Source organism: Oncorhynchus mykiss, chromosome 16 (assembly GCF_013265735.2).
Source record: "Oncorhynchus mykiss isolate Arlee chromosome 16, USDA_OmykA_1.1, whole genome shotgun sequence".
Classification (NCBI taxonomy): Eukaryota; Metazoa; Chordata; class Actinopteri; order Salmoniformes; family Salmonidae; genus Oncorhynchus; species Oncorhynchus mykiss.
Window position 1 is genome coordinate 43,147,767 of NC_048580.1, and position 240,215 is coordinate 43,387,981.

A 240,215-nucleotide genomic window follows, 5' to 3' on the forward strand; every position below is an offset into this window, starting at 1 on the left:
TGGTCGGATTCGTGTTTATCGTCAAAGGAATGAGCGTTACACCGAGGCCTGTACTCTGGAGCGGGATCGATTTGGAGGTGGAGGGTCCGTCATGGTCTGGAGCAGTGTCTCACAGCATCATCAGGCTTGTTGTCATTGCAGGCAATCTCAACGCTGTGTGTTACAGGGAAGACATCCTCCTCCCTCATGTGGTACCCTTCCTGCAGGCTCATCCTGACATGACCCTCCAACATGACAATGCTACCAGCCATACTGCTCGTTCTGTGCGTGATTTCCTGCAAGAAAGGAATGTCAGTGTTCTGCCATGGCCAGCGAAGAGCCCGGATCTCAAGCCCATTGAGCACGTCTGGGACCTGTTGGATTGGAGGGTGAGGGCTAGGGCCATTCCCCCCAGATATATCCAGGAACTTGCAGGTGTCTTGGTGGAAGAGTGGGGTAACATCTTACAGTAAGAACTGGCAAATCTGGTACAGTCCATGAGGAGGAGATGCACTGCAGTACTTAATGCAGCTGGTGGCCACACAAGATACTGACTGTTACTTTTGAGTTTGACCCCCCCCCCCCTTTGTTCAGGGACACATTATTAAATTTCTGTTAGTCAAATGTCTGTTATGATCATACAAATATTTACATGTTAAGTTTGCTGAAAATAAACTCAGTTGACAGTGAGAGGACGTTTCTTTTTTTGCTGAGTCTGTATTGTCTATGGCCTACGGTACATATTTGAAGTTTGCCCACCCCTCAAAATAGGGAGGGCACAAGCATCTGCTGCAGAAGTTAGTAACGTTGAAGAAGAATTTATCTGAAATGTATGTCTGGAAAATATCTCCACTACTCCCCCCTCCACAGTGCAGAGGGATAGATAACATGAAAAACAGTGGAAAGGGTCACCTCGACATTTCAGGACCAGAGGAACCATCTATCTCTGGAGGAGCTGCACAACAGACATAGAAAAAAACAAGTCAGGCATTACCAATATATCAGTGTAGAGTTTCCTCATTTCCTCACACCTCTTTGTCAGCAGGGAGAGATCTGTGTTGTACTTCTCAATTGTCATCTGGTGTGAGGGGGGGGGGGGGTGAAGAGTGAAGAGGGGTGACTGCTAAGCTTATTCGTTATTTGATGTGTCTAATATCAGAACACCTGTGGTTGGTTGCGTTACAAAACGATCACTGCTAACAGACAGCAGACACCATCAGAGAAACATAATGCAATGTGAAGCAACACTTACAATATGCCTGACAAATGGAAATTCCCTTCACCGCCACACTATGATGCGCTCATCTAGGGACAAGCATGGTATAAGATAAGTGTAAAGGCTCAATGCATCTGCCGGTCATTTATTAAATGTGTCAAGGTTTTACTTGTACATTTGTCTGAATCTTGTATCTTTCTATCTGAATAATAACTGAAGAGAGAGAATAGGCTTATCAGAATAACAAAAAGTGTCTTCGTTACCTTCAGGTCTTTGGAAAAAACTTTGGGTATTGCTCGCCTTGGTGTCTTCCCTTGTACTTTTTCCTGTACTGAATGACCTTCTGTAACTCATTATTGAGGACTGGAGGGAAGGACACATTATGGTCATCATTCATCATAGATGATCACTGAAGTAAATTTCTACTTTAAAATCACAATTTTCTCCTTTCTGCTGCCTGGTTCCAGCCAAGTAGCTGATCTGCACTCATGTCAACTTTTCATCACAATTCAACAGCGAGAAGTCATCATAAATGTCCATATATGAAGCTGATATTAGGCCTACATCTCTTTGCTCTTTACGTTTAACTACGCCGGTCATCTCTTTGAACTCCGAACAGCAGGAAATGCAAACGTGTAGTGTATTCAATGTTTAAAATAAAAAGGTATCTAAAGTTTGTAATTTACACTTTAAAATGTCAAATTTGATTTGCCCTAACAAGAAATGTATCAAAAAAGTTCCTATTGCTGCAGGATTATTTTCCTGCTGTGAGAAACTGGTCAAATTAAGACCCTGCATCTGTAGCTACAGTAGATCATACTATCTTAGACAAGACCGTTCATAGGTGTGTATAAACTACAGTCTTTGTTTCACATTGTATCATTAGATCTCCGCACTGTAAAGAGCAACACTTGTTTTTTATCTATACATTATTGAACAGGATAGGAAACGTGATAGACTCACCATCCACTTCAGCAGTTAGGCCTTTAATGGAAGCTGACCAGAAACACAGACAAGAACACCAAAAAGGTTTTAACTAAACTGATCCAATTGAAATCTACAGTACAGATTTTCAGGGCATTGACCAAAATCTTGATGACTTACCTCCAGGGACAGTTTCGAATTCCGCCAACTCTTGGGGAAAAGTGGCCAAGCCGGCTTCGTGCAACATGATCTGCTCCACAAGGGCATGCAGCAAGGTGAACTTCCCGTCTGTCCCATGGAGCTGGGAGAGCTGTGGGGTTGAAGAGGAACATTGGACGGTGAGGTGACGCTCTCTCCATTATAAAAAAAATAAAACAAGTTTGATGAATCAAATATGAAAAAACATACTGTGCCGTTTCAGTCTACACAGAGACCTTCAGAGAATGTGAGAGAAGAGCATGCAGGTACAACTGCAGCAGTCCTGCCTGAGCCACACAACTACTGTTCCTATAAGGCCTTGAGATGCACAGCAGAAGAATTTACAAATTCATGTATGCTGCATTCACGAAAGAAAGTGCCTTTCCCCAAGGCCAACCAAACAATAGTTGGTCAAGGTGCAGCTTCTGTTAACCTTACCACACAAAAATGAATTTCTCTCTACGCTTATATTGAGGCACTGTGTTACTGGAGCCATGTATCACAATCCAACATTAACCCTTACAATTCTGTGTGTTTCTGTTGGGGAAGAATGTGGGTACTATGCTCACAAGGTCAACCGATTGATGTGGTATTGGTAATACATTTGTTACTCATATAATGGCTGTGTTTCCTATCAATCTGAGTTCCAAACAAATTGAAACAAAAAACTGTTTCATAACAAAGACATCACAAAAGCTTCCATGTTACATGCAGAGTCCTTATCACCTTCAGTAGAGCCGCAATACGTTGTTTCCTTAGACTGGGGTGAGCTTTTTCTGTGAATGAAATACTTGGACAAAACCTATAAAACGCATCCATTTTAAACCTGTTTATATGAAATGTTAATGATATTTTTTCCAAACGCAAGCCTTGCTGCACAACAGTGGCTTGTGCCTTCTGTCTTAATTTAAATGGAAGGGGGACCCCTCTCTCAAATCATGTGATGGGATTTATTCCATAGTCTTTTCTAGGTTGCGTTGTTGTACCAATTTCAGGTCCAGGGCATTCCCCTGAGGGCCAGGCTAGAAGAGATGCATGGAGCAGCAACTGAAGATAAGAACAACAACCACTAATCCAATACAACCTCTATGGCTTTTTCTTATCTTACAGTTACTATATCAACATTCTGATCCAGCCATTGATTTCACAGAGAACCCTAAGAATGTGTTCGTGTGAATTTAGTCCGCTCTGTTTCACATTCAAACCCTCTGTGGGAGTATGGGTGTAAGAGACTGCAGTCTCGTTAGATGGAGAGGAAGCATTTTACATCTGTGGCAAAGTGCCCTTATATCATCCCATCAAGGGACCAGTGCAGCACAGCAGCAGTTCCGGAGGAAATCTATAGAAACTGCCGATATCCTCTAAGACCCTATGCTAATAGCTCAGGGAGATCTCAAATCATCCTGTACAAATTGACAAAACTTGGAAATCCACATGTCTAATAAACAATGAGTCTAATCCCGAAACAAAGACTTTCAAAATTGAGAGTTGACGGAAAAGGTCCAGCAAGATTAAAGTTGCTGTTGTTACTGCCACTGTGGGGCACCTAGCGGTCGACTTGTCCAATGTCTACCGGCCCAGTGTCTGAGCCATGGTGAGATGTTCCATTTGATTTGTGAAGCCAGGCGGTGATACAATCACCTTCGTATCAGACACACTAGGAGGAATGACCCTAGCTGACTTGGACTCAGATGACCAGGCAGAGGATGGACGGAAGAAATTTGAATCTAATTGTATTCGTCACATGCTTCGTAAACAGGTGTGGAATAACAGTGAAATGCTTACTTTTCTATTATTACTGAAATAATAGGAAAGTAAAACACGTAATAACAAAAGTGATAATAGGCACACAATGAGTATTGACAACTTGGCCATATACACAGGGTACCAGTGCTGAGTCGATATGCAGGGGTACAAGGTAATTGAGGTTGAAATATTTACATATAACTAGGAATAAATTGACAGAGAGTAAACAGGAGAAATTGAAGGGAGAGGGAGGAGTTAGATCCCTCTGTGTATATCCACGGGAAGTCTTATTAGCCTATTGCTAGACACTCCACCACAGGTCAGGCGACAACGGAGGAGAGGAGAACCTACTTTAGTTAAAGAGGAGAGGCGGAATCCCTTGGCCTTACACTTCCCTGCGTTCTCGTTGAGGCATTTGCCGATGGACAGCAGGTACTCCAGCACGGAGATGAACGACCTGGAGCCGTATAACTGCGTGCACATCCTGATCTTCTGGTTAATCAGCTGAAAGACAAACAACGGTTCAGGACAGGTCATTTCACTCTAATCTAACTGCATAGTCACTCTCTAGTTTTGTCCTGAATCAGGGGCTTATGAGAATTGAGTAAACCCAGGTGGAATCCTTTTGATTTTCAAGTCCATTTGCAGTCAGAGTAGATAGCAGTAGCTCACATTTATTTGGGGTTATAAAGGCTTGTATGTTCAAATCAAGTAACATTTTATTGGTCACATACACATATTTAGCAGATGTTATTGAGGGTGTTGTGTTCCTAGCGTCAACAGTACAGTAATATCTAACAATACAAACCAATCTAAATGTGAAATAATGGAATTAAGAAATCCCTTGAATGAGTAGGTGTGTCCAAACTTTTGACTGGTACTGTGCTGGTACACACACACACACACACACTTTTGGTCATGTAGTGTATTTGATGGGATGTATTGACATTATGGACAGTATATGGATAGAATATGTAGAATAGTACACAGTATGTACAGCAATAGTTGAATAGGATGGCCTTGACTACAGTATATACTGTACATATGAAAAAGGTAAAATAGTATGTAAACATTATTAAAGTGACCAGTGTTCCATGTCTATATACATAGGGCTGCAGCCTCTAAGGTGCAGGGTTGAGTAACTGGGTGGTAGCCGGCTAGTGACAGTGACTAAGTTCTGGGTGGAGGCTGTTTTTCAGTCTCTGGGTCCCAGCTTTATTTCACCTGTACTGACCTCACCTTCTGGATGATAGCGGGGTGAACAGGCCTTGGCTCGGATGGAGGTTCTTGATTATCTTCTTGGCCTTCCTGTGACACCGGGTGCTGTAGATCTCATGGAGGGCAGGTAGTGTGCCCCCGGTGATGCGCTGGGCAGACCACACCACCCTCTGGAGAGCCCTGCGGTAGCGGACAGTGCAGTTGCTGTACCAGGTGGTGATACAACCCGACAGGATGCTCTCAATGGTGCATCTGTAAAAGTTTGTGAGGGTCTTAGTGGCCCCAGCCAAATGTCCTTAGCCTCCTGAGGTTGAAGAGGTCTTACGCCTTCTTCACCGCACTATCGGTGTGGTGGACAATTTCAGATTGTCAGTGATGTGTACACAGAGGCACTTGAAGCTTTTCACCTTCTCCACTGTGGCCCGTCGATATGGATGGGGGTGTGCTCTGTCTATCAGCTTAGTTTTGTTGACGTTGAAGGAAAAGTTATTTTCCTGGCACCACTCTGCCAGGGACCTCATCTACTCCCTGTAGGCTGTCTCGTCATTGTTGGTAATCAAGCCTACCACTCGTGTTAGTAAACCACTCGTGTCGGTAAACTTGATGATTGAGTTGGAGGCGTGCATGGCCACATAGTCATGGGTGAACAAGGAGCACAGGAAGGGTCTTAACACGCACCCTTGTGGGGCCCCTGTGTTGAGGATCAGCGTAGTGGAGGTGTTGTTGCTTACCTTCACCACCTGGGGGAGGCCCGTCAGGAAGAACAGGACCCAGTTGCACAGGTCAGGGTTCAGACCCAGGGCCCTGAGCTTAATGATGGAGTTGAAGGCTGCGCTGTTGTCAATGATCAGCATTCTTACATAGGCATTACTCTTGTAACTCTTGGGATAGGGCAGTGTGCAGTGCGATGGCGAATGCATCATCCGCGGATCAATTGGGGCGGTATGCAAATTGCAGTGGGTCTAGGGTGTCGGGTGAGGTAAGGTGATCCTTAACTAGCCTCTCAAAGCACTTCATGGTGACAGAAGTGAGTGCTACTCGGTGATAGTCATTTAGTTCAGTTACCTTCGCCTTCTTGGGTTCAGGAACAATGTTGTGGTAAACAAGTAGATTTACTTGTTTTACATTGCGAAAGTAATTATATTTTCATCATATTATGTTTTTCGAATGACATGATTTGTTATCATTCATACTACATAGGTTTTGACCATCCTGTAAGCGATTGTATCTTATATCCACAATCATTCTAAGAAACAGTGTGCACACTGCACAATATCCATAGAATGGCAGCTATATAGAAAAATAGGATAAATATTACATTATGTTTGCAATCTCTCTCAACAAGATAGAATTCCCCTGTCTGCTCGTGAGTTAAGGACGGAAGTGAGGTGGGGAGGTTGTGGGGAAACAGAGAAGCCCTCTGGAAAAACTACCCCACTTAGCAAAGGTGGTGTGTCTGATACAACACCCAACCATATGCTCAAGTTTACAGAGTAACTTCCCAGAGCACACCAGTGGGACCTCCTCAAGCCTTCTCAGAGCAGCAAACACATATCGGAGTATGCAAATCAGGTCTTCAAGGGGGCAACCTTGTACTGCACTCCTAGCAACATGATTTGCAAGGATCACAAGTAAATCAAGGCTTCCTTAGCACAAGGTCCCTGTTGCCTTAGGCGTTTGTTGTTACATCCACATTTTATTTCCTCCTCTAATCAATCTTAATCCACAAATAACAGCTGCTTAGGCATTAACAATTTATACGTATAAGGAAGCGCCTACAATGCCGGATGAAATTCATAATTCGGTGTTGAGCAGACACAAAGCTCACCTTGAGTGTGAAAGCGTTCCCCTTCCCTCCCTGGGCTGTGAGTTCTCTATTTTCCATCCAAGTGCCCTGCCAGTCAGATGGCAGCCAAATCCTCAATGTTATAGGCTTAAAAAGTCTGTCATGTCACAGAATCCCAAGGACTTAAACTGTTCAGAGAAGAAGAACCCAGGCCTCTCCTTGTTTGTGGACACATTGTGTTCAGCTCTGCGATGCTTCATCTGAGGGATTACCTGCCTCCCACCTTTCAGGACACGAACATCTGGGCACCAAACTCATATGCACCCTACAACAATAAGCCCATTTCCCTCCAATAGTTTTCAACTATAATATGAGTAAGAGAAAGCGTGAAGGGGAAGAGAAGAGGAGAGAGACAAATCCAATAATGAAATTTAAGTTGAACTGTGTAAAGAGTAGTCGGACAGACAATGACAAAACTACTGGGCTCATGAGAGCCTATTCATTGTCCTATTTGTTCAGAGGTACAGAACAAACCTACAGTAGAGGTCAAGCATACAATGTGACAACTAACCAAGATTCCACCAACAAACAAAACAGGGCACAAGCAGGTGTTGGTGTCTCACAGTATTATATGGAACCTTCATGCAGTATACAGTAAACACAGTATGCCGTACAGACACCATTTTATAAGTGTTAACCATGTGCTAAGGTCTATGAATTGTAACTTCAGAAACATAATTTATTACAGTATTTTTGAATGGTAGAGGGGTGAAACAAGTTTTCAAACACTATTTGGAGACGTCATTAAAGTTTTGAAATGTCTTGAGATATTTAATTTATTAGGGTGTGAGGTGGAGCATTTACTTTCATTAAGCCAATAGAAAATACTTTGCTTTTCACAAATGTAGAGAGGCATGTAAAAGTGTCTCTCAGGACATTCTTTCAGTGGAATTGAACCATCCAGCAACAAATTAATGGAACAAAAAAATACTTCAACTAAAGAGGTACTTTGAAATGGGGGAAAGCCTTTGTGTATGTCTTACATCCTTTTCATTAAAACATGTATTAAGATGACAATTGCATAGAGAATTGATTTATATTCTTATTTTATGTACTTTTTTTTAGTATATATATGTTTAGTATATATTGCGCCTTTAACCTATTCAGGCTGCATTGCTGAAATAAAATGTCATACAAAGCAACTTCTTGATGAAACACAATTCAGTGAAGTTAAGGCATGATAATTTCAGAGGAAATTATCAACAAAGAAGATAATTGCAGTTGAAAGTTGGGAGAGTGATGATGTGTGGGGGAAAGGTCAACTTTCAGGAGATCTTTGAAATACCAACATGATATATACCATGTAATACATTGTACTGATAATATCTTGTACACCCGTCCAATCATTTTTACAGTGCATTCAAAAAGTATTCACACCCCTTGACTTTTTACAAATGTTGTCATGTTACAAAGATGAATTAAAATTGATTTAATAGTCCTTTCTGTGAACGATCCACACACAATACCTTGTAATGCCAAAGTAGAAGAAAAATTATATGATTTCATGAATATATCTTGATTAGATACTGTAATTATCATGAAAATGAAATACAGAAATATTTAATGTACATAAGTATTCATACATCTGAGTAACTCAGCCACTCAGGAACTTTCAATGCCGTCTTGGTAAGCAACTCCAGTGTATATTTGGCCTTGTTTTTTTAGATTATTGTCCTGCTGAAAGGTGAATTTGTCTCCCAGTTACGTTGGAAAGCAGACTGAACCAGGATTTATTTTAGGATTTTGCCTGTGCTTAGCTCTATGCATTTATTTTTTATCCCAAATAACTCCCTAGGTCTTGCCGGAGACCAGCATACCCATAACATAATGCAGACACCACCATGCTTGAAAATATGAAGAGTAGTACTCAGTGATGTGTTGTGTTGGATTTGCCTGGTCTTCATCAGCAGATCCAGTCTGGTGCTCAGGTAAGGAATATTACACATCTGTAATCGGGGAAACAGTTATACAGTATGAGTAAATTACAGTCACATAATGTACACACACATACCACAGACACGCACGCATGCGCGCACAAAACACACAAAAACGCACAGGAACAAGCGCGCACACACACACAATATCCCACATCCTATTTACATACTCTCCTCAAGTCTTCTTTGACATGGAGAGCAGCTATATCTAAGAGCTAAGATCCCCTGGGCTGCTAGTGAGAATGCTGTGGGACGTCTCGTCTTCAGTCTGATTCAGCAGAGAAGCTGAATGCTTGACACTTTGAAATGATTGGCTGATCTGCCTCGTCGACCTTTGGTTTAGTTGCTAACCTCTAATAAATCATCTGGGTTGTCACGCCGACCGTCTAGCTCATACTCAAGTGCGTCAGGCTTCAGAAGCCAAAGGGCCTTGGTCTGATGGGGGATGTGTGAAATATACTAGGGTTGGGCGTTCATCTACTGTTTTAGGGCAGACTAAATGTAGCTATATATCAGGAATTATATTTTTCAAGGCTCGATGTCTAAAAGGCTGTCTGGCTGTCTGAAATCTGATCTATACTTCCAAAATGTTTACAAAAGAGTTTAACTGTGTATTTTGAAAGATTAACTATTAGCATTTGGGTTATCCTAAGGACGGCAATGGGACTCACCACTACCCATCATTCCCATAGAGCCTAGGGTATCCACATAATGTAATTCTAAGTTGTTTCACCGTTGGAGGTGTTACTGTCACAATGCCTCCTAACATATCCCTATGCGTGGTGTCAGACCTCCAGAAGGACATGGCTGGCTGATCCTGCTCCCTGAAGCACCTGTCATCTCTTCTGCCCATCATCAACCGCATGGGATACTTTCACACTGTATCTAAAGGTGAGAACCCTCATCATATAGTATGTTGTGAGAGGAGGATAAAGGTTACTGAGGACACAGCAGCAATCCATCAGGACAAGGAGAGTCAGAGGAAAGTGCATATTGTTACCATGCAAATTGTAGATGCCGAAATGACATAACATCAACGTCCTGGAAAAACCTTCAACTTTCCCGGGAAATGTTAAATATGGTTTATTTTGTAGATCCATCACATCCCCTCATAAACATTCACAGGGTGTTTTGAATGATTTTAATTGGTCCTCGACTCATGAAGCATGCACAGCACATGAACGGTAAAAGCTTCTTTCAATTTATGTTAACAAAATCTAAATTAGCCAACATTAAGGTTTTTTCCAGGATGCCGGTGATAAGTAGGTATATTAAAGCACGAGTCATGGAAAGCATGGCATGCGAAGGCACTTACCTCCATCATGTACTGGTCAACAACATGCAGATCTGACACAGACCCCTTATAGGATTTATACATTTCCACATCGTAGGTAGATATCTATAAATGGAACATTTCACTGTGGGAGTTCTTTGTTAACACATAAATCCTGTTCATGTCATAAGAGAGGTCCCACTTGATTGTGTCATAAGTCAATAAGCAATGTCAGGGTTGACTAGGTCTGCTTTGATTCAGTCCGGAACAGTCTGATATCTATAGTGTGGTATTTCCTTCCTCTTCAACATCAACTAATAATTATGCAAAATATAATGCCTCAGTCAGTATAGCGGTGATACATAGTCAGAAAGGCAGTGAGGCTTTGGCAATTGAATAAAATTAGTCACTTTTTTTTACTTACAATGCACAAATTAAGTGAAATACAACAAACACTTTTTCACAAGACACAGTCTGCTTCATACAAAATAAGCCAGGGTGTCATTTAAGATCATGCTATGCAATGCCCCTCTCTCTGGCCAAGTAGCTCAGATGGCCACTGTCAGCTCCTATAAAGCAGCAGGACCGTTGATGCCAGGCCACAGCCATTCATTCATTCACTTGAACCGAGTATGAACCCAGATCCAAGCCTGGGAATCTTCCAAAATGGACTCTCTACTCCTCGCTTTTGTCATTTGAGTGCGTTTCCACTCCAAACCAAAGATGTACTTTTTCATGAGCCTAGGGTTGTGTCGTTGAAGTAGATCTATACAACTATAACCGCAGATCATTAATACTGCAGGCCCTGTTGGGAGTGGTTTCTGTCAGAGATTGTATTCCTGAGGCCCACGTGATGCCACATTAAAATTGATATTACGTTTTCATAGAATAAATATAATCCTCTATGCAGTACATTAGATCAGCTTCTCACAAAAGAAAGCACTGAGTGAGTAAACTGGTGGGACGTAAGACCGAGACCCACGACACAAGCATTTTTCCCAGCAGAATAACAGCTGAGAGAAACTCAATAGTGCCCATCTCCTTAAATACCTCGCCAATGAAAATTTCATTAGTAGTCTGCTCTGGTAAAAGGTTCTGGCACTAACTTCACTTGCCATGTCTCACTAGGGTTCATTTTCTGTATGTACATGTATGTTCCCTTTATTTACCCTGCACTTGTAACACGTGATGTTACACAACCTAATGTTTTATCAACTACACCCCTTACTGGGCTTGTGCATGTAGGCTACCATGCAAAATGTTTTACTTACAGCCCTGCATTGGACTTGATAAATCCCTGCATCAAGTCTGAATCATTTTTTCCCCCCCTCAGTGGGGGAATCCAAATTCGGTTGTATCCAAATTTGAGATGAATCTGCAACATGGATGTGTTTTTCTGACGTAATCCCTTACCTCCTCGGGGAAGTGATCTGTTCATCAGAGAAGCCTCCCTCAACCTCATTAACCAAGAACAGTTTGTCTTTCATTTCTCCTGGCTGCACAGGGAAACTTTTGAGGAAGATATCTGGGGGAGCAATAAAAATAAACAAAATCAACAATGACAAATTAAAGCTTTTCTCTTGACAGTCAGAAATGTATGGATTTTCTGACTTTACCTGAAACTTGGAATGAAATAACTACAAAAAAAAAGCATTTTGAAGACAAAAGGTGCTTGAATTAATTATCAGCTCTCAAGTGCCTTTGGGTTGTGCACTCATTTGCATTCTATCAAATCTGAACTAATGAACATTTTTTGTTTTACCTGGGAGGAAAACAATTCATTAGTAGTACACGAACATGCTAAAAACAGCATATGGGATGGAATTGTTGTGACATGCTGCAGTCAGGGATGGATTCGTGCACTGATTGAGTGACACCCAGTTCAAGGTGAGGGTTTGAGAAGTAATGTGGCAGCACGCTTCTATGCTATTCTATGCTATTCTCCTCATCTTAATTTAATAGGTCGACCGTCAGCGGAGGAATTAAAAAGCACCAATCTGACAGGGTTGTGCGGGGGTCCTCACGGCACTCCGCTTCTTTACGTGAGAGGTCTCAACTGGAAGGATGAATAATATGTATTTCATACTGTACATCACAAGGCCGTTCTAAATAACCCGCAACAAACACATTCCATTACCTTCCTTTCTTCCCACCTAAATATGTCACCTTGGATGAAACGTTGAATACGAAACTGGAACATGTTGAGTAAATGTTGAAAAGTTAGTCTGTCACGACCCTTGATGTACCGATTTGCTTTGGCTGTAAATGTGACAGGACTGACATGTCAAGTCTTGTAACATCAAGACTGAAGTTATTTTCTATTCAAACGTCAGTGTCTGTGTCACAATTAAACATGACAAAATGTGTCACATCCAGTAATGACAAAGGATAATCGACTGTTACATTAAAAAAAGTACAGCACTTACAGCTCATGGACTTATGAATCCTTCACAAAATAACACATGATTCCTCCCCGGAGGGTTTTGGGTCTAGGCTTTTACATCACATTTGAAACGACAAAATACAGCGTTGAAGAGAAAGATGGGAGGGAAGCCCTGCTAAGGTACACAATAGTAGGTCTTTGTAGACAGAAGGTGCTCTTTGGTAAAAGGGGTAAATTTGTCATAAAAAAAATAAAAGGAGGACCAAGGCACTCTTCATATGATTAATTAAAATGTCTCTATTTGTTTGGTATGTTCAATGGAAGAAAGATTCTCTGGCGCGTTTCGGCCTTGACGAAGGCCACGCATCCGAAACGCGTCAAGAGTTTTAAAATCGTTATTCCATTGAACATGCCAAACAAATAAAGACATTTGAATTATATGAATAGAGCATTCAACTGTATTTTATGATTACTACACTTACAGCATTGTGTTTAAGAGTGGTGATGTTCTATAAAAGATTACGCTTTAAAGTCATGACCTGATGTTGCTAAACTAAGCAAAAAAAGAAAAGGTCCTCTCACTGTCAACTGCGTTTATTTTCAGCAAACTCAACATGTGTAAATATTTGTATGAACATAAGATTCAACAGACAAACTGAACAAGTTCCACAGACATGGAATAATGTGTCCCTGAACAAAGGGGGAGGTCAATATCAAAAGTAACAGTCACTATCTGGTGTGACCACACCGCATTAAGTACTGCAGTGCATCTCCTCCTCATGGACTGCACCAGATTTGCCAGTTCTTGCTGTGAGATGTTACTCCACTCGTCCACCAAGGCACCTGCAAGTTCCCGGACATTTCTGGGGGGGAATGGCCCTAGCCCTCACCCTCCGATCCAACAGGTCCCAGATGTACTCAATGGGATTGAGATCCGGGCTCTTCGCTGGCCATGGCAGAACACTGACATTCCTGTCTTGCAGGAAATCACACACAGAACGAGCAGTTTGGCTTGTGGCATTGACATGCTGGAGGGTCATGTCAGGATGAGCCGGCAGGAAGGGTACCACATGAGGGAGGAGGATGTCGTCCCTGTAACGCACAGCGTTGAGATTTCCTTCAATGACAACAAGCTCAGTCTGATGATGCTGTGAGACACCGCCCCCGACCATGGGTTTGTGCCCATAGGAGATGTTGTTGCCGGTGATGTCTGGTGAGCACCTGCCTTACAACAGGCCTACAAGCCCTCAGTCCAGCCTCTCTCAGCCTACTGCGGACAGTCGTTCCTGGTGTAACTCGGTCAGTTGTTGTTGCCATCCTGTACCTGTCCCACAGGTGTGATGTTTGGATATACTGATCCTGTGCAGGTGTTGTTACACGTGGTCTGCCACTGCGAGGACAATCAGCTGTCCGTCCTGTCTCCCTGTAGCGCTGTCTTAAGTGTCTAACAGTACGGACATTGCAATTTATTGCCCTGGCCACATCTGCAATCCTCATGCTTCCTTGCAGCATGCCTAAGGCACGTTCATGCAGATGAGCAAGTACCCTGGGCATCTTTCTTTTGGTGTTTTTCAGAGTCATATTTTCAGAGTCAAACGGCCTCTTTTGTGGCCTAAGTTTTCATAACTGTGACCTTAATTGCCTACTGTCTGTATGCTGTTAGTGTCTTAACGACCGTTCCACAGGTGCATGTTCATTCATTGTTTATGGTTCATTGAACAAGCATGGTAAACAGTGTTTACAATGAAGATCTGTGAAGTTATTTGGATTTTTACGAATTATCTTTGAAAGACAGGGTCCTGAAAAAGGGATGTTTTTTTTTTGTTGCTGAGTTTATGTTCCTGCCTAACCTTATGCCTCGATCACACCTACAGCGTCATTGTGTTTTGGTACACCATACGTACATTAATTTCCATTGGAACGCTGCATTTGCCTCCCAGCACTGCGTTGCAGAGGCAGGTGCAGTACTTTCTGTGTGGTGTATACGTTGGATTTATCGAACGTATGCATCAAATTGTATGTGTAGACGGCTTGACAGAAATGGTAGCGTACATATCCAAGTGATGCCGAGTACCATTATGCGCAATGAGGATGTAGGTGTGATTGAGGCTTTAGCCTTAGCAGAAAGTTTTAGAAACAGAGAATTTAGCTTGTTTATTGGCTCTTCGCCAAACAGGGTTTTTTAATCCTGACAAATTAGGATATGGAAATGTAAAGAGTGTCCCACTGGGGGCGAAGTGAGCCACAGGTGTTTTGTGAATTACAAATCCAGTCATTCCTCGGTGTGCGTCCCGAATGGCATCCTAATCACTTCATAGTGCACTACTTTTAGCCAGGGCCCATAGGGCTGTAGGGAACAGGGTACCATTTGGGACACATCTTCAGTCATCAATTAGACAAACTAGATTAATGCTCTCAACACAACCTTGATTAGACGCACTTACATAAGAGCATACTAGGGAGCTCTCGTGTCGAATCAATCACCGTATTAATTAAGCACATATTTTAAAGTACAAGAAGGGCAAGCTCTGGGATGGCACTACACAGTGCACAATCTAATTTTTCTTCTTAAAACTGAGAGATGTGTTTGAATATGAGACTTTGGTGATGTTGCTCTCTCTGTGTAAAACATCTAATGGAATAATCTTATGAGGATAGCTAGTCTCTTTTGCTTGTTTTCGAGAACTGATCTTCGCAGCCTTATAAACTATAAAACAGATAAAAGGATCTAGCATACCCAACTGGCTAAAGCTAAATCCAAAAACATAATCTGCTTGCTACTTAAGGAAGCTAACTAGCTGTATAAAATGTGCTTCACTCAAAGTTGCTTTGATAGGGACATATTTTTCTAATAAATTTAGTCCAACACAGTGCGTTTCATCTGTTATAGCTGGAAACAGAGCGGGTCATGCCCTGAGCAGTGGTTATTGGCTACTTACACAACGTGTGGGTCTAATCCTGGATGCTGATTGGTTAAAATTGCATTCCAGCCAGTGTCTATTCCACAAGTTACCACTGGCTAAAGCTGTGATGTTGAAATGCCTATTTACTCTGTTCCATCTCACTGCGCAATCCACTGTCTCATCAGCCCAGCCAGACAATTTATAACCTCGATCTCCACTGTAAAAAGCATCTAGACATTTCTTTTAGACTAGAAATTGGTTTTCAATAGCAGAGACAGAGACCGTATAAAACTTGCGGTCAGTCTCTGACATTTGCAACATTGTTTCAATATTTATATTCTCCAGCTGTCCCATAGTAATTCCTGTGTAGTGGTCTGGAGTCGGGACGAGACAGACATGTAGTCAGCTATTCTCAGCCAGTCGAAATCATGAATCAGCATAATTTTTATGGACATACAGTGGGGAGAACAAGTATTTGATACACTGCCGATTTTGCAGGTTTTCCTACTTACAAAGCATGTAGAGGTCTGTAATTTCAGCTGTGAGAGACGGAATCTAAAACAAAAATCCAGAAAATCACATTGTATGATTTTTAAGTAATTAATTAGCATTTTATTGCATGACATAAGTATTTGATCACCTACCAACCAGTAAGAATTCCAGCTCTCACAGACCTGTTTGTTTTTCTTTAAGAAGCCCTCCTGTTCTCCACTCATTACCTGTATTAACTGCACCTGTTTGAACTCGTTACCTGTATAAAAGACACCTGTCCACACACTCAATCAAACAGACTCCAACCTCTCCATAATGGCCAAGACCAGAGAGCTGTGTAAGGTCATCAGGGTCAAATTGTAGACCGGCACAAGGCTGGGATGGGCTACAGAACAATAGGCAAGCAGCTTGGTGAGAAGGCAACAACTGTTGGCCCAATTATTAGAAAATGGAAGAAGTTCAAGATGACGGTCAATGGCCCTCGGTCTGGGGCTCCATGCAAGATCTCACCTCGTGGAGCATCAATGATCATGAGGAAGGTGAGGGATCAGCCCAGAACTACACGGCAGGACCTGGTCAATGACCTGAAGAGAGCTGGGACCACAGTCTCAAAGAATACCATTAGTAACACACTACGCCATCATGGATTAAAATCCTGCAGCGCACGCAAGGTCCCCCTGCTCAAGCCAGCGCATGACCAGGCCCGTCTGAAGTTTGCCAATGACCATCTGGATGATCCAGAGGAGGAATGGGAGAAGGTCATGTGGTCTGATGAGACAGAAATATAGCTTTTTGGTCTAAACTCCACACTCTGTGTTTGGAAGAAGAAGGAGGAGTACAACCCCAAGAACATCCCAACCGTGAAGCATGGAGGTGGAATCATCATTCTTTGGGGATGCTTTTCTGCAAAGGGGACAGGACGACTGCACCGTATTGAGGGGAGGATGGATGGGGCCATGTATCGCGAGATCTTGGCCAACAACCTCCTTCCCTCAGTAAGAGCATTGAAGATGGGTTATGGCTGGGTCTACCAGCATGACAACGGCCCGAAACACACAGCCAGGGCAACTAAGGAGTGGCTCCGTAAGAAGCATCTCTAGGTCCTGGAGTAGCCTAGCTAGTCTCCAGACCTGAACCCAATAGATAATATTTGGAGTGAGCTGAAAGCCCATATTGCCCAGCGACAGCCCTGTAACCTGAAGGATCTGGAGAAGGTCTCTATGGAGGAGTGGGCCAAAATCCCTGCTGCAGTGTGTGCAAACCTGGTCAAGAACTACAGGAAACGTATGATCTCTGTAATTGCAAACAAAGGTTTCTGTACCAAATATTAAGTTCTGCTTTTCTGATGTATCAAATACTTATGTCATGCAATAAAATGCAAATTAATTACTTAAAAATCATACAATGTGATTTTTAAGTAGTGTACCTATGATACAAATTACAGACCTCTACACGCTTTGTAAGTAGGAAAACCTGCAAAATCGGCAGTCTATCAAATACTTGTTCTCCCCACTGTATACAAAGAAATGTCAATAGAAAACAGGTAAAACGAAATGAAATGCAGCTAGTTTGCAGACTTTCCAGCTTCAATTTGAAGTGATTGTGTTAGCTGTGTTGTTGGCTAGCTACTCTGAACAACAGTGTCTTGACAAGAGCTCATATGTTATATTCCAGGTGAAATCGTGCATCATTAGCTCATTCTTATGAATGTATCCAAATAAATGCCACTAGAAAACAGCTTAAACAAATGCAAATGCAGTTACTTTGCTGTTATTCTGGCTTCACTGTTTTGACGTAACTGTAAATTAGCAGTAGTTGCAATATTTACCTGGTGCTAACGCTGCAGATAGCACTACTGGGGGATCTGAAAAGTTATAGTCAATCGATCATTAACATAATACTTTTAGCAAACAAAACGTATTTTCAATTTACAATCTGTAGAAACAATGGGAATAGAAAGGTTCAGAACCTTTGTGAAACATCACAGCACTGTTGAAAAATATATGGCAAATTGAAATCCAATACGGATGGTGTTAAGAGATAGATGGGAGGGGTTAAAGAGAGCTGAAGGTTGGTACTAATAACAACAAGAGAACTCATGTAAAACATACTGTGATGGTAAAACGTATATAGGTTAAGATTTTTTTTGAAAGAGCACAGTTTGAAAGATATGGCGAATAGCAAGGCAGGGCAGAAATTTCTCGAACTGACTTGTTGGAGAGGTGGCATCCTATGACAGAGCCACATCGAAAGTCACTGAGCTCTTCAGTAAGGCCATTCAAGTTATGTGCTTGATTTTATACACCTGTCAGCAATAGGTGTGTCTGAAAAAGCCGAATCCACTATTTTGAAGGGGTGTCCACATACGTTTGTATATAGGATGCTACTGAAAATATTTGGCATGGGTCCTCAGATCCTCAAAACGTTCTACAGCTGCACCATCGAGAGCATCCTGACTGGTTGCGTCACTGCCTGGTATGGCAACTGCTCGGCCTCCTACCGCAAGGCACTACAGAGGTTAGTGCGAACGGCCCAGTACATCACTGGGGTCAAGCTTCCTGCCATCCAGGACCTCTATACCAGGCGATGACAGAGGAAGGCCCTAAAAATTGTCAAGGACTCCAGCCACCCTAGTCATAGACTGTTCTCTCTGCTATCGCACGGCAAGCGGTACCGGAGCGTCAAGTCTAGGTCCAAATGTCTTCTTAGGAGCTTCTACCCCAAACCATTAGACTCCTGAACCAAATGGCTACCCAGACTATTTGCATTGACCTCCCCCCCCCCCCCTTTTACACCGCTGCTACTCTCTGCTGTTATCATCTATGCATAGTCACTTTAATACGTCTACCTACATGTACATACTACCTCAACTAATTGACTCTGTATTGGTACGCCCCTGTATATAGTCTAGCTATTGTTATTTACTGCTGCTCTTTAATTACTTGTTACTTTTATCCATATTTTTTTCAAACTGCATTGTTGGTTAGGGGCTCGTGAGTAAGAATTTCACTGTGAGGTCTACACCTGTTGTATTTAGCACATGTGACTAATACAATTCTATTTGATATGCATAGTGCTTTGTCATTATGGAGAAGAGTGTTATGATTGAAAATACAGTACATAACTGTTTAACCGTAAGAACCATGACTTTTTGTTTTAAATTATTGATTGTAACTTACAAGGCACTAATAGAAGATGTACTGAACGTATCTAGAGACAGTATTAGCTACAGCTCCTTGGATAAACAGAGCAAATCCTGTCATGCATACTGTCCCTATGCAACAAGAAAATAATAGACAACAGCTAGTCAGCAAAGATCCTACTGATAAACATGCAGAGCTCATCTAAAACAATCATAATCTGTGTGTGTGTGTGTTCCTCAACCCCCTTATTCCTCATGAGCGCCAGAGAACCGCATCGCCTGGAGTTGCCCGCAGGCGTTATAGTTACCAAGCACAGGGCCCTGTCAGAGCACAACTTTCTAGGGCACAGAGGAGAGAAGCACACTTGGAGTTTATCCTATCCTGTCTATTCCTATGACAGACACTCTTAGCGACTGTCGCACGGGGGCTCCATATTTCATGGCCATGCGTACTCTAATTGTGTTGCCAGCCTGCACACTTGTAGTGATGTAGTTTTTAAAAAAACTTTATGCTGCACCACTTGTGGATCACGTCACGCTTTCTGTGCCACTTTGAAGCGTTGCGAGAAGAGAACTCTGAAATCTTTCTACCTCGATCTCACACTCACACACACACACACACTTTCTCCATTGGTCTCAGGTCGCCAAGTCATAGATGCCCTGCTGAACAGTCCAAGCCATTAAATTAAGAAGAAAAAAAGATTGTAGCTTTACCGAAGCTCTGATAGACTGAGACTGCCCCCTGTAGACACACACTGAAGGAAAACCCATCTCTGTATCTACACTGTAGCTAGCAACATTAGCCTATAAGGAGGGTTAATAGTGATGAAGCATTAACCCATTCAGGTATTTCCCCAGAATAAATGAATATTTTAGAGAAAGCTGAAAGATTAAATAAATGACTGTCATTATGCATATTGCACGTCTGGGTCGAAGCCTATTTCTATTCTGATACTTACCTAATGAGGCTTTGCTGTTGTTTCTATCTTGCGTCTTGTTATGTAGCTACTGTACGAAATGTTTAGCAGCTTTTCACAAGCAAATACATGTGATATAGAGATCAGATGGAGTGAGTCATTACAGCCAATGTAAAGCTCTTTGACTTTCCTGTTAAGTACTACCATCTGGTGGTTTCAAAAGGTGTTACTTCTTCTAAAACTCAAAGCAGTTTCAAAGAAATCTGTTGATGGGTCTGATATATAACTTGCCAAATGAAGAGCATATAGTTGGTCCATCGCCTCACCTCAAGTAATTGAGGAGCTACTTACTAAAGTTGTGTGCCACCTTCGTGTTGAGCATGATGTGGAAGTTATTGCTGTGCTCGGTGATCCCACCAAATGTTCCCCAATCTTTAACTGCAAATTGCTCGTACAAGCGTGACGTGTCCATTTCAATCTTCCCAGCATTTCCCCGTGTCCAGAATGATTTCTCCATCTGCTGAGAGAGACCAATCATAATCGGCACTGAGACAAGCTGTATTCTCTATGAAATGTAATGCTCTGGGAAAGCACAAGACACTGACAGACACTGCAGCGAATAATTTCCTATAGTGTTTAAGGAAATGATGATGTGGAAAATAGGTACTTCCTTATTTATCATTGCAAACTATCTGATGAGCATGACAAAAACTTCTAACGAATCAGACTCTAGTGTAGTGTAATATGAGGTAATACACCATATTATAAACTGGGTGGTTCGAGCCCTGAATGCTGATTGGCTGACAGCGGTGGTATATCAGACCGTATACCACTGGTATGACAAAACATGTATTTTTACTGCTCTAATTACGTTGATAACCAGTTTATAATAGCATTAAGGCACCTTGGGGGTTTGTAGTATATGGCCAATATACCACGGCTAAGGGCTGCGTCATGCCTAAGAACAGCCCTTAGCCATAGTATATAGACCATATACCACACCACTCGTGCATTATTGCTTAAATATAGCATAATGCAATATCATATAACATTGTCAATTTGCATGACTATATTACATGCTTACAAATGAAGTGTAATAAATAGGGATAAACAAACACATCCGTAGTAGTACCTTATCTGAACCAACTTCCTCCATATGAAAAGCCCTGGTTTGCTCTGTTAAGGGTTTTGTACTGGGTTCATTTAAGGTCAATGGAGGAGGCATAGGGATGGAGGAGGGTGCTGGGATCACAAGGGTGGTGGGAACAGAGACAGGGGCAGGACCAGGGACAGGCACATGACCAGGGACAACTACAGAACCAGGGACAGGGACATTCACGGATGACTTTTACAGGGCTGCGAGATTTCGGGACAGGTTTTGCTGGAGAGGTCGTATGAATTCTTGGCACCTTCCCTCCCCCTGATAGCTGATCTGCTGCACCCAACACCGGATCTGATACGCTGAAGCCTTCTCTGCCTGTGGATTTGCTCTCCTCTATAATGTATTTGATATTATCATAGATTCTTAGATCTATAAGCCTAGGATCCTCATAGATGTGCTCAGACTGAGACTTTCGTTTCCAGTCCAGGCAGAGCTTATCTATGGCCTGGACCCAGGCATCCCTCGCTCTCTGGATGGCTTCTGTGCTCTTAGAATGGTCTCTCACAGGTACCCAGAAACCTGCAATACATCAGTATGACTTGTCTTAACTTCCTCTTTTGGCTGTGTGAGCAAACAATGACTATCACTGGGCAAACATTTCCCATCTAGATGTATGACATTGTATGTTGTCAAATAGGAGTGTTTTAAAGAGGGTATACAAGGCATGCAGTCATAAGAAAAGTCAGACAGCAGCAGCAATGCTCAACTCTTCAGAAAGAATCCTTTGTCAGAATAGAGTTTGTTACAAAGTTACATCACTGCTGAATTTCATTTAAATATGTAGATGGACCGACATTGGGAAAGGCCTCATTTACAAAACGACTGCAAAAATAGAAACAATTTCCTGAGAAACTGTCTTTGCCTAAAAAAAAAATTAAAAAACTGTCCCAAACCCCTGCCTCTGAATGGGTTTTTCATGGTCACTCACTGGTACTCATTCTTGTGTGTCAGCAGAGTGAAGGTGTCACACCTGTGCTGCTTCTCTAAGCTGTTCCGTCTGAGAAATGAATGACAAATGGCAAGGACTGCTCCCCATCTACTGCCCGTCAGCTGATGGGGAGCAGGGTCAGCTGGCCAGGGTGAAGGCGAGCCTCGTACCTAAGAACACAAGTGTAAATAACATCATGATGTAGATAGTAAATGATTCATAGTATATGTAGGACTCTTCCAAACTTTGTAAAAGCATTGTGCAGTAGTCATAGTACAGTACTAGTAGTAGCAGTAGCAGCAGTGGTGTAGTAGCAGTACTAGTAATAGTAGAGTAGTACAGATCACACACATACTTCACCTATTTAAACGATGCCAAGCATCCTCTTTGCAGGAACAACAGGCCCTCAGTGAGGGTCATTGGTGCTGGAGGCCGTTCACACTTCTCTTCACTGCCCTCTACTGGATGGATGTAGACGTTTCTATAGACGATCTTGTTTACAAGCTGCCTCATCTACACAACATGTGTCAATCAAAAATCGTGAGTCTTAATTGAAAATAACAATTCCTTCAAACGTCTTCAGTCTTTATGTCAAGAAGCTGAGTGGCACCCTATTAATAACTGATCAAGGGAAGTAGCACCAGAGACAGCGATTGAACTCTTTCACATCTGCTATGGCTCTACACAAACCAAGCTGCTGTCCACCTCCATAACAGGTTAGAGTTTAGGGGCAGGGATGACTCTCTTACCTTGTGTTTGTCCTCCAGTGAGGTGGCCTCCAGCTCATCGTCATGTCTTCCTCTGAAAGAGACGGAGAGCTTGGCCCCAACTCTGTCATCGCAGCTCTTAACACATTGAAGGGCAGCTGCCGCTTTACGATGCCTTTCTCTATGCTGCACACCATTTTGGTGTTGAAGTCAATCTAAACATACAGTACAGAGATTCACATCACTCTTGAGATTTTCACAGCTTTTACTCAGATGCATGACATGGTATCTTTACCAGCACACTACAGGCTTTCATCGTGTGGGAGCTGTTATTGCAACTCAAGATTGACTGTTTCTAGACGTTGTAACACCAGTTATTATAACACTTAACTCAGTGTCACAAGATGCCCTATATCTGACTCACCTGAAGAATGCGCTTCTTCCATCTGTAGCGGTTGTGCTTGTAAACACTGAAGTTGTACTGGGAAGCTAGCTGTTCCTGCAATGGAGACCAATAAACCAATGGCAATGATGCAGAAACAGATCAGAAGAACAGCGTACCTTCGAAGTTGATAGTGAATGACAGGTTAACATGGGCGACATGTACCGTGTCGTGTGTCGAAGAAGTTCATTATGTGTGTGCAAAGACCGTCCAAGGTTAAACCCAGGCTTTGTTGTTGCCATGGTTTCCTGTGCTGATTTCGAGGCCCGGTAGTGTAATACTTTTACCTCTAACCTGGTCCCAGATCTCTTTGTGCTGTCATGCCAACTCCTAGCGTAGGGTTTTGACCAGAGGCGGCGCTTCGCTCCAATGCTTTCCTTCGCTTTAAATTTGCATAGAGCAGAGCTCAACTTTTTCTCCCGCTCCGCTAGCAGGATTCTCGCCGCACACCTTCCCACATTCCCCTGCACATTTCTCTGCGTGCCCTCATTGAAAATGAATGGGGGGCAGAATTTCTCCTGCTGAATTCATTGTTGGTGAAAGCTCACTTTAAGACCAATGACTAACATGAGTTGGCACGAGTTGGCAAGACGACACAAACACATCTGGGACCAGGTTGTGGAGGTATTATACTACAGGTCCTTGGGCAAGATAGCACAAACAGATCTGGGACCAGGTTGTGGAGGTATTATACTACAGGTCCTTGGGCAAGATAGCACAAACACATCTGGGACCAGGTTGTGGAGGTATTATACTACAGGTCCTTGGGCAAGATAGCACAAACAGATCTGGTACCAGCCTACAATATCTCCGTGGCCAGGTTTTGCTTTAGCTGCTCTTGGTTGTCTCTCCAGGCTTGGTTCAGGGCATCCTCGATGGTCAGCTCCCCACTCTTCACCTTCATCATAATGCTCAGCTGCATCTCATTGCTCAGCTGGACAAGGAGGACAAAGATCATAGTATAATATCTGTGCCCTCAGCATACAAGCTAAGTGTTCTAAATGTACGGAAATGATAGCATGTGTTCCCGAATGCAGAGAAATCATAGCTGGTGTGTTTCCGAAATTCCCGTTGAGAATCTTTAACGGAAAGCTTCACTTTTCATAGAGCAACCTACACATGCACCTTTAAAACGAATGTGTCACAACAGAAGAAAACATCCTGATTTGGCTTAGTATCAAACATTTGGGCCAAGATCCAATCAGATCAATCATTAAGCAGCGACAGCAGACACCCACATAGAGAATGTTTTGGCGGTGTCGAAGGTGGAACTGTGTTGGAGCCGTCAACTTGGTGAGCAGCTGCTCTTGTGATCACGGTCACGAAGCCACAACCGCCCCCAATCGGGTTACAAGTTCCAAACAAGAAAGTGTACGCAATATACAAATAAATTACAGTCAAATAGAAATCCTAATGAATAGTTTTAAAAAAATTCCTAATGAAGGTGTAGTTTTACGTCGCACATTCCATCGTTCCAACTTGTAAACAATCAGGGCAGTTTCTAGGATTTGGAAAGATTGGGGGCTTAGTCCAAAACCAGTTGGGGGGGGGGGGGGGGGGGGGGGGGGTCCGGGGGTATCCTTTCAACAGCTAAATGAATGGATTTGGTGCACTTTAAGATGAACATTGAGAGATTAGATACTTTTTCAGGAAACTTGTAATTTCACACCTGCCACAGCAGACACTGCCAGTACTCAATTACAGTCGCTACTGTGAACACAGTGTATTGCCAAAAAACACTCAACAACTTCAAACATAGACTCTGACCTGTCCAATGAGTGAAACTGATTCAAGTATCCCACAGTATCCAAACACCCCCTCTCACACACACTACACCGTGCAGTAATTAGAATCCATAGAACAGTTTTAAGTGATACAGTCTCCTGTGTGCTCACCCTTCTGTTGCAGTCTCTTAGTCTTCTATGTTGTGGTTTCTCATAGCTGGCCGTCAGTAAGGCTAGGGAAATTATATAGCCTAATTATACTAATCCTGTCTATACGGAAATAAATACAATCATCCAAAATAGCTACTACAGCATGATTTGGCCACAGAGGATCATTCACTTTTTTTTTGTTTTAAATCGCATTGCTAACAGTAGGAAGGACAGGCAGCCAGCGCAATTTGGGAAGTCCCCGTGGCAAATGCCGAATACATGGTTGTTGAGTTAAAACTGTCAATGAAAAGTAGAGGCGCAGCCTGGCATATTGCAATATTTCAAAATACAAATCGTGGGGGAAACATAGTTAGAATGCAAATGGTTATTGCTGTAAAGAGAAGACAATGAAAATACTGATCTGTTATCAAAATTCTCAACTTCATTGAGTGAGGTGAACAACAGCAGGCCTTGTGGCCTATCTTATTGGCACCAGCACATCGGCAATATCCCCGGTGAATGCGCACTGTGCATATTTACTCTTGATCATTGTTGGGTCGGTGCCACTTAAGTCTGGTTTTAAACAATAATTTCCTCCTCCTTTTTAGATGGAGTCATACTGTTTGCGTCTCCCCTCCTCATAGGCCTATCATATTAAAACAGATGCTGCTAATGTTGCCAGTCAAGTGTAGTAGAAGTGCATGAAATGGAGGGTATTATAAAAAGCCACATTTTGCTGTGCAAAGAAGAAACATCTGAAGAACTCAATGCGCGCTCAGCTATGCATTGAACTGTCTTTTTTTGTAAACAGTGATTGAGTTATATTATTATCCTAAATTCTGACTATCCAATCTACTCGTCACATTGCGAATAGTATGCTATCTTACACAAGTCTACAAATGCGAAAATGCATGGAATGCTTTGTTATAAAGGTGCCTTTTTGTGGTAAAAATGTGCTACAGCCTGGAGTCGAACCAAGGTCTGTAGTGACGCCACTAGCACTAAGATGCAGTGCCGTAGACCACGGTGACACTACGGAGAGCAATGACATGCCCTCCTCTCTAATCCTGGCCTGGTTGTAAAATGTGTAAAAATAAATCATTGTATTAATAGTAATTTCACAGGCTTTTTCACCTCACCTGTTCATTCTTTATTAACCCCGTTTCTTTTTCACTGTCTCTATTTCAACTGTTATTATTTGTGCAATTAAATAAACCTAAATAGAACCTACAGAGCAGCTTGAAGTGATATCCACCTCCGATCTCTCTCCATCTCTTCTGTCACTTTCTCTGTGTCTTGTCTTTTACTCTTAGGTTATTGTTAGCTCCTCTCCTTTGTCTATCCTCTTCTGTTATGGCTTGTTCTGTTCTTCTGGTGTCTCTCTTCATCGTATCCAATTATTATGTTGCTGTCTCTGTCTTGTCTGGTGTGTCTCTCTCCATCATATCCTACTCTTCCGTTGGATGGATAGGTCCGGACCTCCCTATTTTTTACACAATAAATTCAATAAAATATGGGTCAACATCTAGATATTGCTCCCAGCGTTTATCAAAGCTCAGAACACATATTATTAGGGTTCTGTTCAATCTGTAAAGCTGAAGCGTTAAGAGATTTCACAATATAAATGTAAAGATAATTTCCGATTGAGCCGACATATGCAGCGTTTACCGTGAATGCAGCCTCCGCTAAAGAGGGATCATTGCCTTACATTTCAATCGCGCTGTAGAGCGGAGCTCTTGATCTGACTGAGTTTTAATCGCGCATGCCTCTTTGCGAACGAGTGGAATCATCAACAGGGGTTTGTTTGATATGTTCGCCTGCATCCCACGGATTTGCCTCCCAGGTTTTCCTTTTTAGCAGCACATTCACCCATCTCTTAAACAGAAAACTCCGCCCACTCTCTGCACAGGCGAAGGGCCTGAGACATGAAACGAACAAGAGGGACAACATGGACAAAAGTAACAGTTTGTTTTTTTCCTAATTACTCAGAGATCTAGATAGAGCTAGACACCATATTTTATGACAAACAACGTATACATGTCATCTACCATTAGCAACTGTAATTTTATTTCTAGGGTAAATTCATTTAAATAAAATAAATGAGAACAGAATTACCTTAATGTTACTTCTGTACCTGCAGCAGGGCAGGAGTAACACAGCCTTGGGATGAAAGTAACAGCTGGCAAGAAGTGCACAATATCTGTTTTATCTCCATGTTTCTGGTTTATAATGCAAGTTACTTTCAACAAATGTACTATCAGCCATGTGTGTGTCAATTTGAATAATTAATGCTATAGGCAAAACATCTTAATGTTGCGCAAGCACAATATTTTGCCTTACAATATTAATCGGACTAAAATGGATCACATTATAGCTATATTAACCATAATTTTCTCATCTCACTTTAATTGGAATGTAGTAGATGTTTTTCACCATTTGTAATTACTATTAATACTTAGACCTACCAATCATGCCCGCTCCTTGTGTCTTAATAGAATAAACGTCTTTATTCTCTTCACAAACGGCAAACTCATTATGCTTGTCACATTTCCATGGGTTGACATGAGCTAATTAAACCCCAGAATCATAAAAATATCATATATTTATAACCACTAACCTGTCGTTAAAAGCTCATGAGAGAAGCTGATCCATCAAGTCAATTGATTAAGGCATAATTCTAATGTCATATACTCTGAGTATACAAAACATTGACAGTGTGTAGATGAAGGGGAGGAGATGGCTTAAAAATCCTTCTTTAACCTTTGAGACATGGATTGTGTATGTGTGCCATTCAGAGGTTGAATGGGCAAGACAAAAGATTTAAGTGCCTTTGAAACTGATATGGTAGTAGGTGCCAGAAGGGCAAAAAGAATGAAGGAAATATTTACTGTATATATAATATACATGTAGTATATAATATACACTGGGGCCTACAGTGGATTCGGAAAGTATCTGGACCCCTTCCCTTTTTCCTCAGTCACGTTACAGCCTTATTCTAAAACTGATTAAATTAACACATTTCCTCAATCTACACACAATACCCAATAATGACAAAGCAAAACAGTTTAGAATTTTTTGCAAATGTATAAAAAACAAATACTATTCTGACCCTTTGCTATGACACTCGAAATTGAGCTCAGGTGCATCCTGTTTCCATTGATCGTCCTTGAGATGTTTCTACAACTTGATTGGAGTCCACCTGTGGTAAATTCAATTGATTGGACATGATTTGGAAAGGCAAACATATAAGGTCCCACAGTTGACAGTGCATGTCAGAGCAAAAACCAAGCCATGAGGTCGAAGGAATTGTCCATAGAACCCTGAGACAGGATTGTGTCGAGGCACAGATCTGGGGAAGGGTACCAAAAAATGTCTTCAGCATTGAAGGTCCCCAAGAACACAGCGACCTCCATCAATCTTAAATGGAAGAGGTTTGGAATCACGAGGACTCTTCCTAGAGCTGGCTGCCCAGCCAAACTGAGCAATCAGGGGAGAAGGGCCTTGGTCAGGGAGGTGACCAAGAACCCAATGTTTACACTGACATAGCAGAGTTCCTCTGTGGAGATGGGAGAACCTGCCAGAAGGACAACCATATCTGCAGCACTCCACCAATCAGGCCTTTATGGTAGAGTGGCCAGATGGAAGCCACTCCTCAGTAAAAGGTACATGGCAGCCCGCTTGGAGTTTGCCTAAAGGACTTTCAGACCATGAGAAACAAGATTCTCTGGTCTGATGTAACCAAGATTAAACTCTTTGGCATGAATGACAAGCGTCACGACTGGAGGAAACCAGGCCCTGCTCATCACCAATACCATCCCTATGGTGAAGCATGAAAAGTTCTACAACTGCACCATCGAGAGCACCAGCATGCTGGTTGCATCACTGCCTGGTATGGCACTGCTCAGCCTCCGACTGCAAGGCACTACAGATGGTAGACCCGTACATCACTGGGGCCAAGCTTCCTGCCAACCAGGACCTCTATACCAGGCGGTGTCAGAGGAAGGCCCTACAAATTTTCAAAGACCCCAGCCATCCTAGTCATAGACTGTTCTCTCTGCTACCACACGGCAAGCGGTATCGGAGCACCAAGTCTAGGTCCAAAAGGCTTCTTAACAGCTTCTACCCCAAAGCCATAAGACTCCTGAACTGCTAATAAAATGGCTACCCAGACTATTTGCATTGCCCCCCCCCCCCCTCTTTTACACTACTGCTACTCTCTGTTATTATCTATGCATAGTCACTTTAATAGCTCTAGATACATGTACATATTACCTCAATTACCTCAACTAACCGGTGCCCCTGCACATTGACTCTGTATCGGTACCCCGTGTCTATATAGCCTCGCTACTGTTATTTTACTGCTGCTGTTTAATTATTTGTTAATTTTATTTTGTATTTTTTACTTATTTATTCATTACTGAACACGTATTTTTCTTAACTCAATTATTGGTTAAGCTTGTAAGTAAGCATTTCACTGTAAGGTCTGCATCTGTTGTATTGGGTGCATGTGACAAATATAATTTGATTTGGTGGCGGCAGCACCATGCTGTGGGGATGTTTTTCAGTGGCAGGGACTGGGAGACTAGTCAGGATCAAGATAAAGATGAACGGAGCAAAGTACAAAGAGATCCTTGATGAAAACCTGCTCCAGGGCGCTCAGGACCTCAGACTGGGGTGAAGGTTCACCTGCCAACAGGACAATGGCCCTAAGCACACACAGCCAAGACAACACAGGAGTGGCTTTGGGACAAGTCTCTGAATGTCCTTGACTGGCCCTGCCAGAGCCCAGACTTGAACCCGATCTAACATCCCTGGAAAGACTTAAATAGCTGTGCAACAACGCTCCCCTTCCAACCTGACAGAGTTTGAGTGGATCTGCAGAGAAGAATGGTAGAAACTCCCCAATACAGGTGTGCCAAGCTTGTAGCGTCATACCCAAGAAGACTCAAGGCTGTAATCAATGCCCAAGGTGCTTCAAAAAAGTACTGAGTAAAGGGTCTGCATACTTATGTAAATGTTATATTTAAGTTTTTTTATTTGAGACATTTTGCTAAAATTTCTCAAATCCTGTTTTTGCTTTGTTGTTATGGTGTATTGTGTCGGGACAATAAACAACTGAATCCATTTTAGAATAAGGCTGTAATGTAACAAATGTGGAAAAAGTGAAGGGGTCTGAATACCTTCCGAATGCACTGTATGTGAACTACATAAGACACCGGCCTGTGCTTAGACATTTTGTTTTGTATTTTATTCCAGGTCATTTGTTTACATTGTGTTACTTTCGTCCCACCCGTCTCTCCTGTAATTTCTCCCAGGCTAACACACAAGACCTTCTAGCATGATACTTAAATTATGCTGTCATTTAGTCACTAGATGGGTTAAGAAAATGACATATGTTTGGAACCTTAAAACAACAACCATAACAAAAAAACTCTACAACCGATTAACAGTTCTGGGTCCGTTTTTTACTTACTTTCACATATCCCAGCTCGGAGTCGGCTCACTAGAGAAATAGGCCAGCTAGAAGGATGAAGTAAGAAGCTAACATTTAACGGAGCCTAACTCAGCAGGAGCTAAAAATAGGCTACTAAGTTCTCATAATAACTTTGCTTTACAGAGAGAAGGCTACTGAGACAGACAGTGATGTGGCACTCAGTGGTGAGGCTGAGGCAGGCTGCAATGCATGCAGGAGGAAGCAGAAGATACAGGGAGAGATAGAGGAAGCAAGCGGAGAGAGGTTAGTACAGTACACCTGGGGGGGGGGGGGGGGGGGGGGGTTGATGTGGGTGGAAAGAGTTAGCCAGATTATTTCACCAATTAGCTTCAGCGCACGGTGTGCAACATGACTGACTTTAGATAGCCTATCGCTGGGGCTAGTTAGGGACCGTCAATAAATAATACATTTACCGATGGTCCCTAACTAGCCCCATAAGGATATACGTCAACCCAAATTTACCACAGGCATTACAATCGGGTCGCGTGCAGCTTCACTCCGAATTGATGATTACTTGTGTGCTGCCAGCTGTGGGAATGATTGAAACCTTCATTAAGGTTGTGATGCAGTCACAACCACAAGTCTCAACAAAACTCAGTTTTGGACGAGACTGACTTTATGACCAAAATTATCCTATTTAAACTTTGTAGTCAATTTTGACAGAAGAATACATATTTCTGACTCATATCGATGCGTACTCATAACAGAACATCATAACAACTCCAAACATGACAGATAAGAAGCTACATAGCCCCTAGCCTACAAGAATATAAAGAGACATGAGCCCCCCCAAAAATACATAATGGAAAAATGATAATACTTCTGTGATTCATTTCCTTTCATCAGTTCTACCAGCTAATGTGAGATTATTAGATTACATAACAAGGCTGGAAATCTTTTCTCTAATCTTTCTGGCTGCCCACACCCTAAGTTCATGTTCAAGTTTGTTTACTTGTCATATGCACATGATATATATGGAGTACACTTACTTACAGGTTAACCTCTCGACAACATAACAATAGAAAAAGTAAGTCACTTCGTGAATAAAAAGAGTAATACAAATGAAATAATTGCACCAATTTAATAATGGGCCATTTTGTTTTAAAAATAGTTACATAGCCTATATGGAAATAGCAGACATGAGTCAAGCATGTTTACCTGTAGAATGGAATAGGTTATGAGACCTTGATGATTCATTTCATTTTGTCAGATCTACCACCTCAACATTGCCCATTTTAAACTGGGCTAATATCAATTATATATATATATATATATATATATATATATATATATATATATATATATATATATATATATATATATATATATATATATATATATATATATATATATGTATAGATCCTATCAAGCTCTATCAGGTTGGATGGGGAGGGTCACTGCACAGTTATTTTCAAGTCTCTCCAGAGACGTTAGATTGGGTTCAAGTCCGGGCTCTGGCTGGGCCAGTCAAGGACATTTAGAGACTTGTTCCGAAGCCACTCCTACGTTGTCTTGTACTTTGTCCCGTGAAACTTTCCCTCGATCATGACTAGTCTCCCAGTCCCTGCCGCTGAAAAACATCCTCACAGCATGATGCTGCCACCACCATGCTTCACCGTAGGGATGGTCTCAGGTTTCCTCCAGACATGATGCTTGGCATTCAGGCCAAAGAGTTCAATCTTGGTTTCATCAGACCAGAGAATCTTGTTTCTCATGGTCTGAGAGTCCTTTAGGTGCCTTTTGGCAAACTCCAAGGGGACTGTCATGTGTCTTTTACTGAGGGGTGGCTTCCATCTGGCCACTCTACCATAAAGGCCTGAATGGTGGAGTGCTGCAGAGATGGTTAAACTTCTGGCAGGTTCTCTGGAGCTCTGTCAGAGTGACCATCTCCTCCCTGACCAAGGCCGTTCTCCCCCGATTGCTCAGTTTGGCTGGGTGGCCAGCTCTAGCAAGAGTTGGTTTCAAACTTCTTCTGTTTAAGAATGATGGAGGCCACAGTGTTCTTGGGGACCTTCAATGCTGAATACATTTTTTGGTACCCTTCCACAGATCTGTGCCTCGACACAATCCTATCTCAGAGCTCTACAGACAATTCCTTCGACCTCATGGCTTGGTTTTTGCTCTGGCATGCACTGTCAACTGTGGCACCTTATATAGACAGTTGTGTGCCTTTCCAAATCATTGAATTTAATCAATCATTGAGTCCAATCAATCTCAAGGATGATCAATGAAAACATGATACACCTGAGCTCAATTTAGAGTCTCTTAGCAAAGAATCTAAATACTTATGTAAATAAGTTATTTCTGTTTATTTTAATACTTTTTCAAACATTTCCAAAAAAATGTTTTTGCTTTGTGATTATGGCGTATTGTCTGTAGATACATCTTGTATTTTTTTTTTACCTTTATTAACTAGGAAAGTCACTAGGAAACTAGGAAAGAACAAATTATTATTTACAACGAGAGCCTACACCGGCCAAACCCGGACGATACTGGACCAATTGTGCACCGCCCTATGGGACTCCCAATCACAGCCGGGTTGTGATACAGCCTGGAGTCGAACAAGGGTGTCTGTAGTGACACCTCAAGCACTGAGATGCAGTGCCTTAGACCGCTGCGAAGGCCTGATTGATGAGCATTTTTTATTTATTTAATCCATTTTAGAATAAGGCTGTAACGTAATAAAATGTGGAAAAGTGGAAGGGGTCTGAATACTTTCCAAATGCACTGTACATATTGGTTCATATCAAGTTGTAGTAAAGTTCAGCTTCAGACTAAAGTTCAGCTTCAGACTATAGTGGGGCACTGTGTCACTGTCAGAAGATATGTGCTTCAGTCATAAAACATTTCTAATCTCGTCGGTCTCAGCTAGCTAGTCAGCCAGTACCTACCTAAGTGGCTAGCCAGCCAAGCTAGCTACAGAAACGAAACATATCAAATACACTCGCTAGAAATAAACACTTTAACTAATGTAATGACCTATATCAACAGCCTTAAATATACTGTTAAATAACTCTTATTGACACCCAATAGCTTAAGGGTGCTGAGTGCTTCCTAACTTATTAGCATTAGCCAACCGTTATGCTGAGGGAGACACGCTAGTTAGCTACCACCAACCCTGCACAAACTTGTGGCTAACTTTCTGGCTGTTCCGCCCTCTCCATCTCATTCACTGCTGTGTGCTCATGCTCAACCTGCTCACTTTTTTTTGCCTCTAACGGAAGAAGTTCAGAATATCCATATTTGCTCTGTGCAGACTCTAAATGAGTGACAGGTGTGTTGCTGAATGATGACATTGACATCTAACCGGTGCTGGGGGTAGGGGTGGGGTCAAGGGACGTGAGTGGTCCACTGCATTGTGAAATCCAGACTAATCACAGAAATTACCGCATCACTCCTGGAGCGTCTTGCAGTGCCTACTATTGGGTTTGTACTAGGTAACACAGCCACAAAGTCCAAATTGGCCAAATAAAATATATTTTTGGTCTTAATTCAAGGTTAGTATTAGACCCCAGAAACCCAGGCCCAATGATGCCAATGTAAACAAGGCTCCATGGGATTTATCTTAAAGCCGGGAGCCACTTGGTGGATTTGACAGCTCTAACACAGTTCTCCGACACAGCCAAACTGCTATGTGGATGTTGGCTGAAGCGGATCTGATTGAATCGAGCCCTTGATATATGTAGATGATCTTAGTTCCTTTTTAGTGAGAGAATAGCAGGGCTGCATTTCTGGAATTGAGGAAGTAGAATCCCCAGACGACAACACCCACACAAGTTAATCACAGCTTGTTTCAGTATTAGTATAGTACTGTAGGACTATGCTATTACAGTCACACAGATTCCCATTGAATGACACCTATTTCTACAAAACATGACAGCAGCACTACAGTCAACATGCCATCAAGAGTTCAAGAAAGAACATAGAATAAACCATTGAATTTGCCTTTTCATTGAAATAACAGCATTCATCATAATGTAATTGCTTGGAATGAGGATGAGTTTGATTGGTACACATGCTGAAATGATAGAATCTTACCTGTGGCACATCCATTGAACCTTTTTTTGTCTATTTTATTGGATTTTTCATTATGGCAACATAATCTATGGAGTTATAAAACTAAATCTCAGCTAAAATTCACAGTCTAGAATGCATGTGTTTTTTGTGTCATGTACAGTAACACTTCCTTTAAAAGCCATCTAAGAGGTAAGGGGAAGAAAAATAATTTACCTGGCTCTATGCACCGCCCACTTGTCAGATTTCACTTCTCTCTGGTCTATTGTCTACAACGCTCAAGAAACGTTGCATGTCAGATCTTGCGTCGGTTCACGTTGTGACCCGCGCTTTTGCCCGGTAGTCATTCTTTCATTTTGTGGTTTTGTCCAAAACAATAGGCTTATAAAGGAGATAAATATATAACACCATAACATCTTGTGATTAAAAAAAAAAAAATCTAATTTATTTTATATAACTAAATATAAAAACCTTCATGGGATCAAAGTCCTAGAGTCAGTCCGTACCCAGACTTATTATATTCTAACTTGCCTTAAATGACCAGACATTGGAAATGGTATAGTTGATGAGAAAGCGCATTAAAAAAAATGCATTCATGTGTTTGCATGGATGTCCTCTGATACCATTGATCAGCCTACCTGTAAAAGTAGGAACGTGTAGTGAGGTGCGTACTGGCGGTGCAAGAGAACGAGAACTGACTAACAAAGGTGTCGTTTAATCAACATAAAACCACATTTAACAGAACAATACAATAAATGGGTCAAACAAAACCCGGTCATACCAGCATACCGTGCACAAGCACTACAAGAAACAATTACAGACAAGGACATGGGGGAGAATAGAGGGTTAAATACACAACATGTAATTGATGGAATTGGAACCAGGTGTGATGGAAGACAAGACAAAACCAATGGAAAATTAAAAGTGGATCAGCAATGGCTCGAAGGTCGGGGACTTCGACTGCCGAACGCCGCCCTGACAAGGAGAGGGACCGACTTCAGCGGAAGTCGTGACAGGACGCATGTTCAGGATTCAGTCTTGAATAAATTACACAATATAAATGAGACAATATTTATGTTGCACACCTTTCAGCTTTCTCATTAAATGCTTTACATTCTTGTATATGAATTTCTACAATTTATAGTTAGTTTGGGGTTTTTAAGTCATAGAAATGTAGAACTATTGGAATTTTTACATATCTTCCGATGTACATTTGCCAATATACATTTGCCAATGGTCCCTAACTAGACTCATAGGGAAATCCAATGTCAACCCAAATTTACCACAGGCATTACGATCTGGTCTTGTGAAGCTGCACTCCGAATTGATTATTAACTGTGTGCTGCAGCTGTGGGCATGTGGACAGGATTGAAACAAACCCAACCTAATTATTTATCATGCCTCATCTGAGCAGGATCAGATGGTGACAGGGGTCTCAACCAGGGAAGACCAATGTGATGGCGCTAAAGTGAACTTTTGCAGATACAACACTTTATTCTCTCTGTGCAGCAAACATTGGAAGTTTCAAAGATTGATACTATTTTAAGGCAGTCTAACAAACCCTAGTTTATTTTCAAACCGTATCAATGTTTCTCCCGATCACACCAAAAGTGTAAAACAAAAATGTGAGAAAGACCTGGGAGACTATTGATGATGACGAATGGTTACGTTCATCATGTTCATATAATCGCAGACATAAATTACTGCAGTTTAAGATCATCCAAAGAAAGTACAGTGCCTTCGGAAAATATTCAGACCCCTTGACTTTTTCCACATTTTGTTACGTTACAGCTTTATTCTAAAACTGGTTAAATAAATAACAAATCCTTAGCAGGAATGTACCCCATAATGGTAAAGAGTTTTGCAAATGTATTAAAAAGAAAAACTGAAATACCTTATTTACATACACTACCAGTCAAAAATATTAGAACATCTACTCATTCAATGGTTTTTCTTTATCTGTACTATTTTCTACATTGTAGAATAAAAGAGAAAACATCAAAACTATGAAATAACACATATGGAAACATGTAGCAACCAAAAAAGCTGTTTAACAAATAAAAATATATTTTGTATTTGAGATTCTTCAAATAGCCACCCTTTGCCCTGATGACAGCTTTGCAAACGCGTGTTATTCTGAACATAGCCCCAAGGCCCCAAAAACTCAACTCTTGACCTTGAAGCCAGTTACACTACTTTTTTTCATTGTTCCCCTCTAATCAGGGACTGATTTAGTCCTGGGACACCAGGTGTGTGCAATTAATCATCAGGTAGAACAGAAAACCAGCAGGCTCCAGACATCTTATTGTAAGAGTTGAGTACCCCTGTCCTAGGCTATATGAAAATAAAGAGACATGAGCCAATTTTTTTTTTTTTATAGTTTGGCTAGCCATTTTATTCGATTTTCAGGAGTCTTATGGCTTGGGGGTAGAAGCTGTTTAGAAGCCTCTTGGACCTAGACTTGGCGCTCCGGTAACGCTTGCCATGTGGTAGCAAAGAGAATAGTCTATGACTGGGGTGGCTGGAGTCTTTGACAATTTTTAGGGCATTCCTCTGACACCGCCTGGTATAGAGGTCCTGGATGGCAGGAAGCTTGGCCCCAGTGATGTACTGGGACGTATGCACTACACTCTGTAGTGCCTTGCGGTCGAGGCCGAGCAGTGCCATACCAGGCAGTGATGCAACCAGTCAGGGTGCTCTCGATGGTGCAGTTGTAGAACCTTTTGAGGATCTGAGGACCCATGTAAAATCTTTTCAGTGGCATCCTATATACAAAAATATGTGGACACCCCTTCAAATTAGTGGATTTGGCTATTTCAGACACCTATTGCTGACAGGTGTATAAAATCGAGCACATAGCTATGCAATCTACAAAGACAAACATTTGTAGTAGAATGGCCTAACTGAAGACCTCAGTGACTTTCTACCTGGCTCCGTCATAGGATGCCACCTTTCCACCTCCAAATGGACAATGACCCCAAGCATACTTCCAAAGTTGTGGCAAAATGGCTTAAGGACAACAAAGTCAAGGTATTGGAGTGGCCATCACAAAGCCCTGACCTCAATCCTATAGAAAATGTGTGGGCAGAACTGAAAAAACGTGTGTGAGCAAGGAGGCCTACAAAACCTGACTCAGTTACACCAGCACTGTCAGGAGGAATGGGCCAAAATTCACCCAACTTATTGTGGGAAGCTTGTGGAAGGCTACCCGAAACGTTTGACCCAAGTTAAACAATTTAAAGACAATGCTACCAAATACTAATTGAGTGTACGTAAACTTCTTACCCACTGGGAATGTGATGAAAGAAATAAAAGCTGAAATAAATAATTCTCTCTACCACTATTCTGACATTTCACATTCTTAAAATAAAGTGGTGATCCTAACTGACTAGGATTAAATGTCAGGAATTGTGAAAAACGGAGTTTAAATGTATTCTGCTGAGGTGTATGTAAACTTCCGACTTCAAGTGTAGGTGTTCCTTTTGTCCAGGTGGGAAAGGGAAGTGTAGAGTGCAATAGAGATTGCATCATCTGTGGATCTGTTAGGTCGGTATGCAAATTGGAGTGGGTCAAGGGTTTCTGGGATAAAGGCTTTGACGTGAGCCATGACCAGCCTTTCAAAGCACTTCATGGCTACAGATGTTGGGAATCATTTAGGCAGGTTACCTTAGTGTTTGTGGGCACAGGAACTATGGTGGTCTGCTTGAAACATGTTGGTATTACTGACTCAGACATGGAGAGTTTGAAAATGTCAGTGAAGACACTTGCCAGTTGGTCAGCGCATGCTCGCAGTACACATCTTGGTAATCCATCTAACCTTACGGCCCTGTGAATGTTGACCTGTTTAAAGGTCTTACTCACATCGGCTGCTGAGAGCGTGATCACACAGTCATCCAGAACAGCTGGTGCTATAATGCATGTTTCAGTGTTACTTGCCAAGCAAGCATAGCAGTAGTTTAGCTCGTCTGGTAGGATCGTGTCACTGTGCAGCTCTTGGCTGTGCTTCCCTTTGTAGTCTGTAATGGTTTGCAAGCCCTGCCACATCCGACGAGCATTGGAGCCGGTGTAGTATGATTCAATCTTAGTTCTGTATTGACGCTTTGCCTGCTTGATGGTTTGTCGGAGGGCATAGCGGGATTTCTTATAAGCTTCCGGGTTAGAGTCCCGCTCCTTGAAAGCGGCAGCTCTAGCCTTTAGCTGAGTGAGGATGTTGCTTGTAATCCATGGCTTCTGGTTGGGGTATGTACGTACGGTCACTGTGGAGACGACGTCCTCGATGCACTTATTGATGAAGCCAATGACTGAGGTGGTCTACTCAATGCCATCGGAAGAATCCCGGAACATATTCCAGTCTGTGCTATAAAAACAGTCCTGTAGCTTAGCATCTGCTTCATCTGACCACATTTTTATAGACCGAGTCAATGGTGCTTCCTGCTTTAATTTTTGCTTGTAAGCAGGAATCAGGAGGATAGAATTATGGTCATGTTTGCCAAATGGAGGGCGAGGGAGAGCTTTGTACACGTCTCTGTGTGTGGAGTAAAGGTGGTCTAGAGGTTTGTTCCCCTCTGGTTGTACATTTAACATGCTGGTAGAAATTTGGTAAAACGGATTTAAGTTTCCCTGCATTAAAGTTCCTTGAACACTAGGAGGCCTCTGGATGAGTGTTTTCCTGTTTGCGTATGGCAGAATACAGCTCATTGAGTGCGGTCTTAGTGCCAGCATTGGTCTGTGGTTGTATGTAGACAGCTATGAAAAATACAGATGAAAACTCTCTAGGTAGATTGTGTGGTCTACAACTTATCCAGGGTGCATTGCATGGTGCAGTTGCCAGAGATATTATAGAATGGAGATAGCTATGAAAGAAGGAATGTATAACGCCCCACCCAGCAGGCCGTCGACCAATCACGTTCAAGTTGGCATGCTACGTCACTTGGTTCCTAAGCAAATCGTCACGCAATCCCTTTTCTAAGTCAGTGTACATGTTGAGGAACGTGACTATTTTCCGCGAAAGTACACAATGTCACGATTCCAAAGCTATACGATACTGCAGATAGCAAGTTAATTATCTCACATCTCGGAAAAGATTTGTAATGTTGTACTCCTTGTTGACGAAATTCGTGCTAATGTTGCGTTTTTGAGCTAGCACCCAATAGATGCCAATTCACTCCTTGAAGGAGAGAGTTCCTTGTTACAGAATCGCACAGAATGGACCGTGCGGCCCATTGACATAGCATAGACACCGTTTCCCATCTCCTCAAATATATATCTACCGTTGTGCCTCTGTGAGGCACATCAATCTGCAGGTTTAACACTGTGAGATTGTAGACTCCTAAATTGATGGTGCAGTTTGTTTAGGCGATGTTACAGCTAACTAGCTACGTTACATGCTGATATTGTTTTGGTATTATTGTGTTTAACTGTCTGCTAACTAGCTTGCCAGACAGCCCATAGAGAGCATTGCGTTGAGGATTTTGTAGTCAACTTGAACTGTAACAATTTTCCATGTTGCTACCAACCTAATTATAACGCCAAAATGAAACATTTGTAAAAAAATAAATAGATTGTTCTCACATATGAGTGTTATTTAACACTGTAAATTAAAGGAATGTATGGTTTTGGGTGGATTTTTTCTTTAACCCTTGAGCGGGGTTCGGGTCTGTTGGACACATTTTCGATGATGACTAAAAGAAAAATCATACGTCATTCTTTCAACCTGAGACTCATTGGCCTTCTCTCATTTTCTGTGAAGATCATGTAAAATAATCATTTTCATTGAGTGCACACTGTGCACCCCCCAACACATTTAAATTACATATGTGGTGTTTGGGTCCACTGGACCCAGTTTATACATTTCCTGGCAGGGTTGAGGAGACAGTGGATTGCTCAGTGAGACGGAACATAGTAAATAGGCATTTCAACGTCATAGATTTAGCCGGTGGTGACTTGTGGAATAGACACCGGCTGGAATGTGTAAATATTTGTATGAACATAACAAGATTCAACAACTGAGATATAAACTGAACAAGTTCTACAGACATATGACTAACGGAAATTGAATAATGTTCCCTGAACAAGGGGGGGGGTGTCAAAATCAAAAGTAACAGTCAGTATCTGGTGTGGCCACCAGCTGCATTAAGTACTGCAGTGCATCTCCTCCTCATGGACTGCACCATATTTGCTAGTTCTTGCTGTGAGATGTTACCCCACTCTTCCACCAAGGCACCTGCAAGTTCCCGTACATTTCTGGGGGGAATGGCCCTAGCCCTCACCCTTCGATGCAACAGGTCCCAGACGTGCTTAATGGGATTGAGATCCGGGCTCTTCGCTGGCCATGGCAGAACATTGACATTCCTGTCTTGCAGGAAATCACGCACAGAACGAGCAGTATGGCTGGTGGCATAGACATGCTGGAGGGTCATGTCAGGATGAGCCTGTAGGAAGGGTACCACATGAGGGAGGTTACCCCAGGAAATCTTAAGTCATATTATATACAGCCGGGAAGAACTATTGGATACAAGAGCAACGTCAACTTACCAACATTACGACCAGGAATACGACTTTCCCAAAGCGGATCCTCTGTTTGGACCACCACCCGGGACAATGGATCGGATCCTAGTAGGTGAACCAAAACAACGGAGCCGCAGAAGGGGCAGACGGAGCGGTCTTCTGGTCAGGCTCCGTAGACGAGCACATCGCTCACCGCTCCCGAGTATACTACTTGCCCATGTCAAGTCTCTTGAAAACATGGTAGACAAAATTGGAGCAAGGGTTGCCTTCCAGAGAGACATCAGAGATTGTAACATGTCTGTTTCACGGAAACATGACTCACGCAGGATCGGTGCATCGGTGATGTTGTACCCACGGTGAGTATTAAAACCTTCCCCAACCAGAAACCGTTGTGAACCACTGCTTTTAATCATGGCAAGGCGACCGGAAACCGAATACAAACAGTGTAACTATTCCCTCCGACAGGCAATCAAACAAGCTAAGAGTCAGTATAGAGACAAAGTAGATTTGCAATTCAACGGCTCAGACACGAGGCGTATGTGGCAGGGTCTACAGTCAATCACGAATTACAAAAATAATACCAGCCCAGTCGCGGACACTAATGTCTTGCTCCCAGACAAACTAAAAAACTTCTTTGCTCGCTTTGAGGACAATACAATGCCCCTGACACGGCCCGCTACCAAAACCTGCGGGCACTCCTTCACCGCAGCCAATGTGAGTAAAACATTTAAACGTGTTAACCCTCACAAGGCTGCCGGCCCAGACGGCATCCCTAGTCGCGTCCTCAGAGCATGCTCAGATCAGCTGACTGATGTGTTTACGGACATATTCAATCAATCCCTATCCCAGTCTGCTCTTCCCACATGCTTCAAGAGGGCCACCATTGTTCCTGTTCCCAAGAAAGCTAAAGTAACTGAGCTAAACGACTATCCGTAAAGCTAGCACTCACTTCCTTCATCATGTAGTGCTTTGAGAGACTAGTCAAGGATCATATCACCTCCACCCTACCTGACACCCTAAACCCACTCCAACTTGCTTACTGCCCCAACAGACGACGCAATCACAATCACACTGCACACTGCCTTAACCCATCTGGACAAGAGGAATGCCTATGTAAGAATACTGTTCATCGATTGCAACTCAGCATTTAACACCATAGTACCCTCCAAACTTGTCATTAAGTTTGAGACCCTGGATCAACACCCCGCCCTGTGCAACTGGGTCCTGGACTTTCTGACGGGCCACCCCCGGGTGGTGAGCAACATCTCCACGCCGCTGATTTTCAACACTGGGGCGCCACAAGGGTGCGTTCTGAGCCCTCTCCTGTACTTCCTGTTCACCCATGACTGCGTGGCCATGCACTCCTCCAACTCAATCATCAAGTTTGCAAGACACTACAGTGATAGGCTTGATTACCAACAACGACAAGATGGCCTACAGGGAGGAAGTGAGGGCCCTCGGAGTGTGGTGTCAGGAAAATAACCTCACACTCAACGTCAACAAAACAAAGGAGATGATCGTGGACTTTAGGAAACAGCAGAGGGAGCACCCTCCTATCCACATTGGACGGGACAGTAGTGAAGAAGGTGGAAAGTTTTAAGTTCCTCGGTGTAGACATCATGAACAAACTGAAATGGTCCACCCACACAGACAGCATCGTGAAGAAGGCGTAACAGCTCCTCTTCAACCTCAAGAGGCTGAAGAAATTTGCCTTGTCACCAAAAACACTCACAACTTTTACACATGCACAATCGAGAGCATCCTGTCAAGCTGTGTCCCTGCCTGGTACGGCAACTGCTCCGCCCACATCCGTAAAGCTCTTCAGAGGGTAATGAGGTCTGCACAACGCATCACCGGGGGCAAACTACCTGCCCTCCAGGACACCTTCACCATCCGATGTCACAGAAAGGCCAAAAAGATCATCAAGGACAACAACCACCCGAGCCACTGCTTGTTCACTTGTTAAACAGCCATAGCTAACATTGAGTGGCTGCTGCCAACATACTGACTCAAATCTCCAGCCACTTTAATAATGAAAAATTGGATGTAATAAATGTATCACTAGTCACGTTAAACAATTCCACTTTATATAATGTTTACATACCCTACATTACTCATCTCATATGTATGTACTGTACTCTATACCATCTACTGCATCTTGCCTATGCCGTTCGGCCATCGCTCATCCATATATATGTACATATTCTTATTCATTCCTTTATACCTGTGTGTATAAGGTAGTTGTTAGATTGCTTGTTAGATATTACTGCTCGGTCGGAACTAAAAGCACAAGCATTTCGCTACACTCGCATTAACATCTGCTAACCATGTGTATGTGACCAATAAAATGTTATTTGATTTGATTTGTCTTCCTTGTAACGCACAAGTCCGATGATGCTGTGACACACCTCCCCAGACCATGATGGAACCACCTCCAAATCGTTACCACTCCAGAGTACATGACTCGGTGTAGTGCTCATTCCTTCGACCAACGCAAATCCGACCATCACCCCTGGTGAGACAAAAGCGCGACTCATCAGTGAAGAGCACTTTTTGCCAGTCCTGTCTGGTCCAGCGACGGTGGGTTTGTGCCCATAGGCGACGTTGTTTCCGGTGATGTCTGCTGAAGACCTATTTTACAACAGGCCTACAAGCCCTCAGTCCAGCCTCTCTCAACCTATTGCGGACAGTCAGAGCACTGATGGATGGATTGTGCGTTCCTGGTGTAACTCGGGCAGTTGTTGTTGCCATCCTGTACCTCTCTCGCAAGTGTGATGTTTGTCTGTAACGATCCTGTGCAGGTGTTCTTCCACGTGGTCTGCCACTGCGAGGATGATCACCTGCCCTTCCTGTCTCCCTGTAGCACTGTCTTAGGCGTCTCACAGTACGGACATTACAATGTATTGTGCTGGCCACATCTGCAGTCCTCATGCCTCCTTGCAGCATGCCTAAGACACATTCACACAGATGAGCAGGGACCCTGGGCATCTTTCTTTTTGTGTTTTTCAGAGTCTATAGAAAGGCCTCTTTAGTGTCCTACGTTTTCATAACTGTGACCTTAATTGCCTACCGTCTGTAAGCTGTTAGTGTCTTAACGACCGTTCCACAGGTGCATGTTCATTAATTGTTTATGGTTCATTGAACAAGCATGGGAAACAGTGTTTAAACCCTTTACAATGAAGATTTGTGAAGTTATTTGGATTTTTGCAAATTATCTTTGAAAGACAGGGTCCTGAAAAGGGGACGTTTCTTTTTTTGCTGAGTTTATGTGTGACCAATAAAATTTGATTTGATTTGAGCCGTCATGTTGTCGTCATGGCTTTAATTTCCAACTTATTTACATTTGTTTTTACTTACACTTGTGTGTTGACTTCTCCATATTAATGTTGCTTTTAGGTTTTGGATGACTTTTCTTAGCGGTTGTACAATCATCGCGATTTGAATTAAGGGCCGTTTCAGCCCGGAGAGAACATAATTATACACTCGCAAACTGATCAAAAACGAGGGCCAAGGGGCTTACGTTGCCTACTCCCCTTGATTGGCTAATCATTTGGACCGACGACAAAGATGGCCGCGGGGATTCCCCCAAAGGTATTTTAGGCGAAAGTAAGTGTGGGGGGGGGGGGTGTCTTTAAAAATCTATATGTTTGAAACGCAGCCAGAGGCATCTTGCAGTGCCTGCTACTGCCTAGCGCAGTATATTGTATTGTTTGTTTTTGTCATAAAAATGTTGGGTAAATAATGTATAGCGCAAGTGATGTGTGGTTATGGAAACTCAGATCAGACTGAAATGTAAACAACGACAACAAAAAACTCCACGACATTTCACGACAACAAAAAACTCCACGACATTTCAACGTGGACATTTATGTATTTTTTGGTTGACGTTGATCAGTGAGATTTCAACCTTTATTCACCCACTCAACAAGACAGCCAAAAGTTTGTTGAATTCCCAATGTGTTTTCACTATGCTTTCAACCATTAGCACAACCAAATATCAATGGAAATATGTCAGATGTTTGGTTTAGTTGTCATTTAAATATGTTATCACTGTGCTTTCAACCACTTAAAAGCAAAACAAAGTTAAAATGTGAATACAATGCAGATATTTTGTATTTATACAACAATTGAATGTGTTATCACTGTGCTTTATCTAGCGTAACAAAATTACGTGGATTGCATTCGAGATTACATTAAAAGCACATAGTGCAAGTGAACAATTATGTTCGAGATACTATGCAGATCATAGGAATTGTGATATGAGTTTCCAAAACCGCAGACCTGCAAACTTTGCATGCCAACTTGAACATGCACACTTTCTATGGTTGCATAAGTAGACATTTATAGAGACAGTAACCTCAAAATGTGACATTGAATATTTTACTCAAAAGGTTGAATAAATACTATTATGTTAGTTTGTAAGAGCCTACAGTTAAGGCTATTTACTGTATTACAAAAGTAATATTGTGTTTGGTCGACAACATAACCAAATATCAACATTTAAAGGATATCTAATGCTTGGATAATTTCATCTGAGCCACTGGCTTAATCCTATTCTTTAACTTTAAGTTTGGTTTAGTTGGAGACTGAATTCAACATAACTTGTCAATAAAATAACACATTTTAATAGGCTATTTACTGTATTACAAAAATGATTTTGAATTGTGTTTGGTTGTCAACGTTAACAAATATTTGAAGGAGATGTATATTTTGTGCTACTAACTTCTGGCTTTAATTCCCGTTTGTCTACAAATTAATAATTTAAATGTTGGATTCATGTCTCCATCACAACCAAAAATCAAAGTTGAAGAATAGGACTAAATCAAATCTAATCAAACTTCAAATGTACTTTCAATAAAGTTTGATTTGATTTAGTCCTATTCTTGAACTATTTTTGGTTGAGCTGGAGACGTGAATCAAACATATTAATTAATAACTTGACGATTACATTTTGAAATCAACCAAGGCTTGAAACCATAGGCCTCTATGTATTGTCTGTTTTTAGTTGAACTGTGGGTTGAATTGAAACCCAGCAGCTGTTGATGAATTTGCAAATACTATATAGGCCTAAACAGTATCATAGATGATATATGACTTATAAGTTATGGTTACATTTAATTAGCTATTTTATATCTGCCCTTTTGACAGACTTTGAGACCATCAATGAATCTATCTAGTTATTAAGAGATCTCTCAATAATCTTTCTCAGGATAGCCCATTGGTAGCAGTCACTGACAAATATCTAAGCTAATTAGGGCTGGGCATGATAACATTTTGGGATGGGAGACCAAATGAATGCCTATAGATAAATCAACTCTTCAGTAGGAGGTGCTGCCCAGCCTATTGTTTTAGCTCACGGGTGCCCGCATCCCGCTGCTGACACCAGTGTAGAAAATGTGGGAGGCAAATAAAGTGGGAAATGACACTCCCAAACTATTGGTCTCAAGGCAAGCACAAACCACAATCCCAAATAGGCTTACGTTATTTCCATCGAGCCTGCCCTCTTCAACCTAAACTTGATGTACAGCTATGATAAATAACCTAATCAAAGATCACATTTTTCACAAAAATATTGGTAGGCCTAACGTTACATGACTCATGAATGTTCGTTCGTGCATTCCACATCTTGAGTACGTTAAACCTCGGGCATTTTACAGGAAACGGTCACGTGTGTTTGTCTTTTAAGGAATCCCCCATGTTTCAAGTCACTTATTTATTCTCCGAGTCCAGCCCACCGCTCAGCTCGTTGTCAGGAGACTGCCCGTAGGTCTTCAGTACCGTTGCTTGACTACCCAGACTCGTTGCTCTCGCCAAACGCTACGCCTTACCCACGTTTCTGTAGCGAAAGACTGAGCAGCAGAAGAATTTAGCGTGAAGGCTTGTACAGTAGCCTATTTGCGGAGTGGGATTGCATAGAAGCGGATGAGAGGAGTTGCAAAAATACTTGGTTGTTTTATTACGACAAGGATCGAAATGATCGTTCTGCTTTTATGTATTCTGTCGGTGAGTAGCTTAGGTAACTTTTTATTATTGTGTGCTACAATGGCATACGTCTTTTGCATTCAGGGAACCATATACAATACATAATATACTACAAATAGCCTATATTGATGTTGTGTTGGGTTTCTTTTGAATTAATTTTACAATTGAAGCGTTTTTAAACAAGTTTGCCAAATGCGTCAAAGCTCATTCAACACTTTCACTTTCGATTTCGTTTTGAAGCAACTGTGTCTACAAAAAAATGTCAGTTAAAGCTACAATGTTGCAATATTTTGTTATTTTACTATCTCTAATGTGAAGCATTAACGCAACTGACTTATGAAATGTGGTTTTATAGGCAATAGTGGCCAATCCTCAAAAGGGCTTAGGTTTTTGAGATACCACAACCTGAGGTTTTCACGTCTCTAATGCCTCCCATTTGTGAAATGGATTTGACAGCAAAGGTGCTTAAATTGATAGATATTATGACAAACCCCTAAACTCAAAACGTGCAGAATAATGCCTGGCTGAAGGGGGTTGGGCCACATAGGTTAATGTAACCATAGCTGCGCAAAATATGGGTGCTGACATGCTGACCAGACCGGACAAGTCGCGCGTGCGTCGCAAAATAAATTTAGAAATCCATGTTATTCAATTATTGCACCCACACTGCTTGCGCGCGCCAACGAGCGTCTGTGACGCCAAGGGCTAAAATAGAAGTAATTCCTATTTCTGACGCAGATCGAGCTGAAAGTCCTGCCTCTCCCATCTCTTTATTGGTTTATAGAAGCAGGTACCCACCTCATTGGTTATACCCACGTGGGTGATTGAAAGACGAACTTTGTTGTCATGGTAATACAATGAAAGTTTAGATGTGATCACCATATAAGTTCAAAGATGGAAAAAGCCTGGAAGGAGGAGAGATGACTAGAAACGATTCAGGTTGGCTGTTTTATGTGTGGATTAATTGCCGGAGTAGAGGTCCTTGTGCATTTCAGGTAAAATAACAACTCAATGTTTATATCCCAGGACAAATTAGCTAGCAACAGCAAGCTAGCTAAATAGGACAAATTAACGTTAGCTAGCAAGTGCAAGCTAACTAGCTAAATTGCCATACATGTTTAATGCTTTTCGACTTGTCCCCAAATTAATGTAATTGGTTCAGAGTTTGTTTGGATATTTTAACCTGCGTGTCGTGATCGCGTTTGGTGTGGGGGGGCAAAATAAATGTATGTATGATGGCGCACGCGCGCAGCCGGTTTGGGTTCCGTGTCAAGTGTGCTGCAGCAACTATGAAAATGTATGATGAATGTAAGCTTTACTTTTTAGAAGCTGACAAAAATACATGTTACACATGTTTTTTGATGTTTGATGTTGTGGCTATTGTAATCTAATCGGCTCTAAGGAAAACATATGGACTGAGACAGTGAAAATGGTTATTTCTTTTCAGTAAAACGTTCCTATGTAGATTTTATATGTTCAGCCTCTTGCAATTACATTTGATTTGACCCCAAATCAGAGGTGGCTGGTGGGACAAGCTATAGGGGGACGGGCTCATTGTAATGGCTTGAATGGAATAAATGGAACGGTATCAAACATATAGAAACCGTTCCATTTATTCCATTCCAGACATTTCAATCCTCCTATAGCTCCTTCCACCAGCCTCCTCTGCTCCAAATCAATGATGGTGTCCAAAATTCAATATGGCTGCCACAATATCATTAACTGGTGGTTTAATCACCTGTATATACAGTACCTGTCAAAAGTTTGGACCTACGGTTTTTCTTTGTGTCCTATTTTCTACATTGTAGAATAACCGTGAAGACATCAAAACTATGAAATAACACATATGGAAACATGTAGTAACCAAAAAAGTGTTAAACAAATCCAAATAGATTCTTCAAAGTAGTCACCCTTTGCCTTGACAGCTTTGCACACTCTTGGAATTCTCTCAACCAGCTTCACCTGGAATGCTTTTCCAACTGTCTTGAAGGAGTTCCCACATATGCTGATCACTTGTTGGCTGCTTTTCCTTCACTCTGCGGTCCAACTCATCCCAAACCATCTCAATTTGGTTGAGGTCGGGTGATTGTGGAGGCCAGGTCATCTGATGCAGCACTCCATCACTCTCCTTCTTGGTCAAATAGCCCTTACACAGCCTGCAGGTGTGTTGGATCATTGTCCTGTTGAAAAACACTTTTTTATTTTTTATTTCACCTTTATTTAACCAGGTAGGCTAGTTGAGAACAAGTTCTCATTTACAACTGCGACCTGGCCAAGATAAAGCAAAGCAGTGCGACACAAACAACAACAACACAGAGTTACACATGGAATAAACAAACAGTCAATAATAGAATAGAAAAAGTATATATACAGTGTGTGCAAATGAGGTAGAATAAGGGAGGTAAGGCAATAAATACAAATGGGTGCTACGGGTAGGTGCCGCTATAGTGACCAGTGAGCTGAGATAAGGCGGGGCTTTACCAAGCAAAGACTTATTGATGACCTGGAGCCAGTGGGTTTGGCAACGAATATGAAGCGAGGGCCAGCCAACGAGATCATACAGGTCGCAGTGATGGGTAGTATATGGGGCTTTGGTGACAAAATGGATGGCACTGTGTTAGACTGCATCCAATTTTCTGAGTAGAGTGTTGGAGGCTATTTTGTAAATGACATCGCCCAAGTCAAGGATCTGTAGGATAGTCAGTTTTACGAGGGTTTGTTTGGCAGCATGAGTGAAGGCTGCTTTGTTGCGAAATAGGAAGCCGATTCTAGATTTAATTTTGGATTGGAGATGCTTAATGAGTCTGGAAGGAGAGTTTACTGTCTAACCAGACACCTAGGTAGTTGTCCACATATTCTAAGTCAGAACCGTCCAGAGTAGTGATGCTGGACGGGCGGGCAGGTGTGGGCAGCGATTGGTTGAAGAGCATGCATTTACTTTTACTTGCATTTAAGAGCAGTTGGAGGCCACAGAATGAGAGTTGTATGGCATTGAAGCTCGTCTGGAGGTTAGTTAACACCGTGTCCAAAGAAGGGCCAGATGTAAACAGAATGGTGTCGTCTGCATAGAGGTGGATCAGAGAATCACCTGCAGCAAGAGCGACATCATTGATGTATACAGAGAAGAGAGTCGGCCCGAGAATTGAACCCTGTGGCACCCCCATAGACTGCCAGAGGTCCGGACAACGGGCCCTCCGATTTGACACACTGAACTCTGTCTGAGAAGTAGTTGGTGAACCAGGCGAGGCAGTCATTTGAGAAACAAAGGCTGTTGAGTCTGCTGATAAGAATGTGGTGATTGACATAGTCAAAAGCTTTGGCTAGGTCGATGAATACAGCTGCACAGTATTGTCTCTTATCGATGGCGGTTATTATATCGTTTAGGACCTTGAGCATGGCTGAGGTGCACCCATGACCAGCTCGGAAACCAGATTGCATAGCGGAGAAGGTACGGTGGGATTCAAAATGGTCAGTGATCTGTTTGTTAATTGGCTTTTGAAGTCCTTAGAAAGGCCAGGTAGGATAGATATAGGTCTGTAGCAGTCTGGTCTAGAGTGTCTCCCCCTTTGAAGAGCGGGATGACCACGGCAGCTTTCCAATCTTTGGGGATATCAGATGATACGAAAGAGAGGTTGAACAGGCTAGTAATAGGGGTTGCAACAATTTCGGCAGATCATTTTAGAAAGAGAGGGTCCAGATTGTCTAGCTCGGCTGATTTGTAGGGGTCCAAATGACAGTCCCACTAAGCGCAAACCAGATGGGATTGCGTATTGCTGCAGAATGCTGTGGTAGCCATGCTGGTTAAGTGTGTCTTGAATTCTACATAAATCAGAGACAGTGTCACCAGCAAATCACCATCACACCTCCTCATCCATGCTTCACGGTGGGAACCACACATGCGGAGATTATCCGTTCACCTGCTTTGTGTCTCACAAAGACACAACGGTTGGAACCAAAAATCTCAAATTTGGACTCATCAGGCCAAAAGACAGATTTCCACCGGTCTAATGTCAATTGAATATAGAGAAGGCAGCAGACTGCTTGACATGACAACACCAAGCATTCCAAGTCACAAACGCCTCTGAGGATCAATGAGGCAACTCGGAGGCTCCAACGAAAGGAAAGAGAACCCTGGACATCTTCTCCATAGCTCTACCTCTTGCGGTATACCTCTGTGGTATAACTTGTGGCTCCAGGATTGGGTTCTTAAGTCACCTCCTTATTATTTGGAAGTAAGCTTGAATAATTGCTAGTCCAATACTGTTGCCTGAATCCAACATGACCTTCCGTTGGCTCACTGCATTTGTGATGCCCATTGGGATGTTCCAGTGCACTCTTATGATATTTGGGTTGAGCTGGCACATTTATCTAAAACAAAAAATCATGTTCACCATCCTGGCTGTCTGCCCTGGAGTTGCCTTCTACAGTGGCAAGAAAAATGTGAACCTTTTGGAATTACCTGGATTTCTGCATACATTGGTCATAACATTTGATCTGATCTTCATCTAAGTCACAACAATAGACAAACACAGTGTGCTTAAACTAATTACACACAAATCATTGTATTTTTCTTGTCTATGTTTAATACATAATTTAAACATTCACAGTGTTGGTTGGAAAAAGTATGTGAACCCATGACTTCTCCAAAAGCTAATTGGAGACAGGAGTCAGCTAACCTGGAGTCCAATCAATGAGATTAGATTGGAGTTGGTTAGAGCTGCACTGCCCTATAAAAAACACTCACAAAATGTGCGTTTGCTTCTCAAGAAGCATTGCCTGATGTGAAACATACCTTGAAAATGCGATCTCAGAAGACCTAAGATTAGGAATTGTTGACATGCATGAAGCTGGAAAGGGTTACAAAAGTATCTCTGAAAGACATGACGTCTCCTTCACAACCAGACAACCAACCATTACACTACAGCAGTATCCTCAGCATCAATCAGACTGAGATAACTATAGTCAATGGGTCTCGTTGGCATGCAAGCTGCATCTGCTGAGTGCCTGCACCCAACTGTCGTAGAAATGGAAGCTGCTGTACTACAGGTTGCTTTTCTGTAACTTGGTTATGCTACTATGTGCTTGTGTTGTGAAAAACATGAACACAGATTGAAGAACTAGTTATATTCAGCTATTCAAACACAACAGAGGCGGGGCAGTGCCACTCATAGTTTGAGTTATATCAAAAGCAGAAGCGGTGGGTGGGTAAAATCACAGGGGAAGCCAAGTCAGGGGGGAAAAAATGCAATTTATTACAACCTATGTGTTGTGATAATTGCATTGTTTGCTCTATAACCTGTTAGTTCATATGACTTCACAATGTGATAGACAGTGCTTTCGGAAAGTATTCAGACCCCTTGACTTTTTCCACAATTTGCTACATTACAGCCTTATTTTAAATTGGATGAGACATTTTTGTAAATCTTTTTTATTTTTTTATTAAACTGAAATAATACATGTACATAATATTCAGACCCTTTACTCAGTACTTTGTTGAAGCACCTTTGGCAGCGATTACAGCCTCAAGTCTTCTTTGGTATGACGCTACAAGCTTGGCACACCAGTATTTGGGGAGTTTCTCTCATTCCTCTCTGCAGATTCTGTCAGGTTGGATGGGAAGCATCGCTGCTTTGGCTAGGCCACTCCAGGACATTGAGAGACTTGTCCTGAACCCACTCCTGCATTGTCTTGGCTGTGTTCTTAGGGTCAATGTCCTGTTGGAAGGTGAATCTTTGCCCCAGTCTGAGGTCCTTAGCGCTCTGGAGCAGGTTTTCATCAAGGATCTCTCTGTACTTAACTCCGTTCATCTTTCCCTCGATCCTAACTATTTTCCCAGTCTCTACCACTGAAAAACATCCCCACAGCATGTTGTTGCCACCACCATGCTTCACTGTAGGGATGATGCCAGATTTCCTCCAGATGTGACGCTTGGCATTCAGGCTAAATTCAATCTTGGTTTCATCAGAGCAGAGAATCTTGTTTCTCATGGGTCCTTTAGATGCCTTTTGACAAACTCCAAGCGGGCTGTCGTGTGCCTTTTTACTGAGGAGTGGCTTCCGTCTGGCCACTAACATAAAGAATAAGACTGTAATGTAACAAAATGTGGAAAAAGTCAAGGGGTCTGAATACTTTCCGAATGCAATGTATAGGCCTACGGCCGAGACAAAGAATACACAGTGGCAGAATAAATTTAACCGTACCTTTGTTTCATCATAAAACCGGAGAGCGACATCTGTCTGAAGTCTAGCACCACAGACTCCACTGATCAGCCAAAACTGAATGCATGCACACACACTCCTATTGAATATGCATTAGTGTATTGTGAGCAGGCCTATGCCACCTTAATCTACCCAGTTTTTTAAAAAAGATTTACCATTCAAATAAAAGTATTACCATTATGATGTTGTTATGAGTGAGATTGGTTAAAAACAAAGTCAAATGTATTGTTTGATTTAAACAAAAGTATGCATTAATGCATACCCGGCTGTCCCTGGGATATTTTTTTCATAAAAAGGATTTAATGATATTGAACATCGGCCTAAAATATCGTCCATTGGCCTCCCTAAAAAATCCTGTTCGATTGTTCTCTAATTTACAGGGGATTTGAGCTCCATCTAATGGCAGTCGTATTTGATTTTGGACGTCATATTGGATTTGCGGCAAAATCGAGGATGGCCCCAAAGATAATCTGTGGTGGCCCCCTGACGATTGCAAGAGTAACTATATGTGTTTTTGTCAGGCAGGACCATACAGCGTGAATGAGAGTAAATTTTACTCGGAAAGTTGTCTATAAATCAGTTCCAAAAATGACATTCATCATAATATTTATATTATATTCATAGGTCAATCAATCAATAAAATGTATTTATAAAGCCCTTCTTACACCAGCTGATGTCAGAAAGTGCTGTACAGCAAGCAATGTAGGTGTAGAAGCACAGTGGCTAGGAAAAACTCCCTAGAAAGGCCAGAACCTAGGTAGAAACCTAGAGAGGAACCAGGCTATGAGGGGTGGCCAGTCTTTTTCTGGCTGTGCCGGGTGGAGAATATAACAGAACATGGCCAACAGAACATGGCCATGTTCAAATGTTCATAGATGACCAGCAGGGTCAAATAATAATAATACTCAGTGGTTGTAGAAGGTGCAACAGGTCAGCACCTCAAGAGTAAATGTCAGTTGGCTTTTCATAGCCAATCATTCAGAGTATCTCTACCACACCTGCTGACTATAGAGAGTTGAAAACAGCAGGTCTGGGACAGGTAGCACGTCCGGTGAACAGGTCAGGGTTCCATAGCCGTAGGCAGAATAGTTGAAACTGGAGCAGCAGCATGACCAGGTGGACTGGGGACAGCAAGGAGTCACCTGGCCAGGTAGTCCTGAGGCATGGTCCAAGGGCTCAGGTCCTCTGAGAGAGAGAGAGAATTAGAGCATACTTAAATTCACACAGGACACTGGATATGACAGGAGAAATACTCCAGATGTAACAGACTGACCCTAGCCCCCCGACACATAAACTACTGCAGCTTAAATACTGGAGGCTGAGACCGGAAGGGTCGGGAGACACTGTGGCCCCGTCTGACGATACCCCTGGACAGGGCCAAACAGGCAGGATATAACCCCACCCACTTTGCCAAAGCACAGCCCCCACACCACTAGAGGGATATCTTCAACCACCAACTTACCATCCTGAGACAAGTATAGCCCACAAAGATCTCCCCCACTGCACAACCCAAGTTGGGGCGCCAACCCCGACAGGAGGATCACGTCAGTGACTCAACCCACTCAAGTGACGCACCCCTCCCAGGGATGGCATGGAAGAGCACCAGTAAGCCATTGACTCTGCTGCTGTAATAGGGTTAGAGGCAGAGAATCCCAGTGGAGAGAGGGGAACCGGCCAGGCAGAGACAGCAAGAGCGGTTCGTTGCTCCAGTGCCTTTCCGTTCACCTTCACACTCCTGGGCCAGTCTACACTCAATCATAGGACCTACTGAAGAGATGAGTCTTCAATAAAGACTTAAAGGTTGAGACCGAGTCTGCGTCTCTCACATGGATAGGCAGACATTCCATAAAAATGGAGCTCTATAGGAGAAAGCCCTGTCTCCGGCTGTTTGCTTAAAAATTCTAGGGACAGTAAGGAGGCCTGCGTCTTGTGACCGTAGCGTACGTGTAGGTATGTATGGCAGGACCAAATCGGGAGGAGCAAGCCCATGTAATGCTTTGAAGGTTAGCAGTAATACCTTGAAATCAGCCCTTGCCTTAACAGGAAGCCAGTGTAGAGAGGCTAGCACTGGAATAGTATGATAGTGCTAAACACGGCTGCTAGAATCTTGACTAACTGAAGTTTATTTACTGCTTTATCCGGGTAGCCGGAAAAAAGCATGGATGAATTTCTTTGCATCATTTTTTGGACAAAGTTTCTGATTTTTGCAATGTTACGAAGATGGAAAAAAGCTGTCCTTGAAACAGTCTTGATATGTTCGTCAAAAGAGCGATCAGGGTCCAGAGTTACGCAGAGGACCTTCAGGTAAAATATACAGTGAAAACAATAGTGGTCCTAAAACGGAGCCTTGAGGAACACCGGAATTTACAGTTGATTTGTCAGAGGACAAACCATCCATAGAGACAAACTGATATCTTTCTGACAGATAAGATCTAAACCAGGCCAGAACTTGTCTGTGTAGACAGATTTGGGTTTCCATCTCTCCAAAAGAATGTGGTGGTATCAAAAGCAGCACTAAGGTCTAGGAGTACGAGGACAGATGCATTAAAATGTAATTTACCACCTTCACAAGTGCAGTCTCAGTGCTTTGATGGGATCTAAAACCAGACTGAAGCATTTCATATACATTGTTTGTCTTCAGGAAGGCAGTGAGTTGCTGCCCAACAGCTTTTTCTAAAATGTTTGAAAGGAATGGGAGATTTGATATAGGCCGACAGTTTAAAAATATATATTTTCTGGGTCAAGGTTTGGCTTTTTCAAGAGAGGCTTTATTACTGCCATTTTTTTGTGAGTTTGGTACACATCCGGTGGATAGAGAGACGTTTATTATGTTAAACATTGGAGGGCCAAGCACAGGAAGCAGCTCTTTCAGTAGTTTAGTTGGAATAGGGTCCAGTATGCAGCTTGAAGGTTGAGGCCATGATTATTTTCATCAATGTGTCAACAGATCTAGTAGTAAACCATTTGAGAGTCTCCCTTGATCCTCAGAACAACTTTGCTTTGGAGGAATACGCAGATTTAAAGAGGAGTCCGTAATTTGCTTTCGTGAGCTTTTCCACAAAGAAGTTAATGAATTTATCACTGCTGAAGTGAAAGCCATTCTCTCTTGTGGAATGCTGCTTTTTAGTTGATATTTCCACCTATTGTATCTCTGTGTTTACAGGTCTATATTTCCAAGATGCATTAAGAGATGTGTGTGTGTGTGTGTGTCCACATTTGAGCAATTTCAGAGCTTACAATATTGGGTTACATGTAACCCCTTCCCCACCCCCCTCCAGCCAGGCATTCTGCACATTTTGACTTTAGGGTGTGGTGTGTCACAATATCTATCAATTTAAACACTTTTGCAGTAAAATATTTTTTCACAACCAGTCCATTTCATAAATGGGAGACATTTAGAGATGTGAAAAATATTGTGTTTTGTTCTACCCCGGGTAGGACTCACAAATGTGGCTGCCTTGCCACAAGCCTATTAGACTAGAGCGTGAATGTTGGTACTTTCCGCCCCTATTGTAGTGGTTGATCTTGTGACAGTTGAGGTGAGAGAATAGATCATTGTAGGAACCATTTTTTTTCTACCTTTTTGTTGACAGGTTTTGACCGTGGTTTACTCATGTGATCCAGAAACACAGTACATGAAGAATGGGGTGTGTTGCAGTATGTGTGGGCCAGGTAAGGAAGAGAACGTTCATTATTTGACATATCTGTACTCTTATCAGCCTTTTGAGTGAAACTGAGTCAATATACCCTTGTTAGGATCTACACTCAATATTCATAATCCGCAAAACTATATTATCTTAACAGGCACCAAGATGTTATCCAGCCATAGCGGTTGTTTAGATCCACATTGTATGCCATGCCAAGAGGGTGAATACCAGCATGCATTCACAGACAAGAACCTCTGTAAACTGCAACCATACTGCGACCCAAGTAAGACTTTTGATGCTCTTAATGTGTTTGAAGACAAAGTATGTGTCTGAAATTAGATGTGTCATGCCCATAGGGGGCACAGGGGCAAGATTTGTACTGTAAAAAAAAAATACATTGTTTCTCTGTAATGCTACTATCCACTTAGCAATTTGATGAAGTTGCCTTTAGCTAGCCCAGATAGGTTCCCAATCCCGCAAACTCATAACTAGCTACCAAGAAGACATTTCAGACTATCATTCAAGTTAGAATAGCTTAGCTATATCAGCTGGCATGCCTGCTGGCAAGGTTAGTAGACTTTAGAAAAGCAAGCATGTACTGAATAAGACTCACAGACCTTTAAATATGTTTACCCAGAGCTGCAGAGAAGCATTTTTAATGTATTTAAAAAAATAACCTCCAGTCAGGAAGATACAGACAGCTGAAGAGGTATGCTTAGATATGCAGAAAAATAGACCTATTTATTTCATAGAATTAATGATTATGGTTCTAGATTGCAGGGAAAAAAGCTGTTTCAGGTGTTTGAAAAATGCCCCCCCCCCCCCCGGACCACCCCCCTGCCATCCTCGCATACTTTCTGCCCCATCAGATTATTGGGGTGCATGATTATTGGGGTGCACCCCTGTCTGAAATGACACCCTTTTCCCTATTATTGCATTACAGCAGGCCCGGGTCACAATAGTGCACTAAGGAATAGCATGCCATTTCAGATTCACGTAGGGCCTACTGTTTATCTGGCTTATCTGTTTGTAATAACACAACACTTGTATCTCCTTCCTGCCACAGATAAAAACTTTGAGCACAGTACCAATAGGAACACAACAAGCATCAGCCCATGCAAATGTAAGCCTGGATACCACTGTTCCAGTGAAGAGTGCCTGACATGTGTTCCACATACTAAATGCAGACCTGGAGAAGAGGTCAAATCCAAAGGTAGAAAACACTCACTTTCCTCATGCTATCAGCAACGATTGAGTTCTACGCTAGTGTGCCCTACTACGTGTTCAAACATGGCTTTTAAGTTTCTGTTTCTATTCTGTTGTATTCTATTAAACTGCAAGAGTTAGGCTAAACTGTGTTATTTTTGAGAATGTGGTCACTCGAACCGTATACTGTATATTTTCTCAGGTAACCCCATACATGACACGGTGTGTAAGGCCTGTCCTTTAAACATGTTCTCCAGTGACAGCTCTGCCGAGAGCAAGTGCAAGCTGTGGACAGTGTGAGTATTTCGATCCTTGTACCATTAAAACAAATGTGATGTGTATGTTATCGAACTGTAATTGAAACCGCAGCCATCATACACATAATAATGTTGGTTTGTTTGATCCCAAATTATGTTTTCAGTTGTACGTCTGAATTCAAAACTGAAGCCGAAGGGACAGCCACCTCAAACGCGGTCTGTGGTAAGTACTATACAGGGTCTACTAATTGAATGCAACACACATTTACACATATCACAACGTTTCCATTCTACCATACTGAATTGGGGAACTATAAAATATATTCCTTTATTGTCAGTTGACCATCACTTTCTCACAGTAACTCATTCACTTGAATTGGGCTACATAGTAGGAGTGGCCTGTTTATCCTGGTTTCAAAATCAGACAGCTTAAACCGAAAGTTGTGGTGGGGCTGTGTGGGAGTGTTTTCTCAGTATTACAGTAGCCTGTAGTAGGGCGGCCAACAGTAGCCTGTAGTAGGGCGGCCAACAGTAGCCTGTAGTAGGGCACGTAACAGTAGCCTGTAGTAGGGCAAGTAACAGTAGCCTGTAGTAGGGCGGCCAACAGTAGCCTGTAGTAGGGCAAGTAACAGTAGCCTGTAGTAGGGCGGCCAACAGTAGCCTGTAGTAGGGCGGCCAACAGTAGCCTGTAGTAGGGCACGTAACAGTAGCCTGTAGTAGGGCAAGTAACAGTAGCCTGTAGTAGGGCGGCCAACAGTAGCCTGTAGTAGGGCAAGTAACAGTAGCCTGTAGTAGGGCGGCCAACAGTAGCCTGTAGTAGGGCACGTAACAGTAGCCTGTAGTAGGGACGCTAACAGTAGCCTGTGTAGTACCTCTGTCGACACTGGTCTAAGGGACACATAGGCTGTAGGCTATGGTTGGTTGGTTTGTTAACAATAGTTGGTTGAATTGTTTGTAATGTTGTTTTGATTTACTTTACAGTGCCAGTACCCAATTCCTATGGGACAATAATCACAATTGTAATGGCCTTTCTAGCTGCAGTGGTTTTGGGTATTGTCCTGTTCAAATTCAGAGGTATTTAACACTAATTGTATTATGTTATTTGAGTGATATCTTTACGTTGGAATCTTTGAGTAATCATGTTTTTATTTTGTTCTAGGTCAACTCGGAGAGGCCTGCAAGAAAGCAAATGTACGTTCTATATATACCTTTAGTACCAGCCGTGACAGTAATGCTGCTATTCTGTTATATTTAGATGCTAACTCACAGATGCATTGTGTCATTCACCGTAGGAATCCTGTATGGACTTGAATCTTAAGAGGGGAACTAAGAGGGCTACAGCAGACGGAAGAGCAGAAGAGGGAAACGCAGGACCTGAAGAGGGGAGGGAACAACTTCAACCTATAATCCCATTTGGAGAGCCATCATCAACACCATACCCATCATGGCCAGGTCCTCAAATACCAGAGGAGGTTGAAGCTAAAGACATGTCTGAAAATGGACAATTGGTGGTGCAGGAGGAGGGTAAATCTGACCATGTTTCTGTTTCTGATAAACAAAGTGTATTTTATGAATAGCTATAGATCACATGACCACCTGGCTTCACCTATTGCTTAACATGATTAACAACAGCCAGGTTGTGCATTAATTAATACAGTAGCGGTGTGTGGGTAAAATCACTGGGGAAGCCAAGCCAGGAAAAAAGGTCATACGACAACCTATGTTGTGATAGTTGCGTTGTTTGCTCTATACCCATTAGTTCATACACCACTGTGATATACAATAAGACTGTGACAACAAGAAGACAACAGTCACACAGTGGTGGAATAAATTCAACTACACATACGTTTTGTTTCATCACAAGACCGAAGAGCAACATCTGACCCGTTGAAGTCCACAAAGCATATTGCATGTAACAAACAGTTGTGTTACCTACAGCATGGTCAATAAAGTTTTATGTTTTCGACAGTTACTAAAGAGCTACTGAATTAGAACCACAGAATTACCTCAAGTCACTACAAAGACAACACGAACACTGTCCCCGCTATTCCAGCACCATTTCAACTTAAAACATTTAAACATCATCAATCAAGGCTATATATGCTTAGTTTAATACACTGAAAACAAACGTAAAAATACCAAGAACATTTTAGTCCAATCAATGTTGCTAAATATAATTCTGGCTGTGTGCGTGTGTGTGTGCGCAAGTGGGAAAAAAAAGAAAGTTCATTCACCCTAATTGTAGATTAGTTGAACGCCAGTGCCATCCTCCTCTCTTTCATGTTGGCAAAACGTTCTATGGCTTTGTCATATAGTATGCTTTTATTTTTTTATTTTCATAGGCTACCTAGATAAAATGCTTGCTATCCTAACTTCCTCACATGGGCAACAATGATTGTTATGGTTGAATGTTCTGTATATTGTAAATTGTTGTAAAAAGTATTGGTTGCTGTATTCTGTTATAGAAGATGTTCATAAGCACACTAGAGAATGGCTTTTTTATTATGTTGTTCTGTTTTAATTACTCTACTTTGCATTAAACTATCAAAAATAAATGCTACTGAGTTGTTCATAAAGACAATGCCCATTCAAATTTGAAATGTCTGTTTTGTTTTTTATTTAAAATCAAGAGACTATTTTTTTGTGTGTCTCAATTTAAGTTACATTTATAAAGTATAGATTTTAATATTGTTGGAGCACACAGTACCTGGCCTTTTCTTTTACAGTACTTTTACATGTTTGGGTCAGTAGCAGGTACTCAGGTTTTCCACAAGGGGGTGGTAATGCTTCACTAGAACCGTGAGATTAGAGCATCAGTCAGGGGGTGGACTTCACCCTCTTGTGGCTCTCAGTGGTGGAGAAAATACCCAATTGTCATACTTGAATAAAAGTAAAGATACCGTAATAGAATATGACTCAAGTAAAAGTGAGGGTTACCAATTCGAATACTACTTGAGTAAAAGTCTAAAAGTGTTTGGGTTTTAAATATACTTAAATAACAAAAGTATATGTAATTGCAAGAATATACTTAAAGTAAAAATATGGAGCCTCCCAAGTCGTGCAGCAGTCTAAGACAGGCTGTGTCGCAGCCGGCCGCGACCGGGTGACCCATGAGGCGGCACACAATTGGCCCGTTGCGCTAGTGCAGCTTGGCAGGGTTGTGTTTCGGAGGACGCATGGCTCTCAACCTTCGCTTCTCCCGAGTCTGTACAGGAGTTGCAGCGATGGGACAAGACTGTAACTACCAATTGGATATCACGAAAAAGGGGTAAAAAGTACAAAAATAAATAAGGAAATATATAGATAATTCCAAATTCCTTATATTAAGCAAACCAGAAGGCACCATTTTCTTGTTTTTTAAATGTATGGATAGTCAGGGGCTCACATAATTTTCAAACAAAGCATTTGTGTTTAGTGAGTCCACCAGATCAGAGGCAGTAGGGATGACCAGGAATGTTCTCTTGATAAGTGTGTGAATTGGACCATTTTCCTGTCCTGCTAAGCGTTCGAAATCTGGGTGTCAGGGAGCATTTCAGGCTTCTTTCCTCTTAGGTGTTTTCTCATTATCCCCGGATAAGTGCAGTTTACATGCATGGAAACCTGGGTGATTGGCAAGGAAGTTTTTCTAGTCTTTCACCCCCCACTCATCTACCTCTTAACTGAATCTCACCCATCAGATCCTGTAGGTATGATCTCCTGTTGTCTGATTATGTCCGTTTCTCTCACACACACACACACACACACACACACACACACACACACACACACACACACACACACACACACACACACACACACACACACACACACACACACACACACACACACACACACACACACACACACACACACACACACACACACACACACACACACACACACACACACACACACACACACACACACAATCTCTCTTTCCATGTGGAGGTTTGGAGATGCAGAAAAAATGAACTGGTTTTGGTTAGCAGGCCTGCTCCCCCTTTTGGCCTCTTCAAGTTGCATTGTAGGATCAATCTGTTTCTGCTCATCTGCAGATCTACTGTGTTCTGGTTTGAAACTGTATTATTCAACTATTGTCTGAATTTGGATAACGACCCCCATGCAGTTTCCTTGTTTGGGCTATGTTCCATCAAATTGCTAGTGTGACTATCACCCTGCATGGCCCAACAATGAGATAACCAATTACTTTATTAATTAATTGAAATTATTTTAACTGATTAAAGGATGATTTCAGTCAGTGAACATGTCACCATGGGCCATGATTCATTTTCCTCCTTGTTATTCAACAATGTTTATCCTGCATTGATTGAGGTTTAGATAACAAATATTGAATTTGCATATCAAGCAATCTGTTAAATCTTTACAGTCAGGTATTAAGCAATATTCTGGAATAAAAATCGTAATAAACTACCAGAATAAGTTTGGAAAGCTAAATATAAAACATTACAAATCTGATTGTGGCCTTGCCAGACCTTGCCCCAAAAAACAGTAAGAACTGGTGAATGATCAACACATGACAATTCCATTTCATATTTTGAGGGATTTTATTTTACCAAAATAAATGTTAATGATAAGACAAATGAAATTAGAATGTACAGATTATTCATGCAAATACATCTACACGTATGTACACAAAACATAACTCTGTAAGTGTCTTCGGTCTTACAAGAAGCCAAACAACATATAGGCCTGCCCAGCATTTTCCATAGTAAGCGTGTAGGCTCCCACATAAAAAAAATAAGCCTGTTCCAATCCCTGGAGTTTGGCATTTTAAAGTGCAAAAGATGTAAACGTGTTTTTTGGTCATTTAAAACTGTAAATGCTTCGTTAAAGAATATCGTGAGCAGTATATCTGGGAATATACAGTCCATTCCTTGATGCCCATTCTGACCAGAATTTGCCCATTTCTGTGCTCCTGGGATGACACTCATTGTCCTGGTGGGGCTTTTTCACCGTTTCCGAGGTCGCGGTTTCTGCCAAAGACCATATTTTGGGCTTTTGACACTCAGCGTTGTCCTTACATCCTAGACGAGATGGGGATGATGTGCGTTTGGTGTAACTCTTTTCGACATAATTTTCCCCGTGAGCACGCGTGCTGTCTCTATGGTCATCGCTTGATTGTTTCTCCAGGCGTGCATCCACCAACTCTGGCGTTGAGTTGTCCACTCTATGTCCAATATCCTCCACCTTGTCATCGACGGTTTGAAGATCTATTTCGTCTTCATCAACCAAAGCGCTTTTCTGCAGAGTGACATCACTCTTCTCCTCGTCGCTTTCGCCCTCCTCCTCGTCAGATTTCCCCTTGAACGCCCAGCTCACCCTATTCTCCTTCTTCAGCCGTCGCCTGGCGTTGGCAAACCAAGTTGACACCTGCGTGAGGCTCATCTTGGTTACGATGGCAAGCATGATCTTCTCGCCCTTTGTAGGATATGGGTTCTTGAGATGCTCGTTCAACCAGGCCTTGAGCGCGCTGGTGCTTTCCCGGGTAGCCACCTTGGCGACTCTGCTTGGGTCATCAGTTGCGCCTGGTCGGTATTGTGGGTAGAACGGCCCTCCTCGGCCGAGAAGCGCTTCATAATACGGAGAGACAGTCTTCAGGTCGAAGGAGTTGTTCTGAAAACACAAGGGAGAGTTGCAACGTTTAAAATGCTGCATAACCGACCACACTGATTTGTCAAGTGCGTAATTACGCATTTCATTTTATTGGCGAGAAAGGCAAGCAATCAAGCACAGTTATACGTTGTATCTGTTGTATTCAGATTACAAAATGTAATGAATTATCCATTAGAAGCATAGGCTATTCTCAAGTAACTTACCATGTGCGCAATGTGTCCGTAGTGTGGATAGGGGATAAAGTTGTATCCCTGTAGTCCTGAATATGCCAAAGGGACCCCAGTCATCGCAGCAAGATGAGGGGCTTGTTGCTGTCGTACCCTGGGTTGAGATCCCAAACCCGGTATCTGATATCCAGGGAGCATGTTGATGTTTCTTTCAAAGAAGAAGTTGCCAAATCCAATTTGTGACGCAGGCGTCCTTACGTCCTGACTATCAGATTGTGAATGACAGTATGTGCACCCTCGCGAACTTTTAATATACCCCTGTGCAGTCATGGGCGTTCCTTGGCCGCGGCGACTGACGGGTTGAAAAGACTCGCTTTCACTCGGACCAAATCCCATCAAAGGAGAACTCCGCTGTTCCTTTTAACAGTTTCTTAAAGGCGCTAAATAGCCTACGTGATACTTATCTCGAACCAAGCATTTCTATGGTGAGAGACGAATAATTAAACCTAATTTGAAATTCACAATTTTATTCTGATGCGTAGGATATAGAGATCTAGCTAAATATTTCTAATAATTGACTATTTTTTTGTCACAACATGATCGGGAACCTTAATAATGGGACAATTCCAAACTATTAATTTATGGGTCACCTGAAATTAGCCAAAATTCCACCTTTTATTTAACGCCCAACAAATCGTAATCATTTCACCTATACTTACCCCAACATTTAAAAAATCCAACAAAATTAAGTGTTTTACAGGAAAAGAATAAACACATTTTCCAAAAAAGAATGGAACTATTTTAAACTCAAACTCAAGTGTCCCATCAAATTTGATAATAAAATAAATAAATAAAATTACTTGAATAAGATTAACACCAGGCAGACCTATCTTGGCAGACCTGGAAATTGACTTATGAACATATAGCTGTGAATTTAATTAGCCAACTGAATTAGTTAATGATGTTAACAGATTTTCAGGTTTCTTTCCATGACCATTGACTGAAACTGTAATGCCTTTAATATATTGTTATTTGGATTTGTCTGAGGTTTCATCTAATATTTGTAACTTGAATTAAGCTATGGATTTTTGTAGCCTATACTAAATGTCCCTCAACATCTGAAACGAACAAAATGTAGGCTTTATGCAGATATTCCACAAGTCTATCTTAAACTAGTAAATTCATATCAAATCGGAAAACATCTCACATATTTAGTTAGATACCAATTTACTTGATTTACTATTCCTAATTAACAAATGTAGGCTTAATCTTTGGGTGCCAATTGGTCAATGGGTTTACCTGCCTCAGAACTTTTTTTGTTAATTTATTGTGATTGAACCCTAACAGACTTCCCTTTGCATGTCGGAGAGTTTTGTTGTGGCTTCAGCATGTCGTTTCAACGGGCCTAATTAAAAGTGGTTAAGTGAAACAGGTGTTGACTAATGTATATGATAATTATGAGATAACAAATGGCGATGTGGGAAGGTCGAATGGTTGTTAAAGATACGAGAAGCTACGAGAAGATACGAGAAGAAGAAGGGTTCTTATTCCACTCTGCCCTTTCATGTTCTCCAAAAGGACATCAGTTAAAGGATACGTTTTTACAGAATTTGTGCGCACTATAGGTATTTCTGGTTCATTTCTAAAAGGGTGAATTGTTAAATATAAGTATCAACATGTCAGAGAATAATAATATTTAGCCATGTTTGCATAAAGGTGTAAAAAAAGAAGTTATAAATATATATATATATATATATATATATATATATATATATATATATATATATACATATAACAACGCATAGCTTACATATCGTATTATCTATTTATTTGTTTTAAAAAATAATGTTATTGAAGTAAGATACATTTATAACAGAAGACTAGCATCTGTTATTCATCTGTTATTAGCAGAATTCATGAAGTAAATCATCTTGATTTAAATGTTCACATTATGCTGAACATTGAGGTTATTCAAAAGGCCTATTCCACAGATGGTTTGTTTCTGTCTGTGTGTGTGTGTGTGTGTATGTGTGTGTGTGTGTATGTGTGTGTGTGTGGCATTAGGTAGATGGAAAGGGATAAACAATGGGAAGAAATACAGGGGAGAGGGGGTATTTGGGCGAGGTCCCTCAGGCCTAGAGCAAATTTGTTCAACTGGTACAATGAGTTGACTGGAGAGCAATGAGTCAAAGGCTTAAATAATGCCATCAGTATGTCTTAAAACACAAACAGCTCAGGGCAATTGCTTTTGTCTGACTTGTAGACTGTTCTTTCAATTCTTTTCCTCTTTCGCATGTCGGCGACAATGCAGGTGTTGGTCTTGTTCTGACAGGTTGCATAAGTACTGTTTGCTCTCAGGATGTCCCTCGTTTGCCCAGAAGAGTGGCCAAATGGAGGAGGACTGTCCTCAGTTCCCTGTGAGATTCAGTATACAAGATAAAATGAATGATAGTCTCTTGTGAGTGTTATATGGCCAGCACATGCACGACTTGGCTGGTCTTAAGGTGAATGCAAAAGTTTCCTCCGGGAAAACTCCCTTTTAGACAAGACAAGCAGGCCCACTTTAGTCCATCATAGATGGAATCGACTGGGAGCCTCAATGATGCCTTTCATTTCCCACTCTCGTACATACAGAATCCTATATAACTGTGCCAATTAACCGTGGGCCTCTGATTAAGTCCAGGAGAAGAGCCATGCAGGACAACATTTCAAGCCTCCTTTCTCTAGTGGAACTCTCAATTATGCTTTTAATTTCCCATTCTCATACTGTATTCTATATCTGTGCCCCCCCCCCCTATAGTCTAACAGTGGGCCTCTGATTGATGAGAAGATCCAGGGTCATGACAACAGCGTGAGTCCTTAATGAGCTACTAACAACAATGGGCTTAGGTGTGACTTCAATTACTGGTCATCACCTGCCGCTGAGCTGACACAACAAAAGGCCTAAGTACGGCATGTCAATAGAATAGCTCACGAGAAGGTGCGAACAACACAACAAAAGCTTAAAGGGAATCTACAGAGTATTCAACACCTAGCCCTTGTTCGTTTAAAAAAAAAACACAACCAGATACCTGTACTTTTCCTAACAGAGAGGGAAAGTGGTAAGCAGAGAGTAAATCTGGATATTTGGCATAAAGAGGGAATGGAACGCATTTCTAAAATGCTTATTTGAATATAATTCCCCCAAATACAGAACTAATCACTACTAATGTAACATAAACATAGGAGGCAAGATACACTACCTCTTTAAATCTGACTCAGTGAAACAAGTCAATGTATCAACCTGCTCATTCCCTTAACGTTCTGTTCCATTTCCAGGAAATTAAGTGAATGTCAACTCATCATATAACAAATCCCATTCTTCCCAGGTCATATGATTTAGAGGGACACAACCCCAAATGGAGAAATGTAAGAAAAGTGTACATTTTATCAAGCTCTCCCACCCACTCCTCAGCTATCAACCCCTCCCCTCCCCTCCCTTCAGACCCTCATCCCTCCTACCTCTTTGTCCTTTGTCATTACTCTTATCAGCTACACTCTATCATTCTTTTTATAGAGAAGTGGCGCTGAAACCGCTTGCAAATGTAAGTATGTCTTTGTTAGTGTCTCGGGCGGTAGGCTGGTGTCCCGCCCCTCTGCTCCCTCCTGGGTGTGCTCTGATTGACGGCCCTCTGCTGGGTGAGGGACAGGCCGTGTTCGTTAGGCTGTGACGGACAGGCCAACAGCTGGGGGACTGAATGACTGCTGGTGGTGCTGGTTGGGCCCTCTGCTGCTGCGTTGGACGTTGTAGGACACTGGCCCGCTCCACCACCACCACCCCTGCGAGGCCTCACTGGGCCCCTAGGACCCCCAGCCTGCCCAGCAAGTGTAGTTCCCCGGCAGGCTTGCTGTGCCAGAGCAGCTCGTTAGCTGTTAACTGGCAACGCCCTGCCTCTCCTCCCCAGTGACAGGGGGACTCAGCGTGGTATGTTGGTCCAGGTGGCCCCCAACACACATCTGCAAGTCAACATGCCCTGCTGCCCAGGAGAGTACATAATTCATTCATTGAAGTCAGAAATAGCACTGTAGACACTGAATGACATATTATAGAAAAATTGGTTATAGTGAACTCCCACAGACAGACATATAGTATCTACTACTATATTACAGTAGCTACAGCGGAACATGTGACACGGGAGTACTTTTTTTCTACATGCTGCAAGATTTCCAATTATTATTACTGGAAAATAACCATCCACAATAAGAGAGGGATTAAATGTATTGCTAATGTACACTGTGGCAAATAATTCCACTGCTACTCGTGGTGCCATGTACGTATGCTTGTTTTGTTAAAGAGTTATGAATGGGGGTAGGGGAAGAAAGCAACTCCTAAAATGTAACGAACTTAAGTTCACAGCCAGCATCTAATGAGCTTGTGGGGCATCTGTGACGTGACATCTACATTTCGGCCCATTTGTAAAACAAAGGCTACAAGGAAGCCGGGGGCACTGGTTCTCTGTGTTTCAACCCTTATAACAATGAAAAGCAGGCGCTGGTCGGAGGCAGTGCCCTCATGGAAATGAGCAACCAAACCAACAATGTGTCTCCTAATCTCCTCAGAGAGAGGAATCAGTTACACAGCAGTATGCACCCCTCAATGCTTTTCATTAGAACCAGCGTGCTATTGAAACACTACCCCCCCCCCCATCCCAACCCCCCTAATGTGTAGCCACGGGCTCTCCTCACACATGGGCCAGATACAAGGTAGCCCCTCCAGCAGTGAGGGGGGGGGGGGGGGGGGGGGGGATCTAGACAGTGGGACAGGGGGTTAGTATTGGGGAGCTAGGCCTCAAAGCATGGGATTAGAGTTAATGTGCCCTCCCTGGGTTATAATCTCTTCAGAGGGGGACTTTGTTTGAGAGCTTGAGGGCAGTAAAATAAGTATCTATTACAGAAACCCCCCTCTTATCCCACACTCCAATAGCCTCCCCCTCTTCAAAAAATGAAGCACAAAAACACTTGCCTCTGTTCCCCCATGTCTTCTGATATCCAAAAGCAAGTGCTGCTGCCCTTTTCAGCTAATCTGGAGTTAAGGGCTAAAGCCGTATGGAGAGTAACCGCGACACATATTTACTCCATCTGTAGCCTGCAAAGTGAGGAGGTTGATGTAGATCAAAGGAGGCTTAGAAAAGAAGTGAGGATATCACCATGAAAAGAAGAAAAAAGAAAATAGCGTTCTCACAAGTTTCATTTCTTGTTGTTGGGGAGTCATAATGTGAGAGCTGAACTACGGGGTCCAAAGCTGAGGATTTAATGAAATGTAATCTTGTTAGTATACCCGTGTATAAAGAAAAATCTTGATATTATTATCCATCGACTAAATCTTAAGACCATCCCAACCACAGGAGGCTGCTGAGAGGGAGGACAGCTCATATTCATGGCCGTGACAGAGCCAATGGAATGGCATCGAAGCACACATGGAAACCATGTGTTTGATACCATTGCACTGATTCCGCTTCAGCCATTACCACGAGTCCGTCCTCCCCAATTAAGGCACCACCAACCTCCTGTGATCCAACAGCTGATATGAAGTGCCCATTTAACCAAGTTAACTTGGTAGAACTCCACCTACTGTGACTCTCATAAAGGTTAAAAAGTGAACACAAAATTAGTAGCACAGCATAGCACTTTAATATACAAATATCTCAAATATAAATAATGTGCAAAACAAAACAAGCTGGAAGAGGCAGGTTCAATTTGAGGCAATACAAACAACTTGAGGAAAAACATGATGCAAAGCCATGGCACATCAACTAACTTGTTTCCCAATTGAATAAGACACTTAATTATGAACGGACTATTCTATGCCAGTACTCTGGTATTGTTTTGTCTTTCAATAGAATACAACGTGAAATACAAATTGAATACAACGTGAAATACAGAGGGTGAAACAATAAAAAAAAGATTGTCCCTCGTTTTCCTCCTTCAATAGAAATACAATGAGAAATACAGAGGGTGAACCAATAGAAAATAGTGTCCCTTATGACAAATCAACCAACTGACAATGTTAAAGTGCGATCATCAACATTGTAAACGTGGCACTTCAAATCTGGAACGTCAGATCAGCTTGGAAACTACACATTCGGGCACGGTCTTCACTAAACACGGTGCGAGGAAAAAGGCAAGTGAAATTCAAATACACACTCAATTGAAAGAGCAAGAAAACAAATGCAGCATGCCAAATAGCTCCGTATGGAATGTCACATTTTGTCTCACTAGAATCAAATTCTACTTTTAAAATGGAATTAAATGATAATCAAATCATTTTGGGAGATTGTATTGTAGCAATCAAGGCAGTAAACAACAAACTAAACAACTCAATAGTTACAGCTCCCTACAACATAAAAGCATACAGAATACATAATATAAAAGCATACATTACAATTCAAATAAACACACAGTGACTGAACATGTTTTTTGTGATGTCATTTCTGTGATGCCATGGAATGCGGGACATTTGGCAAGCTTCTTTTTTAGCGTGAGAATTTCCTGGGTCTGAATGCGGGGACCATGAGTTGATGGGGTGCTAGTGCCACCCTCTCCTTTACAGGGGCTAGCTCCTCCGCTGAGCCCCACTTCTTCTTGGACTGGAACAACGAGACCAACTTCCTGTTCCTACCGTGGTCTCTGGCCTGGAACTCGGGGAATTCTGAACAAAATACAGACCACCATATAATACATTCTATGTAAGGCTGAAACTGTAATACATTCTATGTCAGGCTGAAACGGTAATACATTCTATGTAAGGCTGAAACGGTAATACATTCTATGTAAGGCTGAAACGGTAATACATTCTATGTAAGGCTGAAACGGTAATACATTCTATGTAAGGCTGAAACCTAACGGTAAGGATGACCTTTTTTGGGCTCTGTTTTGATCTTAGTAACAAATGTTATTCTGTATCAGACCGGGGAGGGAAATATTGTGGTCTTTGTTCATTTCTTGCGTTTAGACAACATTTCAGAGACGTCAGAGAGTCAAAAACAAAATAGTAAGAGACACTCACGTGTCTCCTCTGGAGCTGCTCGGTCATCCTCTGTAGACTCCGTGATGTTCAGGTACTGGCAGGCAAGATGGCCGCTGTAGTCCCGCAGATTCTTCTTCGCACCTGAGAGGAAAGGAAGAACATGTCAAACAATGACTATAAGAAAACATGTAGCTGGAAAAAGGCAATCAATGGCAGAAAGATAATAGATTACCTGTTGCACTGATTCCACACCCCAAAATAAAAAAAAAGCATGTGGGTTAACTTTCCCTGTCATTTACCATATTTTCCAATGAGCAGCTCCAAAATGTGTCGATGGCCATGCAATGCTGCAATATGCAGGGGTGTATAGCCCTGCAAAACAAAAAAAGTGGAAAATTATGCAAATTTATTCCCCACCAAAGACATAGGGGTATAATGCTAATTGTATAACCATTTTTTTTTTTCAAGAACAAAACAGGCTGTCCAATACAACTATTTGAACATAACCTCTGACATCCACTGTGTGCAGAGTTCAAGGTTTAACCCTGGACAAATGTACAAGGCGTTTTAAGACCTACCCCCTAGAGTTTCCCATGGCCCCAACACAGCCAATGAAAACATGAAAGGAGAGAATATACAAATTACCAGAGGTTATGGCAACACAACATAATGACCACATACATAATTGGCTAGTTATTCTCAGAAAATTGCCATAGTTGTGAGTTTGGCACGGTAATACATTTACACAATTGACATGATTTATTAGTAGACACTCTGTGGGCGTGTTTTAAGAATAGTAAACTAACAAATATTTGACTGACTAGGGACATTCTGTTAGTCCCCACAAGGTAAAATGCTATTTGTAGGGGGTTAAGGTTAGAATTAGAATTAGGTTTAGGGTTAGGAGCTATGGTTAGGTTTAGGGTTAAGGTTAGGGTAAGGGTTAGAGTTAGGGTGTAGGGAAAATAGGATTTTGAATTATGTATCCCCACAAGGTTAGTTATACAAGACTGTGTGTGTGTGTGTGTGTGTGTGTGTGTGTGTGTGTTTTGACTGCTGTATTGAATTTGCACAGCTGGATCTTCACAGGAACCATTACGATGCAACATTATATCACCAACACCACAGAAAACAAGATAACTAACCTGGCCGCAACCCATGGGCTCATTGCCTTGGTAACAAATCTGCCTGGCCGGCCTCCAAATATACAAACACTGATCACTTCCTGCTTATGATATACTGTACTGAAAGAGGAGGTACTCACATGCTGAAAGAAAATTAAAAAACAGTAGTAATGTTATTACTACGGTTCGACAATATTTTATAGCATTCCATTCCTAAGAAATTACAATACAGCCTATATTCACAAAAAAACAAGAGCAAACTCACAGATTTAGTGTTCACATCAGCTCCTGCGTTAACCATCATGGTAGCCATGTCCTCCTTGCCGTGTTTGGCTGCCCAGTGAAGAGCTGTCTGTGTCCAGAACAAGGAGAGGGAAATGTGAGCCATTCACAAAATACAGACGTTTGAACCAAACTATTTCCCTATACAGAACAAAAGCACTTTACTGCAACACCGACACAGGAGTTGCCCTATTTACAGTGCCTTGCGAAAGTATTCGGCCCCCTTGAACTTTGCGACCTTTTGCCACATTTCAGGCTTCAAACATAAAGATATAAAACTGTATTTTTTTGTGAAGAATCAACAACAAGTGGGACACAATCATGAAGTGGAACGACATTTATTGGATATTTCAAACTTTTTTAACAAATCAAAAACTGAAAAATTGGGCGTGCAAAATTATTCAGCCCCTTTACTTTCAGTGCAGCAAACTCTCTCCAAAAGTTCAGTGAGGATCTCTGAATGATCCAATGTTGACCTAAATGACTAATGATGATAAATACAATCCACCTGTGTGTAATCAAGTCTCCGTATAAATGCACCTGCACTGTGATAGTCTCAGAGGTCCGTTAAAAGCGCAGAGAGCATCATGAAGAACAAGGAACACACCAGGCAGGTCCGAGATACTGTTGTGAAGAAGTTTAAAGCCGGATTTGGATGCAAAAAGATTTCCCAAGCTTTAAACATCCCAAGGAGCACTGTGCAAGCGATAATATTGAAATGGAAGGAGTATCAGACCACTGCAAATCTACCAAGACCTGGCCGTCCCTCTAAACTTTCAGCTCATACAAGGAGAAGACTGATCAGAGATGCAGCCAAGAGGCCCATGATCACTCTGGATGAACTGCAGAGATCTACAGCTGAGGTGGGAGACTCTGTCCATAGGACAACAATCAGTCGTATATTGCACAAATCTGGCCTTTATGGAAGAGTGGCAAGAAGAAAGCCATTTCTTAAAGATATCCATAAAAAGTGTTGTTTAAAGTTTGCCACAAGCCACCTGGGAGACACACCAAACATGTGGAAGAAGGTGCTCTGGTCAGATGAAACCAAAATTGAACTTTTTGGCAACAATGCAAAACGTTCTGTTTGGCGTAAAAGCAACACAGCTCATCACCCTGAACACACCATCCCCACTGTCAAACATGGTGGTGGCAGCATCATGGTTTGGGCCTGCTTTTCTTCAGCAGGGACAGGGAAGATGGTTACAATTGATGGGAAGATGGATGGAGCCAAATACAGGACCATTCTGGAAGAAAACCTGATGGAGTCTGCAAAAGACCTGAGACTGGGACGGAGATTTGTCTTCCAACAAGACAATGATCCAAAACATAAAGCAAAATCCACAATGGAATGGTTCAAACATAAACATATCCAGGTGTTAGAATGGCCAAGTCAAAGTCCAGACCTGAATCCAATCGAGAATCTGTGGAAAGAACTGAAAACTGCTGTTCACAAATGCTCTCCATCCAACCTCACTGAGCTCGAGCTGTTTTGCAAGGAGGAATGGGAAAAAATGTCAGTCTCTCGATGTGCAAAACTGATAGAGACATACCCCAAGCGACTTACAGCTGTAATCGCAGCAAAAGGTGGCGCTACAAAGTATTAACTTAAGGGGGCTGAATAATTTTGCACGCCCAATTTTTCAGTTTTTGATTCGTTAAAAAGGTTTGAAATATCCAATAAATGTCGTGCCACTTCATGATTGTGTCCCACTTGTTGTTGATTCTTCACAAAAAAATACAGTTTTATATCTTTATGTTTGAAGCCTGAAATGTGGCAAAAGGTTGCAAAGTTCAAGGGGGCCGAATACTTTCGCAAGGCACTGTATGTATACAAAGATACTTGTATTGTATTGACATATACACAGAGACTTGTATTGAATTGACATGCACATAGATCATTGTATTGATGTACACACAAATCAAATTGTATTGGTTGCATACACATGTTTAGCAGATGTTATTGTGGGTGTAACGAAATGCTTGTATTGTATTGACATATACACAGATACTTGTAGATACATTCCCAGTAGTGGTTAGTCAGTAGATAGTAATTGGCATAGCATCATTACTCCTCTACCAAGTGGTTTCAACAGTGTGGATCAGATGAGAGTTCTGATAGGCTGGCTGAAGCGGTGGGCCAGCTGTGCACAGGAGGAGTGGAGAGATGGAGGGAGAGGTAGAGGGAGGGACGAAGGGATGGTTTCCTGCCATCTAACAGAGCCTAATTACAAAACAACACTGCACTGTGCCCACACCAGGGGGGAGGGGGGGGGGGGGGCCGCCTGTCACAGGGAGGAAGATTGATGATGTTGGTGTGACCCTCAGAGGGGAGCGAGGCAGACCCACCCAGGAATCGCCCTACTGTCAGCACTCAGCCATCAGAAAGACAAGGCTAGGGCCCCACCACGCTGTGTGCCCCCTGTGTGCCCCCCCCACGCTGTGTGCGCGCACACACACACACACACACACACACACGCTCAGAGACAACATGCAGACAATTGCCCACAATTTCACCTGCTGAATCGCCCGTAATTACACAGCCTGAAGTGCTCAGAGACCCATTGACAAGAGTAACACAGTTGATCACAGCAGCGGCACTATGTCAGAAAGTTGTATGTGGTTTGCGTGGGACTTATTCTTGAGTGTGCAGAGCTTGGCTGCAAATGTCAGCCTCTGAACCACAATGTCTATGTTTCTCAGTCTGACTCCAGACATGGAACAGGGAGAGCAGAACAATGATGAGAAGTAGGTTACCTATGTCAATCAAGACTAGTAAAGGTGTTCCTTTACTAGAGTTGGTTAGGCAGCTTGAGCTCACCAACTATGAACATCCTTGTGCTTGTTCAAGGCCTTAAATGGCATTTCTTCATCTCCTGAATTACACGCTACTACATCAGGAACTTGGTGAACTATATCACAACCTTGATATTAGGACTCAGAGCAGTTGGGGGGGGGGGGGGGGGGGGGGATGCACTTCTAGATATCCAAAACCAGTCTGGGACACAGATTGTGATAGATGAAGTCTGGCTCTGAGTATCTCCATTTCTGTTGCCCGCCCTGTCACACGCCGAAGACGGATTGGTCGGCTGGGCCGTTTGAGTGGCAGCTTGGCGGGTCTCCTAGTGAGCGGGAGTGATGGACGAGATGGGACAGGATGTGACGTTATTCCCTCCTCGTGCCTCTCGTTCCTGTCCCAGCCCGCTGGGGCCACCTCCCGCGTTCCTGCCTGACTGATGACACACTCAGTGTGTGTGTGTGGGTGGGTGGGTGTCATGCACCCAACGTGGGAGTTAGTAGTGTCCAAAGGGACAAGGGTTGATCAAGAGGAAACATTGGACAAAATGACCTATGGCCTGTGACACTTTCCTGTTCATAGTAAGACCACTGAGGAGTGATGGGAGAATGATTTACTTACAAACTGCAGGGTCAGAGGAAGTACGTCACAGTCCAGCACGGCAGAAGTGGGGAGCACATGTCACGTGTAGAGGACGAAAAGGACAGAGATCAGGAAGGAATAGGCTATGTTAGATGGGGTTAACATATGTGGGTCTTTGAATTAGCCATTCCCTGTCAATGACAGTTGAGGAGGAGAGTGTAGGTACACAATCTATCTGCTATTGGGAAGGTCAAAGTTTATGAGTGGTCTAAACTTTGTCTGATGGGGACAGAACTTGTCCACAAACGGCACCCAGACCTCAACTTCAGGCCCTAGGTAAGAGTGACTTCACCGCCGAAGAGTGAAGGTGGGGGCATCAAAGCCGCCCGAGGGAGATTTAGCTCCTTCCCGGGGACATGGCCAACACTGTTCTTCAATTAATCCCAGCCTGCTCTATAACTTTCAGATTATCTTTAAGTGGTTGAAGTCTTTGTGGTGCATTAAGAGTCTCTCTCTAATCCCCGCTCCCATCTCCCTGCACTTCAATGGCGACCCTGGTATCTTGTCTGGGTGGGGATGCTGATGGCAGGGGCTTAGGGATAGGTCTTAGAAGGTGGTCTGACACAGGACAGTGTGAGAACCCCAACACAGGGGAGGGACAACAAACATGAACCCAAATCTCTTGAGCGCACAGGGAGACCAATAAAGGGATTTGGGTTGTCAGGGGGAAGGGGGGGGGGGAATCCAGGAGCTAAAAAGCTATCTTCCATAATCCTTTTGAAAGCGGCGCCTTTGAAATGCATGATCTTGATGTGTGTACATCACAGGGTTTTTAGAATACAACTAACGGAAAAATAACAATGGAATGTCGACTATTTGAAATGCATTTTTATAGGTTTCATAAAACAATAGGTATCATTTCAGAATATGATCAACTTTCTAGAAATCTAGAAAATGATTGTCAAGAATTGAGATGAACAAGATATAAAGTAGGGCATATCAATATTTAATTCACTTACCCCCTGACAGTCATAGCAGATTCCAAAAAGAAAATAAAGAACACAAATCAGTCAATTATAATAGAAATGTAATACAAATATTCCTAATTAAAGTTGTGGAGAAAGTATACTCACTGAAACAAAGTCCTGGTTTAGTCAAATGAAGGAAAGGGAAGGAGGGAAACTACATTTAGTGGTTGCATCCAATTAAACAAAGCTACCCATTTATCCACAAGATGTATACTGCAATGTCATGCAGACACATCAAGGTAGTTTTGGAAACCTTGGCCTTTGTGAGGGGCAGAGGTGGATGGGTAGAGGTTACCTTCTTGTTGGCCAAGGAGGGCTCCTGTTTTAGCAGCTGGGAGAGGTCAGAGAGACGGCCACAAGTAGCAGAGTAGATCCATTCCTTCTCCACGGGGTCCAGCTGTAGGGATTGGATGAGCTAAGCAAATGGATAGTGTCCATGAAGCACACGTCTAGTATGTACAGTATTATGAATATTCATGTCTAATATGTACAGTACCAAATCAAAGGTTTGAACACACCTACTCATTCAAGGGTTTTTCTTTATTTTTACTATTTTCTACATTGTAAATAATAATGAAGACATCAAAACTATGAAATAACACATATGGAATCATGTAGTAACCAAACAAAAGTGTTAAACAAATCAAACCATCTCAATTGGGTTGAAGTCGGGTGATTGTGGAAGCCAGGTCATCTGATGTAGCACTCCATCACTCTCCTTCTTGGTCAAATAGCCCTTACACAGCCTGGGCGTGTGTTGGGTCATTGTCCCATTTAAAACAAATGATAGTCCCACTAAGCGCAAACCAGATGGGATGGCGTATCGCTGCAGAATGCTGTGGTAGCCATGCAGGTTAAGTGTGCCTTGAATTCTAAATAAATCACAGACAGTGTCATCAGCAAAGCACCCCAAAATCCATCACACCTCCTCCTCCATGCTTCACAGTGGGAACAACACATGCAGAGATGATCTGTTCATTTGGTCTTTTATCAAATAGGGCTATCTTCTGTATACCCACCCTACAGTGTTACAACACAACTTCTTGGCTCAAACGCATTAAGAAGGAAAGAAATTCCACAAATTAACAAGGCACACCTGTTAATTGAAATGCATTCCAGGTGACTACCTCATGAAGCTGGTTAAGAGAATGCCAAGGGTGTGCAAAGCTGTCATCAAGGCAAAGGGAGGCTACTTTGAAGAATCGCAAATATATTTTTATTTGTTTAACACTTTTTTGGTTACTACATGATTCCATATGTGTTATTTCATAGTTGTGATGTCTTCACTATTATTCTACTATGCAGAAAATAGTACAAATATAGAAAAACCCTTGAATGAGTAGGTGTGTCCAAACATTTGACTGTTACTGTATTTATTAGCATATATAAATGTGGAAACTCACAGCCACTGGGGTGGAGCGCATTCTGCCCATACACTCCTCTTCCGACTCAGACTGAAAGAGACAGACAATAAGACAAATGATATGAGTATTATTGATCCAGCATGCTGAAGCAGTAGGGACATCTCTCCCAACCAAAGCCTTATGTTGTTCCACATAGGAATGAAGAATGAATGTCCTAAAGCCCTAATAGACACACCCACACACACACACACACACACACACACACACACACACACCAATCAATCACAATGTTTGTATGTTTATCACCTCAGACATCAAAAGGGACGAAGTGATCCAACAAGTGTCAGACAGATAGGTAGGATGGAGGCAAAGTGAGCTTTTCACACCAAGGGGTCAATGTAATAATAACTGTGAACTCCACTGTTAACCAATAGACAAGTCTGTCTGTGGACCTTAGGGCTCCTGAGTGGTGCAGCGTGTCTAAGGCACTGCAGCTCAGCGCAAGAGGTGTCACTACAGTCCCTGGTTCGAATTCAGGCTTTATCACATCCGGCCGTGATTGGGAGTCTCATAGGGCGGCGCATAATTGGCCTAGCGTCAGCCAGGGTAGGCTGTCAATGTAAATAAGAACTTGTTCTTAACCGACTTTCCTAGTTAAATAAAAAAATACATTGGTCAGAGACCATTCCACCATCTGTGTTCCCCTTTGTTTTAAACGTGGTCAGAAATGCCCCGAAATTAAAGCACACATTTCTCTGAATGCACAAAAGTGTCATTCTGGCTGATTAATGTGGGGAGAAAATGGCCGTTTTCTATATGTTTTGTTTTGTCAACCACTTGATTGCTAATTGTTCTGAGATCATACAGGGACATGATGTAAAAACACCAACGTCTTTCATGTCGCTGTCATACATGCCTTGTATAACACGAAAAGTGGAGGCCTATTTATCCACTGGCACATGTCCACTTTCTCTGCTGGAAATAAAAAAAACAGGGGAAGAAAAATATTGTTGGGCAGAATTTTTTTTCTATAGTTGAGTTTCATTTTGTCAAGTGAATCTCTCAGCACTTTCCTCCTCTCTGTCATGTAATTCCATTCTCTTTGTCTTGAGGTTTAGAACCAGGGTTTAGAACACAGTTTAGAACAGAGTGATACTTCAGCTTCCCAAGCGCTTCAAGAGAAAATGAGAGTAGCACAGGCAGAGATACAACTGCGCAAAGAGGAAGTTCAACCAGCCACAGAGAAACAGCTTTTTTTAGACAAGGGAATATTTGCTGACAACTGGTTCTTTCCACAGCATCAATTATTTTTTGATACAACTCCCACATTCTAATGTTGTCACATAAGAGAGGTGGTGAGATTCAGGAGGCCCTTTTACGTTATTGTGATCTATGTAGTTGTAGAGATCTAGATTACATCCCATTCAACAAGATAGGAACACAACCTAAGTTTCCATCCAATTGGCGACAGATTTGAATGTGAACATTGTCAAAACTGCATAAAAACGCAAAAAAAAACAAAAAATACTTTTTGTCACGGCAGGTGTTTCCATCAAACTGACCTGTTGCTGATAAAAGGCTGTGTGTGATAACATAGTGCACATAAAAATGACTTTTGTGGTTAAAGTTCCCATGTACCAAATAAAAGTAAATGAGTTTCCATCGCATTTTCAACTCTCCTGATGGTTTTGTCACAAAAAAAGTTGCGATAAATAACTAATCTTGCCCAATCTGGCATTGGCCCATGCTCTTTAGACAAGAGTTTGCTGATAAGGCGAACAGGTTATATGATGAGATATGGAGAAGAGCAAAATCATTGTATTTGATAATTGGCAGCCAAACACCAATCATCATGTCACCAGCATTAAACTAATAGCCTAACCTCGACATTTAGCCTATATTGGACATTCGCGTGATCACTGATAATTTAACCACAATGTGAAGATAAATCTGCCGATAAACTTTTCGTGCTTTTCCAAGATGTTTTTTATTTTTATTTTTATTTATTTCACCTTTATTTAAACAGGTATGCTAGTTGAGAACAAGTTCTCATTTACAACTGCGACCTGGCCAAGATAAAGCGTAGCAGTGTGAACAGACAACAACACAGAGTTACACAGAGTTACACAATAAACAAGTCAATAGCACAGAAGAAAAATAAAGAAAATAGTCTATATACATTGTTTGCAAAAGGCATGAGGAGGTAGGCGAATAATTACAATTTAGCAGATTAACACTGGAGTGATAAATGATCAGAGAGCAGAAAAGTAAATAAATAAAAACAGTACGGGGATGAGGTAGGTAAATTGGGTGGGCTATTTACCGATGGACTATGTACAGCTGCAGCGATCGGTTAGCTGCTCAGATAGCAGATGTTTAAACGATTTTTGCAATTCGTTCCAGTCACAGGCAGCAGAGAACTGGAAGGAAAGGCGGCCAAATGAGGTGTTGGCTTTAGGGATGATCAGTGAGATACACCAGCTGGAGCACGTGCTGTGTTGGGTGTTGCCATCGTGACCAGTGAACTGAGATAAGGCGGCGCTTTACCTAGCATGGACTTGTAGATGACCTGGAACCAGTGGGTCTGGCGATGAATATGTAGCGAGGGCCAGCCGACTAGAGCATACAGGTCGCAGTGGTGGGTGGTATAAGGTGCTTTAGTAACAAAACGGATGGCACTGTGATAAACTGCATCCAGTTTGCTGAGTAGAGTATTGGAAGCTATTTTGTAGATGACATCGCCGAAGTCGAGGATCGGTACGATAGTCAGTTTTACTAGGGTAAGTTTGGCGGCGTGACATAACTCTTGACTCCAAGTTAACTTCAATGTGATGGTTATTATATTATATGTAGGGTCCTATAAAATGTAATATATTTTTCCCAAAATTCTGTTTTCTCCAATTAGTTTTTCCAGGTTTCCGTTTTTTCCCCAGATTCTTTTTTCAGGTTTTTATTTTCAAAATGACACTTTTTTTTTTAAATAGAAAAAAAACAACAAAAATGGATGGACTAAATCCACAGCAATGCTTAAACCACATCAGGAGACAACTTTTGAGGTCTAGGACAAATCTAGGATGTTTTTATTTTTGTGTTAGCCTTTTAAAGTTTGCTTTTCGTTAAAAAAAACAAGGACATTTAAGTGTACCCAAACTTTTGAACAGTAATGTACAGTGGGGCAAAAAAGTATGTAGTCAGCCACCAATTGTGCAAGTTCTCCCACTTAAAAAGATGAGAGAGGCCTGTAATTTTCATCATAGGTACACTTCAACTATGAAAGACAAAATGAGAAGAAAAAAAATACAGAAATCACATTGTAGGATTTTTAATGAATTTATTTGCAAATTATGGTGGAAAACAAGTATTTGGTCAATAACAAAAGTTTATCTCAATACTTTGTTATATACCCTTTGTTGGCAATGACAGAGGTCAAAGTTTTCTGTAAGTCTTCACAAGGTTTTCACACACTGTTGCTGGTATTTTGGCCCATTCCTCCATGCAGATCTCCTCTAGAGCAGTGATGTTTTGGGGCTGTTGCTGGGCAACACAGACTTTCAACTCCCTCCAAAGATTTTCTATGGGGTTGAGATCTGGAGACTGGCTAGGCCACTCCAGGACCTTGAAATGCTTCTTACGAAGCCACTCCTTCGTTGCCCGGGCGGTGTGTTTCGGATCATTGTCATGCTGAAAGACCTAGCCACGTTTCATCTTCATTGCCCTTGCTGATGGAAGGAGGTTTCCACTCAAAATCTCACGATACACGGCCCCATTCATTCTTTCCTTTACACGGATCAGTCGTCCTGGTCCCTTTGCAGAAAAACAGCCCCAAAGCATGATGTTTCCACCCCCATGCTTCACAGTAGGTATGGTGTTCTTTGGATGCAACTCAGCATTCTTTGTCCTCCAAACACGACGAGTTGAGTTTTTACCAAAAAGTTATATTTTGGTTTCATCTTCTTCTGGATCATCCAAATGCTCTCTAGCAAACTTCAGACGGGCCTGGACATGTACTGGCTTAAGCAGGGGGACACGTCTGGCACTGCAGGATTTGAGTCCCTGGCGGCGTAGTGTGTTACTGATGGTAGGCTTTGTTACTTTGGTCCCAGCTCTCTGCAGGTCATTCACTAGGTCCCCGTGTGTGGTTCTGGGATTTTTGCTCACCGTTCTTGTGATCATTTTGACCCCACGGGGTGAGATCTTGCGTGGAGCCCCAGACCGAAGGAGATTATCAGTGGTCTTGTATGTCTTCCATTTCCTAATAATTGCTCCCACAGTTGATTTCTTCAAACCAAGCTGCTTACCTATTGCAAATTCAGTCTTCCCAGCCTGGTGCAGGTCTACAATTTTGTTTCTGGTTTCCTTTGACAGCTCTGTGGTCTTGGCCATAGTGGAGTTTGGAGTGTGACTGTTTGAGGTTGTGGACAGGTATCTTTTATACTGATAACAAGTTCAAACAGGTGCCATTAATACAAGTAACGAGTGGAGGACAGAGGAGCCTCTTAAAGAAGAAGTTACAGGTCTGTGAGAGCCAGAAATCTTGCTCGTTTGTAGGTGACCAAATACTTATTTTCCACCATAATTTGCAAATAAATTCATTAAAAATCCTACAATGTGATTTTCTGGATTTTTTTTCCCTCATTTTGTCTGTCATAGTTGAAGTGTACCTATGATGAAAATTACAGGCCTCTCTCATCTTTTTTAAGTGGGAGAACTTGCACAATTGGTGGCTGACTAAATACTTTTTTGCCCCACTGTATATATGTGATGGGATGTACAGACATTATGGATAGAATATGTAGTATATCTGAAGAATACGTAGGATAGAATAATATATGTACAGCAATAGTTGAATAGGATGGCCTTGACTAGAATACAGTATACACATATTAAGTGGGTAAAACAGTATGTAAACATTATTAAAGTGACCAGTGTTTCAATATTAAAGTGACCAGTGTTCCATGTCTATGTACATAGGGCAGCAGCCTCTAAGGTACAGGGATGAGTAACTGGGTGGAGGCCGGCTAGTGATGGCCATTTAAAAGTCTGATGGTCTTGAGATAGAAGCTAGCTTTGATACACCTGTATTGACCTCGCCTTCTGGTGCTCGGGTGGCTGAGGTCCTTGATGATTTTCTTGGCCTTCCTTTGACACAGGGTGCTGTGTTTGTCCTGAAGGGCAGGCAGTGTGCTCCCGGTGATGCGTTGGGCTGACTGCACCACCCTCTGGAGAGCCCTGCGGTTGCGGATGGGGCAGTTGCCGTACCAGGCGGTGATACAGCCTGACAGGCTGCTCTCAATGGTGCAGCTATAAAAGTTTGTGAGGGTCTTAAGGGCCAAGCCAAATTTCTTCAGCCTCCTGGGGTTGAAGAGGCGTTGTTGCGCCTTTTTCACAACACTGTCTGTGTGGGTGGACCATTTCAGATTGTCAGTGATATGTACGCCGAAGAACTTGAAGCTTTTCACCTTCTCCATGTCGATGTGGATAGGGGCGTGATCGCTCTGCTGTCTCCTGAACTCCACGATCAGCTCCTTCGTTTTGTTGACGTTGAGGGAGAGGTTATTTACCTGGCACCCCTTCGCCAGGACCCTCTCACCTCCTTCTTGTAGGTTTAGGGCCATCAAGGAAACCTATATCTTTCTAGATTAATCTCAATCTGTTTAATGGGCAAAAATCGGAATTATTTTTCTAATGAGTTCAAACATATTGTTGCAACTTGCTTTACATAATGACAGAACAAAGGGCAGCATTCAAATGCTAATGCTTGCCCCCTTCATATTGTTTCCCACTCTCAAACATCCATGGTTAGTTTTAAATCCAGATAATTTAGCTACTGCCATCTGGTGGAATTTTGCAGCAACAGTTCCTGCTATGACTCACTATTTTGTTTAGAGAGAGAAAGTAAATAATAAGTATTACTAGGGAGGCAGAGCCAAAGGCCTGTAAATGTCCAACACGGTGAAATGTGACAAAGTAACATTAGGAGAAAGTTTAATCTCAAAAGTATTTTCCTTGTTCCTTGTGTACTCTGGCTCCAGGACCTGCTCTCCTCGCCTCCGCTTGGCATTTTGAGAGGGAAGTGAGAAGAGCATTGGATGACATCTTCTCCTTAGAACTTCTCCTCCAACACTCTGTGTTTCCCTCCGATTTGTTGAGAAGATAAGGCGAGGAGAGAGGACACAAGGAATTAAGGAAAATACTTTTGAGATTTACTCCTGCTGTCACTAGCCTCTCACCTTTGACCCGGAGTCCCTGTCTAGCTCATCCTCTCCGTTACTGTGCGCTAGGGTTTTCTCTGAAATGGACGGTGAGGGGGTCCTCTCGGTGTGCTGGTCCTGGAGGCACAGAGACAACATACAGAATTAATCTGTGATGAGGCAGCCTTAGTTTGGCCTCAACACCATTTAAAAAAAGGTCTTAATGTAATTTAAAAAGTGTAAAAGTATATACGTGTGGTTAAGATAAAGTGCACGGCTAAATCCCAAATCACCCCCTTCCCCCTCCATTTGCACCTTCACACGCACTGCCATATGCACAAGTCTCCCAAAGCTGAGGGAGTGAAAATGATCGAATGTGTAGGAGCTAATTAGACCCTCCAAGCCGGCAAGGTTGAAGGCTCCACAGCCAAGTGCTATCGCACCACAAAACACAATATGTTTGGAGTTTGCGCAATTGAATACAAAATAATGGCGAGGCGTGCCTAATTATATGTCAGTGCATATGTTCTTCTGATTACAAGGCTTGACACATTTAACAAATGAAATACCTTCCAAATTAAATGTTTAACTGTTACGGAGGATTACATCTTTTTTTTCCTTCTTTTTTTTAGGGGTGGATCAGCTTAATATTGCGGAAAGATTGTTGCTTCCATCAATGTAATTGTCTGCATCATTTCCAATCCCCCATATCTTTTTTTGGTAAATATATATATATGCATATACATACACACATACATACATACTCTAAGAATATACCTTTATTATTCACTGCAAACCTTACCACCCTCCCCCCCAATTGGAGTAAACTAATAAATAATAACACTTAGGCTTCTACCTTCAGTTTATACGTATTATACACATTTTAAATCATCAAATCAAATTTTATTTGTCACATACACATGATTAGCAGATGTTAATGCGAGTGTAGCGAAATGCTTGAGCTTCTAGTTCCGACAACGCAGTAATAACCAACGAGTAATCTAACCTAAAAACTCCACAACAACTACTTATAAAGGAATGTAAAGGAATGAAGAATATGTACATAAAGATAGATGAATGAGTGATGGTACAGAACGGCATAGGCAAGATGCAGTAGATGGTATCGAGTACAGTATATACATATGAGATGAGTAATGTAGGGTATGTAAACATAAAAGTGGCATTGATTGAAGTGGCTAGTGATACATGTATTACATAAAGATGGCAAGATGCGGTAGATGGTATAGAGTGCAGTATATACATATGAGATGAGTAATGTAGGGTATGTAAACATTATATTAAGTGGCATTGTTTAAAGTGGTTAGTGATAAATTTTGTACATCAATTTCCCATTATTAAAGTGGCTGGATTTGAGTCAGTATGTTGGCACCAGCCACTCAATGTTAGTGGTGGCTGTTTAACAGTCTGATGGCCTTGAGATAGAAGCTGTTTTTCAGTCTCTCGGTCCCTGCTTTGATGCACCTGTACTGACCTCGCCTTCTGGATGATAGCGGGGTGAACAGGCAGTGGCTCGGGTGGTTGTTGTCCTTGATGATCTTTATGGCCTTCCTGTGACATCGGGTGGTGTAGGTGTCCTGGAGGGCAGGTAGTTTGCCCCCGGTGATGCGTTGTGCAGACCTCACTACCCTCTGGAGAGCCTTAAGGTTGTGGGCGGAGCAGTTGCCGTATCAGGCGGTGATACCGCCCGACAGGATGCTCTCGATTGTGCATCTTTAAAAGTTTGTGAGTGCTTTTGGTGACAAGCCAAATTTCTTCAGCCTCCTGAGGTTGAAGAGGCGCTGCTGCGCCTTCTTCACCACGTTGTCTGTGTGGGTGGACCAATTCAGTTTGTCCGTGATGTGTACGTCGAGGAACTTAAAACTTTCTACCCTCTCCACTACTGTCCCGTCGATGGGTGCTCCCTCTGTTGTTTCCTGAAGTCCACGATCATCGCATTTATTTTGTTGACATTGAGTGTGAGGTTATTTTCCTGACACCACACTCCGAGGGCCCTCACCTCCTCCCTGTATGCCATCTCGTCGTTGTTGGTAACCAAGCCTACCACTGTGGTGTCGTCCGCAAACTTGATGATTGAGTTGGAGGCGTGCATGGCCACGCAGTCGTGGGTGAACAGGGAATACAGGATAGGGCTCAGAACGCACCCGTGTGGGGCCCCAGTGTTGAGGATCAGCGGGGTGGAGATGTTGTTACCTACCCTCACCACCTGGGGGCGGCCCGTCAGGAAGTCCAGTACCCAGTTGCACAGGGCGGGGTCAAGACCCAGGGTCTAGAGGGTACTATGTTGTTAAATGCTGAGCTGTAGTCGATGAACAGCATTCTCACTTAGGTTTGCCTCTTGTCCAGATGGGTTAGGGTAGTGTGCAGTGTGGTTGCATTTTACAGACACAGTCTATTTTACAATAGTTATATTTTGTTTGTTTTTAGTCCTTCCTCTATTTCTGATGTCCCTCCAGTTTGATTTCTATTTGTAACTGTGCTATTTCACAAAATTTCTGAGCCTATATACATTTGACAAATGTTATGTTTTACATTGGTGTTCTTGTTATTAGTCCCATCCTTCAGCTCCATTCAACCCCTCCCATCTATCTCTTAACACCATCCATTTTGGATTTCTATTTGCCATTATTTTTCAACTGTGCTTTGATGTTTCACAAAAGTACTGAACCTTTCCATTCTCATAGCTTCTACAGATTATAAATTAAAGAAACATTTTATCTAAATTAATTATATTATTGATTGCTTGACTATGGCTTTTCAAACCACCCATTATTGTTATCTACAGTGTTAGTTCTAGGCAAATGTTGCAATTCTTCAGCCATTCCTGGACCTGTGACCAAAAATGAGCTACATATGGACAATACCAAAATAAATGACCTAATGACTGCCTCCTCACAGCAAAATCTGCAGAGCTGGGAAGATTGTAGCCTCCATATTTATAACATTCTATTGGTTGCAATAAATGTGTATAGTAATTTAAATTGAAAAATGTGAGGTTTTGAATCCGGCGTTGTTTTACATTTCAATTCATAAACCATGTGCCATGGAATGAGTACATCGAAAATCTCTTTGCAATTTATATGGCACAGCTGTCAATTTTTTGGTCCTTAAATGAAATTGGTATACGTTTTTATAATCTATCACACTTTTCTTTAACCATTTATGTTCTTTAATACAGGGCCGACAGACAAGTTCCTTACTTTTTTCCCCTTCTACTTGCCTCTTCCATTTTTGTGGTAATGCTGCAATTAGTTAGTCGTAATTTTGGGTAGAGCAGACATTTCCATATGTCTGTGTTAGTTGCATGTGTGACATAACTCCACCAGTCCTATTTATGATATTATTCACTACAATTATACATTTGTTAAACATTTCATCAAAAAATACGTAGTTTTTTTAATCAATTAGTATATTTGAGTTTAACCTCAAGACTTGTTGTATTATTTGTTCTGTCTTTTCAGGTGGATTAAACTGAAATTGCAACCAACTTTGTAAGGCTTGTTTAAAAAATAATTATATTTTGGAGATTATTTCCTTTTCAAACAACCGAAAGTGAGCAGTTGTAATCTGAATAAAGGGGAAAAGGCCATTCTTGAACATAGGATGAGACAATCCTACCAATTTACTAGAGAACCAGTTTGGATTTAAGTATAACTTTTGTATGACTGATGCCTTTAGTGAAAGGTCTAATGCTTTAATATGTAATCATTTCTGCCCTCCGAATTTATATTTGGATTTATATATTAAATACATAGGCCCTTTACATTTTTTCTGGCTTGCCATTCCAAATAAAATGTAATATTTTTCGTCATATAATTTAGAAAGCAGGTCACTAGGTGTTGGCAAAACCATAAGCAACTAGCTAAACTGTGATATGACAAAATCAGGGTGATTTTTCCACAAATAAACAGGTATTTTCTTTTCCATGGTAGCAAGATCTTATCTATTTTTGCTAACTTCCTATAAAAATGTATTGAGTGAGATCATTTATTTCTTTTGGGATTTATATACCGAGTATGTCCACATCTCCACCTGTCAGACTATTGTCAGACTATGTAGAATTTGTAAAACTATGTAAAATTGGAATTTTTTAGTGATCCAATATAGCACACTTATCATAATTTGGTCATAATCCAGAGAGGTTAGCAAAAGTATCTAGATCCTCTATGAGGCCGTGGAGAGATTCTAATTGTGGTTTTAAAAGAAAACATGAATCATCAGTGTACAATGACACCTTAGTTTTTAAGCCACGGATTTATAATCCCTTCATATTATTGTTGGATCCAATTTTAACAGTTAACATTTCGATGGACAACCATGTTTTACTCCTCTAGACAGTTTAAAACTCTGAGATGTAGCAATTATGTACTATTTTACACCTAGCGTCACTATACATAACTTTAATCAATTTTATAAGAGATTCCCGAAAATTGAAATATTCTAGGCATTTAAATATAAACTCCAGTCGTACTTTATCAAAAGCCTCTTCAAAATCAGCTATGAAAACCAGGCTGGTGTCCCCGATATTTCATAGTATTCCATTGTTTCCAGTACTTGTTTTATATCATCTCCAATGTATCGTCCACGTAAAAAAACCTGTCTGATTAGGATGAATAATATCTGACAATACTTTTTTTATTCTATGCGCCAAGCATTTAGCTAGGATTTTTGCATCACAACACTGAAATCTAAGAGGATTATATCTTTGTTAATTTCAATTTGTTTAATTATTAAATGTGGAACATAAATTGCATCATTCAAAGTCACAAGTGTGTCCTGAATTTAATGGGTTTATTGATCCCGTCACCACTCGACGGAAGTCACCGTCGGAGTTGACGTCATCAACAACACATGACAACAGAGCAAGTTGGTAGAGGCGAGGGGGAGATTTGGGATTCACGGCACCAATCCATTGCCACGCATAGGTGTGCCTTACGTTAATTGCTTGCTACAGAGTTGATTGCTCAGGTTTAAACCAGGTATGGCAATTTAAGATAATTAGCGTGCAACTCACCCATACTTTCAGTCTCTCTGAGTAGTAGCTCTAATCCTGTTCCATTTGATGCAAGCTCTGTATTTTAAACTAATGTCCACTTGACTAAATATGCAATTAACTTCATGTTTTCCATGCCTGGTCTAATTAACAAAGTAAAGTTCAACTAATTAAATGTACATTCTCATTGGTTAATCATTATGGGTGGGGTTTAGGAGCAAAGGTAAAAAGGCAATCCTTTTCTCTCAGCTCAGGGTTGAACACCATTTTACAACGTGCTCCATAGCAGTTTGTTTGTGGCGGCCTGTATGTATAGGCCGTTGATGTTAGCTGTACTGGTTGATTCTCCTAGTAAGGGGTAGAGTTAGGCTCTGTTTAGCACGGAAAAAAGAGTAATCCGTAGTTATGCTGTTTAACATCTAAGCCTAGTCTTAAAATGCAGTAGGAACCGTGCTGAGCTTTAGACTCGCCATCATCTGTCATTTTGTATCCTGAATGTTGCTATGACAATGTTTTCAAGACGAGCCAAATTTCCTGCAATAAATCCAAGTACTGTTTTTCTACAACCATTGGTCCTCATTCCCACCTGTCATCTACCTTGGATCTGCTATTCAACAGAGACCATCTCTCCATGCTACATTTAATAACAGCTTTCTTGTTTTACACCTGCTTACTGTAATTCTGACAAAGTTCTAGGTAGTATACTATATGTCCACTTCATGCCAAAACCACTTGTGTTGTGCTGTTGCCCTTTTCCTGTGTGAGTAGAGATATTATTTGCACGTACTAATGTGGACACTGACACTATTGGCTTGGCATATATTCTCTTTAAGTGATGCTTCTAGACACACTAAGGCTGCGTTTAGACAGGAAGCCCAATTCTGACCTCTTTTCCACTAATTGATATTTTGACCAATCACATAAGATCTTTTCGCATCAGATCTTTTTCAGAACTGACCTGATTGGCCAAAATACCAATTAGTGAAAACAATAACAGAATTAGGCTGCCTGTCTAAACACAGCCTAAGTGAAATCCCTTCTGCTAGATTGTGTAAACTGAACAGCTGGATTTTACTTTGGTAAAATATCATTGTGCAATTAACCCTAACATTTTTTAGGAAATGCAATACGAATTCCACAACTCAAACCAAATAGGAAAGACAACCAGAATGAGGTTGTTAACAGCTGCACCCTTTGAGTAAAATATATGGTAACTTGCACAAGCCATTTGTAAAAATAATAATAATAAAAAATATACAAAAATCTGAGACAATACAGAATTAACTTTTTGAGAAGTCCATAAAATGACAGATTGGAAATTAGTAAGAAGGATAATAGTATCAAAGTCTTGCTTTCAATCCATGCTTCTTCCGCTCTAATGCCATGCTCTTTGTGTGAGGTCTTCTCAGCTTTCTAGCATACCTATCAATGCATCTCATCCCTCTTTTTTTTGTGGGAAACAAAAAACATCAAAACTGATCATGGTTGAAGCTCACCTCCTGCGTGTGCTCCTGCTTGGGTGCCTCTTTGAAGGTAATGCTGGGGCTTCCGCCAAACCACATCACCTGTGAAGGCTTCCTCGCCTCTGCCCTCTTGGCCGGGTCAGGCTGGAGGTCTGGTTCCCCCTGGGTGTGGCGAGACGAGACCCCCGACACATCCCGCTGGACTGATGCCGAGGGCCTGGCAGTGCTGGCCGCAGGACTGGCCTGTCTGTCTGTCCCAGGCTCTGTCTCACTGCCCTGCTCCTGCTGCCTGTACCTCTTCTTCAGAATCAGGTACTTCTCACTCTAATCGGGACAGACGGCAGGCAGGTGATGAGGAAGAGGGTATAGGACTACTGTATAGGAGAGTTTAACTTTGATCTAAACATAAAATCATTATGCAGAGTGGAATTTCTTCAAAACTAAGATATATTTTATTGTGGAAATAATTAAAACTGTTTGAGATGTATTTGTAAGTTGCCCTTTCTAATTATTATTTAACTGAATGGTAATAACCTTGTGTAGTCCTACAACCGATAATACAGGGCGGGTGCCCTAATCCTATTGATGAATAGCAAACTACATAGTAAACAGACACAGAAAAGAAAATCATTTTATTTGTAACAAATTAACTACCATGGCTGAGTAAAGATAGTGGGAAGGCAACTCAATTTGAGTGTGGAACATTAAAGAACTATGCACACTTATCACAGCACACTTTCTACAAATGGTTGAAAGTTCACCTACATTCTCTGATTTCACAACAGCAATCATGTCGATGATCCGTTTGAACTCCTCTCTGTATTTGTCTGGGGAAAATGAACAATTTTGGCATCATAGAATTAGGAATTAGAATACTAGAATGGACATGAACCTTCTTATGAGGGTCCAAATGTCAGCCATGTTGGTCAGGGAGTTAGTCAAAATCAACGTGAATAATGTATCTGCACTGTATATGTGTTAGCTAGCCTACTGGTTTTAGAGGAATGGTTCCATAAATGTTTCTAATTAACTGGCAATATGCCAACATTCCATTCAAACAATGCCGTCAATTCACAGCCATATATACACTGGCTCAAATCAGTTGATGATAGGATTTAGACAAGTTGTAAATGCAACAAGTACTGATATTGTATCATATAATAGCACTCACAGCTTTCCAATAAAAAAATAATATGAGACATTTATGGTCTATTTACATATATTTTAGAGGCTATTTATACATAAACTGTTTTTTTTAAATTATATTACAAGATTTTAGGTTGACCATAATTCAATAACACAATTTCTGATACATCACATGCCGTACTTTTATTTTTGCACAAGTAAAAGCAGGAAATGCATCACCTATGCCTCTACTGCAATTCATTCCAATTAGACTGGTTTTGGATTTCTCCCTGGCCAAGATGGCTGCCATTTTCACCTCATTCTGGAACTTTGGGGTTTATAACATATCCCCTCTAGTAATTTAATAGGATCTCTAGAGTTGGCATATCAAGTTCCAAAAATGTGATATAACTTTTTGTTTTCTCCCAAAACCCCAGACTTTCATTCTTTGAGGGGATTAGAGAAAGAAAATGGATGATGAGGATAAGAAATATAATTTGGTCTAACAGTGTAATAATGTAATAATAGTGTTCTTATGGAATGAACTCTAATGGGATTAAGTGTTGTCTTACAATTGATTAAATCTATCTATTTTTAATGTTTTTTTTTTTCATTTTTAAATTTATTTGTATTTTATTTTATTTATTTTTTAACCCTTTTCTCCACAATTTCAGGATATCCAATTGGTAGTTACAGTCTTGTCCCATCACTGCAACTCTCCCGTATGGACTCGGGAGAGGCAAACTCGAGAGCAACCCTGCCAGGCCGCACTGCTTCTTGACACACTGCTCGCTTAACTCGGAAGCCAGCCGCACAGCCGGTGACCGAAGTCAGCATGCATGCGCCCGGCCTGCCACGAGGAGTCGCTAGAGCGCGATGGGACAAGGAATTCCCGGCCGGACAAACCCTCCCCTAACGGCGCTGGGCCAATCGTGCACCGTCTCATGAGTCTCTCGGTCGCGGCCGGCTGCGACACAGCCTGGTATCGAACCCTGGTCTGTAGTGATTACTCTAGAACTACGACGCAGTGCCTTTAGACCGCTGCACCATTTGGGAGACCCTAGATCTTTCTAGTTGACAAGCCTCTCTAAATCAGGCTGTTGAATCACTGGCATTCCAAGACGTAGACCTATTGAGTCTGAAGAATGCATGATGGCTATTTGAGATTATTGTGTAGCCTGTGAAGACTTGTGGCTGATTGTGGTTGATCTGCCCTCCCTGTTACTTCATCATCTTTCCCCTTCTTGCAGAGGCCAGGTTTTTGTCCCAAATGGCACCCTACTCCCAATTTAGGGCACCATTTTTGACCAGGGCTCTGGTCAAAAGTAGTGCACTTTATAAGAAATAGGTTGCAATTTGGGGAGCACGACAGGGGCTCCAAGAGGGAGGGGCTTTTATTCTTCATTCCTCTGCAGGCCAAACACAGCTCGAGTTGCAAAACAATCATCTCAGAAAAAAGTCACTGACTGGGAAAAGGGACGAAGAGGAAACTAAGGCTCTCTCTGCCAACATGAGGCAGGCAGAGATACAAACAACTCTACTCCCATATCTCCAAAAAGCCCACCCCCAACCTATCTGTCTATTTCTGCAGTATTAAAGCTTTCCTATGGGAACCCAAACAAACTGCAAATTGATGGCTATTATAATAGTTTACTGTTTAACTTCCTCTCTGACAGATACAACTGGGTTTGTGAAACGATATTCAGACTTGATGCTGACAGACGTCAGGTTGTATAAGCTGCTGTTTCTGAGAATGTACCTATTACTCCAGCCGGCCAGACCACTTAACATAGGCCATCTTAGTTCAACAAGACAATAATAATGGCTGAAGCCCTGTGTTTGAAAGAATGTTTAGGTATGTAAGAATATAGGCCCGAACAATTGAGCTCTTTCCTTTTTCCTGACAGCAGCAGGGAGTGGAAAGAACATTTTGAATGAGACAGTTGCATAGCTCACAACTTCACGTCCACAAAAACAGGAAATCCAGAGGAAGTGGCCACTTACATCTCATCAACAAAATAATTCCTGGTTTACTAGTACAGGGGTGACAGTTTACATGTTCAGTAATTCATTAGCTAAAAAGGTAGACAGATAGCCATAGCAACTGGACAGACACAGCAATGTTAGCGATCCCCACTATATTCCCACTTTATTCAATCGTATTAAAAAGAGCACCTCATTAGCGATCTAGTTGCGCTGGTGGTGCCTGTGGCCTAAATGATTGCATTATGATTAAAACACTATTATCGTGCAATCGTGCCCATTAAAAAAAATGGGAACACACGTGTTGTTATAAATGACTAAGTACTGGAACTATGTGCTGGAAATCATTTTCATAATTGGACACTCCAGCCATGTCAGATAGCACAATATCAAAGCAGCTTTATTTGGAAACCTCTGTCAACAACTGTACCACTGAGATAGCATCTGGACAGTACAACTGTAAATACAAGGTCACATTGGATAATCATTCATCTAGCGCCTGTCAAAACATGTTAGGGCCTCGTTATTTTATCCAGAACCAAGCCGGGATGATGCCCTGGTGGATTGCATTGCAAGTAATTGGTCAAACGTAACAATATTGTAATTTCAGGTATCAGTCTCAAATTGAGGGAGGACATTGGAGAAAATATTTGCTGTCAAAAAAACTGTAACAGTCTCAGGTTTCAGGATAATACCGAGTTGTGTTCATGACTCAGGGGCTGAGTGGTATTAATTAAAAGGCAGCACCATAATCACACTGTTTATCAGTGTGAATCATTGTTGTCATACCACAACAGAACACCAAAGTCCAATGGTGAAAATGGTTGGTTGTTGTGGTCTGGATCTCAGGCAAGACTTGGGTAGCAGGCACCAGAGAATTCAAGCAGCTATAACTGGTCTCAGGAAAGGAAATTACAGAATTCCTGGTGTAAATGTTCTGTTTAAAGGCCCTTTAATGTAAAACAGATGTTTAGTTTCGGCTACCCGACCGGGAATTGGGAACAATGATAAACAAATGGGTTTGAGGGGAAACTATTCATGAAATATAATTGTTATAAAGGAATTAATTATGTATGATCATATGATGTGTCTGGACCACACAGACTATGTTATTGTGACAGCTAAAATACGTGACAGATGTCGCACGAGACGAGAAACGGTGATATCGCGTCAAGTCATACATCACGAAGCAGTTGATGAGAGCAACTGTTGCAGTTTCGTTGAAATCATTTTTGAAATTCCACATTTCCGATACAATGTACTGCTACTTACCACGCAGCTGCATGTCGTTATGACCAATGAAAGGCCTGTATATTTTCATTAAATCAGCATTTTTTACTTTCCCTCCGGCTGAGCAGAAATAATCCAGCAACGATTCTTCAGTGACATCACCCATTCTTGCTTTATGTGTGCTCGTTTTCTATGACTAAAAAAATGTTTCTTTTAGAGTTAGTATGGTCTTGCTGCTATAACATTGTACGCTCCCTGGCTAATTTGAGAAGGAAAAAAACAAACATTTGTAGCACATGTCCAACTTCACTCCAACCAAACCCAACCCACTCACTGCGCCCCCTCCGTTTAACTATTTCAGTGCTGAAAGAAAACTGTGAGGGGTAAAAGCCATATGTTACGGTATAAGAGATATTTCTGACCAACTTGAACCATTGTGTTTAAGCACAATTACAAACTCTTTAACTCTGATGGACACATTCCCATTAAACCTAACCCATGCATCTCAGTGGATTACTTTGTGTACAAATCTTTCCATTTTCCCGCAAGTTTATTTTATTTATTTATTTTATTTGTGACCAAGTGGGAGGAGGGAATTTACAAGTTATGAAGTCGTAAATACCAGTTTTATGCATACACATGCTTTGAACTCGATAGGCTAATGGCCAACAAGCTGAGTAAAACATGAACTAAAAGTACAGCTATCATGCTTGTAAACAAATATTAATAGATATATTTTTATATATTTTTTTGGTTGTTGTTGGATTTAACTCCTGAAAATGCTATTATCAAGGTCATTTCCATAGTACAGGGTTCCCAGCAGGCCAATTTTGGCCGGCAAGTGATTCTATTAAGTTTTCAGAAAAAATATATAAACTATTTCGTATTTTTTTGGGAGGGGGACACAAAATACTGTAAAAACGCCAGCAAATCAGCTCCAAGTGATTTTCATTTTGGAAATCTGTTCCATAGTATTCCTATCTATTTTAGAGAGATAAATGTGATCATAGGCGGCACAGGGGCAGGTGCTCTGTCAGATTTGTCCTGTTGTTTCTCTGTAATACTACTAGCCACCTAGCAATTTTATCAAATTGGCTTTAGCTAGCCCAGATAGGTTTTCAATCTCCCAACCTCATAACTAGCTACCAAGCGATTTCAGGCTATCGATCAAGTTAGAGTAGCTAGCTTGTCAAACTATCTACCAGCCATGCCTGCTGACAAGGTTGGTAGACTTTAGAAAAGCAATACAAAAAATGTAAAAACAATTAAATGTACCGAATAAGACTAACATTCATTTGAATGATTTTAGCAGAGATAAGGAGAACCATATTTCGTTTCTTTAAAAAAAAATCATCAGTCAGGAGGATACAGACAGCTCAAGAAGTATGCTTAGATATGCAGAAAAGGATGCTTATTATTCTTTTTCTTTTTTTTTTTACATAGAATTAAGCATAATTGTTATGACTCTATATTGTAGAAAAAAGCTGTTTCTGGTGTTTGAAAAACACAAAATTCTCCAACTTCAGGACCGGCCCCTGAATATACTTGAGTATCAAAAGTATCACATTTTTCTGTATTTTTCCCACTTTTCTCCCCAATTTCATGATATCCAATTGCGATCTTGTCTCATCGGTGCCGTTCCCCAACGGCCTCAGCAGAAGTGAAGGTCGAGTCATGCGTCCTCCGAAACATGACCCACCAAACCACGCTTTATAATACCCGTCCGCTTAACCCGGAAGCCAGCCGCACCAATGTGTCGGAGGAAACACCATCCAACAGACAACCTAAGTCAGCCTGCAGGCATGTGCCCCACCATAAGGAGTCACTAGAGAATGATGAGCCAAGTAAAACCCCCCCAGCCAAACCCTCCCCTAACCCGGATGACGCTGGGCCAATTGTGCGCCGCACTATGGGACTCCCGGTCTTGACACAGCCTGGGATCGAACCTGGGTCTGTAGTAATACCTCAAGCACTGTGATGCAGTGCCTTAGACTGCTGCGCCACTCTGGAGTCAAAAGTATATTTAATTGCTAAAATATACACTACATGATCAAAAGTATGTGGACACCTGCTTGTCAAACATCTCATTCCAAAATTAAGGGCATTAATATGGAGTTGGTCCCCCCTTTGCTGCTATAACAGCCTCCACTCTTCTGGGAAGACTTTCCATTAAATGTTGGAATATTGCTGCAGGGACTGTCTTTCTTTCAGCCACAAGAGCATTAGTGAAGTCGGGCACTGATGTTGCACGATTATGCCTGGCTTGCAGTCGGCATTCCAATTCATCCCAAAGGTGTTAGATGGGATTGATGTCAGGGCTCTGTGCAGGCCAGTCAAGTTCTTCCACGCCGATCTTTACACACCATTTCTGTATGGAACTCGCTTTGTGTACAGATGCATTGTCATGCTGAAATAGGAAGGGTCCTTTTCCAAACTGTTGCCACAAAGTTGAAAGCACAGAATCATGTAGAATATCTGTAGCGTTGATATTTCTCTTCCCTGGAACTAAGGGCCTAGCCCAAACCATAAAAAACAGCCCCAGACTATTATTCCTCCTCCACCTAACTTTACAGTTGGCACTATGCATTGGGGCAGGTAATGTTCTCCTGGCATCCACCAAACCCAGATTTGTCCGTTGGACTGCCAGATGGCGAAGCATGATTTACCACTCCAAAGAACGTGTTTCCACTGCTCCAGAGTCCAATGGTGGCTAGCTTTACACCACTCCAGCGACACTTGGCATTGCGCATGGTGATCTTAGGCTTGTTGCTGCTCGGCTATGGAAACAGCTGCTCGGCTATGGAAACCCACTTTAATGAAGCTCCCGAACAAACAGTTCTTGTGCTGACGTTTCTTCCAGATGCAGTTTGGAACTCGATAGTGAGTGTTGCAACCGAGGACTGACAATTTTTTCACGCTACGCACTTCAGCACTCGGCGGTCCCGTTCTGCGAGCTTGTGTGGCCTACCATTTCGTGGCTGAGCCGTTGTTGCTCCTAGACATTTCCACTTCACAATAACAGCACTGACAGTTGACTGGGGCAGCTTTAGCAGGGCAAAAAGTAAAAGTATAAATCATTTCCATTTCCTTATATTAAGCAAACTAGATGGCACCATTTTCTTATTAATTTGTATTTACGGATAACCAGGGGCACACTCCAACACTTAGACATAATTTACAAATGAAGCATTTGTGTTTAGTTAGTTTGCCAGATCAGAGGTAGTAGGAATGGCCAGGGATGTTCTCTTGATAAGTGTTTGAATTGGACCATTTTCTTGTCCTTCTAAGCATTCAAAATGTTACGAGTACTTTTGGGTGTCAGGGAAAATGTATGGAGTAAAACGTTTATTTTATTTTTTAGGAATGTGGTGAAGTAAAAGTTGTCAAAAATAGAAATAGTAAAGTACAAATACCCCAAAAAACTACTTCCATTGTGGTTACGGTGTTGGGTGGATGTCTAATGCAAACGTCTAGCAACCTTCGCATGTTCAAATCTCATCAAGGACAATTTGAGCTAATTAGGAACTACTTACTACTTTTTAGCTACTTTACAACTATTTACCATGTTAGTTAACCCTTCCAATAACCCTAACCATTTTTAGCTAACCCTTCACCTAACCAAAATTGTAACATATAACAAGTTATGCAAATTCGTAAGATATAATACTAATTTAAATTTGTGATATATCACACGAAATGGGTGATGGGCATCCACAAATGATTACATACCATATCATATCATAATAAATGGAGTGTCTTGATTTACGTACAGAATAATACGAAATGCTTTGAGACCAGGTTGTTTACTTGGGTGTGTAACCATACCCCACAGCAAAAGGGCCCATCCTGCTTAGTCAGAGCCCCAGTGTAGTGGATGGCTAGTGTCAGTTAAGGTATTATCCTTTAACGCAATGTCAGATTAATTGTGTCAATGCATTCTGAATATTAAATGTGTTTGATTTACCCCAGTAATCTCACTCTCCCTTTTTCTCCACTTGTAGCGAGCTACTCTTTAAATTAATTTCTATTTCATTAAGAAATATGCTTGTGATTTCAATTTCCTATGTTTTACCATACAAAAAAATACAATATTGAGATGACAATAAGCTCCTTATAAACTGATACAATTATAGAGGGCAGTAGGCCCTAGTCCCTATTAATCTTGAAAAAAAAATGGGAACCTTATGCTCTGCCCTTTTAGAAAAACACCCTTTTTATGAGGGTCAAGAATGATGATCCACCGACATATGTCATGTCTTTGTGTTGTAAAGTACCAACACAGAAGCTGAGAACATATTTAATCACTTTGCCATTACTGAAATACACTGTGTGGAAGGTAAATCATGAGTTGCAATCATGTAATTACTTTGCTCACACTATGGAGCAATTTTGGAAAGTTCTTTCAAAGTACATGTAATCACAGTATTGAGGACACACATCCTAATATATAGCAGGTAGAATTTGTCTGTACAGACTGTATCCATAAATAGGTTGACGTTAGGTTGAAATAGGTTGACGTTAGGTTGAAATAGGTTGACGTTCCCCATGGGGAAACAATGTAAAAGAAAATACTTACATTGCGGTAAACATCTCCAAAAAACATTTTCTCAACAATATGCTCTCAGCCTAACTTCCTAAACTGTAACTTGGGGGATTCCATTTTACATCTACATTTGAGTCATTTAGCAGACGCCCTTATCCAGAGCGACTTACAGGACCAATTAGGGCTACGTGCCTTCCTCAAGGCAGAGGAAGGCACGTAGATTTTGAACCTAGTCGGCTCAGGGATTCAAACCAGCGCATCTTAATCGCTAGGCTACCGGCCGGGATGTATGACCAGAAAGATTCCAGACCAGGAAATACACAGAGGGTGACCCATCACCTGTCGTTTAAAACTTTGGGGCCTTGAGGGGCCTCGTGGAGGCAGATATTAAGCTAGCTGTGGCCCTCCCAGTCTCCAATAACATGAAAGTCAATCAGTCTCTATCTAACTAATGGCAACACGTGGCAGTGGCAGTGTATTGGTGCTGTGCTGACTCTGATAGAGGGCAGCTGTTCACTATGACTAGCATGGTGATTCACTCCATATGGCTGCCACTTGTCTGTGGGCCTTTTCACAGCACAGACCTTGTAAACACTTTATTCCCCCCCCCCTCCACCTAGCTCTTCTGAAGGGGATGATGTTGATTAATGGGAATCGATGGTGGCGGTATTATCAAGCGGACGACCCATAATTTAAGCCAACCGGCCAGCCCTGGGTCTGGGTTACACCATCCAGAGAAAACTGGCTGAGAGAGGGAGGGAGAGAGAGATTAGAAAGGGGATTGTTTAGACAGACAATGGTGTCTACCTGATTTTAATCCCGGCTCCAAAAGAGCATAGGGATTGGCAGAGTTTAATAAATGAAAGTGCTCTCCATAATCGGGATTTGCACAAAGTGCCCCTTTGTGTTAATCTGACATTTTTTACAGGATGCTTTTTGACATCTGTCACAGGGAGGAGTGCTCACATGCCCCAGCTGCTTGGAACTAAACAGAACAACCAGGATGGTAATACTGTACATTTAAAAGGATCTCATCCTTATTCCAAGAAGAAAAATTAATCAAATTTAGGAAAGCGTAACAATGCCTTCTTTCAAACATGTACTCCTAAATGTAAGTAATTTCTCGACAAATTCATTTTGTACCAACAGTATCAAAGAATCCAACCTGATTAAAGTGCAGTTACATTAAACACTTTCTATGCAATGTCTTTCACCTTAGACTTGTGAAGACGAGCACACCAGAGTACCGTGCCCAAAGAGCAGCCAAGCCACCATAGACTACTACAAGCAGTGTACCACAACCACAACATATGAAGATGGGTTTATTTAGCTGGGGTTGTTTAATTACTTTGTGGTTCAAAATGAAAGCTGCATTTCAATAATTAAAGTCCAGTGTATCAGCGCTAAAGCATAAAATGTTGGAAATAAAATCAAGGATTACAACAATAAATCCCACAGGGCCAGATGTGAGCACGGGAGGGGCCACTGCCCACTGACAAACCGGATTCTGGATCAGATTAAGACTAGGGACAATCCCAGAGGGGCCACGGTGCCTTTTCCAATACGGATTAGGGGCATGTGTGGAATCAACATGCTGTAATCCACCGATTAGCTGATAATCACCTGTAAATACACCTTGGTCTGCGCACACTACAGACAGGACCAGCCTTTCCTCTCTGTGTGTGTGTGTGTGTGTGTGTGTGTGTGTGTGTGTGTGTGTGTGTGTGTGTGTGTGTGTGTGTGTGTGTGTGTGTGTGTGTGTGTGTGTGTGTGTGTGTGTGTGTGTGTGTGTGTGTGTGTGTGTGTGTGTGTGTGTGTGTGTGTGTGTGTGTGTGTGTGTGTGTGTGTGTGTGTGTGTGTGTGTGTGTGTGTGTAGGCTTACACGTTTCCTGCCATACCTCTGGAAGGTCTGCCACATGCATGGACCGTGAACCACTATTCAAAGCTGAGAAGAAGTTCTGAGGAAAAGGAGAGGCCAGTCAACCAGATGTATATAGCATTACCTCATCAGGAGTTCAGTCGTGTTCAGCAGGAGTTGCCTCTGTAAAGACTGGCCAGTATAAAAGAAGAACATCTTGGTTATTAAATTAGGGCTAGATTCAATCCGTAGTGAGGAAGATCTGTGTTGTAGCGCAATTTGACTGTTGAGGTAATTTCCAATTGAGCTGACATATGCAGCGTTTACCGTCAATGCAGTCTCCGCAAATACAGGAACATAGACTTTAATTTTCAACTGCACTATAGCAGGTATCTTCCGCTCTACAGATTTAATCTCATTTAATTTAATCTAGGCCGGGTCCCAGATCAGTGCTTTTCATTACTCCATTGTTATTGTCGAGCATTCCTTAAGGAGTTGGCAAGAGAGCAAGAGAAACAGACTGGCACCCAGGCTAACGCAACACCACAGATCCAACGCTTTCTTCAACCTGTCACACCAGCCATAGAAAACGGCAACATCAGTTATACTTTGAAAACATATTCGGAGGCTTTGAGATGATCTTATGCGTAATACGAGGATCCAAGAGGTTGTAGTAAAGGGTACAGCATATCATATCCAAGCAATAAAATACTGGATGTACACCTCGTAAAAAGTATAGGGGTACTTCAATAGAAGTTGTATTGTGTTATGTACCATATGCTTAACTGGATCTGTATCGAGAGGTCAAAGTGTGGGTGAATGATGCAAACACAATACACTGAACAAAGATATAAACGCAACATGTAAAGTGTTGGTCCCATGTTTCATGAGCTGAAATAAAAGATCCCAGACATTTTCCATAAGCACAACAAGCTTATTTCTCTCAAATGCTGTGCACAAATTTGTTTACATCCCTGCTAGTGAGGATTTCTACTTTGCCAAGATAATCCATCCACCTAATAGGTGTGGCATATCAAGAAGCTGATTAAACAGCATGATCATTGCCTTGTGCTGGGCACCTTGTGCCGGGGACAATAAAAGGCCACTCTAAAATGTGCAGTTTTGTCACACAAGACAATGCCACAGATGTCTCAAGTTGAGGGAGCGTGCAATTGGCATGCTGACTGCAGGAATGTCCACCAGATCTGTTGCCAGAGAATTTTAGGATTATTTCTCTACCATAAGAGGATTTGGCAGTACGTTCAACCGGCTTCACAACTGCAGACCAGGTGTAACCACACCAGCCCAGGACCTCCACATCCGGCTTCTTCACCTGCAGGATCGTCTTAGACCAGTCACCCGGACAGCTGATGAAACTGAAGAGTATTTCTGTCTGTAGTAAAGCCCTTTTGTGGGGAAACCTCATTCTGATGGCTGGGCCTGGCTCCCCAGTGGGTTGGCCTATGCCCTCTCAGGCCCACTCATTACTGCGCCCCTGCCCAGTCATGTGAAATCCATAGATTAGGGCCTAATTAATATATTTCAATTGACTGATTTCCTTGTATGAATTGTAACTCAGTAAAATCTTTGAAATTGTTGCGTTTATATTTTTGTTCAGTGCCTTCAGAAAGTATTCATACCCCTGGACTTATTCCACAATTTGTTGTTACAGCCTGAATTCAAAATGTATTACATATATTTTTTTTTACTCATCTACACACAATACCCAATAAGGACAAAGTGAAAACATGTTTTTCTAAATTTTTGCAAATGTATTGAAAATTAAATCCAGAAATATTTCATTTTCATAAGTATTCACACCCATGAGTCAATACATGTCAGAATCACGTTTGGGAGAGATTACAGCTGAGAGTCTTTCTGGGTAAGTCTCGAAGAGCTTTGCACACCTGGATTGTACAATATTTGCCTATTATTATTTTCAAAATTCTTCAAGATTTGTCAAATTGGTTGTTGATCATTGCTGGACAACCATTTTCAAGTCTGGCCATAGATTTTCAAGCAGATTTAAGTCAAAACTGTAACTCAGCCACTCAGGAACATTAATTGTCTTGTTGGTAAGAAACTCCAGTGTAGATTTGGCCTTGTCTTTTAGGTTATTGTCCTGCTGAAAGGTGAATTGATCTCCCAATGTCTTGTGAAAAGCAGACTGAACCAGGTTTTCGCCTGTGCTTAACTCCATTCCGTTTCTTTTTTATCCTGAAAAATCTGAAAAACTCCCCAGTCCTTAATGATTAAGCATGATCACAAGCATACTCATAACATGATGCATCCACCACTATGCTTGAAAATATGATAAGTGGTACTCAGTAATGCGATATATTGCATTTTCCCCAAACATAATAATTTGTATTCAGGACAAAAAGTGAATTACTTTGGCAAATGTTTAGCAGTATTGCTTTAGTGCCCTGTTGTTGTCCTGTCCCCCCCCCCCAAAAAAAAAATCTATCAATAGGTGCCATTCTTTGCGAGGCATTGGAAAACCTCCTTGGTCTTTGTGGTTCAATCTGTGTTTGAAATTCACTGCTCAACAGGGACCTTACAGATAATTGTACGTATGGGGTACAGAGATGAGGTTGTCATTCAAAAATCATGTTAAATAACCAAGCAACTTATTTGACTTGTTAAGTGCATTCTTACTCCTGAACTTATTTAGGCTTGACATAAAGGGTATGAGTACTTGATTCAAGACTTATCAGATTTAATTAGTAAAAAATTCCAAAAAGATAATTCCACTTGGACATTATGTGGTATTGTGTGTAGGCCAGTGACCAAAAATCTCAATTTTTTAATTCGGGCTGTAACACAACAACATCTGTAAAAAGTGAAGGGGTGTGAATACTTTCCGAAGGCACTGCATAACGTAGCACCACAAAGATTCTTAATGCCATCTGCTGGCAGTTTATAATAAATACATGTGAAGTTACTTGCTAGTCCAGGTGCACGAGGCTGTGATGTGACTCCATTTCAGACATTTGAGACACAGCCCACGCATTACTGTTCATTAACAACATAAGTCAGACTCCTATTTTGTGGTTAAAAATGCACATTTATTAAGTGATATAATAATAAATAATTTTGTGTGTGCTTATATTTGTCCATTTTTAACATACACATGTGAATTGGAAATGTGCCTTTTACATATCCCACTCTCCCTGAGACACCTTCAGAGATTCGGGTCACGGCCCGGGTCTGCCATTATCAACGGCGACCCTGGACCAACTAGGGTCAAGTGCCTTGCTCAAAGGCACAGACAGATTTTTCACCTTGTCAGCTCAGGATTCAAACGACTGATCTTTTGCTTACTTGCTCAACCTCTCTAACCTCTAGGCTACCTACTGCCTTGTAAAAAAAAAATTTGTAATATCCATGGTGTACTTCACTACACACAATGTACTCTAAAGCAAAATGTTTGATGCTTTTTTCTTTTATTTGGTAAGACACTTAAGAGACATTCCTGAAAGGGAGATCAAATAGTTTTGGTTCATAGCAGATTCATCATGCCTGATACGAAAAACATGAAGTGTACACCAACACAAAATGTACAAGTCATGAAATCAAACAATATAAACAATATTTTATATATATAAAACAACATGGCAAGCTTAATAAATATTACAAATAAACAAAAACTGGTGAAGTAAACAAATGTTAAACTATTTGGTTTGGGCAATATTTGACAAGGGGGGGGGGGGGGGGGGGGGGGTTGAGAGAACACATATTAAATCAATCAATAAAACACAAGCTGAATGTCAGTTTGACCATGTCAATGTACTATGGTGGTCAATGCTCCCGCCAAATCCCTGTTCCCGTTAGTGTGGACAGAAAGACATTCAAAGAAAACGGATTCACAAATCATATGCAACCCCAAAGCGTTGTTCAGTCTCTTTAAGTTACTGTATCGCGTTAATGTGTTACATTAAAGGAACACAAAATATGCAACGTCTCAAAAGGTGTTCCAAGCTCATTGTTACATGGATTAGGATTTTTTTTTGTGTGTGTACAGACTGCTCTTTTACATATCACCACATTCTACCGTGCATTTGTTCCATGTAGGTTTGCAGGTTGTAAGTGCATGCTGAAATCTTTCTACATTTAGTGTAGTTACGTTTCCCAAAACAACTCCATTCCACCTAATAACCAAGGGTTCATCTTTCATTATCTTAGTCTTTGTAGTTAAATCATACCACCACTATTGACTGACAAATTGCACCAGCACAGTAGAAAATGTAAAAAAAAAAAAAAAAAAAAGCCAGAATTTACTGGGTCTATTCTAATGCTTAGATGCGGCAATTTTGATAATAAATTGTCGGCTCTGTACGTTTGAAAATACACAGTAGTTGATGACGCAATATGTGGGGCTGTTACTTGTTGCTGGAACACTTGGTACTTAGGTCTTAACATCATTGGGTATGTCACTCAAAGAGGATGAACACCATGACAGAAATCATTTTGATTCAATCAGGAGTTTAGGACAATGTATCGTTCACATACAGACACACCCACAACACATACCCAGACAGACACACACTCACGCGCACAACTCATTCTAAGTGTGCATTGTGAATGTAAAGTCATCCCCTTAGTGATTAGTCTATTTAACAAAAGATACAATTGTGCAACATTTAATTGTTTTCATCAAAGTAAACCAGGAGTAGAACATATACCAGGCCATCCTAGTTGCTGCAAATCACCAAACACATTTTAGAGAGCAATTTTTTTCAGACATTGTGCCCTTTTCTTTTCTTGTAGTTACTTAAAGGTGCGTTCTCCTACTTTTGCATAATTTCAGCCAGTAGTTTTGAAAGTGGTGCTCATGAGCCAAAAGCGCTCCACATTTTTTGAGTACTACGTCATCCAATTGTCTACTGTGTCATCCATCTCGTGATATATTACACATTTTGCAATTTAGATATCATTTGAATGTTGCAATTCGTGTGATATGTCATGAAACCAATTTGTGCAATATGTTATGAATTTGGATCCCGGAGTGCATCTTTAAGAGTTAAAGAGTGTTTGGGCCACCCAAGCCTTTCCTAGATCTTCTCTGATCCACTCCGGTCCATTGCAGAGAGAAGCAGGCAGATCTATGCCTGGACGACCCCTCTTTCAGTCTCTTTTTAGAGGGTAGTCCGATAGGGTGTTACCCTACACCAGTAACTGTCCAGTCCACTGTCCCCCCAAAGGTCCCAGCCTCAGCTCCCCTCGACGCTCTGTCCGTCCGTTACAAAGTGCAAGCAGTTAAATGTCTCTTTGCCTTTTCCCTCCCATCCCACACAATAAACTGAAACCAAATGCAACATCAAAGAATATTCTTATTGTCCGATTGCAAAACCGTGCAGCAGACACTGTCCAACAGGCAATGGAAAGGGAGAAGGCAGCTTGAGAGAGTGCATTTGTGTCACAAGGAATTCAGTCCCCTCTACGCAGACTCCATAGAGTGTGGTTCCTCTTTGTGGTCAGGTTGCCACTAGTTGGTTGGTTGTCTGCCAGAGTGGTTACACCTCCCTAGAAACAGAAAACACACAACAGAGATTGATTACCACAAGGCCTTTGATATATGTATAGAGTAAAAGGCAGTATCCTGAAGATCATTTCTTTAGCTTTGGCTGAAAGAGTTCCTCTGTGGTTTCTACTTTGGTAGTGATTGTAAATAACCATAGCTTGCATAGTGTCAACTTGGCAGAATTTAATAGAACACATGGAAGCCCAAAGAGCACATCCAGGTGTATAGACATGATACCCATGTATAAAGTGAGCTGTGACTTACGATGCAGTGAGAGTAGAGTTGAGCACTAGGGTGGTGCGTATCCTATAGAGCTGGGCTAGGGTCAGCTTCTTGTGCTGATGGGTCTTCCTTCTTTTGGGCGATGACTGCTTCTCTGGGCAACCGGCTGTGAACGACTCACTGCACTTCCCCCCGTGTCCTCCAGAGGGCGCCACCATCGTCTCCCCATCTGAGCTGCTGCTGTCAGCCTGGCTATTGCTGCCTTCACAGGCCTCAGCTGCAGCCAGAGCCCTCTGGACCTGCCGGGCCTCCGCCTTCCTCAGGGTGTCACAGAGCTTACCAGAAGGCATGCTCATACTCAGGAAGTCCTCATACTCAGGCTCTGAGTCTTGGTCAGTCTTAAACAGCCCAGTAAGGTCTTGGGCTGATAGGCTCTTACTGTGGACCAGGCATTCCGCCCTCTCGCTCCTGTGTTCTGATTGATCCTGGGCTGTAAGGCTGCGGGTTTGTATCCGGGAGACAGGGGCGTTGTCACGGAAACGCTGCAGAAGGTTGTCCTCTGAAATTGACTTGATGTTCAGGCTCTGGAGGCTGCGGAGGCGGGCAGTAACCGGGGGGCGTCGCCGAGGCTTCAAAGACTGAACCACTGACAGCTGGGAACCAACAGAGGTTGAATCCTCCTCCTCTTCCTTCTCCACTTCCTCATCCATCAGTTTCCTTACCACCTTTTCACTCTCCATTTCCACCTCCACCCCCACCTCGTGTCCCTCTATCCCTCCTTCCTCTTCAGTCTCCTCTCCCTTGCTCTGGCCTGGTCGTGTCTGCAGGTCCAGCTCTCTCAGTAGGGACTCTGGGGAGAGGGTACCGTAGGCACTGTCCATGGACAGAGAGCGACACTGAGGCTCCAGCTCAACCTCCCCTCCCTCCATAATACCCTCCTGCTCTGGCTCAGGGTCCCGGTCGGCAAGGTTGTCCTGGGGGCTGGCAGGGTTGCAGTGCAGGGGCTCAGGCCCAGTAGGTGGGGTAACTGTGCCCGAGTCTAGGCTCTTCTCTAAGGGTCCTCCTGAATCTGTGCTTGTGGCAGAGGGGTTTTGGTGCTCCCCTGAATCCTCTCCTATGTCCATGACTGACAGGGTCTCTGTGGAGCAATCCGAATGACTGGAAGAGAAAGAGACCAAAATGTTAGACTGATGAGAATGGTTCTAGTAATATAAAACACTAACAATAAATGATAATGTTTACATGAAATAATCTTTGCACAGATCCGATCAACATCTACAGTGTCCTTATAGAAGAATGAAGCTCTACGATGTCTAAGTCGTTGTTTGGGTTTGTACCTTGGTCCCTGCTGATCTTTGTTCCTCATGCAGGGGGAGCTGGAAGTGGAGTTGCTGCTCTTGTTTTCCTCCTCCTCTTCCTCTCCGCATAGACGGCGCTGTAGGGTGACCTGCTGCCTGAGAACCTCCTCAGTCCGCATTCTCTGGAGCTGGTTCTGGACGTTGCAGATGGCGTCAACCCAGCTTCGCCCCTGGGTGGCGCTGTTGGCCTGGAAAGTGTAGGCTGCCACCGCGCTCTTGAACTCATTGAGGTAGATGAGAATGAAGGAGCCTATAGTAAGAGAGAACAGCTAATCAAAACACGTTTCTCAAGCATTTGCGTGAGCCTGTCTGCAGTGCCAGGTGGGAAGGAATATCCCTTTCAGGACTTTTCTAGTGGTTCCACTGTGCCAGACATGCTTAATTAAGCACAGATGAAGTATGTGAAAGAAAACAAATAACTTGAACCCCGGTTTAAATGTAGCTGCGTGCTGGTACTCACCAGGGTCCTTGAGTTCCTTGCAGACAACATTGTGGATGAGGAGGGGCTGTCTGATCACCTTGACCTTCTCTAACCTCTTCACTGGTTTGGTGATGAGCAGCAGGTCTGTGAACAGGAAGCAGTACACCTCCATCTGTGGGAAGGATGGGGAATTGCTTCCAGGTCAATTTCAGGTCACTTGTCATCATTCTAGTACAATAAACTAGGCTAAATCAAATAAGTAAATATTATGAAAGCAATTTGCTCCCCAATCACCCTGGTCATTGACATATTCTATCACAATGACCGTGGGTAGTTCTCAGCCTGCGACAGTTATAATGAGGTAAAAGCAGTTACAAAGTAGCCCAGCCAGACACTTACCCTGCTGTCTTTGCCCTCCTTCATGCGCAGTGCCGCCTCCAAATGGAGCTGTCTGGTCTCCTCTGGTGATGTGCCTCTCATAGGAGCCATCAGGTCGAAGCGGTTAAACTCACGCAGGATCTAAGGAGAGAGACAAGAAGAAGAAGTTACACACCAAGCAGAAACACAATTTCAACCCAGACTAAAAATCAAATTCAATAGAGATTCTCGTCTAGCACCGGTATACCCAGCAAGCCAGCCCTGAGTGTGGTGAGTGCCCACCTTCTCCAACTCCTCGCTGCTCCCCTCCACTGCTTCGTAGGAGTCGATGCGCCCAGAGATGGCGGCTAGCTTCTGCTGCTCCTCCCGCTGGCGCATCTGAGAGTCCACGCTGTTGATGAAGCCCTCCACCCACGCCACCATGCCGCCGACGGCGTCGCGGGACGACGAGTCGTCAGTCTTCTTGAGAACAGCCTTCAGCAGTAGGGGGTACTTGGTGAGTCTCTGGTGGGGCTTGGCCAACATGTCAGCCAGCTTCAGCCGGTTACACTGCTTATGGGTCTCAGCCCACTGCGCAGGGGAGAGAGAGACCAGGAGTTAGAGGTTAAAGAAAATGTGGCTAGGAACTTAAATGAACAACACTGAAAAGTGCTATGTAGAACGTAATAGTGGTATCTGATATTGGTTGACTGTGCTGTATTTGTGAGATGAGTAAATGGTATTTGGTGGGCAGTTGTTTAACTTGACACCATCAGTGTGAACAGAGAGAGAGCGAGAGAGAGAGAGCGAGAGAGAGCGAGAGAGAGAGAGAGAGAGAGAGATCGGGAGGACAGGCGGACTGCGACTCACCGTGACGTAGATCCTGAAGAGCTCGTTGTCCCTGAGCAGTGACCTCATGTACTCCATACTGGCCTCCTCCTCCATACAGTAGCGGATGTAGGGCTTAAACCTGGAGCCAATCGTCCTGAAGCCGTGGTGGAGGTCTGTCGGGTTGAGGAGGGTTCTGGCTTGCCGGGCCATCTCCAGGGCAGGCAGCATCACCTGGTTCCACAGGGCCGTGTGCAGACGCACAATGTCCTGGATGTTACTGAAGAGTCGCGCAGGCTCCACCTCCGTCAGCAGACCACTCTCCTGCAGGTTCAACAGCCCACACAGGAACAACTGGAGGAAGAGAGGACATGGGAGAACAGGTTGCAATATGGGACATCTGATAGGGAAGTACTGCACTAGAGATAGACAACCTACTCCGAGTGTACATTACATTAGGAACACCTGCCTAATATTGAGTTGCAACCCATTTTGGCCTGAGAACAGCCTCAATTTGTCATGGGGCATGGACGGCAAGGTGTCGAAAACGGTCCACAGGGATGCTGGCCCATGTTGACCCAATGCTTCCCACAGTTGTGTTAAGTTGGCTGGATGTCCTTTGGGTGGTGGACCATTCTAGATACACACGGGAAACTGTTGAGCGTGAAAACACAGCAGCGTTGCAGCCCGACACACTCAAACCGGTGCGCCTGGCACCTACTACCATACCCCGTTCAAAAGGCACTTAAACTCTTTGGTCTTGCCCATTCACCCACTGAATGGCACAGATACACAACTCATGTCTCAAATGTCTGAGTGCCACTAACGGCACTCAGAGAGCACACCTAACCAAACTAAAATTCTTAGCACGATTCATTGAAGTTGTTCCTTTGGACTTGACATAGAAGGTTATGTTGTTCTTCCAAAAATGATCTAGGAGGTACACGTGTGTAAGGGAGAGAAGCAATTACTTTGTAAAAGGGCACTTACGTCAGTGATGACTCGTAGTTTCTTGATGTAGGTGGCCTCAGTGTGCAGGAGCTCCCAGATCGCCTCCTGCTGATGGAACTGGCGTCTGGTCAACGTCTGGAAGCAAACAGAACCAAAAACACACTCATGAGGTAATGGCCTCATACACATCCATGTGAACAGACGACGACACTCTCTTATCCATGAGTTACACATAAGAACACAATACACCCACCCACGTTCATGAGTTAACAGCCTTACACAGGTCTGAACATATAAAAGTAGCAACACACACACACACGCACTCATAGGGTAAAAGCCATAAGCCATGTCTAAGAACATATGGCACGAGACAGACTCATGAGGTAACAGCTTTACTGTTACATGTCTGGTCACAAACAAATGACACCATCAGGACCGAGCTCAGTCAAACACTGATTGAGTTGGAGTGTGACTGAAATCCCGATCCCCAATCACACAGCATCTTATCACACACAGACATCGGTCTATCTTGCCTGAGCCCATCCTCTAAGGGTGTGCGTTCTGTCCGGGAAAGAGAGACGGACGCGATTGAGCTGGTAACGTTTATACAACTCCACATTAACCTTAATAAACAGCTGTACAACACTGGCTGTAAACGTTATGCGCCCTGTTGCTGGGAAACACCAGACTGGATGGGCGGGAGATTGTCAGGCCAAAACAGGAACGGATTGTGAACAGTTTATTACTCAATACGGGAGTAGCTACACGCATGCGATCATATCAAAGTTAATTTGTCACGTGCGCCGAATACAACAGGTGTAGACCTTTCAGTGAAATGCTTACTTACAGGCCCTAACCAACCGTGCAATTTTTAAGTAAAAAAATAGGTATTAGATATTTGTATTAAGCATTTGTGGTTATGTGTCAGTGAATGAGTGTGTGTTTCGGTGAGTTTGTTTTGGTGCGTGTGTGTGTGTGTGTGTGTGTGTGTGTGTGTGTGTGTGTGTGTGTGTGTGTTCATGTTACCGTACCTCATGGTTGTCGAGTAGCTGTGTCCAGCTGTCCTCCAGGGTGAGGCTGGTCTCCTCCTCCTCCTCCTCCCAGGAGTCGTGATGGAAGGAGAGCTGAGGAGGAACCTTGGGAAGGCCAAACAGAGTGTACGACTGCAGCTTATTCTGGAGCTGCTCCATGCGGTCCACCTCCTAATAGAATGGGGGGAAAACCCATACGTGTCATTAACCACAGCTCCTGGGCAAATTAAGTATTCCTGCTTCATTCGAACGTAATTCACATGCACAGCACCTTTAGAGGAAATCACAAGGTCAGTATTAAATAAAAGGTTAAATAAAATTTAAAAAATCAATAAGAAAACTGTAAGACAGATTGACCTCTTGCATAAGCATAACCCTCAGAGTCCACTGAATTCTTCAATCTTAACAGCTACCCAGACTATTGTCCTGCCAGGGCAGCCTTATGTGTACGTATGAAAATGAGCTCAGTGTATTGAGATCACTTGGACAATAGAGGAGCTGGGTAAGGGGGCGGGAGATGCTAACTATGCTTTGGGGACCTGTCCCCTGAAGGGGATACAGGATTTGGTTGTTTGACCCTGGTTCACTCTTGCTTTGTGGAGAGGGGGCAGGTCTCCGCGGTCCCCCACCCAGCCCTGCCACTGACAGGGTTAAAGATGATGGCCATGGTGAATAGAGATGACCTGGGAGCTGACAGGTGAGTGACAGACACAGTCTCCCTCTGACATCTGCTACTGCGCAGGATATGACCTCAGGGGAGCGCGGACAATGTACGCGTGTGTGTGTGCTTTGTTAGCCTTAAGAGATAAAAGTGAAGGATTATTGCCATTTCGTATTTTTTCATCTTATTTTTTTCCCCCATTCTTGTGTGTGGAATGTTATTATCGTAGTCGGGTCTTGAATAGACATTCCTCAAAACATGTTAATCCTTTGTTCTTACCAGTCACTTCCACCACAGCTACTTAATGCATTTGTTTAGTGGAAGGTTGCTGTGTGAGCCTATTCAGAGGCTTTGGAGAGGAGGGATGTGATCTCACTGAGAGCTGAGTGGATATGGCCTTTGAACCCCGTACCACGCACACGCTTTGCGCCGCACAAACACACCACCTCCCTCACTCTACAAGCTGATAAGGTTTCCCCTCTGACGGCCCGGACCAGGCCTTCACCCCTCACCTTGCCAAAGGCCCCTGCTCCAGTGTTGGAGCTAAAGAAGCCAGAGAAGCGGCTGGCGGCGCGGTTCTTCCAGCTGTCCGGTCCAGCCCCCACACTGGGCAGAGAGCCGCTCAATGCGGTCAGGGAGTCCGGAGACGGGATGCTGGCGTCCCCAAGGAACTCCGTTATGTTCTTCCTGCGACGTGCCTGACCCTGCAAGAACCAGGAGAGACCCGTGTTAAGAGCGAGTTTACATGAAGTCACCATGAAGAGCGAGAGAAAGCGAAACAGAAAGAGAAACAAGAGACAGTAAGAAGAATAGCAACTCGTGCGAAAGGAGAGGAGCAAAGACGGGAGGGGAAAAAAGTCAAATACACGAGGAGAATAAACAGGAAACAGAGGGATTTTTTTAAAGTGATGATGACATCAGCAGGAGAGCTGTTAAAGCAATCCTAACATCCTAACTGTCGTTCAGACACAAACAGGACCACAGGGAAGGAATGCCACTTCCTGAGACGGAACACTAATTACCTCAGAGGGAAAGAGAGCAGGCCGGGGGAGGGGGGGGGGGGGGGGGGGGGGGGGGGGGGGGGACGCTGTTCCATAAGAACTGGCGGACGGCTGGAATTAATCCACTGCATTGCTCCATCACTATTGCTACCCTGTGAGCAAGCAAGCCCTCCCGCTGGCCTGCGCGCCTCAAACATACAATCTCAATCCAATCCACGAGCATCGTCCGGCTGGGAAACCAAAACAAACATGGGCGTCGGTATCTGAGGAAACAGTTGTTTTTTTTTGCCATCAGAGAGAGACAGTGTGTCAGTGCAGTGTAATCTGCTAGTGGGGACTAGGGAGTCGCTGGGCCATTGACCCGTGTTCAGTTCATGTCACAGTAGAAAGGAACATCAATTCCATGGTATTGACTGCTGCTTTCTTATCCACTGCTCTCAATCTCAACTAATTCTGGGTGGCTAACAAATCATAGGCAGAGGATAAGGTCTACGCCTACAGTACGCGATCCGTAGTGAGAATGTACACAAGAGGCTGGTTGGCATTGAGCAGTGGTAAACAAACTGTTGGATGGAGAGGAGCAATAGCAAATTTCTCACACTCACACACCTTTCTGGATTCTTGAAAGGCTTTCATGCAAGAACCCCGTTCCTCTTCTGTTTTAGTATCAAAGTGGGATAAGATCGAGAGGGAGAGTAACAAATGACTGAAGCATAATTTCCCAATCCACTATATTTAGATTTAAGTGCTTCAGTGGAGCAAACAGTGTGGTTTCTCATCCAGCTCTGACCAGGGGGGATTTCTGGGGGATCTTGGCCAAGAGGACAAGGACACAGGTGCAGGAAGTGGACTGACACAGAGAGAGAGAGAAGAGAGAGGAGAGAGAGGAGAGAGAGGAGAGAGAGAGAGAGAGAGAGAGAGAGAGAGAGAGAGAGAGAGAGAGAGAGAGAGAGAGACTGTGCTAGTGACAGTATCTCATTGGGCTAGACTAGAGAGGCTAAATTCCTATTAGCTTAGCGTGGTAATGCTCTGGCAACAGCTACACAGAGCATGGTAGGTGAGAAACATGTGATTCTAGTTTTAGCAACATGTTTTTTTAGATTAGTGCATGATAACGAACATTTTGACCAAAACTAAAAATGACACAGTCATTTGCAGGACATTTCTGAAATGATGAGTTTCAATACATTACAGTACAAAACAAAGTCCCGGCACTATGCCCACCAACCCAAAGAGAAGTAGGCTTAGCCTTTGCTACCAACAACTGCGATACCCTAGTGTGACTTCAAGACTTACTGTCTAAACTGGCAAATAGATGTCCACGTCTTTAATTCTAACAGAGATACAGTAAGGGAAAGGCTCCCTGACCCGTCACACAATGTAAGTAGTATAATACTCACCATTGAAACCAGCGGCATGTCAAAGATTACAAAAACCATAATTCGGTTAGAGACTCATTGACTGCAGCCCATACCGGATCGGAAGCAGCTGCAGTGTTCTCTCAAGTTGAACCTCTCTTCGTCCTTCTCCGCATACATGCACGATACACACACACACTTCAGAGCCAGAGCTCTTAGACTAAGAGGGGAAAGCCCCAGAGAGCGACAGCTGCAACAACTAGAAGTTGTTCCCCATCAGAAAAGCGCTTTTGAAGTCAAGTTATGAGCGGTGATGTCCTGCTCAAGTTGAAAGAGTCCACGTTTTGATGTTTGATAGGAAGGACAACAAGAGCCACTCTATCTCCATGAATACACCATGAGCACCACCCCAGGACTCCTCTTTGACCTCTGTGTGTCTCTGTGGTAGTCCTTCAAGTACCGCTGCTCTAACACTGAGAGGTGAAACCTGCTGTGCTGACTGAGCCTGCTGCCTGCCTAGCATTTCACACAGCCACTGTCCTGGAGTCATAGCAACCGGGAGGATCCTGCCTGGCCCATTGTGTTGAGGAGGAAAGGAAGAGGAGGCAGGGCTACTGGAAAAAAGTGTGAGTGTGTCACTTATCTACATAAAGGGGGCGTGGACAGAGCAACAGCTTGCAGGGTAGAAGAGAACAGACATCCTGGTGCTGCAGAAGACTTGCCAACTGTTCAAAGTGGCTCTTTGGCCCTTTGGTTAGAGCCGCAACCGATGTCCAATTTCCTTGTTCTGACTGTTCGGAATCCCCCACAGAGCCCCACCCCGTGCCTTTCCTTTTCTTTTAAACCACTGCACTTCCCTCCAAACTGACTGACAGCTTTATCATTAAAAATCTGCCATGCTTCCTGACCGTAAACAAAACTGTTAGTCTACAGTCCAGCTGTACAGAAATGTATTCAGGCTGTCACTGGTATGACGCATGTACCAGGCATATAGAAACAGACTCACAAGGAGAGTTTTGCTTTTGGGAGCAAAGCAGATTGTCACAAAGTTAATTTGGGAATATCTCCAGTTGTAAGGAGAGAGAGAGAGAAGAAAAAAAAAGAGGCATTGAGTGAGCTAACAAAAACATGTATTACTGAATTGGTGAGAACTCTAGTTAGGCCTTTACCACAGTGAAATGACCACAAAGTCTTGCTCTGTTGTGGTTTGAATGGGCATTCCAAGCTTTGAAATTGAGACGTATCTTTTGGCTCCGTTCACCTTAAGAAAATTATTTTAAGAGACATTATTTTGTGAGCCATTAATTTGGCTCACAAACAGCTCTTCATTCAGTGGTGCTTGATTAAAGAAAGGTGTGAAAAACCATACATTTCTAATGTGAAGCCTAAAAAGGTTGACTACCATTTTGTCGACTCGTGAAACGTGAGTTCAAATTCAAGAACTAGATTTCTAACACGCTGTGTGTTCAAAGAATGAGGCTCTCTCCTCACTACCAGTTATTCCTGCAGTGAGGAATAACCATCTTCAGATCATGTTTTTATAGCTCATCTACAGATAATTGTTGTCTGGAGTAGGGCTGGCATAATTACCGTATAACCGACGGTTATGGATGAAGCCTGTCATTATTTTTTTTTTTTTACCATCATAACCAGGGCTAAAATTAACACCCTCCACCTGCAAAACGCAGGTAGATTCTGGCATTGGTGGTAAGATGTCTATTTCACCAGCCACATTGGCAGGTGGGCAGAGCTCCACAGTGTGCGCATTCCACTCACATTTGTGAAGAAAAAAAAAGTCAAGTATGATCACATTTATAGTAAAATAAACGCGGCAGTAGGCTGTTTTCAAAGTGTTTCTGCCGTTTTGTTTCATAGCTGGTAAATTCGTCGCACAAAGTCAAAGAACTACGAATCCTATATAGCCTATTCCACTTCGGTCTACAACACCGCCAGACTGTGCGCACGTGAAGAGCCGAGTGAAATATTCCGTTTTAGAAGCTCTGCACACAGGAATAACATTTGGTCTGATATATCTGAAATGAAAGTCTGAAGTGAGACTTTGTCCTTGTGTTTCTTGGCTATTTACATTGTTTTGTTCACAAGCTATGTTGTTTTTCTATGCATGAGTTTAAACTGCTAGGGAAGAGAAAACAAGCTGCTACTAGTCAGACTCAATCTCGAAAGGCACAAACATGACTCAAATCGCGCTACCACGGTAACCTTCTGCCATTAAAGGGCAGGAACACATTTTTGTATCTGATATTTTGGTTAAAAGCCAATCGAAATGAAACATACCACATTACTTCTTACTAGAAATACATGTATTGTTTTAGAAACAAAGCATGCTCATCCATTTTTTTGTTTTGTTGGTGTAAATAAGGCAAAGCCAAATATCTTTGGCCTGGTAAAAAAATCTGAGTGGCTGGTAGATTTTGAAATCTACCTGCCACAGTGGCTGGTGATCCAAAAAGTGAATTTTATGCCCTGGTCATAGTCGTTAAAAATGAAACGTTTTTTTTTTGTGTGGAACGAACAGCTGACTGAAGACCAGATGCGGGCATTTGTATGCTCTAACACGGACTCTACAACTACTAATGTTGGCAGCAACATGGACTCTACAATGTGACGAAGGGGCAGCAGGTAGCATAGCGGTTAAGAGTTTTGGGCTAGTAACCCGAAAAGTCGCTGGTTCAAATCCCTGAGCCGACTAGGTGACAAATCTGCCAATGTGCCCTTGAGCAAGGCACTTAACCGTAATTTGCACTGTAAACTAATCTGGATAAGAGTGTCTACTAAATGACGTAAATGTAATTACACTTTGTTGCTCCTTGCTAAAACAAGCAACTTGTTGTAGCAAAGGAGTCTTCGGTTGCCTAGGCAATGCCCACATCCTTGCAGCAGCAGTCAAAAGCAAAGGAAAGGAGAAAATGTGAATCAGAATGTTTTTTATTTTTTGCTATTCGCACGGTCATAACGATAACCGCGGTCATTTGGCTGACCAATGACTGTCGTCCAAAATTCCATGACCGTCACAGCCCTAGTCTGGAGCTCAAAAAGCAGTACTCAAATCAGGGATCCAAAAGATCGGCTCTTTCACAGATAGGATTCGATTCCCGACATTCACCGAAAATAGAGCTGTTCGTTCATGAACGACCCATCGCTAGTTTGAATCAAAGTTCCCAACCCAATAGGTTGATGTTTTCCTCAATCAACTCTGTTTTGGTTTGCACGTCTAGACACAACTTTCCACAACACTTTCCTGATTGACTGTAACAAGGAAACAAATGCCCAGTACTGACCTGAAGGGGAAAATCCCTTGTAGTGCCTGTTTCAACAAATAAAGTGTGCCTACTTATTCTACACAGATAGGACTAAGAAAATACTTTCTCATAACATGGCAGATCAACGACAAGCCATCAAATTCAGGTAATCTCTAATCAACTGGAGTAGCTGTCTTTCTTTTAGCATTTATCTCCTGTGTTTCTCAACATAGGCTACTTAAAATGAACCATTTGTAATGGTAGTCTCCTTACAAAAACAGCAGATATTACAGAGCACGTCTACTCAAAAGAGCAGCAGTCTACACCTGACTAAACAGCCCCCCCATCTTACCTATGGTGTTTACTATTTTACCAACATGTCTGTGTGGCCCTGTCTATCTAACCAGCCCTCTCCAAACGATGGTGTTTACATGAGTTTCACCTGGCCTCTGTGTAGACCTTTCGGGTCACCCTCCATTAATAACAGAGAGGACCCTGACCTACAACACTACTGACAGGTCTGGGAACTAGGGTTGGTGGCCCTCGGCAGTCTGCAGTCACGGTCAGCTCCAAGCAGGTTAATGATATCAAGTCTCGTGTCGAGTCGGCTCCTTATCTCATCTTTGCCGTTTGTGGTCTTAACCTTGGTTTTGATGGGGAAAATCTTTCAGGTGCCAAAACCCCAGAGGGGCCTTGGGTGGAGGATTGTATTGAAAGTAGCTAAACAGTCATGCAGTAGCGCCCCCCCCCACCACCACACTGGCCTTTCAGGTCTGTTGTTATTCAGCGATAAGAGGCCCCTAGGATCAGGCAGGCTGATTAACGATTGGAAAACAGTGTGACATTAACTTTCCTGGCCACATGGACACAAACCCACACACACACTCAAATACATGAAAAAAGCCAAAACACGCATTTGCACACACATGACCATAGCCAGTGCCATGGTGGATACAAAGAACCACTGACATAAAAAGGGGAAGAGATGAAATCGTCCATCACCTGGTAAACCAGATATCACTGATAATACAGGCCAATAGTCAGAATGTGATTCCAAATGTGTCTCTACAAGAGGCCCACCAGCATGACAGGAGTCGCCACTGTTCATCTGATTGCCTCGCCTGGTTCACCAACTACTTCTCTGATAGAGTTCAGTGTGTCAAATCGGAGGGTCTGCTGTCCGGACCTCTGGCAGTCTATGGGGGTGCCACAGGGTTCAATTCTTGGACCGACTCTCTTCTCTGTATACATCAATGAGGTCGCTCTTGCTGCTGGTGAGTCTCTGATCCACCTCTACGCAGACGACACCATTCTGTATACTTCTGGCCCTTCTTTGGACACTGTGTTAACAACCCTCCAGGCAAGCTTCAATGCCATACAACTCTCCTTCCGTGGCCTCCAATTGCTCTTAAATACAAGTAAAACTAAATGCATGCTCTTCAACCGATCGCTACCTGTACCTACCCGCCTGTCCAACATTACTACTCTGGACGGCTCTGACTTAGAATACGTGGACAACTACAAATACTTAGGTGTCTGGTTAGACTGTAAACTCTCCTTCCAGACCCATATCAAACATCTCCAATCCAAAGTTAAATCTAGAATTGGCTTCCTATTTCGCAACAAAGCATCCTTCACTCATGCTGCCAAACATACCCTTGTAAAACTGACCATCCTACCAATCCTCGACTTTGGCGATGTCATTTACAAAATAGCCTCCAATACCCTACTCAACAAATTGGATGCAGTCTATCACAGTGCAATCCGTTTTGTCACCAAAGCCCCATATACTACCCACCATTGCGACCTGTACGCTCTCGTTGGCTGGCCCTCGCTTCATACTCGTCGCCAAACCCACTGGCTCCATGTCATCTACAAGACCCTGCTAGGTAAAGTCCCCCCTTATCTCAGCTCGCTGGTCACCATTGCATCTCCCACCTGTAGCACACGCTCCAGCAGGTATATCTCTCTAGTCACCCTCAAAACCAATTCTTTCTTTGGCCGCCTCTCCTTCCAGTTCTCTGCTGCCAATGACTGGAACGAACTACAAAAATCTCTGAAACTGGAAACACTTATCTCCCTCACTAGCTTTAAGCACCAACTGTCAGAGCAGCTCACAGATTACTGCACCTGTACATAGTCCACCTATAATTTAGCCCAAACAACTACAGTGCCTTGCGAAAGTATTCGGCCCCCTTGAACTTTGCGACCTTTTGCCACATTTCAGGCTTCAAACATAAAGATATAAAACTGTATTTTTTTGTGAAGAATCAACAACAAGTGGGACACAATCATGAAGTGGAACGACATTTATTGGATATTTCAAACTTTTTTAACAAATCAAAAACTGAAAAATTGGGCGTGCAAAATTATTCAGCCCCCTTAAGTTAATACTTTGTAGCGCCACCTTTTGCTGCGATTACAGCTGTAAGTCGCTTGGGGTATGTCTCTATCAGTTTTGCACATCGAGAGACCCATTCCATTGTAGATTTTGCTTTATGTTTTGGATCATTGTCTTGTTGGAAGACAAATCTCCGTCCCAGTCTCAGGTCTTTTGCAGACTCCATCAGGTTTTCTTCCAGAATGGTCCTGTATTTGGCTCCACCCATCTTCCCATCAATTGTAACCATCTTCCCTGTCCCTGCTGAAGAAAAGCAGGCCCAAACCATGATGCTGCCAACACCATGTTTGACAGTGGGGGTGGTGTGTTCAACTGTGTTGCTTTTACGCCAAACATAACGTTTTGCATTGTTGCCAAAAAGTTCAATTTTGGTTTCATCTGACCAGAGCACCTTCTTCCACATGTTTGGTGTGTCTCCCAGGTGGCTTGTGGCAAACTTTAAACAACACTTTTTATGGATATCTTTAAGAAATGGCTTTCTTCTTGCCACTCTTCCATAAAGGCCAGATTTATGCAATATACGACTGATTGTTGTCCTATGGACAGAGTCTCCCACCTCAGCTGTAGATCTCTGCAGTTCATCCAGAGTGATCATGGGCCTCTTGGCTGCATCTCTGATCAGTCTTCTCCTTGTATGAGCTGAAAGTTTAGAGGGACGGCCAGGTCTTGGTAGATTTGCAGTGGTCTGATACTCCTTCCATTTCAATATTATCGCTTGCACAGTGCTCCTTGGGATGTTTAAAGCTTGGGAAATCTTTTTGTATCCAAATCCGGCTTTAAACTTCTTCACAACAGTATCTCGGACCTGCCTGGTGTGTTCCTTGTTCTTCATGATGCTCTCTGCGCTTTTAACGGACCTCTGAGACGATCACAGTGCAGGTGCATTTATACGGAGACTTGCTTACACACAGGTGGATTGTATTTATCATCATTAGTCATTTAGGTCAACATTGGATCATTCAGAGATCCTCACTGAACTTCTGGAGAGAGTTTGCTGCACTGAAAGTAAAGGGGCTGAATAATTTTGCACGCCCAATTTTTCAGTTTTTGATTTGTTAAAAAAGTTTGAAATATCCAATAAATGTCATTCCACTTCATGATTGTGTCCCACTTGTTGATTCTTCACAAAAAAATACAGTTTTATATCTTTATGTTTGAAGCCTGAAATGTGGCAAAAGGTCGCAAAGTTCAAGGGGGCCGAATACTTTCGCAAGGCACTGTACCTCTTTCCCTACTGTATTTAATTTATTTATTTATTTTGCTCCTTTGCACCCCATTATTTTTATTTCTACTTTGCACATTCTCCCATTGCAAATCTACCATTCCAGTGTTTTACTTGCTATATTGTATTTACTTTGCCACCATGGCCTTTTTGCCTTTACCTCCCTTATCTCACCTCATTTGCTCACATCGTATATAGACTTGTTTATACTGTATTATTGATGTGTATACTGTATTACTCCATGTGTAACTCTGTGTCGTTGTATGTGTCGAACTGCTTTGCTTTATCTTGGCCAGGTCGCAATTGTAAATGAGAACTTGTTCTCAACTTGCCTACCTAGTTAAATAAAGGTGAAATAAAAATCTCACACACACACTACCCTGCTGGGGTTTTCCCCATCATGCTCATGGCCAAAATATCAATAAATCAGATACAAATCTCCCCCTTGGCTAAGGTTACAGATTGAGAATTCTGCTCATGCAGTTACTCTGTAAAGTTGTGTCAAATCAAAACTACAGCAATCATTGCCTAAGCATTATATTTAAGCTGGCATACATTACACTGGCATCTTGTCTAATATCAACTTAAACGCTACAAGCACAGAGGTACAGAGACCCGGTGGGTGGGTCTGTCTCTGTCTGTCTCTCTCTCTCTCTCACCGGACATTGTGTTGGCGTTGGGCTCTGGAGAGGGGCTGATTCAGGCAGACCCTCAGGAATACCATGCACATGCAGCAGGTCCCAGCTATACCAGGACGAGAGGCGATTAAAACGCACCATTCTCAATCCTCACTTACTGTAGATGCAAAACAAGTCCAACAAAAGTCCAAATGTCATCACTCATTTAGGAAGGTCTGGAATTTAAAACAAAGTCTCTACGAGATCCAAAAAACATGACAGCTCAGAAAAAAAAGAGGAAGAATCCAACCAAAATCCACAGAGGAGGGGGTGTCCAAAGTGCTGAGGTGGAGGAGGATTAGAGCTACTTCCTGTCGGTCACCAAAGCAGTAGTTCCCGGAATCTCTCTGTCTCCTGGCAGGTCAATCATGACACTGAGATCATAAAAATGCTGTGTGTTCTCCCTTCTCCCGTGAAGCCTCAACACACTCTACTATCCAAGTCTCACACATTAACACACAGCCACTGCTCCTGCAGCAGTTGAACTGGCTCCTAGCCCCTCCCGCTCCCAGCCCTGATAGGCCGCAAACAGCAGACATCAGTCCCCACCTGGCTCAGCATACTCAACAAACACAGTAGGCCCACTTTACACACAACACCACACTTAGTACACAGAAATATCCCCATTCATGCTGGATAAACAAACCTTCTATAAGAAATGCATTTGTCAGGTAGGGATAGTTAGATAAACAACTTGGGTTTCAATTGAAGACACGGTTCAGTATTGCACAGCTTTACAGTACTTGGTTGAACCACCAAGATGGACCACATCTACACTACAGCATGTATACTTCAGCATCTAATATCCAAGAGCAATGAAATATCAAACAAAATCCAGCATTTTCACAGCGGAGTTGTCTATTAAAAGTTGAAGAACAAAAACATGAAAGTTAACTCGTATGTCAATTTGTTTCTTCTTAGTTAAGCTGAGATGTGTGAATCGGGTGACCGGTAGCCTAGCGGTTAAGAGCGTTGGACCAGTAACCGAAAGGTGGCATGGTTCGAATCACCGAGTCGACTAGGTGATGAATCTGTCAATGTGCCCTTGAGAATGTGCTCCCGGAGATCGTCAAACGTGATCCCACACAAATGCACGCGACTCCTCCCCGTTGTTATTTCAAAACGACTCTTGCGCCAAATTGCTGGATTGTCCTCGTTGTGTATTTCCCACAGAGGTTTGACGGCCTGAAATGAGTGAGCTGTTCATTTTGTTAGCATATTCCGAGCAGAACAATCACTACTGTAGTCTAGGGGGGAAAAGACATGCGTGGGAGCACTGTGCTTAGTGGGGAAAATGACACCGAGGTCAAGGAGAAACAAATAAGGACAACTGTTTTTCCCCCTTACCCGTCTTCCTGCTACCATCAAAGGACTTTCATCAACACAGGACACTGCAGTCCTACAGTATTTAAAGTCGGTTGATAATACATTTAAACGAATACTGTAAAATATAACCAAACATGCATGTCTGAATTATAATTATTAATTCCAATATTGTCTACGTGTGCAAGTATCATTAAGTGTGTGTGTGTGTGTGTGTGTGTGTGTGTGTGTGTGTGTGTGTGTGTGTGTGTGTGTGTGTGTGTGTGTTTAGGGTCTCTGATGAGGGTGTTGCAGTGGAATGCTCGCTAGTCACATCTATGTTACTTCCTCTAAAAGATGAGGGCTGCCTGCGTTATGGTTCCCTGAACCCTCCAAGCTATTCAACTCCTGTAATATCAATCAATCAGATTTATTTATAAAGCCCTTTTTACATCAGCCGATGTCACAAAGTGCTATACAGAAACCCAGCCTAAAACCCCAAACAGCAAACAATGCAGATGTGCATTGCTTGCCGTTCGGTGGCTAGGAAAAACTCCCTAGAAAGGCAGGAACCTAGGAAGAAACCTAGAGAGGAATCAGGCTCTGAGGGGTGGCCAGTCCTCTTCGGGCTGTGCCGGGATTGAGATTATAACAGAACATGGCCAAGATGTTCAAACATTCATAGATGGCCAGCAGGGTGAAATAATAATAATAATCACAGTGGTTGTAGAGGGTGCAACAGGTCAGCACCTCAGGAGTAAATGTCAGTTGGCTTTTCATAACCAATCATTCAGAGTTAGAGACAGCAGGTGCGGTAGAGAGAGAGAGAGAGAGAGCAGGTCTGGGACAAGGTAGCACATCCTGTGAATAGGTCAGGGCTCCATAGCCGCAGGCAGAACAGTTCATATATTTATCCCCATCCCCCAGTCTAACTACCTATCCATTACACATCTCCCTCTGGCCACTCCAGTTCCACAGACACCTTCAGACATCTCTAGGGTGGACCATCATTTCACCTTCTACTATAAACCTTGGGTGGAACACAAGCCCTGGTTGACCTGGTTTGTGTGTGTGTGTGTGTGTGTGTGAGTTTCTACTGGTTATATCATTACGAGCCCATGTCAGCATCTAATTCTCAGAGTGACTGAATGATTAGAATGGGGGGGTCATCTGAAATTCTGTTAGATAAGGGAGTCCTCTCACCTAACACCATAGACAAGGACGGATGGACATGTGGGAGGATGTGGAGAGACTGCCATGAGTCTTCCATCTAAAATCACATGTGTGTGATCTAGCTAGGGAATGTAAATCAAAGACACCAAGCATCCACCGCATTCTGTCTGAAGTACTCCTTGTTAACCAGGTGACTGGGGTCGCCAACAGCTTAGATGATCAATAAATGGTACTATTCGAAAGTTACATTAGGATTACACAGCGACTAGCATTTTCCAAAGATTAATTTTGTACAAACTGCAACTCTTGGGACACAATTATGCTAGTAGTAATTTCACCTTTGGTCAAACGTTTATAAACACATTTTGGACTTTAGCCTGTGCCTAATACCTTAACCTCTTGGCAGGTAGCAGACACAGTCCTGCCAGTCTACCACCATTTGTGCCATGGGTTTTTCCAGATGCCAGTAATCTTTGCTCAGTACCTCTGGAGCCAGGAATCCTCTAACTCAGAGCTAGCTAGGTAGGTAGGCAGAGGGTTAGTGCTAAGCTCTGGCTGGGCATGGGGATTGCATTGGGACTGTGTGAGCATTGCACAGAATTTGGTGGGAGGTTGAGTATCTAGTATCTACATGCCGTCACACGACAATGAGCCCTACACAGCCCTGCCCATCCCAGGCCTTTGCCTTCTCTGGTCTGGTGAGAGACGTCAACGGTGGTAATTGGGGAGGTGGAAATGGGTGAACGGGCATAATGTGTATTCGTGATTAAGGTCAATGTGGAAACAGAAACCGATGGGTTGGACAAAAGCCAGAACACACGTGGGAAAAGCAACATTTTTGAACATTCGTCATCGGCTTTGATACTCTGATTGGTTAGAGACGATTCTGCCCCTGAACAGGCAGTTAACCCACTGTTCCTAGGCCGTCACTGAAAATGAGAATTTGTTCTTAACTGACTTGCCTAGTTGAATAAAGGTAAAATAAAAAAAATAAGAAAGCTGATGATTTTGTTTTGTACAAAGGCCCATCGTCACCACAAACAAATTCAACGCTGGCAGATTCAGACTGAAGTATGTAGCGAACGATAGAGCAGCGGAAGAATTCGGCTCGAGTCGACAGGCAAATCCTCAGTTGCCCTGCACCTCTTAACTTTCCAAGCTCTATGGCACACATAATATTACAAACTTGTAATATCCCTTTTCGTGCACAACGGACGCTCCTTTAAGAGAAGCAGAATTTGCCTGGTCTATTTGAAGCCTGCCTGGCTCAATTCGTTGTTATGCCAGGCTGTATCCTGTCGCTAGATAAATATTTAAACTACCTGGAGCAAAGTCTTCTGTACGCTCGAGCAGCCAGCCAGGCTCGGAATGGTCCGTGTGTAATTTTAAAAGGGCTGAAGTCAACACCCATAAGGTTCGGCATGTTCCATTTTTCCTCAGTCTCTACCAGACCCTGGGCTCGGCTTGAATGCTATATTAAGCAAATGCATGGCCCAGTGTTGAGCTCCTATCCTACAGGATGAAGTGTGTAGCCTTTCTCAACTCTTTATCTCCCTCTTGAGGACACGGAGAGAATTGCAACCAAGAGAATTGCATCGTTATCGTATCAACAGCTGTCGGTTTGAGATGACGACACAACAATTCATGACATGTACAGAAAACGGTTGCACCCGGCAACATTACTTAGCTGATGGATTTCTAGTAGCCAAGAAGAGCCAATGAATTTCACTGAAGGGGACTTGTCAAGCATTAAATGTTGACTGAATGAGGCACTTCTAACTAAACAAAGACAGGAGAGGAGATGAACAGTATGACCAAGCTTCTGACTAAATCAGACAGGCCCATGTCTAATGTCCGAGGCTGACGACTTACCCATCCACAGACAGACAGACGGACACTAAAGCCCTGTCACATTACAGCAACCTCAGCTTTATCCCCACCGCTAACCCGCTTCCTGGCCCGGGGGCACGGCCGCAATGACATCACTTCCATGTTTTCAGTGGCACGCAACGCTACCGCGTCACCGTTCACACCCATGAACTTGTTTTTCACTCTGTAACCACAGAGGGCTAGTCCACACAAGCTTCAAAGCAATGTGCAAGAGCATAGCACCAATCACAGACATTATATTGAGGGAAGGTTGCAGCCTCTCTCTTTGTCCGGTGTCAAAATCAGTCAGCCCGGTTCACGTGACACACAGCTATGGAAAGCGTGCCTGTGTTTAGCACAGAGGACCGGGGTGCCAGTTCCCCCCTTGTCCAACAGAGCAGCCAGCCACTCTCTCTCAGCACCCCTTCTCCAGGCCAAAAGGGAACACTTCTTGGTCCTCCCTGTCAGTCGGGGGGGAAGCGGCCAGAGGCAGCGCCTCTTCCTGCGTGAGGTCACCAGTCTCACAGCAGGCTCAGAGGCTGGCACAGCCCAGGCTAGTCGGAAACATAGTGGAGGCTGGCACAGTACAGAGGCCATGAGGAAATCGATAAGCAGGGTTTAAGTGTTCAGATGGGAGGAAAGATAGAGGTAAATAGAGGATGAGGTAATGGAGGATGAGGTAATGGTAACTGACTGGCTTATTATCACTACATAGAATGATCCACTACATGAAGAAAAGGCATCACGGGATGAAGGGTGAGATTATGGAAAGTGGGAGGAAGTCACAACAAAAGTTTCAAGAGGTTTTAGAGATGAGTGGGCCATGGCTGTGTATAAGCCAGACAGGATTTATAGTTTAACTGTGCTTACAAGTGTCTGTATGAATGTATTTAGCGATGGCATGAATGTGTTTAGTGTGAGAGAGAGAGAGAACGAGAGAGAAAAAGAGAAAGACGATTTGGTGTAGTGTGCGAGTGAGAACATACTGTAGAGGCTGCACTGACCAGCAGATCGACGTTGCTCTCCTTGCGTCCAAGGGATCCGTGCTCCACCCTCTCACTACAGAGGGTAAGGATGTAGGGACTTTGCTCCCCCATGGAGGGCTTCATGTTGGGCAGACTGAGCGACCGCAGGTCTTTCACCCCCTGCTCCACCTTCAGCTCATCACCTGGCCGCGCTGAGGAGGAACCAACAAATGGGAGGGTTAGCTTCCTGGGTTTTAAAATGTGATATTTGCAATAGAAAAGTACATCCCGAAAAAAAGGTATCAACATTCTTTTCTTTTTGGCTCTAGCTTCCTGTTGAAGTTCTCGCTCTGCGGGCTCCAAAACAGGACCTCTAATCTAGTGGGCAGCCTTAAATCCCTCTTAAACATTGGATTGTATAAAGAAAAATGCATCAAAGCAGATGATTTGATGCCATCACATTCGCTCTGTTCCAGCCATTATTAAGAACTGTGCTCCCCCTCAGCAGCCTCCACTGATCTATCCTGATTGCCTAGTCATTTTTTACCCCTACCTACATGTACATATTACCTCAACTACCTCGTACCCCTTGCACACTGACTCGGTACTTCTTGTATAAGGCCTTGTTATTGTTATTTATTGTGTAACTATTTTCACTTGTTCATTTTCTTACTTTTTAATCTCTGTATTGTTGGGAAAGGGCTCTTAAAATGCTTACTTAACGGTAAAGTCACCGGTTGTATTCGGCGCATGTGACAAATAATAAATAAAAAAACAGATTAGATGATTTGCTGCTACAGATAATAGTCTCGTGCAGGGATCCAAGATGGGGGACGCCCTGTCCAGTTTCCTCTCTGAACCAAGGGAGAAACAGGAAAGTAAGGCCCTGCCATCTGTCCCACCCAGGCATTTTTAAAGCTTGCGGGTAAAAAGAAAAGCCAAATATTCTCGAATATAGAACAATCAATTAGATTAGTGTTTGTTTCATGGTTTGTTAACCCAACAAATCTGGTTGTCAGTGCAGGGTAGTAATCAAAAGTTGAAACGCATTGTACCTTGGTTGGTTTAGAATCAAAATGATATCCAAAGACAGAGGTCGATTCCGTGGGAAAATATAAACTCAGCAAAAACAGAAAAATCCCTTTTTCAGGACCCTGTCTTTCAAAGATAATTAGTCAACATCCAAAAAACGTCACAGCTCTTCATTGTAAAGGGATTAAACACAGTTTCCCAACAATGAATGAACATGCACCAGTGGAACGGTCACTAAGACACTAACAGCTTACAATTAAGGTCACAGTTATGAAATCTTAGGACACTAAAGAGGCCTTTCTACGGACTCTGAAAAACACCAAAAGAAAGATGCCCAGGGTCCCTGCTCATCTGTGTGAACATACCTTAGGCATGCTGCAAGGAGACATGAGGACTGCAAATGTGGCCAGGGAAATAAATTGCAATGTTCGTACTGTGAGACGCCTAAGACAGCACTACAGGGAGACAGGATTGACAGCTGATCATCCTCGTAGTGGCAGAGCACATGTATCATCATCCTGCACAGGATCGGTACATCCAAACATCACACCTGTGGGACAGGTACAGGATGGCAACAACTGCCCGAGTTACACCAGGAACGCACAATCCCTCCATCAGTGCTCAGACTGTCTGCAATAGGCGGAGAGAGGCTGGACTGAGGGCTTGTAGGCCTGTTGTAAGGTAGGTCCTCACCGGCAACAACGTCGCCTATGGGCACAAACCCACCGTCGCTGGACCAGACAGGACTGGCAAACACTGCTCTTCACTGACGAGTCGCGGTTTTGTCTCACCAGGGGTGATGGTCGGATTCGCCTTTATCGTCAAAGGAATGAGCGTTACACCGGGGCCTGTACTCTGGAGTGGGATCAATTTGGAGGTGGAGGGTCCGCCATGGTCTGGGGCGGTGTGTTACAGCATCATCGAACTGAGCTTGTTGTCGTTGCAGGCAATCTCAACGCTGTCCGTTACAGGAAAGACATCCTCCTCCCTCATGTGGTACCCTTCCTGCAGGCTCATCCTGACATGATCCTCTAGCATGACAATGCCGCCAGCCATACTGCTCGTTCTGTGTGTGATTTCCTGCAAGACGGGAATGTCAGTGTTCTGCCATGGCCAGCAAAGAGCCCGGTTCTCAATCCCATTGAGCATGCCTGGGACCTGTTGGATCAGAGGCTGAGGGCTAGGGCCATTCCCCCCAGAAGTGTCCCGGAACTTGCAGGTGCCTTGGTGGAAGAGTGGGGTAACATCTCACAGCAAGAACTGGCAAATCTGGTGCAGTCCATGAGGAGGAGATGCACTGGAGTACTTAATGCAGCTGGTGGCCACACCAGATACTGACTGTTACTTTTGATTTTGGACCCCCCCCCCCCCCCCTCTTTGTTCAGGGACACATTATTCCATTTCTGTTAGTCACATGTCTATGGAACTTCTCTCAGTTTATGTCTCAGTTGTTGAATCTTATGTTCATACAAATATTAACACATGTTAAGTTTTCTGAAAAACTTTTTTTTTGCTGAGCTTAGTTCATATATTCTATTTTATTAATTGTGAAACTTGAAGGAGGCAAAATAAGATGTGGTGTTCTGATGGATGCTGACTGGTCCTCTGATGCAGTTACCTTTAACCTTGAGATAGTGTCCACCGAAGCGGTAAGCCTCAAAGTTCAGGGACAGGGGAGTGTTGGACTGGTCCAGGAACAGATCTACCTGGGATAACTCAATACCTTTACGCTCAAACACAGGACCTAGCACCTCCCTGGAATAGAGGAACACAGAGAGAACAGAGTTAACAGACCAACAGGGTTTCCCAACTGGCGTCCTGCCCGTGACTGTATTTGTCCCACCAATTTTAATTGTTGGACTTTTTTCTTTTTTTTAACTGTTAAAAGACTACAAAATCAATTTTTATTTAGGAAATCTGTTCCAAAAATACTCCCACGGATAATAGCTCGATAAATGTGATAGTATACAAAAGCAAGCAAGGTTTTAATCAACTATTATATCCATTTGGGCTTCTTGCTGTCAATTTGCAGTCCACAAATTATTTGTAATTATGTTCCATGTTGACCTTCCGCTCAAGAAAAGAAATAAGCCTGCGGCTGAATCTAGTTGACGATCCCTGCCCTACAGGCTTAGTCAAACCATTCATAACGACCCCACCACTCCCCCAGCCGCCTTGTTTCTCACCTCAGGGTCTTCTTTTTCACGGCGGGGACGATCTCTGTGTCAATGTCCACGTTCAGATCAAACTTTAGGCTGAAGCACTCCTTGCTGGGATCCTGCAGGGGGCGACAGACGCATTGGAAGTTAACGGGCCGTCGAACTGAAGAGCTCAGTCAGAATGCCCGTAGTGATCTCTTTCTCAGTAGATGCACAGGGAGGCCCTTTACTAGCAAGCAGGCTGGCTAAGACTACTCAGAAACAGCCCGTCGGAGACCATTATATATATATATATATATCACTCCCTGGCTGCCACAGAGAACTAACGCGACCTCAGAGACACATGTTGGCTGCTGCATGAAGCCTGCAATCATGTTGGCACCGTGATCATCATACAACCTACAACTTTCCACCACATACAACAAGACAGCTCTTTTCAGACCAACAGACTTGACCCAATACTATTAGGAACTGAGGTAGAGAGAGATGTGGTTTCCTAAGGGGTGTATTTCTACGCCGCACCCCTGCCCGCCTGCATCAATACTCACGTCAGTGTGCCGTCGCCGTGGTTTCTTCTTCACCAACTTCAACCCCCCAGCTTTACGGTCCCTGGGGGGGGGACAACAGTCATTTGCACATTAATTGACACAAATATTGAACAAATCATTCTCATATTAACTCCGTAATGAAACACCTATGGAATAAAAGGTCAACACTAACGTAAACACAACTATCGTATACTAATAGAGCAGTGTCGTCAAAGATGACTCCCCCTCACTCGTCTAGCGTACATTTTCTCCTTCAAACCAAAACGTCAAGCGCCATGCTGACAGACAGACAGACAGACAGACAGACAGACAAAGTGATGATGTCTGGATCGTTGACATAACGGAAGTGACATACCCTCGGTCGTTGGCCCCTTCGTCCTCCTCCTCCAGGTCAGAGGGGGGGCTGGTGCGGGGGGGACAAGAGCGCGTTGAAACGTTCCGGGCCAGGATGGAACCTTTCGGGGGGGGGGGGGGGGTTACACAGAATATCTGTTAGAGATCTTTAATAATAAACACTTTTCCTTAATAGCACAGGCACTTCCAGTTTAATCTAGCCTGACTAAATATTAAAAGGACATTCTAAACGTTTGTCAATTCTGTGGAAGGCCGTCGCGACTAACACATGAGTTCAATGAGCACAGAAGAAGTCAGACAGCTTCATATCTTACATGAACACAGTTGTAAAAAAATAATAATAATGGAATCCCGGGTGGAGGAAGTCAGTGGTTGAACAGGAAGATGGTCTAGAATGTATTCTTATGCATGTAATATGGTTTGGGGAAATACATTTCTTTGACTCAACAGTTTCGATACAAGTGCAGCTCTGGGGACCTTGACCTGACCTATCATACCATCATGTTGGGGAAGCTACTCTGAAAAAAATAGTTTACCAAGCTAGCAATTACTCCACACGGGAAGAAGTTAAGCTACTCTTAAGAAAAATATAGTTACTTCGAAAAGAGACTACATCGTGAAAAATGATCATGTCCAATTATGAAATGTCATAGACTACAAAATCGCAAGAACAGATCAGTCTGGATCCCGATGACAGACTAAATGGCACATTCTGTCAGCAAACACAAAAAACTGTTTCAAGTGAGAATTAGGCAGGTCTGATGCCGAACAAGAAAGGAAATGACTGCCTACTTGAAAAGAAAAGTAGTTAGTTACTTTTCTGCCATGTAAGTGGTGAAGCTAACTACTGAAAACTCTACAAAGATTTGAATTTATTAAACTACCACCAAGCTACGACAACATGTAGTTCAATTCCTAATTGAACTACATGTAGTTCACTACTCCCACCCCTGCATATGACTTGACCTGAGTGTAGGATCGGGCACTAAATGTTGTGGAGAGGAAGTCTGGGTGTGTACGTGTTGCGGTGGTGAGTGCTGTGTACCTTGGGTTTGCAGGTCAAAGCGGGGGTGTCGGTCAAAGTGCATGTTTTCTGTGTCTTCTGGGTGGCAGCGGGAGTCACATGACTCACAAAGGTGAAGAGGGCTCTTGTTGTTCAGGTCCAGGCACTCTGGGTGGTGGCACACCTAGAGAGAGGGAGAGAGAGGGGTGAGGGTCAGCACAGCAGATGTACCCAATCAACCTGGCCAGTAGTCTCGCGCGCCAGACACTTCCTCCCCAAGCTCGCAATTAGCCCGGGGAGGTCAAGTAGGTTAACAGAGAGACAGGTCACAGTATAACGACACATACACATCAGCAGGACAGACGGACTTCTGCTCCAGGACCCAAGCCATTGTTTACACCATCACAGGAGCATGGAAGCAGCAGACACAGTTTGATATCACACAGCGCATAGTTCTTCTGACTAGAGTTAGCCAGCCAGCCAGCCATCCAGTCAGGCAGACAGACAGCAGAAGGGAGCTGGATTAGGCCCTCTCCACCTGTGGCCAGACCCAGACAGACCTCGCCCTCAACCGGCCCCTCCAGAGGACAGCAGCCCCAGGGGGTGGCATCCCTGGCCCAGGGGGTGGAAGACATGGGTAGGCGTTTCCCCCTCTCCAGCCTCTTCTCCTCCCCGAGCACCACGAAAACCCAGACCGACTACTATACAGGGAATGAGGACGTTTGGGGAGATACAATTTAGGTCCCGGTAATGTAGTTCCTGTCATTGTCTCGATGTGCTCTGCTCAGGACTGGAGGTTTGTATCACACAGCATGCGTGTATGGGGGGAGGGGGGGGCTTCACGTAAACAAGCACACACACACACACACACACACGCAGAACAACAAGTGTTTTCCCACAAGCTACCAATAACGCAGGTCGAATAACAATCACACAGCCCTGTTGGATGTTCTTACTACGTTGACAAGCCAATAAATACACCTGTAGGCTTTGTATTCCATGCATGGATATAAAGTACCTGTCAACACAAAGATGCAGCATGTCAACTCCAGCTATCCACAAACATTGATAATACCATATGTTCTGCTAGGGCCATTAAGCTGTACTTTAAATCCCTGGAAAACAGTCAAGAACACTTTGGTTTAATGAATTGAGGCGTACAGGAATGTGCCCCTGTTGTGCTCTCACCCTCCACCTACCTTCCAGCTGAGTGGATGAGAGCAGCACTGTCCCCCAGCCATACAGTCAGGCTCCATCTCCAGGCCAATAAGCACCCAGGCATTCAGCTACAAAATCCACCACCTCTCCAGTCCGCTAACTAACAGAGTCCTTTCCTTTCTCTCCTCCAGGAAACAGCCACAAGCTGCCTAATTAATCCATACTTCTCAATGTCTAGCCAGGTTAAGTACCAGTAAGTATTTTGAGGAACTGGTTGGGGGCCGGGGGGAGGAGTAGCTGTGAGGTTAAGACCGGCCAAGCCAAGGAAGGAGTCCCAGTATAGAGATAAACGTGAAGAAGAAGGAGAAAAATAATAATAATACGCAAGCAGATTTAAGAAGTCCAAAGCCCCCTAATCTGGGCTCAGTGGACTGGGCTGGTCTTGCTCTGGCAGAGCCATCTGACGCTCCGTCGACAGGCAGGCTGGGTTGAGATTAGACCAGGGGCCCCTCCCTCATTTCCAAGACAACCAGGCAGGGTCCTCTGACGCTCCTCCTTTCTATTCCCAGGGACCTCTAGTCTACACCCTAACCCAGACACATGTCTAGGGTTAACAACTTGCTCTCTAGGGAGAGACAGAGAGACCGAGAGAGAGAGAGACCGAGAGAGACCGAGAGAGACCGAGAGAGACCGAGACAGAGACAGACCGAGAGAGACCGAGACCGAGAGAGACCGAGACCGAGAGAGACCGAGACCGACCGAGACCGAAGAGAGACCGAGACAGAGAGACCGGAGAGAGACCGGAGAGACCGGAGAGAGACCGAGACCGGAGAGAGACCGAGACAGAGAGAGAGTGAGAGACCGAGACCGGAGAGAGACCGAGACCGGAGAGAGACCGAGACCGGAGAGAGACCGAGACCGGAGAGAGACCGAGACCGGAGAGAGACCGGAGAGAGACCAAGACAGACAGACCGAGACAGACAGACTGAGACAGAGAGAGACCGAGACCGGAGAGAGACCGAGACCGAGACCGGAGAGAGACCGAGACCGGAGAGAGACCGAGACCGGAGAGAGACCGAGACCGGAGAGAGACCGAGACCGGAGAGAGACCGAGACCGGAGAGAGACCGAGACCGAGACCGGAGAGAGACCGAGACCGGAGAGAGACCGAGACCGAGACCGAGACCGGAGAGAGACCGAGACCGGAGAGAGACCGAGACCGGTCCGGAGAGAGACCGAGACAGACAGACCGAGACAGAGAGACCGAGACCGAGAGAGACACCGAGACCGAGAGAGACACCGAGACCGAGAGAGACACCGAGACAGAGAGAGAGACCGAGACCGGAGAGAGACCGAGACCGGAGAGAGACCGAGACCGGAGAGAGACCGAGACCGGAGAGAGACCGAGACCGGAGAGAGACCGAGACCGGAGAGAGACCGAGACCGGAGACAGACCGAGACAGAGAGAGACCGAGACCGAGACCGGAGACCGGAGAGAGACCGAGACCGAGACCGGAGAGAGACCGAGACCGGAGAGAGACCGAGACCGGAGAGAGACCGAGACCGAGACCGGAGAGAGACCGAGACCGGAGAGAGACCGAGACCGAGACCGGAGAGAGACCGAGACCGAGACCGGAGAGAGACCGAGACCGAGAGAGACACCGAGACAGAGAGAGACACCGAGACAGAGAGAGACACCGAGACAGAGAGAGACACCGAGACAGAGAGAGACACCGAGACAGAGAGAGACACCGAGACAGAGAGAGACACCGAGACAGAGAGAGACACCGAGACAGAGAGAGACACCGAGACAGAGAGACACCGAGACAGAGAGACACCGAGACAGAGAGACACCGAGACAGAGAGACACAGAGACAGAGAGACACCGAGAGAGAGAGACCGAGAGACAGTGAGAGAGACCGAGAGACAGTGAGAAAGACCGAGACAGAGAGACCGAGCGAGACCGAGCGAGAGAGACAGAGAGACCCTTGTTTAGTGTAATAGGCATATGAAACACTCCCCTCCAAAAGCACAATTAAGTTTAGTGTGCTTTGAAGTTTTTAGATGAAGCATGTCTCTGGTTGTTGGATGGGAGATTCAAATGCAACTTAAAAGAAAAGGCCCTTCTCCATTCATTCCAAAACATTGCTATGATGGTATATTGCTAGTTATATTAATCCATAGTTGGAATGTTTCGTTCTGTTCTCTCTCGCTGTTAAATACAAAACATTGTGCTATGTAACAACATGAGCATGTCAGGAAAACTCAAGTGTACTGCTTTCAATTTGTTTTCCTGGAAATAACAATAAAACTTTCCCCTCAGAAGTCATTTCACACACACAGCCCCCTGTATCCCAACAGCTCTCCCTCAACAACCACATAACAGACGTGACATGGTGTTAATGAAATGTGGAGACAGACGTGTGTGTGTGTGTGTGTGTGTGTGTTCAGACGGGTGAAACAGGAGCAAATCAGATGCCATATTTAGACAGCGGGGGGCTCAGCAAGGTAACCAACAACTCACGCACGGGCCGGGTGTCCAGGCAGCTGCATTCCTGTCGGGGCTGAAGCTGCTGAACGTATCTGCTGCCTGGGCGACCCGACACATATAAACGTGTCACCTCTCGGATGAGGAAAACTCTCCTATGACTCTTCTCTCATGGACAAAAAGCCACACATTCAGTCCCAAAAAGAGTTTTGTTATAAAGAGGGGGGGGGGGGGCAGACTACATTTGAACATACTCAGAGGACAAGACTCAAAGGCTTTGTCACTGAACCGTTGAATGATTCAAGTTCCCATTTCATCTTAGCGATTGATACTGGGTTGTGATAGTATTTCCCAACAATAGGTCACCTGAGAGTGAAGATGAGAGCACAGCACACTTGGTGGTGGTGGTGACTGGTACTAATGGGCCAATTACAGAGTGCACTGTGACTTTGAAGGAGGATGACGGTCAAATGACAGCTGGCTGGGGATCGGGAGCATGCGTGTGTGTGTGTCCAGACGCATGTTATCAAGTCAACGGGATTAACGGCGGGTTTTGGAGGAGGAACAATGATTGTGGCCCGAGCGACACACACACAAAATGGTCGGCGTTATAAGATTTAATCCCCCTCGTCATTAGGAAAATACTGATAAAATGCAAGGCCGCCAACAGCACTGCATCAATCACAACAGTCTCTCTCCCAGCCTCCCCCCCCAGACTGACTGGCTTTAATATGAACAGCCTGTCATGCCAGAGCACACCTAATCCCAACCTCTGTGTGTGTGTGTGTGTGTGTGTGTTTACACATTTCCTGCAATAAGGTTGATGATAGTTTCAGTGAACGTTGCAACGAGTGCCTGTACAATGTCATAGTGTGTAAGTGAAAGGTGGAATAGCACTCACTGGAACATAGTTGTCAGGATGGGATATTGGTGGAAGGAGACTGATTATTGAGAGACGTGTGAATGTGAAAGAGAAAATAGGGCCCTTGTTGTGTTTAGTTTACTGCTCCACACACACGGTGTTGGTACCCACACCCAAAGCTAATTAAATTCCCTTCCCATCTTCCATTGGGTCATCCACATACAGTCAGTCTCTCTCACACACACACACCGCCTAAATCAACACACCATTGAACAGTTATGACGAACGTTCACTCAAGACAGATGATTGTGTTTAGCTGGGTCGAGCACAGCCCAAACAGTCATGATGACATTTGGATATGGCTACAGTCCTCTAATAAAGCCTTCCTTTCAGTAATTTACTGTGTGCCTTGTTAACACTGCAGTCAGTTGATAGTGTGCTGCAGAGTGTTTCAGTGAACTATTCCACAATAACATCACTCCACCCCCACACTAAAACATCACTTCAGGGCCAGGCACTAACGTGTTAGACATCTTTGATTTGGCAACTTGAAGCAGAGTTCACCCTTTAGCGTTAGTTACCTTAAAGCAGATATGCCTTCTCACCATCAGTCATTTAAATACGTAAGACGTACTGAATCACACACACACACACACACACACACACACACACACAGACACACCCTCCCCCGGCTTGGACCGTAAATGAGGCTCGACTGGTGTCTACCGACCTTGGATGACACGTTATCACAACACACGCAAAAGTGACACACAAATGATTGGTTTGACTCAGTCGTGTACAGTCTTGTACAAATAATAAGACTGTGTGCACTCACACACCCTCAAACGAGACAGGCTGTAGAGACTTCAGACTCCCTCATACACTGGTGTCACTCACTCCCGTCTAACTAATCAAATACATTGAACAAAAATATAAACACAACATGTAAAGTGATGGTCCCATGTTTTATGAGCGGAAATAAAAATACAAAAATCCTAGAAATCTTCTATGTGCACAAAAAGCTAATATGTCTCAAATGTTGTGCACAAATGTGTTTACATCCCCGTTAGTGAGCATTTCTCCTTAGCCAGGATAATCCATCCACCTGACAGGTGTGGCATATCAAGAAGCTGATTAAACAGCATGATCATTACACAGGTGCACCTTGTGCTGGGGACAATAAAATGCTCCCCATTGGGTGGACCTATGCCCTCCAAGGCCAATCCATGGCTGCAGCGCTGCCCAGTTTGTGAAATCCATAGATTAGGGCCTAATGAATTGATTTGAATTGATTTGAATTTTGTATTTAACTTATTTACAATGATGGCCTACCCCGGCCAAACCTGGCTGACGCTGGGCCAATTGTGCGCCGCCCTATGGGACTCCCAATCACGTCCGGATGTGATGCAGCCTGGATTCGTGACGCCAGTGACGCCTCTTGCACTGAGATGCAGTGCCTTAGACCGCTGCGCCACTCGGGAGCCCAATTTGATTTCCTTATATGAACTTTAACTCGGTAAAGCCACAGCAGATGTCCCAGACCTGAAAAGCTTCTCCGCTCTCTAACCCTTCCCAGTCCTTCCTATCCTGGTCTGGTCTGTTCTGGGACTCTGTGTTCAGACTCTGACTCCGTCGGCATGCCTTACAACTTATCAATGAGCTGCGTGGGAGAGACTCTCTCCACACCACTTAAAAGAAAATATACAGCTTCAGCCTGGGTGGCCAGCACTCACCGTAATGCTACAGCTGTACTACTGGGACATCGTATCAATCATGGTTTTAATTCAGAATGATGGATTGGTACGCAAATGCTAAACACTAAAATACCCAGGGAGTCTGCGTTACATCAAAAAGACAGTTAAATCACTTCTTCTTAGGCCTGCCATCTAGGCCATCATTACTTTAAGTTACCATTTTCTGAGAACACATTTTCATGCCCCTCTTGGGAGTTGAGCACGCGACTGGGGGGCCCCCCCTCGGTTCACTGTAGAGGTTGGTGTCCTAAACATCACATGCTGTAGCCTCAGTGTACCCAGTGATGTAGCGGAGGATAAATGCAGGTATAAGCCGCACACACACCTATTTTTCAGTGGGTGTTGCGTATACTCACTTCTTAAATCGCCAGGGTACGTGTCATAGTGTAGTGGAGGTATACACCGTATCAATTAATAAAAGGCAGATCAGAATGTTAAGCTTTAAAAAAATGACGATAGACGATTATTTCTTCACATTTTCAGTGCAGCAACGTGCACACGGCAGTAGGCCTAGAACAGCGCAAATGTTCCAAAATGCAATTTGTGGAAAACCCCACTAAATCCCACGCATATGTGAGCGGTCTCGTGGAAATATTAATTAGAAATTAAGAGAGGGGAGATCTAAGGATGAAACAACTATCATGGGTTGCTAATATGACAAGGATCACGCTTTTGGCTGGAAGACAATGAAAGAAAGTCCTTTGTAAAATAATTGCCTCCACGTTTCTATGGTGGGACTTTGGCTATAGGCTACTTTGAAGCAAGGTAGGACACACCTCATATATGAAGTAAAAAGTCTAGGTTTCAAACAGTTAAGGAACAGAAAAAATATATATAGTGATGCTAATTATAGGCCTAACCGCCTAAGGATTTCCCAAATACTTTAACAAAATGTTAACTAGCTACAAAGTAGCCCATGCCTACCTGTCAGAATGATGTCATGATCACTTGCATCAATCCATTGGCCATTTGTTTTGAAAACGCCATCTCATGTGCTACAGAAACACCACTAATCAAAACAACAGTGCTAAGTGCCTGGCACTTAAATTAAAGGGTAAGTACACTTAAAAATAAAAAATGTCAGATTTGTCAAAAAAAGTGGTCTCCTGATGTGGTTTAAGCATTATAGATTATTTGGAGTGCATGTCATTAAAACGGGAAATTTTTGGGCCAAATCAGAGTAAACCCACTTCTCCAGGCACCACCACACCACTGACTGTACCCTTTTAGTTCTGGCTGCTACTGGTAGGCTGGGTGGAAACAGAGAGGTGGGGGGGGGGGGGGGGGGGGGGGGGGGGGGGGAGTAGAGGGATAAATTAGATCAAAGGGATAGATCAGAGCCCCGGGTCAGGACTGGGCCAGATCTGACCATTTCTTTTTCAATAAATAAACTTGGGTGAGTCTGTGAGAAGAGGCAGGGGAGAACAGTGCCGCCGCGCTCTCCCTTTCTTCTCCCGCCATCGGTCCGGTTCTCTAGCTGGGCTCTGAGAGAGTGCCAGGACCAGGCCGGAGCTTTTAAAGCAGGAGGTCTTACACAACGCTAGCCTGGCGTGTCTCCTTACTATTAACCCCCCCTCCCTTTACTGTGGAAGGGTTTGCTTTTCTTCAAACACATATGGAACTCTTCAAAACAGAGGCACTTGTTGTATCGGAGCATTCAAAGCTAGGGCAGAGTGAGCGTGCATGTGTTTCTGGGACGCATGGGATGATTCATGTATAAAGGCTTGTACTGTAGGGAGACTTGTTTTCCATCTGTAATGAGGAGATGATTGGCAGAGTGAAACGTCCAAGCCCACACCTGAGGCTGAGTGAATGGTGTCTGGTTGACAGGATATATTTTTTTTTGTATTTGTATTTATTGCCAAGGCAGCAGCTACTGTTCCTGGGGTCCAAACAGTATTAAAACAACCACATCTCTACAAAACGTCACAGCCTACATCATAAACAAAACATTACATCACTTCTCCATCACTACAAATCTACAATATTACAATGTGTGTGTGCGCGCACGTCTCTTCACAGGCCCCGTTGTGCCGTGAGGTGTTATATCTTTAAAAGGTTTCAGATTTGACTTTGCTTGTGGTACTTGATGCATGTACAGTATACAGTGCCTTGCGAAAGTATTCGGCCCCCTTGAACTTTGCGACCTTTTGCCACATTTCAGGCTTCAAACATAAAGATATAAAACTGTATTTTTTTGTGAAGAATCAACAACAAGTGGGACACAATCATGAAGTGGAACGACATTTATTGGATATTTCAAACTTTTTTAACAAATCAAAAACGGAAAAATTGGGCGTGCAAAATTATTCAGCCCCTTTACTTTCAGTGCAGCAAACTCTCTCCAGAAGTTCAGTGAGGATCTCTGAATGATCCAATGTTGACCTAAATGACTAATGATGATAAATACAATCCACCTGTGTGTAATCAAGTCTCCGTATAAATGCACCTGCACTGTGATAGTCTCAGAGGTCCGTTAAAAGCGCAGAGAGCATCATGAAGAACAAGGAACACACCAGGCAGGTCCGAGATACTGTTGTGAAGAAGTTTAAAGCCGGATTTGGATACAAAAAGATTTCCCAAGCTTTAAACATCCCAAGGAGCACTGTGCAAGCGATAATATTGAAATGGAAGGAGTATCAGACCACTGCAAATCTACCAAGACCTGGCCGTCCCTCTAAACTTTCAGCTCATACAAGGAGAAGACTGATCAGAGATGCAGCCAAGAGGCCCATGATCACTCTGGATGAACTGCAGAGATCTACAGCTGAGGTGGGAGACTGTCCATAGGACAACAATCAGTCGTATATTGCATAAATCTGGCCTTTATGGAAGAGTGGCAAGAAGAAAGCCATTTCTTAAAGATATCCATAAAAAGTGTTGTTTAAAGTTTGCCACAAGCCACCTGGGAGACACACCAAACATGTGGAAGAAGGTGCTCTGGTCAGATGAAACCAAAATGGAACTTTTTGGCAACAATGCAAAACGTTATGTTTGGCGTAAATGCAACACAGCTGAACACACCATCCCCACTGTCAAACATGGTGGTGGCAGCATCATGGTTTGGGCCTGCTTTTCTTCAGCAGGGACAGGGAAGATGGTTAAAATTGATGGGAAGATGGATGGAGCCAAATACAGGACCATTCTGGAAGAAAACCTGATGGAGTCTGCAAAAGACCTGAGACTGGGACGGAGATTTGTCTTCCAACAAGACAATGATCCAAAACATAAAGCAAAATCTACAATGGAATGGTTCAAAAATAAACATATCCAGGTGTTAGAATGGCCAAGTCAAAGTCCAGACCTGAATCCAATCGAGAATCTGTGGAAAGAACTGAAAACTGCTGTTCACAAATGCTCTCCATCCAACCTCACTGAGCTCGAGCTGTTTTGCAAGGAGGAATGGGAAAAAATGTCAGTCTCTCGATGTGCAAAACTGATAGAGACATACCCCAAGCGACTTACAGCTGTAATCGCAGCAAAAGGTGGTGCTACAAAGTATTAACTTAAGGGGGCTGAATAATTTTGCACGCCCAATTTTTTAGTTTTTGATTTGTTAAAAAAGTTTGAAATATCCAATAAATGTCGTTCCACTTCATGATTGTGTCCCCCTTGTTGTTGATTCTTCACAAAAAAATACAGTTTTATATCTTTATGTTTAAAGCCTAAAATGTGGCAAAAGGTCGCAAAGTTCAAGGGGGCCGAATACTTTCGCAAGGCACTGTATATGATAAAGGATATGATGTCATTCGGGCCAATGCCAGAGGTATTAGTGAAGTAGATTAGGTCATTTCTCTAGTGTTGTACTAAAATGCCTGCAGCTTTTCAGTTTAAATTCAGTCAAATAATGGTGATGTACAACCGGATGCATTTTTCCCAGGCTGGGTTGAACACTCCCAACCAAACAGGCCTGAAATCTGATCCCATCAGTGGGAAAGTCATTAGTCAAACTAAACTGTGTGACTTGTCATCTGATGAAATGTATTTTAAAAAGGAGTTGTCAGGCAGACTGGGGGGGAAAACCACATGGAGTGTGGTAATGATGACAAACCTATGACACATCTCCTACTGTAAGTCTTAGGAGAGGACTGACTTTTCCAGATGTACACACCGTAGAGAGTACGCTAGGGAAACAGGTCCGGACTAGAGAGAGGGAACCTGACATCAGTTCAGAATATAGCAGTCTCCAACACAAACCACATGATTACTCAGTGGCAAAAAACCAACAACAACAAAAAAAACAGCTCGTCGTCAATAGTCAACGGTCCATTTGATTAGCTGTGTTTGGTCAGTGGATGTACAGTAGAGTTTGGGAATTGTCTGTTCTAGGACAGAGATAAACTGAAGGACATCCATCTAACAGAACTTTACAGGAAATAGCCTCTCTTTTTACAAAGGAAACATTCCACCAAAAGTGTGTCTCAACATGTAGCATGATTTCACACCCACACCTTGAGAAATAGGCTCGTACTTCAACTAGGAAGAGACTCGGACCACCCTGAAATCAAGCCTTTTGTCCCTAAAAGGTGAAGCCAACCCTTTTGTCATATACCCATATGATATACCACATACACGCAGAGGCATTTAAAAAAAAAATGTCAAACAATCATAAAACTGCAGATTTGCTGTTGGCCTCGTCGGACACTGAACTGTCAACGAAGGCAAAACGAGAGACAACTTTTTCCTTACACACAAACATCAAGAGTTATTGGGGTGGCCACATGAGAAAACTGAAGACCCACTCACCGGCAGCTGGTCTGTCTCCGCTCTAACGCAGTCAAGTGCACTGAGACGGAGCGAGTGTTTTCTCAGGCTGCAACTGCTGGACTGTGATGCAACCAGCCTTCCTATCCATAGCTTCAGGGAAGGAAAAGAGACCGATAGGCAGGAAGGTGATGTGCACGACCCCCCCCCCCCCCCCCCCCCAAAAAAAAGAGGACTCCTAGAGAGACAAATTGCTGATTTGGACACAGGCAGTTCCAATTTCGACTTGGAAATGAATAGTTGGTAAGCCACTTTAAATTTGGTATGAAGAAAATGGAGGGGGGGGGCCACTGGCTGGGCTGGCGTGTGCTGTTGAGGATCTTGGGTTGCTGATATAAGAAGCAGATGTAGAATATGCTGACGTCTGACAAAAAAAGAGACTTAAAAGGCCCCCAAACGTTGCAATTGATGTCTGTTTGTGTGTGTACGCCATCATCACTAGCAGGCAGGAACAGTGTAGAGATAGGGAGAACATGGGGGCTGACCGAAAAGGCTCCAGGAAGTTTGTAGGTGGCCTATGCACCCCGAGGAACAAAAAGGTTTAAAAGTCAAGACATAAAGAGAGGGTGCATTGCACTAGCATTCTCACTGAGGAACAACATATCACTCAACTTCACTCTGGCTGTGGATCTACTCAGTTCAGGTATGATATCCCTTTGCCATACCATTCTCCCACCTGTCCCTATAGATTACACCTAGCTGTGAACCAAAATGTAAGATCAACCCTAAAACCACACAACCCTAGGCAGACAATAACACACACACACACACACACACACTGGGTTCCTTTCACCGAACCTCCGTACTAATGCACACAGCGGGAGAGGTTGTGAGAGGGGTAAGGATGTTCTCGATCACTCACCTCCAGTTTGCAAACAAAATGTGCTGGGAAAAAGGGTTCCTTCGAAAATAAGCTCTCAGTTTCGATGGGTAAGTGACAAAATACTTCCAAGGTCACAACTGTCGGTAGCAGGCAGACCAGAAGTTAAAATCCCACCCTCGATGGAAGCTTCTCTCTAATCTCGTTCATCCGTCAGTAAGGGAGCGTGAGAGAAAGTGTTTTAAAGTCCCTAGAGCTCTATGAGCAGGAAGAGCTCCAAGGTAGTAGAACGCCACAGGATAACCTGACAGACGAGACTAGATTGAGCATGAACATGTGAGCTGCCTCGGTGTTTGCGATACCCCGCCCCCAACTACACCATCAACCTCTCCCTCCACTCAAAGACCTACCAGCATACACACATCCTGGACTGACTCACTGACTTGTATAGAAACCAGTCCTTATTCTAAACATCTCATGTGTCCCCCCCCCTCCCCCTCCTCTGTCTTCACAGCAATTGAATGACTAAAACTGGATTTTCCCACAATTTCTATGGTTCTCCCTACTCATGTGTATCTTGCTCCTTATTCACCTCTCCCTCCCATTAGTCCCTGTGTTTGACCACTGACCCCTCAGTGGCACAAGGTCAGAGAGTAGCACGCAGGATGGTGTATTTGTGCTTTTAAAAAAACATTTTTTTTAAAAGAGGCGTTTTAGTAGTTCTTTCCTATATAGTAAAATAAGTTGTCAATGGGAGGGAACAGTGTAAGAAGCAGTGTTAGAGATCTGCACTTGAAAGAAGTAAGCAATATCAGATTAAAATAAGTCACTTGCGTATATGATTTCAATCTTGATGACATGATATTGGAATATTCTAATCCTATGGGCACGGAAGTTAACCTCAACATTGTTGAAACTTCTGGTGGCTGACATATCAAAATGACTGCCTCCCTCATGACCCCATGTCTTCGCACAGTCTACTGTGTTAACCTGTCCACAAACATGGGCCAGTACACTGCTCTCTGTTCTTTTGTCATTCAACCTAAGCCTAGAGGAGTCTACAATTAGACAACTCTGATTCAGGGGTCCCATGGCTGCAGGGAGGCTGGAGAGACTTCCTGGAGGCACAGCCTTGGGAGGGGAGAGGTCAGTTCTGTTCAGGGGATGGGAAGCCCAAACTAATCTCTCCTCTACAAAACAAGTCAACATACGGGTCCCCCTGCCCAACCCACCACCCGCCGTTGCCAACCTCAATTACAGCAGTCTGTGTTTAAAAGATGGGGCGGCAGCCACGCAGTTACCCTGAAGGATTAGTCTGTGGTGGCAGTGTCATTGTTGGGGAGGAGAAGGGGAATGTATTCTGTGTAAAGAGGTGACCCTCCCTTGATGCCGGACCTTGGCATTAATCCCTCCCGGACCGATAAGACCAGATATTCTTTCACAAGGTGTGTTCAGGAGACAAAAGAGATAAAACAGAGAGGAAGATAAGTGTGTAGAGCGTAAAGAGCGAGCAAGAAGGAACATTTTAAAAAGGATACATGTAGCCTAATTATTTCACCGTAGATTATGTTGGAAGTTCCAGGGGCTGGAGTTTGGTTTGGGAGTTCATTCGACTGATTTACAACAACAACAAAAAAGTTGCCTACTATTACTCGCCGTATCCGCGATAATAACATGTTTTGGATTTTGGGGAGATTTTCTCGAGAACACGGGTCCTTCTTCCTAATTGAAGGCTCAGACAAGACCATCATTCTTAAACCGTTAATTAGTTTCAACCATCCTGCTGACTCCCTCCCTCGGAAATTAGCCCTAACCAGTAATTACACATGAAGGCTTTAGTTTGGTTTGCCATGAAGAAGAGCAGAGCTTCACGTGTGAGGAGGGATTTGAATGTTGTGATGTCGTTTCAACCCACCATCTACGCCACGGCGAGCCTCGTTATGAAAGACTTTGAAGAACCAGCCAGTTACATTGGTCGTCCCAAGGCCATTTCCATTGGAGTGTCGGTTGGTCGTTGGTGTTGCCCAGTCAGATGCCCTCTTCCTGTTACTCCACTGCCTGATTCCAGTTAAGAGGCTCACGTGGCTTGGGGTTGGCGTCACCATCTCATGGGTACCTCCTCCTGGCTTTGAATACCTTCCTCACGTCACACACACACAACACCCACATTTGTGATTGTTGGCCGCGTGTCAAATCCTTAGGCCTAATTTCCATACATACAGAGGTATCCCCTTTCTTTTCCGCATTTCAATGACATGTGTGACATTGTTTTGCTGTGAAATTGGTTGTGTTTTTTTGATGCAAGCCCACTACCCAGCAAGATAAGTATCTCCACAGAGAGCACTATTTCATCTGATGACTGCCTTCATTTGCATCATTGATCGTCTCGTCAATCACGATTGAAAATGAATGACCCAAGACTGATGGGGTCACTACTAAACTTATTTCAAGGAAACCCAAGTAAAAAACACAACGGTGATTAAATCTGCCACTGTCATTGAGAACGATTTACCATCGGGAAGACCGCCTAAGCGATTTGTGTACGTCAGAACTTCGGAAACAACCCCTTGCTTGAGCGTCAAGAGAATGGTAGAAAAATAGAGTATGGGAAGAAAGAGGTCGATTGGCTAATAGACGATGATGGCGGTGCGTTGGGAGTTCTGTGGAGTGAAAAGCTTGTTGAAGCTTGCATGAGGCCAACTGTGACTCTAGGTATAGGTCTGTACGTCACCCACGGCTTCCTGCTTGGCTATAGCCACCAGCAGAGACTGTGTCTTTACCCAATCACCCTCTGTGTGTGTGTGTGTGTGTGTGCCTGTAGACGTCACATACGATTACCGTAAGTGGAATATTACATAGTCATACTACCTGAAGTAGAACATCCACTGGAGTGGAAAATTTGATCGTTTAACGTATTTAAAATGTGCTCTGTGTGTCATTGAGATTACACAGTAGGCCTGTGCTTTATGGGGTGAAATCACTTTCCAGATCGCAAATGCTTTCATGTCCTCGGCCAATTCAACCACGCAATCGCAGAAGTGAGATGTAGCCTATGCCGTAGAAATACTTCAATTCTGTTGCTCTTTTAAAAAGGTTTCCATAAATCATGTCCAGAGAAAAAAAGAAAATGCTTGAAATGAATATAAAACACTATCATCAGCATGATTGGTTTCTGTGTGAAGAAGGAGTTCCAGTCTTTAACAGGCATATCAAAAGACACTGCTCTTAACTTCCACTATGTACTTCACATTGAAAACCCATTAGCCTACTTTTCCCTGAGCAATCCCAATGCCCAAATCCTGCTTAGTAGTCTAACATCACAGTACCACCACAGCAGAAATCCCACCCATGCCAGCCGGAGTGGTTCTATGCTCCGTCCCAAATGGCACCCTATTCCCTAAGTGTAGTGCGCCACTTTGGAACAGACTCCTATGGGCCCTAGTCAAACGCAGCACTACATAGGGAATAGGGTGCCATTAGTGACAAAAGCCTTTGACTTCTCATACAGGGAAAACTTTCCTTACACAGAAAATTAGGTAATCCTTCCTTCCTTCCTTTTCCTGCTAAAAAACAAAAATCGGAGACTCTGTGCTCTCTTATTTCTCCTTACGACTCATAACGGGTCTACTTAAGCTATATTTATTTTGCCGCTTGTTATATAAAAGGCAATACAAGTTGTGAGGAATATTTGGATGACAATCAAGCATGAGTTATGCACATATTTTCCTGCTTCAAGCAATATTAAATCACTTACTGGATGGTAGAAGTATGTGTCTTCACAAATCAACAGCCAAAGACAACCAGGACACAGTGCTCTGAGCACGTAGAATATGGGTCTACTTTCAATGCAAATTAAAAAAGTATATACACTTGCACACACACGCACGCACGCAAACACACAAACACACACGCAAACACACACAAATGCTCTCTCTCCCACGAGCGCGCACACAGACAGAGAGACAGCTAGATCATTTTACCTCGAATTATTGACAGTACATCTATAAATCGTGCTCCAGTGTTGGCCGCCCTCATGCCTAAAGACCTTTCCAAAACAGACTGTTCCTCATTAGACCAGGACAGGGGAAGGAGAGGGGAAAAGGAGAAAGAGCCGTATGAAAATTAAAAGGATGTGCACAGCTGCTTTAAATAGTCCTCTGATCTGTCCGTGCCAAGAGGCAGCTAGAGCCAGACTCATGCCGGAGGAGAGCCAAGCAGGGAAGGGAAGCATCATTGGGTAACTCGGTAAGGAATTAAGGCTTACCACTGTACCTCAATACCTGAGTTTCAGTCACCCTATAGATGATTGTTGAATAGCTGACGGCGTGACGTTGTGTGTTGTTTTTGTATTTGTTCAGACAATTATTTCATCACGCTGGAAGTTCAAGGGACTGTTTAGTTCGTGACTCGCTTTAAAAGGGTGGATAATATTGCTTCCAAATAGTGTCACTACTTCCAAAAAAACAACAACAGAGAGATATTAGTCATCAAATGAATATATAAAGGGGCAGGAATAAAAAGGTCAAAACCATCCAAGTGAAACCAATGAAACCAAAGAGAGAAATAGAAGTCAGTCAGCTGGTTGAAACTTCTCCCCTTCCATCCATCCACCCTTCCATTCCGTCACCTTCCCTGCAGCTGTTTGTACTAGGAGGGGCGCGTTGCCGTGAGAACCCACACCTTTCGGGGCCTGTCTGGTCCTGTCCCGTTCCCGTAGAGACAGGGGGGGGGGGGGTGTAATTAACTGTATATGTGGGAGACCTGTTACAGAGCGAGCTCAGACTGGCCTCTTCTCCTTCCTGTGCCAAGAATGCCGCCGCTAAATCAGTCAGGTGCACAAGTAGGGGTATTCTTGTGCCCAAGCACCTGCCCCTTTGCCATCCCACCCAGTTCCCTTTTGGGTGGTATAATTTCTCTTCTTTTTTGTTGTTGTTGTAAACAGTTTTTGTTGTTGTTGTTCTGAGCCCACTGCCCCCAAGTCATCGTGACTTCGTCAAGTTCGCCACCCCCCACACCGACCGCTGATCTGCCCTAAACGGAGCTCATACTTGTGCCTTTCTCCCAGTCTGCCCTGTATGGAGTTTGGCACACCCGCCCGGGATCCAAAAATGCGTGGCTTGAAATGCGGTCCCCGGTCGAGTGTGTAGCCATCTACCTAGTTTAAATATCAACAGTGCTGCCACAGAAGCGTAACACTTGGTTAAGCATCCTCGTTAACATTCAGTCTGGTTGGCTGATCACCAGTTCCTTTTAGAACCATAGGGAAGGGTCCTGGAGGGGCTGCAGCACCCCTGACAAATGTAAATACATTTGCCAAATAAATATAAATTACTGCTGTCTGTTCAGAAATACATGAAATAATTCAGAATAGCCTTCTACACCACAACTAGGCCTATAATTTAGCCACAAAAGACCAATAGCTGCAGATTATGTGTAGCCCAATAACAAGGCATAAGCCTGAAGTCGGGAACAAGCAGCACATCTGAAGGTGAACAGCATGCAGCTAAGAGAGGCATTTCATCATTTTTCAAATCCAATCGCGGGAAAACAGGTTGGAATCTATCTGCTGTAAGCTACCAAAATATTTGATCAACTTCCAAATATGCCTATTGGGCGAACATTGTTTTACAGAGTAAGGTATTGTAATGACCTGACTAGATCACAAAAGGAACAATTGTCCAGATAGAGAATTGAGTTTACGAATTGACGGTTTATTAACCCAACTTCTCACAGGCTACCGTTTGGCCGTAGCCCACGCCAAATAAATGAAGGATACTCTATAAAAACAACCGTGACATTCTCTTGTGAAGGCCAGACGTAAGAGAGAGAACAATGGCTAAACCTGGTCTTAACTTCCAGTGCTCCATCCCCCTGCCCAACCCCCTTCCATGCCACTCCGCCAACCACCAGGATGCCCGGCATCAGAACATTCCAGGCATTCCCGTGATTGGCAGATAGCAGGTTGATTGGTATGGCAGACCACTGGGTACTGGTAAGTACAACACAAACAACTAACAGCATAACACATAACGCACAGCTGTCTGTGCGGGTCGCTACAGTGTGTTTTTGGCACAGACACATCGGCCATTGCTGGCGAGTGAGTTGCGCATCATTGCGTGAGTCAGTGAAACCGGAAAGGGGGAGGCTATACGGACACTGCACATGTCCAAATTGATGACATATGTCTCGCAGCAAGAGTCAAGTGAAGATAAACGGATTCGGTTCAGTCAGTGATCCTGATGAGCCCTTCCCAGCTAGCTAGTTTAAGCTTGTGGGCTGTTATTGGCTACACGCAAGCGGGAGAGAAGGACACTGTTCCCGTATTGTAGTGTTGCCGGCTTGCAGCGCAAACTCCCCATTGAGCAGTAGACTGTATCTCGGATAATGCCATTCAGATGGTTACTACCAATTTTACAAGTTATTTCTTGTGTAGGCTGTTATCCTATTCAAAATAAAATCACGTCTCACGTTGGCAAGCACCTTGATACAACATTCATTGGCACAGGCTTGTCGCTAGGTAGTTAATTGGCATGTCACGGTGACATCCAGAGGGTGATCGATACTACAAGTTATTTCTCCCTGGCCCATCAAAATAAACATCACTTTCTTTTACAAGTTTTAACTAGCGCCATGCTGCTGTTGTTGCCAGCTATCAGGACAACCGACTGAACCGAATCCATTCGTCTCCACACTGTTGACTAGTCGTGTGTGCCACAGAAAGTTTATGACTAGTGACAAAATTAAGGAATTTAGAAGGGGGGGGGGGGGGGGGGAGAGAATTTTGGCAGGCAAGAAAATGGCCTTGCCGAAATCCTCTCCCCCCTTCTAATTTCCTTAAATTTTGTGGCCAGAGTCAAATACTTTCTGTGACACACACTACTAGTCAACATGAGCTACCAAAATGATTCTGAAGTGTGCCAGGCCTTGCAGTCCCAAGATAGAAGGGGGGAAGCTTTGGGCAGGCAATAAAATGCCCTCTACACTTTACAAATAGCCAAACCGAAAGCTGCAGACAATACTAGTGAAATCTCAACTTGCAAGCAAGTCACAGCACTGAAGAATTGAGTGTGTGTGCGTTCACGAGGGGGGGGGGGGGGGGGTTCTGGCAGGGGGAGATTTTCGGATCAATAACGGCACAAATTACCAATTAATCACTGAATAGGTAGTCTAGACTCTAGCTAACCTCCATATACAAAAATATCCAGACAAGCCACACAACATGAATTAAAAGATCAATATTATCTATATTATTAAGTTATTATTTAAAAGCATTGAATAAGTAAAAACAATCAAGCTAGCTAAGTAGCAGATTTACAGCCATCATCAACAATCAGCTGACAGTTTACCCTCTTTTCCTGATGTCAATCATGTCTAACTACCAATCATATCTGTAACTGTCAATCATAACTAACTAGTTCCTTCTATTTCTTGTTTCTAATTTGTGGTGAGTGTGTTGTTGGAAGGTGGGGGTGGGGGGGGGCATTTCGAGCACCTGCCCCCTGAAAGATCCATGCACGGCCCTGCTGCTAACCGCCACAGCACGGTCAGGCAGTCAGTCAGTCCAGTATTAACTCAGAAGTAAAGGCCTATCTATCGGCCTGAAAAACAGTCCCAGACCTACAACAAAGGTTTAAATTAGCTTCATACGACTATGGTACAAACCCTTTGGGAAACACATGAAATAGTTATCTAAGCCTAACCTCAGTACAGGTAGTGTTAAGTAAATGTGACGATGACTCTACTCGTAGACAGCTATAGTAGGTAGTGTCAGTACCAGACTTTCATGGGACACCTGGATGTATTCAGTGAATTATTGGACAGGTGAACTTGACTAATGCTACGACAGGGCGCATGTCTCATGCGGTGGCTGGAACAGACTCACAAATGCCTCTGGGGCGCTGAGTTACCGCAGAATGGAACAGTTATAATACTATGAAGTAGGACCAAAGGAAGAGCTATAAAGACCAAGCACTTTCAAATAAAATGGAGAAATAACTTGAGGAAAGAGACTGCAGTCCAGTTGACTGACTCTCTCCCCTTCTCTCCCCTCCCTGTTGCCAAAAGCAGCTCAGTTCAAAGGGTTTGTTCAAGCTCCTTAAAATACTCTTAAAATGAAATATAAAAAGTTGAATGTTTCTGTTCGGAGTTAAATGGCTTCTTTGATGAGTTCATTTAAAACCACATGGGATATAATACAAAGTGTATTTTTAAAAAGCTCTAATCATGTCTAAAACGTTTATGCAATGCAGGCAATCGGAGTGAAACGCAACAAGAGGTAATAAGAAGAGATGGGACCTGCATAACTGGCCTGCTTCATTAGCGCCCCCTGCTGACTAAGACCAGACCTGTCACAGACAGGAGACATGGACATTTCCCTGCTGCTCTGTCTGCCAACTGAAGACAACATTAGCACAAGTGAGGGAACAAGGCTTTGCTGTGGCATCCTCTGAAATGTACGAGTTTGTCAACCGACTGGAGAGATGTAGATGATTAAATGGAAATCAGACAGAAAAAAAGGCAGCGAAGAAGAAGAGTGGGGGAGAGATTTGAGGCTGGGACAGGGCTGTTGCTTGCAGTTGAAAACATGGCTTCCCTCCCTCCCGTCCATCCCAGTCCAGTCACCAGCGAGCTTCTCAATCCTCCCCTGCTGCTATCCCAGTCCAGTCCCCATAACTAGCAGGCCTCGTCTTAATCTCCTTACATAACGTCAGCCCGTGACCTCGGCCAAGGAGACGGGTTGCGTCAGTCGGACAGGCTTTGTCCCAAATGAACTCCCCTCCTCCCACCGGTGCACAGATCAACACACACACGACGTAGACCAGGGATGTCAAACAAATTTTGTCTGTGGGTCGTATTCGGTTTTTGCCAAGGTCCGGAGGGACGCACTGATTAGAAAAAATATATAAACAATAGTCCTCTATCCATCGCTTTTGGAATTTTCGATGCTCCATGACTATCCAGCTTTGGTTTCGGTGATTCTTAGTAACATGGAAAAAGTGAAGACACTGTATAATATAGGTCCATTATAATTTCTACACAGTTTTGATATGGTTTTAGTCTTTTCAATGTAGACAGAGGGTTGTTTTTCCCTGGTAGAAAAAAATGATACAATAAAAAAAAGTTTACTCAAACCACCCGGGGGCCTGAATGGGCCTGCAGGACTTGAGTTTGACACGTGATGTAGACACGTCACCCACTGTGTACGTTCACTGGCTCTTGCTCAACTTTTACAAACAAAATCCTAAAAGGCCTGTAGAAGATCCTTGTTGCCTGCTATAACACGAGCAGGGCAGGAGAAAAGTGATGTACAGTAGTAGTGTCTCTATCACCCAGGGAAAGGAGGGGAGGGACGGATCTGCCTAATAACGTGTGAAGCCGAAGAGAGGCTAAGAGACTGAAGCTACTACAGGTTCATCTCTCCAGCTCTCCTTGTGCCTTAACTTCCTTATACGTTTTTGCAACAGAGAATTGCTAGAACTAGCCTTGTTGTCTATAACTATCCTTCCCTGTGCTGTGTTGTCTTTATTCCCTAGCTTTGTGCTCTTTTCCATTAATTCTCTCTATTATTTTCCCCTCTTTCACTCCAGTCCATCATTTCCATTTTTTGTTAAAGGGACCAGTTGCTCTGTCACGGAAACTGAGGGTGAAACACATCTTATCCAGATTGAGAGAAAGGGCTCCTGTGAAGTGGACCGTTTGGGGGAGTGCCGAGCGACCAGACAGAGACTGCTTTGGTTCATCTGGCCGTCTGGCTATGGTCCTGTTTTCAGAAAGCAGCCGCTTCAAAGGAATAATTCCTTTCACAGTCTAGTGGCCAGACACACTGCCTCACGCCTCGTACCCTTGTAACACCTAACAGAAGAAAAGGAGTCTCTCCCTAAATCAGGTTGTATGTAGCGGGACCTCACCATAGAGCTTCAATATTCTAGATACCTTTACGAGGGTAAAGGTCTTATGGGGTCAAGCTGGATCTCATGTAGCATTCGAGTTCTGTCCAAACGGACAATCCAAATGAAATAAAGTTACACACTGATCTCTACTCACTGTGGATTTATTTGATAATGATTTGGGCTCAATGAATCAGGTTCAAAGGGATAATCCTTAACTGACTGGCCCATCCCAGGATGTGAGTCTTACCTTCGAGGCCTGTCGACGGTCAGGGCACTCAGGATGCTGGCACACCACCCAGTCCTCCTCCTGAACAGGCTTCTCGTCTGGAACACACAGCAGAGGAAAGACCATGAGAAAAACACACCTCTGTAGAAGATCACACACACAGACCTAATAAATATGTCACCCTCGACCACTGCTACTCTAACTTCCGCGATGCATACAAAGTCCTCCCCCGCCCTCCCTTCGGCAAATCTGACCACGATGCCATCTTGCTCCTTCCGTCTTATAGGCAGAAACTCAAACAGGATGTACCAGTGACGAGAACGCTGGTCCGACCAATCGGAAGCCCGCTTCAAGAATGTTTTGATCATGCGGACTGGAATATGTTCCGGTCAGCCTCCGAGAAAAACATTGACCTAAACGCTGACTCGGTAAGTGCGTTTATAAAGAAGTGCATTGGAGATGTTGTACCCGCTGTGACTATTAAAAGGAATCCAGCCACGTCACAGACACAGACGTCATGCTTCCAGACAAACTAAACACCTTCTTTGCCCGCTTCGAGGATAATACATTGCCACTGTCATGGCCTGCTATCAAGGACAGCACCACCCCCTCTCCTTCTCCATGGCTGACGTGAGTCCTTCAGTCAAGGATCATATCAACTCCACCTTACCGGTCACCCTAGATCCACTTCAGTTTACATACAGCCCCAATAGGTCCACAGGTTTGCAGACGACACAACAGTAGTGGGCTTGATTACCAACAATGACAAGAAAACCTGCAGGGAGGGGGTGAGGGCACTCAGAGTGTTTATTTTTTATTTTTTTTATTTCACCTTTATTTAACCAGGTAGGCTAGTTGAGAACAAGTTCTCATTTGCAACTGCGACCTGGCCAAGATAAGGCATAGCAGTGTGAACAGACAACACAGAGTTACACATGGAGTAAACAATTAACAAGTCAATAACACAGTAGAAAAAAGGGGAGTCTATATATACATTGTGTGCAAAAGGCATGAGAAGGTAGGCAAATAATTACAATTATGCAGATTAACACTGGAGTGATAAATGATCAGATGGTTATGTACAGGTAGAGATATTGGTGTGCAAAAGAGCAGAAAAATAAATAAATAAAAACAGTATGGGGATGAGGTAGGTGAAAATGGGTGGGCTATTTACCAATAGACTATGTACAGCTGCAGCGATCGGTTAGCTGCTCAGATAGCAGATGTTTGAAGTTGGTGAGGGAGATAAAAGTCTCCAACTTCAGCGATTTTTGCAATTCGTTCCAGTCACAGGCAGCAGAGAACTGGAACGAAAGGCGGCCAAATGAGGTGTTGGCTTTAGGGATGATCAGTGAGATACACCTGCTGGAGCGCGTGCTACGGATGGGTGTTGCCATCGTAACCAGTGAACTGAGATAAGGCGGAGCTTTACCTAGCATGGACTTGTAGATGACCTGGAGCCAGTGGGTCTGGCGACGAATATGTAGCGAGGGCCAGCCGACTAGAGCATACAAGTCGCAGTGGTGGGTGGTATAAGGTGCTTTAGTGACAAAACGGATGGCACTGTGATAAACTGCATCCAGTTTGCTGAGTAGAGTATTGGAAGCAATTTTGTAGATGACATCGCCGAAGTCGAGGATCGGTAGGATAGTCAGTTTTACTAGGGTAAGTTTGGCGGCGTGAGTGAAGGAGGCTTTGTTGCGGAATAGAAAGCCGACTCTTGATTTGATTTTCGATTGGAGATGTTTGATATGGGTCTGGAAGGAGAGTTTAGAGTCTAGCCAGACACCTAGGTACTTATAGATGTCCACATATTCAAGGTCGGAACCATCCAGGGTGGTGATGCTGGTCAGGCGTGCGGGTGCAGGCAGCGAACGGTTGAAAAGCATGCATTTGGTTTTACTAGCGTTTAAGAGCAGTTGGAGGCCACGGAATGAGTGCTGTATGGCATTGAAGCTCGTTTGGAGGTTAGATAGCACAGTGTCCAAGGACGGGCCGGAAGTATATAGAATGGTGTCGTCTGCGTAGAGGTGGATCAGGGAATCGCCCGCAGCATGAGAAACATCATTGATATATACAGAGAAAAGAGTCGGCCCGAGAATTGAACCCTGTGGCACCCCCATAGAGACTGCCAGAGGACCGGACAGCATGCCCTCCGATTTGACACACTGAACTCTGTCTGCAAAGTAATTGGTGAACCAGGCAAGGCAGTCATCCGAAAAACCGAGGCTACTGAGTCTGCCGATAAGAATACGGTGATTGACAGAGTCGAAAGCCTTGGCAAGGTCTATGAAGACGGCTGCACAGTACTGTCTTTTATCGATGGCGGTTATGATATCTTTTAGTACCTTGAGCGTGGCTGAGGTACACCCGTGACCGGCTCGGAAACCAGATTGCACAGCGGAGAAGGTACGGTGGGATTCAAGATGGTCAGTGTGGTGGAGTGTGGTGTCAGGAAAACAACCTCTCACTCAACGTCAACAAAACAAAGGAGATGATCGTGGACTTCAGGAAACAGCAGAGGGTGCACCTCCCTATCCACATCAAAGGGACAGCAGTGGAGAAGGTGGAAAGTTAAGTTCCTCTGCACATCACAGAAACTGAAATAGTCCACTCACGCAGACAGTGTGGTGAACAAGGCGCAACAGTGCCTCTTCAACCACAGGAGGCCTAAAACATTTGGCTTGTCAACCAAAACCCAGACTAACTTTTACAGATGCACAATCAAGAGCATCCTGTCGGGCTGTATCATAGCCTGGTACGACAACTGCACCACCCTCAACCGCAAGGCTCTCCAGTGGGTGGTGCGGTCTGCACAACGCATCACCGGGGGCAAACTACCTGCCCTCCAGGACACCTACACCACCCGATGTCACAGGAAGTCCAAAAAGATAAATCAAAGACAACAACCACCCGAGCCACTGCCTGTTCACACCGCTACCATCCAGAAGGCAAGGTCAGAACAGGTGCATCACAGCTGGGACCGAGAGACTGAAAAACAGCTTCTATCTCAAGGCCATCAGACTGTTAAACAGACATCACTAACTCAGAGAGGCTGCTGCCCACATTGAGACCCAATCACTGGACACTTTAATAAATGGATCACTAGTCACTTTACACAATGCCACTGTAAATAATGCCACTTTAATAATGTTTACATATCTTACATTACTCATATCACATGTATATACTGTATTTTATACCATCTATTGCACCTTGCCTATGCCGCTCATCCATATACTTACATGTACACATTCTCATTCACCCCTTTTAGATGTGTGTGTCTTAGGTAGTTGTTGGGGAAATTGTTAGATTACTTGTTAGACATTACTGCACTGTCAGAACTAGAAGCACAAGCATTTCCCTACACTCACATTAACATCTGCTAACCATGTGACCAATAAAATTGGACTTGAAAACATACTGTAAACCCATCAGGCCTGAGAATGCTCTATATATAGGGTGTAAGAGTTCACTTGAAAGACCGAGAAAACGGCATTGTTGCCAAAAGTGTCCAGACATGACAGAGCTGTACTGCAATAACTTTCCAAGAAACTTGGAACAGCAGACCTGTCCACAATGACGACTGTGTCTCTCCCACTCTTTCTTTCACTCCATCTTGAGTATATAATATGTTAAACAACAGGCTCCGGGATCAATGACGAACATCCCATCTAGCCAACGAGAATCCATGTAAAGACAAGTGGTGAGTGGCTAGTGCCAGCCAAAAGTGGTTTTGAATAAGAAGCACACAGACTGCAGAAATCTCAATATCAAAACGGATTCCTTCACAAAAACACAGGAGCAACCAGAAACTAAAACATACCCAGTTCTGAGCCCAAAAGTTAACTCTCTGTTTGTACATGAGCTACAGAGAGAGGACCTCAAAAGTACCTATTAACCTTCTTAAATGAGACAAAACAAGTCTTAAACCTCACTCACGCCAAGAAATAGGTCTGGATCAAGGGCTGCGATACAACTTACTAAAATCCCCCAAAACACACCTGTTGCTCTTCCACTACAGGCATGGCACAAGGCAGGGATAGCAGCAGGGCAGGGGCAATCCCTCCCAGAGTCTGTCCCTCCTGCCTTGCCTGGGAGCAGGCCGAGACGTGCTCTCACTCATCCTGGGCCTCTGCCAACACCACCTCTGTTAATGACTCCTTCTAGGTTTACAGGCAGCACACTGCCCAGGGAGACACACATTTTTATTCAGATTTTTTTCTTCCTTCGGGGGCACTTTTCCTCAAACTACAAGTGTTTATGACACTTCCCTAGTCCTAAAGGCAACAATTTTGCACTGCAGAACCGTTTTCGGCCAGTGCAGAGGAAATGGAAAAGAGGTGACCCAAGCTCCAGGTAATGGCCGACCAGGGGTCTGCTCCTCGATCTCTGACTCCTGACCCTGTAGCAACACTCTCTCACCTGTGAAGTTCATGATATTCTGTCTCTGATATAGCTAGCTGCCTATACCTCTGTGTACCATACCTTTACTATGGGACTCTTCCTCCCGCCCTCAGTCTTCCCCCTTTTGTCTCTCCAGCTCACTCGCCTCCCATCACCGTCTCTCCTGCTTTGGATCACTTTGTACCCTCGCACTCCACTTTTCCCTTTCTCTGCCTATTTGCCCCTCACCGCCTGTGTCTCTCTCTCTCTCTCTCTCTCTGATGAACAGGAATTCCTGAACTCAGCACTGCTGATTAAGCCAAAAACAAACAAACACAAGGCCACATGTGACAGCAGACAATGAGTTGCACACCGAAGAGACAGCAGAGCGTTCAGCCTGCACAGCCTTTCCCTTGCTCTCTCTACAGCTTCCCAGTGCCTCAAGTCAGAGGCATAACGTCAATAAACAAGACACAGCATTGAGTGGCAAGCAAGTCACTTTCATACAGCAAAATAGAAAAGGGATGTGTAAGGCCATGATAATGAAAACGGGATATTTTGTACCATGGCCACAACTGGCTGAAGACCCCCGTAGCCCAGTCCGATCCTGTGTGCTGTAATCAACTCTTCCATCATTGTCAAGTCAAAGGCCAACATCATGGTCAAAAGGAATTGGATAAAGCCCTTCGAGTAGACCACCAGGCCACTAACTCTACCTCCCTCCCTCGTTCACCCATAAACCTTACATCACATCACCTCATTCTCCCTCAGACGCGCACAGCCTCACCAGCACAGCTCCATGTTTAGGCAGAGCGAGGCAGAGCCAAGAGTACGTTTCGCCGCAAGCCTTGAGCACACTTTTATACGGAATGTTAAGAATGCCTCAGTCCTGCATTCAATTTGCTGAGCTTTGCCGTGGCACATCGGGCGTCTGAGGCTGAGCTATTCTCTGTTTGTTCCGTTTTATTCCCCCCTCTCTCATTTGAAAGGGGATTGAGGGAGGGCGATTGTCTGAGCCGGTTGCACACAGGCCAGGAAGAGGATTATTATGCAATGGCCGCCGTCGACCATCTCCTAGAAGACAAAAGACAGATGGCAGATGGAGAGCTTGCTGCCCTGCCAGGGAACAAGGTGTTTCCTAGGCCTGGGGCTGGCAGTGATGTGTTGCACTCTATTGCGCTGCATGTGTCAGCATAGCTTATTTCAGTGTCAGAGGCGGGCTGGAAGGCACTGGGAAGGAACTCTGCATCTGCGCCAAATTGTCCCAGCAAGAAGCCCCATTACAAAAGAGATTAATTGTTAAGATGTCTTAACACTAAAGAGCATCTGCTATAAAAACACAAACACCTTTTCCCGGCGCTACCACTGTGGGATGTAACTGGGGAGGCAAAGATGAGGATGGGAAACGTGATGTAAGGGTAGGCAACAACACGTCCGCCACGCTGACCCTCAATACGTGGCCCCCTCAGGGGTGCGTGCTTAGTCCCCTTCGGTACTCCCTGTTCACCCACGACTGTGTGGCCACGCACAACTCCAACACCATCATTAAGTTTTCCGACGACATGACTGTGGTAGGCCTGATCACCGACGATGATGAGACAGCCTATTAGGGAGGAGGTCAGAGACCTGGCAGTGTGGTGCCGGGACAACTACCTCTCCCTCAACATCAGCAAGACAAAGGACCTGACTGTAGCCAACCGGAAAGGGAGGCCTGAGCACGCCTCCATTCACATCAACGGGGCTGCATTGGAGCGGTTTGAGAGCTTCGAGTTCCTTAGTATCCACACCACTAAGGACCAATCATAATTCAAACACACCAACACAGTTCTGAAGAGGGCATGACAATGACTCTTCCCCCTCAGGGGGCTGAAAAGATTTGGCATGGGCCCTCAGATCCTGAAATAGTTATACAGCTGCACCATTGAGAGCATCTTGACTGGCTGCATCACCGCTTGGTATGGCAAATACTTGGCATCCGACCCTAAGGGTAGCGCGTACGGCCCAGTACATCACTGGGGCCAAGCTTCATGCCATCCAGGACCTCTATACTAGGCAGTGTTAGAGGAAGGCCCTAAAAATTGTTAAAGACTCACCCGCACGGCAAGCGGTACCTGAGCACCAAGTCTGGGACCAAAAGGCTCCTGAACAGCTTCTACCCCCAAGCTATAAGACTGCTGAACAGTTAAGAAAATGGCTACCCTTTCTATTTGCATTGACTCTCTTGCACACTCATTGGATTTTACCCACACACATACTACACTGACACTCCAACACACACACGCATATTAGCACACTTTCACACACACACTGCTGCTACTCTGTTTATTATATATCCTGATTGCCTAGTCACTTTTACCCCTACCCACATGTACAGGGCTCCCGAGTGGCACAGCAGTCTAAGGCACTACACCTCAGTGCTAGAGGCGTCAAAACAGACCCTGGTTCGATTCCAGGCTGTATCACAACCGGCCGTGATTGGGAGTCCCATGGGCGGGGCACAATTGGCCCCAGCGTCGTCCGGGTTTGGCCAGGGTAGGTTGTCATTGTAAATAAGAGTTTGTTCTTAACTGACTTGTTTTATTACATTTTTATTTAACTAGACATTACCTCAATTATCTCACCCCTGCACAATGACTCAGTACTGGTACTCCTTGTATATAGTCTCGTTATTGTTATTTTATTGTGTTACCATTTTCTTTTTTAATATTTAAAAAAATATATTAATTCTGCATTGTTGAGAAAGGGTTCGTAGGTAAGCATTTCACCTTCTATACCTGTTGTATTCGGCGCATGTGACAAATAAAATTAGATTTGATTAATTAGACCACTACCATTATTGAAACCCTGGCACTCTTGTAGCCTGGTCCAGATTTGTTTGTGGTGTTTTGCCAATTTCATAGAAGTTGGCAAAACCGCACAAACAGATCTGGGACCAGGCAAGTACTCTTGTACACTCGGCAGAAATGGTGGCCTGAGCGGAGCAGCCGGGGCTGCCTGGCTGGGCCTTGTTATTCCAGAGCAGCAAACGACGGACCAGCTGTTATTAATGGAGCAGCATATTCAGTGGCAGTCAGTGGGGCCTGAACAAAGTCATCCTGTTGATGTTGTTTTACCCCTGTAGTGGCACACACACACACACACACACACACATCTAAAAACACAGCCACACAGTGCTTCCTCCACTACCAAAGTCCCCAGCAGAGCACAACAATGAGAAACTATTTAGAACAAAAGAGAGGCAGATAGTGGAGGGTGGATCACTATTTGAATGCAGGAAGAAAACATGCATTTCACCAATTTGTTTGAGTTTCAGGCTGTGCCTGGATAACAGTGTACAACAACGTAGTTGAAAAGGGGAAATACATTTTTAGTTCAATCGAATGTTGAAAGAGACATAACTGAGAAATAAAAATAAAAACATTTAAAAAAGTGCCAAAAACACCACAAAACTGAAAGCATAATTCTGTCCAAAGTAAGAGTATTAGTGCACCAGCTTATAATACTCTTATAACCATATTTATGCGTGTCATGTGGGGATCATTCATTACATAAGCAGAATGTTTGAATGCCTTAATGTCTAACTGAGCAGCACCATACAACACCAGGTCATTTCAGTTGATTATTTAATGTGATTTGATCCCATGTCGGGGCAAGTGCTATGGGATGAAATGGCACAGAGCGAAAGGGTGGAGAGGTATGTTCCTCCGTTATTGGGGCCTGCGTCCTGATTATAGGTTAAAGAATGCTACAGTAGGGTGTCCTACATTCAGGGGATAAGGGGAGACGGAAAGGACTGCCCAAGCCACAGCCCCACAGTCTTAGAAAACAAAATGGCTACCTAAAATTCTCTTCTTTAAGTGTCCCTCAGCTGACCCTGTAGTAGAACCCTTTTTGGTTCCAGGTAGAGACTTTTTTTTTCCATAAATATTTATTAGATTTTTTTAAGAGCGCGCAGTCCCCTCGGCAACCCTTACCCCAGCCTAGTTGAGAAATGTTTTCAGTAGCAGTAGAGTTGAGGCTTAATTACAAGGACTGTGGGACCAGGTAGGGATCAAAGGTAGGGATCAACCTGCCGTTCAGTTCTATCTGTGGCAGTCAGACATTCCACTTCTTCTAGAACACAAAAGGTCTACTCTGCAGACACCTGAAGCTGCCCAGCGACTCAGCAGACAGAGCAGAGGCAGACCTCCAAGAAACTGCTGGCCTGGCTGGGTCTGGGAGGATTGGATAAGAGCATTCCTGTAGCCAGCCCTAGCCCAAAGTTATTACATCCCTTTTCCCTTTCACTAATGGCATAGAGGGCAGTGGACGGAGGAAAGCAGAAGCACTGAGTGGAGAAAGACAGTAACGCAATTCAGCTGTCCTAGTGTCAGTCCCAAAAGGCACCCTATTCCCTATATAGTGCACTACTTTGACCAGAGCCTAGTCAAAAGTAGTACACCTTATAACAAAATAGGGTGTCATTTGGAACGTCGACCGACAGTATGCACTCACTCCTTCTTCTGTGGTAAATATTTCATCTCCACAGCAGCAGCTGTTCCTATCCCCATTCGCTTCTCGGCTACTCTCATTTGAGGTGCTCTCTATGCCAGGTCACTGAGTGTCGAGTGCTTTCCACGGACTGAACGGAAGAAGAGAGCAATGGAAAGAAAAGAAAAAGCTTTCCATGATGGTGCTGAAATTCTGGAGGTCAGATCTCTGATGTATAACCACATGGCATCGCCATCTGCTAGCAGAGCAACCGGCTACATTTCATTCTTCAAGTTGGTCAGTGTCATATGACAACGTGGCTGATTCAGATCAATTATACAACATCATAGGCCTAATAGTAAATGTCAAATGCTAGGCTTCATGGAGTCAGTTACCATGATCATCTTCCAATGGAATCAAATTCCCCCTGCCAGTGCCATTCAGTCTAAATGGAAGTAAGCATGCAATGAACATGTTATTACTCACATACCACACAATCAGCTAGGTCAAAGGTCCAGCCCTTGAATATATAATCGGATGCGTGTACTTATCCCGTTCGCTCGATCCTAATGCTTACCGCACAGATCATGGATGACGTCCAGAGAGGAAGACCAGGAGTAGTGCTCTGCCACCTGCTCGGTGAGGTAGGAGGGGAGGGTCTCCAGCTCATACGCCCCCCTCTTCTTCCAATACAGGAACATGGTAACCAACCCCAGAGTCTCCCTCACTCTCAACCCTAACTATGGACCTTAACTCTTCAACCTTACCTAAACAACCTACAAATCCTGTCCCCCGATCACTGTACTCGACTGACACTAATGCCACACCGACATTATGCATTATTTTACCCACAACTACCTACATCTTCCCTTCCTTGCTATATCAAACTCATCTCTGAATCCATCTTCAGACTCCAACTCTCCAATGTAGTCCAACTCTTCAAATCTGCCAACAGCTCATTCAACTTCATTCAAAAAAACTGCACCTGCAAAACTAGGCTATATTACCTCATCCCGCTCAACCACTAAACACTTGCTTTGAACCTTCTCTCCAAGCCATGCACCAGAGCTCCTCGCTTCATGTCCAACTGGGCATAAATGAGTCAAGATTTCCATTTTAACTGGGTTTTTCATTAGCTCTCTGAAGAAACCAAACCACCGTCTTGGTTTGAAAACAGTCTGTTCTTCAGATCCCTAACATTAAAACAGACAGCTCTGACACCTGACTCATCAACACCCTCCAGGATCTGGATTGTAGATCCAACCCAGCCGAAGAAGACAGGTCTAAACCCTCCACTCCAACTGTGCTCTGGTTTCAACACCTTGAAGAACCTAACGTATCCTCATAATCCCCCAAAAAACACCAACTAAAATGTTCTCTCTTTGGTCTTGGTAACTTGTCTCTTCCGGTTGCTCCTTCAGCCCTCCTGAAGTCAAGGTGTTATATAAGCATCCAAACAAAGAGAAGTCCCCTTCCGTCGTCCCCTTCAAAGCCATTCGCTTGAGCTCCTGGCTTTACTGTCGATGTCAAAACAAATCACTTCTCCTAAAATCTCACGCAGTTCCATCTTCCCAAGGTGAAAGTACTTTGTTACTGCAGCCTAGTGATAATTATGTTGTCATCATCCTCCCTTCCTCCCCGACCTTCAAAAACTTCTCCTGTGCGACAAGCCGACAAGCTGTTGAGTGTCATAGCCTGTGTAGGATGTATGGATGATGGGGGGGGGCATTCGACCCACTCCGTCAGACAAGCAATGTATTCATACAGAGGTGCATTGCTATGCATGCTGGGATTGGCAGTCTGGGGCCAATGGTTTTCTCACTGGACAACACAAAGATCTCTTTTAAATTTACTCCTACACAGAGAGCAGAACTTTCTTTATGTTTTGGGCAAACTGTAAAAGCCTGAAATATTTCTGCATTAATTAGGCTGGCTAGAACCTTGTTCTGTCTGTCTCCGGAAAGATTGATTATTTTCTTTATGAATGCAACAAGTCTGTGATGGCTATGTTCAGCTATTTCTGCGGAGGTACAGTAGTACAATACAGAGACATTGGGGAACTGTTTCTCAGAGAGAGAAGACAGACATAGTAAAAACCAAGGCCCTTTTGCAACAACAACAAAAAAAAGGCCACATACAGACAGAAGATGGAACATTTCCGCTCTGCAAATCGAAGATGGTTAAAAACCACACCCGTAAGTCATCAAATCCATTGACAAAACATTTTCTCAACGTCGCTCAAAAAGGTTGATTCGCTGTTATTATACCTCTGTAATAGGAAAATGGAATAAAATACCGTGAGAGCGCACTGTGCTAGCCATGGAAGGGAGGGACAATGTCACACAAAGACCCAAATGTCCAATTTTGGGATGACAAATTAGAGGGTAGGATGGGAGCCGATCTGCTCTGCCGCTCGGGGCTTTGCAGACATGTGGTAATCATCTGGAACAGCTTTGAGTGCACTGCTGCTTGCTATTTAATGATGAGACCAGTCATGGGCTACAGCATGACAACTAGTGCCTGCTGCAGCATAAGGGCCTATTTTCAGCCGCCTCCTGCAGAAACAAACGGAACTACTAGAGGAGGCATTTAGACAAGTAGTCTCCCATCCCTTTCATCATCTCCCAAACAACCTATACAAAGAAAACTGGCTTTTGAAGGGGACATGTCATTACTCTGCAAATTACATCCAATCAGATTGCCCATCCAGTCTTGTAGTTGAGAAACACACATTATTGAATAGTAGCTTGGTCCAGGGGAGTAAAATGAAAATCACTCATACTAACTACCAGGTATATAGTCTATATGAATCATCTCCTCTGTAAACTTTGAAGTATTAAATGGGGAGTTTGAGGAGGAATGAGTTTGATTGAGTGTGGGTACAAAACTGTAACTGGGGGAGTGTGTGTGTGTGCCGGAGGAGGAGTGTGAGTGAGAGTGTTGACAGAGGGAGTGCAGTCGAGCCGAAGGACTTGTGCGTGCCCATGTTGAGGAGGTTTGGGGTTATATTTAGAAAAGTGGCCCATCATAAAGGGACTGGTTAACTCTTCACCACCCAGGCCAGCTGCAAAGAGCAAGCGCCAGGGAATCGAAGGGAGGCCTGTCCTATCCGAGCATCTGAACACCACGGAACAAACAACAGTAAATAGTACATCCAATGGCTTCGTCCTTCAGGGGCAAAAATGTGTTTTGACATCTAGTATTAAGAATAACATTCGGACCAACAACAAAAAGAAGTGTGCTGAACTCAGATACACTAAGAAACAGGAAGCTTGTCTGTCCAGGAGAAAGCATTCAGACTGCTGCTTGCAGAGACAGGCCTGTGTTGCCTTCTATTGACTCTGCTCATAAAGAGCAGCAGCGCATCCACACGCAGAACTAGTGATGCAGATAAAAACTTTGCATCCTGGTCTTTGTTGTACATCAATGAGCATGTGCTGTGCCGTTCAGAGACAATGCAACAGGGCTTTGGCACAGGCACGGCGAGGCAGCCCTTTCCAATGGATACGCTAGAGAGAGCAACCCTCCCATACACACGCAAACACGCCAAAAATGACTTTGTTTGTAAACGTAAATATATTCTAAATACATTCATCCCAATCAAAGACACCAGTACATCAGCTACCCCACTATTCATGTGCCGCAAAAATAAAAGGGTGTGATTGTGTGTTCATTCCCGCAGAGAAAATTGCTATCAGACATGCAATTTAAAAAGTCCATCTTGAAACCACCAGTTAAGAGGGAGAAACAACTGGTATTGCTTCCTTCAGCTTGTTGATATGAAGAATCCTTTAATTGAAACGGCATGGCTGAAATTGCAGTGGGTCTACCCTCTGAAATCCTCGCAGAAATCAAAACACTCATTCTCAGAGTGAAAATACGGTTATTGTCAGGGGGGCTCTAATGTTTATAAACAGTCATTTGGGCGTGTGTGTGTGTGTGTTTGTTTATAGAGGGACACTCTCAGAGGTAAACATTACCTCCAATATCTACTAACTTAATGAAGCACCATGTGTATGGCCTTAGGCTAGCCCCTTGTAATTATCCACTCGTTTCTGAAGAGCAGGGAAGCCACTGGTCCAATTTAACAGGGTGTGGTTCTCTCCAAGAGCCATAGAGAATGACGGTTTAGAATTAATAGTGACCATCGACTCATTTGAAATGCATTACCCAAAGTGTGGTAATTAAACAACGTTTTATGTGCGTCCATAATGAGCCTGAACCAAAACAATACGAAATGCTCAGCTGGACAGATTGAGCACAGAACAGGACCTATAGGACTCAAATCCACATATTAAATGTAGATTGCTCCATTACTGAATTAATAGATTTAAAAATCAGGATGATCTGGCACAAAACTACAACTCCGACGAGAGAATCTGATAACAAACTGCATCCTAACACACAATAGCCTCTGCTATCAAATAACGCATGTCCCATCTGACTGAAAGAGGTTGAGTGTCTCCTCTACCTCCCTGAGGGTAAAAGGCTGTGTCACTGTGTCACCTGTAACTCCAACCCGAGATCCCCCAGTCACAGGTCTGGGTCTCTGAAGAACATCCCAGCTAAAACGAGGCTAATAGGGTCATTCCATTTGATTTCAATTACTTTTTGATCGCACCCCTTTTGATTTGAATTCATCTTTCTATACATATTTGCAAAAGGTCGAAGGGGTCAGAAAGTAACTTTTTGGACCTGAATGCAAAAACATTTTAGGAGATAGGAGGTGCTCAAAGTTTTGCATACCCCATCATGATCATTGATATCATTTAAAATCTTAAAAACAGGGTTGACAAAGTATATTATTAATTTCTTGAAAAAAGTTTAATCCATTTTAGATTTTTTTTACTTTAACATAAATTATCTAAAAGCACGTAAAATTCTTTATTTATTTATTTTTGCGTACATTGTAGTTTAGACCCTATTTTACATCATCTGAGGTGTTTGTGTCGTGCCCACTATCAGATGCTCTTGAATACAGACTAGCTGTCCTGTACTAAAATGGGAATGGACAATTCAAATGGTAACAGAATGACACACATCCTTATTATAATCCCCCCCCCCCCCCCCCATTTCGTGGTATCCAATTGTTTTTAGTGGCTACTATCTTGTCTCATCGCTACAACTCCCGTACGGGCTCCGATACACAACCCAACCAAGCCGCACTGCTTCTTAACACAGCGCGCATCCAACCCCAACCCGTTCAAGCCCAGGTTGGAGCGAGGAGAGGGACGGAAGCAATACTGTTACAAAGTCTGATCCCATATCCTACACCTCCCCTTTACCTGGACATACTATGGTTACACATATGGTTAACATATCTTTACCATACTATGATTTCTGCAGCCTTGAAAGGCAGGCATCAACATGGCCGAACGAGAGGCTGCCAGCAATTTATAGAAATCGCTTTCTATGGGCCCGAACCTTTTTTCTATGAATACAAAAATCGCTTTCTATGGGCCCGAACCTTTTTTCTATGAATACAAAAATCGCTTTCTATGCGTGAGAACTTTTTTCTTTATACGACTACAAACCGCTTTCCACCGTGATAACTTCTTTTCTGTGTGAGAACTTTTTGTTGTCATCAAATTACTGCCAAAAAGTCAGGTGACCTATGCACTTCCAAATATGAAGTTGCAGGCTTGCCATATCTGTCATGCGCATCTCTCCTATGTGCAAATCTTTATGGCAGTAAGTTTACTTAAGGCCCTCGATTTACAAATACAAATCAAAAAGCTGTTTGTGGATAGTGATTTACATTTGTGGATTGGTCATTTACATTTGTGGATTGGTCATTTACATTTGTGGATTGGTCATTTACATTTGTGGATTGTTGAGTTCAATTTTTGGGAAAGTGATTTACAGTTGTGGATCGGTGATTTACATGTGTGAACACATTTAGCATGATATTGATCTCAGTCTTGACTGAATCAACCTGGGAAAAGCTAGTTAAACTAGCTAATGTTAGCTAGCTAGGCTAATTGAGGCTGCAGTGCATGCGCTCTCATCCTACAGTTACAAATAACTCCATTCAGAATATTAAGTAGCAGCCTATTGTTGTCGTCTCTCCTTCTCATTTGAATTAACTTTTCATTCAGTCATTTTAATTCCATCTGCCATCGATTAGATAGTTGCTTACACTTTGACACACACAGACGCTCTCTGACTGTAGCCTATTGCCACTTTGACGGCCAACAACAAGCCACATGCGCCACGCTCCACTCTCGTGAAAAGCAAGAGCAGCACCATAATTGATAAAAATTTCTCTCTCAACTGCAGCTGTCGCGTTTGGCTCTGTACGGGCCCATCCGGACAAGTCAGTTAAAATGACACATACCCGAGACAATCATATCAGATCTGACCCAGACCTGTGACATCCTTTTGAATTCTGGATCCGCTCAGGTACCAGATCGAGTCTCGGGTGTTCCGGTACCAGTGGATCCGTGAAGACCTCTACATGGATGTCTCATGGTAGAGTGTAGTATGCAAAATGGGGCAACTTTGAGTACCTCCATCTCCTAAACGTTTGGCATTCAGTTCCAAAAAGTAACTTTCTGACAACTTCTACCACAGGCAAATATGTATGGCAAGTTTTGTTCAATTAAAAGGGGTCCGGTTAAAAAGTGATTGAAATCAAAACGTAACGACTAAATAGCCCCACAATCTGGGTGAGACCTGACAACAGAACAACGACAGAACAATGTAATCATTTTTGGTTGCCCTGGCCTCCCATGTGTTTTAAAGAGCCCTTTGTAAAAGAGAGTGGGATGATGGGAAAAAAATATGTGCGAGGGCTGAGGGAGGAGGAGGGGGGAATGACCTCCAGCTGTGAGAGCAGGTTTATGTCTATGACTTCATTGGTGGACATGACACATCTGGGAATGATAACACGTTCAGATGAAGCGAGGTAAAGGGCTGGTTTGCAGTGTAAAACCATACCACCTTTGCCACAATACTTGGTAGGCAGGCTACATCAGTCATTTCATCAACATTGAATTGTTAATAAATTGTTTCATATGTTGTTTTTCATCACATTAGTGGGTGACTGCCATCTAGGTGCATTGACAATCTAAACTGAACGCATCAATTTCAACTGTCAAAACATTCTCTAGGGTTCCTCTACACAGACCTGTTGAGTAGGAAATGGACACACTGGTAGTCACATACTTTGGAGGCTCTGGAACAGATGGGTATCATGCAAAGAGAAAGCAATGGGTTTAAACAGTCACAGTCACATACCCATACCCATGGTCAATCCTTTTCTGCAGTGGAAGAAAAGAGATCAAAAATAAAATAAATAACAGAACAAAGCACCACAAGAAAAAAAAGATGGCGCCGGAGAGGATGGCTGATGTTGTTTCTATCTTATCTTTTCACTTATTTTTGTACATAATGTTGCTGCAACTGTCTCTTATGACCAAAAATAACTTCTGGACATCAGAACAGCGATTACTCACCACTAGGGTTGCACATTTTGGGGAATATTCAGAGGTGGAAACTTTCTGTGGGAATATATGGGAATTAATGGAAATGTATGCTAATTAATACCATTTAAAATGTAGATGTTTTTTTGCATTGGATATATTTAGCATGTCATATGGAGACAGAAACATAAACCTTTTACCTTATCATAAGTAGACATAATTACAAATTATTAAATCCTTCCAATATAAATAAATAAAAACAAATGTAGTTACGAATTGAACTTTATTTAAATGAGTTGACTCTTCACATGGGATGATTTTACTGAACAACAAAAGGGAATATTGAATGATCCCCAATGATCCATCGTATCTTCCAAAAACATTTTCTGTAAAATGATAGTCTAGAAACTTTGGTTGTCTTCCTCTCAACCTTCCATGTCTTCTCCCTGGAACTCCTCAATGTCCACCTCTTGAACATCAGACTCTGAGGACTCATCTTCACTGTCACTTTCCAACCTTGTTGAGGATAGCTCGTTGTCAGGCTCAAAAGCCTCAAATTTGCTCGGATAGCCACCAATTTTTCAACCCATGTATTGGTCAGCCTGTTGCATGCTTTTGTGTGTGTGTTCCCAAACAAGGACCAGTTCTGGCTCTGAGGCGGCTGATGTTGGTGGGATTTGGAGGATGATGAGCCAACAGGGGAAAGAGCCTCAGATCCATAAAGTACCTTACTCCAGGTGGTTGATGAGATAGGTTGGCACGACTGCCTTATTGCATCTCCATCCCAAAGCCCTTGATTGGAAGTGTACTTCGCCAGACTACCAAGAACCTTGCCCTCATCCAGGCCAAGGTGCCGAGACATGGTAATGATGACACCATAGGCCTTGTTGATCTCTGCACCAGACAGGATGCTCCTGCCATACCTGGGGTCCAACATGTACGTTGCGGTGTGTATGGGCTTCAGACAGAAGTCTTCACACTTTTTGATGTATTTCAGAACTGCAGTTTCCTCTGCTTGGAGAAACAGTGAAGTGGGCAGGGCAGTATGGATTTCTTCTCTTACATTGCAAGCAGTCTGAACATCAGACAGGATGGCATTGTCTCTCTCAATCCGTGCAATGGCTACTGTTATAGGTTTCAGGAGTTTCAGGCTGCTTACCAGTCTCTCCCAAAATATCATATCAGCAGACTGTGATAAGGACATTTCTTGGAGAGACTCCTTCTCCTCCAGAAGACAGTCAACCATGATGACAACACCACCCCCCACGGGTGTTGCTGGGCAGCTTCAATGTGATGCTCTTATTCTTCTCACTTTGCTTGGTGACGTAGATTGCTGCTATAACTTGATGACTCTTCACATACCTAACCATTTCCTTCACTCTCTTGTAGAGTGTATCCATTATTTTCAGTGCCATGATGTCCTTGAGGAACAGATTTAATGCATGAGCAGCACAGCCAATGGGTGCGATGTGAGGGTAGAACTCTACTTTAGACCAAGCAACCTTCATGTTCGCAGTATTGTCTGTCACCAGTGCAAATACCTTCTGTAGTCCAAGGTCATTGATGACTGCCTTCAGCTCATCTGCAATGTAGAGACCTGTGTGTCTGTTCTCCCTTGTGTCTGTGCGCTTGTAGAATACTGGTTGAGGGGTGGAGATGTTGTTAATTATTCCTTGCCCACGAACATTCAACCACCCATCAGAGATTTTTGCAATACAGTCTGCTTTCTCTATGATTTGCTTGATCTTCACTTGAACTCTGTTGAACTCTGCATCCAACAAATGAGTAGATAAAGCATGTCTGGTTGTTGGGGTGTACGCTAGGTGAAGAACATTCAGAAATCACTTCCAATACACATTGCCAGTGAGCATCAGAGGTGAACCAGTTGCATACACAGCTCGAGCAAGACATTCATCAGCATCTCTCTGACTCCGTTCCTTCATTGAGTAAAAAACAACAACTTCTGATTCCAGGAGGACCATGAGCTGTTGCTATTGATAAGGTGTCTGATTCATAATTTTCACCTCGAATAGAAGTAGAGGGATTTTGTCAGAGGTTGCTTGTTGTGAGCGCTGAGGGGACTTTATGCACTTGGCCAGATGATTCTGCATCTTTGTTGCATTCTTCACATATGATTTGGCACAGTATTTGCAAATGTACACAGCTTTTCCTTCTACATTAGCTGCAGTGAAATGTCTCCCCACATCAGATAGTGCCCATGGAATATTCCTGTAAAGATCAGAAAACAAATGGTAAAAAAAATATATACAATTCCATGTACAGATAAATAATTAAGCAGTTATCTTACAAAGGAGTTGTTTAATCTAAATGATTTAAAACGAAACATGTATGGAAACAGGTGAATTAACACTCCTCAGTTAGCAGGCTCAAACAAGCTAAAAACCCACATGGTAGCAAAGACTAACTAGCAGAAATTGTTAACAAGTTAGAAATTATTTAAACACACTTTGCTGTAGGCTACTATTTACTAGTTAACAAAAAAATCAGGTCATATCAAAGATATTCATCCCACTACTGTAATCAGAACTTACCAGAAAGCATGTAGTCCTTGGCTCGGACAGTATAGTAGTGTGGGCTCAATAGCATCTCATTAGTGTGCAAGATATTGAGAATCACCTGTACATGTGATGGAAGAATACACTGTACATGCAGAGGGTTACAAATTCATTCAATTGGGGATAGTTTAACCAGAATATGCCGCAAGACCAAGATTTGTCATGTATCCCACAAAAAAAAAGGTTCACTGTTATAAGCTACCTTTTTTGATGAATTTAAGCAAAATTCCCCAGGCAAGTAGCACTGAAACATGCATGAGAGCATCAACTGTTCTGGATGACTGTGTGATCACGCTCTCCGCAGCCGACGTGAGTAAGACCTTTAAACAGGTTAATATTCACAAGGCCGCAGGAACAGACGGATTACCATGATGTGTACTCCAAGCATGCACTGACCAACTGGCAAGTGTCTTCAGTGACATTTTCAACCTCTCCCTGTCGGAGTCTGGAATACCAACATGTTTCAAGCAGACCACCATAGTCCCTGTGCCCATGAACACTAAAGTAACCTGCCTAAATGAGTACCAACCCCAACCCGAGCACTCACATCTGTAGCCATGAGGACCTTTGAAAGGCTGGTCATGGCTCACATCAACACCATTATCCCAGAAACCCTAGACCCACTCCAATTTACATACCGCCCCAACAGAGGGTAGTGCCTTGCGGCCCAGTACATCACCGGGGCCAAGCTTCCTGCCATCCAGGACCTCTATACCAGGCGGTGTCAGAGGCAGGCCCTAAAAATTGTCAAAGACTCCAGCCACCCGCCATAGACTGTTCTCTTTGCTACCACATGGCAAGCGGTACCGGAAAGCAAGTCTAGTTCCAAGAGGCTTCTAAACAGCTTCTACCACCAAGCCATAAGACTCCTGAACATCTAACCAAATGGCTTCCCAGACTATTTGCATTGACCCTCCCCCCTTTACGCTGCTGCTACTCCTTGTTATTATCTACGCATCGTCAATTTAATAACTCTACCTACATGTACATATTACCTCGACTAACTGGTGCCCCCGCACATTGACTCTGCACAGGTACACCTTGTATGTAGCCTCGCTATTTTTATTTTACTGCTGCTCTTTAAATTATTTGTTACTTTTATTTCTTATTCTTATATATTTTTGTTGCCATTTCTTTTAACTGCATTGTTGGTTGAAGGCTTGTAAGTAAGCATTTCACTATAAGGTCACCTGTTGTATTCGGCGCATGGGACAAATAAAATTGGATTTGAAGACCAGAGCGAGCAGCAGGAAATGTCAGGAATATAAAAGGAGGAGAATAAAAAGGAAATCACTGGAGAAAAAGTGGAACAATATAGACATACACGCATCCAAAGAAGGATGTTGAAACCAGAACGAGCCAAGAGCCAGTGACCCCTAAACACACCAGACAAAGGAGACCAGACATCTGCTCCCAGATTACACCAGACAGTGTGTTAAAAACAAGCTTAAAGGCCCAGTGCAGTCAAAACATAATTTTCCTGTGTTCGATTTACACTCACTGGACAGTTTATTAGGTACACCCATCTAGGATCGGGTAGGACCGCCCTTTGCCTCCAGAACAGTCTGAATCGTTGAGGCATGGATTCTACAAGGTGTCTGAAACATTCCACAGGGATGTTAGTCCATGCTGACGCGATGGCATCACACAGTTGCTGCAGATGGTACATTCATGCCGCGAACAGCCCATTCCATCTCATCCCAAACTTGCTCTATTTGGTTTGGTACTTAATTGACACCCAAAAATGATTTGAAATTGAGATAAAACATTTGCATTGCTGCTAGCATAATAGTAGATAACGCTAGTTAGCATTGGCTCGCAAAACTATCTCTAACTCCCTTCATACTTAATGCAGAGACATACTAAATGTATCCATGAATTCATCGGACTCTGGGGAAGTAGATAAATGGATTCAATGCCAAAATCCCTATGTATCACTTTAAGTCCCATGGCGTGGAACCAGTGGAGGCTGCTGAGGGGAGGACGGCTCATAATAATGGCCAGAACCGAGCCAATGGAATGGCATCAAACACAAGGAAACAATGTATTTGATACCATTCCAACAATTTCACTCCAGCCATTACCCCCGAGCCCATCCTCCACAATTAAGGTGCCACCAACCTCCTGTGCATGTAACACTGACAGAACATCCCAATGTCCCATCTAGGCTCTATATCATCCACTAACACCACACACTGTTGGTGACTTCACTTGTCAAGCAAACTACATTCAATCGCACACACAGGTATCATAATTATGTCCCTTTGTCCAGAATATTGTTTAGCCTGTGTACATTCATAATTCTATCCATATTTAGCCATCTATATTTATTGTTGCACTTGTCCACAGAGCGACCAGACAAGACATCTGGTACCAGATTAGACCAGTGTGTTTAAATGCAGAGGCTTAAGAGCCTGGAACACGGATGGTTGAGGCAACCGATTAGGCTACTCAACTTCAAACCCACAGTCACCATCATATACTGACTGTCCATCATATAGGACGAAAGGTGTACAAGAGGGCATTAGGAAAAAGCAGAATAATTGCATTGCAGTATTGTAAGAATCAGCTTTTTGCAGAATTGTATAAATGAAAGAATATCTAGTAGACTTTGAAGTCATGAATGTTTTCAAATGCAAACGTAACCTGCTCGCTCTGACATGTGCTTGGGAGATTGTGTGCTGGCAGGCCAAAACAAACATTTTGGGAAAATGCAATCAATAATATTAGAGGGATATCTACAAACAGGTGAATCTAATTCCTCTTCTTTCAACAGCATTATTTCCCAGTAGACTATAATCGTGGTTGATGTCAAGTCATCTTTAGCTCAAATCTGAGACCAAAATACTTCAGCCATCAGCCACCAACTGTGATGATTCCCCCCTCTGGTCATTTGCCAAGGAAAGGCATCAACTTTGGGAGGTGTTGGCTTCCTGCCTCAGTAAACTGGTGCTGGTCAACTCAAAACTAAACTGTGTCAACTTGGTGCCCTGGGTTCAAAGTCACAAGGTGTTCTTGTTCACGTAGGCTAAACCTACTTTCGACTTTCTTGGCCAAAGCTCTACCAGAGTCTGGTCAAATTAATGTATTTTCAGACCAACTAAACAACATCCATCCTCTGTAAGCACTAGTCATACTTACTAGGGATATAATCTGTAATGCACATATCTTACATCAATTATAATTAACATAAAGGAGGACTCCTGACCAGTGCACGGAAGGAATTACACAAGGGAATAGCCTAGACGACTGTGAAAAATATCCAAGTGCATCTCAAATGGGCATAGCAGGCAAGGCCATCCTTTAACATCAAATCATACGAGTACATGCATGAAACGTCGAAGGATAATACATGTGATTATGAATGACTTTTTTCAGAGCGAAGAGAAACGTGACTGAATATAGGATCTACTTACTGAGTCGTAGTCGGAGACCAAGCCAACTCCTTTGAGGTGACTTGTGCTGTAGAACTGAATTCATGGTCCACTTGCTTGGAACCATTTAGGTCCTATTCTTGGTTCTTCTGCTGAAAATCCCCCAATATCAATGGTTGGTCATCTTCATGTCTATTCTCAACGAATGGTGGTAGATTCCGATGGTCCTGTCTTGAAGTTTGAATCTAACTTGAATGTGCCATTTTATCACTCTCCGTTTCGCCTAGGTGGCGTCATATTTATGATCGCTCCCGTAAACCGCATAATATTGTTCTATATTGGAGCGCTCCCCGTGCTCGACGTTATTTGTAGATCAGTTTGAGAGCAAACAACCTGTTAAAAAACAATCCATTGAAATAATAATCCAACCTTTCGTGACTAACTAACCTGTCACACGATTGGCTGACTGGTGCAGAATATGTCTCATTCAAGGTAATAAACACCGCATAATAAAAGGTCAATTCTCCAATATGGCAAATAGGACGCCTCTGTTTTTGTTTACTCCGCTATGCAGCAGTAACCTGTTGCTTCACAAAAAGCATTATCTTCGTCGTCCAGGTCCGAAATATCCTATTTGCCCAATCACCACTGTAGCGTTAGTCCCTCCCTCACGATACACTTTGTTTTAATCGCCGGTTATTGCACGGGTGAAGCACGCGGGCTACTCTGTTGCAATTTTGGCCACTGACTTCTTCGTTGTTTTCGGCAAAGCACATTAAAGTCGGAAACATAATTCCTCGCCAAGTATCGTCGTCTGTCCCTCCACTTTTCAACCATTAAAAGCCTTTTCCATTCATTCAGTCTACCTTCTTTTCTTTCCAGTTACAAGTTGGCATTATGTTGCAGCTAGGGGCGCCATAGTATGGAAGCCCATAATACCATCTCAAAATGTAAAGGTACTAGATCGAGATTTTTAGATACATAGGTGAAAATGTCGAGATACTAAGTCGACATGTTTTAGATACGGTTAAGTCAAAATTAGCAGAAACGAACAAAACATATATTTTTTTATAGTATGCCGTAATTATAGGAAATGTTTCTTCATTTGTAACTTTGTGCCGTGATTTCAGAGGTGGCACCACAAGTCCCAGAGTTGGGAAGAGAGTTGTTTTCCTGGTGCCCAGAGTTTCTCATGATCGGGTGACATTGAATAACCAACCTATGACATAAAATAAATCAGCTGTAAAACAGTTGTATATGGGCTATGATGGGAACAGATTTGTTCTAATCAGGTCATATGTATTTAAAAAATGAATCAAATCAAAGTTTGTAGAGTCACAAGCTTGATGTAGTCATTGTGAGATTGGAATACGGGATCAAATACTAAACTTTTGACAAAATGTAATACACTATAAGTGAATTTGTCCAAATACTTATGACACCTTCAAATGCGGTGACTAAATTGTATTTGTCACGTGCCCCGAATACAACAGTGTATTACAGTGAAATGCTTACTTACAAGCCCTCAACCAACAATGCAGTTTTATGAAAATACCAAAAAAGTCAGAAATAAGAATAGCAAATAATGAATTAAAGAGCAGCAGTAAATAACAATGGCGGGGCTATATACAGGGGGTTCCGGAGTCAATGTGCGGGGACACCAGTGTCGAGGTAATTTGGGTAATATGTACATGTAGGTAGAGTTATTAAAGTGACAATGCACAGATAATAACAGAGAGTAGCAGCAGCGTGGAGGGCCTTCCTCTGACACCGCCTGGTATAGAGGTCCTGGATGGTAGGAAGCTTGGCCCCGGTGATGTACTGGGCTGTATGCACTACCCTCTGTAATGGCTTGCTGTCGGAGGCTGAGCAGTTGCCATACCAGGTAATGATGCAACCTGTCAGAATGCTCTCGATGGTGCAGCTGTAAAACCTTTTGAGGATCTGAGGACCCATGCTAAATCTTTTCAGTCTCCTGAGGCGGAATAGGTTTTGTTGTGCCCTCTTCACGAATGTCTTGGTGTGCTTGGACCATGTTAGTTTGTTGGTGATGTGGATGCCAAGAAACTTGAACTTCTCAATCTGCTCCACTGTCGAGGAGAATGGGGCGTGTTCGGTCCTCCTTTTCCTGTAGTCCACAATTATCTATTTTTGTCTTCATAACATTAAGAGAGAGGTTGTTGTCCTTGCATCGGGAAACTTAATGATGGTGTTGGAGTCGTGCCTGGCCGTGCAGTCATCAGTGAGCAGGGAGCAGAAGAGGGGACTGAGCACACACCCCTGTGTGGCCCCCGTGTTGAGGATCAGCATGGCGGATGTGTTGTTACCTACCCTTACCACCTGGGGGAAGCCCGTCAAGAAGACCAGGATCCAGTTGCAGAGGGAGGTGTTTAGTCTCAGGGTCCTTAGCTTAGTGATGAGCTTTGGGGACACTATGGTGTTGAACACTGAGCTGTAGTCAATGAATAGCATTCTCACATAGGTGTTCCTTTTGTCCAGGTGGGAAAGGGCAGTGTGGAGTGCAATAGATATTTCATCATCTGTGGATCTGTTAGGGCGGTCTAGAGTTTCTGGGATAATTTTATTTATTTTATTTTATTTCACCTTTATTTAACCAGGTAGGCAAGTTGAGAACAAGTTCTCATTTACAGTTGCGACCTGGCCAAGATAAAGCAAAGCAGTTCGACACATACAACGACACAGAGTTACACATGGAGTAAAACAAACATACAGTCAATAATACAGTATAAACAAGTCTATATACGATGTGAGCAAATTAGGTGAGATAAGGGAGGTAAAGGCAAAAAAGGCCATGGTGGCAAAGTAAATACAATATAGCAAGTAAAACACTGGAATGGTAGATTTGCAATGGGAGAAGGTGCAAAGTAGAAATACAAATAATGGGGTGCAAAGGAGCAAAATAAATAAATAAATTAAATACAGTAGGGAAAGAGGTAGTTGTTTGGGCTAAATTATAGGTGGGCTATGTACAGGTGCAGTAATCTGTGAGCTGCTCTGACAGTTGGTGCTTAAAGCTAGTGAGGGAGATAAGTGTTTCCAGTTTCAGAGATTTTTGTAGTTCGTTCCAGTCATTGGCAGCAGAGAACTGGAAGGAGAGGCGGCCAAAGAAAGAATTGGTTTTGGGGGTGACTAGAGAGATATACCTGCTGGAGCGTGTGCTACAGGTGGGAGATGCAATGGTGACCAGCGAGCTGAGATAAGGGGGGACTTTACCTAGCAGGGTCTTGTAGATGACATGGAGCCAGTGGGTTTGGCGACGAGTATGAAGCGAGGGCCAGCCAACGAGAGCGTACAGGTTGCAATGGTGGGTAGTATATGGGGCTTTGGTGACAAAACGGATTGCACTGTGATAGACTGCATCCAATTTGTTGAGTAGGGTATTGGAGGCTATTTTGTAAATGACATCGCCAAAGTCGAGGATTGGTAGGATGGTCAGTTTTACAAGGGTATGTTTGGCAGCATGAGTGAAGGATGCTTTGTTGCGAAATAGGAAGCCAATTCTAGATTTAACTTTGGATTGGAGATGTTTGATATGGGTCTGGAAGGAGAGTTTACAATCTAACCATAATGGTGTTGATGTGAGCCATAACCAGCCTTTGAAAGCATTTCATGGCTACAGACGTGAGTGCTACGGGTCGGTAGTCATTTAGGCAGGTTACCTTAGTGTTCTTGGGCACATAGACTATGGTGTTCTGCTTGAAACATGTTGGTATTACTGACTAAGACAGGGAGAGGTTGAAAATGTCAGTGAAGACACTTGCCAGTTGGTCAGCGCATGCTCGGAGTACGCGTCATGGTAATTCGTCTGGCCCTGCGGCCTTGTGAATGTTGACCTTTAAAGGTTTAAAGGTCTGACTCACATCAGCTGCGGAAAGCGTGATCACACAGTCGCCCGGAACAGCTGCTGCTCTCATGCATGTTTCAGTGCTATTTGCCTCGAAGCGAGCATATAAGTTATTTAGCTCGTCTGTTAGGCTCGTGTCACTGGGCAGCTCTCGGCTGTGCTTACCTCTGTAGTCTGTAATAGTTTGCAAGCCCTGCCACATCCGTCATGCCTCGGAACAGGTGTAGTACGATGCAATCTTAGTCCTATATTGATGATTTGCCTGTTTGATGGATCATCGGAGGGCATAGCGGGATTTCAAATCAAATCAAATCAAATTTTATTTGTCACATACACATGGTTAGCAGATGTTAATGCGAGTGTAGCGAAATGCTTGTGCTTCTAGTTCCGACAATGCAGTAATAACCAACAAGTAATCTAACTAACAATTCCAAAACTACTGTCTTGTACACAGTGTGAGGGGATAAAGAATATGTACATAAGGATATATGAATGAGTGATGGTACAGAGCAGCATAGGCAAGATACAGTAGATGGTATCGAGTACAGTATATACATATGAGATGAGTATGTAAACAAAGTGGCATAGTTAAAGTGGCTAGTGATACATGTATTACATAAGGATACAGTCGATGATATAGAGTACAGTATATACGTATGCATATGAGATGAATAATGTAGGGTAAGTAACATTATAAAGGTAGCATTGTTTAAAGTGGCTAGTGATATATTTACATCATTTCCCATTATTAAAGTGGCTGGAGTTGGGTCAGTGTCAGTGTGTTGGCGACAGCCACTCAATGTTAGTGGTGGCTGTTTAACAGTCTGATGGCCTTGAGATAGAAGCTGTTTTTCAGTCTCTCGGTCCCAGCTTTGATGCACCTGTACTGACCTCGCCTTCTGGATGATAGCGGGGTGAACAGGCAGTGGCTCGGGTGGTTGATGTCCTTGATGATCTTTATGGCCTTCCTGTGACATCGGGTGGTGTAGGTGTCCTGGAGGGCAGGTAGTTTGCCCCCGGTGATGCGTTGTGCAGACCTCACTACCCTCTGGAGAGCCTTACGGTTGAGGGCGGAGCAGTTGCCGTACCAGGCGGTGATACAGCCCGCCAGGATGCTCTCGATTGTGCATCTGTAGAAGTTTGTGAGTGCTTTTGGTGACAAGCCAAATTTCTTCAGCCTCCTAAGGTTGAAGAGGCGCTGCTGCGCCTTCTTCACAATGCTGTCTGTGTGAGTGGACCAATTCAGTTTGTCTGTGATGTGTATGCCGAGGAACTTAAAACTTGCTACCCTCTCCACTACTGTTCCATCGATGTGGATAGGGGGGTGTTCCCTCTGCTGTTTCCTGAAGTCCACAATCATCTCCTTAGTTTTGTTGACGTTGAGTGTGAGGTTATTTTCCTGACACCACACTCCGAGGGCCCTCACCTCCTCCCTGTAGGCCGTCTCGTCGTTGTTGGTAATCAAGCCTACCACTGTTGTGTCGTCCGCAAACTTGATGATTGAGTTGGAGGCGTGCGTGGCCACGCAGTCGTGGGTGAACAGGGAGTACAGGAGAGGGCTCAGAACGCACCCTTGTGGGGCCCCAGTGTTGAGGATCAGCGGGGAGGAGATGTTGTTGCTTCCGAGTTAGAGTCCCTCTCCTTGAAAGCGGCAGCTATACCCTTTAGCTCAGTGCGAATGTTGCCTGTAATCCATGGCTTCTGGTTGGGGTATGTACGAACAGTCACTGTGGGGACGACATCATTGATGCACTTATTGATGAAGCCAGTGACTGATGTGATGTCCTCCTTAATGCAATTGGAAGAATCCCAGAACATATTCCAGTCTGTGCTAGCAAAACAGTCCTGTTGCTTAGCATCTGCTTCACCTGACTACTGGTGCTTCCTGCTTTCATTTTAGCTTGTAAGCAGGAATCAGGAGGATAGAATTATGGTCAGATTCGCCAAATGGAGTAAAGGTGGTCTAGAGTTTTCTTCCCTCTGGTTGCACATTTAATATGCTGAAGGAAATTAGGTCAAACTGATTTAAGTTTCCCTGCATTAAAGTCCCTGGCCGCCTCTGGATGAGCGTTTTCCTGTTTTGGGTTGCATCATGTATGCTTTTTTATTTCAGGCTATACATACATAGCTTAGGCAATAAATAAATGACCTTACTGCTTCTTTTCCCTTGGCCAGAGGAGATCAGAGTGCATAGGCATCTCTAGGCAACCTGCAGCTATCAGTAGACTACAGTTTATCAGACTCAAGCACAGATTAATTGTGCACGAGTTGAGAAATTATGAGGCAAATCAGTCTAAACAACAGTACTTTGTTTCTCTTTTCAACACTGTTGTGTTAATACCTTTTATTAAATCAAATAAAAAATGCTGGGGCAAATGTCAGCTTGCCAGCCGGCGCTGCTGTGCTGATCTCTGCATTGTGCATAGAAGGAAATTCCACATAATGCTACAAATGAAGAAACCTATCCTATATGTAGTATCGCAACGTTTTGACTTAGTATCTCAACATTTTGAGATTATATCCTGAAATCGTAGACAGTACTGTATCTTGAAAGTTTGAATTACACTTCTAGAAATGTTGAGATAGTATTGAAATTGTTATGGTATTTTGGTGGCGGGAATGAGATTCCATACATTTTCAACTCTACTGATGGTTTTGTCAATAAAAATGTTGCGTTATATAGCGAATGTGCCACTCTGGTCTTGGCACCTGCAATCTAGCCCAATGGTTCTCAAACCTCTCCTTGGGGACCCCTAGACGTTTCAAATTTAGTTGTAACCCTGGCCAGGACCAAGTCTGGGAAAACCTGGTCGACATTATGAGATTATTATGGACAAAAGAGTGAGATTATTTGTATTTGTCAAACGGCAGCCAAGCATCGATTATCATGTCATCAGAATAAGACCCTCAATATTTATTGGAAAGAAACATCAATCTCATCACCGTGCACTTTCACCACCCTGGGAATTTCATCATAACTTAATTCATCTGTAGCATAATAAACTGCATGCTTTCCGGAGTCGTAGTGGGAGGAGCATACAAGATCCTCGTGACTCTACATTTAAACTTCGATAAATGAAATTGTATTGGTAGCACAGCCTACACATATTTTGAAGATGCTCTTGCAGGTGCAGTGAAATGCTTATGTTTCTAGCTCCAACAGTGCAGTATACCTAACTATACAAAACAATACACACCCCCCCCCCCCCCCCCCCAAAAAAAAAACAATTAAGAAATATCAGAATGAGTAATGTTAGAGTTCGGAATATATATATATATATATATAGTTGAAGTTGGAAGTTTACATACACTTAGGTTGGAGTCATTAAAACTCGTTTTTCAACCACTCCACAAATGTCTTGTTAACAAACTATAGTTTTGGCAAGTAGGTTAGGACATCTACTTTGTTCATGACACAAGTAATTTTCCCAACAATTGTTTACAGACAGATTATTTCACTTATAATTCACTGTATAACAATTCCAGTGGGTCAGAAGTTTACATACACTAAGCTGACTGTGCCTTTAAACAGCTTGGAAAATTCCAGAAAATGGCTTTAGAAGCATCTGATAGGCTAATTGACATCATTTGAGTCAATTGGAGGTGTACCTGTGGATGTATTTCAAGGCCTTCCTTCAAACTCAGTGCCTCTTTGCTTGACGTCATGGGGAAATCAAAAGAAATCAGCCAAGACCAAAAAATTGTAGACCTCCACAAGTCTGGTTTATTCTTGGGAGCAATTTCCAAACACCTGGAGGTACCACATTCATCTGTACAAGCAATAGTATGCAAGTATAAACACCATGGGACCACGCAGCCGTCATACCGCTCAGGAAGAAGACGTATTCTGTCTCCTAGAGATGAATGTACTTTGGTGCGAAAAGTGGAAATCAATCCCAATAGCAAAGGACCTTGTGAAGATGCTGGAGGAAATGGGTACAAAAGTATCAATATCCACAAGCCCTATATTAACATAGCCTGAAAGGCCGCTCAGCAAGGAAGAAGCCACTGCTTCAAAACCACCATAAAAAAAGCCAGACTACGGTTTCCAACGGCATATGGGGACAAAGATCGTACTTTTGGGAGAAATGTCCTCTGTTCTGATGAAACAAAAATAGAACTGTTTGGCCATAATGAGCATCATTACGTTTGGAGGAAAAGGGGGAAGCCGAAGAATACCATCCCAACCGTGAAGCACGGGGGTGGCAGCATCATGTTGTGGGGCTGCTTTGTTGCAGGAGGGACTGGTGCACTTCACAAAATAGATGGCATCATGAGGGAGGACAATTATGTGGATATATTGAAGCAAAATCTCAAGACATCAGTCAGGAAGTTAAGCTTGGTCGCAAATGGGTCTTCCAAATGGACAATGACCCCAAGCATACTTCCAAAGTTGTGGCAAAATGGCTTAAGGACAACAAAGTCAAGGTATTGGAGTGGCCATCACAAAGCCCTGACCTCAATCCTATAGAAAATTTGTGGGCAGAACTGAAAAAGCGATTGCAAGCAAGGAGGCCTACAAACCTGACTCAGTTACACCAGCTCTGTCAGGAGTAATGGGCCAAAATTCACCAAACTTATTGTGGGAAGCTTGTGGAAGGCTATCCGAAACGTTTGACCAAAGTTAAACAGTTTAAAGGCAGTGCTACCAAATACTAATTGAGTGTATGTAAACTTCTGACCCACTGGGAATGTGATGAAAGAAATAAAAGCTGAAATTAATCATTCTCTCTACTATTATTCTGACATTTCACATCCTTAAAATAAAGTGGTGATCCTAATTGACCTAAAACAGAGAATTTTTACTAGGATTAAATGTCAGGATTTGTGTTTAAATGAATGGAGTTTAAATGTATTTGGCTAAGGTGTATGTAAGCTTCCAACTTCAACTGTATGTGTGTGTGTATATATATATATATATATATATATACGTGAATATATATGATATCATGGTTAAATGTTCAAATATATATATACACACATACATATGTGTGTATATATATATATATTTAATGGTGTGTATAGACAGTATTTATATCAATAGGAAAGGTGTGTACAGCAGTAGTTATGTAAGATGAGCCTTGACTAGAATATAGTATATACATATGAAGTGGGTAAAACTGTATGTGAACATTAATAAAGTGACCAGTGTTGAATGACTATGTACAGTACGTAGGGCAGCAGTCTCTAGGGTTCAGGGTAGAGCAGGGTTTCCCAAACTTGGTCCTGGGCCCCCCACCCTGGGTGCACATTTTGTTTTTTGCCCTAGCATTACACAGCGGATTGAAATCGTCAAAGCTTAATGATGAGTTGGTTATTTGAATTAGCTGTGCAGTGCTAGGTGTGTGGGGGGGCAGGACCGAGTTTGGGAAATGCTGGGATAGAGTACAGGGTGGTAGCCGGCTAGTAACAGTGACTAAGTTCAGGGCAAGGTACTGACTGGGCGGAGGCCAGCTAGTGGTGACTATGTAACAGTCTGATGGCCTGGAGATATAAGTTGTTTTTCAGTCTCTCGGTCCTAGCTTTGATGCACCTGTACTGTCTGCGCCTTCTGGACGGTAGAGGGGTGTCTCGGAAACATTCCATAGCTCAGGGGAATTTAACTGAGGTTCTGTGTAGGTCCATGAAAAAAAAAACTATTAAAACTATTTATATAGATATATATACAGTGGGACAAAAAAAGTATTTAGTCAGCCACCAATTGTGCAAGTTCTCCCACTTAACAAGATGAGAGAGGCCTGTATTTTCATCATAGGTACACTTCAACTATGACAGACAAAATGAGAAAACAAATCCAGAAAATCACATTGTAGGATTTTTTATGAATTTATTAGCAAATTATGGTGGAAAATAAGTATTTGGTCACCTACAAACAAACAAGCAAGATTTCTGGCTCTCACAGACCTGTAACTCCTCCACTCGTTTCCTGTATTAATGGCACCTGTTTGAACTTGTTATCAGTATAAAAGACACCTGTCCACAACCTCAAACAGTCACACTCCAAATGGCCAAGACCAAATAGCTGTCAAAGGACACCAGAAACAAAATTGTAGACCTGCACCAGGCTGGGAAGACTGAATCTGCAATAGGTAAGCAGCTTGGTTTGAAGAAATCAACTGTGGGAGCAATTATTAGGAAATGGAAGACATACAAGACCACTGATAATCTCCCTCGATCTGGGGCTCCACGCAAGATCTCACCCCGTGGGGTCAAAATGATCACAAGAACGGTGAGCAAAAATCCCAGAACCACACGGGGGGACCTAGTGAATGACCTGCAGAGAGCTGGGACCAAAGTAACAAAGCCTACCATCAGTAACACACTACGCCGCCAGGGACTCAAATCCTGCAGTGCCAGACGTGTCCCCCTGCTTAAGCCAGTACATGTTCAGGCCCGTCTGAAGTTTGCCAGAGAGCATTTGGATGATTCAGAAAAAGATTGGGAGAATGTCATATGGTCAGATGAAACCAAAATATAACTTTTTGGTAAAAACTCAACTCGTCGTGTTTGGAGGACAAAGAATGCTGAGTTGCATCCAAACAACACCATGCCTACTGTGAAGCATGGGGGTGGAAACATCATGCTTTGGGGCTGTTTTTCTACAAAGGGACCAGGACGACTGATCCGTGTAAAGGAAAGAATGAATGGGGCCATGTATCGTGAGATTTTGAGTGAAAACCTCCTTCCATCAGCAAGGGCATTGAAGATGAAACGTGGCTGGGTCTTTCAGCATGACAATGATCTCAAACACACCGCCCGGGCAACAAAGGAGTGGCTTCGTAAGAAGCATTTCAAGGTCCTGGAGTGGCCTAGCCAGTCTCCAGATCTCAACCCCATAGAAAATCTTTGGAGGGAGTTGAAAGTCTGTGTTGCCCAGCAACAGCCCCAAAACATCACTGCTCTAGAGGAGATCTGCATGGAGGAATGGGCCAAAATACCAGCAACAGTGTGTGAAAAGCTTGTGAAGACTTACAGAAAACGTTTGACCTCTGTCATTGCCAACAAAGGGTATATAACACATTGTTGAGATAAACTTTTGTTATTGACCAAATACTTATTTTCCACCATAATTTGCAAATAAATGAATTAAAAATCCTACAATGTGATTTTCTGGGATTTTTCTGTCATAGTTGAAGTGTACCTATGATGAAAATTACAGGCCTCTCTCATCTTTTTAAGTGGGAGAACTTGCACAATTGGTGGCTGACTAAATACTTTTTTGACCCACTGTATATGTGTGTGAAAAGAGGAAAGTGGAACACTTTTCCCCAAAAAATTTTTTTGAATATTGCTAGCAACAACAGAATAAATCCTTTTGATTTATTACCTACCATAAAAGAGATGAGAATATCTCATTTCTTTCTTAGCTAATAAACTATGTTAGAGTTTACACTTCCTCTTCCAATTATAACGTGGGGAGGTCAAACTAATGACAATATATTTACCGTATCTATAGATGCTGATTACTTATTCTTGCCATTATCAATCACCTGATGATAAGACAAGACCAAATATTTTGCTAGTGTATGATGTGGGTCGCCGGTTTGCCTGAAAGGGTGTCCGTGGCAAGAAAACGTTTGAAGGCCCCTGCTTTAGCTAACAATGGATACATTTGATGCATGCAATTGTCTCTTGATTGATTGGCCTCAGAAATTACATTGAAAAAAATGCCTCATTTAGTTTTAGCTAAATATTATATTTGATTCCCATGGACTCTGCTACTTTTGGGGCAGAAGTTGCCATTGTGGGCTATGCCCTCCCCCCTTTACAAACCCATTGTCTCTATGTTTATTATGCACACTTTGAAACTAACAAAAATGTCTTGTTGTGCTTGGATGTTTGTATTGAAAGCCAGTAGTTCACACAGTCACATGCCATTCTGATTTAGGCAGATTGGTTTAGGGAAAGGTCATTCCCAAGATTGACCAATAGTTCACCAGCAAAAAAAATCCTAGAATCTGCATGATCTAACCTGTAATGTCTTTACACTTCTCTTAGATGACATTCGAGACCCAAGAAGCCCTTTCAGTCCTCAGCATTTTATTCATATTAGTGGTTGTATAGGGATTCCACGCAGAAGGATTGGTCAGTTGTTTCAATTAAAGCAAAGGCAGCCCATGTCCCTTGGTGGGTGGTGGGAAATGATAGAATCAGATGACAAATCTCCAGCTTACTGTAAACCGTTGACTTCCAACAGTGCCAATCCTACCAGCATTACAAGACAAGAAGGATAAAACATTTTTTTTTGGCTGAACTGTGATGGATTGACCACTAGGCAAGAAGAACATGCCCTCATAGTAAATGCATTCCTCTATTTCTACATTAACACCAATCTCCATTGTGCATGAATCATGAAAAATGGCCCAATGGTTTAGTCTACTACAGTGAGAGCAGGGGATTTCATCAGATAAATCCTATGTGTTTATTCCCGGGCTTTAGGCTCTATTTGGACTGTCTTGAGTGGGACCTCCAATTTGGGAGATTTCTCATTGGGTTGCATGGGTACTCTCAGGAAAGATGTCTGCCCTGACAAAGCTAAAATAATTACGTGACCACAATGCAGCTCCAGTTGTTTGTATGCTCCCCTCCCCAACAAAGGGGAGGGAAATGGTAAACAAAGCAAGCTGGGAAATAGGGAGATTATATAAATGGCCCACAACAAATTAGCAAGTCTCCACAGTTGTATGTGAATGTAGAGTATGCTCACAATGAGTCCTTGTTCTCTCTTCCAAGTCAAAACAATCAATGACCACAAAACCATATCAGACAAGAGCCTTCCTTGTAAAGAGACATGCTTGCATAAGTGTAGGGGGTGGGAGACTAATTTAGAGTCCCACCTGTCTAATCACTTGATATGATTGGGTTCACTCAATCTGTGTGTGTTTGTCATTAGGCTCCTAAACTGTGTCCATATACACTCATAAAACTCTCGTGTGGCTTCCCATAAAATCTACTAGGACTGTGAGTTTCAGGTTGATACATTAGAAAAATAAACCTGAACAACACTTCCCTCTTCAGGACACAAAGACAACACCTCGTAATACTTGTGTGACTTCTTATCCCCTTTTACTGTATGATCCACTCTGGTACGAATGTATGAGAATGTAAACCCCCCCCCCCCCCCCCCCCCCAAAAAAAAAAAAAGTTTGAGGAAAAAAAACGTGAACCTGTAAATCACTGTCCTTTTCAGGACACAAAAAAACCCTACACACCCAAGTAACAAAGAACTTAAAGGAAGTTTTACTTAGGCCTACTATTACCAACTTCTGTCAAACAAAACTCCTGATGGAACAGGAGGGATAAAAGAGAAAGAGAGAAACGAAATGGGCTGAAAAGAATAGAGGACCGGTAACAGTTCTTGCCTGTAGTTCTCCTATCGCACCATCAATGCCATAGTTAATATTTTGTCCCAAGGTCAGATGAATAAATAGGTCAATCAATGTTCAGTAATCCAGTACTCTCAGAAATGCAACAGAGATGTTACCTGAAGCATTTACATCCATTACTATGGTAAAAAAAAAAAAAACATTTAAAAAAACATGGACGGAAAACTGTAACAATTCGTAGTGAACTACTATTCAGGTACAATGTGTGTACAGGTTCCTCCTTTTTTTTTTTGCTCTGGAATTTTTTTGACAGGTGTTATCCAATAGCTCTATAGATGGATTGTTGAGCAAGTGACATTGTTTTCTTTTGTTTTAATGGGTTTCATTGTCAGAGAAGACCCCTGCAAGCACTTTCATGTCCTTCTCCATCCAGGCTTTTCATGAATATCACTTGTAGAGTGAATCTTAAGCTGTAACATGGCCCAAATGTACAACCTCTTTTCAAGACAATGTACATTCCACAGTGTGGAAAAATAGTGAAGACATCAAAACTATGAAATAACACACATGGAATCATGTAGTAACCGAAAAAGTGTTCTACGTGAGATTTTTTCAAAGTAGCCACCCTTTGCCTCGATGACAACTTTGTCACAATCTTGGCATTCTCTCAACCAGCTTCATGAGGTAGTCACCTGGAATGCATTTCAATTAACAGGTGTGCCTTGTTAAAAGTTCATGCATGTGAGACAATCAGTTGTGTTGTGACAAGTTAGGGATGGTATACAGAAGATAGCCCTATATGGTAATATACCAAGTTCATATTATTACAAGAACAGCCTCATTAATTAGAAATGGAGGTCAGTCAATTCCCAAAACTTCAAGAAGTTTGAAAGTTCCTTTAAGTACCGTCGCAAAAACCATCGAGCTATGATGAAACTGGCTCTCGAGGACCACCACAGGAAAGGAAGACCCAGAGTTACCTCTGCCGCAGAGGATAAGTTCATTAGGGTTACCAGCCTCAGAAATCAGAAGCTAACTGCACCTCAGATTGCAGCCAAATAAATGCTTTACGGTTCAAGTAACAGACATCTCAACATCCACTATTCATGGTCAAATTGCTGGAAAGAAACCACTACTAAAGAACACCAATAATAAGAAGAGACTTGCTTGGGCAAAGAAACACAAACAATGGACATTAGACCAGTGGAAATCTGCCCTTGGGTCTGATGAGTCCAAATTAGATTTTTGGTTCCAGCTGCCGTGTCTTTGTGAGACGCAGAGCAGGTGAGCAAGACAATGATCTCTGCATGTGTGGTTCCCACCGTGACACATGGAGGTGGTGGTGTGATGGTGCTTTGCTGGTGACACTGTCAGTGATTTATTTAGAATTCAAGGCACACTTAACCAGCATGGCTACCGCAGCATTCTGCAGTGATACGCCATCTCATCTGGTTTGCACTTAGTGGGACTATCATTTGTATTTCAACAGGACAATGACCCAACACACCTCCAGGATGTGTAAGGGCTATTTGACCAAGGAGAGTGATGGAATGTGGCATCAGATGACCTGGCCTCCACAATCACCCGACTTCAACCCAATTGAGATGGTTTGGGATGAGTTGGACCGCAGAGGGAAGGAAAAGCAGCCATATCAGCATATGTAGGAACTCCTTCAAAACTGTTGGAAAAGCATTCCAGGCAAAGCTGGTTGAGAGAATGCCAAGAGTGCACAAAGCTGTCATCAAGGCAAAGGGTGGCTACTTATATTTTGATTTGTTTTAACACTTTTTTTGGTTGTGTGTCATTTCATAGTTTGTCTTTACTATTTTCTACTTTGTAAAATAATAGTGAACAAAGATAAACCCTTGAATGAGTAGGTGTGTCCAAACTTTTGACTGGTACTGTATATTATGACATGGAACTTTGAACATTTAACCATGATATCACATCTGCTAGGGACATGTCATGATGGGCCACTTAAAAAGACCAAAGGTCAACAGATTTAGAAAGTCCTGACAGTGACAAGAAAAGCTCACATTTTCAACAACAAAAAGTATATCAATTTGTTTACATTTGATAATGTGTACAATCTTGGCTTTGGAATGTGACCCATGAGGAATAGACATCAAACCCAGTATGTGTCCCAAATGGCACCCTATTCCTTATATAGTGCACTACTTTTGACCAGTGCGCCAGGGAATACGGTGCCATTTCAGATGCAGACAGAGGTTTAACTGCATGTCTAGATATTGTCCATGTGATAGAAACACGTTCAAACATCCTAAACTATTGAATACAGCAACCCCCCCCCCCCCCCAAAACAAATTCTCTCATGATTGTAGACCAAGGTAAACCCAATTGACGCCAACAAGAGGGAGTTGACCTCCACAGCCTGGGCCGTCTTCAGCACTGATCTGGAGTGCGAGTACGCCCTCGAGTCACTCACACCAACTCTACGGTACACCCTCTCCTGAACCTTCACTTCTGTACATTCAACGACCTTAACTCTGGCCTTGGTGTTTAAAGTCAATAAACAAGGCGAAAAAAAAAAAAAAAAAGATTTCTTGCTGTGAAACCATAAAAACCAAAACAATCACTTTGCGTTTTTCATCTGGCCAGGTCTTACAAGCCCCTTGAAGACGTGAAGCTTGCCGGCCCCAGTTAGCTCAAAGCTGTAGTCCATTGTGACGTAGGGAGGATCTCCCAGAATTCCTGTCTGTAACAGAAAGAGGATATGGGCTAAGATGACACAAGCATGAGTGACTGAACCAAAACACTTTGATAGGTAAAAGCTTACACCGATGGAGAGGAACAGGACAATAAATCAGTCCGAAAGAAAAATCTAATAGTTTGGGGCAGTTGTGATTTTTCACGTTTTATTATAGCTGATATTCAAGTGTGAAAGTCAAACAAAGATATTGAACAGAGGTTTGTGGAGCAGAGAGTACATCGGTGAAGTGTTTAGAGTGCTTAGTGTGTGGGAGGTATCATCTCGTCTTACCTGGCCTGTGAGGAGGGTGTTGGGCAGTGTGACAGCCCCCAGCAGAAGACAGTTGACCTGACGGAGGATGGAGGGAGCTACAGGTGTAACAAGGAAGTACAGGCCCCGTGCCATGTCCACACCTCGAAGGACACCTGCGGAACAGAGAGAAACACTACTTAATAGATTGCGCTCACCAGCGTGTCATCCATCCAAGAGGTAGTCATCCATGTGGAGATGCCAAACTTTGTTATTGTTCTAGGTTTGATATACATGCATTACTGTTGCTACCACACATCAGAAGACTGAAAGATGATGTGTTTATGGTTAATATAGTGTATATACACGTACCAAAGCCCACACAGGGACAGACAGGGGTTTGGGAGAGCAGTACTGGGCTTCCCCTGCCTGATACCTTCTCATTCAGACAGCACAGCCCCACCAGACTGGCATTGGCAGTGTAGAGCACATGAGTTGGTGCCACCTCGCAGTGTGTCACACCCACAGCCACTGCTGAATGGGGAACCTGCAGGGAGAGGACAAGAGATGGACGTAGTGGAATTTGTTTTTTTGTTAAATGCTGACTTGAATCCTATGCTTATCATAAATAAACATGATTTGGTGCAAGCAGGCTGGCAGAACAGGACACTTCAGAATGGGTCGCGTCAAAGCTTCAGATTGTGGCAACATTCTTCTTTCAAAAAGTGGTGATGATTTCTTACCTGGTAGGGGGTGAAGCAGTGTAGGGGTCTGACAGGGCCTGGTTCAGGGGACTGCAGCTGGCTGAAGTAGCCCAGCAGAGCCAGGTCACGCTGCTCGTTGCTGCGCTGGTGTCTCCTTTGGAAGAATAATACACACACCGCAGAGGAGAGAGAGGAAGTCAGAGAAGTAGGGCAGACGAAGACTGATACGTCAGCTTAATGGACAAGTGTTCCTGGCAAGAAGTGCAGGGTGGGTTTGTCTTTTCTCTAAAACTAAAGGGAAAGTATCTTCCATCAGCAAAAAAAATGTATATCCCATGGCAACCAAGAAAGCTGTGGTGTTGTTAGGACTCTTACATTTCTCCCGGGCGGCCTGCTCCTTCAAACTCTGAGTGAATACGGAATAGAGTGTAACTCCGCTGGGCAGGATGAGTTCCAGAGTTGTCCTCCCCCAAAGCTGACTGGACAGGAGGGTGTGTCTGCCAGCCGTGGGATGACCTCAGGAACTCAGGGGTGAGTTGGGGGCACATGACTTTATCCCCACTACTGAGCTGCACCACGTGAGAAATGGAGAAAAGGCGAATGATGTCCACCAACAACTGAAAGCCAAAACCTGAAGAAGCAGGCACATGTTAAAATGGCAGTATGAAAAACATTTGTAAATAATACAAGTATGAATTACTATGCATTACTTCTGTTCAAATGTGTGCTTGCTTTCCCCTTCTTTTTAAAGATTGGGCTATACACGAACATGGCATTTGAGACAAATTTTGCCCCCGGGTTGCCAAGAATACTGTGTTACTGACCTTTGACCCAGCCCATGGTGTTGATGACGATGGGCGTCTCTCGGTTGTACAAGCGCCACAGGGACTTGAGGGACTCCAGATAGCGGTCCAGGTCCGTTTCACAGGACGACTGGCCATAGAAGATCATGTGCTCTGGGGCCCACTGGTGTGTAAATGGGGGACCTGGAAACAACATGAGACAGACAGACCAGGGTTAGTTTGGATTAGTTAAGACCCAAAACATTTATAGGACCGTTGAAAAATACAGGGAACTACAGGTAGTTACAGTGTATTTGGCATGTGTAATGAAAACTCACTCACTGCACTATAATGTATTGTACACATGATAAACAGTTACGATTACATACCCAGCAGTGGCTCTCTGACAGTAGACAGAGAGAGACAACCTGAGGGAGTGAACTCTGTCTGGCCCAGGTCACACTCCAGGTATTCTACACTTGCAGTGCTGCACACACAGACACGCAGGGAGGGTTAATGCTGTAAGCATTGTATCACTGAAGAACCTTCCAACCAAACAAACAAATCAAAAACACATTACTCACTGGTTAAGTAAAGTATTGATGAGGTGACGGTTGAAGGTGGACTTTCCAACATTCTTAGCACCACATACAAGAATAACTGGACAGCCATCTAGCTCCTCTGTAGATGAAGAACAAAAACAGTCCATAGGTCATCAGGTTGAAATATCTCCGCCTCCATCATGTGGAATACAACAGAAACATGACATGCTTGTCAGTAGAAAATAACTGAAGAGGACCTGTTTGCCATGTTAAAGAGGGGCTGAACTCACTCATGTCACCTCACTTTCCCACATCCCCATTAAGAAATGCCAGGAGCAATGAGAGTTTGAAGTGGGTGAGTTATGTTCTCTACAGTTGTGTGTCGTTTACATGAAATATCCCAAACAGCCACCGTACACGTGACGAATAGGCTTAGCAACCTGGGCCGCATTCATGATTGCTTGATCTACATGTCAGAGGTATGTTTTGTTCTAGATTACATATTTCTATTTGATCGTTCCAAAAGACTGTGTCCTGCTGAACGCGACCTGGTGACACAGCATGTGAAGGTGATTGGTCAAGAATACCAAGCTCAGAGGATTTCCTGTTTTCTGTACCATCACCGGTATCAGTGTCTTTGATGACAGTTGTGTTTGTGATGCTAACGTTAGCGCACAAATGTGAGGATGTTTGAGTTGGAAAAAAACCCAAGACCTTGATAAACAACAAGTCTCGTTCTTTCAACATAACATTGGCAAAGATTTATGTATTGTTGTCTCATGTAAACAAGTCCGAGGCGCTGCATGCTAACGGGTTTACTTTAGGTCGATTGCACTGCTACGATTGGATAGAGCGCACTTGGCGCAACCGGTTCACCGTGCATGACAATACTCCCTAGGCATTACCATCCCGTGTTCGTGGGCAAGACTGAGCGTGATCGAAATCAAAACACAACCCTCCAATATCCAAGGATTTAGGCGTGTAATAGTTTTCCCTAAATGTCACAAATCTCCCGTTTGGAAGATACTGACTTTATAACCAAAAGTATACTATTTCCACTTTGAAAAAGTGTTTCTAAATAACACTGCTGCCACGTAGATCTTTTTCGACCAAATAAGTCGTTTTTTGGGGTTCCTCTTTGAGATAGCAGGGCTGTGTGTGTGTTTACCTGCACAGGCGTTAACCAGGCCGTTGAGAGCCTCCCTGTAGGTCTGTGACATAACCATGCCTCCGGCTGTTTTCCGCAGTGGGGTTATGCCAAGGCCAGAGAGCGGAGTGTCCAGCATAGCTGAACTCTCTCGGATGTCCCTCTATCATTCAAATAAATCAAATGCATTTATAAAGCCATTTTTACATCAGTAGTTGTCAAAACGTGCTTTACAGTAACTCTACAAAGAAGAGGTCGGTACAATCAAAGTCTGTATGAAAAGGCCAGTAGTAACATGCTGTAGATAGACAACATCGGATTATCAGAGTCAACCCACCGAACTGAGTCCAAACAGCTCTTTGAGGTCTGGGAAACTGGTGAGGAACCGCGTCAGAGGGGTGTCCAGGGGCTCCAGCAGGATCACACAGGAGTCTGAATCTACTTCACTCAACAACCTTCTACGTGTCTCTAAACAGAACACAGAAAATAAAGATTAAATGCTGCTCGTTTGTAAGGTTGCTTCAAACTCAAACCAACAATTTACTCCCTCAAGGGTGATCTAACTAGGCCTATAACTGGAAACAAATCACAAAAAGAAGGCAGCTGAGGATAGTGTCATGCAAATTATTTAAAGGGTGGACGGTCTCATTCAAAGGCTCTCCTTACCTGTAGAGAGGTACTTGCGGACAATGGCTTTGGCCTCTAGACGGCCCGCTTTCTTGGTCTTGCTGGGGTTAGGGGAATCCCCCAGTGCTGTGACGGTGAGGGGGCAATGTGAGGAAGGGGAAAAAAGTGGGTAGGACTGCTGACCCTCCTCAAGGGTGAAACCATGCACCTCCACCCGACCGTACAGACATGACAGAAGGCACTTCCCCCTAAAACACAGGGTCTGCAGGAAAAAGAGATCAGGGTGACTTAGAATAACTTTAATCCACACAGAATGGACAAAATTAATAATACAATTTATAAGAGACAAAACACTAGCAGGAGGCATTAGTGAAAGCACACAGGAAGTAGCTTATAGCAGGGAGTGTAGTTGCCACTGAAAAGTAAAAAGTGTAGCTGAAAATACTGCGTAAGTACCTGACCCTGTTGCATGACCAGCACTGTGCGATTATGGATGTAGTCTCGCTCTGCACAGTGAACAAAAGCCTCCTCCTCTATCCTGCCAGGCGCAGCTTTGGCTGAGACACAACTCTCCTGGCACTCCATACTCTCTCCACCACCATTTTGATGTAAAACAGACTTGGCAAAGGAGCTCCAGTCCTGGGACTCGTCTGAGTCACTGCCCTGCTCTGGTCCACCTGCTCCCCCGTTGGTCAGGGGACGAGAGGGGGTCCTCTCCGTGGCAGCCGGAGTCTTGACCGGTCTGAAGGACACAGCCTTGGCGCCCTTCTTCAGTCTCTTCAGGTTAGGCTTGTCCTTTCTAAGGTTAGATGCGCGGTGCTCTAGCTTGGCCATGGCTGTGCTTGGGCTGAGGTTTGAAGAGTCTGAGTTTTTGGCAATTCTGTTGGACTTGAACCACTTGTCATTACATTGTTGCCTCTTGGACGTCTGCTTGGTTTTGGGGAGAGATTTCTGCACTTTCATGGTTTCTTATGGCTTTCCCTTTGCAAGTAAGATGTAAGGTGGGGAACCCTGGAGAGAGAATAGTACAAAATGAACACGACTAATGCAATGGGCAAGCATCGATTTAGCTATCTGTACATACTATACTAGCAGGCAAGTTAAGATTGATTGTTGTTAGCTAGCTAGCTAACGTTGGTGTAAATAGATAACACGTTAGCTAGCTACATATAATTTACCTAACTACTAGTAGTAACAAATTGAACTTATCTTCGCTAAGGTGAATGAACACAGTTGCTGCCCAATACTACAGTGATGTCAATGAATCTCCGGTTAGCTAGCTAAGATAGCTTTTGTTACATTAGTTAGCTAGCCAACAAACGTTAGTGGTGTTCTATTGGAGAGCATATACCACGATCGGCAAGACGAAGGTTGGATACCAAGCAGTACCTCTCCGTAGCTTCTCAAAAATATGCTTGGAGGACCTCTATAGCGAACGAATAAAAATCGTGTTGGCACATTGCTACAGTATAACGTTACTGTTAGCTAGATAGCGTAGTGGTTTCACCATGTGAGCCAGCCAGACGCCATTCTGAGTAATAATTGGCCAACCAGTATCCCACAGCGACGGTTACAGCGTTTAGCAGTTAGCAAGCTCGTTTTGCCGTTACCTACCTTATATTAGTTACAGCTACCTAAAATAGGCATTTATTAAATTAACGCAACCTGGATACAAAATATTAACTATAGCTCAGGCTAGACTGCCCAATTATTTTGGGTGGGGGGGTGGGGTTATCGATAAAATAGGATGGACAGTAAATAACTTCACGGGGTTCACGCATGCTCAGTTGTTCGCGTAGCTAGCTGATAGCGTAGACAGCTAACCATGCATCCACCAAAGAGAACATCAGCTCGAAATATCATTAGTTAGTCGACCCCCAAATAATGCAATTATATAACTACACGATCGTGTAATTTGAACGTGATGTTAACATGCTACCCACCATTCAATTGCAAAGCGTGTATTTACGGTTAGCTAGCTCGCTTGCAATATGCTAGCCTAACCGTCACATCCGGTCCCTACCGCCTGGCCTGGACGAGACATAACGCAATACATGTTCCTGATACGTTAGTCAAAATTACTGTTTATAAATTATATTAAATGCAATGCACCATTCCAACAACCGATAGCAGTGACACGATTGCCAGCATCCTGCAAAGGTAAATCGCGTCTCTGTTGTTTCTACTGGACAGATGAAAGCTTAGGGAGCGTCTGTATAATGTCGAAAACGTCGAGGTGCGTAGCTAGTTAGGGGCCTACCTACTAATAATTTCTGGGTAATACATTTGTCTAATCTTAAACTAATTCTATTTATTTCAGTTTTATTATCTCATATGTGTTGGCATATTTAGTACTACTCAACCCATTGTGCAAATGTCTCATACCAGGTTTAAGTGAATATCTAGCTAATAATGCATCTGAAGTCTGGACTATGCATGACAAATGACTGATGATGGTGTAGTTAAGACTTAAGATTGCAAGAATACTAATAGCCTAATGATATTAATAGAAGTTACAGACAGTAGCCCATTTTCTATTCATTTCTTCAATTGTCATCTGTTTTCTGACTCTTTCAAGCAACTCCATGACACTGAATCCAGTGTACCTTGAGAAGCAGCAATCTACTGTCAAGGGTGAGAGATGCTTACACAGGTGAGCAGCACCCATGCCCAACGGGTGTTGTCTTTTCTGAATGAGCAGAGGGGTCTTGGCTGGTTCTGTGATGCCAAACTGACTGTAGGAGGAGATGGGAGGGCGTACAATGCCCATCGCAACATCCTGGCCTGTTTTAGTAAGATTTTCCAGGAATCTGAGCCAACCACTACCATGGTTAAGAAGGTCTCCCTCCCAAAGGAGTGCCCCACTGACGGCCTGGAACTACTTCTAGACTTTTTCTACACAGGGAATTTGAAGCTTGACTCTCTGAATCTGGACAATGTGCAACAGGCTGCAGACAGCCTATGTGTACCAGATGCGCTCGCCCTCTGTCAGCAGTTCACCACAGAAGGGACCATCTCTCCAGAAGAACCTCCGTCTGCAGATCTTCTGGGTGAAGATGATGGCCTAATCCCACCTGTAATTTCTACAGAAACCAAGGTCCCCCTAAAAAGGGGGAGGCCCCCCCAAAAAAGAGGGAGGCCCAAAAAATCCCAAACCCCTAGTAGCGGCTCAAGTAAGAAGGATCCTCCAGAAGCAACAGCCACCACAACTCGCTCTGGGCGTAAGGTGAAGATCTCCAGAAGGCTGCTTGGAGAGGGCCCCAGGCCGCAGCTCCTGCCCCAGGGAACCACCAGCAGGGGAACACCACAACTAGTTATCAGCCTAATGGATAGAAGTGATGGGGCTGAGGACGAGGGACAAAGCCTCCCTCAGCCTACAGATACAACAGAGGTAGGCTATAATACATAACCTTATCCTAAAGTGTTAACGTAAGAATAGATTAGGAGGGTATGTTCCTACAGATTTGTATATTTTATACTAGAACTATAAAGTAGGCCAGGGATAGGCCTACTTTGTCAGAGCAAATGGTCGGGGGGCCGGAACATATTTATAAGAATTTGTACACTGCAAATTGGCCACAACTATGCCCAAAAAGAGATTGTATTTGAAAATAATTTCATACTTTATTTCACGATCACGTCTCTTTTTTTATTTATTCGTGGGAATACTTGGGAACAGATTTCCTAAATTAGATATATGTTTTATCTGAATTCCTGGTATTTTCCCCCCAAAACTTTTTTAGAATAATAATTTACAAAAAAATTTGGGGGGCCAAAGAAAATCACTCATGAGCCGGTTTTGGCCCGCGTGCTGCCTGTTGCCGACCCCTGCAGTAGGCCTATACCTGCCAGTGCTTAGGCTATAACTACCCGTGCTTAGGCTATAACTACAATATGATGGATAATGCATGAAATATTGTGTTTCCCAGTTACAGGTGGATGGGCCAGAAGATGTGATGAAAGACAATAGAGATGATGATTCATTGTGTTTGTCTATTTCGCAGGTAACAGACATGGTCACTGGCATTGTACCAGATGTTAGCTATAAAGCTAATTCTCATTTGCAGCCTCACGATGATGATGACGACGATGATGGTTTGATGGAGGGAGTGGATGAGGACACGGATGAAGAGTATGTGCCCCATGCCCTACCGACTACCACCTCCAGCCCCAAAGGCAGACGTAAAGGACCAGGCAAAGCTGTCAATAAAGAGAACAGTGAGGAGGCGGCCAAGGGCTCCAAAAAGGGCTCTGTTCAGTGCCCCACCTGCAATAAGACCTTCCTCAGCAAATACTATCTCAAAGTACACAACAGGTATGCAACTCACTGCTATCACATTGCATTGACTTTGCATTGATTCTGTCTTTATTATACAATCTTTGTTTTTAAAGGTTGGTCCTGTTGAGATAAAAATATCTTGCAAGAGAGACCTGAATAATGACAAAGACTGCTATTATCGAGTGACTAGTGTTGGTGTGTTATTTATGTTCTTCCACTGTTCACCAGGCGTCATACGGGTGAGAAGCCCTTTGCATGCTCTAAGTGTGGGAAGAGGTACTACAGGAAGGAGAATCTGATGGACCACCAGGCCCGGAACTGCAAATGTGGTGAAAAAGTAAAAGCGGTGAGTGATCAGCAGGACTAAAGTCATGTCCGCTTAGTCATCAAAAGGAAGAAAAGTGAGCATAAAGGGGAGGGATTACCATGACTTGTCCAATAAGAAATGCTTATTTTTGTTTTCGGTTGTAAAACATTTTGACACTTGTGTGCCCGAAATTATGCAATACCTTACATTTTCCCTCATGCACTGTATGTGTGTATTCTTGTTGTTACTACAGGTGCACAACTGTCTTCAATGCCCCATGTCATTTGACAGAGTGGTGGATCTACGTCTGCACACTGTCTCCCATACAGGGGAAATGCCCAATAAGGTCCAGCACCTACCACCTTACACCCTTGAACACGCCCACAGGACAGTGAACATCAGGGTTGAGGTCAAGTCTGAATTGAGTTGCGAATTGCTCTTTAACTCCAACCCAATTCTTGAATTTGAATTGGCCACACACCACAGGAAGCATCATTTGAATTGAATTTCAATTAAAGGAAGTAGAATTTTATTCAATGAAATTCTAATTATTTATTCTAGACGTCACCATAGTAATGATTATTTACCAAAACCATGTAGCATAAGGTTGAAACATTTCCAGTTGTAAAACTCATTCTCCTAAAACAATTGGAAATCATTACAGTGATTTGGAAATATTCTAAGATCAGGTTGTCTATAATAATTCATGAATTTGTTTTTCAATATATGAACAAAAATACATTTCCCAGATTACGTTAGATCAAACACTGCAATATGGAAGGGAACAATCTAACAACTCATGCCAAAGAAAAAGAATCAAACTAATATTTTAAATGGTATGTGTATTCTTTGCATTAATTAAGTGGCATATCCTTTTGATAAAACATTTGTCAAATGAATTAGGCTCATGTTTCACATCTCAGTTGAATTAGTTTGAATTGCTTTGAATAAAATTAGACTTCCCCCCCAATTCAAATTCAATTCAAATTCCGCTTCCTTTGAGGTGTGGCCAACTTAAAATGAATTGTTTGAATTGAATTAATATATTCCAAATTGACCCCAACCCTGGTGAACACGTCATTAACTTACATTTGAAGACTTCTCTCTCTGGTCTGCTTTGTTTCAAACTCATATTGACATATTATCGCTTGATCTTGTATCTATTTCAGTGTACGTCATGCTCGGAACAGTTTATGCGTAAAAAAGATTTGAGAAACCACGAAATCAAAATCCACGGCGCACCCAAACCACATGCAGTAAGTCTTCTCTCTTTCCTTTGCGTTAATTGGTCGACCTTTTCCTGTATTCACACCATCTTTTGCTTCTGCATTATTGTCAAGATGTATGACTGCTTGCTTGCTGATCACCGTCTAACCTGTGATGAATATTTCCCACAGTGCTCTCTGTGCAGCAAAGCCTACCTGTCTAAAACGGAGGTGCGTCTGCATGAGGCGTCCAAGCATCGAGGCGAGAAGCTCTTTGTGTGTGAAGAGTGTGGCCATCGAGCCTCCAGCCGAAACGGCCTGCAGATGCACATAAAAGCCATTCACAGGTGGGGCTGCGTCTGGGCATGGTAGTGGGTGAGGAGTTTGTTACCGTGGGGGAGCTAGACTGTTTGACTGAACCGATATAGCCTACTGTCGTATAATGTGACATAATGTATCAAATAATGTGATGTCCCTGTTTGTTTGTCTCACTTTCTCAGAAACGAGCGTCCATTTGTGTGTGAGTACTGCAACCATGCGTTTACCCAGAAGGCCAACCTCAACATGCACCTGCGCGTTCACACTGGAGAGAAGCCCTATCAGTGCCACCTTTGTGGGAAGACCTTCCGGACACAGGGTAAGAACCGCCATCCTCTCTCTAGGCCCTGCAGATGCCATAGCAGGACACACCCATTACTAACAATGAACATAGTTACACAGGTCCTACAGTATGATTTAGTCTCATAGTTATCATTTAGCTAGACTAAAACACACTCTCTGTCTCTCAGACTAACACATACACTCTCACATTAACATCCAGTGAGCTCTCACACGGCCTATTCCGACGCTTGAACATTGTGCTTGTGCCGATGCCTATGTGTGTGTTTGTATGTCATTCCAGCCAGTCTTGACAAGCACCATCGCACCCACACGGGAGAGCGGCCTTACAGCTGTGAGTTCTGTAACCAGCGCTTCACAGAGAAGGGCCCGATGCTCCGCCATGTCGCCAGCAAGCACCAGGACGACCGCCCTCACTGCTGTAAGATATGTGGCAAGACCTTCAAGGGTGAGAGAGGAACTGTCGTGGTTGACAAGAGATTGTGGCGTCACTGATGATACTACCTTTTCTGTTGAAATAATATTTTCTGTCATGTTTTAATCTAATCAGTAGATTTCGTCCTGAAAAGATTCAATCCCGACTTTAGTTGAACAAAATGCAGCAAAACACGTTTACTGTATGTTTTCTTATGGCCTTGTTTGTTAAATCCTCCAGCCATCGAGCAGCTCCGCGTCCATGTGCGTCGCCATCAGGGCATGAGGAAGTTTGAGTGCGAAAAGTGTGGCTACAAGTTCACCAGACAGGTAAGCCATGCATTTCCAATGTGCTAGCTTGGTTCCTCAAATGTCCATGCATGTTTAATGCTCACCCAGCCACTGAGGGGATAAATGAAGCTGTATAATTTGAATTGAATACTGAAGTCTCTCCTCTTTTCCTCCAGGCCCACTTACGACGTCATATTCAGGTCCACAACCGCACCGAGAACTACAACCCGCGGGAGAGGAAGCTACGGAACCTGATAGTAAAGGATGAGGGGTCGCAGGAGGAGGATGAGACTAGCCCCTCACCAACACCACCCACTGAGAAGGGGACACCTGAGGGGCTGGCACCTGTCTCTGGAGCCAGTGTCCCTCTTCCTGTCTTTGGACCTGGACTCAGTGTGTCTGGACCTGGAACTGTACCAGGAGCCAGTGACATCCTCAGGGTGGTTATCCAGCCCCTGGTGGAGGAGGTGGTGTCAAGCCAAGGGCAGGTGGTGGTGGGCTTTAACCAGGCTGTGGTGGGGCATGGGCCTGGCCAGTTGGAGGTAGGCTTAGCCCAGAGCCAAGGTGTGGTAGAGGTGGGCCTTACTCATGGCCAGGTCGGCTTTCCCCAGGTTGGGGCGGGACAGGGACATGGCCAGGTGGAGGTGCTCTCCTCCCAGGGTTTGGGTGTGGTGGGGCATGGTTTCATTGTGACAGATGTGATGGACCAGACTCTCCTGGTGGCAGGAGACTACCCCATCCCTGAGACCACGGTGGATCTGAAGGACATACGGGAGGATCCTCCTGCTAAGAGCAAGGCCTGAGGACGGGATAGGAAATGTATTGTGACGTGGAATCTACTTGGGAAAATGCATGGGATTTGAAAAAAGTAATTAACTGTTGTTTTGAGGGTGACATTTCAACCACAGGATTATGTCATCGTAGTAACCAAATTTCAACATAGACAAACCCTTGTATAAAATATGTTGAATTTGTACCTTTAAAACAACATCAGATCTTCAACGTTCTGTTCACTATCAGGAAAAATAACACAACAGGCTGGGGCAGCACCTAGTGGAGAATCTATCTACAGCAGAGCTGACTGGGGCTTGTTTTGTTTTTTTGTGGAATTTATTTATTTATTTTTTACGAAGTCAGTCGGGGTCTCAACCTACTGTTTAGAGATAGCATAGTGGATTACAAAATGTGCAATTTCAATAGTTTTCCTCTTGTTATGTCAGTCACTGACAGTCAATCAATTAGCCCATGTAAGCTAACATTTTATAGATTGCTAGGTAAGTTAGTCTAGCCAGCTATCTAAATCTTGTTGTAATCATGGCCGAGTTACTGACCGGACACCCAAGGCACGTGCCCTGACCTCCAAGGGGCCCCCCATTGATTTTGTTAGTCACTGTCACACAGATATCATAAGAACATGCAAGAAATTCACATAAAAATTGCTACATTTTCTCTCCTTCCCATAGCAAAATGAGTAGAATTGCATTCAATTAGTTTTGCATTCAATTCGTTTTAAAACTGCAAACTGTTCTTTCTGCCCCATGGAAAAATGTGTAGAATTGCAGGAAGTCTGATTTAAAACTGCAACATTTTCTCCACGCCCCAAGGAAAATGTGTCGAATTGCAGGACATTAACTTTAAAGTAGCACGTTTTTCTCTCTGCCCACAAAGAGGGGGGCCACTAAAATGTTTTGCCTTTGAGATGGGTAAAAATATTTCTTGGGGGCCCCCAAAATGCTAGGGCCCTGCACATTTGCAAGTTATTAGCGTTATGAACATAGAAAGTAATACATCTTTAATGCTGGCAATCAGAATGTGTTGTTTGGTGTCAAGTTATATGGCTACAATTTGGTTAATGTTTGAAATGTATTTATATGATTACAAAAAAAGTGATTGTTTAAATTGTTATATTTTTAAATAAATGCCTATTTGTTCAGCCCACAGCCCACCATTCAGATTATACTTTGGCACACCAAGCCCAAAAAGTTTGAGGACCCCCGGACTACAACTACCCTTTAGTCTCCCATCCAGGGTTTTAACCAAGCCTAGTGCTGCTTAGCTATGATATGTGTCACTGTCTATTACCAATGCGCTATCTAGAGAATGATTGTTGAGAGATCTAAATAGATTCACTGTTGCTATTGAAGTCATTCATTCATTTGTAGACAAACTGGAATTAAAGCCAGACTAAGTCAACACAGATGGAACTATCCAAGCAGAAGACATCTCCTTCAAATGTTGACATTTTTGTTGCGTTTTCAACCAAACACAATTCAATATTACTTTTCTAATACAGTAAATAGCCTAAAGTTAAGGCCATTTTACAAACTAATGTAACATTCAAATGAGTAACACATCCATGGCCACATTTTGAGGTTACTGTAACTTTACATTTCTTCTTATGTAATCATATAAAGCATGCATTTTCAAGATACAGATAACTGCCAAACTAATGGAAACACTTGAGTAAATGAAGGTAAGTGTGCTTCTTGAGATAATTAAGCAATTAACATGCCATCATGCTTAGAGTCATGTATAAAAATGCTGGGCAGGTTATTATTTTGGCTCCCATGGCTATGCCCCCACAGCATGACAATGGCACCATCCACAGGGCACGAGTGGTCACTGAACGGTTTGATGAGCATGAAAACTATGTAAACCATGTACCATGAGGTGTCTCAGTCACCAGATCTCAACCCAATTGAACAATTTTGGGAGATTCTGAATTGGCGCCTGAGAAAGTGTTTTCCACCACCATGAACAAAACACCAAATTACGGAATTTTCATGGAAGAATGGTGTCGCTTCCCTCCAATAGAGTTCCAGACACTTGAAGAATCTCTGCCAAGGTGCATTGAAGCTGTTCTGGCTCGTGGTGTCCCAACGCCCCATTAAGACACTTTATGTTGGTGTTTATTTTGGCAGTTACCTGTAGCATGCAATGGCCAGTCACAGGTCTGTGGAGATGTTCACAATTGCTGTAATAATCTGCCAGAATCTTGGAACAGCATTGATCACTTACTTTTAATGTAATCTCAACCACAATCTAGGTAATTTGGTTCTGCTATTAGATGATAACCCAATCTGTTGTATAAATAAACAGAACATCTGACATGTGCTTTTAAAGGGTTGAAAGCGTAGTGATGGACATTTGGGTGACAACTAAACCAAAAATCAGACATTGTTTTTCCATTGGAATTTGGTGGTGCTTGTAGATGGTTAAAAGCATAGTGATAACACATTGGAAATTCCAACTAAAACTTTTCCAGTCTTTTAGACTGGGTGAATATAGGTTGTAATGTCATTGATCAACGTTATCAACCAATTATACAATTATCTGCGTTGAAATGACGTGGTGTGCCCGGCCCGGTGGGCATTGCAGTAGCCATGTTTGTCTAAATGAATGGCACACTTGGAGAGTTGCGCAGTACAGAAGAACCTCACCCAGTGGAAGCCCCTACTCAGCCGAGTAGACTATGAAACCCCTCAAGACATTTCCCTACTCTGTGGACTTCATATTCATTTTGCCTGTGCATTGGGGTCTGACAATGAGCTTCAACTCGTCTTAAGCTGCTTCCAGTCGTCACTGGCCAGGCCATCATTGTAAATTAAAATTTGTTCTGGTCCTCACCTTGATAAATAAAAGGTTACATGTAATACTTAAAATACATAATAACCTTAAATTACTTAAGGTTATTAAGTTTGCGTTTTTACACTGTACATCAGTGATGAGACAAATCAAGCCAATAGGTCAGTTTGTGAGAAGTGAATGTAAATGAATGGGATTGTCTTGCATCAAATCAAGTCAAGCAGTAAACAGAATTAAGTAACAGTCCTGCCTGCAGTTTTATTGTGATAACACTCACTGTAAAGGACATCACTACAACACAAAAATGTTTGAACAAACGACTTGTATGAAAACTAAGAAAACACAAAAAACATAATAGCATTCATGTAAGTACACAATACTAAAAATGACTTTAGTCAAACAATGTTACAGAAATAAGCTGAGAATGTGTTATTACTTCCAGTTGAGTGGTCGTTTTACCAAGATCTATTTTCATATGTACCTGTGCCTCCTGTTGCAATGGAAAAAACTAACATTATCAGAAATAACACTATAAAAACATATACATTTTCATAAATAAAATTAAACCATTCTAATAAAATAAAGCATCTATAATGAAGGCAATCTTCAAAGAAAATATGACCAGTAATTCATGCAGGCTAGATTGGTAGTCATGCCAACAAAGTCTGAAACAGAGTCAGTCCGAATGAGGGAGAGGAAAATGGTGATCAGCATCTGATAGAACATTGTCATTAGCCCCATTTATACCTGCATCCTTTGCCCTGATCTTGTCCACATTCTGATTGTGCCCACATTTTTAGACAGGTGTAGATAATTAAAAGACACATTGTGATCTGATTGTGATCAGATCATCCTGCCCACTTCCAGGTGTAAGATATTCAGACAATGCGTGTCTGACTACAAGTCTAGACAGATCTGGACAGAGAAACCATTTATATAATAATTATTCCGCCCTCTAAAATCATTGACAGGTGGGACCATTATAACTGATTAGATCAACATGTCAAACAATAAATCAATATTATTTTGAAAGAATAGCTATGAAATCATTTGTATAAAAAGGAAGGGACCAGGAAATCTGGTCACAATGCCGACACAGTGGGAAAGGGGACACCTAGACATTCGCACAACTGAATGCATTCAACCGAGATGTGTTGTACGCATTTCTCTGAATCAGAGAGGTGTGGGGGGCTGCCTTAACATTCAGGGCGCCAGGGGAGCAGTTGTTATTGTTGGTGCCTTGCTCAAGGGCAGAAAAGCAGATTTTCCCACTTTGCCAGCTCAGGGATTTGAAAAAGTGACCTTTCAGTTACTGGCCCAACGCTCTTAACCTCTAGGCTACCTGCTGCCCTGGACGAATAACAGACATTTTAAAATCATGTGTAGACACGTTTCTTGAAATGTTTGCACAATCAGAATGTAGACAAGATTAGGACAAAGGACCCATGTTAGCACCAGGTATAAAACAGGGATATAGAAATAGAATGAGAACTCATCTACGGAATCGATCAGCCCAGTCCCAGTTGCATCATATGCAACCATGTTCTGATTCCACCCTATGGTTCCATAACAGGTTCCTAGCAGTATAGCTCTGGACAAATCTCCAGATACATCTCTCAACGATGATCAAATCTGGTTTAGTGCTCAAAAACCTTTTTGTGGTGGTGTTGGCTTTTGGAATGTATGGGCTCATGCCATTGATTCTGAAGGATGATGTTGGCTCTCACTCTAAACAACCGAAAAGTGGAAAACAGCTCCATAGTTACTTGATTATGTAAAAAAGAAAAATGACACAAGCATAATCAAGACGAAACACTACTACTGCCTGCCCATGTATGGGCAGCTTGTGCTTTCCCCAACATGAGACCTTCATACCCATCCAGTCTATTAGTCCAGTCAATAATAGGCAAACTGAACGTGAGCTATGACAGAGTGGCAGGCAAGTAAATAACAAGGGGATGACACAACTGCACACATGCTCTGTCACAGAAGTGACACAGTGTAATGTAATGACAGTCCTATAGTGATCTCATCCATGCAGGACAATTTGATCATTATAAGCAGTTAATCTCTATAACCACATTCACTATAAGCAGAGTGCACTATAACGTTTTTCTACTGTCTATCTGTAGTATCATAATGAGGTGTATGTTTTCACAGTAAACCTAAAATGGCACTAATGGCTGAAACAGTAAGGATGATATCCCCTGAACCATTAGTCCATGTAGTGTCTTACACTGGGTTGACGTCGTGGTTCTGGTTGAGATTGAGGTTGTGGTTGTGCAGGGCCTGGTTGCGGTGGTGTCGGTGCAGGTGGATGGAGTTGGCCTCGGGCAGGTCAATGGGTTCAAAAGTGTTGGATACGGCGGGCATGAACTGGCGGAAGATACTGACACTGCCATGCCAGAAGGTGGGCTGGGGCAGGCGGCCCGTGGGGGTCCAGGTACGGGTTGAGGGGTCAAAAGCTTCCACCACATCAGACAGCTCAAACGTGTTGTCATAGCCACCAGACACAAAGAGACGACCGCCCAGGGCTGCCACACTGCCTCCTACATGGACCTGAAGAAGGAAAAAATGTGATCACCAGTTGAGAATACGGCGATCTTAAAACTAAACTTGTGTCGTCTGCAATTACAGATACACATGCATGACATATTTTGATAAGAAATATTATAATATTATAAATATATTATAAATATATATTATAAATACATTATATATTATAAATAATATATTATAAATAATATTATAAATACTATTGTCAAGGCTGATGGAAAAAGTATGTCAAGCCATAAGACTTAACACCTTGAGTGTGTCACATACCTGTGTCATGGGGCTAATCTTGTCCCATCCATTCTTCTGAGGGTTATAGACGTCGACCTCTGCCGAGTCATCCCTAGAACGCAAGATTCTACAGTGAGAAATGTCACGCCTAGCCAAAATCATATAGCATTCATCTTCCTTTTGCCTGTTTGCTGATGATGGGCAGTTTTTTCAACATTAGAACAGAATAATTGACCTGTATGTAATACCACATTATGTAGAGTTATTTTTTTTTTTTTATCTCGTCCAACTGTTATAAAGTTGATCCCCTTGAGATTAAAAACGTTTTTTTTTTTTATAAAGTCGCACATTCCTGTCCATATTCTCCTCACCTGACAAAGTATATGAGCCCATTGAGAGTGACTGTTTTGGGAGCGAAGGACCACGGCGGCAGCTCGCCACAGTTGACTAGGGTCCATCGATTGGCTTCCGAATCATAGCACTGGATGGCCATGTTATCCTCCCCAGTGGTGGTCATGGAGCCAATGGCGTAAAGGCGTCCCCTGCAAGTGGTGGTGGAACAGTTGTCCATGGCGTGCAGCATGGGGGGCAGGGCCTCCCAGCAGTCCAGCGCGTGGTCGTAGCGCTCCGTGCTGTCTGGCGCCACCACATACAGCTGGCCCTTGAGGACACAGGAACTGTGGTACTCCCGGGCTTTCAGCATGGGCGACACCTCGGTCCACTCATTGACACTGGAGTTGTAGCGCCACACGCCGTCGTAGAGTCGCGAACCGTCAGATCCTCCTAAGGACAGGAGAGAAAGGTGTCAGAGATGGAAGAGATCCACAAAAATACAAGTAGCTACAGTGCATTTGGAAAGTACTAAGACCCATTCATTTTTTCCATATTTTGTACAGCCTTGTGCTAAAATGAATTAAATAAAACATTTCCCTTAATCTACACAAAATACCCCATGATGTCTTTAAGTCTTTAGAAAGTCTTGAAAAATAAATAAATGAATAACTTATTTACATAAGTATTCAGACACTTTGCTATGAGACTCGAAATTGAGCTCAGGTGCATCCAGTTTCCATTGATCATCCTTGAGATGTTTCTAAAACTAGGAGTCCACCTGTGGTAAATTCAATTGATTGGACATGATTTGGAAAGGCAGACACCTGTATATATAAAAAAGGTCCAACAGTTGATAGTGCATGTCAGAACAAAAACCAAGCCATGAGGTCGACGGAATTGTCCGTAGAGCTCCTAGACAGGAGTGTCAAGGCCCAGATCTGGGGAAGGGTACAAAAACAATTCTGCAGCATTGAAGGTCCCCAAGAACACAGGGCATCCATCCTTCTTAAATGGAAGAAGTTTGGAACCATCAAGACTCTTCCTAGAGTCAGGGAGGTGAACAAGTCAGGGAGGTGAACAAGAACCCAATAGACACTGACAGAGCACCAGAGTTCCTCTGTGGAGATGAGAGAACCTTCCAGAAGGACAACCATCTCTGCAGCACTCTACCAGTCAGGCCTTTATGGAAGCCACTCCATAGTAAAAAGGCACATGACAGCCCGCTTGGAGTTTGCCAAAAGGCACCTAAAGACTCAGACTATGAGAAACAAGATTCTCTGGTCTGACGAAACCAAGATTGACCCTGTGGCCTGAATGCCAAACGTCATATACGTCACTACGTGACACCATCACTACAGTGAAGCATGGTGGTGGTAGCATCATGCTGTGTGGATGTTTTTCAGCGGCAGGGACTGGGAGACCAGGGGAAAGATGAACGGAGCAAGGTACAGAGAGAGATCCTTGAAGAAAACCTGCTCCAGTGCGCTCAGGACCTCAGACTGGGGCGAGGGTTCACCTTCCAACAGGACAATGACCCTAAGCACACAGCCAAGACAACACATGAATGGCTTCGGGACAAGTCTCCGAATGTCCTTGAGTGGCCCAGCCAGAGCCCGGACTTGAACCCGATCAAACATCTCTGGAGAGACCTGAAAATAGCTGTGCAGCGACGCTCCCCATCCAACCTGACAGAGTTGAGAGAATCCGCAGAGAAGAATGTGAGAAACTCCCCAAATACAGGTATGCCAAGCTTGTAGCATCATACCCAAAAATACTTGAAGCTGTAATTGCTGCCAAAGGCACTTTAACAAAGTACTGAGTAGAGGGTCTGATGACAATGTAAATGTAATTTCATTTTTTTATATACATTTGCAAAAATGTCAAGTCTGTTTTTGCATCGTCATTATGGAGTATTGTGTGTAGATTGTTTTTCTCATCAATTTCATCAATTTTAGAACAAGGCTGTAACGTAACAAAATGTGGAAAAAGTAATGGGGTCGGAATACTTTCCCGAATGCACTGTGGTGCTTATTGAAAACCCTTTGCTGGTCGAGCAGAAGTTCCCAAGAGGTCAACCTGACATGAGATCTGGGTATCTGTCACGATCGTGTGTAGACGGACCAAGGCGCAGTGTGATTGGAGTTCCACATCTTTATTATGTGAAACTTAAAACAAGAAACCAACAACGACCGTGCAGTACTGAGGTGCAACATGCACCGACTCAAAACAAGATCCCACAAAACACAGTGGGGAAATGGCTGCCTAAATATGATCCCTAATCAGAGACAACGAGAAACAGCTGCCTCTGATTGGGAACCATACCAGGCCAACATAGAAATAAACAAACTAGATTTAGTCACACCCTGACCTAACCAAAATAGAGAATAAAAAGGCTCTATGGTCAGGGCGTGACAGTATCAGCTTTATGTGGAAGTGGCCCTCCACAATATTTGCAGTTTTTTTACATGATGATTAACTTGGAAACTGATGCTACGAGTCCACCAGACATCCCACCAGGGGTCTTTTCACAAATCCAGAACAAATTCAAGAAAGCGTACAGTATTATACAGAGCCATTATTGCATGAAACTCCGTTCCATCTCATATTTTTCAAATGACAGCAGACCTGGTTTCAAAAAACAGATAAAGCACCACCTCATGGCACAACAATTTGACCATGATGCATACACAATACGTGTACGTATTGATATATAGGCTACGTGGGACTTATTAAAATTGATGTAGTTCTGTCCTTGAGCTGTTCTTGTCTATTAAAGTTCTGTATTATGTCATGTTTCATGTTTTGTGTGGACCCCAGGAAGAGCAGCTGCTGCTTTCGCAACAGCTAAATGGGGATATGCAATTTCAATAGTTTAATCAAATGCAATATCTTCTTTCAGTTTCCTGGCCATGTGCTCTACTCACATTCTGTGTCCTTATGTAGTTTCACCTTGTAGATGTAATGACAATATTGCCACAAGGGCATTGAATCAAAGGTACCCTACTAAATCAACCTGAAGACACCTTTCATAAAACCAGCCCATTTCCCAACCATGTGTTCTGTGCTACAGCCATTTGGTCCTTCTGATCCTGCTGCCAGCAATGGTATGTATGAGACCACTGCTAATGATTTATGACCCCTATCACTGACCAGCATTACAGGCAGCGTTAGAGGGCTTGGGATATTTTCTCAGTGGAAACACTGTCTTTTCCTGAACCTGAAGGCCACTCGGTAATGATGATGATTGCCCTTCATTTAGACCTGGGTTCAAGTAGCCTACTATTTAAAATCACTTACAATATGTTATCTGTGCTTGATTGAGCTTGTCTGGCTTAACAAAACAATAGTCCCAAAATGGCAAAACCTGCATGTCAGGCACTACAGGCAGCTTCAAATACATACTCAAAGTATAATACAGATTTCAAATTGTATTTAACCAATGATGTACACTACCGTTCAAAAGTTTGGGGTCACTTAGAAATGTCATTGTTTTTGAAAGAAAAACACTGTTTTATCCCCATAAAATAACATCAAATTGATCAGAAATACAGTGTAGACATTGTTAATTTTGTAATTGACTATTGTAGCTGGACATAAATAAATGGAATATCTACATAGGCGTACATAGGCCCATTATATGCAACCATCACTCCTGTGTTCCAAATGGCACGTTGTGTTAGCTAATCCAAGTTCATCATTTTAAAACACTAATTGATCATTAGAAAACACTTTTGCAATTATTTTAGCACAGCTGAAAACTGTTGTCCTGATTAAAGCAATAAAACTGGCCTTCTTTAGACTAGTTGAGTATCTGGAACATCAGCATTCGTGGGTTCGATTACAGGCTCAAAAAATTTCCAGAAACAAATAACTTTCTAATGAAACTCGTCAGTCTATTCTTGTTCTGAGAAATGAAGGCTATTCCATGCGAGAAATTGCCAAGAAACAGAAGATCTCGTACAATGACGTGTACTACTCCCTTCACAGAACAGAGCAAACTGGCTCTAACTAGAATAGAAAGAGGAGTGGGAGGCCCCGGTGCACAACTGAGCATGAGGACAAGTACATTAGTGTCTAGTTTGAAAAACAGACACCTCTCACAAGTCCTCAACTGGCAGCTTCATTAAATAGTACCCGCAAAACACCAGTCTCAACGTCAACAGTGAAGAAGCGACACCAGGATGCTGTGTTATTTTGCCCATCTTATTTATATTGGCCAGTCTGAGATATTGCTTTTTCTTTGCAACTCTGCCTAGAAGGCCAGCATCCTGGAGTCGTCTCTTCACTGTTGACGTTGAGACTGGTGTTTTGCGGAGGAGTATTTCTGTCTAATAAAGCTCTTTTCTTCTTTTGCTCTGATAAGTGGGGAGCCAGGCCCAGCCTGAGAGCCAGGCCCTACCCATGGCTGCACCCCTGCCCAGTCGTGAAATCCATAGACTAGGGCCTAATTCATTTATTTCAATTAACTGATTTCCTTTCGTTGAATTTCATTAAATGTTGCATGTTGCGTTTACATTTCTGCTCAGTATAATTTCAAAACTTTGCATTAAGGTAATCATAGTATAAATGTGGAAAAACAAATGTAGACATTAATAACTGCATTTCTATATCTTCCAAAATATTTTTTACAATAGTTGGGGAGTGCCAAGATGGGGGAACAGTGGCTCTAAAGAGTGTCAGTCATCTTGTGTATATATAAATATTTGATGTGAATCCAGGTCTGTCTATCAGTGATGAGCCCATGGACCACTGCTGCAGTCTTAGCAGGACACCATACCCCTCCCGCCTAGCTAACTCACCTTAACTCTCTTCTCTCTCAAATATAGCAAGAGTAGCTGGCTGCTGTGTTTTATTTATACTCACACTGCCTGCCTGCTATTTCATAAGATGCAAAATGGCTGGAAAGCTGCAGAGCATTCTGGTAACAGAGTGACTAAGACACCACACAGCAACTATAACCACTTACTGTATGTACACTGCAGTCCATTGTAAAGTTAAACTCAATGTAGATTATAGCTGGATACAATAATGTGTTTGAACATATTGCCTGTGTTAAATCTTAAAAGAAAGATGTTATGCTGCTATATCCAGTAAAATCAATACCTTTTATACTTTGTCACATGTAAAACTACTTATTACCTTTCATAAATCCATTATAAAGTATACCTGAATGATCAGGGCATTGTCAACTTACCTGTGACATACATATCGTTGCCCAGGGCAGCTATACTGTAGCCCCCTCCCAGGTGATCAGGGAACTCAGCCAGATAGCGCCACTGTCCAGTCTGAGGGTTGTAACAGTCCACAGTGACCAGCTCATCGCAGTCCTGGTCACAGCCTCCTACCACAACCAGGATCTCAGCCAGTCCGGTTGAGGGCCGTGGCCGCATGCGCTGGCAGGGTCTGTCGTGGCGGTCGTACTCACACGACTGGAAGCTCCGGGCCTCACTCACCATTCTCAGGCAGGAGGGGGAGAGGTAGACCAGTGGGTCACTCTCCACGTGGGCGAGTAGATAAAACCGGCGCACGAAGGGTAGTCTCACCTGCTGCAGCAGCTCGGGCCAGTAGTGGAGCCGCCTCTGTAGGTCTGCTTTGATCCAGCGCACCGCAATCTGATAGGCCGTCTCCTCCTTGTCCACACACAGCGCGTCGTCCGACACAAACTCCAGCAAACGTTTCCAGGGCAACCGCTCAAAGTCCTTGCCTTTGGCCAGATCCACAATGTTCTTGAGGACAAAGCGGCGTGCGCTGACGGCTAGATCGCGGCAAGCGTAGGCCTCGGCAAAGTCCTGGATCTCCAGGCAGTTGGAGACGTCTAACCTCTGCTCAAGGAAGGCACAGCAGGCCTCTTTGACCGAGGGGAACTGGAACAGGTCGGCAGTCTTCAGCAGAAGATCTACATTATCCTGGGTGACTGTGACTCGGCCTGTATAACAGAAGTCCACCAGCAGGCCCAGCAGTTCAGCAGACACCTCGTGAAGGACCACACGGTCCATGGCGCTCTCTCTCAATGTCCCGGCGAACATGGCCCTGAAGTAGGTGCTGGCTGCGGCCAACACGGTGCGGTGGCAGTGGAACTCCTGGCCCTCGGCGCACAGAGTGATGTCGAAGAACTTGCGCTCGGCACGGAGCTCGTGTATCCCCCGGAGAAGGTTGAAGGCGTGGGCCGTGTCGAAGAAGGGCAGCGTGGACGGCTGCGTCTGGATCACTGGCTTCTCAGATATCACTCCTCCCTCTAACCCCCCTCTGTTCATCACTCCTCCCTCCATCTCTCTGTTTGGATATCTCAAAGAGGTTGTACTCAGAAGATTGGGTTAATCTGAAAAACAGAAACAGCATTAGCATTTCTCTTACAATCACTTCTAAACGGGTTCAGATTCACAGATTCACTCACTGTACCATACTCTTAATACATATCCTACAAACCAAAAACACACTAAATAAATAAGCAACACTGTAAAATTCAAAAGAGTTAGTGTTTGCAAGGCAAGCTACTTACAGAAACCGGTGGTATTTTCAACACAAATAAGAACCAGCTAAATGACAGTAAAATAAATGATGAGGAACCCCTGCCTGATAAGACCTACTGGGCAAATTAAAACAGGAAAACAACACTGTGAAAAAAGTTGCCTGTGTTCTAGAAGGTACCACTGCAATTTGGACAGCTCCAGTGACTATGAGCAGCTCCCTGTCCGTGTTTAAGAAAGAGAGCTCTGGGTCTATAAATACACCAACAGGCAGTGTCCATTTCCACTGTGTGGGGAGGGGTGTGTGTGTGTGTGTGGAGTACACCTAATACGTTGTGGATTACCTCAACTCCCATTCCCATATCTCGGTCTGCCTAACGTACATCCTCCTATCAGCCCCCCCGAAGTTAGTTGTCAAACTAGAGCCAGCCAGCCTGCCACTAGCCTGCTGACAGTCACCTTCAGACCCAAACATTGCACTTCCTGTCATAATACCCACAAATCAGCTTGTTAAAAACACAGGACAGACTAAAGCTACCATGTGTTCTAACCAGGCCAAACACAAGAAATACCTACTTGACAAAAAAGAAAGTCTCACAGTTCTCTGAAAACTGTTGTAAAACTATTAAATCACCTAGCGTGCCACAGCATAAGGAGAGCTCCCTGGTTTCGCACTGAAAAGTTATAAGTCTGCTCTAATAAGGAGAACATCCATTACAAGGAGGGAGTCTCAAAAGAAAAATGTTACAACGTTTTAGGAGCTGGTTTAAAACTGTGAGTCACTGTGTCGGTAGTGTCGCACGATTCACACATCTAAATAGAAGCCCCTGTTTTTTTACTGGAAGGTTATTTCTCGCTAATGTTGCCTTTAAATCTGTAATCTTCTAGACGTAGCCTATTTGTAAGACGATTATCCGGTCAAATTGTACAATTCATATTGAACATCGACACGGAAGTCGATGCGCCATCAATGCTATTCTACATGTTATGTCATTGGGGAGCTTCAACAGCAACCAGTCATCTGAAGGCTCAGTAAAAACTTTGGGATGGATTCATGGTTACTAGTATCCAACATGATTCCAGGTGGGATTACAGGAAAACCATGCCTACTTGAAGTACACAGGTCTTTATAGAGATGAGCTTCATAAAGGCCTTCCTGGGCCAGAAGAGAAAAAGAAAAGACGCAGTGCGTAGAACCTCAGCGGAGCACACAGCTCACATTCCACACCAGGATTCAACAATGCAGCCAGCAGCCCCCCCCCCACGCCCCCCAAGGACAGAGTGGGCCCCCTAAAGGTTAGCATACTCTACAAAGGTCTGAAACCTGCTCTAGAGTCTTCCTAGCTCTGCTCTTTAAAACTTCTGGGTAAGTGATTGTTTCAGGTTGAAAGGGATAATTGCATTTCCTTGTACTGTGCTAGGGTCTGGTTCACCAATTCCACATACGTCTATGAAGTCAATGTGTTAGGCTATAACTCCTATAGTACAGCATTATACAAGCCAGCTACTGCCTTTCTGGTCATATATTAAATTGGATATTATAGTACATTCAATTGGACAATATAAATCCACACTACTATTCCTTCTCGCCCCCATCTTGGTGTGCAAGTAAGTATGATAGCCTACCCAGCTAGCACATTTGATTCCATGGAAGTTGTGGGAACATACATTTTTGGTTTCCTATTGGTTCTGGGAACGAAGCCATACGTTTCCTGACCGGTAAAACTGAACTTCTTTTTTTAACATTCTGAGAACAGAAGTAAACATTTTGCCAGTTCTGAGAACGTACATTTTTAGTTTGCAGGGAGGTTCTGAGAACATTTTTTGAATGATCTAAAAACAGAAATTATAGGTTATTTGAAGGTAATTCAATGTTCTGAGAACATGTTTCAATAAGACTTTTAATAACAGTTTGGGTTAACTGTTTTGAACTTCAAGCACAGATACTGTAGGACACATGGAAATGAATTTGCTTAGACAATCATGTGAATAGTTTTTTTGTGATTGTGACACGGTATCAGTGAGATTCAAACCTATGATTTTCTGTTCTCTATCCCTGGAATTAGTCTGGTAAAGTAATGAAATGTCAAGAAAATAAAGTTGTTTTGTTTACGTTCTTAAATGTGCTGAGAATGTTCAAAAGCCAAGCAACTATCCTGCACCATTCCCAGAAAGTTGCGGGAAGGTTGAATGCAAAATAAACATAGGACAACCATGCTCTCACCAAGCTCTAAGAAAGATATGGTTCTCAGAACGTTATGTGCTTGCTGGGCACTCTGTAAATGAACAACACTGTTTTTTGACAAACATACATGTTAGAACTATATCTGTGGGACACATAGAGAGTAAGGTTAAGTGATTTCCAAAGACCCGAGAGGGGTATTAAGCAATTTACGAGTAGTGTTTACCAACCTAGAATAGCAGAGTGAAAGCGATAGCCTTCACTCAGACCGAGGGAGAGAGCAGAGGTGGGTGGAAGGAAAGAGCAGAGGTCGGTGGACTAACTGGCTGGTATGTCAGGACCAGGAGAGGAATACAGAGAAAGTATTGTGACCATCAGGCACCATGTGACTAGAACCTACCCACCAACCCACACAGGAAGCATTTTATGTTTATTGGCAAACGTGGACGATACATGCCACCACCCTCACCACATTTCATAACAGTAGTGGCCTGTGTGGCCAGGAACTAGGAACTTGAATCATGCTCTATAGTTAGGAAGTATGACCTCCTTGGTGAAACCCCCTAAGATAGAGGCAACACGGTCAGTCATAGTTCTCAATAAAAAGCCAGTCGTCATCTAATAAGTTGCTGGACTATTTGTCTTGGGTGGGAATGGGGAATGGCTGATGAGCTAAGCTTGGTAATATAGTGGTAATAGATTAATCTATAGGTGTCATTTTCTTCTAAATACACTTGTTCACACCAATGACTATAGGGTTGACAGTTCAAAATACCAAGAGGTAAATGTCAGACCACATGGTCACAAACAATTTGTTAAGAACATAGAAGAACAAGGCCTCACTTTCAGCCTGAAAGTCTTCTTTAGGTTATTTTTCTAGAAACATAATATGGCACACATCCTGAAGCCGCAGAGTGAAACCGTAAACAAAATGTTTTAAAAAAAAATCCTCCCCAGTGATCCTGGAATGAAGTACATTGATCTCCATGAATGTGTGCCTACAGCCAAAAGAGTCATTATGTTATGAAGTGTGGTTTCAGAAAGTCTTCGAATCCAGCTATGAAATGTTTATTTGGAAGCTAGGCCTATTCTGTGTACACGGTTGGGGTAAATCAAAACCAGACTGAACTGTTTTCCTTCCAGTGGGTCCGACTTCACTATGCAGCCAAAACAACAACATATTCCGTTGGCCCCCTGCTGGTAGGCCCTGGTAAACACCAAAGAAGCAAAATCCAAAACCTAATTACTCTCAGTTCAAAACCAACACCAAAATCATGGATCCATAAAGTGCCTAGTCATCACTTAAACTGAGATATAAATAATATTTAAAAAAGAAAGAACAGTGATTAGAAACCCAGGATACATTTGAAAAAGTACTAGCCACCAGCAGGCCAATATAAGCCTGGTCGCAGATCTGTTAGTACTCTCTAATTGCCACATCATATGGTTTGGCAAGAAGGCACTAACTGAGCTGGGACCAGGCTAATATTGCACCTGGTAGGTAAATGTCCATGACAACACAGATGCTGCAGGGCCTGCATACTAGGGGCCTGGAGAACCAACAGAGTGGAGCGAGCTAAAGAGCCGGGTTCTCCACAGCTGATCCCCGTGCAGCCTGGCTTTAAAAAGGCAACAAACCCAGTCAATCACTTTTCACATTCCATCTGGAGAGAAGAGGGAACAGTTTGAGCCCTGAATGTGGTGGGGCTACTTAGATAAGAGTAACACTGGGTGGAGTGGTGGAGGGCAAAGCCTTGTATGCTGACTGATAGCACATTGTCTTTGCTCACCAACCTATAACCTTAAAGTACTTTTCCATAAAAGGCGAGTTCATGTTCTACTTGTCACATGCACCACATCACATGCAAGTACAGTGAAATACTTAACTGGCAAGCCGTACCCAACAGTGCAGTACTCAATATAAAAAAAGTATAACTAATAACAAAATATAATTAATTTAAAAAAAACACATTAAATAAGAGAGAAGCTACAGTATATACAGGGTCTGTGCCAGAACCAAATTTACAATGTGCAGGGATACTAGAGTATTGAGGTAGATATTGGCAGGGATTAGGAGACTGGTAGCAGGATAAATAATAATACATAATATGGCAGCAGCATAAGTGGTGTGTGCGTGCGTGGTGAGATTGTGTATGTAAGTGTGTGGGTGATGGATTAGAATAATGTTCACAGTCAGAGTCATATCTACAGCTAATGGTTCCTCCTAAATGCACATGTACAGTATGTGCAACAGAAATACTTTAGCACAGATCAATTCCCTGCTTTCAGTTCAGACTTCAGTGAACCTCTCTGTTTACAATGTAGTTCACCAACCCAAATCCATAGTAAAAGCCAAATCCATGCAAGTGTTTCAATTTATGATACAAAGAAATGAATCAAGACCACATTACTACAATATCATAAACCCCACAGCATTCATCTTTTTTATTTCTTTCTACCAGTAAAGACAGTAGGCCCAGAGGTATCATGCCCAATCAGATTTGTCCTGTTAAAGAAAATAAACATTAATTGTTTTATTATGACTTTTTTTCTCTCTATGAAATACTAGCTCCTAGTCACTTAGCAATTTTATGAAGTTGGCTTTAGCTAGCCCAAATAGGTTCCCAATCTCCCAATCTCATAACTAGCTACCAAGAAGCCATTTCAGGCTATCAATCAGGTTAGAGTAGCTAGCTTGTTAGCCTCTTTTAGAGATTGAGAGTGAAATACTTACACACTTGTCTCTAACATGTAGGCTCAACATTCACAAACAGTCCCATTACAAGTCAGAATGTTGAACAAACTTCATTTAAACTTACTTTACCTGTTGTCTGACGATTTTGGCTCTATCACGGAGGTAATCTCATACAAAATATCTACAGGGAAGTGTTATCAGCCCAACCGTCAGTATGCTGGTCTGTATATCGGTTTGCATTCACGGTTTTTATTTTCAATATTGATGCAATTCACACGTGACAAACACTTGCACAATATGGCCGAGCCTAACCGAACCAAAAACCGAACGTCAAACACTTCCATCTGATTGCGAGGAAGCGTGCTTCGGGCGACTACGTTCGGTTACATGCGGCTATTGTTAACATATACTCGTTACAGACAGACATTACAGTATGTTGCTTGTAAAAAATATAAGGCTATGTTTTTTAGGGCCCAATTAACAGTCCCATTTTTACCATATTCTTGCCGGGATAAGTATTTTACATGGCCCGTGCACATGCCCGCAAGTTCAGGAATGGGAGTAGGCGTGGGCCGATGTAGGTGAACATCTATTTGAATAAATCCATGGAATATACACCGTCACAAGGAAATACATTTTTGATTCATATTAGGCAGGTCCTAAGAAACATTATAACATTATATTTATTTTCAAAAGAATAGAATGGGATATTTTGAAATGAATTATGTTACTGGTCTGTGCCCCAAGCACATGAAATCAAAAGTTATTTTGTTCATTAAACAGACAAGACACACTTAGGCTACCCTGATCGCAGTCGCACACACAGCATTTAATAGTAGGCTATATTATATAATGAAATATAACAGAGTCAAATACAAATATTTTTCCCAAACAACTTGCGTCATGGCAACGTGTGGAAACGCTGTCATATAAAAAGTGATATTTGGAAATAGAGCCCAAGGCAAGCCCATGTTCTTTGAGCCACGTTTCATCGCTTTCCTACTCTCTTAAGGACGGCAGGTAGCCTAGTGGTTCGAGTGTTGTGCCAGTAACCGAAAGGTTGCTGGATCAAATCCCTGAGCTGACAAGATAAAAATTGTTCTGCCTCTGAAGATGGCAGTTAACCCACTATTCCCTGGTAGGCTGTCATTATAAATAAGAATGTGTTCTTAACCTACTTGCCTAGTTAAATAAAGGTTAAATACATTTTTTAAAACTATACTCTCACTCCGCTTTGTTAGGAAGTAAGCATAGGGTGTTACATTGAAAGTACCTTCATCATGATACCGAAATAAAATAAAATCAATCTATCTTTTCAAAAGCATGCGAGTCTGGTATTCATATTTCACAACCTCTGCAGGCTTTTGGAGTTGCCTTTACGCAATCAAGTAAAATAATAGGCCTTCACTTGATTTAGACTATGTTATTCCATGTTAAATGTTTCTGATCAGTGATAGATGAGCAAACAAAAGACTAGCAATACCACCTCCCCTTATTTGCCCACTCAGAGAATTAACCAAATATACAGACAGCGATTCAGTTAAAATCACATTGGATTGCTTAAGACAAGTCACAGGCTTTTGGTCGGGAGAAAGCCTAGGCTACTAAACTACAACAGGTGAAGAGCAAAATAATCCACTTGTTAAGCTACATAACATGCTGGCAAAATGTTCTGATCAGTGATAATAAATGAGCCAACTAGACAAGATGATCATGAGCAGCACTCACTTCAACTTAGGCTACAATTAGGCTGTAGAAATGCTAGCTAACAAATATTCAAACAGAGAATCAGTGAAAATAAAAATCTGACATTGATTGATCAAGAAGAGTCCCCATGCTTGTCTCAAAGCAGCGTGAAACAGTGCTGGAATAGTTGACCACACGCAGGTAGGCTATTGCTTCAAATGTACTATAGCAATTGGATGACTTTGGGAGTTTCAGTAAACAATTTGATGCCTTCAATTGCTATAGCCTACTTTGTTCCAATATTTTCATAATTCTGTGAAATTGATTCCACACAGTAATTATTTATGGATCCATCCAGTTGTGGTTAAGAAAACAGTGCTTGGGGTGGGCTATGTGAAGAGATGGATGAAGTAACATGCCTAGCAACCATTCAGAGCTTAAGAACGTAGTACATACCAATTAAGCATTAAGGCTGCATTTTATACTAAACCGTAGGCAGAACTTTACCGCAATAATGACTAGATCGGTTGGCAGAAATAAAAGTAAAGGCTTTGTCTCCGGCAATACCTTTAATTTATAAAGAAAAGTTGACAAAAAGTTGGCGGGATGCTACAGTTGGCGGAAAAACGTCTTGGTTTGAAAAGTGTAATATTGTGCACCAGGTGCAATGCGTCAAGAGATTGAAAATATAAGCGACAGAACCTACCGGCGTCACAAAAAGTGGGGTAAACACTTTCCTGTGGATACCCTGTCTCCACCTCCTACCGCCAATAATAATAATACAGGTTATTCAACATTCTGCCTTAGAGACTATAGCATCTTTTGTAAGGCGACTTTAGTTAGACTGAAAATCCACAGAGTAACCACGGTAACAGTCTGAACTTTAGGCAACTAGCTTGTCTAACTATCTCAGCTGGCATGCCTGCTGGCAAGGTTGGTAGACTTTAGAAAGGCAAGCAATAACTAAAACGCAGAGGTCGCGTTAAGAGTTCAGAAATCTGCATTTTCAAAACTCAGACCTTCAGAAAACAAATGGTGTTTTAAACCATTTCTCCTGTGTTCTATATTGAATGTCAAAAGTTTTTTTTTTTTTTGCTTCAATAGTGATCATGGGCGTGCAACTATAGTTTTCATCACAGATAATACATTAGTAGAACACATTCGGCTGAAAATAGCTTAATTTTCATCAGATGACAACAGATGTGCAACGCTGTTGGCTAGCAGCCACACATGAGTTTACAATGAAAAGGCAGGGTATCTTTTGCAAAAAAAACGATGCACATTTTCTAATGTGCATCCTAGAAAAAATGTAGCCAGCTACATTTCCTAGTATTTTGGTTGAAATCAATCTTGCATTTTATCAAAGAAATGCAGGTTACACTGAGAGAAAAGTAGCTACACATCAATCAGAGCTCTGTCTGCTGATAGAATGCCTGTTGGTGAATTCTCAGAGTGGAGAAGTGTAACTGAAACACAAAATGAGTCTGATGCAGAGCAGAAATTACAATAAGAAATATTGTACAAGATATTTTGTGTGTTTTGTATTTTTTTGTGAGTGAAAAACGCAGAATTGTTTTAACACGAACCCTGCTAAATGTAACGTTACTGAAAACACTGAAATTCCTTTAAATATTTTACCCAATTTTTAGCAGAGATGCATATTTAGTTTCTTTAAAAAAAAAAAAATAACCAGGATACAGGCATAGAATTGGGCATAATGATTATTGCTCTACATTGCAAGAAAAAGCTGTTTCAGGTGTTTGAATGAAAAAATATCAAATTTATGGACAGGGGCTACCACAGGCATTCACTTTGTGCCCCCTCCGATTTTGGGGGTGCATGTCACCCCTGAGTAGGCCTAATCCGCATTAGATTCTGTTCATTATAAACAAGGGAAACTATTCAAGATGGACAGGTATCCTACGAGTTACCCGTGTCTTTGTTTATGCGATATAACAGCATATACCACCTCCTATATCACGTAGAACTCCATTATTATTTAATGTCAGTGTACAGTCCAATCACGACGGTCTAATTTCCATCGAGGAAAAACCTTCTTCGCAGACATAAAATATATAAAACATTAAGTAAATACACTTACCAAATGTAACGTATTCTAGTCAACGTATGGGTTATAGTTTTAAAAGCTTTACATTTGTTTACATTTCCTATCTGAAAATAAACTTTGCTGTTGCTTCCCTTCTCCAGTTATCTGCGCCATGATTCCGCGTCGTGTGAAGAATTGGGACAGCCACAGTTTATACATTGTATTTTCCAGATACTCTAGTGGCCGCTCTAACCATGAAAATAAACGTATTCAAAAATGGAAGGCAGGAGGCGAGATCAGGTGGGATCCTTCTAGCCAATGAGAGGGCAGAAGCATGTGAACAACAGGTACAACTGTTTCCACTGGTAACCAAAGCCAGATAGTCAAAATGGCTATATTGTAAAGATGAATAAAATAAAATACATGTACTTTTTCGTCTTCATTTAAAGTTAGGGTTAGGCATAAGGTCAGCAGCGTGACAAATGTTAGGAAGACGACTTTGTGGCTATGGTAACTAGTGACGACCAGGCACAACTCCCAAATAAAATGTCACCTCTCCTACTTATATCAGTACAATCGTAACAACCCCAATCATTACGAAACGTATATTTGATCAAATAAGGCACACGTAGCACATAAGCCATTACATGTGTTGTTCACCAAATTCGACACACATTGACCACACAAAAACTCCTCGCTTGGTGAGTGAAAATAACGAAAAACCGCCACCTGCTGGAGATGATACATTTTGGCCCCAGTTATCCCTCTCGCTTCGACTCTTCCTATCTGGTACAGCCTCCAAACGTGCTTCTTCTTCTTCTTCTTCTTCTTCTTCTTCGGTATAGTGACGGTCCACACAAACAAATGCTGCCACCTACTGTGCCAAAGGCCTGTGCTATACGGGATCCTTTGAAAGTCCATACCCATTGAAGCTAACATTTAAAAGGATTAAGGTAAGGGTTAGGATTATGTAATGGTTGCTTTTTGGGTCAGGGTAGGGGTTAGGGTTACGTTTTAGGGTATGGACGTCCCAAGTAACACATATTGCACTCACCCTGTGCCAAATGCTCCTCATTGGATACAGTAGTTGGCACAGTGTGACATTCACAACTTGTGGTTACATACAATGTAGCTAAAACCTAAAACTACTGGATATATTTTTTTTTATCACCATATTTATCCTTAACAATCATTTTTTTTTGTGTCATCTTCATGCTATTGCTTGAATCTGCATCATGCAGTTATGGGCTATTCTTTCTTATTTAAATTGAGAAAATATGTTGCAAATTAAACCACATTGCACGCATGAATTGTCAACATTTAGTTATGCTTTTGTTATAAAATATACATTTTATTTATTAGAAGCGCCCCCTCCCTTTCAATAGCCAAGAAACTGAAAATCTCGTTCAACACTGTGTACTACTCCCTTCACAGAACAGTGCAAACTGGCTCTAACCAGAATAGAAAGAGGAGTGGGAGGCCCCGGTGCACAACTGAGCAAGAGGACAAGTACATTAGTGTCTAGTTTGAGAAACAGACACCTCACAAGTCCTCAACTGGCAGCTTCATTAAATAGTACCTGCAAAACACCAGTCTCAACGTCAACCGTGAAGAGGCGACTCTGGGATGCTGGCTTCTAGGCAGAGTTGCAAAGAAAAAGCCATATCTCAGACTGGCCAATAAAAATAAAAGATTAAAATGGGCAAAAGAACACAGACACTGGACAGAGGAACTCTGCCAAGAAGGCCAGCATCCCAGAGTCGCTTCTTCACTGTTGAGACTGGTGTTTTGCAAACCCACAAATACTTAAAAACCTCTTGGTACTAGGGGGCAGTATTTTCATTTTTGAAAAAAAAAACGTTCCCGTTTTAAACAGGATATTCGGTCAGGAAAAGATGCTAGAATATGCATACAATTGACAGCTTTGGATAGAAAACACTCCAACGTTTCCAAAACTGTAAAGATATTGTCTGTGAGTATAACAGAACTGATGTTGCAGGCGAAAGCCTGAGAAAAATCCAATCCGGAAGTGCCCCAGGTTTTGAAAGCGCTGCGTTCCAATGACTCCCTATTCAGCTGTGAATGTACCATCAACGAGCTTACGCTTTCTACATATTCCCCAAGGTGTCTACAGCATTGTGACCTAGTTTTACGCATTTCTGTTGAAGAATAGCTGTAGGCAGCCACATTGCATAAGTGCATAAGTGAGAGATTCTCGCGTAAAATACAGAGGTAGCCATTACTCCAATCGGTCCTCCTGAAAAATGAATTGTTGAAATAGCATCAGATTGATCAGAAATACAGTGTAGACATTGTTAATGTTGTAAATGACTATTCATCTGGAAACGGCAGGTTTTTAAAGGAATATCTAAATAGGCGTACAGAGGCCCATTATCGGCAACCATCACTCCTGTGTTAGCTAATCCAAGTTTATCATTTTAAAAGGCTAATTGATCATTAGAAAACACTCAAAATATTGCTTTTCTTTCAAAAACAAGGACATTTCTAAGTGACCCCAAACTTTTGAACAGTATATAAAACACAGGCAGTATATAAAACACAGGCAAATCATGTTTTTGACTGCAGTGGGCCTTTAAGAATTATTTCATCAGATGGTGTATTGTCTCGTCTTCTGAATATATTCAGTGAATCATTCCAGCCTCCTCCATCATGTCTTTGGGTGGGTGGTCAAAGTCTCACATTGTCTAATGAATACCTGGCTTGCAACCAAACCAGGCCTCATTATCATGGGCTTTCTCCTAGCCAGGGCCCAGCTTGGAAATACATATTTATTTAGATAAAGTCTCTGCCTCAAGGCTTGTCAAACCTTATCTTGATGTCGGTAGAACATGTGTGCATATATTCATGCCCACTTCCCACTGTTAATCCACTTAAAAGCTTCTGATGCGTGAGACATCTATTTTTAGATAGTGGTATGGAATTTAATGATGTGCCTTGCTGTTTGATTCGTCTTTTTATTTGTCTTGGAATATGCTGGCTGTCTTGATCCAAAGACCGACTGGCTTTGAGTGGACAGTGTAATATCCATACAGCTATTTGTGTTGCCATATCCTCAATACATAATAACAAAATCAAATTAAAAATGTCATAGTATGATAGTTATAGTTCTTCACATTACAATTAATTGAATGTCTTGAGACTGATAGATGCTGGTGAAAGTCAATCAAAGATAATCCTCTTTGTAAAGGTCTCAGTACGCAGGAAATGCAGCTTGTAAAGGCATCACTAGTCACTCAATAACCATTTTGAAGCATATGAAGGAAAACAATGGTACACATGACCTTCATGCTTAATTTACAGAACTGCTTATAATTCAGACCATTCTTTGTACCACTTGTCCGTAAGTGAACAATAATAAGATAATGAGCAAAGAAAGGGGAGTCTTGAATGTAAAATAAGGGTTAAATTACCCCTTGTAGTGCAATTAAAACTGGCCTCTCCATGAACTTTCTCTGGGCTCACTTGAGGTTCCCTCAGGCTGTTTAGGCCAGGGAAATGCTGACAGCACAGTACAGGCTCTACTTATAGAAGGAACATTGATTGCACTATCACTGCAGTTCTCAATTCATTACTTATGAATCTGAGGATACAGGCAAGAGATTGGAGTTGATAACTTTATTATCTTTGTTTATTGCCATCGTTCAATTTGTAGGATTCTTCATTAAATTCCTAGTTTAGATTTGCCCTTGAAAATTTTTATCCAAATCATATTTTTTAAAAGCTTTTGTGTAATTCTTATTTCTGTAAGACTTACCTCATTATATGTCTATTATCATGTATCATTGTCACACCAGGATCTGTTTCACATGTCTTTGTGATTGTCTCCACCCCTCTCCAGGTGTCGCCCATCTTCCCCATTATCCCCTGTGTATTTATACCTGTGTTCTCTGTTGGTCTGTTGCCAGTTCGTCTTGTTTGTCTTGTCGACCAGCGGTTTGTCTCAGCTCCTGCCTTTCCCCCAGTCGCTCAGTTTCTAATCCTCCTGGTTTTGACCCTGTCCTGCGTCTGAACCCGCCTGCCTGACCACTCTGCCTGAGCCTGCCTGCTGTCCTGTACCTTTGCCCCACTACTCTGGATTATTGACCCCTGCCTGCCTTGACCTGTCATTTGCCTGCCCCTGTTGCTGTATTAAACATGGTTACTTCAACAGTCTGCATCTGGGTCTTACCTTCATACCTGATCGTACGAACTGGCCATGACTGACCCAGCAGACCCGGGCCAGCGGTGCAACGCCATCTCCTCCCAAGGAGCCTCCATTGGTAGGCACAAGCAATTACTTTGTGGTCTTATGGAGGGGGTCCAAATGTTGGCTGGGCGCCATGACCGGTACAGGACGGCAGGACGACTTGTATAATGACTGACAAACTGCCCAGAGAATATATGAAACAAAATAGAATAATAGTAAATGTACGGTCGGTAGCGTATTGCTGCCACTCAGAAAAATATTTTTTGATGTCATTATTCCGAGATGAGATCACGCTACTACGTAATAATTGAATAACTCATTATAACGAGAAAGAAAACGCTATAACAAGAAAGATGTCATTATTATGAAATAATCCAGTTGCACATTATTGCTTGGCTTCCTCTCCTGCACAGGTTGACCTCATGGCTGGTTTGCTTGAGTCGATCAACTTTTATTTGCTCCTCGGTTTGAAGCATTTGGATATATTGGTGTCATTGAGCAATATAGATGGTGTTGTCATTAGTTTATGTATATTGTGGAGAATTCTGTGTTCTCTAAGGCTCTACAGGCATAAAAAACATTCAGACCTCCTTGACATAGGGTTATTCCTTATTGATCAGCAGATGCAGCCGTAGGAGTGGTGGTGGCCACTGGAGGGCAACTTTAACACTGGAGCATATGCAGGAGCTCATCGTCATGAAGTTCATCTATTATACTGTTAAAAAGTCACCACTAGCCCAGTACCCTGCCCTAAACCTTAGTCACTTTTCTAGCCAGCTACCACTCTGTACCCTACCCTGCACTCGAGACTGCTGCACTATGTACATAGTCATTGAACACTGGTCACTGTCACGTCTGCTCCTGTCACGTCTGCTCAAATTTTGTTATGTTACAGCCGTATTCTAAAACGGATTAAATCGTTTTTTCCCCTCATCAAGCGACACACCAATACCCAGTAATGACGAAGCAAATACAGACTTTAAGAAATATTAGCACATTTGAAACAAATAAAACAATGGAGATATCACATTTACAGTAGGGCAAAAACGTATTTAGTCAAGCCACCAATTGTGCAAGTTCTCCCACTTAAAAAGATGAGAGAGGCCTGTAAGAAAATCACATTGTAGGATTTTTGATGAATTCATTTGCAAATTATGGTGGAAAATAAATATTAAGTATTTGTTACTTTGGTCCATATTATTTCACTGTAATAGGTACTGTAAATTGGACATTGCCGTTAGATGAACAAGAATTTAAGCTTTCTGCCAATATTAGATATGTTTATGTCCGGTGAAATGTTCTTGTTTCTTACAACGTCATGCTAATCAAATTAGCACACATTAGCTCAACCTTCCCGAAGGGTGGGACACCGATCTGTAGAGATCCTTGAGAGTTTAAAAGCATGCCAGTCCGGACCTAAGCCTGTGTTCCTGGCCTTAACCCAAGCATCATCTCTTTTATGAATGACTTTGATCATTCCAGAGTGTACCAGGCATTCGATCTACCTTTAACCCTTCATTTTTTTGAAGGGAACATGATTATTGTCACGGATCCCGGTACTGCTGCTCATTCCGTTCACCAGCTCCGAGGTCTACGTCACCGGCCTTCAAGGCATCACTGAACTGGATTCATTACCACCAACCCCGGACTGTCTTGTCTCATTGCGCACACCTGGTTCATATTCCCCCTGATTAGTATGTGTATATATGTGCCCTCTGTTCCCCATTGTCCTTGTCGATTATTGTCCCATGTCCGTTGGCCTTGTGAGTACCTGTGCTCTGTTGTATCGGCTTTCGTGCTACTGTGCACTTGTTATTACGGATCTCGTCGCGTGTTATTTATAGGTTTACACCTCGCTCTTTTGTTTAGGTTACATCCCTGTGTTATATATATATATATATACACACACGTGTTTGTTTTGGGCTTCGTCCCTGTCGTTTTCATTATGTAATTTATTTTGTGTGGAGAAATAAAATAAAAATATTAGGCATTCCTGCTCCTGTCTCCTATCATTATACAGCGTGGCAATTATCCACAATAGTGTTGAATAAATCTGCCAATAGGCTCAAAGCTAAATCAGGTTCAGGGATAGATGAAATACAATCAAGATCATTAAAATAAAGATCATGTTAAAAAAAAGAAAGCCTGTTCACTGAAGGGATTAAAGTTCCTCTTTGTGGTGGCACGAGGCTCAGATGTTTGTATTCTCTCATCTTCAACACAAACAACACAAACAACTTTTCTTTGGGGAAGAAAACAGTAGAAACATACAGTACCAGTCAAAGGTTTGGACACAGCTACTCATTCCATGGGTTTTTCTTTATTTTTACTATTTTCTACATTGTAGAAACCATGAAATAACACATGGAATCATGTAGTAACCAAAAAAGTGTTATTTGAGATTCTTCAAAGTAGCCACCCTTTGCCTTGATGACAGCTTTCCATACTTTTGGCATTTTCTCAACCAGCTTCATGAGGTATTCACCAGGAATGCATTTCAATTAACAGGTATGCCTTGTTCTTTGGGGAATTTCTTTCCTTAACGCGTTTGAGCCAATCAGTTGTGTTGTGACAAGGTAAGAGTGGTAAACAGAAGATAGCCATATTTGGTAAAAGACCAAGTCCATATTATGGCAGGAACAGCTCAAATAAGCAAAGAGAAATGACAGTCCATCACTACTTTAAGACATGAAGGTCAGTTAATCCACAAAATTTCAAGAACTTTGAAAGTTTCTTCAAATTCAGTCGCTTTGATGAAACTGGCTCTCATGAGGACCACCACAGGAAAGGAAGACCCAGAGTTACTTCTGCTGCAGAGGATATGTTCATTAGAGTTAACTGCACCCCAGATTGCAGCCCAAATAAATGCTTCACAGAGATCAAGTAACAGACACATCTCAACTGTTCAGAGGAGACTGTGTGAATCAGGCCTTCATGGTCAAATTGCTGCAAAGAAACCACTACCAAAGGTCACCAATAATAAGAAGAGACTTGCTTGGGCCATGAAACACAAGCAATGGACACTAGACTGGTGGAAATCTGTCCTTTGGTCTGATGAATTAACAAAAAAAAAGATTTTGGGTTCCAACCCCTGTGTCTTTGTGAGACGCAGAGTATGTGAACAGATGATCTCCGCATGTGTGGTTCCCACCATGAAGCATGGAAGAGGAGGTGTGATGGTGTGGAGGAGCCTCCAGCGACAATCTGCGGTCCAGAGCCTTCAGCAGGGGTTCTCAGTTCGGAGCCTCAGGCGACGATCCACGGTCCGGAGCCTCCGGTGACGATCCACTGTCCGGTGCCTCCGGTGACGATCCACTGTCCGGTGCCTCTAGCGACGACCCACGGTCCGGAGATTCCGGCGATGATCCCCGCACCAGAGCCGCCATGGAGGAAGACGTATCTGCGAGCGTAGTGGGTACTTCCCACCCACCACAGCTCACCGGGGGGGTAAGCTGTTTATTCTCTGTGTTGGTTGGGGCGTGATAGTGACTTGGGTGGGTCTTCTAGGTGATATTGTATTTCTATGGTGGCCTGATATGGTTCCCAATCAGAGGCAGCTGTTTTTCGTTGTCTCTGATTGGGGATCATATTTAGGTAGCCATTTCCGCATTTGTGTTTGTGGGATCTTGTCTACATTTAGTTGCCTGAGTGCACACCAGTAGTATCACATTTCGTTTGTGTTTTATTGTTTTGTTTTTGGTGAGTTTCAGTTTATTAAAATATGTGAAACTCTACTCCCGCTGCGCCTTGGTCTACTCCTTTCAACGAACGTGACAGGCAGTAGCTTCTGATTAAATTACATTTTCACAGGACTGCTTGTCGCAATTTTGATGAGGCTCTCTTGTTCAGATATCGGTAAGTGGACTGGAGGCAGGGCATGAAAGGGATAACGAATCCAGTTGTTTGTGTCACCCGTTTCAGGAAAGTACCTGCGTAATTGCACACACAACTCACTCAGGATCTTCACTATATCACATTGGACATTGTCTTTAAGTTTGAGTTCATTTGCACACAAATAATCATACAATGATGTGTACTTGTGTGTTGTCCTTGTAAATGCAGACAGAGAATAGCTCCAACTTCTTAATCATAGCCTCAATTTTGTCCCTCCCATTGAATATAGTTGCGTTGATTCCCTGTAATCCTAGATTCAGAACATTCAGGCGAGAAAAAACATCACCCAGATAGGCCAGGCATGTGAGAAACTTGCCATCATGCAAGCGGTCAGGCAAGTGAAAATTCTGGTCAGTAAAGAGAACTGTCCTAGCCACTCGGAGCTCACCATATAAGCCGCTTCTAGCCCCTTCTTATTAATGGTATCTGTTGCTTTTATTACTCTGTCTTATTACTCAAAAGTCATCTTAATTATCACTCAAAACTCCCATGGCTTATTTTTCAAATTGGCATGTTTTGTTGCCAAATGTCTGCGCAAGATTGAAAGTTTCATCAAGTCGTGAGATAGTACTTTTGCACATATAACACACTGTGGTTGAGGAAGGGCACTAGCACTACTCACAATACGTTAACCCCAAATCATAGTAGTTCTCATCATATTTGCGCCTCTTCGATGGTCCAACGTCCCTGTCTGTTGTTCGGTGCTTTCCCGGGTAAGGGGGAAGTAGCTCTTTGGCTGCTTCAGATTCACAACTGTCGGTGTATGCTGGGCTAACAACAAATGTAGAATTACTGATGCTAGCATTGGATGTGCTCTTGGAAGCAGAACAGGTGGAGGTGTAGTACTGCTGGTAGTAGCAGTACTACCAGTAGAGCTGGTATGTGTCTCTATGGATGCGGGCCTTACTTTTTTTTTAACCATTTATCAGTTTTCGAGCAAACGGATTGAGCAGCAGCTACGTTTGGCTAGATAAGGACCATTAGTGGTATTCCTGTGAGAGAGTAACAGTTAATGTGATTGGATGTAAATTATTTGACTAGGCTACCTGTATTTGACGTTGTATTATTATTTCGCTGAAGACTTGATGGTTTAATTTTATTTTTGGCAGTGAAACGAGGCTACTCAGGCGAGAAAATATAAAATATAAATTGACCGTTTGAAAATGTGAAGAATAAACAATGCTGAAAAAAAGTATATACATATTTAAAAAATATATGTGAATCATTTTTATTTGGCGTACCCCCGATGGCATTGTGCGTACCCCTGGGGGGTAATGCTCTGGCAAATGTGGAGCAACAAGTAGAACTGACGTGCTCTTGAGACTGATCTTCCTCAAGACTGATTCAGTGCTGTCATGTGTCCTGCGTAGGAAGCGATCAGATGCCCTGCATCGTTTGTTTTGCAGCTCTTGGTCTGAACTGTGATGGAGAGAAGCAGGCAGAACAAGCAAAGCAAATGATTTGTCCATACGGGGAAATGGCCCAAACCTTTCTAATCTGCAACCTGAATAAGCGAGTGCATATGTTTGCCATGGCAGGGGTTCTGTCATTTGGTATGCTCCATGTGCATTGTAGTTCACACACATAGTATTTGAACAACGGGATGGATGTCTCAGTCTTTGAAGAACTGAATTCATCAAACTTGGATGTGGATACCATGGCAGTAGGTGCATGTTCCACGCTTGCACTCACAAAGATTACAGACAACCGACCGGGAGACCCATGAGGCAACGTACAATTGTCCCAGGGTCGTCCGGGTTAGGGGAGGGTTTGGCCAGCCGGGATGTCCTTGTCCCATCACGCTCTAGCAACTCCTGTGGCAGGCTGGGCGCATGCACGCTGACACGGTCGCCAGGTGTATGATGTTTCCTCCGACACATTGGTGCGGCTGGCTTCCGGGGTAAGAGTGCATTGTGGCTTGGTGCGGTTGTGTTTCGGAGGATACACAGCTCTTGAATTCCACCTCTCCTGAGTCCGTACGGGAGTTGCAGCGATGGGACAAGACTGTAACTACCAATTGGATACAACGTCATTGGGGAGAAAAAGGGGGGTAAATAAATAATAAAGATTTCAGACAAGGATATTTTCTGGTCAATTGTCACTGCCAGGCCGGCTGGGACTGGACGATACTATAGCTATGCGACATAGCATAATCATCAGAGTGCTCATAGTATGTGTCATAAGAGTGGGAGGCTCTTGTGGACAGTACAACAGAATCATCTGATTCAACATCTACAGTGCCTTGCGAAAGTATTCGGCCCCCTTGAACTTTGCGACCTTTTGCCACAGTTCAGGCTTCAAACATAAAGATATAAAACTGTATTTTTTTGTGAAGAATCAACAACAAGTGGGACACAATCATGAAGTGGAAAGACATTTATTGGATAATTCAAACTTTTTTAACAAATCAAAAACTGAAAAATTGGGCGTGCAAAATTATTCAGCCCCTTTACTTTCAGTGCAGCAAACTCTCTCCAGAAGTTCAGTGAGGATCTCTGAATGATCCAATGTTGACCTAAATGACTAATGATGATAAATACAATCCACCTGTGTGTAATCAAGTCTCCGTATAAATGCACCTGCACTGTGATAGTCTCAGAGGTCCGTTAAAAGCGCAGAGAGCATCATGAAGAACAAGGAACACACCAGGCAGGTCCGAGATACTGTTGTGAAGAAGTTTAAAGCCGGATTTGGATACAAAAAGATTTCCCAAGCTTTAAACATCCCAAGGAGCACTGTGCAAGCGATAATATTGAAATGGAAGGAGTATCAGACCACTGCAAATCTACCAAGACCTGGCCGTCCCTCTAAACTTTCAGCTCATACAAGGAGAAGACTGATCAGAGATGCAGCCAAGAGGCCCATGATCACTCTGGATGAACTGCAGAGATCTACAGCTGAGGTGGGAGACTCTGTCCATAGGACAACAATCAGTCGTATATTGCACAAATCTGGCCTTTATGGAAGAGTGGCAAGAAGAAAGCCATTTCTTAAAGATATCCATAAAAAGGGTCGTTTAAAGTTTGCCACAAGCCACCTGGGAGACACACCAAACATGTGGAAGAAGGTGCTCTGGTCAGATGAAACCAAAATGGAACTTTTTGGCAACAATGCAAAACGTTATGTTTGGCGTAAAAGCAACACAGCTGAACACACCATCCCCACTGTCAAACATGGTGGTGGCAGCATCATGGTTTGGGCCTGCTTTTCTTCAGCAGGGACAGGGAAGATGGTTAAAATTGATGGGAAGATGGATGGAGCCAAATACAGGACCATTCTGGAAGAAAACCTGATGGAGTCTGCAAAAGACCTGAGACTGGGACGGAGATTTGTCTTCCAACAAGACAATGATCCAAAACATAAAGCAAAATCTACAATGGAATGGTTCAAAAATAAACATATCCAGGTGTTAGAATGGCCAAGTCAAAGTCCAGACCTGAATCCAATCGAGAATCTGTGGAAAGAACTGAAAACTGCTGTTCACAAATGCTCTCCATCCAACCTCACTGAGCTCGAGCTGTTTTGCAAGGAGGAATGGGAAAAAATTTCAGTCTCTTGATGTGCAAAACTGATAGAGACATACCCCAAGCGACTTACAGCTGTAATCGCAGCAAAAGGTGGCGCTACAAAGTATTTACTTAAGGGGGCTGAATAATTTTGCACGCCCAATTTTTCAGTTTTTGATTTGTTAAAAAAGTTTGAAATATCCAATAAATGTCGTTCCACTTCATGATTGTGTCCCACTTGTTGTTGATTCTTCACAAAAAAATACAGTTTTATATCTTTATGTTTGAAGCCTGAAATGTGGCAAAAGGTCGCAAAGTTCAAGGGGGCCGAATACTTTCGCAAGGCACTGTATATGACGCTATCTGACTGGCACAGTAAAGCGTGGATTGTCAGTCTTGGCGTTGGTGGACTCGATCAAGCGAGGACTGGTAGCCTTCAGCCTGAGCTCTGTGATCACAGCAAAACTCCAAGCTTGGGGAGTGGTAATGCTGGATCAATGGGCTGGTGTGGCAGTCAAGCGGGGACTGGCATGAAACTGCGGTTCAACAAGCGCCAACAACAGGTACAACAAGCTAACTAGCTACAGTAGCTAACTTAGCTCACAGGAGGCTAGCTATCATATGAGGTAACGGGATAGACCCGAAGCTAACTAGCTACCTTACACACAAGGAAAGAAATGCCCACAAAAAGCAATAAAAGTTAGCTAGTATGGGCAGGCACAATAACAGGAGAGTGGGGGCGTAGATTAGATAAAAATCAACTACTCACTGTACCTCAAGTCGTTGAAGAATTGTAATTCCATAAGAAAGTAATCCGAAGAGGATTAATAGCAATCTCATAATTTTAAATACATAAATGTGAGTGGATAAAAGACAGTATGTCAGGCCACACCACCTTTTATAATGACAGGTTACGTGAGTACAGTAAGGGTGTGGTGTGACTGATAGCCCCATTTTTTTCAATTTTCGCCTAAATGACATACCCAAATCTAACTGCCTGTAGATCAGGCCCTGAAGCAAGGATATGCATATTCTTGGTACCATTTGAAAGAAAACACTTTGTGGAAATGTGAATTGAATGTAGGAGAATAACACTAGATCTGGTAGAAGAAAATACAAAGAAAAAACAACCATTTGAAATGCAGCAGAAAGGTCCCAAATCTAGCCATCACTCTGGTTGGTGTCTACACGAGGGCAGCATTGTATGTGTTGTATGTAAATTTCAGGCTGATAACTTGAAGTATGAGCTAGATACATGACATTTAGTGTGAAGTCACCCAGGTACATTTGGGCAAATCGTGAAGGACACATTTGCATGACATTTTTCTGCAAGAATATCATCAAATCTGTATATTTGGACTTTGATGTAGCTTTTCCAGTATTAGTAGCCATATTGTAAGTTCAACATTTGCAAAACACCCAGTTTTCATAACTCTCCATGATCTTGCATTTTTCTGTCCAAAAGGAAAAGCCTTGCTATATGATATGGGTCTCTGTAAAGCCCAGCTCATTGGCTATCTAGCTAGCTTTGTTTGACCCCGATTGGTGCTTATTTGACAAAGTTACAGTCAATCAAGTTAGGGCGTCCCTCTCTGACCAAATTTGGTGTCCTATGGGATATACTACACTCCTACTGGATATAGTGAAGTCTGGTTACATTCTAGGATCTCTGAGGAATAAATACGAATGTAATTTGACTGGTTGAAACAACATTTAGGGTTAGATTTTCACAGATTCCTTTCTTTGCAAATTGAAAGAGTGGAAATACAAAATCGATCGTGCATGCTATATGAACCTTTTTAGGATATGAAAAAGGATTTTATCTAACAAAATGACACTGTCATGTTCTGACCATAGTTCTTGTGTGTTTTCCTTGTTTTAGTGTTGGTCAGGACGTGAGCTGGGTGGGCAGTCTATGT

General features: G+C 43.0%; 7 protein-coding genes across 27 annotated transcripts; 2 read left to right on the forward strand and 5 right to left on the reverse strand.

The window, feature by feature from the left end:
* Positions 1–44,866: 44,866 nt before the first annotated feature.
* Positions 44,867–61,209, forward strand: cd40 (CD40 molecule, TNF receptor superfamily member 5). Of its 3 annotated transcripts, none has more exons than XM_036945767.1 (9): positions 44,867–44,905; positions 57,093–57,171; positions 57,304–57,429; positions 58,213–58,359; positions 58,555–58,648; positions 58,774–58,832; positions 59,591–59,683; positions 59,769–59,800; positions 59,902–61,209. In XM_036945767.1, the coding sequence occupies exons 2-9, from the start codon at positions 57,135–57,137 to the stop codon at positions 60,184–60,186; spliced, it is 873 nt and encodes a 290-aa protein (XP_036801662.1). In that variant the 5' UTR covers positions 44,867–44,905; positions 57,093–57,134; the 3' UTR covers positions 60,187–61,209.
* Positions 61,210–63,147: 1,938 nt separating this feature from the next.
* Positions 63,148–64,719, reverse strand: LOC110492905 (iroquois-class homeodomain protein irx-1-B-like). The gene is made up of 2 exons (XM_021567367.2): positions 64,426–64,719; positions 63,148–64,222 (listed from the first exon to the last, which is right to left on the reverse strand). The coding sequence occupies exons 1-2, from the start codon at positions 64,717–64,719 to the stop codon at positions 63,437–63,439; spliced, it is 1,080 nt and encodes a 359-aa protein (XP_021423042.2). The 3' UTR covers positions 63,148–63,436.
* A 5,317-nt stretch (positions 64,720–70,036) lies between these two features.
* On the reverse strand, positions 70,037–95,939 carry LOC110492063 (ankyrin repeat domain-containing protein SOWAHB). Of its 6 annotated transcripts, none has more exons than XM_021566053.2 (14): positions 95,618–95,939; positions 92,003–92,064; positions 91,271–91,561; positions 84,803–84,901; positions 78,612–78,662; positions 77,504–77,605; positions 77,314–77,325; positions 76,220–76,222; positions 72,785–72,871; positions 72,660–72,662; positions 71,974–71,976; positions 71,695–71,767; positions 71,435–71,536; positions 70,037–71,077 (listed from the first exon to the last, which is right to left on the reverse strand). In XM_021566053.2, the coding sequence occupies exons 1-14, from the start codon at positions 95,739–95,741 to the stop codon at positions 70,902–70,904; spliced, it is 1,188 nt and encodes a 395-aa protein (XP_021421728.1). In that variant the 5' UTR covers positions 95,742–95,939; the 3' UTR covers positions 70,037–70,901. The 6 variants fall into 6 exon arrangements, with proteins under 6 accessions (XP_021421728.1, XP_036802847.1, XP_021421726.1 ...); XM_036946952.1 differs by lacking the exon at positions 76,220–76,222 and adding an exon at positions 77,200–77,202; XM_021566051.2 differs by having other exon boundaries at positions 77,504–77,623.
* Positions 95,940–105,405: 9,466 nt separating this feature from the next.
* Positions 105,406–178,734, reverse strand: LOC110492064 (pleckstrin homology domain-containing family G member 5). 6 transcript variants are annotated; one of them, XM_036946956.1, is made up of 18 exons: positions 177,887–178,733; positions 155,636–155,712; positions 133,696–133,837; positions 132,652–132,751; positions 132,297–132,357; positions 131,776–131,867; positions 131,208–131,344; positions 128,597–128,769; positions 113,842–114,033; positions 112,669–112,839; positions 111,677–111,772; positions 110,729–111,040; positions 110,162–110,449; positions 109,901–110,020; positions 109,541–109,673; positions 109,060–109,330; positions 107,765–108,880; positions 105,406–107,502 (listed from the first exon to the last, which is right to left on the reverse strand). In XM_036946956.1, the coding sequence occupies exons 1-18, from the start codon at positions 177,969–177,971 to the stop codon at positions 107,493–107,495; spliced, it is 3,576 nt and encodes a 1,191-aa protein (XP_036802851.1). In that variant the 5' UTR covers positions 177,972–178,733; the 3' UTR covers positions 105,406–107,492. The 6 variants fall into 6 exon arrangements, with proteins under 6 accessions (XP_036802851.1, XP_036802849.1, XP_036802854.1 ...); XM_036946954.1 differs by having other exon boundaries at positions 128,579–128,769; XM_036946959.1 differs by lacking the exon at positions 155,636–155,712 and having other exon boundaries at positions 128,579–128,769.
* Positions 178,735–192,868: 14,134 nt separating this feature from the next.
* nol9 (nucleolar protein 9) lies at positions 192,869–199,982 on the reverse strand. Of its 6 annotated transcripts, none has more exons than XM_036946964.1 (13): positions 199,740–199,982; positions 198,253–198,807; positions 197,836–198,058; positions 197,507–197,637; positions 197,191–197,332; positions 196,065–196,161; positions 195,870–195,967; positions 195,523–195,684; positions 195,074–195,329; positions 194,738–194,852; positions 194,367–194,541; positions 194,037–194,170; positions 192,869–193,751 (listed from the first exon to the last, which is right to left on the reverse strand). In XM_036946964.1, the coding sequence occupies exons 2-13, from the start codon at positions 198,757–198,759 to the stop codon at positions 193,629–193,631; spliced, it is 2,163 nt and encodes a 720-aa protein (XP_036802859.1). In that variant the 5' UTR covers positions 198,760–198,807; positions 199,740–199,982; the 3' UTR covers positions 192,869–193,628. The 6 variants fall into 6 exon arrangements, with proteins under 6 accessions (XP_036802859.1, XP_036802861.1, XP_036802858.1 ...); XM_036946966.1 differs by having other exon boundaries at positions 199,909–199,929; XM_036946963.1 differs by lacking the exon at positions 199,740–199,982 and adding an exon at positions 199,411–199,541.
* zbtb48 (zinc finger and BTB domain containing 48) lies at positions 199,818–206,846 on the forward strand. Of its 2 annotated transcripts, none has more exons than XM_021566055.2 (11): positions 199,818–199,956; positions 200,375–201,187; positions 201,801–202,111; positions 202,304–202,421; positions 202,636–202,728; positions 203,552–203,638; positions 203,780–203,934; positions 204,088–204,224; positions 204,489–204,653; positions 204,861–204,949; positions 205,087–206,846. In XM_021566055.2, exons 2-11 carry the CDS (start codon positions 200,438–200,440, stop codon positions 205,711–205,713), a joined length of 2,532 nt encoding a protein of 843 aa, XP_021421730.2. In that variant the 5' UTR covers positions 199,818–199,956; positions 200,375–200,437; the 3' UTR covers positions 205,714–206,846. The 2 variants fall into 2 exon arrangements, with proteins under 2 accessions (XP_021421730.2, XP_036802855.1); XM_036946960.1 differs by having other exon boundaries at positions 201,864–202,111.
* A 1,882-nt stretch (positions 206,847–208,728) lies between these two features.
* LOC110492067 (kelch-like protein 21) lies at positions 208,729–227,499 on the reverse strand. Of its 3 annotated transcripts, none has more exons than XM_036946969.1 (5): positions 227,419–227,499; positions 216,807–217,931; positions 211,651–212,062; positions 211,319–211,391; positions 208,729–211,054 (listed from the first exon to the last, which is right to left on the reverse strand). In XM_036946969.1, exons 2-5 carry the CDS (start codon positions 217,879–217,881, stop codon positions 210,728–210,730), a joined length of 1,887 nt encoding a protein of 628 aa, XP_036802864.1. In that variant the 5' UTR covers positions 217,882–217,931; positions 227,419–227,499; the 3' UTR covers positions 208,729–210,727. The 3 variants fall into 3 exon arrangements, with proteins under 3 accessions (XP_036802864.1, XP_036802862.1, XP_036802863.1); XM_036946967.1 differs by lacking the exon at positions 227,419–227,499 and adding an exon at positions 226,744–226,929; XM_036946968.1 differs by lacking the exon at positions 227,419–227,499 and adding an exon at positions 218,112–218,338.
* Between the last annotated feature and the right edge of the window lie 12,716 nt (positions 227,500–240,215).

Excerpts from the sequence above, each read along its gene's own strand:
- LOC110492063 (XM_021566051.2), bottom strand. The coding sequence starts at position 95,741 with ATGGGTGATGTCACTGAAGAATCGTTGCTGGATTATTTCTGCTCAGCC. Across the intron at positions 92,065-95,617 it reads TAACGACATGCAGCTGCGTG|ACAAATACAGAGAGGAGTTC; the intron begins GTAAGTAGCAGT and ends CATTTTCCCCAG. Across the intron at positions 77,624-78,611 it reads TGCGCTCCACCCCAGTGGCT|CTCATCCAATCCCTACAGCT; the intron begins GTGAGTTTCCAC and ends CCATTTGCTTAG.
- LOC110492064 (XM_036946954.1), bottom strand. The coding sequence starts at position 177,971 with ATGGTTCCAAGCAAGTGGACCATGAATTCAGTTCTACAGCACAAGTCA. Across the intron at positions 110,450-110,728 it reads TCTTCAGGATCTACGTCACG|TGGGCTGAGACCCATAAGCA; the intron begins GTGAGTCGCAGT and ends TCCCCTGCGCAG. Across the intron at positions 109,331-109,540 it reads CAAGGAACTCAAGGACCCTG|GCTCCTTCATTCTCATCTAC; the intron begins GTGAGTACCAGC and ends CTCTTACTATAG.
- LOC110492067 (XM_036946969.1), bottom strand. The coding sequence starts at position 217,881 with ATGGAGGGAGGAGTGATGAACAGAGGGGGGTTAGAGGGAGGAGTGATA. Across the intron at positions 211,392-211,650 it reads GGGCTCATATACTTTGTCAG|GGATGACTCGGCAGAGGTCG; the intron begins GTGAGGAGAATA and ends CTTGCGTTCTAG. Across the intron at positions 211,055-211,318 it reads AGATTAGCCCCATGACACAG|GTCCATGTAGGAGGCAGTGT; the intron begins GTATGTGACACA and ends TTCCTTCTTCAG.
- LOC110492905 (XM_021567367.2), bottom strand. The coding sequence starts at position 64,719 with ATGACTGCACAGGGGTATATTAAAAGTTCGCGAGGGTGCACATACTGT. Across the intron at positions 64,223-64,425 it reads ACGGACACATTGCGCACATG|AACAACTCCTTCGACCTGAA; the intron begins GTAAGTTACTTG and ends TTGTGTTTTCAG.
- nol9 (XM_036946964.1), bottom strand. The coding sequence starts at position 198,759 with ATGAAAGTGCAGAAATCTCTCCCCAAAACCAAGCAGACGTCCAAGAGG. Across the intron at positions 194,171-194,366 it reads CTGTCCCTGTGTGGGCTTTG|GTGTCCTTCGAGGTGTGGAC; the intron begins GTACGTGTATAT and ends TCTGTTCCGCAG. Across the intron at positions 193,752-194,036 it reads ACACCCTCCTCACAGGCCAG|ACAGGAATTCTGGGAGATCC; the intron begins GTAAGACGAGAT and ends TTTCTGTTACAG.
- cd40 (XM_021564416.2), top strand. The coding sequence starts at position 47,222 with ATGAGAGGAGTTGCAAAAATACTTGGTTGTTTTATTACGACAAGGATC. Across the intron at positions 47,303-57,092 it reads TGCTTTTATGTATTCTGTCG|GTTTTGACCGTGGTTTACTC; the intron begins GTGAGTAGCTTA and ends TTTTGTTGACAG. Across the intron at positions 58,649-58,773 it reads AAGTGCAAGCTGTGGACAGT|TTGTACGTCTGAATTCAAAA; the intron begins GTGAGTATTTCG and ends TTATGTTTTCAG.
- zbtb48 (XM_021566055.2), top strand. The coding sequence starts at position 200,438 with ATGCTTACACAGGTGAGCAGCACCCATGCCCAACGGGTGTTGTCTTTT. Across the intron at positions 202,422-202,635 it reads GTGGTGAAAAAGTAAAAGCG|GTGCACAACTGTCTTCAATG; the intron begins GTGAGTGATCAG and ends TTGTTACTACAG. Across the intron at positions 204,654-204,860 it reads ATGTGGCAAGACCTTCAAGG|CCATCGAGCAGCTCCGCGTC; the intron begins GTGAGAGAGGAA and ends TAAATCCTCCAG.